At 32.7% G+C, this 275,540-nt stretch overlaps 17 protein-coding genes, 3 long non-coding RNA genes and 2 pseudogenes across 30 annotated transcripts; 13 read left to right on the forward strand and 9 right to left on the reverse strand.

The window, feature by feature from the left end:
• Positions 1-830: 830 nt before the first annotated feature.
• LOC148602788 (uncharacterized) lies at positions 831-10,693 on the reverse strand. Its single transcript, XM_088553466.1, has 2 exons — positions 10,481-10,693; positions 831-2,485 (listed from the first exon to the last, which is right to left on the reverse strand). The coding sequence occupies exon 2, from the start codon at positions 2,479-2,481 to the stop codon at positions 1,402-1,404; it is 1,080 nt and encodes a 359-aa protein (XP_088409592.1). The 5' UTR covers positions 2,482-2,485; positions 10,481-10,693; the 3' UTR covers positions 831-1,401.
• A 3,493-nt stretch (positions 10,694-14,186) lies between these two features.
• LOC148602789 (fascin-like) lies at positions 14,187-17,236 on the reverse strand. Its single transcript, XM_088553463.1, has 3 exons — positions 17,079-17,236; positions 15,728-16,497; positions 14,187-14,907 (listed from the first exon to the last, which is right to left on the reverse strand). Exons 1-3 carry the CDS (start codon positions 17,182-17,184, stop codon positions 14,299-14,301), a joined length of 1,485 nt encoding a protein of 494 aa, XP_088409589.1. The 5' UTR covers positions 17,185-17,236; the 3' UTR covers positions 14,187-14,298.
• Positions 17,237-17,948: 712 nt separating this feature from the next.
• LOC148602790 (fascin-like) lies at positions 17,949-22,329 on the reverse strand. The gene is made up of 3 exons (XM_088553465.1): positions 22,153-22,329; positions 20,238-21,007; positions 17,949-18,671 (listed from the first exon to the last, which is right to left on the reverse strand). Exons 1-3 carry the CDS (start codon positions 22,259-22,261, stop codon positions 18,060-18,062), a joined length of 1,491 nt encoding a protein of 496 aa, XP_088409591.1. The 5' UTR covers positions 22,262-22,329; the 3' UTR covers positions 17,949-18,059.
• Positions 22,330-30,716: 8,387 nt separating this feature from the next.
• On the reverse strand, positions 30,717-46,695 carry LOC148602791 (uncharacterized). Its single transcript, XM_088552752.1, has 8 exons — positions 46,524-46,695; positions 42,085-42,163; positions 40,902-40,955; positions 39,754-39,824; positions 38,879-38,937; positions 37,664-37,775; positions 36,972-37,028; positions 30,717-36,617 (listed from the first exon to the last, which is right to left on the reverse strand). The coding sequence occupies exons 1-8, from the start codon at positions 46,626-46,628 to the stop codon at positions 36,477-36,479; spliced, it is 678 nt and encodes a 225-aa protein (XP_088408878.1). The 5' UTR covers positions 46,629-46,695; the 3' UTR covers positions 30,717-36,476.
• Positions 46,696-49,424: 2,729 nt separating this feature from the next.
• LOC148602792 (uncharacterized) lies at positions 49,425-87,113 on the forward strand. Of its 9 annotated transcripts, none has more exons than XM_088554077.1 (23): positions 49,425-49,559; positions 51,717-51,837; positions 52,571-52,662; positions 53,728-53,779; positions 54,472-54,546; positions 55,759-55,932; positions 56,860-56,901; positions 58,831-58,887; positions 61,588-61,722; positions 63,134-63,175; positions 64,189-64,333; positions 65,870-65,928; positions 68,779-68,844; positions 75,673-75,702; positions 76,790-76,855; positions 77,620-77,727; positions 78,427-78,518; positions 79,347-79,412; positions 81,573-81,660; positions 82,226-82,291; positions 83,009-83,159; positions 83,793-83,865; positions 85,327-87,113. In XM_088554077.1, exons 1-23 carry the CDS (start codon positions 49,444-49,446, stop codon positions 85,409-85,411), a joined length of 2,001 nt encoding a protein of 666 aa, XP_088410203.1. In that variant the 5' UTR covers positions 49,425-49,443; the 3' UTR covers positions 85,412-87,113. The 9 variants fall into 9 exon arrangements, with proteins under 9 accessions (XP_088410203.1, XP_088410199.1, XP_088410200.1 ...); XM_088554073.1 differs by lacking the exon at positions 49,425-49,559 and adding an exon at positions 49,666-49,906; XM_088554074.1 differs by lacking the exons at positions 49,425-49,559; positions 75,673-75,702 and adding an exon at positions 49,670-49,906.
• Positions 87,114-88,199: 1,086 nt separating this feature from the next.
• Positions 88,200-110,967, reverse strand: LOC148602793 (tRNA wybutosine-synthesizing protein 4-like). Its single transcript, XM_088554072.1, has 15 exons — positions 110,886-110,967; positions 108,691-108,815; positions 107,651-107,726; positions 105,538-105,621; positions 104,794-104,908; positions 103,292-103,439; positions 100,452-100,518; positions 99,820-99,942; positions 98,289-98,469; positions 97,462-97,716; positions 95,736-96,389; positions 94,903-95,000; positions 91,794-91,975; positions 90,633-90,762; positions 88,200-90,022 (listed from the first exon to the last, which is right to left on the reverse strand). Exons 1-15 carry the CDS (start codon positions 110,937-110,939, stop codon positions 89,840-89,842), a joined length of 2,475 nt encoding a protein of 824 aa, XP_088410198.1. The 5' UTR covers positions 110,940-110,967; the 3' UTR covers positions 88,200-89,839.
• A 104-nt stretch (positions 110,968-111,071) lies between these two features.
• On the forward strand, positions 111,072-122,477 carry LOC148602794 (ubiquitin carboxyl-terminal hydrolase MINDY-3-like). Its single transcript, XM_088552696.1, has 12 exons — positions 111,072-111,271; positions 111,699-111,842; positions 113,001-113,226; positions 113,732-113,846; positions 114,865-114,938; positions 116,140-116,219; positions 116,558-116,628; positions 117,143-117,223; positions 117,822-117,894; positions 118,717-118,789; positions 120,590-120,752; positions 122,250-122,477. Exons 1-12 carry the CDS (start codon positions 111,166-111,168, stop codon positions 122,397-122,399), a joined length of 1,356 nt encoding a protein of 451 aa, XP_088408822.1. The 5' UTR covers positions 111,072-111,165; the 3' UTR covers positions 122,400-122,477.
• A 3,066-nt stretch (positions 122,478-125,543) lies between these two features.
• Positions 125,544-141,207, forward strand: LOC148602795 (uncharacterized). The gene is made up of 4 exons (XR_015916840.1): positions 125,544-125,622; positions 127,630-127,717; positions 130,371-130,385; positions 140,632-141,207. It is a non-coding gene; the product is annotated as an uncharacterized LOC148602795 (long non-coding RNA).
• Positions 136,074-169,452, reverse strand: LOC148602796 (uncharacterized). The gene is made up of 5 exons (XR_015916839.1): positions 168,749-169,452; positions 138,335-138,503; positions 137,588-137,679; positions 137,176-137,256; positions 136,074-136,365 (listed from the first exon to the last, which is right to left on the reverse strand). It is a non-coding gene; the product is annotated as an uncharacterized LOC148602796 (long non-coding RNA).
• On the forward strand, positions 151,224-154,286 carry LOC148602797 (uncharacterized). The gene is made up of 6 exons (XM_088553048.1): positions 151,224-151,333; positions 151,804-151,972; positions 152,837-152,931; positions 153,119-153,196; positions 153,752-153,766; positions 154,014-154,286. The coding sequence occupies exons 1-6, from the start codon at positions 151,285-151,287 to the stop codon at positions 154,244-154,246; spliced, it is 639 nt and encodes a 212-aa protein (XP_088409174.1). The 5' UTR covers positions 151,224-151,284; the 3' UTR covers positions 154,247-154,286.
• Positions 157,589-161,981, forward strand: LOC148602798 (uncharacterized; the record flags this gene model as incomplete). The annotated part of the gene is made up of 4 exons (XM_088553319.1): positions 157,589-157,683; positions 158,565-158,656; positions 159,953-160,440; positions 161,006-161,981. Coding segments are annotated over 3 exons (309 nt in total), but the record flags the coding sequence as incomplete, so codon positions are not given.
• A 6,451-nt stretch (positions 169,453-175,903) lies between the features above and the next one.
• LOC148602799 (uncharacterized) lies at positions 175,904-178,942 on the forward strand. The gene is made up of 6 exons (XM_088553359.1): positions 175,904-176,013; positions 176,487-176,655; positions 177,521-177,615; positions 177,804-177,881; positions 178,424-178,438; positions 178,673-178,942. Exons 1-6 carry the CDS (start codon positions 175,965-175,967, stop codon positions 178,903-178,905), a joined length of 639 nt encoding a protein of 212 aa, XP_088409485.1. The 5' UTR covers positions 175,904-175,964; the 3' UTR covers positions 178,906-178,942.
• Positions 178,943-181,296: 2,354 nt separating this feature from the next.
• On the forward strand, positions 181,297-186,501 carry LOC148602800 (uncharacterized). Its single transcript, XM_088553292.1, has 6 exons — positions 181,297-181,401; positions 182,115-182,283; positions 183,197-183,288; positions 184,535-184,612; positions 185,014-185,028; positions 186,201-186,501. Exons 1-6 carry the CDS (start codon positions 181,353-181,355, stop codon positions 186,440-186,442), a joined length of 645 nt encoding a protein of 214 aa, XP_088409418.1. The 5' UTR covers positions 181,297-181,352; the 3' UTR covers positions 186,443-186,501.
• Positions 186,502-206,930: 20,429 nt separating this feature from the next.
• LOC148602801 (uncharacterized) lies at positions 206,931-208,630 on the forward strand. Its single transcript, XM_088553320.1, has 4 exons — positions 206,931-207,029; positions 207,228-207,396; positions 208,100-208,191; positions 208,458-208,630. The coding sequence occupies exons 1-4, from the start codon at positions 206,966-206,968 to the stop codon at positions 208,628-208,630; spliced, it is 498 nt and encodes a 165-aa protein (XP_088409446.1). The 5' UTR covers positions 206,931-206,965.
• Positions 208,631-211,265: 2,635 nt separating this feature from the next.
• On the reverse strand, positions 211,266-214,782 carry LOC148602802 (uncharacterized; annotated as a pseudogene).
• Positions 214,783-216,685: 1,903 nt separating this feature from the next.
• On the reverse strand, positions 216,686-217,442 carry LOC148602803 (uncharacterized; annotated as a pseudogene).
• Positions 217,443-225,214: 7,772 nt separating this feature from the next.
• Positions 225,215-228,112, forward strand: LOC148602804 (uncharacterized). 2 transcript variants are annotated; one of them, XM_088552571.1, is made up of 6 exons: positions 225,215-225,335; positions 225,541-225,704; positions 226,455-226,546; positions 226,902-226,979; positions 227,569-227,583; positions 227,800-228,112. In XM_088552571.1, the coding sequence occupies exons 2-6, from the start codon at positions 225,595-225,597 to the stop codon at positions 228,051-228,053; spliced, it is 549 nt and encodes a 182-aa protein (XP_088408697.1). In that variant the 5' UTR covers positions 225,215-225,335; positions 225,541-225,594; the 3' UTR covers positions 228,054-228,112. The 2 variants fall into 2 exon arrangements, with proteins under 2 accessions (XP_088408697.1, XP_088408698.1); XM_088552572.1 differs by lacking the exon at positions 227,569-227,583.
• A 4,670-nt stretch (positions 228,113-232,782) lies between these two features.
• LOC148602805 (uncharacterized) lies at positions 232,783-235,732 on the forward strand. 2 transcript variants are annotated; one of them, XM_088552542.1, is made up of 6 exons: positions 232,783-232,936; positions 233,142-233,310; positions 234,062-234,153; positions 234,509-234,586; positions 235,189-235,203; positions 235,420-235,732. In XM_088552542.1, the coding sequence occupies exons 1-6, from the start codon at positions 232,888-232,890 to the stop codon at positions 235,671-235,673; spliced, it is 657 nt and encodes a 218-aa protein (XP_088408668.1). In that variant the 5' UTR covers positions 232,783-232,887; the 3' UTR covers positions 235,674-235,732. The 2 variants fall into 2 exon arrangements, with proteins under 2 accessions (XP_088408668.1, XP_088408670.1); XM_088552544.1 differs by lacking the exon at positions 235,189-235,203 and having other exon boundaries at positions 232,784-232,936.
• A 13,229-nt stretch (positions 235,733-248,961) lies between these two features.
• On the reverse strand, positions 248,962-254,423 carry LOC148602806 (uncharacterized). Its single transcript, XR_015916573.1, has 3 exons — positions 254,218-254,423; positions 253,806-253,867; positions 248,962-249,079 (listed from the first exon to the last, which is right to left on the reverse strand). It is a non-coding gene; the product is annotated as an uncharacterized LOC148602806 (long non-coding RNA).
• LOC148602807 (uncharacterized) lies at positions 249,717-251,153 on the forward strand. The gene is made up of 4 exons (XM_088553239.1): positions 249,717-249,760; positions 250,109-250,200; positions 250,565-250,642; positions 251,131-251,153. The coding sequence occupies exons 1-4, from the start codon at positions 249,717-249,719 to the stop codon at positions 251,151-251,153; spliced, it is 237 nt and encodes a 78-aa protein (XP_088409365.1).
• A 4,634-nt stretch (positions 254,424-259,057) lies between the features above and the next one.
• Positions 259,058-261,959, forward strand: LOC148602808 (uncharacterized). The gene is made up of 5 exons (XM_088553321.1): positions 259,058-259,156; positions 259,363-259,531; positions 260,333-260,424; positions 260,788-260,972; positions 261,662-261,959. Exons 1-5 carry the CDS (start codon positions 259,111-259,113, stop codon positions 261,911-261,913), a joined length of 744 nt encoding a protein of 247 aa, XP_088409447.1. The 5' UTR covers positions 259,058-259,110; the 3' UTR covers positions 261,914-261,959.
• A 7,425-nt stretch (positions 261,960-269,384) lies between these two features.
• On the forward strand, positions 269,385-271,318 carry LOC148602809 (uncharacterized). Its single transcript, XM_088553323.1, has 4 exons — positions 269,385-269,483; positions 269,690-269,858; positions 270,660-270,751; positions 271,116-271,318. Exons 1-4 carry the CDS (start codon positions 269,438-269,440, stop codon positions 271,316-271,318), a joined length of 510 nt encoding a protein of 169 aa, XP_088409449.1. The 5' UTR covers positions 269,385-269,437.
• Positions 271,319-275,540: the final 4,222 nt, after the last annotated feature.

A 275,540-nucleotide genomic window follows, 5' to 3' on the forward strand; every position in this document is an offset into this window, starting at 1 on the left:
TTTTCATGTAATTAGCATCATAATTTATGGTACATCATTCGAGCGAAAGATACCAGCACAGAATAGAATAGATTTCCTTTTGTGCTAATTTTCTGAGCATTCTCATTTGGTACTACAGTAACTCATTATTATTCAGTTTGAAAGATCAAATGGGGGCTCTTCTGCCCGGAAATGTCTGGTCGATTATTAAGAATAAAGACCAAGTACAAATCGCTGCACCCCACCCATCCTTTTCAGAATTTCTGGTTCTGTCACTGAAAATGGTAGAAAACTATTCAGACTTTCTACGGGAAGGTGTAGCATATGACTCGCGGAATGACCAACCGAATCAGCTAAGAATTAGCACGAAAGGGTCTATATACATCTATTGCGAGTCAAGAATTTGTGTGAATTCCCAATAGGTCTGTAAGTCTCGTTCTAGTTTCATTTTTCTTTCTGGAATTTCTGATGTAGAACGTATTGAAATCTGGAAACCGGTCTGTATTTTATTGTTTACTCCCGGGATCTCGAAACGCTGTATATCAATGCAAAATCTTCTATTTTACGCTTTTTCTTAACACTTTTATCATGTGGAAATAGATATTTGTCATTTGTATCGGTAGTTTTACACAAAAATGTGTTTTGCTTTTATTTACTGAACCTAACACTCTGAAAATGACAAATCTCTATGCATTTGAATGGTAGACTAGGACCCATTCTTGTGAAACCACTGAGTAACATGACGAGACATACAAATCCTATACATCATCTATGTCAACTAAATTTGTTATCAACACATTTTGAGAATCGCACGTGCAAAATACCCGGAATGGTATGAGATTCGATGTTTTTTAGAACAGGCTAAACTCGGAATAAAAATATTTATTGCATTCAAATTAGCTTTCAGACAATATAGAACAAGAAAAAAAATTATCATGTAAATATAAATATAATTATCAAAAGTTCATAGGAAAATATAAGTTAAATGATTATAATAGTGATTTGTGACTAGATAAAATGCATACTTGTACATGTATACAGGCACGGTGTGATACAAGTGAAATGAGACAGAAAAACGAAATAGCTGAAATTATGTGGTTGTCATGACATTGAACTATACATGGTTCACAATTTATTCAAAGGCACATCTCTTATAGAAGGGAAACAGATTATGAAACATCTTGCAAATATTATTTCTTGTTACAATTAAAATGCGTCTATCTAAAATATATCATTAACACTTTTACGTAAAACTTCCTATAATAAATTGCATTGCAACTTTTCATAATTGTTTGATAGTAGGGCCCTAGGCTCTTGATATAAAAACATATTCTGGCTAAGATATGGCTTACCGATTCTAGATAGGCAGCTTGATAAATTATGCCATTAAATTACAAATTACAAAATAAAATTGCGGGGATGTTACATTACATTATACATGTGCTCATTCCCGTGTCTACTTTCACTACTTCCTGTTACGATGTCCGGTATTTCGTCAAAGACGTAAGAATTGCATTCTGGGATCGTAGATGATCCGAATGAAGATGGAGACGATGAAAGGATATTCGAACGGGAAACACTGCAGTTAAAGGTATCAATAACATTATCACAACGCATGTAATACGATGACGTTACTGCCTCGTATTGTAGCGACGCATTCGCAGTTTGTGCCTGCAAAGGACTGGTGTTGCGCATACTGTCAAAACAGACGGACTGCGCCATTCCTTGGGATGGTACCACTGAACAATGCACAGGAGAGACAGGATAATGTGACAATGGTGGTGATTCATCTAGTTCGTTCTGCATTTGTTGAAATTGTTCTTGTGAATTCTGAGAACAAATTGGAAACGAATTTGAATATGGAATATTGCTGCCATTATTAGGTGAAGTCGAAAATTCAAATGAATTATTGTAATAAAATTGGTACGGTTTCCCAAACGACGACTCTGGTAACAAAGTTCTCGGATTAAGCTGGAGACAACCGGCTACCAAATTCATGGTATTTTGGGACAATCCTTTTGATAGGGATTTGGCAAATGAAATGCTATCTGGCTTTTGTCCAGTTTTAAGTATATCCGCTAAGGCACTTATGTAATTTCTTGCAAGACGGAGCGTTTCTATTTTTGACAATTTCTGAGTTTTGGAGTAACACGGCACATGTTCACGAAGAAGGTCAAGTGCGTCGTTCAAACCGTGCATCCTATTTCTTTCCCTCGTGTTTGCTTTCATCCTGCGTAGGCGCAATTTGGCGAGTCGGGCTTTTGTCATCTTCTTCTTTTTCGGTCCTCTTTTCTTCGGTGTTCTCTGTTCGGAGTTATTTTCCTTAACATCACTTTTCCGTTTCCGTTTCTTCTCCGGTCTATCGTCGTCGAAATCATTCTCACTTCCATCGTCAACATCTGAAGAATCGTCGTCATTGCCTTCTTCTAAAAGACCAGCAGACTCTAGTCGTTCCAGTTCCTCGATCTCTTTCTCCAAATCAGATATGGATTTTACCGGCATTTTGCTGAAAGGGAAAAAAAATGTTTATTGCCTGATAATTATACTTGTTGTGTATAATGTACTTACTGAAACAAACTAATCAGGTTGCAGTAACCGTGATGGTCAACCTTAATTATCTGTTATTTTTTTCAACTAGCAGCAGAAAAAAGAACATGAAAATCAAGACTAAGAGTGTGATGTCGTTTACAAGATAAAATCCGATATAAAAAAAAGAATATTGCGGAAAGCTGCCGTAATTTATCACTACTGATTAAATTACCTAGATGCAATAGAAGAAATGGTTTTCTGTATTCATGATAACATTTTATCTTTTAAGCTTAGTTCCCTTTACAAGTGCGTTTATATTATGTTTTATTCAACTAATATATGTTTTGTAGTCTCTTATAATTTTTATAGAATGGCACATGTACTTTTAATATATGATAATCTTTTATTATTGTATATACTACGTTTTATTATAATATTGACATGTCTTATGTTGTACATGTGGTGAGACTTTTATAAAATATTGAATCTTGAATCTTGCAATTTAAGTCGAGTTCATCCGACCAACGGAAAACATTTATGGTATTTGCGTTTCCGATTCCAGTTTTGTTTAAACTAGCAACTGATCATTTGAAAATTAAACGGCAATTGCTCATAAGTTGACAGATTTTGTGGTGACATTTCTTCAGAAAAAAAGACATCAAAAGTAAAATTAATAGAATGATTATCAATACCAATTTTCTAATTACTAAGCACTCGATGCTGTATTTCCTATTTAGTTCCGGAGATCATTCATCTTTCCGAAACCGTTAACTTTTTTTATTCAGCCATGAATCAATTACACCACCATAACAGGTCCTATAGAAACTTTCAAAAGAAATTTGACTTCATTAAGACACGGGGCTTTAAATCAAATCATTTAAACGTTTATTGTTAAGCACTCCAGTGCGGCCTAACACTTCGGTCTGTTTGCTATTCAAAAGAGGCCATCTGTTCTGTTAGAGCCAAATGTGCTATTTGAGCATGCGTATAGGAACTTTATTGGAAATAACGGTAAATCCGACCATATCGGTTGTTTACGTAAATAAATGAAATGGTTATTTAATTTTACGATAATCATCTGATATGGAACATATCGATCGGAACAAATATGCCAAACAATGCTCTCCTTCTTAGATAACTAATTCATAAACTAACAAAATTGTCATGATTTTTGGAAAAAGAAATTCAATTGTGGACGATGTGAGTGAATTGTTTTTCTCCTTCGTCAAATCTGACCCACTTAATTTCCATTGAAACAACATTATTTAGAATCTGTAAGCTTGGTAAAGTGGCTGTCAAATGCGAAATTGGTAGCACTAAAAGTTCATGTATAAAATGTACATGTATTGGAAAAAGAGTATAGGAAATTTGGATTTTACTTATTGACTTGCTTTAAAGTTACATATGTAATCATACATGTTAATATATAAATGTGTCTACTTTACATTTATTTTGGTGTCAAAAAAGCATGACAAAAAGATAATACACAAAACCAATTCCAAACCATACATCTTCGCCTTCTTCCGTGCGTTGTATTTTTATATGTGTACATTCGATTTTTATATTTGCGTATACGCTTGAATTTCATATCAGTTTGTTTTGTTCGTGGCATATTTACAATTATACTTTTTTATTGTTTTACTTGTAATGTGTTTGTCATTCGCTTTAGTGTCCGTATTACTCAGCAGTATTACGTCACCAACAAAAAGTCCGCCTGCGTACGACAATGTGTGAAAATTGTAAATATAAGTAAACATGAAACCACATATTAAGTCTATAAGGAGAATCTGTTTGAAAATATATTTTATTAATACCTTGCAATAACTAATAAGTTATTACCAGTTAAGTTTACACGCGTAGGAAATATCACATTTCGTATTGGTGGATGGTGGCTCTTGGCGGTAAGGTATCATCTTATCAAATAATTGAGACAAATAAAAGATTAACAACACTTCCTTCCGAAGTTGGAGACAATTTGAATCATTTTATGTAGCTAACCTTTTTTTTTAAATCCTTCGAATGGATAATTACACGTGCGCGACACGCGACCATCGCGTGCCAACGAAATACAATTTACAAACAGAAGTTTTGACGTCTGCTGAATGACATGTTTGTTACAAATATAATGATAACGGGACACTTGTTTCTGACATAGCTGTCCACTAAATGTCAACAAAATACGTGTTATTAAAAGTTTCAGTCTTTTGTTATTTTCACACTCTTCCAGGTAAGTGATGTTACACTTACCCATCAAAGCGAAAAGACGTATTATAGCACGCGACATTTACCTTAAAAAATAGTATGAATCTGTATCATCCGAATGAAATGCATCTGATTAATTCAGGTTTTGATAAATTAAAATGCTTGACTGAAAATTAAATACAATATTTTATTGTTCATTGGTCATTTTTCAATTCCTAATTCATTCTGAAATTTCCAATCCCGTCGCATAAAAAAACAGAAAAATATCATTTTAAGTATTTAATAGAAAATTTAATGAAGATATTGTCAGTTGAAAAAATAATGATAAATCAATATATATTACATTATTGCAATTTTAACTTAAAATGTTTAAAGCATGTACAAGTGTACGATAATTCCATTGATACAGAAATGACAAAACTCAATAGACGGTCCCGAGTGCGCGAACTTACGTCATACGAGATTTAAAATGCTACTGGTTTTTATAAATCACCCCATCTGTTAAGGAGTATTCAACGGCAACATTTTTAGCTTGCGGTTGCTGCAGACAGTGTTAGAGGAACGATTCAGAAATTAGATTCATAATTATTATATTTGAATAATAACTAATTTGATTTGAAAATAAAGCCATGTTTTACAACTGCTATGAATTTTAATCAGACGAAGCAGGTAGCGACAATAAATCAATGGATAAAAGCAGAGGTTTCGCCATATGTCAGCGAATATTGTGCTAAAATGCCTATAAATTTTATTAGTCTGTTTTAAGTGCAATTGATACCGGCGAATTATGGGGTTTGTACAGTTTTCGTTCTTGTCGTGAGTACTGTTGTGTATCGCTGTCGCATTAGAACGGTTAAACCAATGTAATGGATACTGCTATGTAATGGACTATAAGCGAAATATCAGATTAATTAATCGTCTATTTCATGTTTAATTTCATAACGTTGAAAATAATGCATAAATGTGCGTGAATCTGTACAACTCAATGACTCCGATAAATTTGAAAAAAAAACGTTTCTTGTAAAATAACAGACTTTTATAAAGGTAAATATTTTTATTTACGATAAATGTGAGAAAAAAAATAAATGAAATTGATTTCCTATTACGTTTTCGATTTCCCCGTATTGATTCTAGATTTTAGCATTCTAAGTTTATGTTTTTGAAGTTTTGGTAATTGAAAAAGACAACACTCAATAGAAAAAAGGAAGAAATGTTCGCAATCCAGAGAAGAATTTCATAAATATAAATAAAGTGTCTTCTTGCATAAAATTCAATCACGCAGCTTGTTGCCAAAGTATATATTTTCTTCCGTGTCTAGCCTGCCTGTAATATGTGGAGTCTCTATAAACGGCATAGTGGATCAAGACACTTTGAAAAGAAGGGGTGCCTATCGGTGTTCTTCAAAAAAGGGGGATGCAAGGGCATAATTCGCCATTTTTTGTCAATTTTACACTTGAAAATGACAATTTTTCCAATAAAATGGGGAATGCCAACCCCTGCATCCCCTCTGGGTCCGCCGATGCTTTTATTGGTCTGAACATTACAATTGAAGCATATACAAAACATTGACATCATTATCAACATTTCAAAGAGTAGGATCGGTCACTTTTTTTTCCATTTGAAAGTGATGTATCAATGACTTCAAGCGTACGCGAAGGCGCGCAAAAGAATCTTTCTAAATGACTAGGCATACCACTATATTTTCAATCTCTCCTTAAAATCAGCTTAAAAAGTGTTTTAGAGCTGTGGCGAACTTAGCGTGAAAATGTATACATATTTTTTATAGAAAAGACCATACTCATGTCTTTGGACGTGCATCGTTCAGAGGTTTCGTGTCCTCCTCAGTCCTAAATTATTTTGTTCTAACTAATTAAAACGCATCAGTAACCAACACAATGACCTTAAAATGAAAACAATTTCTTTAATGCATCAAAATATTTTCCCTTTCTCTTATGTTACAACAGAGAACATTTAATCTGCAGATGATTTTTTTTCTGCACAGAGATCCCCGGGGAAAAATCAAGCACCGTAGAAGATAAAGGACGGGATAAAACCGATATTTCTGAGCTAATAGTTCCTTTGTTATTGGCGAGACGGATCCATATCTCACAACCCTAGGGGAATAGACCGGTGCTCGTCTAATATTTTGGTCTTTTGCTAATAAATGCAATTAATATCAATCAAATTTGGGAAATACTAAAATTTTAGCACTTAGTATTACTTCAAGGTTTATCTGAACAAATCTTAATTTAGTTATTTTTCTCTAGAGAGGTTCTGAATCATAATTTGACCTTTTCTCAAAGATTCTTTGTTTTGTTGGTCACTAGTCATCGATCCGGGCGTATCTTTATGGTTAGGATACTCCGCGCTGAATTTGGTGCAAATCATAACACGAAATGGTCGACCTGTACCATTCAAGTCGCACTTATTTTTCGTGGTCTCTACGGTAAGGGCGTATCTCGGTATTTCCTGGTTATAAATAGCGCTCTACACGAAAAACCATTAAATATGAATGGAGAGAATAGTACAGTCATGCAGTCACATACAAAATACGTCGGCGGGTATTAACATGTTAATAGCAATTATCTTATAATAACAGGGATTAAGGAACCCTTCCATAACAAACGTAATGAGAAATAAAAGCATAAATAAGTCTTAAAAAATGAATGAAGAGAGTACCGTGGACATTTTCTTGTCATTAACATTAGTAAGGGATCCAGATATTCCAAAAAGACCCCAGTCTTCTCCAGCAATTTACAGTTACTTTCTATATAATCAACCAAAGTTATCCAGCATAACAACCTTTTTTGGTGTTCTCCTTTGAACCTATGCGAGAAGGACGCCCCTTAAATACTTGGTAAAAGCTTGCTACAGATATGACTAGTACCTCTTGAGTCCACCTTCGCTCCCTATAACGGTTTAGGGGGAGACCCTGACTTTGGAGGATGCTCTGTCATACTTTCGACATTAGCTTAATTTAAAGATATGAGTTATCATAGTTCGTGAAATTTCTTAACTCAAAAATTGTTCTCAGGTATTTCCCCTATTTATTCGTGTCATCGCGTGTCTTGATATTTAAACAACACCTTTAAAGCAGAAATGTTACTCCACTGGGATTAAAAATCATTCAGCTCGTTTCGAATTACCACCTTAAGATGAATAGGCTGACATATTCTCTGATTAAAACGTGAAATATTTACAAAAATTGGCCAAATTACAGTAAAAATCTTGAAATGATCAAAGCAGGTTGGTCTGAAACGACGGGACAATTGACATAAGAGAATCAATTATTAATTACAGGTGCTTGTCTAATTTCAGTATCAGGAGACATTTTCACGTCGTCACGAGACTTCGTTCTCGAGATGATCATCTTCTTTCCCGCGGCACAAAGGAGCTGAAGTGTTAAAACTGGCATCTGGCACGATTTCATCTTCGTATTCAAATACTGAGGCCGAACAATCATAAAAGTTAATCCGTATCGTTTCGGGTCTATATGATTTCGTAGTTAGATCATTATAAAGTTTCATTAAATTCAAATGGGTCAATATCGGATTTTACACAAAAATGACCAATAAATCAACCAAATGGCCACTGTGAAATGAATCTAATCATCTCCCATGATTTTTGTCGCACAATAAAATAATTTTATGTTATATTTCTTAAAAATAATGTCCTCTGGCGGAACCGTCCTGCACTTCAATAAAAAACCCCCGTTTGCGAATTATTCTGAGACTCTCTGGAATCCAGATTTTGTTGTAATTAGAATTTAACTGTTTTCGATCCACCTCTAATGAATTTATATACAAATGTTTTAAAACATTTTACAACTCTGTTTTTCTTAAGAAAATATGCAGATTGAACACTTCTATAAATTAATGAAATTTATACACTTATATGTTTTAAAAGAAAACTTCGTATCCAGATAAAAATATCAACGCTATGTGGATTTAAGCCCTTTCTATTCACATTCTATCTATATTTGTACCTGTAATAAAAATGCACACAACTTTTTTTTTTAATTTTCATTTAACAAGGGAGAATATTATGACTAAAATAAACTTATAATGAAACCGAAAAAAAATGCAATATGTTAAAAACGAAATAAAAGAGTATTACGAAATAAAGATTCAAAGAACGATTTTGAACAAAAATGTTTTGCTCGTCAATTTAGTTCAAATGAGGTGTAAAATGAATGCCGTCCAACTGGTCGAATCTTAGCTTCAATAGAGAACGATTTGTTCGTTTCTTTCCCCATCACCGTCCACCCTCAGTGGTCAGTTTCAGACAGACGACCAGCATGCGTTCGCGGCAATAAAGTCAGTTTATTGTCCGAGTATCTGTTAATAATATTTTCTAATTAGCATGTTTACACTTGTAATTACCCGTTATGGTGTGGTATAATTATATCAATAAAAGGTCATTAGAATCAATTTCTTCAAGTAGTGACCGATTACGGAACATAAATGCAGACAACAGTCCCAGTAATTATCCGTAAGACCCGAAAGGGTGGTCAAGGACGTTATAACCCCCCTCAGTCAGACTCCAGTAATTTGTCGATGTTCTAAATGCATTGATTGATTGATTGTTGGGGTTTAACGCCCGAGCAGCAATATTTCAGCTATGTTCAGGCGATGAACATGAAACGGATGATAAAATGAACATGAAATGATGATGATGAAATAAAAAAAAGGGATGGGACACAAGGACAATACGGTCGACAAATTTTGATTGCCACAAGAAAAAAGGGAGGGATGGGTAGGGTCGAGCAATTTAGCCTCCTGTGGCGGAGCGCAAAGGTTCCTACTCCTGTCGAATACCACAGCAGGGTTCTTTAACGTGCGAGGAACGTGGCATCTTTCCCAACACGGTGCACCATTATGGTTTGCGGTCAGGTTTGCCGTATTATAGCCTGACAACCCCAGCCTGTAACACGCCAGGGGTACCCCATTCGACCACCTTGGGCACACATCTGTGGGCAGAGCGCCTAGCCCCGGCTAAGTTTCTGAGCACTATTTAGTCGCCTTTTACGACAAGCTTAGCGCTGCTGCAGGCACCCGGACCTGCACGGGACTGTTCTAAATGGGAAAAAAGACTAGATCTTTGGGTGCATGATTATAAGTGATGATTTTTGAAAAGTTACTGCAACTACTGATATTTAAAAGGGTCAGGTAATTATTGTTTATTCTTCCTTGCAACTGCTTAGAGTTTGAAGTTAAATTATTTATTGACAGTTCATTTAGATTCGACTTATTTTTTTAAAAAGTTTATTAGATATTATTTTAATAATTACAGTCATTTCCTCTACTTGGTGGTTAATTATACAAAATACATTACATTGATGTGTTCATTTTTTTTTTTTTTTTGTTTCAAGGGGCAAAAAAATTAGAATTGAATTTCGAGCATAACCAGGCAAGAAAATTTTAGTGGCAGAATTTGTGAAAAATCAATGTTTTATTTTAATGAAATGTTTCCAAATTTTGAGGGGGCGCACGCCGGGTCCGCTACCAATATGAATCCGCGCCTGCTTTGAATAATATATTTGTTTGAATGAAATATGAAAAGTTCATATATAGTTCTTTCTCTCTATTAACTTAAAACAAATATATTCATTTAAAATTACGGAACTAAAAGTACTTAATGTAAATTCATATTTTAATTTTAATGTCATCTGATAAATAAAGATGCAATTTTATGTCATCATTTTCTGCCAAAAGAAAGTAATATAATGTCCCTAAAATATATAAAAATTATTCATTACGTTAATACTTACTGTGTATAACTTTGTGTTCCTCAGAATCCAACTGATCGATTAGTCACTGTAGCATTGTAATCAACGGAAAAGTCCGAATTAAGAAATTATCACTGATTTTCTCCCCTATTCTTATCACTTTGGGCCCATATGTCAACTTTTTGCAGTTTATATCTCGTAGTAAAGGACATTTATTATTATGCAAATATACATACTCATCACAAGAAGGCAATACCCAACCGCATCACGACCCACACATCTGTCAACATAACTTTAACCGTTATCACTCCGCGAACTAGCCAATCAGGGAACAGATCGAGAACTGCTAAATAACATCATTAACGGAAATTTTATTATGTTGGAAATTAAATAAGGGGAAAAAGAAAAATATTCAAAGAAATATATTCAAAGACAAAGTTTTATCTAACAATATTTCTGTAAATTGGAGAATAATACAATAAATCGATGCTGAGGCTTTTACATATATCCGCCTTTCTCTCATTTCTTTTTAATTCTGAAATTTAATTAACTTTAGGTCCTTGCTCTGGTCCTTGTTGAAAAAAGGTATACTCTTTTGAATTTTATTGTTTTGTTCTTTTTTGCTTTTATTCTATTTGTTTTCTTTGCTTGAGCACAACGATTAAGTTTTATGTTATATTTCTCTCTTATCTTTTTTCGACAAATTGTCATAACAAGCGAAAAAGAAACAGATAATATTTTGTTTTCGAATCTTGTAAATATTTTTTCAGAGAAGATATAATTATACTGTTATGCTGCACCATAAAGGGCAATTACAAGTGCCTGATACATTTTTTTTTCTTTTCCATGTATCATTTCTTTTCAAAGGTATTTTTTAATTAACTTTCTAAAATATCAAGTGGTCATCAATTTTATTTTATCGATTACTTTTGTCTGCTAAATAAGTGTCCTTTGTAAATTTACTAGGATTGGCACGTGCTGTACACTGGTATCCTAGGTAACGAAGTAGTAACTTCTTGGTTACAAATGTAATTAAAGTGTTTCAAAAGTTTTATTCTATGTACTGTGTTATGTTATCTACTTAATAATCCTATTTTACAATTTTCAACGAATGCAACTGATAGAAATAAAACATAGAACGAACGAAAATGGCTCTTTTTACAAACATGCCACAAAATTGGCGCACTTTTGCACTTTGAATCACGTGAATGAGACAAATTATTCGCATTTTTTATTGTGTTTCTGGCCTGAGTAAAGTAATTTATTATTTCTAAATACCACTGAAATGTTGCTGTGAATTGAAGAACATTTTTATAACAGTCAATACAGAAAAAAATATTAATAAAATAAAACTTGATACACGGTAAAACTTATCTGACAATCACAGATCCGCAAAATTTCTATTATTTATTTTTGTTGGCAGAAGATTGATAAAAAATTGTTTTAACTTTTATCTCAAGACTCTAATATTTCCTAAACTTAGCAAAATAAAACAGTTCAGTGTCTGTATGAAACAGCGTAAATCGGCTATTTGTATTTGTCACAAAATCATTTTGTCAATTTCATTTTTACTTTCTTTCTATGAAATTCGAAAAATTAGTTACTTGTTATACAATGCATTTTAATGGGAATACATTTTCTCTAGAAAAGTTAATAACCAATTTGTATTCAATCATTTCCCTAATGAGACAATGATATCTTTACATTTATAGAATATCTCCTTGAAAAAGTTTGGAAATAGATTTTTCAGTCAACAAGTTTTAAGAGCAGTAACATAACGTATTGTTCAAAAAGTCCGTAGTGATCTACTTAAGGGCGGATCCAGAGATTTTGAAAGGGATTACAAGCCCCTATTTGCTCATTCAAGAAAACAATCCCAACAAAAAGGTGGGTTCCAACTTCCTAACACCCCCTCCCCGGATCCGCAACTGTGACCGTGACGGTCTGTTTGTCAGGATATGGCTGCCTCCTCGCAAGGTATTCATTTTTGCAACAAATTATCATATTATGAGATCTTACAATCACGTCAGAAAGTTTATTTTTGTATGAGAGAGAGAGAGAGAGAGAGAGAGAGAGAGAGGGGGGGAGGGAGGGAGGGAGAGAGAGAGAGCGAGCGAGCAAGCGAGTTCTATACCTCGGTAGAACATGTAGCTATACGGTATCGATCGCGCTTTACTCGTATTACAAAGGTAATTGATTCTTTAACACAATTCTTTACAAATCATAACTTTCTTATCTCGTCCAAATTGATTATGTTTTCAAAAAGTATCGAACGGAAATAAGGTGTGATTTAGTTTCCCGGCAATGTAAGTTGTCGTCTGGAATTCGGTACGTGAGTGGCACGCGCGGCGGCCTGTAAATGTCATTGTGTATCGATTGCGCGTGTCAATGGAGGAGAAATTGATAAGAGGCACTGTTTACACAAGCAAAGCGTTAAACGACTGCCACTTAACAGATTTAGAGTCATATCTTTATCTAACGTAAATAGAATATCAAAATTATCCCAATATTATTAGATATGATGTGTCTTAATGGTTAAATTAGGTGGGATAATCCCGTAAACGACTAAGATAGACAAACCCAGATAGATAAAGGGATTGTCATTCTCAGTTTCATGTTGTTTTTCGGTTTGTCTTTTCTAAGTCTAGGATTGCCTTCTGACGTTGATATCATGCATCGATGTGCCATTAGCACCATGCTTTTCATTTTAGTAATTTTAGAGTTAGAAACCAACCATTCGCGATTTAAAATTTACGAGTACCAGTCCTGTTATTATTATTTTTTTTATTCAATAACATTTCACAAGGAGTACAGACTTTCTAAAGGAATGGTCAAGGGCAGCACTTCGAAAAGATAACTTCGAGCCTCCTTTGTACACGTCTGCTTCCGATTTTTGTGTTTGGTGACCTGTAAAAATAGTGAACACGATGCATGTTTGATCTATTAAAGGACGAAGGGCAAATTGGCAATACATGCAATGCCATACATGTTACCAAGTACCATATCATATTTCTAAGAAAATATGCAAATACCTTCAACATACACTTCCCTTTCCCTTCTTCCATTCTTATGATATTAATAATAAAAACTGAAATTCAATATTCGGAAGTTAATTATTAAAATCTATCAGAATATTACGGCAAATTATCACAAAGAAGCCAATATACCTGATAAAGTTTCAAACTAATTGATGCAATACCGATTTAAGTACAATTTGTAACCGTTCTGACACTTAACGTTATAACATATTTTCATTTGAATAATTTGCCTAGTAACATTTCTCTGTGATAGACGACAATGATTTGATACTGTTTGCTGTGGCTTTACTGATAAGCTGGAAGTTGTCCTGAAATCTAGAATCCCGATATAATCAATTTTGTTCGTAATCCAGGATGGCGACAGTAAATGACGGAGTCGATGACTGTCTACGGACGTCCGGAGTAGGCATATGAAGGGAAATGCACTCAATGTTACTATATATAAACAATATATGAATATGTACAGTGAAACTTGTCAAAACCGATAACCTTTTGAACTCTATAGTTTGTTTATCTACTCTGGTATTTGTTTTTAAAGATTCAAAATGTATTTTTTTCAAAACAACCCTGATTGAACTTCAAAAAGTGTTTGGTATAGACAGGTTTACATTAAAATTCTGTGTTTGGTAAACCAGGTTTCACGTATATACTGAAAAAGAAAACAATACTGTAACAATAGAAAAAAAAATACAAACAAAAAACTCAAAACATTCCAAACAATGAATTTATTGTGAAGTAAGAATTGAATAATTTCATTGGAGGTTGACATTTATTAAGTACAAATATTCAATATAAGCATTAACTAATAAAATCAGAATCCATTCAGAATTCAAAGAAACATGATGGGTTCATATCTTCTATGGTTGCTCTCATAATCCCATTTTTTTCGGTGTTTACATATTTCTTGTTAGGGGCCAGAATTACCATTTTGCAATGTCCAACAATTTGAAGAACGAAAGGCTCCGGCTGCTTGCTTTTTGCAACAATGGCGTTTTCACTCATGTTCCAATATTTCTGATTGTCTCCCTTTATATAGTATTGTCCTTTCTCGTGGTATTTTAATTCCATTATTTCCCACTCTGATTTGTTGCACATGTACTCTGGTTCCGTTTTTATCGCACGTTTCTTTCCTACGAAGCCATGTTCACTTTTGAGGACCAGAAGAGGTCGGTTTACCAGTCTAATGTAAAATGTTTCATTCGGCCCAATACTGTTGCTTTTTGCCACAAGTTGCCCGTTAGGTCGAACGCTCAAATATTTTCCATTAGCTGCTACGATATGAACAGCGTCACCTCTCCATTCTAACTTGAAGAGACAGTTACTAGTTTTCTGGTTAGAAGTTGCTTGGATTCCACTATTTTCATTCAGGTTCCAGTATTTCGTTTCTGCTGTTAGAAGGTACCATTTTTGGAACGATTTGTTAAATTCGAGCTACAAAGAAAACGTAAGGATGGAGAAAAAGAACTTATTTTGGACATCGGGTATATCTTTTATCTATCAAACCAATAGGCGGGTCCAAGGGGGTTAAGGGCCCGGGGTGACCGTATTATTTTTTCAATTCATTATATCTTTAAGTTAAAGTGTTGAAAAAAATACTCAGGAAGCAACAAACTTCAATAAATAATCAAACAAATTCATTATTGAGTATTGTGTTGTGTATAATGCACTTGATGAAAAGACAAATGAGGCTCTGGGTTAGGGACCTATGTTTATTTTTTTTTTAATCTCTGGACCCACCACGCACGGGTAACCCTATGTGATTTGCCTTTATAGAGTGGTAGCTGTTATTTGAATACATTATGGGGAGCTAATTTACATGTAGAAGTGATCTGAAAATTAAAAAAAAACCAAACAAACAAACAAAACAAACAAAACAAAACAGTTATCAGCACGCTAATTTCGCTACTTTCAAGTTTTCAAACTGACGCAATACTACGGAATATGATAAATCGAACTTTAGAGTCGACACATCTTCAGTCAGAAATCCTTAACTCCTTTTTTGTAAAAGTGGTAATCATTTTTAATTTATACATGCCCAAGACAATATTTAGGAGACAACCATATGATTCTGAGGGGGGAGAGCTGGTAGTTTTTGTAAATATATATCTTGGCCTGGAAAAATTTAGATATAGATATTCTGATCTGTACTACCTACTACAAATATATGTATTTTGGGCCGACCAAAACTGTTAGCCCCCCCCCCCCCCCACACACACACACCTCCGAATCAATCCGGTATTCGCCCACTTACCTGAAAAATTTCTTTGTCTGTTGTCTTCCTGGAGCTTGCCCAAAGTTCAAACCCTGACTGTATTGAAGCATTAGCACCGTTCGAAGTCTCCAGAACAATTTGAGGTGGGCTCTCCTCTAGACTGAAGATTTCATCGTCTGAGATGTTTTTATTCCTACTTTTTAGGATACCGGAGGCACCGACACCAGACAGAAATTTCCCTTCGTCATCACGAAATGCTATACCCTCTAGCTGAGACTGTTGATTAACCCTTAGCTCTAAGGTATACTGTGCCTCCTTTTCCCTCGAAACGGTCAAGGTTCCATTTTTAAGTACATAGTGGTTGTCTGGGGTTTTTATGAGATACTTCCCAAAGTAATACTCCATTGTTAAGATAGAACTAGGGCCCCATGGAATAATATTGAAACATTTGATTTCATTCTCATCTAAACTAAAATATCGTCTTCGTCTCTTATTTCCCAGAGCTATTTGAGGATGCATTACCATTTTCACAAACCACAATTCCTCCTCTGTAATTTTCCTGGACATACATACTACTTTATTCTTTGTTCCCCCTAGATAGGTATCAAACATTTCACTCTTGAAGGCCCATCTGCCTAGCCCAAACGGAGAGAAATTAACGCTAAATTTTCCTTCCGCGGTCCGGTTTTTGGACTCGCATCTGACACTGCCATATTTATTTGTGGTTACATAATGGCCAGTGTGACTTTTCAAGAAGACAGTCTCATCTTTGTTCAACTCCAGTGCCCACACTTGTTTCCGTGTAAGACCTGCAATGCACCAGTACAAAAAACTTGTAAGAACAAGGCAAAAGTCCTAAAATCTGAACGTAACTATTTGACAAAACATGTTAACGTTCCTTTAAGAAAAGTCAAATGATACACGTGAATCATTACAACACAGCGGAATTCTGCACATGTGTTTATTGATACTGCTTTTCAATGAAAAGAACTTCCAGTCTTCATAACTTCGTCATATTGTTACTCTTTTTGTTTAACCGCCTCAAGGTAGCGTGCACACCTCGACTGCGAGAGGTTGTGGATTCGATCCTAGACCGAGTCACATCAAAGATTTTAAAATTGATATCCACTGCTTCTCCGCCAAGTAATCGGTATTTAGGGGATAGAATGACGACTGGTTTTTGCACGGGGTCAGAATAGCGTTTCCGAGCTGGATGACTTCGAACTGCTGCTTCTGCACAATGAAGATCATAAAGATCAGACTTAGCGTGTCGGACTAGTACAAAGCAGGGTCTGCTCGAATGATCAAACGTTCTCGTCCTGAAATGCATGAAATATCTGGTATAGGACGTTAAACCACAATCAATCAATCAGTCGATCAATATTCTTACCTGTGGCACAACAATTCAAATCGGAACCAAAATCTTCTGCTGTAAGATATGTTTGAACGTTGTTCTGTAACCCAACCTTCCACGAAAATCTTTCTTTGGTACACATCTGGGCAACAAAAATGTAAGCCTAGTCTTTTAGTTCTGATTCATGTAACTATGTAACGTCACTGACGTCGTCTCGACTCTGGAGAGCGGCAAACTTACGCACTTAGCCTAAGCAAAGAGGATCTCGTCGCTGTTTCGGAGTTAAGGACAGCAGCAGTGTGTATAAATTTCGTAACAAAAAAAATGAGGGTTTTATTGTAAAAGATCTCTGATTTTACTGTGATGCATCTATACCAGTCCTCAATGTGTTTTGAGGAAGGGTCAAATGGTGACATTACAAACATGTTTTAACCTTTAGAAAACGCCAAATTTGCTGTGATATAGCGCCTGTGTAGGGACAGACAGGTCATGTTTCACAAATGATACGTAATTCTATATAAATGTATAAATTGTACATGTTATAATTAAATACTACTAGACAAGTTATCAATCATGCAAGTAATTAAAAAAAACAATGTTGTGGCTCAACATTTCTGCACCTTAGTGTTATTTTAAGCATTTTAAGCATGCAGATGACGCTTACTCGACTGATTTCTAGTTTTGATAAATTTAGTTGTCTGTTTTCTTCTTATCCATGTTTTGTGTCTGATTTTATTACCTTGTTCTTTGACTTTCTTTAAGAAACAAATTTATCAAAACTCTGCTTTTGCTTGAGTGCAGAAATATTTTGGACGCCACATTAAGTGGAATATTATGGTGGCATGTAAGTGACATCGACTTGTCAAGGTGTCAAGATAATTTATCATGATATCTTTAATTACGAAGTTGATTTGACAAGATATTTATTCAGGTATATAATATTTAAGGATAACCATGAATAAAAATACGAGAAAAGTAAACTCTAAGGTTTTTAATTGTACGAGTCAATGTAATTTATTAGAAGTCCCAGTAACAGGAAGGAGATTTTTCATCCATGCTTGCGCTTAAGATTCCAATCTTTTCTGTGTTAATGTATTTATTATTCGGAGCCAGAATGACCATCTTGCAGTGTCCTACCATTTCTATAATGAAAGGTTCAGGGCTTTTCCCTTTGGAAACAATTGAGTTGTTTCTACTCATATTCCAGTACTTCTGATTGTCTCCCTTTATATAGTACCGGCCTTTCTCGTGGTATTCTAGTCTCATGATTTCATACTCAGACTTATTACACATGTATTCTGGTTCCGTCACTATTGGTATCTTTTTACCCACGAAACCGAATTCACTTTTTAGTACCAAATGCGGTCTATTAGCTAATCGTAAATAAAACATTTCACTGGGCCCTTTACTGGAACTCTTTGCTACAAGTTGACCATTTGGACGAACGCATAGATACTTCCCGTTATAGGCCTTTATAGCAATGGCACCGTTATCATATTCAAACTGTAAGAGACATTTGTCAGTTATGTGGGTAGAAGTGGCCTGGAGTCCGCCAGCTTTGTTCAAAGTCCAGTATTTAGTTTCGGATGAAAGCAAACAGAATTTACTTGATGATTTATCAAACACCAACTGAAAAAGAGGAAAAAACATGATCAGATGTAATATTTGATGAAAAGCATGAATGCGTCTGTCTTAAACATGCGTGAAAATGTATTTCAACTTATATTTAAGTAGCAGTCTTTATAAACATCAGACAGGAGATGATTCATACATACCAAAAACCTATCAAATTCACTCTTATTTCTAACTCAGTAATATGGTTACAGACCACAAAACCGGTCTTTTTGTCATTTGGTTCTCACATTTTTGAGATAAAAATTATATAGATTGTGTTTGAAATTGGCACTCTGTGAGAGTTATCGTTCTTGATTCGGTTTGATTTGGTTGATTTTAGTGGGAGATCAATGTATAGTTTTCTCAAAAGTACAGATCAGAATACAAAAACGGCTGCTGTTACTTAATGTAGATCAAAAAGCATCATTTGTTCTGTGTGTTTTTTCTACACAATGGACCACCTCTACATTAAGCAGTGTCTGATTTTCATATGACTTGTACTTAAATATGCGCCCTATTCAAAGGCATCGTAAAGTTTCGACTAGTCTCAGATGATGATAATTTATTTTTGTTGTACAAAAGTAAGGAGTGGAGTCACACTTTTTAAAACGGGGTCCAGAGGGATTCAGGTAATTAATAAGATTTCAGGTTATCGTTTGCTCATTTTTGTCCGTAATTAACAACATTTCCAAAAAAAGTGGGTTCCGATTCATTATGTTTCCAATTCCTTATTTCACTGAAACTTAACATAATCCGTTGTTTAGCGAGCTATCATTTATTCACTTCCAAGGGGTTAGGGTCATGTTTATATTACATAATATTTTATTTATAATTTCACCTTTATGCTTATGATAATACAGGGTTAATGATAAAATTACTTTGTAAAACCCACATCTACAAAAAAATGTATTTTAAAGCAAATGGAAGCTTGCTTATCCAACAAAAATCGTATTCTTTCTTGCTCTTGGAACTCTTAATAAAAAGGATTACAAAACAAGCATTGCAATTACTTAGTAACACCAATGATCCGGAAAATAAATATAGCTGAAGGGGGATTTATGGTTGCAGTTACACTACCTCACCTAGTTTAGACTCCCAAATTATTATGCCGCAAGCTTTTACCCGTATTCGCCCGTGCTAGCACTAATAGTAGTCGTTCTTTCCTGTTACCAACAAGAAAAGAAATCGGGTAGATATAAAGGGAAATTACTTTTTTTCAAAACATTTTGAGTTAAGGGGGAAAACAATCAAGAAAAAAATTGGGCATACAGTGTTTAGGGAAAGCCCAACAAAAGAGGGTGGGTAGCGTAGCGTAGCAAGGAACAAACATATTTTTGGCCTTACATACACACACAAATAGAGAAAAAAGTATTACCTATTCCCTCATCTAATATTACAAACTGTCTACCTTAATTAACTTTTTCCAGTTTATTGTAACAAGAAAAACACATTTCTTTTTTGTTTATCTATTTATTATTTTTTTGTTACCTTACAAAGCCAACTTATACTCTAGCTGCTCAGTTCCCTTATGCTGAGGTTTTTATAAATATACGGTATATAATGCATTTAATTCTAATTTACCTGAAAAATTTCACTTTCGGACATATTTGTTGAGCTGGCCCACAATTCGTATCCCGCCTGTATGGTAGCGTTTGAACCATTTGGGCATTCTAAAACAATTTGAGGGGGGCTTTCTTCAAGAAGGAAGATTTCATCGTCCGTAATCTTTGTATTCCTGCTCTGCAGAGTGCCTGTATGCCCAACACCGGATAGAAACTTTCCGTCGTCATCGCAGAATGCTATACCCTCTAGCTTCGACTCGGGGTTTACCCTCAGTTCTAGCGTATACTGGGCCTGCTTCTCTTTAGTACTAACCAATGTACCATCGCGTTTAAGATAACGATTGTCCGGGGTTTTAATGAGGTACTTTCCCGTGTGATACTCAACAGTAAAGATAGAATTCGGGCCCCACGGAATCACGTTGTGACATTGTATTTCGTTACCCTCTAAACTGAAATATCGTTTTCGCCTTTTGTTTCCAAGGGCTATTTGAGGATGCATTGCCATCTGAACGTACCACAGTTCTTCCTCAGATATATTTCGCGCATTGCATGTGACTTTGTTCTCTGTACTTCCCAAATATTTGCCGAACATCTCACTTTTAAAGGCCCATCGCCCAGAACCGAATGGAGAGAAGTCCACATTGAATTTGCCTTCTGGTGTTCGCTCTGTCACCTCACATTTAACCATTCCATATTTATCCGCAGTTATGTAATATCCATTATGGCTTTTTAAGAAAACTGTTTCGTCTTTATTTAATTCAAGGGTCCATACTTGTTTCCGTGCAAGGCCTGTAATTATTGAAAACAAATATTTAAAAAAGATCTTCCTTTTAATTATTTTAAGAACATGACTACCAGGTCGGTGTCTATGGTAAAGCAATAGCACAAGCCAAAACAAAACATAATATATGCTATTTTCGGCAGTGCCGTCTTTATAAAAAAAATCAGACAGCGGGTGATTTAATCCAACAAAATCCACTTTGAATAGTTTTAAACCACATAACCAGTCTTAGTTTGTTACTTGGTTGTTGCACGAATAATTATATAGAATGTGACTGTAAAATTTACCCTTGCAACAGTAATCGTTTCATATTGGTTTGATTTGGTTGGTATAGCGGTTGAAGAAGAATCAGTGGCGGATCCAGATAATCGCCTAACGGAGGCCAAAAAATATTTGTTTAACACTTTATGTGCATGCATTATTTTCATAAATTTTCAAATCCATAAAGGGAGATGGCCCGAGCCCCAGTTTTGGATTCGACTATGAAAATGTGTGTTTTCCTCAAAAATACAGATGTGAATTGTAAGTGAAAATATAGTATATTTAAACCGAAAAAGTATCGTTTGTTCGGTGGGTTTTTCTACACCATGAAGCAGCTCTACAATAGGCAGTGTTGGAATTTTATATGGACTGGTACTCACACATATAGTGTTCATTTCGTTCTTAATTTAAAACCGAGACGTCTTTATTTAAAGAACGTAATACTAATCTTAACCTAACTATCTGTGTGTATACTTTTTCGAAAAGTTCCAACTAATTCATTTGGTATTACCGGGCTAATACGAGTATCCCAGTTAATACTTCTCCCGGGTCAATGCCAGTACTTCGCTAAATACTTCTTCCGGGTCAATGCGAGTATATTTAGGTAGATATTTTTCGCAACTTCATACTAGTACCTTGGTTGATAAATTTGTCGAGTTAATGAGCAAGTTTCTCGGTTGATACTTTTATACCGAGTTATTGAGAGCGCCTCAATTGGTACTTTTTATACCTCTACTAGTCAATTCAATTTGAGTAACTCGGTTGATACTTCTGAAAATAAATGCGCGTAATACTACCTCGTTTTATATTACTGAAAATCTGGGTTGATAAATAAATGATATAAACGGTCGTACATTGTACTCCGTGTGTACTATGATTTACGTGTTCTCACCTCTGGAATAACAATTCAAATCTGATCCAACACAATCTTCGGCAGTTAGAAATGTATGTACGGAATTTTGTAACCCTGCCCTCCACAGAAACCTCGGTGCGGTACACATGGGGCATTAATAGCTATCCCCGCAGCATTAATCTCACCTCCATTAATGACAACGTCACTGACGTTGCTTATAGTAACTATGCGGCAGTGTACGTTCAGACGTCACGTCCCACTGTATACCATAAATTTTGAAAGGGGCAGTGGGGTTCCATGCGCTTATTTATTCATTTTGCTCAGTTTTTATACATAATTAATAAACAAATTCGAACAGAGTTAGGGAGATCCGAATCTTTACGCCTGCATTTTAACAAGACAGATTAAATAGGAATTACTATCAAGTACATTGTGAAAACAACTACATTGCAGCACGGCTAGACTATATAATGCTTGTTCTTTAAGAGTGTCGCAAATTATTTTTATTATTACTATATAATATGCAAATGAGTGGCTATATTTTACATATAATTTACATGTTCACGATGAAAAACAATTTTTGTTTTTGACGCTGAACTATTACCCGAAATAGACATTTCATGGTTAAATGCTTTACAGATAAATGAATTAAACTGTTACTTGCAGGTCTGTGTTAAAACTACTACGCTTGGAACATCGCCACCACCAGATACTTCCTCAAATCTTACGTTTATTAGTTATTCCTTCTGTTTTGTATTATTTATGTGTGTATCTCGTGTTGCAAGAAAAAAAATAACAATTACTTCAAATTTTTAAAAATTTGTGCCAATTGGAGAAAAAAATGTGCTTAAATTGCACCAAAATTATTTTCCCCGCAGTTTAATTGCACCAAAAAAGACAAACAGTTGCGCCAGTTTACCTGTAAAGTATCTTTAGAGTAGTGATATCAAATAGTTTGCAAAATACATGAGTGAAGAATATATGCCTATAATATGTATTCCACACTTGACAATATAAATCTAGCGTTGCTGTGCTCGGCTAATGGCTGATACATTTCTTTAGTTTAGCTTTTCTTGAACCTGAAGATGTCAGTGATAGTTTTGTATAGTGCAGTTCCATGAGCAATTTTGCTATGTTTCCGCTGTCAATTAAGGCAAAAATTCCTTCGGTTCCACTATATGGACAGACCACTGCAGATAACTATATGACAACTTATGGAAATAAAGCTAAATTGAGACACTTAAACAAGCAAAGCCAACAACATTTTTCCTGTTTTCATAAAAAAAAAATGGGTGCCTGTCAAAAATTAATTGTAAAAAACAGGTTTTCTAAAATATCAGACATTTTAAAACTGCCTGAAAAGTAAGCGGGCGTCGTATTATTGTACAAAACCCCCCCCCCCAAAAAAAAAAAAAAAAAAAAAAAAAATAATAAGTGTACTTTTTTCTGCTCATTTGTTCATTTGTTCATTTGTTCATTTGATTTTAATTCTTAAAAACAACCAGTTAGTGCAAGGAAGAGAACCCAATACGGAAAGGAAATGAATCTTTCCGGATAGCTTAAAGCATGCATTTTACACCTCTACTTTCACAAGTATTGCACCTATTTACGTACGAATGCTCTGCTACCCACAATCAATATTTCCTACAAGTTTCACCTTTTTAGGTCAGTTTTGTGTACGAAACAGTGCACCTCAATCCCATCTATATAGTGCAACCTTCAACTCTTCGTCGAACAAACAACGGACCCGAAGCCTTTCATGCTCATTGTAACGAGCAAGTTTAATAATATTAAGACAATTGCAATTTTTCCTGTATTTTGGCGCAAAAGTATTTTATTAGTTTTTTTTTTTTGTTTTTTTTTTTTTGGCGCAATTCAACTACGAAATTGAACCGGCAAAACACAAACCGGCGAAAAAGGGTTTTTAGCGCAAATGAGTTGTGGCGGAAAAGGAGATTGCCTGTAAATTTTTAATTCAACGGTTTTTATGTACCACCTATTACAAGGATTAGTTAGTTCCTAGTTCAGTCAGTTATTTTTTACGAAGATTTTGTATTAACGATTTGTAATCCATCATTCTATGGAACGTTCATATACTTAAACATTTAATAAATTACCGTATTTTATAAGTTATTTAAAATAGCATTATACGGCCGTTTATCCTTATACATGTACCTACAACTCGTAGACCGTACATTGGAATTTAGGATGTTTTGTTCTTTTTTTAAATATAAAAATAAGCACTTAAGTAGGTAGACCTAGGGTAAGGTACATAACTCTTGAAATCGGTGATATGTTAGTATTATATTCAATTTCACCAAAGCCTATCAAGCTTCCATTTGAAATAGAATAAAATTATTCCAAGTTGCTTTGATGCTTACATGAGATTGATGTAAAATGTTTTATACACACGTTCCAAGGATTTGTAAGAATTATGTTCCATAACCCAAGTCTACCTCCTTAAAACAACTTATTGTAAAGTAGAGTAGTAGGGATTAGTGGCACACTAATTCTAATATTTTATCCAACTTACGACCATTTGGATGATAAAATCTCGCACGGATTTTTAATTCGTCCATAAACATGGATGTGGTTAAATATAATAGACCTTACAGATCGAAACAGGAGTTTCTATACGATCACAGAGTATGCCGGTAGCATATTGGCATGGCGCTGTCGAGCGTGTCGTCGTCGTCATCAGATACTTGGTTTTCGTTCGTCGACGATGACTTGAATATTACCTGATTTATATTGCAATGCGGTTCCAAAACATACAGAAATGTTGGTATTGATTTTTATGGTCAAAATCAATTAACATTTCAACTTGTAACTGCATTTGTATATAAATAATAGCATATGGCATTGCACGCGCCACACAATTCTATAACACAAAGGTCAGACTTTGATTGATCTCTTAGATCAATCAGCAAAAACAATGGAACTTTGCTTTTTTTTTTAAATCTACTTCTCTGAATCGACGAATATCCACAATTCCACCGAGCACCCCAAAACACAAAATCAAATATTCGTCCGAAAGTATAGTGGTAGTTATTACAAGTACATGCAAGCGTTCATATGTCCTTTCCTTCATGTGATGAAGTCTTAGGTGTTCTAGGTTTTGTGGTTAGTTATTTTAACAAATATATTTTATAAGGCTGAGTGAAAAAGTATTACGGATATAAAAATTAGATTATACGTAAGTCATATTTCTCTCCCACCCCCTAGATATATAATGATACTAATAACAAGTAATTAAAAAAATAAAGTGGTGGATCAAGAGATTAAAAAAAGGGGGTCCAGAAAATATGTGGTTCCCTGGCTATTAATTGCTCATTTTATACACAAATTTTGCACAAAATTAACCAAAAATCAACAAAAGAGGGGTTACTACCCCCCCCCCCCCGACCCTAGAGCTGTCACTGAAATATATTATATACTATATTATTTTCATGTAAGACACCTATCATCGGCCACCCATCTGTAACAGTTTATAATAGACATTTTAACAGTTGTAGAGTGTGTCAGATTAAACAGATAATTAACACCTATTTGTTGATTAGTCTATGTGTCTGAAGGGGCATCATTCGAGTGTTTATTGTGTCTGGTGCACGCTGAGCAGGGTCCTGGGTTTAGTTCATTGTATCTTATGCACTGATAAAAAGATTTTCATATATACTATAGAAGAGTTCTTCTTGGGGTCATCACTTACTTGTGATTTGAGTTTGGTTTGCAAAAAAATCATTGAGTGGCATGGGGCATCAGCTTTACATCATCATAACTTTTTTTCATTTTTTAATATAATTGAAATTTTTTTTTTTGGTTCCGTACACTGCTAATCAAGCTCTTTTTATCCATGAAATTTTTAAATAAATATTCAGTAATTAGACTATATGAGCATAAAATTTTAAAAATAATTATATATGAAAATCAGGTTCACATGTAAATATCATTTCAAATTTTTTTCAAGCAAATGAGCAATAAATTCACATACAAAATATGAATTATTTTACCTAGGTGAAGCATTTTACAGAACCAAAATTGGATATAAAATAACAATTATGAAGTTTTGAAAATTGTGATTTTAACCATGAAATTGTCAATTCTTCATATAGTTGTTCATTTCAAGGAATTATATATATATATATTTAATTCCATGTATATTTGCCAACCAATTTGACACTTAATGATATGCAAATGAGTGAATATGACATCACTAGTGAGATTGGCGAACTCTCCTTTTTAAAGAACTACGGTTAGTCGTAGACCTGTAATTAATACAGGTCTATGGTTTAGTACGAGAAAAATCCAAAAATTTCTTGACAGAATCACGAAGTGAGTGTTTTTCATGATGTAACACACACAATTTTTCAACATATTTTTTTCTAAGATGACCCGGCCCCCACCCTGTTTCCGCCAATCAATTTTGACCCTGCGTAGTAATATATTAGTATTAATTATTAATAGTATATTAGTATTTTATAACACTGTAAAGAGGTTTATTGAGAAATAAAGATATATATAATAACCTTGCCTTTGTTGCTATTTATAACATGTTTATAAAAATGATTGACCTCTTGTACACTTCGGTGTCTGAGGAGAAATAAAGTGTTCATTTGTTTTGTTTGCTTAAATAGACTATTACAGTCTTCCAATGACCATTATTACCGATCTTGGACATGTTACTGCTCAATTATGACAAAAAACATATTTTTTTCTTAATACATTTATCAGCGAGTTTTAAAAATTGTTGATTGTCTTATAAGTCAACATAAATATAGAGTTTAGAAATATTACTTGTTTCTAACTAGGACGTTTACCCTACCGGTGCGCCTGGTCCATGCTCCCAGGTTTTAGCGTCCGAGTTGCTCATTTGCTTTTGTTACTTCGTATGTATTATCTTAGTTACTTCATGTTCTTTGTTGTGTTTGTCTGTTTTCCATGTAAGGTCTTTGTCCCTGAATTACATTCTTTTGATTACCGCTAGAACCTTGGTTCCCTTCATTACTCTTTCAAAATAAAGATAACAAAATACTTTTTAGTTTATTTCTGTATTATGTTTAAAATGAAATTATATTTATTAACTGAAATCTAAATTAATCTGAAAACTACGCTTGCACCTGTTTGTTTTCTAATGATGCAAAATTGCCTATTTCTTTTGGATAAGAAAGTCATAAAAAGTATTAATGAGCGGTTAAACCTATCAATAGACTGGCAGGGAAAATAACGCAAAATATATTGATGTAAACCAGGCAAGTGTATCCAAGGTACAATCAATTGGCTAATAATATAAATTAATGTTCAAGTTCATATGCTCTAAAATGTTTTTTTTTTTTTTAATTTGATAAGAGATATCCGTATTTTCAATAATATTTTTTAAGAATGAAGGATTGTAAAAATATTAATAAATAACTGGTCTGGATTTTGTTTATTAATCGCCACGTGGCTCGATTCTTCTTTACTGCCTTAACTTCTTGTTTATGCAAATTAGGTGCTAGTGCATAACGGAAGTGTTCTTGCAACCAATCAAACTTACCCGACGCACGTGCTGTGGCGTTTGTTGGTTGAATAGGAAGACCTTGCGACCATGCGCTAATTAGTTTAATCAAACATCTTTTGCAAGTAATTCAGTAACCTAATTGTTTCAAAATCATTGCCCGTAATATTTTTCATCAAAATGTCCATCTTATATCTCTATTTTCTGACAAGTGGATTAAGATCAGGTCTTGCCGACTGACTTAATTTCTTTTTTTAAACAAAGCAAAATGTGATATCCAAAGTATTGGCGAAAATACAAAGTGATGTTTATGTCACCCGAATATGAAAACAAGTGTGTCTAAAAATCGCTCTCATAATCTCATTTTCCCATACCAATTTAAATAACGAGGGTTGCATCTGAGGTTTTATTTCTGTTTCACTCAATGTTATCAAAAGGTTGGCCTATCGTATTTTTATAAGAGAAAATCTGGAATAATTATGTACGTATTTTACCCATTTGGAAATAATGAGACGAACCATAGACGGATGCACCAAACGAGCTCGGAGAAAAGTTACGCAGTTCGTATACAGACCTGCCTAAAATATGTTGTCAGCAAATAAGAAACCAATGAAAAAAATAATAAAATAAAACACCAAAATAAATAACCCAAAATTACACAAAAAAGAGAGTGAAAACAACGAAAACTAGCGGAAAAAATAAATAACAAAAAAGATGATCAGATAAATTAATCATTGCGAACGCAGTTGATGTAAATAAGGAAGTAGTTCATAAATGTAATTTTATATAAAAAACAAAATATTCTTGCTACGCGATGTGAAAAGAATGTGTACTTCGGCGTGCATTAATAACTCTGTAAACGTTGGGTGCAGTGGCGGAACCAGGGGGAAGCAGGGGAGGATGCCTGGGTGTTGGTAAATTATGTCAATTTGGTGAAAATTGTCGCCAAAAAAATAAAAATGAACAAATTAGAGCAAGAAGCGCCCTTTCCCAAATCTGTGCTTCAATTGGTATGCCTATTGTGGACTACAACATTTTTGCATGTTTTTTTTTGGAAAACTTCACATGCATCATTTCTTTAGCAGTAATACAATCAATAAAGTCTTGCGTGACTATGGTCATTACAGAACATTTTCTTCTTAATGACAATCAAAAGTCACTGAGTCAGACTGCAACTTAAAAAACGATAAAACGATAACAACATAATTTGTTGACATATGCGAAAAGATCAAATTTGCTAGAGTTACACAAATTTTGACAGATGGCGGGTAGTCGTATAGGGATCACGTGACAAAGAGGTACTGCTAAAATTAATATGGAAGATCTAAACAATTATTTCTTAATTGAATTAGATGTGAATTAATATTCGATGATCGCCGTCAATGAACGGGACTGTTTCATCGTTTATTCAAAATTGTCATATAAAAGAAGAAAGAAGTGGCAGAACAATGGGAGAACCCGCTGTTTAGAGATCGCAATCGTTTTATAGTATCCAATGAAGTGTTACGCTCAGTAGGGAGAATCACTATACTGGGGAAAGAAATGAAAAAAAGTCCTACTTTAATATAAAACCTCGCAATCTGTCAACTTTTTTGCCGAGAAATATAAAGTACCGAGTCTAACGAATAATGGTTTTGCTAAGTGTACAATTATCATAGCAGAGTACAAATCTATTACTTAAGGCCAAACAAAAGTTTCCCAAAACAAACAAAATAAGTAGTAACTAATGCATCAGAAAAAGTGAGGAAGTAAATGAAAAATTAATAAATGCACATTTTCCTTTAGTTTTAAGTTCTGACCTTAATTTGTTGTCAGAGTATCAGTCCATGACCTTAGGCACCAACCAATTTATTGGTAGAAAGGGTAGGGGGCGCACAAGTGTCGTATAATATAAGTTCCGGTCCGATAGCGGTTCCGATGGTAACTTATATTATATACTTATATTATACGACAGCGGGAACTGAAAAAAAAACTGCTTGCTCGATTATATAATTTTTTTTGCTAAAGCAAAAAATCCCAGCCCCCTTCCCCTTTTGAGAAGAAAATGTTTGGCACCTTAATTTAAATAATTCATAAGAGTAGTCATGGGGGTACCCCCACCCCATGAAAGTTGAATTCCATCATTATATCTTATTCAGAATGTTCAATACACAGTGGTGGATTGATCCCGTTGTCGGAATCCCATCTTTTGTGGGAATTTTTGATTAATTTCCTGCAACATTGAGGCTAAAATGAGCAAACAATAGATTGGAACTTCCTCTTCTTTCTGGACCCCTTCAGAGTCTCTGGATTCACCCCTGATACATTAAGTATAGAAGATATTAGATACGGAGGATTGAATTATCTAGATAAAAATATTATAAACAGTACATGATGTGCAAATTGCAAAGTTTTCCCTAGTATTAAATCCCATAACACTGTAATAAAAATTAAAAAAATCATGAAAAAAATTAAGAGACTGAGTCCCTTTCACTGAAGACAAAATACATTGTAACAAATTAAAATACCACTAAATATTTTGTGTTAATATGGTATGAAAGTCATTAGGGAAATAAACCTCTAAGGGTAGCCCCATTTATGTCTGATAAAATTCACTGCAGCAGTATCCCTTTTTTTCAATTTCTTGACTGAGTACAGTACTCCATAATTTCAAGTATGTTCATGACAAAAAGGGCCTTTATTATTTTTTCTCTGAAATACAATGAAAAGAGTAAGTAGGTTCACCCTCCATTGTTCAAATATCATTGGAAGGGGCAGACCCAGGATTTTTATGTAAAAAGGCTAAATGTGGCATACAACTAAAGGCCAAACAAAGTGAAGCAAGAACATTTTTTTTTTGGGGGGGGGTAGATTTCGTGATAAATCAATATTTTATTTTAATTATCGAAAAAATTCCCCAATTTTATGGGATGGATTGGGGCCATACACCTGGCACACATTTTCTTTGATCCACACATTTTTGGATAGCTAGTACATTCCCTCTAATAGAAATAAGATAAACAGATCTAGAGGGATATAAGAACATTGAACAGCATATCCTATATACTGCATAAAATACAGCCTTCCATTGAAAATTACTCATAAAAAGTATATACTTTTTTTATCAATCCTTTATTTCATATAAATACCAAACAAAACAGTTAAAACAATATTAAAATGCATTTTAATAACAAACAAAATCAATCTTCCATTATAAAGCAGTCATACATGGTCAGCACTCATTTCAACAAAGTTTACATAAAATTGAGTATATACCAACGTCATTTGTACATATACACAAATATTTAAAGGCAGTATATATTTCTCTATTGATATGTCAATATTTTCTGAAAGTTTTTCAATGATTGATAAAACCAGTAAAGAAAACACGATTTTTTAATGAAAAATCACTTGTCAACTAATTTTTTATTTAACCACAAACATGAACAAAGGGAGATAACTTCATTTTATACTGCACACTTCACCATGCACAACGACCACAAAAAAGTGTATCACAGATAACAAATTTACAATACTAATGTGGCAAAATATTAGAACAAAAAATATTCCAAGCTGTCATATAATTACGATAGTTAGAATGGTCTAATGGGAATTAGTTTGAAATACATACATAGTTAGAAATGTTATTTAAAACATAAAGTAAGATCACTGAATTTAACCCTGCTTATTTTTCAGTAGCAGCTGCAGATCAAGGGAAAAGGGGGTGAGTGGGGGGTGGGTGGGGGGTGGGGTCTTTTTTTGTTGAAAAATATTACTTTCCTACCAAACGTGGGCAAAAATGAACAACCAATAGTCTGGAATCTGTCTAAAAAAATTCTGGATTCACCCATAATATATATAACTTCTATATCAGATTAGTTATGTAGGTACCAAGTTTAAACAATTTCAAAATTACGTTTCAGGGATTTGTGGTATGTATTTGGGACAAAAGTTGGGAGATCATCCATTATTAAAATGTCTTCATCATCACAAAAAAAAAAAAATAAAAATAAAAAAAAAGGAAAATTAGAATTGATGTGCAGAAGTATCAGAATACATATTATATACACCTGAAAATACTGAGGTAATACTAAAAATTAGACATATCTAAAATTGTTGTTTTACATGTTTTTTATACTAATAGCCTATAACTTAAGTAAATTTGTTGGTACATGTAGGTACTAGTTATTTGTTTGGCCTTAATTCAAGACAAAAAAGTACTTAGCCTTAAAAGAAATTCAGGCAAAAAAAAAAAAAAGAAAAAAAAACTGTTCTACTCGAAAACTAAGAAAGGATGTTCTGGCCAACTTGAAGTTTTCCAAGAGTAGGTTGAAAAAAAAAACCAAACTTACAGTTTTTTAAGGGTTGGCTTACCCCTTTTGTACATAAATGCAGTTTTCACTTAAGTATTTTTAAACAGAATAAGTATTACAATAATTCCAAAGTTCTAATTCAGTTTTACTTCTGAAGTATATATAGATTCTTCGTCAGTAATGTGTGGATTAAATCATATCTCCACTCAAGATGGTAAAATGAAGATTCCTAACATGCATGGTCACATGTTGAAAATCTAAATTTAACCACCTCCAGTAGAGACATAATTTTAAAATAGGCATTAAATGAGAATTGGTTTCTCCCATGAAATCTGTAGAAATCTTGGAAAAGGAAAATGGCAGAAAAATGTTCACAGGAACTTAATCACCGCCTGGTGTACAAAAAATTATGTGAAATCCTAATCTATGGCTTAGAACGGGAGAAAATAAGATCTAAACTCTATTCAAGTATAAAAGAGTATATTTTTCACCTTATTGCAGAGTTTATTTTTTTTAGAGTAAAATGATTTTTTTCTAATACTACAATAAAACAACTGAACAATGCAAAATATAAAGTAATACATAAAAGTATGAGAATATAATCTAGGTCATCTTTTAAGTAGCACTCCAAATAAGAATCATGCAAAATGTGATTCTGATTGCTGGAGAACCTTCATATTTTTTTTGACATTTTGTTCATAATGTTATAGTAAACAGAGATAAATATGTGGCTTTTCATATAACCCTTGTTTTTAAGAGAAAAAATTTATATAGAATGTACTGTAAAATTAAAAATTAAGGGAGATAACTCTGTAAATGACACCAAATGTTGTCAGTTGTGAAATTTGAATATAGCAAAATATCAACTTGCTTTAAATAATTTCTACATCATAACAAACTCACAGAGGCCGTTTGTTATGATATTGAAAATAAAATAACCTGAATTGACATTTTGGGATATTCAACATTATGAAATCTATAATAACCTGAAGAAATGTCTCAGATTAATATAAAATTGTCCAGTTAAGGAAGTAGACATAAGGTAAGGGACACAACTCTTAGAAATCATTGGAACATTTGTATTCATCATTTTACATCAATATCATCTAAGCATCAAAGTAACTTGGATTTACTACATTTTATTTCAAATGAAAGCTTGATAGGCTTTAATGAAATTGATTATGATACAAACATATCACTAATTTCAAGAGTTATGTCCCTTACCCCTGGTCTATCTCCTTAACTACCCAAGGCATTTCACCAGGTCAAGGTCATTAAATCAAGGGAAGATCAATCTCATCTCCTGAAGTTAACTGTTTTACTGGCTATAATAAAATAAAATTTGAGATAATAAAGGTACAATTCATTGACCCCATAACACTTTGGAAAAAAGTTGTTAATATTCAATACAAGTCCATAACTGAATATTCCTTACCACTTAAATTATATGGGAAAACACTTTATGCACTTTAATGCCTGTCATTGTCATAGGTTTAAAAAAATCTATAAAAAAAAAAAAAACATTTGTTTTATTCTTAACAATGACCAAGATGCTTTACAGACAATTTAAAAAAAAAACAACATTGCTTCACTGAAAAAATAGAGTATTAAATTACAAATAAAAGAACAATCACATACAGTCAAGGATAGATGTGAATATTGCTGTATAACAGATATATGGAATGGCAGTCAAAAGCTAAGAGTGTGACAAGCTCCACGCAGCAACTGATCTTTGCTTTCTTTTTTAATATAAACCGCTGCAGACAAGTCTTTTGAACTTCTTGGGCGTAATTTAAATCATACCTTGTTTGACAGTGGGATAATATCACATAAAATCATTCACTTTTCCCGACTTGGCAAGATTCTTGAATTTTCTGAGAGGGCTGGCTGCAGCGTCTAGAGTGAAATTCGAATGTCAGGTTCTGTTTGGAGCTTGAGAGTTTGAGAATTTATACTCCGTCATGCACTTTATTTACATTTATTTTAAGTACTGACCAGGTAGGCCTGGGATAAATTTGAAAAAACAATAAAATCATTACAAATTTGAGTGAGCCAAAAAAATGTTTACTCAGCCATGGACAGAAAAAGAAATTATGATTCAATATTTCCACCATTACTTTATGATGTAGATTTCCAAATCAAAATTTTAACTCTGGATGCTTCTGAAAAAATAATCTAACTCAACATTAAATTCCAGCCTCCCCACTCCTCAAGAAGAAAATGATCTGTGCCAAAATGAAAAAGTCAATTCAATTTAATGAATTATCACATTACAGTAAAACCTGTCCAAATTGAACTGAGAGATTTGTTTGAGTGTTTGGTTTACAAAGTTCTATGAGTATTGAAACTTATTTGGAGGGATTCCATAAGATGTCTGTTTTAAACAGGATCAACAAGTATTGAAACTGATTAGGAGGGATTCAAGGAGATGTCTGGTCTACAGAGGATCAACAAGTATTGAAACTGATTTGAAGGGACTCCAGGAGATATCTGGTTTACACAGGTTCAATGAGTATTGAAACTGATTTGGAGGAACTCCAGAAGATGTCTGGTTTACACAGGTTCAATGAGTATTGAAACTGATTTGGAGGTACTCAAGGAGATGTCTGGTTTACAGAGGATCAACAAGTATTGAAACTGATTAGGAGGGACTCCATGAGATGTCTGGTTTACACAGGTTCCACAAGCATTGAAACTGATTTGAAGGGACTTCAGAAGACATCTGTTTAACACAGGTTCTAAGAGTATTGAAACTGATATGAAGGTGTCCATACGATTTCTGTTTTACACATGTTCTAAGAGTATTGAAACTGAGATGGAGGAACTCAAGGAGATGTCTGGTTTACACAGGTAACCAGTTTTTCCAGGATTCAGTTTACATACATTTCACTGTATTATAATTACTATTTTGTTCATCAAAAAGAAGAAAGAAAATAATTACTGCGATTTGGAAAGAAAAATGTAATTATATATTTCTCTTAAGTATATAATTGAGGTAATCAGCCATTAATGCCTCTAAAATGTTTACCCTTACAGTAAAAAAGGCTGTTCTAATATACTAGTACCTTCTACTGTGAAGGTATTATTGTTCGTAGGGTACTAATTTTCGTGGTTTTTGTGGGTTTTGTACACCACAGAAATTTGTTCCCAATGAAAAGGAACTTTTCCATTAGTTTGTATGATAGAGTTGTCAAATCCACGAATTCAAGAATCTGCCAACTAATCATTTTCCCTAAACCACCAATATTGGTACCCACGAATAAAAGTACTTTCACGGTATTTAGCATGTAGAGTCAAATTCACAGTACATGTGAACACATATTTCTTTGATGACACTCATAAAAAGCACATTTGACATGTTTTAATAATACAAAAACACTATTTGAGCACAATGTGCTTCAAACTGTTTTGTCTGGAAACTAAGGTTTTCAAAAAAACCAATGCACTGCTTGTGAACCCAATACAAGTTTAGCATGACCTTTCCCCTTTAAAAATTCTTGAGCTAAAAATGACATTCAACTTACCTTGAGTTTCCAATCGAATTCTTTACTTCAAACATTTTACCCTGAATTAAAATACTGAATAGTCATTTGCTACTAAAAAATTAAAAATAAATACTATGAGCAGGTGACATAAAAATCGCCTGCATTCATTAGGACTGAATATAAAGACCTTAAGTGGGATTATCTCCCCATGCTATCCCTGCATTCAGTTGGACTATAAATATACAGCCCTTCAATCAGATTATCTCCCCGTGATAATGAACTCCCTCCATGCACATCTACATATGATACCTATAACTTTATCGTATAAAGTTTAATCTAACTCTAAGGGTGGGGTTATACTTATAACAAATATAGAAGAAAAGAAAGACAAACAGACAGACGGACTGATGAACAGAATATACTCTTCACTTTGATAAAGAGTTTAATTACAGTCTGTTATCTTGTATGAAAAAGGGTGTGTAAGTCTCGTTCTAGTTTCATTTTCTTTACTGGAATTTCCCAGGTAGAATGTATTGAAAACCGAAGACCGATCTGTATTTTATTGTTTACTTCCGGGTACTCAAAACACTGTATAACAATGCAAAATCTTCTAGTTTATGTTTTTTCTTACTACATTTATCATGTAGAATTAGTTATTTGTCATTTTTATCAGTATTTTTTACACAGAAATATTTTTGCAATTAACACTGTACTCAACACTCTCTAAATGATAAGTATCTATGCTTTTGAATGGTAGACTAGGACCCATTCTCGTGAAATCACAGGGTCACATGATGAGACTTACATACCCTATAAGTATAATCCAAAGTTGTACCAATGGCAAAGATAGTATTGTTCAAGAGATAATTTATTTCACACATGAAACCTGTGAAATATTTACACTATCCTTAATTACATGTATAACAAACCATAGACCTGATATGGATGCATGAATGTCCATGAAAATAGCACAGAATGGACTTTGACTGACTTGAACAAATCTGGTACATATATATAACAAATAGTGACTTGATACATGTACCTGTAAATCAGTCAAAAGCATAACAATATGACAAAATTCTTATAACAAGATCATCTCCAGAATGACAGTTGAGGTTGTTGAGATCCTAAAGATTGCTCTTCCTGGTCTGCTAACACATCCCCCGTCACTGCTGCATGAATAAATGGGTCACTGTTGTAGGCATAGGCTGATTCTGGTCGACTATTCAAAGCCTGAAATAGCATCAGTATTTTCCAGCACTGCACCTGGACTAATTCTTACAATTATGGTATGTTTGTGTATAGCAAACAGAATGAAATCATTTCAAGTTATTTTGATGCTTACATGAGACTGATGTCTTCAAGTTAATACAATTTTTAGCAGTATTTTGTTGGGATTTAAAGCTTACTTTATCGTAATAAGGACAACAAAAATCCTGGCAACCCTTGCTGTGATCCTACATCATTTAGAAAATCAAATTGGTTACAGACATATTGATCAACCTTTGTATTTTGCACTTTTTGTTTCATTTACTAACTGTATTTTCCCTGGGCACAAAAAAAAAAAATTGAGTGTAAAAAACTCACCAATCGAATCCCTTGTCCTGGTCTTCTTCTTGCACTGTTGGCCTGGTTGCTAGGAATCTAAATATTAAATATAATGTATTTATACAATGTTTATCAATTATCAAGTAGAAATAATTATAAATTTAAACCTTATTGATGTATATATAAGCAATTGTTTTCTTGGGTTTAATTTGCAACATGCCAGTAAAAGTTTAGTGTGTGTATGCAAATTCAACTGCCAGAAACAAAATGATTCAGTAATGAAAAGAAAGGCATACTTCTTGAAGTTAAAACAGAATAACTCCCATAAAATTTGAGGGGTCAAAATTTAATTCCCCGGTACATTGCTTAAGAACATATTGACGTTTTCAAAGAGAATACATTTCAAAAGTTAAAGTCATTTGTTTAAGAGAAGAAAACAGATTAATATTGACCTTCCAGTCATTTTTTTATCAGCAAAGACCGTGTAACCTGCATTTAAGCCTTAACTAAATATGTATATATATATCAAATGCAAAAATAGGGCATTAATGGACAATAAATGATACCATGCCATGTAATGGTAAAAAAAGGGGGATGAGAAAATGTTCAAAATGGCCTAACTTGAAAACTATATATTGGAGCATTGGTATTGTTATAAACTTTGTTTTCAAGAAACGATTTCACCAAATTCACCATGATAAGAGTCAACAACAAATAGAATAAACTGGTACCTTTTTAATCACCCCTTTGTCAACCAGTTCCCATTTATGTGTCCTCTGTAACCTCAGAGCAGCAAAGTGTGGCCATATTTTATCTGAAGCTGATGCAAAATCTTTTGGTGTTCTACAAAAATAAAGAAAAAGACAGTTTGTTTCCCTTTGAGAAGAAAGAATGCTACTTCTGAAATTAAAAGGTATATATTGTATTATGAAAATGCAAACACAAGTGTAATTATTAATAAAAATACCAAACATTTTGATCGAAAATCATTCCATTTTTAGAATATATTATTTGAATTCATTGAGAAACACATTTTATTCTTTCCCCAAAATATTGACTGAAGATTATAAATGATCCTTGCTGATTTATATGGGTGATCTTGAGTTAATTTGTCATTTACATTCCAGTATCAACAGTGAAATATTTTTCCCTAGGAAAAAGACTTTTTTTGTTTACATGGGTTTAGATAGTTTTCACTATTATTGGTTTAGACTGTATGTGACCTCTTTGGAGTTTTAAGTAGTATTCCAGCTAAGAATCATGCAAATTTTGTTTTATGTGATACACTCCTAAAAAGGCTACACATTTTTATTTTTGTCATCAAATTCCTTTACATGCATATATGATGAAATGTATAATTATTCATTCCAATCTGTCTGCTCTTCGGAGAAAATTCACAATGAAAATCCAATGGTTTCTACTGTATTTTAGTGTCATTCACAGAGTTATCTCCCTTTATTTTGAATTACACAGTACATTCTCTATATAACTGATATCTGTTTTGAACAGGGGTTATATTAAAAACACATGTTAATTTCTGTTTACTATAAAGTCTTATACAAAATATCAAAAATAAAAATATGTTGGCTTTCCAACCATGAATCACATTTTGCATGATTCTTAGCTGGAGTACTACATTAACAACTGACACATTCTGGATTATGGTCATACCTTTTAACCTTTGGACATTTTCCCTAATTGACACTATCTCATGTGGGAGGTTTTAATATTAAAGCAATTTTTTTTATTAAAAAATTCAATTATTTAGTATTTTTCACAGAATTATATTAATTTTAGCCAACAACTTCCCATCAATCTTAAATGTTTATTTGGAAGATTTTAGTAGTGGAAGTCTCCCCCTCATGTGGGAGAGTTAACAGCAATAACAGGTATGATTATGGTTAAGTGAAATGCAGCGTTCCATTTATAAGTATCACTTTACTAACCTGCCTTCTGAATCTGGAAGTTCTGGTTCAGCTCCTGACTCTAATAACATCATAACTATCTGAAAATATGACATAAATGGAACATTATTTGATACCCCGTCACACAATGGTGAAAATGGCAAAATGTTTTATGGCACTAAACACAAGTTCCATGCACTTGTTAAATCTAGGCATTCTTCAGCACTCCTGATCATATTTTGGTTATTCACTCTTTCCAATTAATTATCCTATCATTATACATGACCACAAATTATATACATTTAAAACAGAAATGAATGACATTTCTGCATTTTAAATTTTATTTTGGAGATATCATGGAAGTTTTTTTCCAGCATGATTCATCCACTGCCAGACTCTTACAGAGAATAGCACTTTACATCTCTGATGTCAAAAGGTGGGACATAAAAGTACATATATCAATTCCCTGCTTTAATAGCACATATTTTTTTTTAATTTCATATAAGTACAAGTATATGTAAGAATAAGGCATAATAACTATGAAAAAAAAAAGTGAAGCATGCATGTAAACATTACATCATCTGACATTATAATTTCAGTAAAACAAGAGTTACCTGCCCTTGAAATGCTCATATGCAGTCAAATAACACATCAAAGTGATGGGTCATTTCATAACATGTTTCACCCACTGCCTGATTCTTACACATACTAATAGACTGATACTTACTAAAAGTCTACATTGAAACATTTTAATCAAGCTCTTTCACTTAAATAAATATTTTTTTAATGTTCCATTCTTAAACCTGTGTAAGGTTCTTTAAAATCAATGCATTGCAAATCAAAATCAAAATTACAAATTTCAGCAACTATTCCTTTTAAAACACAATGGAAAACAAAGCACTTTTTCTCCAACTTACCGGACCATGTTCTTGAAAGCATGCAGCATGTAAAGGTGTCCACATGGTTCCTTTGTTTTGACAGTTGGGAGCTGAAATACAAACAATAAAGAAACACTGACACAACATGACATGTTCTACATAAATATTATTTTACCTGTAATTACCAAATGCTTTTATGTAGAATGATATTAGGGAGATAGATGGACAAAGTCAGTCCTGGTGGACAGTGGTGAACTGTTAAATTCTGATACAAGAGACCCGCTGACTGGCCAAAGGTGGCCCACTTCAGTTATTTCAAGTGTTTTATATATAACGGTAATCAACCAAACTCTTCCAGCATAAAGGGGGGAGGAGGGGGTACTTGACCCAAGGCTCCAATCATTTGTCTATGATAGATTGCCTTTAAATTGTTCATCGATCTCCCAATTACCTGCCCTAACAAGAAACTGTTGTAATTACCAAATAAAATAACTCAATTAAAAAATGATTGCCCTTCCTTTAGCAAATTCTTTATTAAAACACATTGGGAAGGCAAATGAAAGGGTCCACGGAATTGACACTTTAATTAAACACAAAATGCCTTTAAATGGTAAGCCCAAGTGATAGAAGGAACTTAACACCTGAAGTAGTAGCGGCTGCTGTATCAACAACATTAAGTATCAGTCTTTGTAAAAATCAGACAGGAAGTGATTCATCATGTCAAAAACCCACCAAATACACTTTTATTTTTAATTCAGTATAGACCATAAAACCGGTCTTAGTTAGTCATTTGGTTGTGGCAATTTAGAGACAAATATTGTGTATAAAACTGGCACTTTGAAAGAGATATAGTTCTTAATTTGATTTGATTAAAGTGGGAGATTAATGTTTCCTCAAAAATGCAGATCTGAATACAGGAAGGACTATGATCACATTAAAATAAAGCATATGTAGTCCTCAAAAGCATCATTTGTTCAGTGGGTTTTTGCACAACATGAATCACCTCTACCATAGGCAGTACCTGAATTTTATATGGACTGGTACCGGTACTTAAGAAAATATAAGACTAGGTAACAATCATACCCTTTGATGTCTGGGTGAAATTCTTGGTCTTAAAATTTTTACCAGTTTATAATGTTTACATTTTGAGATGATCTTGTCATATACTTACTAATAAATGTACTTACAAATCTGCTTTGATAGAATGTCTTGTACAACATCTTTCATTCCCCAGAAACATGCTGAAAAACAAACCGGTACAAATTGATTCTGTACCCAAAGGCACATAACTCATACATATTAATCACTGTCAAAGAATTATTTGATTTTAGGTACTTTTTTTATGGTTTGATCATAAATCCAAACTGTGTTCATTTATAGTGAATTAGTAAAACTTTGACATGCAAGTGTATTAAGTCTTTTTCACAGTTTTATCAATTATTTTAAGCGACTATGTATTGCTTATTTCTTGATGCTGTGATAGTGTAATTGTTCATGGGGTACCAATTTTCATGGTTTTCGTAGGTAGGCCAAACCACAAAATTTGGTTCCCAACCAAAAGGAAATTTCCATTTATGTGTGTACTGTAAACCTAAAAACCATGAATTCAAGAATCCTTGAACTTGCGTTTCTTTTCTAATCAATGAAATTTGGCATCCACGAACTAAAGTACTTTTACAGTATATCTTATTATAATAAGATACATAATATATATAATATATACATGTATATAAAAATGTTCTAGTGACAATAAGAAAGCAATAGAACTGATTTATTATGACTGATGGAAAACAAATTATCTACTCAATATGTGTAGTCTTCAATAAGTGATATAACTTAAATCACTCTAAGTCTGTTCGTACCCCCCTTTTCTATCAATCCATACCTTACATATCGGTGACTCTGTAGAACTTCCACAATACTGCAATAAACCTTGATCTTCTCTGTCTAGACACTTTTCACTACACCTAGTCTCTACCTATCCCCTTTTTTATCTGTCCATACCTTTATATAGTTGACTCTGTAGAGATTTGTGTACTACAGCCCTGAACCATGATATTCTTTGTCTGGGCTCCCCCCTTATCACAACACCTAGTCTGTACCAACCCCCCTATTTTTGTCTATCTATACATATATACAGTTGATTCTGTAGAACTTCCATACTACTGCCCAGAACCTTGATGTTCTCTGTCTAGACTCCCCTGTTTTCAACACACCTAGTCTGTCCCTACCCTCTTTTCTTATCTGTCTATACCTATATACAGTTGACTTGTAATTACTACAGCCCTGAATCTTGATATTCTTTGTCTAGACTCCCCTCTTTTCACCACACCTAGTCTGCACCAACCCCCCTTTTTCATTTATCCATACCTATATACAGTTGACTCTGTAGGACCTCTGTACTACTGCCCTGAACTTTGATGTTCTCAGTCAAAAAGTTCTCTACAAGCTACAAAACCAAAACAAAAACAAATCCTAATAAATTAATTAATCAACTTTATACATGTACATTCATTAAAAAAAAAAACAAGTATAAATATGGTGTTATATATGTACCACACTATTTAAATTTGTATTGGAGTATCAGTGTATGCCCCTTCAATAACAGAAAATAAAACAAAGATAAAACAAACAAAAAAAACATCTTTTGTTACTATCACAATCCACACAAATGACTTAATCCTTATCCAAACAGACAGATGAAAATAATAAATCAATATTAAGCTTATTACAAGAACAGTCATAAATTATTAACAACATTCATATTAAGTACCAGTCTTAATAAAAATTAGACAGGAGGTGATTCATGCATGTCAAAAATCCACCAAATTCACTTTAATTTCTAATTCAGTACTGGTTATAGACACACCAGTCTTTGTTTGTCATTTGGTTGTTGCATTTCATAGATAAAAATTGTATAAATTGTGTATGAAATTGGCACTTTAGGAGAGTTATTGTTCTTGACTTGGTCTGATTTGGTTTGATTTGGTTGATTTAAGTGGGAGATGAATGTATGTTTTTTTTTTTTTAAATACAGATCTGAATGCAGAAAGGAATGTAATTATATAAAAATATAGCATATGTAGACCTCAAAAACACAATTTGTTCAGTGGGTTTTTCTATACCATGAATCATCTCTACCATAGCCAATGTCTGAATTTTATATGGACTTGTACTTAAAACAACAGAATCATGGACATCATTCAGTGACTTCACAGACCCTCAAACAGTGTATCATATAAATTCAAACTTTCAATGCATTACTCATTCAAGATATCAATATTGATTTAAAACAAGAAATTTGTATGACATATTTTTCTTCTGAGATAGAAGTAATAGAACATATCAAATTCACACTATGACACAATAATAAAAATTCCATGAATGATTATATTCAAATTAAACATGATTTGATCTCAATCCATGACACAAATCTCTTGCTCAATATTTTCAATGATGAATGGTTAAACAGACATTAATGATTAAAGTCAGATAAAAAATTAAAATTCTATCTAACTTTCTCAGTTGTAGAATTCTAAGACAGCATCTAATAGTGCAAATGTAACGCTAAATCAAAATATCCTATTACATGTACTAGTTTGTTTGATTAATATCATAGCATTATGTGGTTCAATGGGGTACCTTGAGGACCTACCCCTTAATACAACAAAAGTTTTAACTGGAAACCCCTGAGGCCAGTCACCAGCAACCTTCCCACCAATCTGTCTTGAAATATCTGGTTCTGCAACAGTGCCACTGAACATCTAATTCAAGCTTTATCAATGCTTAGAAAAGCTTTAAAGTTTAGTGCCAACAAAATACTACAAACAAATGCATTACTACATAAATATGAATGGTTAAACTTTCAATTTATTCCTGTGATATAGGTCGTTTTGTTGATAAGAAGAGGACAATCTTGTAGTCAACATCAGACTAAAACTCAGTTGGTTCATGCTGTATATAAAAAATGCCCAACTAACTTGCTTAATAATGAAAGAATCTAAGTCATTTAATTTTTTGAGGCCTAAAAAATGTGTGTGTTCTGTAAAACAATTTAAAAAAACAAGATGTTACATGCTATGTCATGCAAAGAATACCCCCGCTCTTCAATTTACATCAAACCTGAAAACGGGGAAACATGGTACAAATCATGATGCAAAAACAACACACAAAATACCTAAGCATTTTCTTCAATAGAAACTAAGAAATCTGTTACAAATTTTCATTACGCACCACCTAAAATTACTAAGTAGATTGGTAAACAAGAAGTAGAATAGCGAGGAACCTGAAAAGAGGAGACACTGTACAAGTCATCATCCAAAAGCAATACACCAAATATCTAAGCATTGCCTCTAATAGAAACAGATAAATCTGCCACAGAAAAGTGTGCGTGACAGACAGACAGACAGACAAGGTGATTTTAATATGGCCACCAGTCCACACTCTAAGGAGTAGGGTTATAACGACTAGTGTTACAGTGTATATAATAGATCTCACAGAGTGGATTACTTATTCATTGGTATCTTCTTAATTTGTACTTACATGTATGTGGACATTTAAGGAGGTTAACCTATAGTAAGGGACACAACAATTATAAATCACTGAAATGTTTGTATTCAGCATTTGATACCAATCTCATGTAAACATAAAATTACTTGGATTGATTTTATTCTGTTTCAAATAAAAGCTTGATAGGCTTTGGTGAAATTGAATATAACATAAATATATCACTGATTTGAAGAATTATGTCCCTTACCCTAGGTCTACCTCCTTAAACAATAAAATCAAGACGGTTATTATTATCACTTGCTCCAGGTAAAACTGTATGTGATATTTTCTGTCCCCATATTCCAAAACTGCTGTTTTCCGTATTTTTCTTGTTCCCATACTTTTTGAGTTACAGATTACACAAAGTATGTACCCTAAGCATCGAAACAGGCAAACAGATGGACAAACAGACACACAAATTGAGTCACACAACTAGACCTGGTTTCATTGTTGGTAACACAAGTAAAAAAGCATATACATGTTTGTAACAATACGTTTGGTATTCTGAGGAAGAATGTGAAAAAAAAAACACGTTTGTATTGTACTTAGTTATAAGACATGTCAGTAAAGAATATAATGCAAGATAGGATCATCCAAGGTGCAGACAACAAAATATCATGAGGCACTAAAGGGGTCAGTTTAATAACAAAAAAATTCAGCAATATATGTAATTTATATGAAAACTACATTTGAATATCACATTCTATATCAATCATGTTGAAGTCTTTAAGAATATAAAATATTTCAATTGAATTTCCTATTGTTTGATGTGCAATAAAAATTGATTCCCCCTTTTGGTCCCCATGAAATTTTCATACTACATAAAACATGTAGACATCCAAATACCAAACCTTAAAATCTTCATGACTCAATGTGTAATGCTGACAAAATAATGAAACTTTGCTTAAGCAAGAAATACATGTAATCAATCAAAATATTATCATGCTTTGTACAATAGAATATATTGAAACAGGAAACATTGAATATATTGTGCAATGTTATATACTTATGAACTGCAAAAAAAATAGAAAAAAATTATTAGTATCTGTATTTGGTATACATTTTTTTCTGCCAGTATTAAAGAAATAGATCAATTATTAAAATGAATAAATTCTTCTGTTGCTTTTAATAGTTTGTGGTACAATAAAGTAAACTGTATCACTGGTATTCCTTTTTTTATTGTATTCAACTATCTGAATCTTCCCATAGCCCAACAAAAACAAGTACTTGAAGTAGGGTTACTGGGTTACAGTTTTTCCTAACAAATTTTTTGGGCCCCTCTCCAATTTTTGTTAGCATGCTGTATGCATGGACAATATCTTATAGTGACGTTAATGAAAAAATATTTAAATGGTATGATCAAACTAAAAATCGGTAAATAAAAAAGTTCCCATTTTTTTAAGAAGGCATTTATATGGGGCCTACATATCATACAAAATAAGAACACAGAAATATATTACTGTGGCCCCAAATTGACATTTACATGCACATTTTTGATTATGCGCCACATTTTTTTTTTAACTAAATTTGCATTTGAAGGCTTTTTGGAGGGTTTACATATTGTCACCAAGCTCATCCTTGTTGATCTCTAGACTTCAGCAGAAATATAAAACATTTGACTTGATTCACAGAATATTGATGAAATCAAAAGTGAATTTTTCAACATAAACATTTATGTAATTACAAGGCAGAATCAGTCACTTCCACATGTATTTGATTTGGTTATTTCTAATTGACGTAATTTATTCAGATACAAAAATAATTTGTATAATGTTTTTTTTCCATAGAAAATAAGATGTTACCTTCTTCTTTTAATTACTTGTAAATTTGTAATGAGTTGTTTTAGACAATTCTGGAAAAACAAGCCACAAGTAACTCATATTATGACAACTCTGGCTCTAAAGTAAATTTTGTCAATTAAACTAATTTCAAATGTAAATAAGCAGACAACTTCTATGAATTGAGGATCAGGAATGTGTGGTCTGTTGTGCTGAGGAACTAACCTCTGGATTCAACAGTGAGGAAGTTGCAGCTGGGTTAGTGGTAAGTAGATGTAATTTAGACACCTTACAAAATTGAGAGTTGTTTGGATTCATTTTAAATGACAGTTTTTTTTTTATTCTATATTATAGGTCCATTTGATTCAGCCATGCAATATCAGAAAGAGAATGGCTAAGCTCAGGCAACATACATGTACATGTGCCAAATTATGTCAATGATACTGAGGACTGGTAGTGGTAAAAGACTAAAAGTGATGATACCTTGTCGTCTCCTTGTTGGGCAAGAGTGGAAAGCTGTTCTAATGGAACTTGGGCTGTTCTGAGATGATTCTGCAAATCTTTGAGAACAGTATAATCTTCTGCCATTTCGCAGAAGGGTGTTTGATGAGGAAGTTTCCCCAGTAAAGAAAATGTTGTCTGTTGTCAATGTCAATATCAGTTGTGCACTTGGAAAATACTAAATTTTCCAATGTCGGATAGGAACAAACTTCCGTACATTTCAACTAGGGATAGTTCAGTTTAAACATATTTTATTGCTAAAATTTACAGGCAATTGGATTGGACATAAGTTAAACCAACTTACAAAGGTCCTTTCCACATAATTAATTACAGATATTTTGTGATCATTCCAACCATTTCTAGATTCAAACAAGCAAACCGATTTGAAATATATAATATAATAAAAACTAAGAATGATTCGTCACATCGCAAATGATGAACCAAAACTTTCAGATAGAAGAACGAAGGGTGAGGAATTTGCCAGAACATTTACATGAGAAGTTTAATGTTGGGCGCAAAATTATGCGTTTGCAATGAATACTGTTTAGAACATTGCCTGAAGTTTGTGACCCTAAATTGTAAGTAAGCAAAACCAAATATTGGCAATGATGAGAATGTCGAATCTTTGCCCCCAAATTTAGGTCCTTCATTAATAACTGAAATAATAGTTAATAATTAAATTTTAACTACTGGAAGTATCAAATATCAACTGAAAAATCTGTTAAAAGTTACTAAGAAATATGTAAAAAGTATTTAAGGGGCACCGCTTTAGCTTATATATCTGGTTCATTTTAGGAAAACATTTTCAGGCATATATTAGTAGCCAATATATATATAGAAAGGACTGAAAAATTCCCAGCGATGTTAGAACTGTCAAATTTGCGTTGCAAATTTTTGGACGTTCCCTCCGCGGGACTCCAACTCCTGCGACGTCTATGGCAACACCGCTTGCACGAAGTCGAGCGCCCTAGACCACTCGGCCAGCCAGGCTATATAAAAATATAGCTTTCGCTGCCCGGGTCATTCGTCCTCGTAGGATTAATCTAGGGCTGTAACTTAGTACACGATGTATGGTAGTACGGGACAGTTCATTTAGATGTTATTATGTAGGACAGAAGATCAAATTAATGATGCATGTGACAACAAATCAATATTATATAAAAAAACTTTTGTTTCCGCGGAGGGAACGACCAAAAATTTGCATCACAAATTTGACAGTTCTAGCATCGTTGGGAATTTTTCAGACCTTTCTATACGTTTACATATCTTCCCTGTATCAATTTGATCCGATGGGGCAGTGTAGTGAAAATTTTGCCAATTATATACTTTATTATAGTGTGTTAACATCTTTATCGGTATCGTTGTACAATCCTTTAGACTTATATAATTATTTTTGTTTGTGCTTCATCGTCATGACTGGACGATCCGATACCCATTAAGTTTGCTGGTTGGCAGATTCCTTTAGACTTTATATATATATATATATATATATATATGTGTGTGTGTGTGTGTGTGTGTGTGTGTGTGTGTTGGTTTTTGTCAATTTTTAGCTAGTAATTCGACCAAACACCCCGTGCAGGTCCGGGTGTTAAAAGAAAAGGCCTGCAGCAGCGCTAAGCTTGTCGTAAAAGGCGACTAAATAGTGCTCAGAAACCTAGCCGGGGGTTAGGCGCTCTGCCCACAGAGCAACTGGGATGTGTGCCCCAGGTGGTGGAATGGGGTACCCCTGGCCTGTTACATGCTGGGGTTGTCAGGCTATAATACGGAAAACCTGACCGCAAACCATAGTGGTGCACCGTGTTGGGAAAGATGCCACGTTCCTCGCACGTTAAAGAACCCTGCTGTCGTATTCGATAGGAGTAGGAACCTTTGCGCTCCGCCACAGGAGGCTAAATTGCCCGACTTTACCCATCCCTCCCTTTTTCTAGTGGCAATCAAAATTTGTTAACCCTACTGTCCTTGTGTCCCATCCCGTTTTTCATTTCATCATTTCATGTTCATTTTATCATCCGTTTCATGTTCATCGTCTGAATATAGCTGAAATATTGCTGCTCGGACGTTAAACCCCAACAATCAATCAATCAATAATTCGACCAAACTGTATGGTGTGACTATTTTTACCACAGCATAGTCGGCGATTATATTTCTGTGCGAGTTTTCCGCCCATTTCACTTTTTCCAAGTTTTCTATTATGATGGATTTTATGGAAGAAACCCCGAAATAACCGATTCCCCTTCAGTTAGTTTATGATTTTCTACATTTATCTACTTACCCATGTATTTTTTTAAAAATTTTACCATACATATATTGAATGTCGTGAAATACAAATAACGCAAATCACTCGAAGATGAATCTGTATTTATATGTATTAAAATAGTTTGACTTTTCTTATCAGTTTTTTTTCATTTCATAATTGATTTAGGTTCCTTCTTTTCTTTTTGTGTATGGGAGTGGCATTAATGTCATGTACTAGTTTGTTATATATCTTAAACAAAAGTGGGTTCCAATATATATGCGACGGAACTCTCTGAACCCGCAAATTATGTTTAATCTTATATCTGAAAACAGTTTTTTTTCGAAATACAGTCAGTTTTGTCGTTTTGATAACTTATATAAATTTTCGTTTTTATCATTTAATAATTCTGTTGACACAGGGAGTGCAATATAAAGTCCCTTGTTGGCACCATTATCACACCCCAACTAAAACAATAGTGAACAAAGGGAAAAATGAAACTGAAATTTTACTCACATTAATCAAATCTAACTACCTGCACTTTTTGAGGTGTGTATTTAAAAATTAACACAAAATTAATTCGTCAGCCAAAAGGACAGAGTAAAATGTGACGAATTGAACAAACTAACAAGAGCGGATACAGCGCCGTCTACATTGTTGATAGCAACAATGGCGCTGGTTACTTCCAGCTCGCAAATTGATCGGTTTTCAGTGGCTGCAAATGAATTACAAGACCACATTGTGGATATATACGGGACCAGGGAAAATGAAATGGATCTATTCAGGTTATAAGTTGAATGTTTTGTCAATTTAACCCTGAATTCATAGTAATTTACTCCGATATTTCACGCACCTGTCTCGATTTCCAATAAATAATATGACATTTTATTTTACCGCACAACTGCACGTGCGGTTTCGTTGTCACCTGACATACAGTTCAAAAGATCAACATGGAGAACATGGATGAAACATACATGTCAATGTTCAAAACTATGAGAACATTTCAAAATAAGACACCACTTGATATTGAGGCCCTTATTGAAGCTGCTGGGATTCCGCGTTTTAAATCTATTGGTATTCAGGTTGGGGTAGTGAAAACATTTTCAGCCTCAACCATCACAAATGACAAAGAGTGAGTTGAGTTTTTCCAATCATTTATTTAAGCAAGCACTAAACTATGTTACAGGTGCTACTGAAACTCTCCAAAAGAAATGAAAGTTTCAGAAACAGTCTGAGTGGGACTGTCCATAGTGCAGACTGCTTTGATCTGCCTTTTCACATATTTGCTTTATTTATAACTGTTTATTGATGACACAAACTGTTATGACAGTCTTCTACGTCATGATTTCTCATTTCATACAATGATACATAATATGTGTACTTACATGTATACAATGTATATGTACAATGTACAGCACCCTTAAAATATTTCATATCATATTTGATGTAAAAACTTAACTAAAAGGTAGGGAGGTAACATTCTATTGGTGCATTGGTACATCACAACTTTTTCAGTTACAATCTGGAAACAGATAGAAGAACCATTTTTGCTGTTCCATTTCAATTTCTCTATTACATTGAAAATAATTTAGAACTACTTTGGTTATCTAAATAAATAGCGGGTACAGGTTGATGGATTCTAATTAATTGTCTGACATAGAGAGAGTAACATTTCCTGTGGTAAATACTAATAACATCACTTCCTGTCAGATGTTGCAAGCAAGCACTTGATACGACAAGCTTTACAATATATTTAGGAAAATAATACATGTGTGGCCTTGAGCTGACATTTTTCATTCCGGGGGTTTTGTTGTCTTTTGGACATATTTATGATATCATTCTCATTTTTTTGACTATTTGAAAGCAAGACGTTAAGCATTTTCAGAGAAAGACATCAAAACACAAGGACAATTTTTACTGGTGTATGCCTTTATCATTTGTTAAAACTGACCATCACACAAGGCTTATGATAGATGTCCAACTGGAATACATGTAGGTATCGAACAGGCCAGCAGAAATGGGTCAGGGAAGTAAATTCAAGGTGAAAGTAGCCTTTTAATTGATTTGAAATTAAAAAACGCAATTCAAAAACAAAGAAAAAGAAAATTATTATTTACAGTAGGACTATCTAGATAGGGTGCGCTGAATTATCTAAAAAAAATGGACAACTGTTTAACTGTCATATCTGGCCCCATTCAGCTATTGTCCTTTTTTTAATGATTTTACAAATGTAAGAAAAATGTGTGATGCTTACAGTGATTTTGTTACCCTTATATTGCAGCTGAATATTGGCTGTTTCCCGTTGAGACTTTTCCCAAAATGTTGAAAAACATTTTTCACAAAAGGGAAGAAAATTCCCAATTGCCAGGCATAATTTTTTGAAAACCAGGTAAAGAATTTAGGGAAATGTTCCTTGACACATGATTTCTTGGCCTGGTACTTTATTCACTTCTTGGGAATGTTTTTTTTCGTCAAGGTATAACCTAATGAATATTGGGAGTAATAATTTGTCTGTTTGGTATCAGTTTTTCAGGTCCGGATCAGCATATGATGTGTTTCTGTCCCGGTACCATTTATCCCAATACGACAAAAATTTCCCAAAATAAAGGGTTGGGGTTGCTTTTAAAACAAGGAACAAAATCACTGGCTTAGTTTTAGGCTGTGGCTAACTCATTGCTGACTACAATTACAACAAAATCTTCTAGTCAAAACTTTATCACTATTGTGTTGGCTCATGCTATAAGTTACTGTAGTGAAGCTTACTAGAACTACAATGTAATGGAGATACATGTATCTGAAAATAAACCAGCTTAACAAATATCAGTCCCACCTGGTCCTGAATTTTGATACTACATGTACATGTATATGTACTTCATATATACATATAGCACATATTTCTGCTATTTGAATTATTTTGAGATGGTGTTTTTTTTTTATTGTAGACCATCTTTGGCTGATCAGCACAAAGTTGGATTTTTTACATTGGACAGATGTTCTCAGACAGATGTCACTGAGGTTGTTGAACTCAAGGACATGACAGAAGTCTTACAACTTCTGTTAAAGGTATTCATATACAATACAATGATTTTTAAAAGCCTTAGAAAAAAGATATCTCTGTCCACACCACAGAAAATATAATGGTTTTAAAACTAATCAAGACTTACCGGTACATGTACTCTACCTAATTATCATTTTGACATTTTGATGGATTAATCATTCTAGAGACTTCTGTTTCACTCGTGTGAGTTCTAATATTACATATGTATAATAAGTTATGCAGTCAGTAGATCCGTGGTTCCCCTTTTGTTGGTAAATTTGGTTAATTTTGTTAAAATTTGAGCGAAAAATGAGCAAATAAAAGCCTGGAAACCCCTCTCAGAATCTTTGGATTGATCCCTATGGCTATGCAGTTATGTTTTATATATCTTAAACCAATGCTTCATATTTTTCATTGGTCAAGTAATGCACAAGAATTTAGAAATTTGAAAAGTGGAAAAACTTTGAAATACTTAAATTATCTTAACACTGGGATTGGGAATTGGTAGTTCACACAGTAGACATTAAAAGACAAAATGATCACATTATTGCAATCCCAATCTACAAAGTAAAATGTATTGACTACATAAATACCAGTTGAATCACAATTCTTGGATAAATAATTTTTTCTTATGTCATGAAAATTGCCTGTTTAAGATTGACTGGAAGTTTGGGCATTAATTTGTGTCCGTTTTGAGGTTTTTCAAATATTCTCTGGGGGTAAGTGTTTGTTACAGCATTAACTATTTCAATGTTGTAGGATGTCCATAAAATGAAGAGAGATATAAACCTTACGAAGAGTGTAATGCAGGCAGATTATGAAGCTAAAGTTCAAGAAAAGGCAACAGAGCTGTAAGTATGATTGTGCCTTAGAGTGGGGCTATATTGCAATCAACCTGTCGTTCAGTCATAATACACTTTTCTCTAACATTTCTCAGTGCAATCAATCTGTTGGTCCGTCATAATACACTTTTCTGTAACATTTCTCAGTACAATCAACCTGTAGGTCCATCCTTTACACTTTTCTCTAACATTTCTCAGTGCAATCAACCTGTCGGTCCGTCATAATACACTTTTCTCAAACATTTCTCAGCTTCTATTGGGGAGATATTTGGTACAATGCTATAGTATGATGACTTGTACTATGCCTCCCTTTATCAAGTTCTTTGCATATCTACATTTTGTCAGAAATGATTGAGTTGGGATGTTCTTAGCAAGATGAAGCGTGCAATGTCGTGTTTTCTTCAATTATAATGAAAAGTATGTGAAGAGAGGGAGGGAAATTATATAGGACATTGAATTGTTGACATATAATGGAGATAATGAGTCATGGATAAAGAGCAACACATCGATGTGTTCAGACTATTGCTGACTTTAGAAATTGAAAGAAATATCTGCAAACTGTAGGCACCAACCATTTTTAATATTACCAAGAGGGTACATGGGATTTCCATGCTCGATAAAATATTTTTTTTCAGATCTTCGAAAACTTAAATTAATAAAGCAGAATATTTTTGTTCTGAAACACTTTAATTATTTCTCAGGTTATTTGATCTGCACCGTGTGTTTTAGGTTATTTCCTCACAGACAGAAAAAATATGACAGTTGTAATTCCGAAAGAGATAAATGAAATGACATAATTGTTTAAGGGTGTTAGCCTAGGTTAAGGGACATAACTCATGAAATCAGTGATATGTTTGTATCATATTCAATTTCACCAAAGCCTCTCAAGTTTTCATTTGAAACAGAATGAAATCAGTCCAAGTTACTTTGATGCTTACATGAGATTGATGTAAAATTGATGAATACAATGAATACAAACGTTCCAATGATTTTTAAGAGTTGTGCCCAAAACCTTAGGTCTACCTCCTTAACATTTTACAATCATCTAACAGTTGATTTGATGAAATTTTACAGATACTGTAGAATCAATGAGAAAGTGGCTGAGCTAGAGAGAATACATCAGGATGTAAGTGCAAAGGGGAGAGAACTCTTCCTTCTGAAAATGAGTAAAATGCATGTGTAAAATGATCAATAAGTTATATATTATATTACTTAATCTTTTTTTATCTGATTTCTTGTTTTTTGTTGTTGTAAATATGAAAGGATATTTAAGTACATATATATGCTTAACATTGTGAAACAGTCTTCTAGGATTCCATGTTCTTGTCACCTGGAGTTGATACATATTCATGTGGAAAATGTTATTTTCAATCAGAAGTAGAAACTTTGAATTTCACAAAGTATTTGTTAATTTTGGAAAGGAAACTTTACTTGTACACCAGTAATTTTTCATTTGGAGTTTTCCCTTGGTCAGTATGGGAATCCCAAATTTTAAAAAATCTTAGAAAACTGTAAATGGTTTTACTTCCATAAAACTGATTTCTTATGTAAGTGGAAGTTCCAGACTTCAACCTGGATAATATCTAATTAAACTTAGTCATTTGCATAATGTTTTTCCAACACAGTCATGCATGCTTATATATATTATACATATATGTACACACACCATACTTTAGAACAGAACATATTGTGTATACATTTGTAAAATGAGATACCAAGAAAAGAATACATTTATTTGGAACAATTTAAAGAAAAGTGATATTGTGTTGAAATTAAAAGACACCAGTTAATTATTTAATAATTGTTGATTTTCTATAGAGAGTCTCGACAGTAAGGAAAGCATTCAAACAACAACTGGCTGATGCTGTTTCAAGATTAGCAGTATTGTACAATGTAAGTTATTTCCCTTAGAAGTGTGTTTTTTTTTTTTTTTTTATAAATATTGAGTTATTTCCCCTTCAACAAGATTGAAAGACATGGAGAACAGTATTATTTCAACTAAGACAGTTAAGTGTAGTTCTAGCTAAGAACAATACAGAGGCTGATAATTAGTGATATATACAGAATAATGGTAGTTTTGAAGTCAAGGGACAGTAAATATTGCATGGAGCCGATAGGACAAGATATGATAGTCTGCCTAGACATTCAGAAGTGACATTATTCTGTTTATTGTAAATTGTATCAGTTGTTTTCATTGGAAATTTTTGTACTGACTGACACCCATAAAAAAAGAAAAACCTTGATTTTGAATTTCTTGTCAGTCATCACTAGTATTGTATTGGCTGGCTGCAATACATAAGATAATACTTACCTCAACCTTCAAAACTGGCGATGTGTATATCTTTTGTACGAAACAATTTTAATGACAACATTTCAGGAGAAATACTATAAAATGTTCTGAAGAGTAAAATTGATGAAAGTTGGGTTCAGTAATTATTCAGCATTAATTAGCTGTATATAGTCCTGTAGAAGATGTTGGGGGAAATTTGTTCCTACGTTCCTATTATGAATAAACATCTCTTCATGAGACAATACTTCAGTGATAGTAGTTAGATGTATAACTGTCTATATTCCCTATGTCAAAGAATTGGAAAACCATTAGAATGAATGTTTTACTTTATTTATCTCGTATTCTTTTGTCATGTGACATATTGCGGTAAAATCTGTCTAAAATGAACTTCTCTTGATCTTTAGAATGAGTTATGTTTAGGTGTTAGGTTTACCTAGGTAAAAATATATTAAATTGATATAAAAGGAAGTGTCTGGTGTAGACAGGTTTTGGGATCATTAAGAATTTGGTTTAGACAGGTTTTTGGATCATTAAGGCCTTTGGTTTAGACAGGTTTTGGGATCGTGAAGGTGTTTGGTTTAGACAGGTTTTTGGATCATCAATGGTTTGGTTTAGACAGGTTTTTGGATTATCAAGGGTTTGGTTTAGACAGGCTTTTGGATTATCAAGGGTTTGGTTTAGAAGGCTTTTAGATTATCAAGGGTTTGGTTTAGACAGGTTTTTGGATCATTTAGGGTTTGGTTTTGACAGGTTTTGGGATCATTTAGGGTTTGGTTTTGACAGGTTTCATTGTAATTTCTTGTTTTTCTTTGTAGAGAAACCTGGAGAGTAAAATAAACCGTGAGAAACAGAAGCAGGCAGGGGACCAGACTAAACAAGACGAGAAATATCAGGAGCTGCAGCAGACCATTCAGCAGAACCAGAATGTTATAGCCATGTTAAAGATGCAGCTCGCTCAATATCAACAGAGTAAAATGGATCTTGAGAGTGTATGTATTGGTAAAACTAGTGTCAGCTTTATCTTATATCCTGACTTAGAGTAATTTGCAAATATTCCATAAATTTTATAAGCAAAATTTGAGAAGGAAACCACTTCATACATTATTGACTAGATCTTGTATTTGCACAACAAAGAGTACATACAACATGCTGAATACATAGTTCAGTTTCATTTATTACTTCTTCAGATTTCACATGAAGAGAACAAATTAGGATTGGATATAAATGTCAAATTGTATATGATTGTACACAAATAGCTATCTAATAGCATTTTGATTAGGTTTCAAGAAATTATTTTTTAATTGTTGATTTTTGCCCATGCTTTGCATTAGTTGGCTAAGGTAAATGCATATTTAGGACACACATTGCTTGAGAGTTAGGCGAATCACAATTAGTACATGCAATTAGAAATGTAGATGTTTTTCATTGTGACCATGCTTTTTAGAATAAGGAATTTTGTTATCTGATAGAGATACATTAGACTATTTACAGAAAAATAACAAAAATTAGGACTATATAGAAATGCTTGCAGTAATTTAGTGTGGTCTTTGTAAGAATCAGGCAAAATGGGAAAAAATTGTATACATACATCATACATCTTAATAACTCTGATCATACAAAATAATTTTAACCATAGAAGTTTTCTCTGTAGAGTTATTAATCGTTTGAATATTAATTGCAGGGCATTTCAATGAAATTATAACTCCCTTTACCAATATTTAATTACCATTTTATGGAAAACCTTGTCTTTATTCTGTGTTTTTATATGGCACAAATAGTTAAGCTACACTATCCAAGTGGTGGAGTATTTCTACCATGTTTAACCAAAGTTCTGCCTGATTCTTACAGAGACTGACACTATAGAGGAACTAGTTGAATCAGTCTGAAATATAATAATAGTTTCCCTACTTTATTAGCAAGCAGCAATTCAAGCAGAAATAAATATGGCATTAGGAGAGGTATACACAAATTCATCTCATAAATATTCATTATTGTATCTGTACTGACTGTAGCTCCAATATTGCTTTTTAAAAAATATGTAGGATTATTTAACAGCATAATAGATGTACTAAAATTTTTACTTTTGTTACAATAAGTACTGAGAATCAACAGATATTTAATTTGATTTATTTTCATTCTCTTTGGGTCATCTTAAAAAAAAGTTATCATTAGGAAAACATATGTTTCTAACAGATATTCTTTTCAACACACAAAAAATAGTCAATTAACACATTTTTATAGATAAAAGATTTTAATGCTTGCTTTGTACCTTGTATTTTATTTTGAATACAGGCCTGTCAAGTCTCATGCATTTTGTGTGAGACTTACACATTTAGAAGCTGATTTGGCCACATTGTTCTTTGATCTATTGTTTTTTTCTTTTGATCTTTTAAACTTTTGCCAAATTTCTTCCATTTGCATTTTTTAAAACTTGACAGCCCTGTGGATACATTATGAATACTGCTGAAACCCAATATTTGCCCATCACTTGCATTCCCACATTAAAGTTTGCTGATGTTCTAATCCCATTAGGCCATCCTTTAAAAATATTTGTTTGCTATTGCCAGTGTCTTCACAAAAATCTGTGTATTGCATAGGTAGATGTTGAAATCCTTGTTTTAATGAACAGAATGCATAAAATGCCAAAATTAGAAAAGAATATTAACCATAAAATGTCAGTTTGATAAAAAGATTAAAAAGATCCTCGACATTTTTCTGGTATGGTGGCAACAGCAAACAAATGGAATTTTAATTAAGGCCTTAATTGTCAATCACAAGTATAGCCACATTCAAGTTTGTTGTGACTCATTGGTAGATATACTGTATGATATTTTCTAGTTACAGCGAGTTGTCTAGTTAACTTCAGGGGATAGAATTTGTCTTCCTTTGATTAAATGACAATCACTTGATGAACTTCCATAGGTAGTTTACAAGACAATTTACAAAGAAATTAAAATTTATATCAAACGTAAAGTAAGAATACCATATGGAGGTTTTTTGGGCAGTTGTAAAATTTTGCGATTTTGAAGGAAAAAGGTATACAAAAAATTTTGGCATTTCTAATTTTGATGAAGGATAAATGGTGCACTAAGTATTTAAGCCCATGGTAAATATTTTGCAGAATTTATTTTGGCATTTTTAAACAGACCACTAGAATATGCCAAAATAAGGTTCTCACAAAAATTGACTGCTAAATGGTACCTATGCAGTGTTAGAAAGTATAAATCTCCTTCTTAAATTTCCAGTTCAATACTTAAGACCAACTCTGTTCTGTGGAGATAACTATACTACTTGCTATAATTGTCAGCTGGTTTTATTTTTTTCATTTAAAATAAATTTATCTATAGGAACAAATGTGTAAGAGACTAAAAGACGTCATCACAGCGAATCAAAACATCCCTATCAATGAATGAATTCTTGTTTTTGAAAAAAAATGTGTGGTTTAGTTAATTTTTTTCATTAAGTATGTTTTCAATCAAGTTTAAGAAGCAGAAAATGATTTTTATCTAAAAGTCAATTATTTTAGTGTTTTGTTGTCAAAATTATTTTCTCTTTTTAAGGAATATAGTTAAAGGATGTATATACTCATTTATGTGGTTCAATAATAGTTCATTTCTATTGTAAATATTCGAAAGATAAGAAAAAATTTAAACAAGATAGTTTTTTTTTTGTAGATCTTAAATTTTCAGTGTTATATACATGTGCGGATGACTTCAGTTAGCTATATTTTAGATTTAAATTGTGCAGTTACAATGGATTGAATACCTACTTCTGAATCAGCTTGTTTTTCTGAATAGAAATGAATTACCACTAATGCTTTACTTCTTTTTCTTACATAGCATTTAGTTTATCATTTGCTTTTATGTATAAATTTATATTTTATTTAGTCGCCTTCGCCTTCAGAGAGACCATCTAATACTACTCCAGCTTCGATACAATCTCCGGTAAATCAGAATAGAGTTTTGGTTGAACTGACGTGTGTCTTATCTAATACACCCATATTTACTGTCTATTGACATGTCAATACACCAGGCCTAAAAATAAATTCTGTGTTTCCAAATATCAATGCCATTGATTTTTTTCTCTGCTGACCCTAGTATATTTATGGCATGGCCTCACTTCCAAAAAAAAAGTCATGCAGAGCAAACTATTTACCATTAAATTGGGAGAATTGATCCAAGGAATATACAAATGAAAAAAAATATAATGAAAATCTGCCTATATACCTTCATATTTAATAGAATATTACAAGAAACACAGAATTATTTTTTCAGGCCTAATATAACCTATCTTTCAGGTACACCTGCATGCAATTACTACCAAAACACCTGTATACAAAGTAACATATATCATCTTAGGACAAACGGTTGGATTCCAAAATATCTCAATATTTGTTCTACTATAATGCCTAGAAGAAATGCATTATTTAATTAATGTTAAAAAATGATTATAAATTATTTTTTATGCTTAACCATGCCTTTTCTGTAACATGTTTCAAAATCATGTTTCTGTCTCATTTAATGGAAACTTTAGAATATAAAAATGATAAAGTAGCATGTTTACAGCTAGTAATAGAGTTATCTTCAGGGAATAGTGTTAATCTTCCCTTTATTAAATGACAATCACCTGATGAACTCTTAAGGTAATTTGCTGGACATTTGACACAGAAATTAAAATTTTCTATCAAACAGATTAAAGTACCTTTTAATATGAAATGATAGAAAGTATCTCTTTGTCAATTATCCAGTTCACTACTTAAGGCAGTTTATCAGATGATTGTCATTCAATCAAGTAGATACAAACTCAGTTCCATGAAGTTAACTATATATTATATTGTAAGATTAATGTGTCAGATATAAAGTCTGAAAGTGAAGACAAAATCGTTTTACATGTGAAATAAAGATTTACTTCCACTGGCAATTTTTTTTAAATCACTGCTACCTATACAAACCCTAGTCAGTTATTCTGTTCAGGGAACCAGTAGTCGTGTAATTATTGACATGGTGAACTTACGATTGTAGGTTATACTAAGTTGTGTTTTCCTGTTTATATACATATATAGATATATGTCTTTTACTAACAAAACATTCTTTTTTTCTTGGAAAAATGCTTGCCTTACATTTTGTGATTTCAATTTATTAGCACATCACAGATTTAATTTTGTGTAAATTTATCCAGTTGAATATCTCTACTGGTAACTCTTAAGTTAAAGTTTTTGGGATTTTGGAAAGCCTTAGGAGGTCAAATAAGTAAAAATGATTTTTGAATTATATTTTTTCAACTTGTTCTAGCTATTTCTTGTGTTATTTCTACAAATGATATTATGAAAAATGGAATATAACTTTATCAGAACTAAAATGTTTCTTTGTATTTGAAAAAAAGTAAAGTTTCAGGAACATTTTCCCCTGAAAAAAAAAAAAGACCAATTTAGACGTGTGACAAATAACAATATATATTGAGTGTACCAGTATGATATTACAGCGAATAATATGGTTATCTTCAGGGAATAGAGTTGGTCTTCCCTTGTTTAAATGACAATCACCTGATGGATCTCTTAAGGTAATTAATTGAACAATGGACAACTTTTTGAAATTTCATAGGTATTAGAATCTAAGTTTGATATAAAGTAGAAATCGCTTTGTCAAATGTCCAGATAATTACCTAAGGAAGTTTATGTTTGGTAATGGTAATTTAATCAAGGAAAGATAAACTCTATTCCCTGAAGTGAACTATGTTACTTGCTGTAAAAAAGGGTATGAAATGATCTGTATTAAACATATCTTTTGCGCTTTTTTCGGGTATATAATAAAGAATTATAAAGGTTGCAATTTGACAAAATCATTTGGGATGAATTATAAAAGGTTGCAATTTAACGAAATCATTTGGAAAGGTGAAAGTTGATAATATCTACCTGTAATGAGTAGTAACGGAACTTTAAAATAATGAGAAGCTTTTCTTTTCATCAATGTATTTTCTGGTCAGAATATGTATGCATCTCCTGAATTTACAGTCATGTAGTAAATTCGTTGTGACAACACACTGTATATTTTTTGGCAGGTGACTTAAGCTTGATATATAAATGTACATTTTATCAACAAAAAGGTTCTTTCTATTTTCATGCTAACCAGTAAGATTTTTATAGGTGGGAAATATTTCTTAAATAATATTTGATATTAAATGTAAAACACTTTCACATTTGGTTCATTGGTTATGAATGGCAAGCTAACTCACAGTCTACTACAGTGATAGATACATAGATGCCACCATTTTTTGTAACAGTTTTTCTATCAGTTTTATGGTGTAATGTTGTTGTTACCAGTCACGTTTATTACAATTAATTTTGATGAAAAGTGACAGATTAATTTTCAAGTTACATGTCTTAATAAAAATATCAAAAATTTAAGTGCAGCAGAAAGTTTTATTATTTTCTTTACTCCATCATACACTTATTAAAAGTTTTTGATTAACAGTTCTGCAGTTTATTTAAATTTACATAATTCATGATTTGTGTTTCACATTTTTCACATTTCAAAAGACAATTTTTTTATTCACATTTTGAATGAATTTGTTTCACATTTTTAATGAATTTTCTCATATTTCTACACTTAACTTGTTTCATTCATGACTAATCTTCTTTCTTTTAGAGTTCACCACAAAAACCTAAATCACCGGCACTTCCGCCACCACCACCACCAACCTTGCCTCCTCCTGCCCCTCCAAAGGAGGAGGCCCCCACCAAGAAATCTAAAAAATCTAAACCTCCCCCACCAGAACCAGTGGTAAGAAGAATGATGTGAACTAACACTGTGTTGTTTGAATGGTGCTATGATATAGGGATTTGTATGGATTGTGTAGGACTTGTAACTTTTGTAAATTGTCACTGTAAAATTTGTGATAAGCTGCACAGATGGTTTGGGACAATATTGTCATATGGAAATGGATGGCCAGGGGTTTCATTATTTTTTTGCAATTCAGGTCCTTTTCTTTTGTAGGGGTACTTTTAGTCATTTTCTTTTTAAATCGATATGGTATGACATTTTAAATTTCTAGAGGTACCTTTCAGTAGCTTAGAAGGGTAAAAGTACCTGCTACCGCCTCTTAATGGAAGGCCTGGGATGGTTATTTACAACTATCAAAACATTTGATGAAAATTTATTTGTGACTAGAATTTTGGTTGTAGACACATGGATGATTTATGCTAGGATTGTAGCCCGTCACTTGTCACCCCAAGATCCTCTAACACACATATTATCCATTTGAACATTAACGGCACATTTTGTGTTCCATATTGTTGTGTTTTTAACAATGGTTGTGGAATAGTAACATCTGTACAAGATATTTAAATTTTCATAAGTGGATTTATGTTTTGGAACAGATAATTCTGCATCATGATATTGTGTCTTAAAAGAGCAGAATTTTAGAATGGAGATAGTTCAGAGGTGGATCCAATGGCAGGGTTCTGGAGGTTGGAACCAACCTTTTTATTGAAAAAGTTTGTAAAATTCATGTTCAGATTGGGCAAAAAAGGACAAATAATAGTTCTGGCTCTTATTTTTTCTGGACCCTTCTTTTTTCATAATATCTGGATCCAGTTTTGTTCTGTAGAAATGTTGAGGTTTGATATTGAAAGTTATTATTTGCATGTACTCGTAACACAGTGTGGACATATATTATCTAAACTAATATGAAATATGTACAATTTTTTATGTATAAATACAATAACTCTTTTTATCAATTCTTTATGACTCATCTACATAATAGATATGAAATATTTGTGCAATTTTTTATACTAACATAGGAAATGTCATATTTCCATGAAATTTTATATTTCATTCAGTTTCAGCATTTCCATATTAGCATTAATCAGTTTTGAGTTATCTCCCCTGCAGATCAGATATGAAAAAAAACCAATTTATTGCTAAGATTCTTTAGAAATAAAAAAAAAAACCTATATGAAGGCATACAATGTAGGTGTAGTTACTGAAATAATGAAATGTAAAACATTTGATTAAATGTGTAATAGTTAAAGGTTTTTGTGAACATATAAGAATGTACATGTAGTATATTGTATGAAATATTCTAAAGAGGCTTTCAGAGGTAGAATGTATATATTATTCTTGGTTAAATAGAATCAATGAAGTTTGTGTTGCTCTTTGAATAATATTTCACAGCTTAATGTTGTGATTTCAGAGAGAAAGGAGTTTTCCTAAGGCTATAACCCCCGAGACGAAGGTATCTCGCTGGTAAAGGGAATCGCTCTCCAAATACTAAACATCTAAAGGTTTCATTTAATGGATAATGGATACAAAGAAAGATTAAAAATAAGATAAAAAAAATTTTTGTTTTACAAAACATTGCTTTTATATTAAAGCAATGTTTTGTAAAACAAAAATATATGGCTTCTCCTTTTTTGACTATTGGCTTTGCTTATTTCAAGTATTAAACAGATTTTTTTTTTTTATTCTAAGTATGTTATTGAATTCTTATCTCTAAGTGGGGAAATTTTTACCCATATTTTAGTAGAGAACAAAAGACTCTTGATAATTTCAGATATAAATGAGACCTTTTCTTTTGTTGTTCAAATATATGATGACTTTTTCTAACACGCTCCGTTTTCTTTACAGGGATACAATGTCAGTCATTTATTCCTACTTTGTTTTCATATTTCAGCTCATCTTAAACTCCATCTTTAAACAGTTGTACACATGTCCCTGTTATGTCTATATACACTCTATCAGACTGGTTTTTCATACTTGTATTTCATATTGCTATTTCATGTACTTATTTAACCAAAAAATTCATTTGAACTTGTTGTCAATGTGTGATTGCTGCTCTTCAGTTGACCATTTTGAGTTATATATATGCAGAATGTTAAATGTGTGTTTTCATTTTTAAATCAAGAAATTAGCGTTTCATATTTTTAGATTAAAAATTAGAGAGTTGATTGTTTCCATTGGCTAGATAGGTAAAGTTTCAGGTCTAATAACGTCTTTTCACTGTAAAAGATACATGATTTTTTTTTAAATTTCATAAATTAATATCAGATTCTCCTATGAAGCTTCGTTTGAGATTTCTGAAATTTTACTGGTAAATCAATGTTTTTGTTGAAAGTTCATAGAAATACACATTAGGTAAGCTGAGCGTTATATGGAGTAGGGTGAGTACGGTAATCTTATCAATAGCCAGGTATTACTTGGTTACCTTGAACTAATAGAAGGTTGTGACTGTATTACTGTACATTGCAGATCGAATCTGTGTCTATGAGGACACCATCCCCACAGTTTAACCAAGAGTTAGAGGACTTGAGAGTAGAGGTCGAGGACTTGAATGTCAAGGTCAACAACTTACAGGACATGGTTGATTCTAAGGATGACGAAAATAAGAAATTAGGTTAGTTTTTTTTTATACCCAACTCAATTAGTGGGTAGTAAATATGTCAGAATCACCTGGTCTATCCATCATTCCAAATTTCAACGTAATTAATTTCACTCCCAATTGATGGATTCATTTCAAATTTGGTATGTGGCTTTATATCGATGGGGCATACATTGTAAGTTTAACGGGAGAGCATGATTTGACTCGCAAAATTATACTCTGCCACCGAGGATCGAACGCTAGACCGCTTGGTGACGAGCCAGCAACAAACTAATCCTGCTAAAGAATTAATCCTTTAGCAAAGTCAATTAACTGGCCATTTAAATCTGCCAATGCAGGTAGGCCATCCTGCCACATAAGAAATTTTTGTTGGTGGCTGGTATCAGCTTTCTGTTTGAGTGGGGTATACCTAGCAAGAAAACATGTGCAACTTCATGTTTCTATCTATGGTATAGTCTTCACTTACAGACAAAACTCATCATCAGTATTGCAACAAACCAGCAAGATGTGTTCTGGTGCTACTTTCTTGTACCTGTGAAACAATCAATTATGACTGAAAACATTGAAATCAACGATAATGTAATGTAGTCTGAGATTCAAGGAATATAGAGAAATATAGTGCTACTTTTCTTCTGTCTTACACCCCATGCAGGTCCGGGTGTCAAAAGAATAGGCCTGCAGCAGTGCTAAGCTTGTCGTAAAAGGCGACTACGGGGGCTAGGGCACTCTGCCCATAGAGCAACTGGGATGTGTGCCCCAGTTGGTGGAATGGGGTACCCCTGGCGTGTTACATGCTGCGGTTGTCAGGCTATAATACGGAAAGCCTGACCGCAAACCATAGTGGTGCATCGTGTTGGGAAAGATGCCACGTTCCTCGCACGTTAAAGAACCCTACTGTGGTATTCTCCCGGAGTAGGAACCATAGTGCTCTGCCACAGGAGGCTAAATTGCCCGACCCTACCCACCTCTCCCTATTTCCAGTGGCAATCAAAATTTGTCGACCCCATTGTCCTTGTGTCCCATTCCTTTTTCATTTCATCATCATTTCATGTTCATCGTCTGAATATAGCTGAAATATTGCTGCTTGGACGTTAAACCCCAACAAACAAACAAACTTCTGTCTTACATAATTTTTTGAAAGATTTATGAATACAGTAAAACCTGTCTAAACCAAACCCAAACTTCTCCAAAAACCTGTCTGAAGCAGGCACTTTTTAAAGTCCATTCATATCAATTTAAATGGACTGAACCTTGATAAAACGATTTAACACCTGTCTATACTGAACCAATTTTAAAATATGAAGGGGTTCAGTTTAGACAGGTTTCACTTTACTGTCACATTCTTGATTAATTGTACATGTATTTGCACACACTTCTGCTTGTGATGAGGAATATCTGAGATTTGATACCAATCTCTTGTTTGTTCTATGCAGAACTTTAATAACCACCCAGCACTATCATTTTAAGAGAAGACTTCATAATTTGGTAAAACTTTTGTCCTATTCCTTTTGTGAAGTTTATAATAAAATTGTGGTAAATTATCATTTGTAGAGAACCAGATACAGACACTTAATGACGAGCTTGATCAGGAAAAGAACAAAGCTGATAAGGTATATTAAATGGGGAGGTCAATATTTATAAGGAGGGGCAGTATACAGTGATCAATTTGTTTTAGGTTGTGATGAAATAGCTTTCAGTTAATAGCTGTCTGAATTTCCATGATTATTTATTTATTGATGTGATGGATTGTGTATTTTGTATTTGTATTTTATTTATTAAATTTGGATACATATTTAGGGCACTTGTCAGATAATTTTTTTTTCATTTTTTTGTTAGGGCTGTTAGTTTATAATCTACATTTAAAAAAACAAGTTAAGAACTTAACCAACTCTATGGTAAATAGAAGTATTGAAATGTCTCATGTCTTAACAAAATTTAACTTCAAAATGCAGATTTTTAATACCGTGGCACAACTATAGTTAATTCGGTACAAATTATTTTGCTTTTTGTTGTCAAACCAAGAATTCAAATTCTCAATAAAATGTTTAACTTCCATTTGAAAAAGGTAATAAAACCAAATAAAATTGAGACAAGTTACAAAATTGAATCCGATGGTCACATGACAAAAATAACAGTGAAATAGTTTAAAACATCAACCCATATGAAATTGTAACACTGCCATTGGTAGAGGTGATTCATGGTGCAGAAAAGAACAGCCTAACCATCAATGCCTTTTCAATATACATACACCATGTTTTAATGTAACTGCAAACATGTACAATGTAGTCCTTTTTGCATACAAATCTGTATTTTTGAAAAAAAAAGACATACATACAACTCCCACTTAAATCAATGAAATCAAGAAAAATAACTCTTGCGAAGTTCCATTTTCCTGTACAGTGATTTTTATCTCATAATAACAAACTAAGACTGTTTATGTGGTCTGTAGTTGCTTTTGAAAAAGAAATTTTATAAAAAATGAATTTTTAAATTTTTTGACATGCATGAATCCCCTCCTGTCTGATATTTATTAATATTCTTACTTAAATAAGGAAATAATAGTTATACCTAATATACTTTACAAGCTAAGCAAAGAGAGAAAGAAGGTAATCACATCTATGGCCTATTTTAGGGTTATTATTTTGAAGCTTTATGCTGTTAGTAGAATTGCATTGTAGACTCTATAATTTACAATGTATGGTCTGAGTATCAGTTTTTAGTTGTTTTTTTTTTCTAAAAGCCCATTTTAGGGTTATTATTTTTAGCTTTATGCTGTTAGTTGACATTGTAGTGTATGGTCCGAATATTAGTTTTATAATTGTTTTTCTCTTGTGCAAAATGTAATATCTCTCTAATGTTATGTTGTTATGGCTGTAGAAATCTGACAATACTATATATGTAGACAAAGTAGTCTGGTAATAGTTTAAAAATGATGGGACTTAAGGAGGTAGACCTAGGGTAAGGGACATAACTCTTGAAGTCAGTGATATGTTTGTATCAAATTCAATTTCACCAAAGCCTTTTAAGCTTTCCATTGAAATAGAATAAAATCAGTCCAAGTTACTTAGATGCTTACATGATATTGATGTAAAATGGTGAATGCAAACTTTCCAATGATTTGTAAGAGTTGTGTCCCTTATCCTAGGTCTACCTCCATAAGTAATTACGAAACTAGACAGATCCTTTGATTTTAAGGGCTGTTCCATTAAAAGATATAAAGTACTTGGAGATTAGGCACTTTATCATATTGATAGCAATGTTTTGTCGAATGTTCCCAGTGTAATAAATTTTGATAATTCTTACTGTGAAATAAATTTGTAAATTTCTCTCTCAGACATTCTCCTGCCAAAATGTCACAACTTTGATATCAATCCGCCAATCACAAAATTTCAAATTCATGTTGAAAATATCAATAAAATATGAAGAAAATCTATATAATAAATAGGATAATCAACAAGTTATCATGAATAACCAAAATATGATCACTCATGCCAAGAACGCATGTAGATTTAACTCGTGCGCAGTACAAGTTCTGCTTGCTTGTTAAATTTAGGCATTCTTCAGCACTCACTTTAATATTTTGGTTATTCACTCCTTCCAATTCATTATCCTATTACTATCACCAAGGGAGCCACCCATAGAAGTTCTTTTGCTGATTTGTGTTAAACTTTATATCTTTCAAGAGACCTGAACACCCACCCACTTACAAGGAATAAAAGTGCCTTTCTTCCATCCCTCATATGTTTTACTGGAACAGCCCTTACGTTGCAGACTAAATTTTATCCCTCCATTATTGGGTTAGTACCAATGTAATGTTCATAAAATTATGATGTAAAAGAAAGCAAGAATTTTCCTGTATCAAAAGAGGATGACTTTACAACATATTCCAAAGTGCCCTAACAAAACAACCATTAATAGTTCAAAGAGTTATTTCCTTATAATTTAAACTTTTTAATTTATTCCATTCTTATCATTTCAGTAAATCACAAAACATTATCCATCTTTTCAGAAAACATGAGATTGTTATCACTAATGGGTTAACAATTTTTGGAAACAAAATTTGCATGCCCTATATAGGCCAAAATAAAAAACATCCTAGATTCTCATCCCCTCCTGACCCGATTTTTTCACCCTCACCGAAACATTTGATTTAGATTTTTGTTTGGTCAATTTCTATTAAATTGACAGCATTTTTTACTGAAATTGATAAAAAATAGAGTATAAAATACATCCTCCTGTCCCTAATTTTAGAAAAATTGTTGGATGAGAGTCTAGGATTTGTTTCAATGATGGTTATATGGACACACTTTTTTTGTAAATCACAATATGTGAACATTATATTATGTTCCATCAGTGCTTTATAAAAACTATATGATGTACACTTAGTGTAAATTGGTTAAAAAAAGGTTTAACTTTCCTTATTTTCTAGTAAAGTGATTTTGTCATTGTATCTCTTACAGATGGCTAAAGAACTTGACAATACAAAGAAGGCTGCTGAAGCTGACAAGGCCTCATCAGAGAAACTGGTAGGTGGACACACCATAGCTGTTTATCTTTATGAGAATAATGGGCTAATGATGTCATTTAGAAAATGGTTGGAAATATTATTTAAAAATACAAACAAACAAACAAGGCCATTTTATGTGCCTGTCTGAAAAACTAATTTGTTTTTTTCTCATCTATTCTATGATAGATTAAGAAAAGAAACAACTTCTCAGGTTTATTTTGTTTCCATGGTAACAGTTTAAACTTTTAATCAATTAAAATCATCAATAAAATGTAAGCAAGAAATATATGATATGGTTTCTAAAGAGAATTTGCCAGTACATTGTAATGATGCCTTCCCGATTAAAGATGAGTTCTGTGATTAAGTCATTAACTTGAGGAGGTAGACTTAGGGTAAGGGACATAACTCATGAAATCAATAATATGTATCATAACCATTTTCACTAATGCCTATCAAGCTCTCATTTGAAACAGTATGAAATCAGTCCAATTTACTTTGTTGCTTACATAAGGTTGATGTAAATTGCTGAATACATACATTTGAATGATTTCTAAGAGTTATGTCTCTTACCCTAGGTCTTCCTCCTTTAATTGAGTTGTGTATTCTAGATTTAGTCTCACTGATAAGTTTGTACAATATGCTGCACAATTGTGATTTTTTTAACCTATATGCAAGTAAGAATTGAAATTCCGTATTTTTAAAGTTCTTTTTTGCTCTTGTTTAAATGAATATTGATCATATATCAGTTCAGAAATCTTATCAATGGCATTTTTGTTTCCTAAACCTTTAGCAAAGACAATTGGTAATTATTTATGAATGTGATGTGTTTCTAACATAGGTTGTCTCCCTTATTTAACAATGTCTAACATTGTCATACTATATTTTGATTTATCAGAATCTAGTTAAAAATTGTTTCTAGTTGTCTTGATGTAGAAGAATTTTAATTATTGATAAACTGACCATATTAAGTGTTTCTTTTATTTAGATTCTTAGAATGATTGATCTATGATGTTTTAAGTTAAATCTTAACCAAATTCAAACTTGTATTTTCAAAAGAACCTTTTGTGTTAACTGCTGGGTAGTCAATGAGCTTGTGTGACATATACTTCCCCGAGGAAGGCTTGGGGTAGAACAAATAAATTTACTTGGCGGAAGTGCATATTAAGCATGCTCATCGACTACCTTAGAGATAGCCCAAAAAGGTCTATTGTTTAAGTAGTGTACGAAGCTATAGCCTAGCTGATTTGAAATAGTAAACACAAATCATTGTGGTGATAATTTTAATAATAATAAGTATGACTTCTCATGTACTATGAAAAAGTTGGTATGTTTTCAGAACTTCTTAATGAGCTTTATTGAAGAAGTTTAATTATGAATTTAATTATTCATAGAGTTCAGTTAATTATGTCTTTAATTATTCCTAGAGTTCAATTAATTATGTCTTTAATTATTCCTAGAGTTCAAATATGGTAATATTTATGTATGATTGATTTGTAGTGAAGTTGTTTTTTCACTTGTTTGTTGTTCAATAGGGAAAATGTAAAAAAAAAATGTGTTAATGTAAATTTTCCATGGGGAAGTTTCATGCTCTACAAATTTTGAAAACCATTAATTTACGATTAATTAAAAACTACAAAATTTTGAAACCCTTAAAACTTTCCTCTCAGCCCATTTTTGGTATCAGTAATTCCCTAGGTCATTAATGGAGGAGGAAACATTTTTTATTGAACAATTTTGAATTATGAGCCATTATAAACATTTTAGGAAGACCAAATTTTACAGGTATGAATTATGAAGACCCTTAAATGTTACTTAATGTACCCTCTCCTGTAAACCAATATCCACCTTTTGGTATAAGAATGTTACTCAGAAATGCATAGTAATATGTAGATCGTAAAATTCTAGGATTTTTCGTGGCATTGATTATTTTATATCCATAACATTTCATCAACCCTAACATTCAACTAACATGCATGTACATTTTTCTAATATTACTGATCAGTTTTTCTCCGAGTTGTAATGGAATATGCAATAAGAAAATTGTTGCTTAACGTAATGCCAATGTCCAATCTGTAGTCTACAGTTGCTGAAATGATGTCATAATGCTTATGTATTACTTGTTCTCTATGATTCGGTCATTTTTATCTACTTCTTGGACAGCTAGATATTTACAATATCACACCATGGATGATGTACTATGAAAGCTCTTTAATTCATGGATACCAATTTTCATGGGTTACGGAAGAAACACAAGTTCGTGGATTCTTAAATTCATGGTTTTGATGTTTTTTGTATACACATCAATGGGAATTGACTTTTCTTTGGGAACCATATTTCATGGTTTGACTAACCCAGGAAAACCACAAAAATTGGTACCCTACAAACAGTAGTACTTTCACAGTATTTAACTAATGATATGAAAAGTTTGCTGATGTGATTGGTTGTTGTGTGATTGTGTATCATTTTCTATGAAACCTGATTGGTCAAAAGCAATGTTGTGATGTTTCTATCGTTGTCCTTCTTGGTGATGTCGGAGACAGACTACCACTAAAATTGCTGCCATGACAGATGCCGAATGTCAAGCAACCAAAATATTTCAAAGGAATCATAGAGAAATGGGTTTTATAACAGCTGAAAGTTGAATATTGCAAAATAATTAACTCAAATTATTTATCTTCAACATCAAAACGAACTCGCCAAGGCTTGTTTTTTATGATGTTTAAATTAGATAACTCGAGATGATATTTTTGGATCTTCAACTTTCAATCATTATGAAACTTATAATATTTTTTTTACATATTGTTTCATACTAATATTTCATGGTGTAACTAGTGGATAATTTTAGTGCAAATGTATTAATATTCATTATTTTCATCTTATCTTAAACCAAATAGCCTTAAAAAGCAAAATTCTCATGAACAGTATTGCACATATACATGTAATAATATGAACTAAAAGACTGTTATAATGTTGAGTTACAGCCATTTGTTCTCAAAGCGCTATTGTCTGTAAAATAGGTTGAGTTACTGGCCCTTGTTTCCAAAGCTTTTTCATATTTATTGTGTGTAAGGTAGGTTGACTGACTTCCCTTTGTTTCCAAAAGAAAGGTTAAGTGTTTACCCCTTATTTCCAAAGCTAAATAATTGTGTAAGATAGGTTGAGTTACTGCCCTTTGTTAACAAAAGAAAGGTTAAGTTATTACCCCTTATTTCCAAAGCTATATTGTGTAAGATAGGTTGAGTTACTGCCCTTTGCTTCCAAAGCTACGTTTCTGTTAAAAGGTTTATTTGTTGCACTTCGTTTCAAAAGCATTTTCATGTATAAGGTAGGTTGAGTTACTGCCCTTTGACCATTTCTGTAGAACTGATAATGCATACCAGTTTGTATGGATTCCCCTTAGACTTTTGTTAGTGTTTGTGGGCTTTACAGTTTTGGTTATAACAATATAGGTGTTTTTGTGGCATTAGTGGTAGTAAGGACATTAAGAGCTTGAAATTCCTGCTCCTTGACTATAATTTAAAGGTCTGCTGGTCCTTTTCTTAAAAAATGAGACATTACTTTAACTTAAAGGTCTACTGGTCCTTGTTTTTTTAAAATGATTTGATGTTGAGAATCTAAGCTATTCCTGTATTTCTTAAACCTGGTTTATTGATCATACCATTTCCAAAGGTTTATTGTCTAAAATATATAGTAATTGCCCATTGACTGCTTTCAAAGCTATATTGTGTGGTATAATAGGCTGAGTTACTGTACTTTAGCTGTTTTCTTAAGTATTTTTGTATGTCAGGTATAGCTATTGCCTTTTGACTTTCCAAAAGTTTTGGCTGTAAGAAAGGTTGAGTAACTGTCCTTTGAATGTTTCCAAAGCTATTTTGCCAGTAAGAGAGGTTGAGTAACTGCCCTTTCATTTTTGCCTGTAAGAGAGATTTACGTAGTAACTTATCTTTTGACTTTTTCCTGTAAGAGAGGTTGAGTTACAACCCTTTGACTGTTTCCAAAGCTTTTTTGCCTGTATGAAAGTTTTAGTGACTGCCTTTAGACTGTTTCCAAAGCTTTTTTGCCTGTATGAAAGTTTTAGTGACTGCCCTTTGACTGTTTCCAAAGCTTTTTTCCCTGTAAGAAAGTTGAGTAACTGCCCTTTGACTGTTTCCAAAGCTTTTTTGCCTGTAAGAGAGGTCGAGTAACTGTCCTTTGACTGTTTCAAAAGCTTTTTTGTCTGAAAGAAAGGTTGTTGAGTAACTTGACTGATTGTATAGCTTTTATAGTATTTTAAGAAATATCTGCTTAACATTTTACGTCTTTGTTAAAACATAACTTGTTTGATGTTTGAATGGATAGAGAGACTTGTAGTGATGCTGAAAGTGGTAAACATAAATCCAAAGTTCAGTCAGAAACAAAGGTCTATATTATTTGTAAATGTAACAATGGATTAAATCTTTAAGTTGGCAAATGTTGCTCATTTCAATATGAAGTTGATGATTTGTTTGTTTTTTTTTATAGTCGAGACTTTAATATGAAATATTTTGCTAAGGAATATACTGGATGCTTTTTTTTATATTTAACTTTCTATTTATGTTTGCTAAATCATTTGTTGAATAGACCAAGTCTTTATCATAGACTATTAGATTGATATTAATCTGTTTCAACTTATTGTTATTTCAGACAGATGGAGTAAGTCTTCCACCCTCCCCCTTTTTATATATAATGCATGCCTAATCAGAAACTGAGTGTATAGATTTATATATGCAGAGCTTCTAATTCTTAAATAATCAGAATACTTCAGTAACATATTGTTTTTTTTTAAGACTGGCATTGTAGAAGCTTCAATGCCTCTGTTCTACAGTACCTGAACCGATCCGTGCAACAAAAAATGCGATCGGTCATCGATCACCGATCAGTTTGCGGTCAGTCATCGATCCGTCCAACCGGTCCATTAAACTGGTGATTGCATCACGTGACCACAGAGCAGTCAATGTATTTTACTGTTATTTTTTTCTCTGTTAATTTTACACATATTTACATATATGTAATAATGTAATAGATTTAAACATCAATTTATACTTTTATTTTACATTTCTTTTATTTTTAACAGATATTACGCCATTTTTTATAATAAAACTGTGATTAGATCGGTCACCGGTCATCAGTCATCCATCTGTCAGCGATCAATCAGTCAGTGGTCATCGATCCCTCAAATCGTTGCACGGATTGGTTCAAGGGCTGTATTGTCAAACATAGGGACGGAGCATCTGCCCCCCCCATAGGCAAGGTCTTTTTTATGTAGGGGGTCTGAAATAACAGTGGCTCAAAATTATTCTGTCAAAAATTACTTAATTACTGTGATTGAACATTAAATGCAAGCGCAAAGCAGCGTTTTACGAGGTTGTGCATATTATAATTGGTCAAGATGTCCCCTTATCAACATTGCAGTGCGTCATCAGCAAAATTGTGGTTGTTTAAACTACACGAGTTGCACACCAGACACTATCAGAAGTCTTCACGTATTTCCATTGGTCGTGACATCAACAATAACAATATTGCGGTGCGCATCGTCATCAAAGTTTTTAGCTCCGTCCCTCATAGGCAAAGCTTAAAATCATATCAGTTGATGTTCATACAAGAAAACTTTCTTCAATTCTCTTCTTTTTATCTCATGTGTAATTATTAATTGCATGAATTGAAGTGAACTACTAGAGTTAAATAGAACTAACTGTCTCTCAGTAAAATATGTCGTAATCCAGTAACTGCATGTTGTATGGTTCTAGGATTGTGATGGCATGAAAATCATGTTGTATATAGCAGTTGTTTCATTTACAGCTAGTGACATAGTAATCTTCATGGAATAGAGTTTTCTTACCTTGATTAAATGATCATTTCCTGATGAACTTCCTTAGGTAGTTACCTGGACAATTGATAAGGAGATTTAAACTGTCTGTCATTTAATAGGTATTTTTGTCCAAGATTGATAGAAATTTTAAATTCCTGTCTAAATTCTCCAATTAATTACATAACGAGGTAGACCTAGGGTAAGGGACACAACTCTTACAAATTATTGGAATGTTTGTATTCACCATTTTACATCAATCTCATGTAAGCATGAAAGTACATTTGACTGATTTCATTCTGTTCCAAAGAAAAGCTTGAAAGGCTTTGGTGAAATTGAATATGATACAAACATATCACTGATTTCAAGAGTTATATCCCTTACCCTAGGTCTACCTTTTCAAGGCAAATCATCAGGTAAAAGTCATTCAATTAAGGGAAAACCAACTCTATACCCTGAAGTTAACTATGTTACTTGCTATTATAATTTGACCCAAACATTAGAAACTTTCATGATGTAAAAGCATTGAATGTTCCTTAGAAGAATTCTGAACAAACGGATGAGCAAAAATCAAGCTGAAGCCAAATCACACACTAAAACATTTATGACTTATGGCATATCATACATAAGTTTTATGAATGCCACAAGAATTCAAAAAACAATTGATCCACTGAAAACAGACACGATAAGAAACAAGTACTCGGATTATAGTTTTTTGGTTCTTCTGTTTGTGAATATTTTATTGCTCCAAAAAGAACTAATGTTTTATTACATTTAATATTTTATCGCAATTATTGCTATTTCCCTATTTGAAAATCTTCACTTTTTGAAAATAACATTTTTTTATTACATAAATACTAAGTTGCACATTTATTTTTATTTTCTTCTTCTTTTTCTTCCCAGTCTTTTTCAGCTGAAAAGATCTTGCTTCAACATGAAGTATGAGTTGTAGATTTAGAAAATAGGGGGGTGCACATGTTTATTATTAGTTAGATTATGAATGCTTTTTATAATTTCTCACAGAAATTTAAGGACATAAGACAGTTTACTAAAGTAAGACATACAGTTTGTGTGAAAGATGGCGGTGGAATCACCATGAAATAGGGAGGATCGATTGTCTCCCTTTTATATTGATTTTTTTGTACTTAAGCATATTATAGAACCCTTTGCTTTTGGTAATGTGTAAGTTAGGTGGCACATTTGAACAATTTATAATCATGGTGCAGATTTGATATGAAATTTTTACTTTGCACTCACATACTCAGAATACAAGGAATCCTGACAATGTACGATACAGTGAAACTTATCTAAACCAAACCCACTGAAAACTCTCAAAACCTGTCTAAACCAAACTGTGAAAACTCTCAAAACCTGTCTCAACCGAACTGTGAAAACTCCCAAAATCTGTCTAAACCCAACCGTGAAAACTCCCAAAATTTGTCTAAACCAGACCTTGAAAACTCATTATCTGTCTAAATTCAACAAACCCTGAAAACTCTGATTAAACCAGAAACTTTTGAAAGTCCTTTTACATTAATATGAATTTATTTTGAAAATTGGTAAACTGGACACCTGTCTAAACTATCCAATTTTAAAGTCCAGAAGGGGTTCAGTTTAGGTATGTTTCACTGTAGTAATGTATAGTTTGATGTGGATTGACAGCTAACAGATTGTCTCCCTTATAATATAGAAAGTATATCAATAAAGCATGATCCTTTGTAGTTTCAGAAATTTTCCTTCAGACGTTGATGTATAATCGAGCCCTCTGTAAAGACCTTGCTTCAAAATTTAATTTAGAATCATGCATCAATTCTTCATTGTAATGATAATGTTTATTTACATTTTGTAAATTTTGTATACAAAAATAAATAAGCACTGGTGTATAACGTCAAAGAAAATCTTAGTAATTGATTGTGTAGAACTAGATTTAAAAGTTTATTCTTTTAGAGATTTGTTTTTTTTTAATTATTTAAATTATCATAAATTCTCTTACAGGATAGAAAGAATCTCAATTTTTCTAGTTTTTGGTTTCTTGTTTTTTTTGTATTGCATGTTTTTTTTTAGAATTAGATGTTACAATTTTAATTCATATGCATCATTGGTAGTTATTTATTGTTTCCTGTTTGTATATTATTAACAGATGGACAAACAGAGACAAGAAATGGAGAGAATGTTCCAACAAAAGTTACAGAAAGCCCAGGAAGAGGTAATGTAATGGATAGGGCTATGTGTTTGATGTCTGTATTCTATCTTATCTTTATAGGAACCTATGAGATTATAGTATCATGATCTCTGCAGTATTCTTCACAAAAAATCTTAAGTGTAAAATATGTCATACATAATGACAATTTTTTGTGAAAAGGACTGCTGGTCCTCCATCTTATAAAGAAGACTTCAAATTTTCATGATGTGGTGTGGACCTTTGGCATTTGATGTCAGCATTAGAGTGAATGGTCCATTCCTCTATAAATTTTAATAAAGCATGAACAGAAGGCTGCACATACTACTGGATAAGAGAAAGTTAAATATAAGTTTCCTTGCCATGATCAACCGACCATAGCATGTAAAAAATTAGCTCAAGGGTTCTTCAGTATGCTGAGGTTAAGCTTGTATTTAAACAAATGTTTTTGGACCATAGAAAATGTCATCCTCAGCTTTATTTTGACTACTTTTGATTAACATAGACACAGATTTGCTCTTACAATGCATAGATCTAGGTTCAGTTTTTGGTACTATATAAAGGGGGGTGGCTATTTGACCTGGAAGTGGTAAGTAAGACAAATGCTGGTTGAAACATACGATCACAGTCCAAATTAAGAGATTAATTCAGTATGAATGTAGTGCCCATACCTTCCTCATCTGTTTGGGTTCTACTTCTGTAGTCATGTCAAGCTGCACTTGATTGAACACGTAATTGTCGAAGATAATTTCTTTGCGTTGTAGAGGTAACCTTTGTTATTGTAATTACAGGCTGAAGCCAATGCTCAGAGAGAGTCTTTGGCTGCCCAATCAGCAGAAAAAGAAAGACTCAAGTTACTACAAGACCAGAAGAAACTCCTAGAGGATCAACTTGCCAAGGTTCATTTAATTTTGTAAACAATATTTATTCAGTCTCATTTGATAATAATATATAGGATAATTAATCAGAAAGAGTGAATAACCAAATTGTGATCATAAATGCCAAAGAATGCCTTGATTTAGCGAGTGTGTGGAACTTGCCCTGTGCACGAGTTAAGTTTTTATGCGTTCTTGGCAGGAATGATCATTTGTTGATGATGGTATTCACTTAATTACCAATGGATTATCCTATTTATTGTACAGAATTCCTCTATTATGTGTTGCTATTTTTAACATTAAATTTTAAATTTTGTGTACTAAGGATTGATATTCATGTAGTGATGTGTAGTGACGTTTTAGCAGGAGAAAGTTTGAGAGTGAAATTACAGAATTTTTTTCACAGTGTGAATTATTGAAAATTTTTACACAGGAACATTTGGTAAATCAGTGCTGTCTATATAATAATACTATACTAGAACATTGACTTTTTTCACAATTTGAAAGAAATCAATTTATCCATATAAAATGGTGAATATGCTGATAGGAAAAAAACCCATTTTTCTTGAACATTTCGAAAGAAACCTTTTTTCCCTTTGAAATAGGGAAAATGTTGATAAACACCTGTTGATTTTTCAATTTGATTCATAAATTAAAATGCATTCCTTTGAAAATCATCTGCTACTTAGTATATGGCATAATAGTATCTTTTTCTGTACTCAGGAGAAGAAGAAGAACCAGGAGAGGGCCAGTATGGATACAGATATTGATAAATATGTCAAAAATGAAAAAAGACTGAAGGAAGAAATAGAAAGGTGTAGACTTACTGAATATTACCATAGTTTATGATTATTTAGAACAAGCTGCATTGCTTGCTTGCAAATTAGGTCATAGAAAACATGTTACATTTTCTTAGTACTTGGTTATGTAAATTGGGATGAAAAATTTACCTTTTTTGTGGTAGCTTTATTATAAAAGAGGATTATTAAGTTGACAGAGTGAATAACAAAAATAGATAATATTCCAACTTTGGGAAAAAAATTATCAATTACAACTTTTCCCTGTTTTTGGTAAAGATTATTTGCGGTGAAATGGCAGGTCGCACAGAGAAAAGTAAGGGAGATTTTCACATGGGAAATTTTTTTTTATGGATTTAAAAAGTAAAAAATAGATTCCTAAAGCCTGACAATGCTCTTATTTCTTATTAAGGAAAATAGCGTTTTTTATGATCTTTTTTGAAGTTCAACAATGTTTAGACAAAAGTTTTGCTGTATAAATACTTTTGTTTTTGGTACCAGTTTTTATTCAGTAGAGCTGTTTGATTATGAAACAATTTCAGGTTTCCCATTTTTGAATAACATTTATAGGATAATGAGTTTCACGAATTTGTTAACTCTTCTCGCATTCTTGGCGGTAGTGATCATACAGTGATTTACTATAATGGGGAAAATTTTTAGATTTTTCCATTTTCTTTTAAATGAATATCAGATGACAAAGTTAACTGATAATACAGAAAAATATACTTCAGCAACTTGTTTAGTACATTAGCCATTTTACAAAAAAAATGCAGGAAAGTGACCTATTTTATTTGCTTTGACATATTTAAACAGTTATTATAAGAATTATAATTATCTTTTGAACAGGTTAAAAAGAGAAATAGAAAGAGTCCACAGAACGTGGGAAAAGAAGTTTGCCATCCTACAACAGAGGTAAGTAAACTGTTGGTGTGGGAGAGATTTCTCTTATTATTTGTCTTATTTAGATATTTTCATCCAAGATCATTATAGAATTGTTCAGATTCATCGGCTCTTGTGGATATTTTCATCCAAGATCATTAGATATAGCATTGTTCAGATTTATCGGCTCTTGTGGATATTTTCATCCAAGATCATTATAGAATTGTTCAGATTCCTCGGGTCTTGTGGATATTTTCATCCAAGATCATTATAGAATTGTTCAGATTCATCGGCTCTTGTGGATATTTTCCCAATATATTTGATTCACTATTAGTCACTTAAACATTGTTCGTTATTCTTTGTGTGTGTATTACTCAATAGACTAAACAAACATTTCACTTTATGCGGATTCTTTAAGGTACACAGAAACCCTTGTGAATCCCTGCAAACAAAGGTTGTGGGGGTATATGGGAATCACTCTGTCTGTCTGTCTGTCTGTTTGTCTATTCACATTTCTCATGAGGCCAACATTTTTTTATAATCTGTTTTATGGGACCGCCAACCCTATTTTAGCCAAAAATGAAATAAAAATAAAAGTACCTGAATGTCATTTTATTATTGTAAATCCCGCCGACTCCTGGAATATTTGCGAGAAAATCCCATGCTAAAAATAAAAGAAAATAGATCAAAAGTTTTCATTGGATGAGTAAAAAAGAAGTGACCAATCAGCAATCATTTTATTTCAGTAAGCTGTCCGATTTATCATTAGTTGAAGAAAAACACTGAAGGTGAATCTTTCTCTATCTGTCAATGAAATAATTGATGAGATTGCTGATGAGAAAGCTGTGGTTGTTTTAACAAAGGTGTCTTGCCATGGTCCCACGAACATTTTTATTTTGCAAACAGCTTCACAAGGATTAATATATTTAACTCCATGATTATGAAATAAATGCTTATTAACCACACAACATTCTCATACACTGACCAACACACCAGCGGGCAATATTAGCTTAAATGTTATGTCTAAACCTCAACATATCTTGTAACACAGTAAAAACGTTCTGCACATAAATTATTCACATTTTTCAAAGCAAGAGTTGTCCAACATGCCACCTGCACAATTGATACTGATGTAACTAACTACTTCAATACCAATAGTAAATTCAAAATAATCATCTTATCAAGAAAATGCTCCTATCTAACTATCAAGAGATAAGATTATCCTATATATGGATAAATTAAAGGAATCACATTTATATACTGTACTGGGTAAACATCTTGCCTGTAGTTACTATTTTATCTGGCTTGGACAGTGGATGATTACTGGTCATTATAATAAATGTACACGTCATTATTGTAAACAACACGGACCTTGTTAAATTTAACTCAAATTAAATAAACCAAAGATTGATAGACAACACTGCACATCTCAGCTGCAGCTTTTTATTACGATCATTTCACCTACCAATAAAACCATTATCAAAACACATTATATCAATAAGATGCCAACATCCAGTCATACCTAGGACATGATACAAATGTGATTCTTCAACTAATAACTATAACTGATCAGTCACAGTGAGATCAAATATGGCATAGGTTCTGATGTATTTACCTGAGCAAAAATATATTGTCGGAAGAGTCGAAATGTTTACAAATGACTTGAAATACACATTCAAAACACTTCTGAAATGTAGCCAAAATCTTGGAAAGGGAGACAAATGTATCTACACATGTAAAATATTTTATACATCTTCTTTTCAAAAGTTAAAATTTATGTGTATTCTCTGTTTCATTGTGAAAACTGTACTTGAAAGAACCTCCCATTTATTTTTCAGTCTTTCTACTGTTGCTTTCAGAGTTATGAGGCATATACTACGAAAGTATTATTTTTCTTGGGGTACCAATTTTCTTTGTTTCGTTGGTAGACCAAACCATAAAGTTTGGATCTCAAAGAAAAGAGATTCAAATTGATGTGTACCCTGCAAAACTCAAACCATGAATTCAAGAATCCACAAACTTGAGTTTTCCTGTAATCCACGAAAATTGGTATCCACAAATTCAAGTACCTTCACAGTAGCATGCAAAAATAAAAACTTGGTACAGACATATTATGTGCTTTAGTTTTGTTGTTTATTTCTTATTCTTATATATATGTATACATATATATGTCAGTTGTGTTGTTTTTTTCAGTTTGCATGCCCTGAAGGACGAGAGTTATATCAGACAGACATTACAGAGGCAAGCGGCAGCTTTACATCATGCTGCTGTTAGTTACGCTGTGAGTATGACATCTAATTTGAACTATAAACCCTTTCATTTTAATTTTAATAGCGAGCTCAGTTGATACTTCTGTTAGGTAGCTTTTGTACTTGCAAAAGTCTCATCTAAGCATGCTCAGAAAATTTGCATGAAAGGGGTTATTGTGAATATACTATAAAGGCTTAGAACCATTCTATACTGTCTTAAAGAATTCTTTCAGAGCTGTAGTATTCTACCCTTGTTGTCCTATGTGCATGTCTCCTTTCAGTTTGGGTTTGTCTGTCTGTAAAAATATGTTTTGAATTATTTTTTCTAAAAAAGTACTGAGCAGGGCTACTTGGTATTTTGACAGATGATTTATATAGGCATGTAATATTGTGCAATTGATTTCAGATCTATGCATATATAATACGTTTCATGACTATGTTATTTTATATTTTGTAGTTATTATTGAAACAAAAAAACTTTATAATTGTGAGTCTTAGACTAAATTGAAGCCTTTCCTTAATGATCTTCAAACAACAGCTATTAGAAATGAAATGATAGATGAGTACATTGATATTGAATTGTTATTCATTTGACAGGTTGATACACCTATGGGAATCTTACCAACCAGTAAAATCAATAGTCCAATGAAGAAACCTGTTATTGTAAGTAATTTGATTTTGGGGATATTGATATTTTGAAGAGGGTGTACGTGTAAAATTCAGGCAGATCCTATGATATGGACGGCACAATAAGCATTTGTTCCCTCATTTTTTCATTCCAATGTTTTGTTTATATCATTCAAAATGTATGAATGGCAAATGTTAAATTTTGCACAGAATAAAGAGTTATCTCCCTTTGTCAATGAACTGTCTTCAACTGTAATTTAATTACTCTTTAATCATTGAAGTTGATAAAAAAATAACATTCAACTTTGAGGAAGGACGCATTATTGATATGAAATAGATGAAAGTTTTTTTATAAAACAAAATTTGTTGTGTGCCACCCACTTCCTGATTTTTGCAGGACACCATTTTAATATATTCATGTCAACCTAACAAATTTGTTTCCATTTTTGTTCTAACTCTAGTGCTTTCTTTATATTCCTATATCACCTCCATGAAAACATTTATATTTGATTGACAATTGCAAAATTACTTTGAAAAATGTATTGTGAGTATTACTGATACACTCAATTGATATCAAACCAATTTATATCAAAGTCTGGCTTTGTTATAAAACTTTGGTTATATATAACATCAATCCAAACTTTTTGGTTAATTTTTTAGAACATGGGAACTTGATAATTTGATACACAATAAGATTTATGATAATTTTTATGGCCAAATACCCCCTTTATTACATATTGTTCTTTGTTTCAGCCTGACATTGGTAAAGGAAGACAACAGCCACCACCACAACCTACCCCAGGACAACCCCTCAATGTCCCTGGGGTGTTAGGAGAAAAGGATTATATATCTTATACAGTATCTGCTCCTAGTGGGCGGGGCACTGCCATGCTGTCTGTAGATGGTTAGTTCATCATTTTATATTCCTAATATAAACCCACCATATTACTTTCTCTGCTTCCAATGAGCAGGGCATTGGATTGGTATTTTTGCAGATATATTTATTATAATTTGTAGAACAACTGTTGATCATCCATTAAATTTGGCTTTTCCTAGTTTAATCTGTAACGCTTTGGCAAACCAGCATTAATTGCTCTGATTTTATGGTACCAGTATGTGAAATAAATGGAAGACTGATTGATAGTTAATGTCATTTTGAAGTAAGTGGAAGGCTAATATGTATTCAGTAGTCAGTATTTATAATAATTTGTAAACATTCAGAACACCTCTATACGCCTTGGTCAGGTGGTGACGGTGAGGTATTTATAAAATCCTGAAGCTGTTAATTGCCAAGAATTCACATAATATATTTTTTTTGCCGATATTTGCTCAATTTTAATAGGTTTATATTGACTAACTGTTTTAAATTGCACAATTAATCATTTTCTTAATTTCATTGTGTTTTCTCTATTCAGTAAAAAAGTAAAACACAAATTAAGTTTGGCTGACATTTTCATTCTGGAGGGGTTGTTGCCTCTTTTACATATTCACCTTACTTATTCTTGATATATTAGTCTTATTTTTAACACATTTGTAGAGAACCAAGTGATGTCTGAAGGAGAAGATGACTTGCCGACAGATGTACAGCCCCTACCTGACCCCCCTTCTAGGTTAGTGAATAGATTCTTCCGTTTTAAAAACATGTGTATAACTTCACATGGTGTTTTATATATGGATTATCTACCTATACTGTAAATGTACTAAATTTCGCTATTTTGGTGGTGGACTGAAAAGTGTGAAAAAAAAGTATTGATGAAATTGATTTCAAACACTATGTAACACTAATTGTTCTAAACCACAAAAATGTTCTATTTATAGACTCTGTGAAAATTAGCATGTTTACAATATACTATACACAAGTTTTGTTTGTATTTTGTAGACCATATTATGATCTTAAGAGTTTAAGGAGGTAGACCTATGGTAAGGGATATAACTCTTGAAATCAGTGATATATTTGTATCATATTCAGTTTCACCAAAGCCTTTCAAGCTTTTGTTTGAAGCAGAATAAAATCAATCCAAGTTAATTAGATGCTTACATAATATTGATGTAAAATGCTGAATACAGACTTTCCAATGATTATTAGGAGTTGTGTCCCTTACCCTAGGTCTACTTCCTTAAGATTTATAGACTTAGAGAAAAGCATTACAGCAATGACAATACAGAAAATTTGGTCTTCACTTGATTAAATGACAATCACCTATCAGATTATTAATTGGACAAATGACAAGAAAACTTATATTTTCTATGAAACTTAGTTTAAAATACCTATAAAATGATGGAAAGTTTAAATTTCCTTGTTAATTTTTTAGCTAATTAACTAATTTACGTAGTCTCCATTTCATCATTATTTTGGCAAGGGCAAGCGATTTATGTCACCTTATTTTACCCCAAGCAATAGTGCCAGGTAAAATAACAACAAAAATATCAGTGAGAAAATGGAGTCTCCGTAAATTATTTATATTCTAATTAGACACAGCCTATGTGTTGTACTAATAGTGAAATTCGAGGAGAAAGATTCTACAGAGACATCAGTTAAAGTGGGTAAAACTTATTTATGATGTTGGAAAATAAGACCGTCACACGTTTATGAGGCTGATCATATGTTTATCACTGTTTAACCAGGGCTGTGGTTTAAAGACCTTTGAAGCATGTCATATTAGAATTATCTGTTCGCCCAATATCCACAAGATTTATACTGCTTGTGTGAGTTAAGTTGTATAATCATATTCTTGGAATATATTATCCACTTCAGTGGTTTTGTGCTTGCTTTGAGTGCATGATATTGTGGGTTCAGTCCCCAACTTAGTCATACCAAAACTTGGAAAAGGAATTTAAAAACAATTCTCTTCTAGGCGTGTAGAAAACAGCATGACCACTGGCTGGATTTGGGTTAAAAGAGTATGTTTCAAAGAGGTGACATAGCTACTTGCAGGCCTTTGCTTTTGTGAGCTAACACATTAGAAATCCAGTTTAGTGTAAGATTTGTACAAATCAAGATTTTGAAGAAATGCATGAACATGAAACTACATCCATCATTCAATTAACCAATCATATCTTTTCTATTTCAGACCTTCTCAGGAATTACAATCAGAGATGACGGCTAAAGAGATACAGTTTGCCAAGCTTCAACAGGAACGGATGAAGAGTCAGTGACAGATATGTCCTTAATTTTATCTTTTAGACTTGAAGAGTGCATTATAAAGAGCATCCAATACTCTACACATAAATATACATGTGTATTTCTCATCTATCAAGGAATTAAGATAGCCTTTTAAAGAGGTGTATGTAGGGGTTAGAACACATTTTTCAGAGGACTAATGTGTGCATTAAGGTACAATGTAAAACCTCATGTCAGACTTATTAATCATAATATTGCCTCATGACCTCTATTGCAGTTAATTTAGTTGTTTTATAAGAACTAAAGCTACAACTACTGTACATAACTTCATTCAGGATATTTTATTTCAGTCAATCCTTCTAAGTATGTGAAAAATATTAACTTGACACTTCAGTGTAAGTTATATTGTGTTGTGATCTCCAGTGTAGTTATTTTAGAACAACTATTGTGTTTAGGTCAAATCATTTTTGGTATGTCAAAAAAATTCAACTGAATAGAGGGTTTCAATATCCTATAGTTATGACTTCTTAGTGCTTTGGTTCTCCACATTGTATGTACCTAAGCTATCCCAGTTATCTGAATAGGGTATTTCAGTGAATTCATCATCATTTTTTGTCTTGTTAATTATAAGTTTTGTCAAAAAACATCTAAGTCTTTTTTTTTTTAATATTTTTTATAATCTTTTTATCACACATTTTTAATTTTTTTTTGTACAGAAGTTTTATACTGCTTGATTTCTGTGTCTGTTATAGAAATGTGAAAATTTATAAGTTATATTTATTGTTTTACCTTTACAAAAAAGTTTGTGTTGTTTGTAGACCAGTCCAAATATTAGTGAGAGGTTTGGTATGTTTTTGGTGTGTGAAATCGGTTTAATGTTGAGTCATGTTAATGGAAGGTACATGTATACGAGACTTAAATAAATGGATATGGAAGTGTATGTATGTATGTATGTATGATATTTGTACTATAATTATTGACATGCTGTTTTTTGTTGGTGCTCATATTTAACCTAAAGGTGGTAGACCTAAGGTAAGGGGCATAACCCTTTCATATCATTGGAATGTTTGTATTCAGCATTTTACATCAATCTAATATAAGCATTAAAGTATCTTGGACTGATTTTCATTCTATTTCAAATAAAAGCTTGAGAGGCTTTGATGAAATTGAATATGATACAAACATATCATTGGTTTCAAGAGTTATGTCCCTTATCCTAGGTCTACCTCCTTAAATATTTTTTTTTACTTCAGGCAACAGAGTTGGGGGTCTTCCCTTAAGGTTGATTAATGACCACAACCTAATGGAATGCCATAGGTAGTTGACTGGACAAGTAACACATATATCTAAATTTTCTTAGATTAAAATAAAAATGATAGAAAGTTTAATTCTCCTTGATAATTGTCCAGTTAACCACCAAAGACAATTGTCATTTAATGAAGGGAAAACCAACTTGATTTCCTGAAGTTAACTATTTTACTTGCTATAACTATAAATTATATCAACATTTATATTCTTAACCTTTAAAAAAGAAGATTTTTTGTAAAAGTACTAAGAATGTGAATTTACTTTATTTTCCTGACCAGTGTTTTTCTTTGAATTCTATTTGTTGTGACATTGTACATGAAAAATCTAACTTGTCAGTATTTCTATGTTATGATATATTTTTCAAGATTTTAACTTTACTCTGCTGATTAAACTCTGTGATATGTTCTTAAATACATTTAAAATAATGGTTTTGTTTGTTTGTGTTATGAATTTGTTGTATATTCATGATATTTGTAATTATACCCCACACGAGTTACTAAGATTTATTGACTAACATTCGAATATTAGCCTAAATATAATAAAAACTGCAAATACAATACAAAATACAAAAGTGTGCCAATATGGGATCTAGCCCTCCAATATGGGATTTAGCTGTTCAATACGGCTTTTACCCGTCCAATACCTCATATTGGACGGGTTGAAATCCATATTGGCCTAGCGTATTGGACTAGTTAGTCAATAAAGGTACAAGTTTTTTCCATATTTTCTGTGTTATTGAACCTTGGCTAGAAATATTGGACTTTGGCTACGCCTCAGTCCAATATGGCTAGACTCAGACCAATAACTAAGCCAATATGAATAACCTTACACAATAATACTATAATATTGTTATTGACCCATCTGTCTCTCTTTCTGTCCTTCCATCAATTTGTCAAAACATCTTATCGCCTGGATAGGGCCTCCATTTTTGGCCTAAATGGCTATAGAATGTTGAATTTCAGTTGGGCGGGCAGTGAAAACATTTTTCTCAGCAACAATAGATCATACTGCTAGATATTGGGTTCACAACTTCAATATGGGTCCAATATTATGGGATGGGATTTCATGTCTGTTGAGCCTCTACTTGATTACTGATTTGGTTAGTAGAAGCCTCGATGGGATTGTTTTTAATGGAAATAATTCTAAGGGGAAATAATTCTTTTTAGGGAAGGGGCTTGGTTAAAAAATCAGGGATTTAGGCTAGTAGCTTGGAAAGCACATCCATTTTTTAATGGAATTCCTTCAAGTTTGTTGAATTTTTAGCAGCAATAAAAGCTTGGATAGGATTGATTTTCACTGAAATTGGTCAGGCAAGACCGTGTTTCAATGAGGGACTGAACAACTTACAAAAAAGTGCAAATGAGGGTGTGTGGGGTATTGTAAGCATGCTCGCTTAGATCTTCACTTACAATGTTTAGGATAGAAAACTGACCTTATCAAGAGAATTATTGATGTTGGCAAAACATTGTTGTAGGATCTGCTATATTTAGAGAACCAATGAAAACAAAAACAAGATTCCATTTTGATTTTCTTCATTTTAAATAAAACAGACATGAACCAAGATAAAATACCCAAATCAGAATGCCATATGTTTCTTACATTGTATAATCTCACTTATGTTTCAGTCTCTGTAAGAATCAGGCAGTGGGTTAAAAAAAAAAGTAACAACCATTTTGAAAGTTTAATTTGACTATTTGCACCATCAGAATCAAGGAAAAAAGACAAGATTTTCCATATCGCATTGGAAAATTTAGTTATAATTTCATTGAAATGCACTGAAAATTAACATTTCAAGGACAGATAACTCTATCAAAAACCTGATTTTTCTAACATTCTATTGACTTTTTGAGCAAATCAAGCGATGCAGAGATCAAATAATGGTAATATCAAATAGAGAAAGCATCCTTGTGTGAAATTATATACTTTCAGAAAAGTGGGTTTTTGACATGCATGTTTCAGATCTTTCCCATTTTGCCAGATTCTTACAAAAACTTAAGTATTGTTGGCACACATTTATTACCATATATTAAATTGAAGTTTCTATCTTAAAACTTGCATTGTATTTAAAATAGTGGTGTCCAAAACATAAAACAGCCACATAAAAAAAAATTATAATAGGATAATTACTTGGAAAGAGTGAAAAACCAAAATATTATCATGAGTGCCGAAGAATGCCTAGATTTAACGAGTATGTGCGACTTGTTCCGCACACAAATTAAATCCTCAAGCATTCTTGGCATGAGTGATCATATTTTGGTTATTCACAATAACCAATTGATTATCCTATTTATTTTATAGATTTTCTTCATAAAATTAGCGATATTTCCAACCTGAATTTTAAATTCTGTGATTGAGGGACTGATATCGAAGTTGTGCCTTTTTGGCAGGAGAAAGTCCGAGTGAAATTACTGAATTTATTTCACAGTGTGAATCATGAAATTTTACTACACTGGGAACATTTGATAAAATACTGCTACCTATATAATAAGATGAGGACACTCTCATAATTGGTAAATAGATCTTCTGAAAACACTGTACATGTATATACTGCAATCAATGTCAAAAAGGGAAATAAAACAACAAAACATTATTTACCTACAAATTAACTAATTCATCTTTATACTGTTAATTGGGGGAAAAAATAAAAAAGAAAATAAAGAAAATAAGATACATTTACAACAATAGATAATAATAAAATTAACCCTATAAATTATAAGTTAAAGCCTGAATATCACATCGTGTTCAAATTGGCATTAAAATAGAAACAGTTTTGGGCCAGGCCTGGATTTCATAAAAAAATAAATCTCAAGGTGAGAATTTCCTCAAGTTCTGTATTTTTTTTCCTAAAATCCTCAACTTCAAGTCATTGAAATGACCTGATTGGTTGAAATTTGAGTTGAGGAAGGATTTGTGGAACATCTCAATTTGAGATGTTTTAAGAAACTGGACCCTAGTTTCATAAATATTAGTTCAATTGTGATCAAATCCTTCCTCAACTCAAATTTAGACCACATACATCACTTGTAAAAAAAAACTTCAGGAAGCATTCAAGGATTAGACAAAAATCTCAATTTAAGATTCTTTATGAAACAAGGATGAGGCCTGTAATATTACAGGGTAAGCATTTTTATTTCAATGTTCTATTTTATAAAACACTAGGATTGAATTGCATTGAAATGCTGAAGACATTTGTTTACATCAATTATAAATGGAGATCTATTCAGATGTGTTCCAAACGAGAAACAATTTCCACCACCACCAAGAATCACAAATTGTCCATTACCAAGGTAACACATCTGATGTTGCTGGAGCATCACCAGGAATTTCATATCAGCAGACTGTAATATAAGAAGGGGGATAATCAAATATTTGAATAATTTGTAAGGAAGGTCTCTTAATATTTATTATAACTAAAGTGTGTCACTTATAGTTTTGCTCAAAATCAAACTTGAAGAATACTAAATAATGAAAAAATTTAGCAAGTGGTCATGAGAACACTAGTAATATAAGGGAAACATTACTGACATTTTTAGAAATTGTTTCCAATTAATGCAAACTGGGAGAACTCTAATCAACTGTCATTAGGCCAAAAATTAATGGTCTTGTTTCTTGCTACCAGCCAAAAAAAAAAAAAAAAAACAGGGTATGCAATTAGGGATTTTTTATCTTATTTTTTAAAAACAGATTGCATTGAGATAATGGAGAAACAATCTTGACTATAACAGTGCTTGAGCAAAAATAGCCATAAAATGAGTAGGGTAGCAATACAGGCACATTATTTTTTTTTGCCTTAGTTTATGAAATTCATAATATGGGTAGCGACAAAAGTCGGTGTTCAGGTTTTAAACATATTTCTACTGCAGAATTAATACTAATACCAGAAATAAACCTGAACTCCAAAGTTAAATAAAATAAAAACTTTAGTGTTATCTTCAGTTTAATACATACAGGAAGTTGATATTCTGCACATGCTCCTGACAGCAAACAAATGACAGCGACCCCTAGTGTCTGATGGTTCATATTTACTCCACCTATCAGAACAAGCTGATTGTCTATAATTTGTGCTGTGTGTGCATATCTGCAAGTAAAAAAAATATTAATGAGCATAAGCTTTAACACTCTATATTCTGAAAACATGTCTTAACCAGACACCTCTTAAAGCCCTATTACATATGTTTAAATATAATTTGAACATTATTATACAGAGCACCTGTCCAAAGTGAACCAAATTAAAATTCGAAACAAGTTAAAGGGAAAGACCACCTTTGCATTAAGTTAGGCTCTTATGAAAAATCATACCCATGCAAACAAAAAAAATTAAACTTAAATGCAAAATGGGCTTTTGTAAAATGCACAAGGCTATACAAAATTTGAAATCTTTGAAATATATGTGGATAGCTATCTTATAGAACTCTTCTATCTGAAGGAAGATCATAAGTAGACTTTATTGATTTATAGATTCCGATTAGCCTGTGACGTCACTAAGTTGTTTTGGAACTGATACAAGTACTGCATATAAATATGTGAAAAAAGAATATTCTGTAAATATTTCTACGATTCTGTTTTTTGAATCACCAAAACACACTTATGATTGCACAAATGATCAAAAGAAATATTCATAAAGTTTTTTTACTGGCAACACGAAGTAGGCATTAGCATTAGATTATCCTCAGACATACTAGTCTTCTAGCTGAAAATCCAGTTGTTTGTGAATTGTTGTCCGACATTTGCTGACACGTTGTGCCTCAATCTCTTCTGAATATTTTGGGTTCAAATTATAGGTGAAAAGTCCCAAATTTGCACTTTCTTTGGACATCGCAATCAATTACCTCTTTACTTTCACTTTACAAACCGACTTTGTGACATCACAACCGATAACGGTGGCACCAATAGGGGTCAGAAATTCTAATTCTCTAATTATAAATTGCGATTAATTAATTAAGAAAAGGAAATTATTACTTTTCAATCTAAATTTTCATGAACATTTAACAGATTAGTTTCGATATTTATGACTTGCAGAATAACATAGTCTTCTCCTATAAGTTTTGGCAGATTTCACTGTAGTTACATCAGATCTACTGATCTCATGAAGTTTTCACTGTAAAATACCTGGGCTGAAAATCTCCTTTCAGCAGGAGTTCCTTCCATACTAATGTATCAATATCCAACATATACACTGAGTTCAAAGGTCGTAGGTCAGAATCTAGTCCACCAGCTAATATAATGTAATTGTTCCATGCAGAAACTGAATGTGATTGTCTATACCCTGGATTTGAACCACTACTATATACCTACAAAGATATAAATAAATATCTATAATAGGATCACAGAAGTACCACTGGACACTATAAAACCCACTGCTATATACATGTACCTACAAAAGTGTAAGTATATATGATAGGATCACAGAAGTACCACTGGACACTATATAACCCACTGCTATATACATGTACCTACAAAAGTGTATGTATATATAATAAGATCACAGAAGTACCACTGGACACTACATAACCCACTGCTATATACATGTACCTACAAAAGTGTATGTATATATAATAGGATCACAGAAGTACCACTGGACACTACATAACCCACTGCTATATACATGTACCTACAAAAGTGTAAGTATATATAATAGGATCACAGAAGTACCACTGGACACTACATAACCCACTGCTATATACATGTACCTACAAAAGTGTATGTATATATAATAGGATCACAGAATTACCACTTGACACTACATAACCCACTGCTATATACATGTACCTACAAAAGTGTAAGTATATATAATAGGATCACAGAATACCACAGGACACTATATAACTCACTGCTATATACATGTACCTACAAAAGTGTATGTATATATAATAAGATCACAGAAGTACCACTGGACACTACATAACCCACTGCTATATACATGTACCTACAAAAGTGTATGTATATATAATAGGATCACAGAAGTACCACTGGACACTACATAACCCACTGCTATATACATGTACCTACAAAAGTGTAAGTATATATAATAGGATCACAGAAGTACCACTGGACACTACATAACCCACTGCTATATACATGTACCTACAAAAGTGTATGTATATATAATAGGATCACAGAATTACCACTTGACACTACATAACCCACTGCTATATACATGTACCTACAAAAGTGTAAGTATATATAATAGGATCACAGAAGTACCACAGGACACTATATAACTCACTGCTATATACATGTACCTACAAAAGTGTATGTATATATAATAAGATCACAGAAGTACCACTGGACACTACATAACCCACTGCTATATACATGTACCTACAAAAGTGTATGTATATATAATAGGATCACAGAAGTACCACTGGACACTACATAACCCACTGCTATATACATGTACCTACAAAAGTGTAAGTATATATAATAGGATCACAGAAGTACCACTGGACACTACATAACCCACTGCTATATACATGTACCTACAAAAGTGTATGTATATATAATAGGATCACAGAATTACCACTTGACACTACATAACCCACTGCTATATACATGTACCTACAAAAGTGTAAGTATATATAATAGGATCACAGAAGTACCACAGGACACTATATAACTCACTGCTATATACATGTACCTACAAAAGTGTATGTATATATAATAAGATCACAGAAGTACCACTGGACACTACATAACCCACTGCTATATACATGTACCTACAAAAGTGTATGTATATATAATAGGATCACAGAAGTACCACTGGACACTACATAACCCACTGCTATATACATGTACCTACAAAAGTGTAAGTATATATAATAGGATCACAGAAGTACCACTGGACACTACATAACCCACTGCTATATACATGTACCTACAAAAGTGTATGTATATATAATAGGATCACAGAAGTACCACTGGACACTACATAACCCACTGCTATATACATGTACCTACAAAAGTGTAAGTATATATAATAGGATCACAGAAGTACCACAGGACACTATATAACTCACTGCTATATACATGTACCTACAAAAGTGTATGTATATATAATAAGATCACAGAAGTACCACTGGACACTACATAACCCACTGCTATATACATGTACCTACAAAAGTGTATGTATATATAATAGGATCACAGAAGTACCACTGGACACTACATAACCCACTGCTATATACATGTACCTACAAAAGTGTATGTATATATAATAGGATCACAGAATTACCACTTGACACTACATAACCCACTGCTATATACATGTACCTACAAAAGTGTAAGTATATATAATAGGATCACAGAAGTACCACAGGACACTATATAACTCACTGCTATATACATGTACCTACAAAAGTGTATGTATATATAATAAGATCACAGAAGTACCACTGGACACTACATAACCCACTGCTATATACATGTACCTACAAAAGTGTATGTATATATAATAGGATCACAGAAGTACCACTGGACACTACATAACCCACTGCTATATACATGTACCTACAAAAGTGTATGTATATATAATAGGATCACAGAATTACCACTTGACACTACATAACCCACTGCTATATACATGTACCTACAAAAGTGTAAGTATATATAATAGGATCACAGAAGTACCACAGGACACTATATAACTCACTGCTATATACATGTACCTACATAAGCAAAAGTATACAGCCATGCTGATATCCAATAAGGACTTCAGGTACTAATATTCCAAGCTCAATCTGTTTAACTAGAACCATGGTAAATTAATAGTAATGGTCATCATCAAGATATGGCGTATCCATCTGAACATATGTTTCCCATGTCATAGCTTCCATCATCTACTGTGTAAACGATATCAATTGTCGCGGTGGCTCATTTTGATGGATTATGTTGATTGAGCATATTCGTGCGCATCAATTTTTGTGGATTCAAAATTGATGTTATTTAGCATTGAAAATCAATTTCGAGTGTACTATTTTTCGTGCTTTTTTGTCCACCGCGAAAATAGAGAAAAATAGAACCCCCCAAAAAATTAGTACTTTTACAGTACCTTAGACGTGACATGTTATGAGCAACTTGGCAGGTGTTTCTAGAGAAGTTGTTGTTTATCATAGGCGGATCCAAAGTGCCCTGCTTTATCAAGTAGCAAAATTTATGAAAATAGTGTTTGTGTGTAACCTATGTTTATAATGCAATATAAAACGAGCACAATATCACCAACCTTAGTCCATTTACCAGTAGCTGGTTCAAGGAAATAGCTGCAATCTAAAGCCAACTGTTTCTCATTTCTACCTCCATATACAAATATCACCTCTGTTCCTATAAAATCGAAAGATCGACATTTAACAAGCAACTGTCTTAATTGGAATGCTCCCAAAAGCTTATAAAATCTATTTCATTTTTCTCTCATTTTGTTGAATGCATGATTTTAAAACTCATCAATTATTACATGATTTCATTGCTGTCGTTTTCACATAAATACAAATACATGTACTTTTATTGAGATTTAGAGGAAAATCCTATTTAATTATAGCTTAAATTCTCATCTAAATAATTATGGTAAAATTATTGCATTATTGAACAAGAGGTTGACAAATTGACAGCAAATCAAATTTTCCTGAACAGACTAATATGGCCAACACTCTGAAACAACAAAAGTCATATTTATCAAAATCTAACTTACAAATCCATACTTAAAAAGAATCTGCCAAATACTTTTCAAGTTATTGCATGGACAATGTTGAACAGCAGTCCCCCCACCATACATCCCAAACTAATAATGGATTTTTTCCTTCAGAAAATTACGTTGAAAATCACCTTCTTGTTAAACAGTAATAAGTACTGTACATGTATTAATTTTTTGCTATTTTCGCAGCGGACTGATAGGCAAAAAAACATACTCGCCAAATTGTTTTTTAACACTATATAACACTTATCATTTTTTAAACATTGAAAATTGATACCTGCAATTATGGTCGATTGACAAAATCTACGAAAATTAGCAACTGCGAAATTTAATATGTTCACAGTATTCAAAATAGTAAGGACTGGTACCTGACTTATTGCACACAGTTGAAGTATGTCGCCACCTTGGAACAGGAATTTCACCAGTCTGTTGAATCAAATCACAATCAATTGACTGAATAAATGGGCCTAGATGATTAGCAGCTCCAGAGTTACCACAATTCGAATCCTCTTCATTAATTCTATAATCCTGTTCTTCACTATTTCTATCTAACATTCTATTTGAATCATTAACACCACTGACTGAATTTTCACCATCAATTTTTGTCTCATTTTTGTCCTTTTCTACATTAAGTTGACAGTTTGAAGTTCTTGAATCTGACAAAGTGACATTTTCTAAATTGATATTCTCTATTTCAGTAACAGATTGTCTGGAGTTCGTAACCTCATTTTTTGGACCATGAGAATTCAATATAACATTGTTTGACAAACAAGATGTACTATTCAAAGTCACTTGCAATCCATCTTGGGAATTAACTTTTCCACAATTTGAACAATTAGTTGAATTTTGTGCAACAGTACTGTTGGAATTATCTCCCTGTATGTCAAAATTTTGCGAATTATCTCCCCTTGTGATTTTAAGTCTCAAGAGTTGGTTACATGGATAGATTGGAGACATCCTACCCCCAACCATGATAATGGAGCCATCCTTCAGTGGACATAATGTGTGTCGAAGTCTTCCAACTGTAACATAACATGGTCAAATCTTGATCAAATTAATCTTTAATATATTTTTTAAAAAGCTTGCAAAAAAGAACATCATGTAAAAGTACATGTATGTATAGGAAGATTAAATGAAAGCTTATACTCTACCATAAAAAAATAAGAAAACTGTAGCTGTGTTTTTATCATGTAAAACTATGATTGCAATAGACAGTTGTTATGCATTTGTCATGACTAGGGTTTTGAGAAATTTTTAACATTATATAACCTCCTTTTTTCTTTTGAAGTATATTTCTTATGGAAACTGATAAATTCTGCTTTTCATTTTCATATAACTTTCAATTTAACTAAGGCTAAAAAAAAATATATGCAGACCCTGCCGCATCCCTAAAAACCCTCATGCATTGCAGAAATTTTCATATCCAGTCCGTAATCAACTTTTAATTAGTTAACAGAATCGTCTGCACACTTGACAGAAAGGCAAAAAGTATGACAGGAATGATGCTCTTATTTAACATTGATCATTAAAAACAAAGGTTTGTCTCTTTTCTCGTGGGGGAGAGATGTCTCTTATTTCATGACGCATCTCATATTCCAGTAAAGTTATATTGCCATGGAGAATTTTATTAAATTTCTCAACATCCTGTACGTTTACAAAGTTGTTCAATTAGATGAAATGTCTTGTAAAAAAAGAAAACTTGCTTTTGATAAAAAAAAAAAAAACCTCCCTCACGCATCAATTTTTTTTAAAAAGTGGCCTGAGGACCTAGGCATTTTTTTGGTATGGCCTAATTCACATGTAAATACTGTAAATTCAGAAATTATTGTGTCCATTATTGATAATTGTGATTGTGTCATTTATGTCTATAATTCTATTTTTATTCTTGTGATTGTGAGTAAATTTTCATGTCAGTTATGTTAAAAATTTCATAATTAGAGTTTTGCCTATTTTAATTTTAATTCAGTCACATTTTTCACAATAATTTCAGAATTAACAGTAATGATTTATGAACCTAATCTGAAATAAAAATTTTTTTTTGTTTCCTTAAGAGCTGATTTTTGGCCTTAGGATAAGACAAAATTTTAGACTTACTTTCTGTTGTTTTAAGATCAACCTCTAAATGTAAAACTTTAGAATTGAATGATTTTATGTCTGTCACTGTTACAGAAGACAACCGTTGATGTTTTCCGCCTTCTTCACCAAATCCTCCAATGGTTATGATAACGTCACCAATTATCATACTAGCATGTCCAATCCTCATCAGGGGCATTACATTAGGAATGGGTTTTATACTTATTAAACTTGACGTCTGTTTGTTAGTGGCTGATGCTACTGACTGGTCAATACCTAAAAATAAAAGACAGACCATTTAAAATTAATTTATTACTTCTCAGACCATTTGGCATGAAAATGAATGAGAGAGGGAGGCATTTAAAATTTTTACCATTTAATTTTCAATCAAGCAATGAAGACGTTTTTACATTGTTCATTGCATTTTTGAACTGCAATGCATAAATATCTATGTAGTTAACTCCTCACAATTTACCTGTTTTAAGAATTTCAGGCCTTTATTCCATAGAAAGAAGTGGAATGAAAATCATTTTGTAAATAAAAATGAAACATGAGCTGGTGACTCATTCATTACCTACATGTCTTATCATCATTAACAATCATGGCTAAATTCAATGATATTTATAAAGCGTACATGCAGTTTTGTTTATTTTCTTTGACAAAATTGCAACTTTTTCATAACCATATGCCATCTTTATTAGCTCATTAGTGCACATGTTAAAATTCACAAATGTACATGCACATCATGAGAAAAATGCAAATGTTCATCACACTATTGATGTACCTTATTTCTTAAAAATATTGTTTTCAATGTTCATTAAAAAAAAAAAAATTCTATTTAGGCCTACCTTTCAGTAATGGTTGACAGAAGCCGTTATAAGCACATAGTATCATATAATGATAACATTTGAGATGCCATTCTTCATACTCATCAAAAGGTTCTAGGTGTTCGACTCTAGCTCTCTCCTCACTGCACACTAAATTGTTGTAGAACTGATTCATATCCAGAGCCTCACACTCCTCCCAGCCCTACAAAACAAATTGGACAGGTTTGTTTTCATTATTGTGCATTAATGTGTAATTTAGTTAATGTAGTAGATGCAGGTAGCTTTGAATATTTATTGTTAACAGATCAAAATAAAAAAAAATAGTAATATTTGGGATTCCAAGAAGCAGGGAATATATGTAAAAATGTGATTTACTCTCATTCTTATCCTCTTTATTATATAGGATTAAACAGGTATTTTCCATCGTTCATACATGCATGAACGACTGAAAATATTTGTTTAATCCTTATAATTCTATCCGGCAATCATAATTCCCCTCTGAGAGCCTGAGTCAGATACATGTATATTGATACACTGTGTTTATGTTTATGCTTCAATACACACATTCCCTTGCACACGTAGTAGTTCCAGTAGTAGGTGTAAAGCATTCATTTAATAATTCCTTGCAGAAAATTAAAATATATTTTTCATCTTTTTAATTCCTTTTTAAAAGGCATCATTCCAATACTACATGGTGGCCATATCGGTTTCAATCTGACCAGTGTTCATGCATGTATGAACGATCTGAAGAAGTTCTCGACCAATCAAAAATGGCTGTAAGCATGAAGAATCTTATGATTAGAATTATGTCAATTTAAAACCTCAAACATTTGACTATCATATCTCTACAACCAGGAAATAAGGACATTGAAATTTCTAGACAGCTATGATTGTAGAAACACTGTTAACTGCTCCCAGAGCCCAGTCACAGATTATTATTCTATAAATAGTTGAATCCAATTATACAGAGTAAGAATATATCAGCAGTCTAAATGGCTGCATCATTACTGTGGTTTCAAATTTGCTGGTTTTTGTCCTGAAGTTATTATTTGTCATTATATGGAATTTCCCTTTTACTATTCCTTTTGCCCTCTGCCTAGATTTTGTCAGTTTGATAATTTTGTTTTAACATTATTAAAACAGAAGGTACTACGGTAAGTCATCCAAAGAGGCAGTTTTAAGTTAAGTTTATGTATTCCATTCAATTTGTCCAGCATTTTGACAACCACCCATAAATAAATTAAAAAAGTTCCTTCCCCTGTGCTTCATACATTTCTTTTAAGGAGCAGCTCTAAAATGCTCTCTACAAGGGATCTACTCCTAAGGCAAAGAAAAATTGCCATTTTTCCTCTAATATGCTTTAAAAACTAAGGTCAGTAGGTACCGATAGGCAATTTTTTTTTTCAGAAGTACTTGGCTGGTTTGTTTTGGAGACATATTCAGACTTTGTCAAGTGCTTGTCAAAACATGGCCCAAAAAACTTTAGGGAAGGCACAAACATTAGGGTTGGAAGAGTTAGCTGAAACACGATTAATTCTTTTCAAGGCCTTACCATTGATTTGAATCTGTCTAACTGGGAAGCCATTGAAGGATAAGCATTTATACACTTCAGGGCAGACCCTATAGTCTTAAAGTGGTTCTGCATAAATAACCCAAAGGCATCATCTGGGTTTATCTAAAAGAGATAAGTATACCTTTACAATATCATCAATAAAAAAGAACTTATATCTGTCAATATAAATTGTGTTTAAATTTCATATCTATAATGATTGTTTTTACTATTTGTTCAGGTTATGCATAAAAACAATAGTGTTCCCTACAGATAGTTTCCACTGCCTATCATCCTAAAAAAAACATCAAAGCTTGCATGATGTGACTTCAAATTTGCCTCCATTATGCCAGAGTGCCATTTTTACCTGAAATACCTTGCTCTTTTTAAAAGCTGTAGGGAACACACTAAAAGTCAACCACATAATCATAACACGTCTATTTCAAACCATATTTGACAATGTATTAAAGAACTGAAGGACATAAGAACTAATCCAACCTTTTTAATCAGTTTTGGACATATCTGATGGTCACATATCTAAAATTGAAAAAAAAATACATAAAAATAAAAAATTAAGTTGTTCTATCAAAATGGGTTTGAACCCCCCCTTTCCCCCAAAAACTTAGTAAACATACCTGTTCATATAACACAAATGTTGAGTTAGTAAATGTCTCTGCAGCCCATTGTATCACTTTAGAAGAACTGAAATATCAAAGACATACAGATACAGTAACTACATGTATCTATCTTCTTAACCAGTGTTCTAGAATTCCACTTTCCCATCACCTGAGGCAAGTGGAAAATATCTTAAAACAGTGGTAATTATACTATTAAATATAGTGGTTTAACCTGTTTCCAGTGCAAACGTTTACCTATGCAATCACAAACTTAGATTTTTTTGTAACAAAAAACAGGGGCCTGCATGTGTGGCTTAACATTTCATATATGGTATTCTTTAAGTTTGCCATTGTGATTTACAGTACTCCCTAAAAATCTGTTTATGCATTCAAAATTATTTTAATATTGATTTTAAACCTAGAATAAAATAAACACAACTGACTGATGGTGAGCAACATGTATGTAAGAGATATTCTTTACTAAAATCATATGATAATTAAATGCATGTATGACAAAGAGTTTCACCTTTCCTTTGGTAAAATAAAAACAATAATGGCGACTGGTGACCTTTGTCATTAACCCATTCCTTCAGTACTCTAGATCAGCATTTACAACAATTATAATTTTTTCAGCATTTATTAGAAGAATATCCGAACTATGTATATATATATCTATATAATCATCTAAATAAAAGTCATCAATCACTCCTATGGGGTGATGGATCGTTAAAAACGATGCAAAACATAACAATAAATTAAATAAACATCTAAATATGTTTAACATCACCAGAAGATGGTAAAATTTACATTGAATATTTCAGATAACTGATATCCTTCTTCAGCATAAAACTCATAAAACTTTATGAGCATAAAACTCACAAAATTCAAGATAAAAACATATTCAGAAGCTGAATCACGTATGTTGTGGGTGATTGTACCTTTATCAAAGGCACACATAAGCAAATGATATTAAAAATGAAATTAAAAATAAAAATTAACTGTGGAAAACAATTTAAAAAAGTCAAAATATAGCAGTACGGTGTATTGATGTATAGCATGTAGTGCTGTACCAGCCTTAGATCAAGACCTAAAAATGAATTATTTTTTCTCTCTCGTTTACTCCAACTGGAGAAGTTGTTTGTAATTTCTTCACCCAAAAGCTTTCCCGAGACACTCTTTTACATTTTGACCAGTTTTTATTATGTTCTATGATCGTAACAACAATGTTGTGGAGATCTTCCTGGGTGTGTCCGGCGGATCTAAGATGGCGACTAAGAGGGAGGTCTGGTTTGCATTTGTAGTCTGCATACTGCGTACTGCATACCACATCAGCACTGGAGAAGGTACATGGTACTTTTGGTTTTGCACAATCTAATTAAAACTAGATCTTGTAATTTGTCCACTACGTTCGCGCATTCGTAGTGGACAAATTACAAGATCTAGTTTTAATCAGATTGGGTTTTGCAAGTCACGTCGCCAAAAGTGGTAAATTCCTTTCCAGTGCAGTTGCTTTTGAACGTTTTTGTGTGCAGTATCTGGGTACAGGTCTTACATCTTTTACCTCCACATGGTTGAAACTGGCCCGTTGTATTATAGTTGGGCTGCGATGAAATCTCTGGTCTTACTAGGGCATCTCTTAGGCTTCTAGGTCTACGGAATGCCAGGAACAGGGCCCCAGGAAAGAGCTTGGAGAGCTTAAAATGTTTTTGAATGTCTTGAGTGTCAACCATGTGGAAATAAAAAATGTATGACCTGTGCCCAGATACTGCACACAAAAACGTTCAAAAGCTACTGCACTAGAAAGGAATTTACCATTTTTTGCGATGTGACTTGCAAAACCGAAAATAACATATACCTTCCCCAGTGCCAATGTGGTATGCAGTATGTTGGCGAAACAGAACAACCTTTCAACAGGCGTATGAATGGTCATCGCAGTGATTACAAATGCAAACCAGACCTCCCTCTTAGTCGCCATCTTAGATCTGCCAGACACAGCCAGGAAGATCTCCACATTCTTGTTGTAAGGATCATAGAACATAATAAAAACTGGTCAAAATGTAAAAGAGTGTCTCGGGAAAGCTTTTGGATGAAGAAATTACAAACAACTTCTCCAGATGGAATAAACGAGAAAAAATAATCCATTTTTAGGTCTTGGTCTAAGGCTGGTACAGCACTATATGCTATACATCAATACGCCGTACTACTATATTTTGACTTTTTTAAAAATTATTTTCCACAGTTAATTTTTATTTTTAATTTTGATAAAGACCCCCTTTGTTAATTTCATTCAGGCTCCTTATCATTTGCTTATGTGTGCTTTTGATAAAGGTACAATCACCCACAGCATACATGATTCAGCTTCTCAATCTGTCTCGATCTTGAACTTTGTGAGTTTTATGCTGAAGAAGGTTATCAGTTATCCGATATATTCAATATATATATATATATATATATAAACTTGGCCATCAATAGTTTGAATTTTGACCACAGTGTGGGGTTTAAACCACTATACTTGTAGAAATTTGACTGATATCTTGAAACTTGAAAATAAGTTTATGTGAAAACAAGATATTTTTTAGCAATGGCTCATTAGTGATACCCCCACTTTTAACCGCAATATAAGTAAATAAACATAGTCCTTGGTTAACAGGAAGTTGTCAAATTCTTCCAAAAATCAATCTTACAATAAGGCATACATTGTACCAACAAAAAGAATGTGTCTGAATTTCTAGTTGCTGTGATGAGTAGTTGCTGAGAAAAGTGCAATGAAAAAAATTGCTGCAGATGGACACACTGACAAGTGTAAAACAGTATACCCCTCTTCTCCTGAGTGCGGGTATAATATGGTTTATACTCACCATCGTTTGGTCATGTATGTTAAAACACATTCAGACAATAGTAATGTTGGGGCATCAAAGTCTACACCTAAAGCTTTTAACAGTGCTTCCAGCACATTGTGTTGTGTCAGATCAACTCCAAGTAACTTGTAGCCAGGGGTATCTATCTCTGTTGAGGATATAAGAGGAACTAAGTTCAAAGAATGCCCTTTCATATCTTAAGTAGCACTCCAGCTAAGAATCATGCAAAATGTGATATATGGTTGGAAATCATACATATTTTTATTTTTTGATATTGTGATTGAATTACCACAGTTAACAGAAATTAACATTGCATTTTTCATACGTCCCATGTTCTTGAAAAAGTATATAGAATGCACAGTAATTTCAAAATTAAGGGAGGTAACTCTGTAAATGACACTTAAATACAATAGAATCTATTGGATTTTTAAGGTTGATTATCTCCTTAGAGCAGGCAGATTGAAATGAATAGTTATACAATTCATAATATGCACCCATAAAACAACTTAATTACAAAAATAAAAATATGTAGTCTTTATTGGGGTGTTTGACATATTACCGAATTTGAATGATTCTTACAAAGACAGCTACTTAATATTGACTTCCTATCACACTTTCATATCTACAGTAAGAAAAATTGCTTTGAGCAGCAACTCTTAATCAAACATCATTTACAGTCTGAAATCTACACAAGTTAAGATAAAAAATACTATTATACATGTACATGAATGACTAAAATATTTTTAATTCGCATCAACTTACATTATTTCCTAACCCACAGAAGCAACAACCCCCAGGAATGCATGTCATCCCCACTTTGACAACTCATTCAGACTTTGCTGCATGCTTGAGGGACAAGCAGTCACCAAAAGTTTTTAGTATGATTTGACCAAAAAATGAATCAATAACTTCATGCAATCCAGGGAAGCATCCTACCCTAAAACCATTGAGGCTTCTTTGCTTCCGATCTTTTAAATCATAGATAAGAGTTGATTATAATTGAGTTTAATGTCAACAGAAACTTTGTGAATCCATTCTTAATTCTCAATATCATATATCAATGAGACTTTTAAAAGTATGTATACAAGAATGATCCTTTGCAAAATGGAGAACTGAAAAGGAAATGTTGAATGTATGAAAAGGTAAAGACTTAGTAGTTTTAGTGTAACATATATTTCAGTTTACATATGATTATCACATGATTATCAAGTATTCAGAAACATATGATTATCATATGTGGCACATTTTTATAATGCATTACTCAATAGTAAGTGAAGACAGCTTCTATCTAAATTTTCAAAACATTATCGACATTCTGGCCTCCATTTCACAAAGTCAACTGTAAGTAATGACGTAACAACAGAAAATTGTGATGCCATAACTTGCAACTTTTTAAAATTAGCTGCTGATATGATTTTAAATAAATGTTCCAGTAAGAATTTTACTATAGAGGTCTTGTGAGATTTAAAAATGCAGAAAAAATTACTTTAACATGAGCTTACCTACTAGAGGATCAGCATTCTTGTTCTGTCCACTATACCCAGGTATAAGGTCCTGTAATTTCTGCTTAGTTAGTATTACCGCATGTTTCCTCCTAACAACATCACTGAAATCTATCTAAAGTACCAAAAAAATAACCCATTATCTTATGTTCCAGGTAAAGTATGATTTTTTTACTCTTTTAACACAAAAATTTTGTCATAACGAAATTGATAATTAATGAAGTTATGATATTACTTTGTACTTAATAAACTATATTAATTTTTTTTTCAGTTTACATCTCTTATCACATTACCTTTGACCAGATTTATTTGTGTACCACATGACTGAGACAGTAATTCCTTAAATGAAGAGAAATATTTTCATAGTGCAGCAATACTGGTCAAAATAACTTTTACTAAAGTGAGCAAAATAGATTACCTGATTCGGAGAGAACGCTTACCCTACCAGTACACCTGGTCCATATTCCCAGTTTTTAGTGGAGTTGCTCATTTGCTTTTGTTACTTTGTATGTATGATCTTGGTTACTTTATGTTCTTTGTTGTGTATGTTGGTTTTCCATGTCTGGTCTTTGTCCCTGGATTACATTCTTTTGATTACCGCTATGGTCTTGGTTCCCTTGATTACTCTTCCATTAATAGTAAAAATTCTTTTTGGTGCTTGAAATCTCTGTTTATTTTTAACTGTACATTTAAATATATATTGATCCTATATTCCTACAAGAACATTTGATTAACCTGACTAACCTCATAAAACACAATGTCTTCTAGAAATCCCTTGGCTTTCAGTCTAAAATAAGCTGAATCAAAGCCTGCTCCAAGTGACAGAATCTAAAAAATATTCAATTACATATACATGCACAATATCAGGGTTTAAAAAAAAACCCAAAAAATATAGCATGTATGCGTATTTGGCAGAGGACATAGCTTTTATCAATACCCTGATATTGTTTTTATCCTGCAATGAAAAATATTTTTGTTTTATTATTAAAATGTTGGTAGAAATGTATCCCAATATATTGACCTCTGCCAAATTGATTTCATTTTGTTAGGTTAAATGCATTAAATTCGCTGCTTTTTTATCATTTGTATAATTCTTTAATCAATATTTGCTGTCAATTTCATTGTTTATTCTTTGCTTCTGAATTTTCATTTTATTCAAAAATCACATTTATCAAAAATTTGTTGTCACAGTACAGTATAAGGCCTTAATTAATTGAGCATTGTACATGTAAATTCTCATATCGGTAGAACATGAAAGGGACATGATCTGTAAGAGCTTAATATCAAAATCAAAGCATAGCTTTTCTAAGATATGAAAGTCATTCATTATCTTCTTGAAATAGATGGTCAGTCGCATCTAAAATCTTTGATAAGCATTTGTTTACGTCATAGGTTAAGTATAAAATATTCCCAACTTCTATGGAGAACTCATACTAATCAGGAAATGTACAAAACTTAAGTAGCTGTCTTTGTAAGAATCATGCAAAATCTGGAAAATGTGATATATTCCAAAAAAGGCTACATATTTTTATTTTTGTAATTAAGTTGTTTTATGGGTCTATATTATGAAATATGTAATTATTCATTCAAATCCACCTGCTCTTAGGAGTTAATCAACATTGGAAATCTAATAGATTCTATTGTATTTTAGTGTCATTTACAGAGTTATCTCCCTTACTTTCAAATTCTACAGCAGTGTGGGAAACCATTTTTCCCCAACTTGCCATTCTGGCTAGTGCCAGTAGTGGAATATTGATCTTGCTAGCCAAATAGAAATTCAACTAGCCAATTTTGTTTGTTTTTTTTTGTCTGCACTAACATCTGTTTTCTCTTGGATTTGACCATCATTTCCTATCTTTTTCTTCCTATAACTATCTTTTCATTTGTTTTTAAATTTATCAAACATTTTTCCATTTTCGAATATTTCCTCCCATTGAAGTTTTTTATGTACTTTACAGTAACAAAATGAGTACTCCATTTCTGAACTCGTATTTTAAAAACAAAATTATATTTCAACAGATTGATCATCATGATACAAGAAAATGTTTATCATTTGCTTCTTGTTCATTTTTATTTTGACACTAAACAACTAATTTGCAAGGTAACATATCTTAAATTACCAAGATAATGTTGTTTGAATACTAATATGAGATTGGGACCGTCGCGTAGGTTTTAGTACATCCCGTTTACCGAAAATTAAAATGGCAGATCGTAAACAATGCTTTTCAAGTCAATAAAATTGTGCATATCATGCCAAAATTCACTTGACATATTCAAGCTTAACTTCTTAAAATGTAGGAAACATATTTTTAATGTATGATGTTGAGGGATGTTTTACTAAATAACCTGTTGGCTGGTTAACTTTCCTTGGAACTTGCCAATCAAATGACAGCCACCAAATTGATGAGTGTAAGCTAATGAGAACTCGCCAAAATACACATCTACTCGTATTTGCGAGCTGGCGAGTGGTGGTTTCCCACAATGTGCAGTGCATTCTATACAATTTTTATCTCCTATGAGCATGGGTTATATGAAAAACCAAATGTTAATTTTTGTTTACTAAACCATTTTAAACAAAATATCAAAAATAAAAATATGTAGGCTTTTTACCCATGAATCACATCTTGCATGATTCTTAGCTGGATTACTACTTAAGGGATATTGCTAGAGCTACTTGTAAGAGTGAAATGAAAGTATGGTAAAACACATGGTGCCCACATTTAAAGGCAATGTTTACTCCAAATCAACATACAGTACATCATGTAACATGCATAATATTTTTTTTCATATTCAATGTCATAATTTTTGTCTACACAACTACACCAGAATGTATGATGAATCAATCCAAGTGACTTACCTGTTTCTTAGTAGTGTGGGAGGATAAAAACTTCTTAAGAATGAAATCAACAGCAGTAGCTCTGATATAATAACCCCTGTAAAGTACATGTAAAACAATATCAAAAATTACTGATTGAATTGGTTTAAGGACAATCAATCTAATCAATTTTAAATCAATTCTTTAATACACATTTTATTATTAAATTAATTAAACATTTTCTTGAAATTTGATTTACCTCCCATGTTTCATCATTCCTCTACCCCAGACTTTACTTTTTATGAACAACTCGGCAAGTGTTTCTAGAAAAGCAGAGGACATTTACCCTACTGAGGGATTTGGTCCATGCTCCCAATTTTTGGTGGAGTCTGAGTTCCGTGTTTACTTTTTTTTCCTTTGTACATATTATTATGGTAATTTCATGTTCTTTGTTGTGTGTGTCTATTTTCCATGTCTGGTCTTTGTCCCTGTATTACATTCTTTTCATTTCCACTAGAATCTTGGTTCTCTTGATCACTACTTCTATGGTATATACAGTGTACTGTACATTAACATGTAGTACTGTACTGTACATCAAGTTCCAAATGAGCACTCTTCTTCTGGGACACAGCAAGAATATTTCATGACAGGAGAGTAAGTCAAAAAGACCTTATCCACTTCACTGGGCCACCTAATTTTTTAATGTCAGGGGTAAAGATTAGGAAATACAAGCTGGTAACCCAGACTATATTTTTGTTTAATTTTTTCTAGATATTCAACTGAATTTTACCCAAATGTTTGGAAGCCCAGCTCAAAATCTAGTAGCATGGGCTACTTGGTGACTGCTAATTTTTATCTCTGAATGTATTTCTGTATAACAAACCATGAGGGCAGGTAAATTTCACTATAGGCCAATTCAATTTCTGCAATACTTGCCCACTTGACCAGTTGGGCAAATTTCTGATTTCTAATCCTGTACAACTCATTCAACTTATTTATTTTACTGTTTGAATCACTCTATTATGGGCCTTACTGCAAAAAAATGTCACTTGTTAATCATTACTACCTGTATGTGCACTTACCTATTTATTAGAGGAGATCTTTTAGCTGTCTTAGATACAAACTCATGTAGGAAGTCATCATCAAAATATCCAACGGATGCCATGGAACATTTGCTGACAATAGAACTGTCATTGGTGCCTTGGACCTGTAAAAAAAACCTGTACATGTACACGTTTGCATCAACTTGTATGCAAATATAACAAGGGAAGTATACCATCTCTCCCATGTAAAAATCAGACAGTGTAAACTTGACCTTTGACCAAAGATTCTAGATTTCATCATGTTCATTAGGATCAAGAAAGTGCTAAGTTTCATTAAAATCCATGAAAGCATGAGGATTCAAGAGAACATTGTATAACATTGGCTTAACCATACAATACATCCTAATACTTCCAACACTTTAAATACATGTATGTACCGGTATTGGTACATGTAATTTGGTGTCGTCTTGAATTAATCCAAATTTCCTTTTGACTTCCATTTCTTAATTATATGTTTTGAGAACTATTTAAAACTTTTAATAAGCATCTGGTCAAATAACTTTGCATGTCTTAATTAGATAACAGTGTTTGGATATTATATGATCCGTTGAAAATAACAGTAAAATAAAATCTAAAAATTCATAACATGTATGGATAACTGAGTAGTGTTTTGGTACTCGATATTTGGTATCTTAGACGATTAACCGGTAAACTGTTTCTGTCCCTAATATTTTTTTTTATCTACACTCTTCTTTCCTAACTTCCTTTTAAAATGTCCAACCGCTCAGTAGTAGAAATTTAGAATAAATTTTTAACTACATGAGGACAAAGATGCAAGAAATTATTATTTATGAGAGCAAAGTTGACAAAGATTAATTTGCAATTTAACAAATTTTTATACAGTAAATCAGCTAGATAATTAAGTACAATATAAGGGCTCAATCTTTGAAAAGAGGGTATTTTAAGATGCTGAAGTAAAACCAATAGGACACATACAGTCTATAGACTCTATAGCCATCAATTGTTTCCTTTTCCATTAATGCATGTCATAACTGTTGACCTTACAATAAAACCAGTCAGACCAGTGTAGATGCCTTTGCTTTGTTAACAAAAAAAAAGAGTTCGCTTCTGTTCTACAAATGTATGACAATCTCAATTACAGTGTATCTCAAATATAATTTATTCAAAGATCTCTTCAATACATTGTTATGTATTGGTAATTAAAAACTTAATAAAACTTTCTGATTGAAGTTACCAATATCAAGATTTTTTTATCATCAATCACTTAATAAGTAACCCTCCATTAGTGGATTTTTTTACAGTTCTTACCAGGTTGGCATGCTGATAATCACATTTTCTTCCAATAAGATACAATGTAGATGAATTTACAAACTGTCTACTTCAATGTAATGAAATGTTAGTGGTGAAATTAAAAGCATCATTTAATTTTTAAAAAAAATTCCATACTCAGGTCAGGCCAAACATTGTTGGTATAATAATAAATTTACCATGTTTACAGTGTATTTGTTTATAGAAGAGTTCGCGGTGATGTCATCATTTACATGCACCTGTGATATGTTTTTGGTTGGCAAAAAAATCCATGCCGATGTGTGGAGTATCAACTTTGAATTATAAATGTTATAACTTTTTTCACTTTTTAAGATAACTAAAAAACTCTTTTGATTCCTAAAATTGTAAATTAAGGAATTTCTGATGTCATAAGTGAGCAAAGGTCGCTCTTAAATGTATAGAAATTTGTCTAAACGATCATCATACTGATACTTGAAAAACTTTTGTCAACATGGTAAAGGCAAAACACTCCATCAGAACTTATTGAAGTTTTAGAAATAGTAAAAACAAATGTTGCCTAGACAAGAGATCTTAAAGACATTTATGAGTAATTGTGGGAATCATGTCTTTATGCCAAGATATATTTAATGGTTATTATGTAGTTTAATACCATTTCTGTAAAGGACAGAGAAAAATTATTGAAAACTATTAAAATTGGGGAATTTTATCCTGGTTTTTACTTCGGTGGAGTCACAGTGGAGAATTTAAAATTTTGGTTGACAGTAGTGTACAGATACATCATTACATGTACATGTAGCAGTGTACAGATGCAGACTGTATTGCGTAATAACACAATAATAAGGCAGTTTTATTCCCTAATTTCATTTCTACTATTTAACCATAAGATAACCCGAACTTCTTTTAAACTACAGATTATATATTACCGCGGTTTCCCTCCGACTTTTCCCACTTTTGTACTTCTTTTTCTGGTGCTCCATCGTGGAGAGGTTGGTCCACTCGGATTCCTTAAAAATTATCTTTCAAAATGTACTAAAATCCCGAGACGTGTTAGACCAAATTCATTGTAGTGTTTGAATTTCGAAAGTTCGCATTAAAGGCATTCAAGCTGCTTATGCACTCAGATGTCAACAATATGGATGAAAAAGTTGCGGCATAAATTTTGTCGTCTTGAATTTTGGTCCATCTTGGCGATTACATTGAACCATGGCGACAACATCAGGAAAATTTGACCACGAAACACTTACTGCTTTAAAGACACTCCTATGGGGAACTGATTTGAAGGATGAGGTATTCAAAAGATGGACGCAAGGTAACTGAAAGCTTAATGTTTCTAAAAATAGAATTTTTCAACTTTCATTTTCCGTACATATATTTAGATATAACATCGAATATTCGAAGTGAAATAGTGAATATAGACAATTAGGACAGATATAATCGTAGCTTAAAATGCTTTAAATGTTGAGGGTTGAAGTAATTGCTGGTCAAAATTTTGGACTTAGTGGTTATGCAGTGACTTCAATGCTTTGTTGAAAGAAACCATTTTCGAAAACACAACCTTCATCAATGGCAAGTTAAAAAATGCTGATGGTTCCAAAAAGAAAGCAAATACATGTACATCATAATCACATATCCATGCATGGTTAGGAATGTTACTGATAAAATTCTAAGGAACTCAACAGAAATGTTTGAACTTCAAAGCTAAGTTAGTGGTCTGATATTTGCAATATTGTTTTTAGGGTTTGTATTCAGTGAAGAAGAACCAACAGCATTAATGCAGTTTGATGGAGGACCATGTGCAGTAATAGCTCCTGTCCAAGCTTATATTGTCCAACAGGCACTGTTTTCAGAGAATCCTGTACAGGACTTCACTCAACTATCAGGTATGAAGTTACTTAGTACATGTACATGTATAAATAAGGTTAAGCAATTGAAATGATTTTACAAGGTCAAATTCATTTTCCTGGAACATACAGACGTTAAGTTCAAATTTTCAGTTCATAGTTCATAACTTTTCCTAGTCACCGCATTAAAAAAAATAACTTAATGAGTGAATGTCACAGCTTTCATAATTACAGAATTTAAATCTCATGTAAAAAATATTGATAAATTATTAAGATAATCTATACAATAGATAGGATAATCAATGGTTATCATGAATAACCAAAATATGACCACTCATGCCAATAACGTTTTAGGATTGACCTCTTTCAAATAACAAGTTCTGCAGACTCGTTAATCTAGGTTTTCTTTAGCACTCATGATAGTATTTTGGTTATTCACTCTTTCCAATTAATTATCCTATTACTGTTTTGCCTATCGAAGTTTACCTTGTACTCAAAGTACATGTATACAAGTCTTAGTCCTGTAACTAATATTTAAGTATCAGTGTTTCTAAAATCAGACAGAAGGTGATTTATGCATGTCAAAAACCCACCGAATTCAGTTTTATTTCTTGTTCAGAAACATTAACTGATCACATGACCAGCCTTAGTTTTTCATTTTGATGTTTCACCTTTAGATATAAATTATATAGATTGTATATGAAATTGGCACTTTGCAAGAGTTATCTTACTTGATTTGGTTCCATTAGGTTGATTAAAGTGGGAGATGAATGCTCGATTTTCTCAAAGGTGCAGATCTGAGTACGGAAATGATAATTATTATGTAAAAATATAGCATATACATGTATGTAGACTGAAAAACCACTGCTTGTTCGATTGGTTTTTCTACACCATGAATCACTTTACTATTGGCTGGGTCTGAATTTAATATGGATTGGTACTTAATGATTGTACATTTGTACATGTACATATTTTACCTGGTCTTCAAAATGTAAATATAATTTACATTACTTTTTGATGGTTTTTTTTCTATAAATCTACTGATATGTTACTACTCCAGCAATGCCAGAGTTTGGCTTGCATGCAATTTTCTGACTTAATGCTATTCTTAGTATGGAGTATGGACCAGAATTCCAACCTTTCATTGTATGTGTATATATGTACATGTATCAGTTTCATATAGAACTTTTTTTTCAGCGGAAAAAGCAGATGAATTATTAGGATCAGCATTAGTAGAAATATTATTAGAAGTTTCCACTAGGATGGGTATATTCTCAGTTGTGTCATTAGATAACGATGCTGAGGAAAATACAGAACAGGAAGGACATTGTGGTACATCAAAAGAAAATGGTGAGACACCGTCTGAAGCCAGGTCAGCTAAGCGACAGAAACTTGATGAAGAGTTGTTTCACACTAGAGTTAGGTTAGTCTAAATCATTGAAAGAATTGTGATAGTTATACATATCACATGATATGAGAGGCCAGAAGTTTGCAGTGGAATAAAAAGTATATATTATCATTTTTGTGTGTACTGAGTACTGTTATACAATTCTTCATGTCTTATTAAATAGAGGAAGGATTTGACCTTTGGTCTTAAATTTCAGATTAGTTTTGAATCATATTCTTGTCAAGGTCATCAGTGCTTACAGTGCATTTGTTTTACTAAACAAACTTACAATTTGGTATCATATTTTCTAATGTAATTGCATTGCCAGATTAGGTGGCACTGGATTTGAACAACTCAACATTTTTAGAAACTGGTTTTGTACACTAGAATTTGTTTCTTCATTTCCTCAATTAAAACATTAGTAAGATGTGATTAACTTGTATATACTTACATGTATATAAAGACATTTTTTCAGGGGTTTAAATTGCTTTAAAGTTGAATATAGTATTTTCTAAGTTGATCATTGTATTTGTAATTTTAGGTGTACAAAGTGTCAGACAGAGGATGATCTTAGAACATTTATGAAATCGAAGATTTCTATGTTTAAAGATACTTTTGGAGTTGTGTTATATTTATATTCTATTGTATTAACTAAGGTTTGTATAATATTTCTTGTTACATTTTTATATCATAATTTTTCTATAGTCAACTTTAAGTCATCTTATACATGTACATGTACACTACCATCAACCTAAATATTAATTTCTCCACACTTCATAACAGAGTCATTGTTTTCCTTCACTGTGACTCCATTAAGTCCTCACCAAATTAAAAACTTAGATATAGTTGCTTCATTTCAATTCTTTTCATTTATTTTTTTCTGTATATAACTGAAATGCTATTAAACTTTAAAAGTCATTGAGTATAATTTGTCATATAAGCACAGGAAATAAACTACAAGAATATTTTGCAATGGTGACTCCACTGTGTTGGGTGGAGATACTTTGACTCCACTCAAATCATCTCCACCGTGAAGAGTGGAGAAATAAAAAAAAAAATGTGTTGACAGTAGTGTACCTGTTTTTACCAGGTATGTCATATATATTTAGTTCGCTTTCTTAACAGCACTATTCAGATTTAAATTCAGTTAAAAAGTACTTTTCATGCAGGGCTTGAAATAAGCACTGTCCAACTGCCCCATGGCAAGCAGATTTTATGATGGTCAAGTCAAAGTGAAACTGAGTTTGCCCACCCGGCTGCCTAGTTTCTAAATATTTTTCGGTTTAACATATTATTGACCTTAGGGCTAGGTCAATTTCGGAGAAAATTGCCCACTGGTCCAGTGGGAAAAATTTTCTTAATTACTAGTACTCTTGTCATGAATTAAATGTAAAATTATTTGAGATTTTTTTTAAAACGATATCAACCTTAGCTAAGTACCTAAGTAACTAATGACCGTCTGCACTTTTGGAGGATACTGCTGTGAATTTATGAATTTAGACAAACAGGAAATGTGTAAGTTCAGCAACATTTTAGCAACATTGCTCTTTGCCCCCAATGTAACATAAAAAAATCAAATTTACAATGGAATACCATGAAATGTGCAAATGGTCTAATCATTTTCTAGGTTAAAAGTCATTATGCTCTTATTTACTGAATAAGTTGATGTTTTAGGGCATAGAACAAATAAAGAATGAGATAGAGGACCCAGGTGAACAGTTAATAGACAGTATACATGGTCATGGCAGGTAATATTTTGTTTACTTCATGAACCCCCTGGGGTATTTGAGAGAGTAATCAAGGGAACCAAGATTATAGCATAAATTCGAAAAATGTAATCGAGGGACAAAGACCAGACATGGAAAACAGACAAACACGACAAAGAACATAAAGTAACTAAAGCAATACATACAAAGTAACAAAAGAAAATGAGCAACTCAGGACTCCACTAAAAACTGGGAGCATGGGCCAGGTGCACCGGTAAGGTAAGTTAAGGGATAAAAAGAAGGCTGGTGGAGTTGTTTTGCCTACCTGCAGGCTATTGCTACTGTGTGCTAGCACAATAAAGATCCAGCATAGCGAGTCGTCCTAGTACAAAGCAGGGTCTGTTTGATTGGTAATTCATTCTTGTCCTGAAATGCTGTATTTAAGTTTCCAGTGCCACCAAAGAGAACTATGTTGTTCTGTAAAATTTGTAAGTTTTGGCAAACTAAATAAGAAGAGATTTTTGCTAGAGTCCACATAAAATTCAGACATTTTGATTCGTGGTCAAGAAAAACCCACCAAATAAACGATGCATTTTCAGTCCACATAATTATGCTTTACATTCACATAAGTCTTTCCTCCATTCAGATGTGCATTTTTTCAAAAATCATACATTTATCTTCCACTAAAATCAACCAAATGAAGCCAAATCAAGAACAATAACTCTTGCAAAGTGCCAATTTCATGTACAATCTATATATTTTTTTATCTCAAAAATGCAACAACCAAATGAAAAACTATGACTGGTTTTGTGATCAGTTACTCTTTCTGAACAAGAAATTAACTAAATTTGGTGGCTTTTTGACATGCATGAATCACCTTCTGTCTGATTTTTAGAAAGACTGCTACTTACGTAGTGGAAATGGCAGTTCTGATGGATTGAAACATAAAACACATGCTATATCATAAAAACTTCATAAACTTGGTGGTATTGATTGAACCTGTTTGTATCAGTGTACATTACATAAATCATCCACAGCCCTCAGGGATGACTTTGAAGTTTGCCTCAAGCAAATATGTCTACTCTCACTGGGCTCTGATGTATAACTAAGTTAATATGAAAAGTGTGACGGAATAAAACCATAGTATGAATGCTTAAATGTTGAAATAACTGGTAAAGAATGATTATTATACAATGTATATGTGCCACTTGTTAAGTACATTTTTAATGGTTTATCTTTGTAGCCAGAGTTTAATCAATCTCTTACTTAGTGGTAAAGCAGTCACCAATGTATGGGATAATGACAAAGACATCTCAGGACTTAGTAAGTATTCATTAGCAATTTTATTGATGTTACTGCCAGATATTTTCTATCTGAGTATAACTTCTGCAATACTGAAAAATATCATCTAATTCCAATAACAATGTTGCGTAAAATTGGCTGTGACATGACTGATAAACATAATAACCTCGGTTTGAATGTCTTAACGGAACATCACATACAAAAAATTGTCATTCACTCTTTATTAAATAGGTATAAATTTCAGTTGGTCCAATCTGTTCCATATGGCTATCCATATGGCTACCTATAAGACCGGACTGATATGTTTGAAACGTTTTTAGTATAATCTAAGTTAACATCTTTACAATATTTTATTTCAGAATTAAGAGGTATTCCACGACAGTCTACAATAGGATTCTTAACATTAATGGAATATTTACGATATTGTGAGGTATGGTTTTATGATGATATATAATAATAATTATCTTTGGATTAATCTAAAGATGTTATTTTACTGTATAAAACATAATTGTTAACCCTCCTAAATTAGTGGGAGACTCCCACAAAATCAATGAAAAAGACAAATTTAAAATCTCCCACATGAACATGAGGATTTTGGTTAAAATTACTTTATTTTATGTGAAAAAATACTAAATACTAAACAGTTGAATTTTTACATAAAAAATTCCGAAGGTTAATAATTATGATTAAAAAAAAAATCTTTTTTTTAGGCTATGATGAATTGTACATTTTTAGGACAAAATTGATAATTCATTCAATCAGATCAAGAAATTTTATGGAAAGTTGTGAAAGTTTCCAGAAATTAAACAGTATTATGAAGTCTGTTAGTTGATTTTGTCAGCATTTGACAGAAATAATGTGTACACCCCTGCTTTGGGTATATTTTTATAGTGTGGTTTGTTCAGATTTTTTTTTGTTTAACTATATGCTTTTTTTTATTCTAGGTTGGTTGGTATCTAAAGAACCCACGTTTTCCTATTTGGTTGTTAGGTAGTGAAACACACCTTACAGTTTTGTTTGCCAAGGTAAATATGATATGATTGGATAATCTGGTAATTGGAATAGATAACCTGCTTAAATTGTTTCTGTAACAAATGGGAGATAATCTGGATCTGTGAATAGCTAATCCAGTACTACAGAGAACAAATTTAAGCATAGACCATAGTTCTTGTTAAAATGAAACATTTTATAGACCACACATTTTCCAGAAATGGTACCGTGACTTATTTTTTGGTGGTTGCATACTGCTAATAAAAAGCAATTTATATTTATATAGAAAAGTAAGTCCAAAGCACTACAGACATTGACATACAAAATTTTATTTCTTGCTGGCTGATATAAAATATGAGTCTCTTAATAGTTGTATGAAATGAATGGTTTTCTTTTTTAAGATTAACGACAGTTTTTGCAAGAAAATCTACATATTGAGTGAATGAAAATAGTTTTTGTGTTTATATATTCAAATTAACAGCTAATTACTTTTGTCTCTAGTTATTGAAAATATACAGGGAACACCAAAATAAAGCATGGGTTCTTGGTGAAAGTGTAACAAGCAATTTTTGCAGATTTCTGTTGTCAAATGGAAAGTTTGAGGGATTGTTTTTTCCCCGTTTTTTTTATCAGGATGACAGATTGATAATTAAAGAATCTGCTAAATGTAGTGCCAGACATATATTCCAAAGATTTGATCCAGAAGGTATGTGTTGTCTTACTGTTTTCAGATATTTTATAAGAATATTGTACATTGGATTCAACTTAATCACAAAAATCATTTTCCATCTTTTCCGTGGAGAAAATTCTTTTTATTCTCATAACATAAGAACAAAAATGAGAAAATTCCTCTTAATTTGCATAAATATTTTTCTAAATGGTTATGGTAATATAAAAATTTATTCCATATGTTTACAATGAAACTTGTTTAAAAAATCCTGAATAAAATGAAAATCTGTCCATACTAGACACCTTTGAATTCTTTTGTGTCTGTTTAAATGTATTTTAAAACTTAGTAAACCATAACCTGTCTAAACCAAACCAATTCTGAAGTCTAAATAGGGTTTGATGTGGACAGGTTTCTCCATTAGATAATAACTGTAATAATTGCATAATACCATGTTCCACAGTGTCAAAACTCTTCTTCTGTATCTGTATTGTTATGTAAAATCATGATAGATATTAATGACACAGTGGCTGGAGGGCATGTCCTTGATAATGTAGCTGATGTTGGGAGAATTTAGGGTGTTGTTTAATTTATTTTTTATGATTTTATTCATGGGAGAAACAGATTCTCCCTCATTTTTCGCAGGGATTAAAGGATTTCTCCACTCTCGATAGTTAAATTTTAGAATTATATCTATCTCGAGTGGAGAAATTCTGTAATTCTCTCAAGACTGAAGGAGAATCTAAATATATCAACAGTATCAAAACTTTTCTCCTGTAGGTAATGGATTTATATCAACACCATTAAATGTAATAATCACATTATACCATGTTCCACAGTATCAAAACTCTTCTCCTGTAGGTAATGGATTTATATCAACACCATTATTAGGAGATTTAATGAGTGCTTTAGATCTGGTGTCAGAAAAAGAATAGTAAGTATTAACACAAAGAATATCAACACCATTATTAGGAGATTTAATGAGTGCTTTAGATCTGGGGTCAGAAAAAAAATAGTAAGTATTAACACAAAGAAATCTAGTTCTCTTTCATATTTACTGAATGCAAGCCATTTTAACAACTTTTTTCAAAAGGACATACCAGCCAACACAGGATAATCTGTTTGGCAGTGTTATTGGGGAAATGAAGAACATTTTTCTTTGAAACTTAAACTATTTACACTTTGGTAAGTAATTAAATGGTTTGAAATGAATTATTTTAAAGAACTTACTGCAGCTACAATTAGTCAAATATTTTAATTTGAAGTCTGCTGCTGTCCATTGCTCCCATTGGACAGTAAACCAGTCTGTTGGGTTGGAGAGTTACAAACCTTTGCTGAAAAAAAAGACTTAAAGTCAGGAATATGTAAAAGGTCTATTCCTCATTCATTATATGAATGTGCCTGTAGGAAACAGACATTGTCAGTTTTCCCGAGATTTGGGTGAAATTCCTGCTGTCAAACCTAACCTGCTGGATTCTCGTCAATGGACTCATTATATATTAATCCACTAAGTTATAGACTCTGCTATACAGGATGTGAAAAAATTCGCAGATCCTGAGCGTTACTCATTATATAACCTCAAAATTGTTTTTAGTGTACTGTACTAATTTGCATAAAGGGGTGGAGTTAAGCACTGAGTGTGGCAGAGGTGTAAAAACGTACCTTCTACTTAGGAGATTGGTTTTTAATGTTCTAGAATTTCTGAATGGTACATGTATTTATGCTGTCAAATGTTACATATCTGTCACATTGAGCTCTGATGAATAACTCAGAATGAGACATTAAAATTAACTTCGTAAATTCTTATTGCAGACCTGGGTTTCATATTAAAACGTCAAATTGAGATTTTCCTCAAATCCTTGAGTTTGTCCTGAAATCTTCAATTTCAAGTAATTTGATTGGTAGACATTTGAGTTGGGGAGGGATTTGAGGAAAATATCATTTTGAGAGTTTTTATGAAACCGGACCCTGATATGAATTCAATATTTGTGTACATATGATTTTAATTTTAAATAAGAAGTAACACATAGTAAAAATTTATCACTGTAAATTTTTTTATTCTCAATATTTCAGAAAGAATTATTTCCTTTCATCATACTATTTTAGCAGTAATCAGTGTTTTTTGTTTTTGGTGTAATCAATGTATTACAGTAGTAAAAACTTTCTATAAAAATTATGTATCATTTACCCACTTCTTACATCAAAAATATACATGTACTGTAAAACATAGTAATTACTTTTAGTACATTCCCATCTATTACTATTAGAATCAATTAAATTACTGTGATTTCCAGTAGCAGAGATGGCAGTTTGTGGGTCATTGTGTTTCCATATTGAAGTAAAGATGTGAGGGGTATGTCTGTGAGATGACCACCCAAACAGTCATACACAAATGAAACAACCAACAGTCTAGCCTTCAATATGGACTTCCCCTAAGACAATTGTTTAAGGAGGTAGACCTAGGGTAAGGGACATTACTCTCACAAATCATTGAAATGTTTGTATTCAGCATTTTACATCAATTTCATGTAAGCATCAAAGTAACATGGACTGATTTTGTTCTGTTACAAATGAAAACTTGATAGATTTTGGTGAAATGGAATATGATGCAAACATATCACTGATTTCAAGAGTTGTGTTCCTTACTATAGATCTACCTCCTTAAGTGTTTTTTTTTTATTAATTTACCAGGAAGACTTACGTCTGATTTTTATGTTTATTCTATCTATTTTAGTGTAGATATAATGTCCAGTAAGTTAGATTCAGAGAGCTTAGGAATAATTACAATGAATTGTTTCATGGAAGAGTTCTACCCAGGGGAGATAACTGAGGATAGTCCTAAAACATTTGATCTCTATCATTATAATGGTATCCCTAGATCTTGTTTAGATTCTAAGGTAAGAAATGTTGTAATTAGTATCCCACAAACATTATACTCCCTCTCAATGAATGAGTGGTACGTTGGAATCACCTGTCAGTTCATCTATTTCTCCATCTGTCTGTCCGTCTTAATTTTGCTACAATTATCTTTGTTTCTGATGGATGGAATTATTTTAAATTTAGTGTATGACTTTATATGTATGCAGATATACTTTATGTTTTACATGCTTTTGGTTGATACCTGAATTCCTGTATAAGTTGGGGTTTATCCTGCACCACAACCAGTGCAAGAGTAATCAAGGGAACTAAGGTTATAGCGGTAATCAAAAGAATGTAATCCAGGGACAAAGTCCAGACATGGAAAACAGACATACACAACAAAGAACATAAAGTAACTAAAATCATACATACAAAGTAACAAAAGTAAATGAGCAACTCGGACTCCACTAAAAACTGGGAGCATGGACCAGGTGCACCAGTAGGGTAAGCGTCCTCTGCTTTTCTAGAAACACCCGCCGAGTTGCTCATAAAAAGTCAAGTCCGGGGTATATAAACAAGGAAAAGAAAACTATGACCCGTTGAATACATCAGTTTTCATGGTGCTGATGGATACACCATAACGATCCACGAGTTCATGATGACGACCATAAAACTTCATGTTTTTAAAAGAAACTAATATATAGACAAAGGGATTCATTTTACTATTATATAAAAGTACACGTAGTAAAGGTTCCTAGAAAATGTAGGTCTATAAATTGGCAGGATCTCATGTGAAAAATAATGCAATTTTCTTTTTTCCAAGAGAATTATAAGTTTCATAGTGAGAAAAAGTTGAATATCGCAAAATATCAACTCAAGTTATTTAATTTCAATATCATAACAAACAAGCCCTTGCAAGTAAATAACAGGAGTTGATATTTTTCAATATTTAAATTAATTGAGTTATAAAACATTTTTCTCTGTACTCATCTAGAATATTTTGCTGCTTGACATTCCATTGACATTGACATGGAAATTTTAGCAATAGTTCGTCTATGATGTCACCAGTTGTTACAAGAAAAAATAAGCAATTACACCAATCAGATTTTATTGAAAGTGCATCTGAATCACACAATAACCAATCACAATGGCGAAATTTATCTTATTACTAGTTCATATCATACTGTCCTATATCTAGCCATCGTAGAAGAAGATAAAACTATTAAATTATAGAGAAGTTGGCAATATATAGATCAATAGTCCCAAGAAGAGATTAAGCACTACTGAACTATTGGTTTGATGTTTAATGTGATAAATAAGGGGTGACAGGTTGATACAGGTACAATGCTGAGATTTTTACATTCTAATTTTTTCTGTCTGAGTTGACTTTCATTCATGGAGATAATTATTGGTTGTGTCCTTCGTATAGTGATTCCATGCCACCCACGAAAATAAGTACCAAACAAAAAAAAATGAAACCCCAGTATCTTTACTGCAGTACTAACACTTCTCTACACTGACTTCTTGTTTTACAGGTTAGATACAGAAAGGGAACAGCAACATTACCAGATGAACTAGAAGTTCAAATTATAACTGACACTTCACCAATCAAACTCTGTTTACAAACAAAATGGCCGACAATTGAGTTGTCATGGTCAGATAATCACATCCCATCACTAAACTAGAATACTCAAATCAGGACCTCTCTTGGCTGTGATATTATTTCATTTTGACATTTGGTTACATTAAATTTTATGTATAAACATGATTTTATTTATTTATGACTTTAAAAGTTGCAGTTTTACTAAAAATCGGACAGAAGGTGATTTATGCATGTCAAAACCCACTGAATTCAGAAACAGTTACTGATCACAGGTAACCATTCTTAGTCTTTCATTTGGTTGTTGCGCTTTTGAGATAAGAATTATATAGATTGTACATGAAATTGGCACTTTACAAGAGTTATTGTTCTTGATTTGGTTCCATTTGGTTGATTTTAGTGGGAGATGAATGTATGATTTTCTGAAAAGTGCTGATCTGAATGCAGAATTGATTTGCTGGTGACAGCTTTCTTGTACCATTGAGTTTAATTTTTCTTGCTCGTTACCAAACAATTCAAATGTAATATTATTGTTAAAGTAATTGTAAGTATGCTATTCATTGAACTCGAATTGGGTAGTTCTTCCCTGTGTTCAAAAATTAGTCTTTGAAGAAAGAATTTTCGCATTTTTACGATGGCAAATATGATTTACTGTAGTCAGCTGAGATGACAAATAAAACGCAAAAATAGTTTCTGGTCCATGCTCTCAGTTTTTAGTGGAGTCCCAGTTGCTCATTTACTTCGATTCTGTTAGAATGTATGTATTAGTTTGGTTATTTTATGTTCTTTGTTGTGCATATGTCTGTTTTCTATGTCTGGTCTTTGTAGGTGGATTACATGCTTTTGATTTCCGCCAGAATCTTGGTTTTCTTGATCACTCCCTCCTTTCAAATACTTCGAACAGAGAGATAGTGACATAGATATCAAGATTGATAATTGTTGAAAAAAAAACGCCCTATTTTCAAAATTATGTTGTTTTAAAACCAAATTGAGTGATGATTTTTTGTTCCCACTTGGTCAGTCTCAGATTTTTGTATTTTATTATATCATCATTGTGCACTAACAATCATTTTTTATCCTTTATTAGATAATTTAACCATATGCACCTTATTGCATAGACTTGGCGTTATCCTTGGACAACACTTTCCCTTCTCTGTCACATCAGTCGCTCTGCAATCATCTGTGAACAAAATACTTGACAAGTACCATTGTGTGTAATGTGCATTTGTTTTTACATTTCTATCTTAGGGTTCTCTGTAGGTACAGTACCTGGGTAGGATAAACTTTCCATTCAATGGGGAATGAATCATTGGGAAATGGTGCATAAGACATAAGGGAATAGAGGAAATGGGAATTTACACCATAGACGAGTTGTATTAATGTTTCTGAGTTTATATATAGAAGGATAAAAGCCATAATTTAACCAAACAACAATAAATTAAGGGATTTTATTTTTGTTGGCTTAGTGATTAATACAATTAAGTTGATGTAATTCCTACTTTCGTCAGTTGGTGACCGTAATTTACCGCAAATTTACAATACATATGTACATTATGCATTCGAGTACTTTTTGTAAACAATTTATTCTTGAATCTTGAACTTCCTTAGTAAATTGTTCAAATGTTTTGGACTAGATGTTACTCCTTCAAACTCGTGTACAGTAATTTGTATACAGAAATTTGCTATATCTATACGAGACGAGAAAATCAGATGGACGGCAGACGAAAACAGGTTGTACATCAAAAAGGATCTAGTACCTATCCCACGAAAAAAAAAAAAACGAAAAAAAAAAAACGACATTAACTCAGTTGTCTTATAGTGTGAGCACACCCAGCTTCTTGCAAGGCACTGTCTGTCAAAAAAAAGGCCAGTAAAAAGATGAAAGAGAAAGAATGACAGATGGAGTTTGTAATATTGATATTAGAAACTCCTTATCATTAATCAAGTCATGGTAATAACACAGAATAATAAACATTGACTATTAATTAGCAATTGATCAACAAGGAAAGTTATCATTCCTGTAAAGACCAATTTCAAGCTAACATGTATCATCCGTGAGATTTCCGTATTTTAACCGGTGCGCCTGGTCCATGCTCCCAGTTTTTAGTGGAGTCCGAGTTGCTCATTTGCTTTTGTTACTTTGTATGACTTTAGTTATTTTATGTCCTTTGTTGTGTATGTCTGTCTTCCATTTGTGGTCTTTGTCCCTGGATTACATTCTTTTGATTACCACTATAAACTTGGTTCCCTTGATTACCCTTTAACTAGACATGGATAATCAATTGGAATTGAGGATATTTTTTAATGTATTTTAGACCAGGCATATTCTTTCCTACACCTTAGCCGACGAGTGTTGACATGGCTTTTAAATGGTCAAAAGTTTCCTGAAATCCTCAATTAAGCTAACTAGACTCACTAGAACCTATAAACCTGCAGTCATACGTGGCCATAATTTTATTCGTGCAAAGACAAGAATTATTCGTTTAGTTCGCTTCATATATGTTAAAATGCTTTGTAAGTTCACTAAGTTATAGTATAAAAGTTTAATTAAACACCATATCTGCCGCAGTAACACAATTTCTAATTGAATTGAAATAGTTCCAAAGGAAGTAAGTCTTCAATAAAGGGACACATCTTCATTTTCACTTCATTTCATCAGAAATTAAATCATAAGGGTTGTTTTTATAAAAATTTGCCCAAGTTATGCTCACAAACCCAGGGCGGAAAAATTAAAAAATCATCCAAAGTGTTTTTGAAGAGGCTTTAAGTAAGTTTAGGTGTTAATCTTCAAAATTCTAAAGCTGGAAGATAACACTCGTGCAAGCATTTCTGAAATCGGGAAATTTGCTAGGTGTTTATTTTCGCAATTTAACGTTTTGACCAGAATTGAAAGAGTAATCAAGGGAATCAAGGTTATAGCGGTAATCACAAGAATGCAATCCAGGGACAAAGGCCAGACATGGAAAACAGACATACACAACAAAGAACATAAAGTAACTAAAATCATACTTACAAAGAATAACAAAAGCAAATGAGCAACTCGGACTCCACTAAAAACTGGAGTAATTTATTATGATTTTAAGCTGATAATTCCAATAATACCGAAGGCGTCTATATCTCCCGCCTTGACACTGGCACGAAAGCGGTAGAGTGTGTTTAAGCCTCATGTTTTGTAATGTCACTCCGAAATTTTCACGGATCTGTCCGTCATAGAGTCATTTCGTAGCCTGACTTAGGACATTGTTTTGACGGGCTATGCAACGTCGGATATTTTCTCTCGTATTAACTGGTGTTTGACCTTCCACAGGGTGAGTTACATTTTTGTTTGTGCTTATATTGTTTAGTAGTGTTTCTTTAGTGCTTGTCAATCGTTGAGTTTTCATCAAAACATAATCAATTGGCAAATTCAAGGACAAATCAATTAACTGCGTTTACGAGTTGATTAACCTATCCCGATGTTCCTGTTAGGGTATTTGACATATTTGTATATGTTTTACACCATTCCTCACCTGTTATGCTCTCTACGGGTGACGCACATTTTTTTTGTTACTACTGTACTGACCATTTGCAACGTGTCATAGACTATAGTAATTGTTGAGAAATACAATCACGTTCTAATGTAACGTTCTTTACTCTGAGTTTGTTGGTATTTTCGAATGTTCATGTTTTATACATTTTTATGATATAAATGACTGTGTTTGATGTGTACTTGATGTATGGAACGCGTTATTAACATGAACACTCATGCCTTGCATCTAATTTGTTTCATCTAAATGTTGTACTTGGTATGCTTATTGTTTCTGTCTTCGCAGTTTTGTACCCTTTCCGAAGGTCTATAATAAATGAGTTAAAAACTGGCTGTGACTCATTAAATATTTATTTATTTATTTACTTTCTTTCATTTATGTTATCTATATGATCAATATATATGAGTCTTTTACAAAATACATTTTACCTATAGGACTTTATTCTTCACATAATTCCAAACTTTAATTCTGTTTGTCATTCTTGCTGGTGCCTTTTTGTAACTGGCTATATAATTGGCAGGGCGGACATTTTTAGCCTTTATTATGCAGCTAACAATCACATTAATAGTACTTACCAATACAAATTCATTTTTCGGGATGGTCGCGAACAAGTTCGGGAACGCATTCAAAGAAATAGAAAGTATTTTTTGTTCAGGTTATTCTTCTTCATTATAATATTTGTTAGGATTATTGTACGCCGTATAATATGCGGCACATAAAATGAAAAACTGAAATGGTTCATATTTCATTTAATGTCTTTTTTCAAAGGGGTTAGTTCAAAAACATTTTTGTCTTATTTCAATTTCTTATTATTAGATGGTAATCAAGTCAAACAAGAACTGACTGTATAATCCTTAAATAAGTTAAAAATGCGAATATACTCATCATACAGATATTGCACAGCTCGGTATGCTGTACATGCATTTCAAAGGAGTAGCCTCTCATCAGCAAATGCATAGGAAGATCTGTATTCAAACATAAATTGCATACAAGTGCTCAAAAGCAATAATATCAAAATTGGAAAAAAAATCAAGCAACAGAAGTACCATATGCAAGAACTGACATGATTCATGATGAAGAAAATCCCATCCAAACAAACAATGCTTTTTCAATCTATATATGCTATATTCTTACGTAACAGTTGTCCTTTTCATATTCAGATCTGTACTTTTGAGAAAATCATCCATTTATCTCCCACTAAAATCAACCAAATCGAACAAAGTCAAGAACGCTAACCCTTGCAAAGGGCTTATTTCATGTACAATCTATATAAATTGTATCTCAAAAGTGCAACACCCAAATCAAAAGCTACGACTGGTTATGTGTTCTGTAAATGATTCTGAATAAGAAATAAAGAATAACTGAATTCGATGGGTTTTTTGACATGCTTGTTTCACATCCTGTCCGATTAAAAAAAAGACTGCTACTTAAGTTTTTTTTAGATTTTCGATACAGCAAATTTCGGTAATAATCTACTGAGTATATATGGAAGAATAGCAAACACTTCCCGTGTAAAGACAATGAGATCCCCGGTCGTGTGAGGAAATCACATAATGAGCATCAAATATGAACATCTTGCCTGATTATCTAACTCTCCTATTATGTGCTGCATGTGGCGTCTTGTTTTCAGTATTTTTGGTGTTGAATACTTCTTGTATCCAATTTAGTTTTTGGATCTTACTTTGTATTTAGTTCTATAATATTGCTTGTGAGAGGCAACTCCTTGGACCACATGTGCATCATGAAATATGAGTTTCTTTCATAACGTAGTCTCTTTCACTTTTAAAGCACAAAAAATATGGACGGACTCAATACGGATGTGTAAAATTCCATGATATTGAACAAGATGCCTTCACGCTCATTGGAAGGAATCTGTGTAAGTAACCCTTATGTATAATAAATGTTTAAGTACTTCTCCGTCTAAGAATCGGGCAAAATGTATGTAAGGTGTGGTCTATGAAGAAAAAAAAAACGCAGAGATTTTATTGCATTAACCAATTAATTATACCTGATAACCACCAGAAATAACCCTCAAAGTGTCTGTAAAATTTGCCTTTTTAAGATATTGATAGGTCGAATTTAGTTAAAATGCACTACGGAAAAATGGCGGAAAATTTTCCTGCACTCTTTTCCTATATAAGCAGTCAAAAAATACCTGCGTCATAGATGCTTCAGAATAAACTTAAATACCTTTTTGGTTGTTTTCTAGATGTACTGAATATATTTTAGGCAAAAATGGCTTAATGGGGAAAATGATGTGCCACACATTGCCTGATTCTTAAACAGGATGGTACTCTATTATTTACTTGGACAAGTTACACTATTTACTAACGTCGTCTTACGTATAGTAAGAGAGGAAACGAAAAATTCCCCTAAGAATATAATCCTATTTGCACCATTCATTTTGTAATAGCTCTTCGTCTTTTACTATAATGTACTTTTAAGATCATCAGAACCGTTTCTAGTGAATTACGGCGAGTAATATAGCATTTTGTAAAACTTAAAATTAAAAGTTGAAATTTGGTTGATATATTCACGATATTAATAAAATGTTAGCAAGAATTTATGTATAGACAGATGGTAAACAAGTGTAATTTAGATAAAGAAAGCCGGAATCCGGAATGGTTTAGCCCCCTGCTATACTGTGAAAATACTGTTATTCATGGGGTACCAATTTTCTTGGTTTTTGTGGGTAGGTCAAACCACGAAATTTGGTTCCCAATGAATAGTAGATTCCCATTCATGTGTATATTGAAAACTTCAAAACCACGAATTCAAAAATCAACAACTTGTGTTTCTTCCCTGATCCACGAAAATTGGTATCCACGAATTAAAGTACTTTCACATTATTAGGTTCTCTCCTCAGCTCCGGCTTTTGCAGAAAGGATTTATTATTCCTACCCATTTTTCACCGCCTTTGTAAAATTCAAAATAAAGTAGTACGTTAACCACCAGTCATGATTATGCATATCAACAACATAACCGCAATTTATTACGACATAAATTAATTTTGACATATTGTTGTCACTGTCTGTTCCTCCTTGATATTTGCAGTAAAATTGTATATATGAAAGCCACATTAAGATACCTCCAGCTGATTTTTGCGAGTTTTAATTATGCCGTGGAAAATTTAACAGTTTGGGTTGGTAGGTTCTTTAAATATGTTTTTGTGCACTGCTCAAAGATTATAGTATAAATATGGGGTAGGCATTGCTTAAATCAGCGAGAACCATAAGCTTCACCATACATGTACCGTCTGTGCGAGATTCGTAAAAAAAATAAAGGAAATTACAAAGAGGGGGCGACCCGGTTGAAAATGTTTATTTAAGCAGCAAGCAAAATCAGTATTTCTATTTGAAAGTCTGTCTGGGGGATGTTTCAATAAATGAATACCTTGAACAATTTCCCCCATCCCCAAAATTCCTACCCCATACCATTTTCCTCTCGCTTTCAAAATGGTCAATAACTTTATAGCACCTCGCAATACTTTACATTTTTTATCCCTTAAGGGCATCTGTAGCAACATCCATTTCAGTTGTGGCATGTCAGATCAATCTGCACATGTACAGATACCGGAAATATTAAAGTTCTCCACGGATGTTGGGAATATTTTACACATATCATGTGACGTAAACAAAATTCAGACGACAGCTGCAAATATTCCAAACAAGAAAATGATTGTCCTTCCTAACTTAGAAAAGCTATGCTTCGATTTTGATAATATAATCGGAGTTATATTTTTTTCCAAGGCGGGTTAGGTTCTTTACAACAGCAACAGTGTAACAGCGGAGATACACGTACGTACATCTACGTGTTTCCCGAAGTTTTTAAAACATAACATTCACGTCTTTTAATAAATAAAACAAATTAGAAAAAGACTTGGAAACTATCAGATAAGATGAATTTATTTTTACTGAAACGTAATTTTAACCTATGTTTTTCTATTTGTTTGATTGAAGGAATGATGAATTTTCTCCGTAAGGACAGTCACTTTTTGTTACTTCCGGGACATGACTTTTTTTCGTTAGTATATTGGGGAACCTTAAGGGAAATTTAGAAAGTACACGTAATAACCGTATAGCTCGCATCGCTTCGCGGCGCTCGCTATTACTATTGCATCTTGTATTTCCATCTGTCTATCAAACTAAACAAAATAACACTATTTAGTGAATACAGATCTGCTGCTGAACACTATTTTGTGTATATGGATCTGTTGCTGAGATTGCTCACTGTAAACAAAAGTAGGATACATTAAATTGTTGTTTACAAAATTTCAAGACATTTTCTGGGGACTCAATGAAAGTGACGTCGACTGTAGATGTAACAAAACGTGAACGATATCCTTTAATACTTTCAAAAGCTGACTCAAGTTAATTTCTATTGGGAAATGTCTTCTTCTTGAAGGTCCAGAAGTAAGATACTATTTTGTCTTATACTAGAGTTATAGTTTTACCTATATGGTTTTAACATATTTATTTAAAAAAGTTCTTGATAATCAAATGCTTAGTTTTATTTTTATTCATTTTCAGCAGAAGAGCTAACATGTAAGTAAATAACATTTGAACAGATTTGTATTTGAGGTAGGTCATAACTATTATTTCTACTCGATAAATTTTCTTAGTTTTTCTCAAAGACGACTCTGCTTGAACATATTTTAGATTTTTAATGTAAAACATAGGTCACCGAATTTGATTATGAGATAGTGGAGCCTTAAAAAAACCCAATGATTTACTACATTTTATATGGATTCTCTTGGGAATTTTCAATTTTCTAAAAGATTCTACTGACATTCTTTCATATTTCAAAGAGTTCTTGCAATATTGAAAAAAAACCACTACAAGTATTTCAAAAGAACATTTTCCCGACAATTATCTCCCCGTAGAAAAGAACCTCCCCATGAAAGAGAATTTTTAAAAGTAATGATTTCAATTTTACTATTCTAATGTTTATGTAAAAAATCATTTTAAATAATTCTAATAAACTACTTTTACATCATTTCAAACACCATTAGTTAATAGAAAATGTGTATGTCTGTATAATTTTGCAAAATTGTCTGTGTAATATGTATGACCTACTTTAAGACCAACAATAAATTTTACATTAAGATCAAGTATTGCACTTGCTTTGGATTCATTATTAAAGAGTAATCAAGGGAACCAAGTTTCTAGCGAAAATCGAAAGAATGTAATCCGGGGACAAAGACCAGACATGGAAAACAGACATACACAACAAAGAACATAAAGTAACTAAATAATACATACAAAGTAACTAAAGTGATTGAGCAAATGGGTCTAAAAACTGGGAGAATGGACTAAGTGCACTGGTAGGATAATCGTCCTCTGGTTTGCAATTATTCGTGAACATATTAAAACCAGTTTACATTATCTTTAAACCATTTGATTATTCGATAGTTATACATGTAAATCATAATGGATGGCTTGCAACTACTTGCAGAAGCATATTGTTTCTTCTGAATATTTGCAAACACCCTTATTAATACTACATTAATTATTAACCAACACCTTGAAATAATTAGATGGAGACTGTCCATGTGACTTTTTTAAAAAATAAAAATAAAGCAATTAAGGTCAATGCCAGGAAGGCATAATCTTATTTAATTTCAATAATATGGAATTTATTTTTTATCTGGGCCAAAACATGGACATTTTCCTTGGGCAACCAAGAGGGCATCTTCTTATCCATTGTTTCCCTAAAATTTCTGAATGGAATTTGATGAATCTTCCACAAATTCTTTGTCATATGATGCCATTTGTAACAGCTCACATTTTATTTTTTTTTCATCTTGCATCAATTGCTAATCAAAATGCTACTGACTGGATTAATCAAACAAAGACAGCTTTTATGGATAATCATTTTTATCATGTATGAAATGCAACCCCAAGAGGTTTTACTGTCTGCAATACAAAGAATTAAACATCAGCGTTTAAGGTATTTTGGGTTGTAAAACAGCAAATTTTTAATAAATATGATGAATAGAATCTGATATAGTTCGAGGTCAGACAAGTCTGACTACTTGGTTGGTGATAAATTTAATTGGCAACTGGTTTTCTTTTACTGAAGTGCAGATGCTGCAAAAGGTGACAAACTACTATTTCATGTCCGGTCCCCATTCCTTTCTATGTTTAATGCCGCTATTTATGAGGCTCATAGCAACTTTTACATTAATGCAGATGGTGCTGGATGAGTTTTCTTATGATAAGCACCCTTTACCTTAACTCTTATAAAATGTCAACATACCTTATATGCCGTCTAATAAAGAACGACAAGGCACCAACGATTTTTATCCTGAGGCAAAAAAAAATAATAATAATATGTGTGTTTCCGGTCATCCGACCGACCTTAAAATAATGGGGCCGACCTGAAACATTTTTTCACAAAAAAAAACCGATTTTTTTTAATTTTTGGTACGTTTTGTCTCCTTGCGATCATAATTACGTCGTGGTTATTTTGGATCTTAAAACGTTATTCCAAAAGCGCTTTATAAAAGCAGACTTGATTCTTGATTCCTGATTTACTCCGAACGATTTTTGCCTTGTGAAGTCAAAACAATCTCGAATATAAAAACCACGATGGCCTGCTTAACAGCGCCAAGCTCGGTCATCGCTATTAAAATGGCTAAATGCCATCACATGGACGCAAAAAAAAAACATTATCGTGCTTTCCTGACAAGACAACATTAACAGACGTTTATACCAGCTACCACCCAAACTCCTCCACCACAAGTTCCTCAAATTTACATACGAAATATCTGATACTGCTACAACTTTCCTAGATGTACGTCTAATCAAGGGAAGAAGATTTCTTCATGAAAATGTATTAGACAAGAAAACATATTTTAAACCAACTAACTCATTTATGTATCTCCATCGAAGAGTTGTCGTAAAAATCACGTCTTCCGTGCATTCATTCACTGGGAAATAATTCGATACCGAGGATCAACAAACTGTGACAGGGATTTACATGAGGCTCTTTCAAAGTTAAGATTGAACTAAGAAGAAAGAGGTTACAGGAAATCGGAAATTGAAAAACGTTTTTCTGACGCTCTAATAGGGAAGAGGAACTCTCTTATAAGACAAAAAAGAGATCAAAGGTGAAGGAAATTCGTTTGGTGATGACAACTAAATACAATCCTTGTATAAAGAAGTTGCACAAAACTGTATTAAAATATTGGCACCTTATTGGCGATGATATAGTTTGCAAAAACGTATTCAAAGAAAAGCCAATGATAGCTTGTAAAAGGCACAAGAATTTAGCAGAGCTGCTAACATCAACAAAGATAAAAAAAAATGAGTTGTTTTCATAACATATAGGACAATCCTTGATGATGGCGGGCCTATATGTGCATTGAATTAATTGATGTGAATGACCTAAATAGTAGCAGTCATAAATTACCGCCGAAACACTAGATTAGTGTGGTATTGATGCAAACAATAAATTATGATAAGGATACCTAATAGATTTTTAGGTATTTAATACTAATTATTTTGAGGAAGTTCAATGAACAATAAAAAATGTAATCAAAACCACTCAAATAGCAGGAGAATTATGGGAAGGCAAGGCGTGGATGATGGGTTTCATTTTTGTTTGAGTTCAGTAAATTTAAGACGAGAAACTGATTTTTTATTGATATTATATAAAACGCACAATTCTGACACAAATCTTCTAGTTTCAGCTACAGACCAAACTTAAATTACATCTCAGAAAGTATCTTAAGAGAATTGTCTAAGACAAGATGTTTGTCTTTTATTGAAGACTTTACTTAAACTTATAAAATTGTATCAGGATGTCTTTGGACACTGCTAATCATTTGCTATCCAAACACGAGGATCGGGGAACTTAAATCATTAAAAAAAAACATACAAGAAAAAAAATTGTAAAAATAAACATTTTTCCGATCTATCTACCTGCAATCAAAATTTTTAGGTGATAGGAAACACACACATTATTTTTTTTTGTCCTGAAAGGAAGGAGGCTGGGATTTGATGTCGGATAAGTATTGTATCTATGTATCAGCAGCAACTGAAAGCTTTACGGAAATTAATATTTTCAATTAAAAACTGGCTTTTTGAGTAATGGAGAAAATATTGAATCATTATTTTTATTTTGAATGTATGAGTAAAACAAAATGTCTTCTCAGAATTGATCGGTGCATATAGTGAAAGTAGACAGGGGAAGAAACCCCTACATTCTGTTTGAAGTTTAGTCATATCGGGAAGCCAAGAGTCTACAGAGACGACAGCTGATTCATTCAGCATCCAGGTGACTCAAAGTTTGTATACCTCTACTTAACTATGAGAATGATAAGACGCAATATCGGGATTACTTCGGGTCATTCCGAACTACTTTCCTGTATGTTAAGGCATTTTTCTTGTCGAAATAGTGGCAATACACCTGAACAAATTAAGTATGATATACGACCGGTAACCAGTGCATAATGTTGTAGCAAATATAATAATGCTCACCGATCAAGGTCAGTGATCAATACTATCTGCTGTTTTCAGCGAAGTATAAATAGATCTGATCCGAAATAAAGAACATCGTTTAGCTAGATCCTCTCATCTCCGTTTTCGCTATATAGATGACGTATTATCGTGAAATAATCCTAGTTTTGGGGATTTGATGCATCGCATCTACCCCAAAGAACTTGAGGTAAAGGATACTACAGACACTGTGAAGTCAGAGTCATATCTTGACATACACTCAGAGAATGATGGTAAAGAAAAACTATCAACAAAACTTTACACAAACGTGATGACTTTTCATTCAGAATTGTCAACTTTCCTTTCATCTGTGGCAACACCCTTTTAGCACCTGCGTATAGAGTTTTCATATCACGACTCATACGTTATGCCACAGCTTTCCGTCACTAAGCAGATTTCTTACAATTAGGCTTATGGAACAGGGTTATGTTGCTGGAAGATTGAAGACATCACTGCAAAAGAACTCGTGGATCGTTATGATGTATCCATTTGCACCATGAAAACTAATTTGTTCAACGTGTCATAGTTTTCCTTTCCTCTTTCGTTTACCCCGGACTTGACTTTTTATGAGCAAATCGGCGGATGGTTCTAGAAAAGCAGAGGATGCTAACCCTACCGATGCACCTGGTCTATGCTCCCAGTTCTTAGTCGAGTCCCAGTTGCTCATTTATTTTTGTTACTTTGTATGTATTATTTTAGTTACTTTATGTTCTTTGTTGTGTTTATCTGTGTTCCATGTCTGGTCTTTGTCTCTTGATTACATTCTTATGATTACCACTAGATCTTGGTTTCCTTGATTACTCTTTAAATGAGAAAAAAACGAGCCATTAAAATGTTGGCAGCATAAATGTCTCGGAGATAAGGACACGACAAAAAAAAAAAAAAAAAATAAAAAATAAAAAAAACACAAATTGTCAGACACGGACTTCTTTATTGCTGCCTGTAATATGCATTGATTAGCTACGATTTCCGTATCGTTTCTTACGTCTGTTGAAGTTCCTCCAAGGAGTCACACGTTGGGGTCGAGTGTGTTGTTTTGAACGAGTCTGACATCCAACATCCGACTCTACATGCGCACTTTCACTTTTACCACAATGGTAATCATCACCAGCAACACCCATCTCATTTCCGGTACAGGAAGATTAGAAGACGATCTACTTGGACAGTTTTTCGGAATGTTGCATCCCATTTCTAAAATTATATATTTGTTCATTGCTAAAGTAATGAAAATACTTAATTGATCAACATGTATAAAGGCGAGTGTAAATTAGATATTGTAGTTGAATTTCGCTGGTCGTGATTACCCATTTTTATCAGATTTTCGGACTTTTCTGGTTTTATAATTTTTTTTTTGCCCAGTGTTCCCACTTTCCTTTTATAATTTCATTAGGCACACCTTTAAATGTTTTTGAGTAATTTTTATGAAATCCTTGTTAATATTGCAGCGTTTTTAATGAATGAAACCTTCTTATAGAAAACCTATGGAAAATGTAGAGAAATTCTGTTCCCGCTAAAATCAACTGATTATACTTAGTGACAAAAAATAAGTGAAAAATTTTAAAAATAAACCCCCCTCCCCCCACACACACTAGTCAAAAGTTTAACCCTGTTACATGTTTAAATATTTGTCATATCAATTTTATCATTTTTTTTTCATGTTAAACATTTTTAAAGCATTTGATCAAACCATGTTTTAATCATTAACCTTTGCGTTTTCATTTTTCTTTATTGACGAATGCATTTTATTTCAACATGTAAAAGTATTTTTTTAAGTTTCTGTTTTCTTCGTGAAACATGTTTCTACCTTAAAACAATGAATATACTAGAATCAAAACTTATTATATTAATAGAATACAATGTACACACTAGTTACATGAACAATACAACCTTTCAACTGCTGGGTAATGGATAAGGATGCTTATTATACATTTCTGCGGGGGAAATTCTTTTGTTATACACAACGCCCTACTTCGGAGACGTATATGTCACGCATCACACATGCTCATTGACTACCACTCAGTTACTACAAAAAAGGTCTATAGTTTTCATAATAGTGTTTTGTAAAATTGTGTCTTACCCGATATTTCCTTCACTGAAAAAAAAATCGATAAATTGAAAATAGATAAAAACTTTTATACATAATTGATATATAAATGAACCATACATTTTTTTAAAACAAAGATTCCATATTGGTAACAAACAAGAGAATATACGATGACTGCTTATAGAAACACATTCTTAAGATTGAGCCATTCGAACTAGTTCGATCCAATAACATTTAATTTGCACCAGGAACCTCTACAGAACAACTGATAAACAGTTCTAGGCAAAAAGTGAAATGAGGGATAGTCCTTGTAACAATGGCAGTATCAAAGCACAAACTGGAAACACTTGTGTATAAGTTTCAGTGTAATGACAATTTTGCTAAACCTGTATTTGTGCTGTTTTTTGTAGTGGATTAGGATTGTGCAGGACATTTATCATAGTTCATTGAATGCCCATGGATTGCCTTTAGTTGCTTTTTAAAACAGTATGGTTGTTATCTTGACACATGTACATTATCCAATTTAGTATCTGATCTAATTGTTTGTTTTATCAAATAATGTAAATATAACATAGAATTTTGCAACTTGTGTTTCCGAAAGCAAGACAACTTTACCATAAATTCATTACTCGTCATGCAAATGTTTGTAAGGAGCAATACTTGACTATCTTTACAGACTCTAGAAATGTATTGATATAACATTATATTAATTTTTACGTGCATTTTGCTTTAAATTTAACAAAACTTTGACTCATTCTGACCAAGAGATGATTAACTACATGTACTTACAAACCCAGAGATCTGGTTTCGAATTAACATTATTAGGATCACAAAATTTTCAAAAGTCTGTTGGTGGTTCGTTTAACGGGACTGCAAAAAATTGGAAAAAAATATTGCTAACAGAAAGTAACACCGTAGGATATACAAACTATTATTTGATAAAAAAAAGGTATTCAATTTCTTTGTTTTAACAGAATCATCGTCAGGTATAATCATTTACTCATGGTCTAGGTCTTTATATTCAAATATTTTATACCAAGTGTTAGCAAGATATATAATACAAAATATATGGAAAAATCCAAACAAAACAAACAAACAAACCGGATGATATATCAGTTTTATTTTACAATGTGCTCAATGTTAATTATTAAATTAAAAATTATAAAAAATCCATTGACAAGCATTAAAGAGGAATACTTACTCAGAGGAGATTTATGAACCACAAATCCTTCTTTCCCGATCTTATTGTATTTAAAGCACCGGTACAGATGTTTTCCACTTTTATTAAGTCGTCTGTAAAAGAATTTAATTAAAGTCTTGTTGTTTTATTTTTATTAAAAAAAAACTTTTTAAGACTTAAATACACCAGTGATCCCATCATCATTTACCCATTGACTTGTGATGGGGTTCTATTAAAGTTTTTTCATAGATAGTAATGACACATACCAACTGCAAGAAAAAAATCAACAGACACGAGTACCAGAATGTTTTCAAAACTAATTTTAATCATAAATACAAAGTCTTCAGGTTACTCGTGGTATGACTCAGTTGTTCTTATAGATACTTGATAGATATTACATATACCTAGATGACATATAAACTTTCAGTTAGCCAGCTCACACACATCTAAATAGAAGTATAAAGATACATGCAAGAATGGTTTTCATACTTGTCCTTAAAATTTATCAGAAAGATAAGAGTACCAAATTAAAAACAAAACAAAAACTAAATTCACCTAACAGACAAACAGAAAAAATTCTATTCCCATATGACCAATCTATTAAATTTTTTTTCAGTTTTATGTTCAATGTCGACACTTCAATGATTTGTTTCGACATCTAGGTATACAAATCCACTATGAACAATCGGAAACAAATTGTTTGTAACTTTAAAAGTTTTCATAGATAGTTAATACACGCCAAATCAGATCAATTCATGCAATTTATACCTATACAATATGTAAGGTCCGTTAATCTGTAGACACTCTCCATCCTCTTCTCCCTTTTCACTACTTACAAGTATTTGATAGGCGCTTGGAAAGGAAACTTCAGCGTCAGCCCTATCGTTGAAGAATGTACGACCTTGCATGAAACACGGCCAGCTATAGAAACCATTGACTGAAATGAATTGTATTGGTTTATAGATTAAAGCTTCTACAAACAATAGGTATATTAATTTTTTTTAATTAGTTATTTATACAATATCTAGACGGATGACAAAAACATTTGTAGTAGCAAATTACCATTCATTGACAAAACACAATTAACATGGACGTACATTGTTTTATAAAAGGATTGTCTTTCTTTGACCATTAAGGTAGCTATTTAGGTTAAGTTGGTTGCTTATGTAAAAGCTAGGATATAATATACAATAATCAGTTATTATCTATTAAGACAAATACAATTTTGACATTTTCATTATGGTTCAATAAGTTTGGTTGCTGTTAGAATCACTTGCCTATATTCTCTACAACTAATCTGATGATTAACTTATAGATTTATCCTTTTCGTTTTCTGCTTGAATGATTTACTTTGAAACTTTTCGAAACAACCCCTTTTCGATTTTGAAATTCGTTCGGTTAAGACAGGTTTTGGGCTACCAAGGTTCCAAATATATTTAAACCGACCAAAGACACTTTGTATCTGGTGTTTGCAATTTTCTGTTGTTGATTTTTCATGAATATGTTTAGACATATTTCACCGTACAATGTTTATTTAGAGGGGAGGGGACAAGTGAAGATTGCTCAGCGCATGGTACACAACACTCAATTTTTATCGTATTTTCCATAGAAATTTACACGGTTACTGTATAGAGTAATAAAGGGAAACACGGTTATAGCGGTAATCAAAAGAATGTAATCCAGGGACAAAACCAGACATGGAAAACAGACATGCACAACAAAGAACATAAAGTAACTAAAATCATACATACAAAGTAACAAGAGTAAATGAGCAACTCGGACTCCACTAGAATCATCTGCACGCACCCATATGGCGACTTTGATATTTTTAAGAGCATAGAGCAGACTTTATTATCGTTTTTTAAACCTTTATTTACTTAATTCAAATTCATTTCAAATTCATTTCAGGCATTGGTTTGTTTTTTTTAAGTAAACATTGAAGATAATGTGTTTTCAGGTATAATTTCAATACTTCTTAACCAATCAACGTTCTGATAACAAAGTCGACATGATCGTAAAATCAAATTATTTTATATTTTGTTCAATGAGATGGAGTTTCTCATGCTTATCTCGTCGAAGGGCTTTGTCGCGAGACAAGATGAGCATAGGAAACTCCTGCAAGTTGAAAAAAAAAAAATTACATAATCTGTTTATCGCTGTTTTGCTGAAGTGTAAGTTATTTGATTCTTTTATTTTCAGTTTTCCTAACCTAACTATGTAGTTTTTTAAGCCCTGCATACCCGTGTGCAGGTCCGGGTGTTATAAGAATAGGCCTGCAGCAGCGCTAAGCTTGTCGTAAAAGGCGACTAAATAGTGCTCAGAACCCTAGCCGGGGGCTAGGGTGCTCTGCCCCCAGAACAACTGGGATGTGTGCCCCAGAATGGGGTACTCCTGGCGTATTACATGCTGGGGTTGTCAGGCTATAATACGGAAAACCTGATCGCAAACCATAGTGGTGAACCGTGTTTGGAGAGTAATCAAGGGAACCAAGGTTATAGCGTAATCAAAAGAATGTAATCCAAGGACAAAGACCAGACATGGAAAACAGACATACATAACAAAGAACATAAAGTAACTAAAATCATACATACAAAGTAACAAAAGTAAATGAGCAACTCGGACTCCACTTAAAACTGGGAGCATGGACCAGGTGCACAGGTAGGGTTAGCGTCCTCTGTTTTTCTAGAAACACCCGCCGAGTTGCTCATAAATAGTCAAGTCGGGGTAGACAAACGAGGAAAGGAAAACTATGACCTGTTGAATAAATCAGTTTTCATGGTGCAGATGGATACACCATAACGATCCACGAGTTCATAATGACGACCATAAAACTTCTGTAGTGATGACTTCTTTCTTGTAGCAACATAATCCTGTTCCAGATGCCTATTTGTTAGAGTTCTAGCGCGATACAAAAAAGTCTGCGTAGTTTTGGCAAGCTCTGGCATAACGTATGATGTGTGATATGAACACTCCATACGAATATTCAAGGGAACGGCAAAAGTTTGAAAGTAATGTTAAATTAAGTAAATAACCGGAATTGTTTACGTATGACTTTTCTTTTGCAGAGTTAACGACTTTCAAGTTTGACCAAACGACCGGCCTACTGACAGCAATGCCTACTAAATGTGTGCTACTGCTCATTTGATTGCATGCATAATTTGACCTCCAAATTAATATGAATCAAAATTAAAAAAAGGATGTGCAAGAAGGAAATTGCTATGAAGACTCATTGAAAGCTTCATTAAATTCAATGCAGTGACGTAGGTGTAGTAGCATATAAGAAATGGACACCCGATCATTCGTAAATGGCAAAGTCCATATTTTGCTAATGTGAAACCTCCAAGTTGATTGGGATCAGAAACAAAAAAGGAGTTACGCAATAGGATTCTTTAAAACATTCATTAGATTCCATTCAGTGGTATAGAACGAGTAAGTCGAGATGCATGGCTTTAAAATCATTCGGCTAAGCACATGAAAAAAAATCTTATTACAAGAAAAACGCAAACAATCAGTTAAAATATTACACAACATTATCAAATATTTCGTTTTCTCATAGAACAGGTAAACGTTCGTCCTCATAAAAGCAAAACCCAATTTCATCGACTTTTCTGGTAATTGTTGCTTTGTAGCTTGTGTTCTCGGTTGGCTCATGTAATTATTGCTTGGTTTTTATATTAACTGAGTTCATTACTCCTAGAAACAGCACACAGTGCATTAATTCGATTTATTTTCTTTCTTAAACTAAATATATTTTACACCTATTTAAAGTGAATACTAGTCTAAATCGAACACATTAAAAAGTCCAAAAGAGGTTGTATGTAGACATGTTTTACTGTAAGAGATTTCACATTCAAACCTGTGAATTAATTTGTGTACTTGATGATAATTGGCAATATCGGTTTACCTCTAGGTCCTAGTGTATACAATAAGAACAACAAAGCTGGAAATGCCATCCTTAAGGATTTGGAATGGAAATGCAATATTCTGTTTTATAGGTTAATTGTTTCACAGTCTTTTTTTTTGATTGATTGAAGCAGATGAAAACCGCAGCCAAAAATAAACCATGTAATCTCGCGATTTATGTATGCTGAACTTACAGGTTGTTTACAGTACGTGCAGTGCTAGGTAGGTGTGATGACAAAACGAAACAAAACAACAACAAGCAAAGCAGACAAACAAAAAACAAAACAACAAACAATAAAAACAAAGCACGAAAAAACTTAAATTGTAAAATTAGTCCTAAGTTATGAGGTCACAATACTTTTATCTATTATGATATCATAACTTACGACTAATTTGACACCGTCGAGTTGTTTTTATGACAAGGATTGTGGATTCTTACACAGACCAATTTTGAAGTCACCGAAACATCAGAAATAAAAGGATCGTACAACTACAACCACAAAAACACGAATTATAAACAGGTCAATAAAACCACAAAAAACGTAGATGACAACTTTTAAACATATTGTTTGATTATTCATGTTTCATAATTTTACCCGACGCTTCCTGTCTTCATCTTGTTTCTTTTGAATGGTGGTATATATAATGTACAACAAAGACTATATGTGGGCAGATTAAGGGCAACGTTTTGATCATATTTATCGATTTATTTTCGAAACAAGTGCTATTTGTTTCGTTTCTTTTTTCATAGTTTTCAAATGACAAATCTTCTTTTTTTGGTGCTAAGAGCACTTCAGGGCATAAATTACATTCCTTAGAATCTAGCAAACCTTGATATTTGATGAATAAATGCAGCTTAAATTGTAATAACTTCGTGAAAATTTAAATATTTGTACATATTATATACGATGCAAAGGTGATTCCGTTACTTCACCTAAATTCTAAAAATATAAGAATACATTATACAACCTCGTTATGATGTGACAACATGATGGAGTGGTTTTGTATTTAATTTGCTAAATTTCTCCACAGCATACAAATCTTCAATACAGAGTTAAAGATAAACCTTTGTATATTTGAAATTTGATTTGTAATTAAATCTTAAAAAGTTATCTAAACACACACATCAATTGGCAGAACAAATACCCACGGGCCGACCATTTATGCCGCATTTATGCGATCGCTCGGGGTAAGATATCGGGATATTTCGATTCTAAAAGGACAATTACGGCACCTTTTTTAAAAATATTTCCGTATGCTATTACGTGTAGCTTATACCCGTAATATTTGTCTAAATTTTGGCTGTTGAAATGATCACCAGTGAAATTTAGTGCTTTGTATTTTTCATAATGAAGGAAATGGTGAATTAACTAGAACAATGTTAGATATGGCAGTAATCATTTGTATTATAAGGTCACAGTGTTCACACATGAACAGGTACTACGTTTCATACTACTGACACTGCCGTTGACCAAACTTTACGACAAACTTGATGACTTTTCAACTTGTCAAATTGTCAACTTTCCTTTCATCTGTGACAACATCCCGTCAACACCTGCGGCCCCATGCAGGTCCGGGTGTCAAAAGAATAGGCCTGCAGCAGCGCTAAACTTGTCGTAAAAGGCGACTAAATAATGCTCAGAAATCTAGCCGGAGGCTAGGCGCTCTGCCCACAGAGCAACTGGGATGTGTGCCACAGGTGGTGGAATGGGGTACCCCTGGCGTGTTACATGCTGGGGTCGTCAAGCTATAATACGGGAAACCATAGTGGTGCATCATGTTTGGAAAGATGCCACGTTCCTCGCACGATAAGGAACCCTGCTGTGGTATTCGATAGGAGTAGGAAACTTTGCGCTCCGCCACAGGAGGCCAAATTGCCCGATCCTACCAATCCCTCTTTTCTCTTGTGGCAATCAAAATTTGTCGACCCTATTATCCTTGTGTCCCTTCCCTTTTTTTCATTTCGTCATCATTTCATGTTCATGGTGTCATCCATTTCATGTCCATTGCCTGAATATAGCTAAAATATTGCTGCTCGGGCGTTAAACCCCAACAATCTGTCAATCAAGACCTGCGTATGGAGTGTTCATATCACAACTCATACGTTATGCCAGAGCTTGCCGAGACTACGCAGACTTTTTGTATCGCGCTAGAATTCTAACAAATAGGCTTTTGGAGCAGGGTTATGTTGCTACACGATTGAAGTCATCACTACAAAAGTTTTATGTTCGTCATCATGAACTCGTGGATCGTTACGGTGTATCCATCTGGGCCATGCAAACTGATTTGTTCAACGTGTCATAATTTTCCTTTTCTCTTTCGTCTACCCAGGACTTTACTTTTTAATAGCAACTCAGTGGGTGTTTCTAAAATAAGCAGGGGACGCTTACCATACCTATGCACCTGGTCCATGCTTCCAGTTTTTAGTGGAGTCCGAGTTCCTCATTTGCTTTTGTTACTTTGTGTGTATGATTTTAGTTACTTTATGTTCTTTGTTGTGTATGTCTGTTTTCCATGTCTGGTCTTTGTCCCTGGATTACATTCTTTTGATTACCGCTATAACCTTGGTTCCCTTGATTACTCATTGACGATTGTTATTGTTTGTGTTTGTTTTCATACATGATGGCGCACGTGGCGAGTGCTACCGTATACATGTGTAAGTGATTTTTACGGAATATAATATGACTTTTCTAAAATATAACGTTTAAATTTTTATTAAATATGAATTTGATATTATTTCACCTTCTGAAATGATTGAAAACAGCTGTTACACATCGGAATGTTACATGTGTTTGTTTACATGATTTAAGATACACACATACAAACCACGCCCAATAAATCGCGTGCTTCTCATATAGCAATCGAAAATCAACCACAGTTTTGGTCTCAATGCCTTATAGGACGTCTTATTAGAAGTCATTTTGAACCATGTTAAATCGACAACTTGTTTAACTCGATCCAAGTTAAAAGTGGGTTATGTTCAGACGGGTTTCATTGCATTTTAATGGGTTTGACTATCTCTCTGAATGTGCATTAGGTAACTACTGAATAAAGTGAATAGAAGATAAATTTGTAAAGAGACTCAAATTACAAAAAAAAGGAAATAAAAATACAAACGGGGTTTTATTTCAGAAATAAAACTCCAGAGTCAAACAGGATTCAACTGGCCCTTCAGAACAAACTTAATCTTGTTGAACTTGTTTCAAACCATTTTGTTTTAATTTTAGCTCTTTCATCGCTGTGATATATCATACAAGTATTCAAATTCACACTCATACTTGTTCGTCGTTGACATATTTAACTTATCAAAATGCATCTTAGTTATTCAACAAAACCGATGTATATTTTAGAGAGTGCCAGGTAACTTTCATATATTATTTTATAGAACAAAGAAGATAAGTGTCAGCCTCAGTAAGAATCAGGCAGTGGGTGAAGTATGGTATCATTTTGATAGTGTAATTTGACTATTTGCTCCATTAGAATCAAGGAAAACAAACAAGATTTTTCATGTCATGCCGGACCTTTGAATTAAAATTTCATTGAAATGCATTGATAATAAACATTTCAAGGGCAGATAACTCTGTCAAAAACCTCATATTTCTAACATTCTATTGAAAAAATTCCAAGCAAAGCCAGTGATGCAGAGATTAAATAATGGTCTTTTCAAACTGAGAGTGAAATTATATTATCACATTGGTGGGATGTTTCTGATTTTTCAAATTTTGCCTGTTTCTTTCAAACACTTACACTTAGTAATTTACCTTAAAAAAACTGAAATTGATATAATCCTGTTTTCGAATATATCGTGCCATGCCGGGGGAAACAAATACCGATGTGTTTGATCAAACCTCTGCATGTTTTTATACAATACACTACATAACAGTAGTTTGTCCTGAATTCAGGGCAAATATCAACATATATTATCATTTCCTGTGATTATTTTTAAATCAGTATGTGCTCGCCCTTTTCAGATATTTAAGATACAAAATATAACATATGCATATTTATAACAATACAAGATTTTTGTAACGTGTTGAATACTCAACTCAGAAGCAAGATACACAAAATTCAGGGAATTCTACATGCATTTTTTAAATTAAGACTTAAATAAGTCGGAATTTCGTGTTGACAATAGTTGAACTTACAAATCACTAGTATAGTCAAATGTTATATTTGGTTACATTTTCTGTTTTGTTTGAATCAGCTTGTAATTTTAAATTTACAGGAAGGTACAATTATATAAAAAAGAATATATTTTACTAATTTAACAAGACTGGAAATGGTGAATATGTCAAACAACACCCCCTCGGGATGAAAAGTGTCAGCTGAGGGCCACCCATGAGTCTTCAATGAATGACAAGCAAACCCTTACACGACAGGGTAAACTCAAGCTGGCCACAAAACATCATTATACACAGGTACAAGCGAAAGTTTTAAACATCCCTAAAAATCAGTTCAAAAATGTCTGAGTCCTTTGTTACAACGGAAATGAAGAAACTGATTATAAGTAACACAAATATGTAAACTACGGACCACTAGCCATTCACTGACATGCCAACTCCAGACCAGTTTAAACCCACAAAAAGTTAGGTCCTCATCGTTGGTTATGTCTATATACACTTAAACATCAGCGTAATTCCATACTTGATTCCTTATCTGTATCACATGATTATTAAGTAATGAGGCTATAACTATAGAAAACAATATCATCATTAGGATTTTTATAATTCCAATGAACACTTCGCTTTGGTGTACTAAGCTCATGCATTATTGTTTGTTTGTTCATACAATACCTGTATGGGCTTAACTTTCAATTTAGTGGCATATGGGGTAATAGGGTATTGGGTATATGGTTTGTAAGTTAAGTTCTAGTTTCATTTTTCTTTCCTGAATTTCCGGTGTAGAATGTTTTGAAATCCGAGATCACTTAACGTTGCATTACAATGAAAAATCGTCTATTGCATTTTTTGTACCATTTTAATCATGTAGAAGTAGATAGTTTTTTTTATAGGTATTTCTTGAACGAAAAAGAAGTTTGCTTTTTATACTGAACTCACCCTATTTGCATCGCAAATTTGCAACCTCACATAGATTCTAGAGTTGGGGTGTAGTTTAGACTTGATTATATATATATGATCGTAGTATTGATTACGACCTACTGACCGGACACACTTCCAACGACAATGATAGTCTCGACCGCTATAGTGGTCATGCTTACTATATAAAAAAAAACTAAATAAACGGTTCCTGGTTATTTTCTAACGCTCTGGTGGGACTTCATCATATATGTTTTTGTTATAAGTACGCTGTTTGGCCATAAGGAATGGCATATAGGTTACAGACCACCAATTCAACCAATGAGCATTTGGAACGTACGCAAAAATAGTCCTACGCAGAAATTACCCCTGTTCCTCATAGTGCTATGAAAAAAGTTTTTGACATGTGATCAAGAAAAAGGGGGAGGCATGTCAGAAATAAATTTTTAAAAATAGACCAATTTCTCAGAAAATGATTACTTTTAAAACTATTTCTTCATTAATATTGTTAAAAAACAAGTTGTGATTGATATTTTTTATTTGAAAAGTCAGAAAAAGTTCTTTGCAAATATTTAATGCATTTCAGTATGGTAGAATATTTTCACTTTTTTGCTCGCACAACTTGGTTACCGTATATTTAAAAATCAAATATTTAAAAAAGTGCTTGTCACATTTCACTGAAACTTTGCAAATGCATTCAGTATATGTGTAGGAAGATACCTGTATAGTTATTTATTTTTTCTAAGACAAAAAGTGACTCTTTAGGTTACAGACCACCAATTCAACCAATGAGCATTTGGAACGTACGCAAAAATAGTCCTACACAGAAATTACCCCTGTTCCTCATAGTGCTGTGAAAAAAGTTCTCATCTTATTTTAAAAATTTAAACAGTTTCTGAAAGGAAAAACATTGCTGTACATTTTATAGGTGCATTTTGCTTCTTGTGATGTGAAGCCTAATCTCCATAATGATTTTTAAATATACCCCTATCTTGTGAAAACACTGGGATTTCCCATGCTATTTATAGACCCTTCACTTCCGGTGACCAGTACTGCACTGCAAGTCTGCTAACCCCACATGCCATTCTGAGGATTGTGAGCTGACATATGTAGGATCATGCTGATATATAGTCATCTGCAGGTTAAAGTTGAGGTAAAGTCTAGAGAAGCCATTGAATATTGTGAAATTAGCATAGAAGCCTATGAGAAGTGGAATTAGTGGTTTTTAGCCTATATTAAGTTGAATAACTTGTGTTATAAAAAGACTTTATAAAACAAGTATGTCACGTCATAATATTTGGAACAAATGCCCTACCGTTTAGCTACCCTAGAATATATTTCCACCTTTTATACTATAAAGAAAATATTCTAATGTGGTAAAGACCACAACCCTAACATAATAACACTGTGACTATAATCACAAGCCTCCCCTCCAACATTACAATATCATACCAACCCTGTTCTTTGGACACTATCCCTTTCGTTGTCTCTGATCTATAGATATTTACTCTTCCACTGACGCTGATCTTTAGACCTTACCCTTTCAGTGACTCTGATTTATAGACATATAACATTCCAAAGACTCTGATCTATGGACATTTACCCGGATCTGAGAACATTTCCTTTTCCACCCGGATTTATGAACGATACTTCTCCACTGACCTTGATCTATGTAACTATCCTTTACGTTGACGCTAATCTACAGCCACGACCCCATCCACCACTGACCGTTATCTTTAAACAATTACCATTTTACTGATCTTGACATATGGACATTTATCCTTCCGCTGACTCTGTCTTTATGCAAATACCCTTCTTCTGACCCTGAACTATGGACTCTACCCTATCATCCATGATTTATAAACAAGTACCTTTCAACTGATCTTTAGACAGCTAATCGTCTTCTGACCCTGATCTATAGTGACTTACTTTTCCAATGACCCAGATCTATAGACAGTTACTCTTTCACTGACCCTGATATATGAACACTACCCCAATCACCAAACCTAAACCTGACCTATGGGCACTATCCCTTACGTTGATCCTGATCTACAGACACGACCCATTCCATTGACTCTTGTCTAAAGTGACACTCTTACCATTACACTGACCTTGACATACAGTCATTTATCCTTCGACTGACCCTGATCTAAGGACATTTACCTTTACACTGACCCTGACCTTTAAACACTAACACCACACTTCACTAACCCTGATTTATGGACAGTTTCCCTTCCACTGACCCTAATCTATAGACACTTACTTTTCCACTAACCCTTAAATATGGACACTACTCCTTCCACTAACCCTGATCTATAGATATATAATCTTCCAATGACCCTCATCTATAGAGATCTAACCTTCCAATGACCATGGTCTAATTTCATTACCCCACCACTGACCCGGATCTTTGAACACTTCCTCTTCACTGACCTTGATCTATGGATGCTTTCCCAAACGTTGACCACGATCTATGGACATTACCCCTTCCACTGACTCTGATCTATACTTACCATTCCACTGACCCTGGTTTATAGAAACTTACCACTCCACTAAGCCTTTCTTATAGACAGCTACCCTTCCACTTACCCTGATCTATAGACAGCTACCCTTTCACCGCTCCCGATCTATAGACAGTTACCCTTCCTTTGACTCTAGTCTAAGTCACTAACCATTTCACTTATTCGTATCAATGGATATTACCCCTTCCGCTGATATTGATCTATAGACACTACCCTTCTAAAACCCTGCCTGTTTGAGGAACATTACCCGTTCCAGTGACCCTGATATTTAGACACTTAATTTTCATGACAACATATCCTTACAGTGACCAAGATTCATGCACGTAATGTAATCTTTTGCACCTGATTTATTGACAGCATCCAATATCCGGTACATTGTCCATAGACAATATTTCGTGACACCGACAAAATCCCTTCAACTGAATATGATAAATAGTTACTAATAACCCTTACACTGTACCTGATACAGGGGCACAAACCGTTCCTCCGTACCAAATTCATGCATACATGTTACAAATTACTAATTACAAAATCATCAATAACATGCTGTATCATTACAACCATGGCTGCCGAAATTAAGTAAATTTTAAAAGATTTGTGATGTCTTTAGTCATAACTGATGTTGAATTCTGAATATGTTTTTCTTTTAATAATAGACAAAACAATAAACATATTTTATCTGATATACAAATGAGAAATGAAATATTTGCTTATGTATGCGACATGCGATTGTGTGTCATTTGCGCCACTTTGTTTTTGTTAAATATTGATCTAGATTGTTCATTTTTAACTTTTGTAGAATGTTATTCATGCTAGTGCAAGTAATGCATGAACTTACTACTTGTTATAAAAAATAGTACAGTTATACAACTTAATTACAACGAGTCATGGAGTGAACGTAAGATAATATATTCGTCTCCCATTATATAAAAGAAAAGACAATCACCTGAACAGCTTCTTTAATTAGTCAACTGGCCAGATGACAAGACATTTAAACTTCCTTTCAATCATAAATTCAATGATTGTTCTATCAACTACCTTCGTCTTTCTATCAAATTATAATAGTGAAACTGATCCAACATTCTTTATATTCTTTATACTAGTATATTGCTAGCTGTTATTATTTAAACTTTTACGAATGTGTTATGTTTTTGTTAGCTGTAGAAAAATAACAATTATTTTATGATTTATTGAATTAATACTTATAATGAAACATTACAAACTTTTAATTACTTTGTTTAAGAGTAATCAAGGGAACCAAGGTTATTGCGGTAATCAAAAGAATGTAATCCAGGGACAAAGTCCAGACATGGAAAACAGACATATACAACAAAGAACATAAAGTAACTAAAATCATACATACAAAGTAACAAAAGTAAATAAGCAACTCGGACTCCACTAAAAACTGGGAGCATGAATAATGAATTACAGTCCTTTAAAGATTCTCTTTCAATTCTTTATATCGAGACATTCTATCCTATCAGTGATTTAACCTTGAAATTGCAGAGGTTGTTCAAGTGCAACATAATAAGATTATTTCACTCTTTTAATTGCTACAATGCGATTTAATCATTTTGGCACCTTGCGCAGAGTCTGGCTTAAAAATATTTTTTAGGAAAATATAACACAATGTATTAACAGTTGCGATATTTGAATTAAATATCGAACTAAAAATTCAATTGGTGATGGAGATATTGGAAGAGTAACAAATAAGAGATGTATACTAATCTCTGCGTAATAGATGAGAGGAAAGGAAAAAACTGACGGAATTAAGGATATCATTTGCACGGAACATTTCCACTTAACAACTGCATATATGAATATCTTCTCAAGTAGACTTTGAAAAAAATCTTGACAGCAAACGAAGCATGTAGGTTTAGTATAGGCACATGCGAAATTTGAACATCATTTCTTAGAAATATAAAAAGAAACAGATACTACATATATAGACAATTAAATAACACAAAGGAAAAAAGATTCATATCTATTTTCAACCACATTTCTTTAGATACATATGCAACATCGTACTATTCATTTACACAAGCAATGTCTTTCCTTGGTTTATTATGAAACATAAAATCATGAAAATGTGAAGTTACTGTTGACTAACTTGCAACATGTCGACCGTTGTTTTGGTCGGAAAATAGCATATGCAGAAAACAAATATGCAAGTACATTGAAAAAATATACGAAAGGTGACACATGCAATATGTATAAAGACATGCTCAGGACATGTTCTCTATCATTGATCTAAAATATGAAGTTCTTTGTTGCTGTTCTTCTGATATTTTTGATAGATAAACAAGGTAAAACTTCCGTATAGTGATTTTAAAGACAAAATAAAAATCCATTATGTGCTAATTTTCGAGCATGTAATTATAAGTTTCAGTCTTGAGCTCTTGTACATAATTTAGTTCCATGATTGAATATTACATTTTTCTTGGTTCTAGTAGTATGACAATTCCATACTACTTACTTTTGAATGGTATACTCCATTAACGAAAATTGTGTATTTTTTTGTCAAAATGTCTAGTTTTGTGCCTGTTTTCTATAAAGACAAATACACAACCTAAATCCAAAATACAAGAAAATCATTAGTATTCCCCAGGCTATTCTTGAATTGTTTATTTGTTGTACACAGTTTTGTGGATAATTTCCGTTGAACTGTTTAGAACGTTTATTTAACTTGAAAAAGCATAAAGTGATTTATACCGTATGATTGTTTTCAAGTATTCAAACAATGCCATTTTTTTCTATAAAGACACTTTTGTTTCAGCAAGTGCATTTTGCAGTTGGCCATGTAACTGGCAGGGCAAAACGTTCTTTAACGATGCTGGTAATGCAAAGATCTCGTTCCCTAATGCTTATACACTTGAAGTAAAATTTGGTGGAACTACTACTAAAATCGAATGCGTACAAAGAAATGGACAATATCTTATTAACAGGTAGTACATTGTTACAGAAAGCATTCAATGGTGGTTTGGAACGCTGTTTGCCAAAATGCCTATCCCAAGTCTTGGCCATATGAGTGATTTCCGACTTTCCGGTTTTTTGCCATAATATTGCGGACTTCGCTTTTTGATTTTTCCTTTTGACTATTGCCTAGATTTAACAGATCGTAATTTTGTTATTATTCATCATTTAGGTTAGCTCACTATTTCATGTCATCATACAAGTAAATCTATTATGTTTACTATAACGGGTGTCTTGATTATGAAATTGTATATGTGATATTTTACTATTTATGGAATGTGAAGATCCACATCTTTATGAAGTGTCATTCTTTGTAACAATCGGAAAATAGGTGAAACATGAAATTGAAAAATCCACCATTTAGAACGTTTGATTTGACTATTTGCACCATCAGAATCATAGGCTTGATTTTTTTTTTTATATTATTTTGATAAATTGAGTTATGATCTCATTAAAATGCACTGACATAATGACCATTTCAATGCCATAAAGTTCTGCCAAAAGCCTCATTTTTCTAATATTTCATTTGAAAAATTTCTGAGCAAATCGATTTTTTTTCAAATAGAGAAAGCATCTTTGAGCTAAATTACATTGTCAGGTCGGTGGGGTTACATGCATATTTCTGATTTTTCCCATTTTGCCTGATTCTTACAAATACTTACACTTAATACTTGTACATGCATGTAAAGTGCAATGTGCGTATAATTGTCTTGCAGTATCTGTATTGAATATTTATTTGACAGAAATTGGGGTTATATAATTAAGATGGTAATCGATATTATTGACATATTTGTGCCTCCTTTTGTATGATATTTCTTGTCTGAATTAATGAACAGGCGACCAGGAGCAACCGCGAATACATACAAGTATAGATGTTTTACCTGGAATAATGTCGGTGAATATGGCTTTGTGATACATTCATCAGATCTAGGTATGTTTTAATTCGAATTTTTATTGCTACTATATTAATGTTCTGATAACATTTAAAATAAAATTAAGACTCTTGGACCAGTACAGTTGCAATTGGAAAATGTGATTGATGAAAGCGTTCACCGTAGAAAAAGATAAAAGCGAATCGACCCAGTTATGTGCTTTAAAAGATGAATGATTTTTTGTAGTTGAGGCAGCGAATCCTCCAGACTTTTGTGATCTGTGCTCTGCAACGAAAATCAAACATGGGCCTGAGGTATGGGTTGGTATGTATCTTTCAGTTATAATAGATGATTATTGTAATACTTTATTTGGATAAATTTGTGTCCTGAAGTATCATAATTCAAGTTTTTTATGTGAAGATATTTCAGAAATCCACATTTTGATGAAAGCATTATTTCATACTTTCAAAACAACTATAATTGCCCAAGAAATATATTTTATAATCATTCAAAACATAATCGTATCAATAAACAGCTCTATAAGTTTCTCTTGCACATTAAATATTGTTTATAACATGGAGATCTCTTTATTTTTCCTGATGAAGAATGTGTCGGTTATTTGTAAAACATAACCAGTGACCGACATTGATACATACTTAGATCAATGGGTTATGGTTGAAAATCTGATCGAATATCAGTAGAATATTTAGAATAATAACTTTGCTCCTGTTGGGATCTACGCAATTCTTTCTTTGGAAAAAGATATATGAAAGGTACGATCCTACTGAGTTATTTGTGTTTAATATGAAAAAAAAAATGTTAATCGTTATCCTTTTTTTCTTTCATTATGCTTTTTGATTTTAATATTTATTTTTTCAGGTGAGAAATTTACAGGTAAGTGTTTCTATCTATCGATTTATTTTAACACTAATAAATGACGGATTTCCTTTTGTATAACTCGGTTTATTAAAAAATATATATATAAAATTGAAGTTGTAACATCAGTTATCTAATTGCTTGGAGAATGTGTTCGATATTTGTTTTTACATTTTGTTTTGTAATTTGAATTAAAAAACAAAAATTGTAGCAAAGTATTCATAGTTTATAGTTTTCCAATCATATTTGTTTTCCACATATTTAGCTTTGGCTTGTAACGTCCCTAAAAACTGTCCAAGCAAATCATCTTCAAATCACCCTTGTACCGGATGTGAAGCTGCGCAATCAGATGATGGCATTTGCTGTAATCAATGTAAAGATAAAAAAAAGGATGAAAATGTGCAGGTTGTGATCGAGGGACACAGCTACCAGAAGCCGCATCCATACTACTACCCTAAACAAAGATCGGGATGGAAAAGATATCGTCATTATGATTAATGTCTTTTCAATACTGCTTAATAAAATTTAAAGACAACAATTGTTTTTGTTTTCCTTTTAGGAGGGAATTCATGCAAAAAAGAGGCAGTGAGTGGCACATGATAATTTTTGTTTTCAAAAACAAAAGAAAACACCCCAAAACATTTTTTATTAACTGCATAGAAAGCACAGAAATGCATTGAAAAAAGGGAGATAATTCTTAAAAATTATTTTCCGGGCCATCAATTGTCGATGGAAAAGAAACTTTAAACTGACATACATACATATATTTTATACATTAAATTGGAACAGAAAATTCAGAGGGATAAAACTTATCCTGTGTCACCCACTTCATAGATACTGCCTGAATTTTTACATGGACGGCTTCGTAAACGATGATTGATCCAATAAATAATCTTACATCATAACTAAATGTGCTTAAACTATAGACAATATGCAAAGTTCGATTCTGAAACAAAATGAAGCACACACACACACGCACGCACAAATACGCACAATTAATTTAAGCAATAAATAAATGAAAGATATTTCGCCAAATTTCTTATATAACATAGAGCCATATGAAGAAACAAATCAATCGAGCATGTAACAACACATCAACGTTTGGCGTCGTAGAGTACAATATTCATATATATATATATCAGCCTTGAAATGAAAAAAAAAACACAATTCACGTTTAGATGAATGCATGGGCAAATAAAAAGGGGAGCTGAAGGTTTTCAAGTACCAGTCCACATAAAATTCAGACATTGCCAATGGTACAGTAATTCATGGTTTAGAAAAGGCAACCAAACAAACGATGCTGTTTTTTTTCAGTCTACCTGTTTCGTAAGCTATACTTTCACATAACGATAATCATTTCTGCACTCAGATCTGCACTTCTCTTTCAGAAAATCATACATTCATCTCCTCATATCAACCAAATGAAACCAAATCGAGAAACGATAAGTCTTGCCAAGTGCCAATTTCATGTACAATCTATGTAAATTTTATCTCAAAAACGACGCAACAGCCAGTTGAAAACCTAAGACTGGTTATGTGATCAGTAACTGTTTCTGTACAAGAAATAAAGCCGAATTCGGTGGGTTTTTGACAAGTATAAATCACCTTCTGTCATATCATTATATTATTAATCTAGGCGATCCTAATTTGCATACGAATTAAAAATTAATCATTTAAAGGAAAAGAGAGAAAAATAATCAATAACCCCCAAAATACGCAAAACAGAGAAATTTTGTGTAGCTGCGGGTACAATTTTCACAATATTCTTGAAATTTTACCCGTTGGTATCTTAAATTAATTTGCTTTGCACTCTCATTGATCTTAGGTTCTTAATATTTTTTTTTTTGCTACAAAGAATTATTCTTGTTCGCACTGAGATCAATTTTTCATATCTACTCACTTCATAACACTCAAATTAACAGAACTGTTTAGTAAAATTGCGGCTCAATTTTAATGAGAATCATTATAGTTCTTGTGAGGCGCGTTTTTTTTTTCTTCACTTAACATGGCATTTATTACATACAAATGTTACAAACCTCTCATCTTTGTAAAACGCTATATTAACAAGTAGCGATGATTCATTTTCCTGTACAATGGGAAGCATAGAAGTCTTGTGTACTTCTCTGTCTAAGAATCAGGCAAAATGTGTAACAGATGTGATACAGGTAAATAAGACAAATATAGATATGTTATTAAGTATTTGTTCATCATAACCTCCAGAAATAACTATCCGTTGTTTTGTAAGAGTAATCAAGGGAACCAATAATCTAGCAGAAATCAAAAGAATGTAACCAAGGGACAAAGACCAGACATGGAAAACAGACAGTCACAACAAAGAACATAAAGTAGCTAAAACAATACATACAAAGTAACAAAAGTAAATAAGCAAATCGGACTCTACTAAAAACTGGGAGCATAGACCAGGTGCACCGGTAGGGTAGGATCCTCTACTTTTCAGGAAACACCTGCCGTTTTAAGATACTGATAGCTCAAATTTTAGTTAGAATGCATAATGAAAAATGGCGGGACAATTTTCCCGCATTAGTAATCTATATAAGCAATGAACATTTATTTTACAGATACCACATAATAAGTTTAATAGATTTACAGTTGTTTTCTAGATGCATTAAATTCATTTGAGGCAAAATGACCAAACTAAGAAAAAAATGATGTACCATTCATTGCCATATTCTTGCACAAAATGGTACTTAATACCCTTCTCGGTAAATATTATTATACTACTTACACTAACGATAACCATAACAGGAATTAACTTAGATCAGGTAAAAATGTAAGGGAAACCGAAACCCATTATTTTATGAAAGGCAACGACATTACTTTTGTGCTCTTTTGATGTTTTATCAATAAAAGTGCTTGATAGATCAAAAACTCAATTCAGGGTGACAACAAAGAACAATGATATTTTGCAACCTTTATACAAATCTCAAAATGGTATATGATAGCATTTAAATGACGTAGAATTGCTATAAAAGACTTATTTAGTTCAGGTGATATTTCAATTACGATATTCAGTATGAAGTTCTTTATTATTTTGTGTACGGCGTTCCTGCTAGGAAGTGAAGGTAAAGATGTATTATGGCTTATCTATCTGATACTAATAAATGTTTTGTAAATGTATCATTTTGATATCAGTAAATAAACACAACTAAACTTTAGTACTTCGTACACGCATACAATTAATTCTTACGTATCTCATCATTACAGATAAACTCCGTTTGATTTTTATATAATTTATTTATCCCAGTGCTGACGCCACGGAATTGTTTTCTGTCGATATCTTATAGTTTCATACAAATGTTTTGCTATCGCTTTTTTAACTCATTCTCAAAATCAAATCCAGAACGGTAAGTCTTGCCAAGTGCAAATTTCATGTACAATCTATGTAATTTTCTTAAATCATCGTCGTAACGACTGTAGCCAGCCATGTCTCTAGCAATGCAAGACATTTTGTAACGACGACAGTAAAATCAAAGCAAGATTTCATTGTGCTTTTTTCATTGACTTGTTGTAAGTTGAACAGCTTTGATTGAAATCGTGTTTTAGCTGAACGGACAGCATTTGATAAGCCTAATAAGATAGTTTTGAATTGTTTCAACGCAAAGTAAATTTAAATATTTTTTTTGTGGTAGTTGTATCATATGATACAATAAATATGCATGCAATTTTATAATATCAGACCACAAAAACCGTTCATCTTTTTTATGAAGCATTCACTGCAAAGCATTTTACTTTCCTTTACTAAGACTTTTATGTACGACTTTCAGTCAGTGCATTCTGCAGCTGGCCATGTACATTGCAAGGAAAGACGTTTTTTAACGATGCCAGAGCCAATGCTATGAACTTGTAGTAAATGTAGGAGGAGTTACGTCTGATATTTTGTGTTTAGAGAGGAACGGGCAGTATGTAGTCAACAGGTATGCAGTGCTCATGCTTGACCTTTATCTCTTCTCTGGATATGTGATGGGGCATCTTGTGATAAGTTTTCTGATCATGTTATCTTATATTTGTTATATATTAAGTACTAAAGCAAATGTGTGTAGTTTGTAATATTATGCAATTGTACTGCATGGGTACATGCATCCCATATCAGGTAATTCGTTCGTGGTTAGCCCTTAAGCTTAGTGTACGATCTATCCTTTATCATACAATTAACACTTTGTTTTAATTATTTCCTGACTCTATTGTAATCTTAACTATTGTAACTAAAATTTAAATTATCTCTATAAACTTCTAATCAATATCTGCACTATTTTTTAAGAAGGTCAATACACAATCTTATGATTTTACAATTTATTTAGATTATCATATCCGGTAAGGTTTAAGAAAAAAGACATTTAACGTAGGGACAATGACATCATAATTCTGTTAAGTATATAATCTACTTAAAAATATTGGGCTTCAAAACAATATATATCATACTCAGGATAGCATGCGATATGGATTTTGACATATATTATTCACTTTTTGGTGGAAAAGCATATTTAACACGACGGAATGATATACAGTATTTCACTATGCTTTTTTCGATTAACCGGTACGAACCCACTTTCTCTAATTCTACTTCTGGTTCGTCTGGTTCGTCGTCTGAGACAAACCACTTGGTACGAACCAGTAATGGAACACAAATCTGTGTTTCTAGTGGAACGAACCGTATAATAGAAAGCACCCTAAGCTTTCAGTTCTGATGAGTTTGGATTTTTATTCAAAATTATGAGTTTTTTTTTAAATTATTGGTCAGGCAGATATTTCACTGCATGATAGTGTAAAGTCCGCCTTACAATTTATTTATTTACAGGCGAGTAGGAGAAAACGGAATATTCTTATATAGGTGTATTACATGGCATAATGTAGGGGAAGGTGGATTTGTCATATTTCAGTCTGATCTCGGTAAGGTTTTAGAAATATGAAAACTGAGAAAAAGTGTAATTTTATATTTATTTGGAAAATTTGCTCTTTTGTGGGTATATTTTTGTAATAAAGCTACAATTCCTCTCAAGACCAATCAACACTTTTTATCCGAGGCAGTCGGTATAGTTTGGCATTTTACTCTTTGGCCTTACAGGAGTTCTTCCATGCAAACGCAAGTCACCTGATCGCAATCCTGTTGTTCAATTGGCTAATTACTGATAACTTAGTGGCGTTGTAAAAGAAACTGCATCGAAATTTAAAATTGTGTGCCATATGTTATTTCCTGAATGAAATTTAGAAAACTTAAAAAAAAAAAAAAACAAAACAAAACAAAAAACAAAATTTTACCGCGTCGGCTATCTTTTTTAAAGATAGTACTTACTGTAATTTACAGCTGTTGATGGACTTCAGAGGAATAAAAATACTTCGAGGTACCTACTTTTGTCTTAGACAAAACCGCAAAAACTCGTGTCGTGAAATATGTAAAAATAACCTCTTGATTTTGTAAAAGATTCATACGAACATGAATTTAGTGCATGTAATCAAAAGACCCAACTCAGTACGTCTTTGTAAAAAACAAATTTCATGTAAAGATTTCTTGAATTTGAAGAAAAAAGGGGTGAAGAATACTAAAATACCTAACAAACAAAAAGGAAGTTAATATCAAAAGCGATCATACACATTTCAACAGTACTCAATGTACTAAGATAACGAGCTCTGACAACAAAGTATTTTTTCCAACAAAAGTAACACATCTTACTTATCTTGTCGTATTAAAAAAAATAAGAAAGTGAGACATTAAATCAGTAGTATATTGTTGTATGTAATGACATCACAAGGTTAATCTTATTTTGACGTCATAACGTTCACGTTTTTGTTCCTGGAGAAATTATATTATCATTCATGATAAGATACTTCATGAATTTAATTTTCTCAGCACAAATCATACAAAATAGTAGTAGGTAAAAGAAGTACAATTACTTCATAAATAACTTTCTCAATTTTACATTTGGATTCCCATTTGCTTTACAATTTTTAAGAAATCATATTGTGTCCGAACACGCTGTTAAGAGCACCTACTAAATCATTTTATTGTCGTCAAAAATAAACGATCGATCGCCATTATGATCTTGAAGTCAATATGCATTGCGTAAAAATGCTTTACAGCTTTTATTTGTAATAATTAATCGAAAATATATTTATCAACTATACCATGACAATTGATTATCTTGTGTCAAATTCATATTTACAAAAAACATACGATTGCATTCTTAGTCGAAAGTGATAAGCCACCGGAATTCTGTGACACATGCTCCCCTGAGAGGGTTTCTTCTGAACCAGAAGTTTGGGTCGGTAAGTGGTGTAATAATAAATGTATGATAAGGAAACATATATAATTGTAATATAGAAACCGTCTGCAATTTAATGCAAAGTGTTTATATATAAACTGCAGAACAAAGGTTTATATTGGAATAATATTTATAACAAAGATTTCCTTTATACATGAAAACACATTTCTAACATGTAAACATAAAGGAAAGACGTAATGGCGATGATATTTGCTTTTTAACAGTAAAACTATCTGTGGTATGAAAATGTTATTTTCGAATGTTTAACTTAGTTTCATTATTTATATATAAATTTGATGGGCTATAGTCCGGAATTCGAACCTTGTCGCTGCTCGTATTTGTACAGGTATGGCAACATTGACTGCATTACGGTCATCGATCACCGATCAGTTTCCGGTCATTCATCGATCACCGGTCAGTTTCCGGTCAGTCATCGATCCGTCAAACCGATCCATTATACCGGTGATCGCATCACGTGACCACAGAGCGGTCACTGTATTTTACGTTTTTTGTTGTTCTCTTTGTCACTTTTACACATATTTACATAATGTAATAGATCTAAAAATCAATTTATACTTTTATTTTACATTTCTTTTATTTCAAACAGATGTTACGTCATTTTACATAACAAAACTGCCGTCATCGATCCGTCAGCGATCAATCAGTCAACGGCCATCGATCCGTCAAATCGTTGCGCGGATCGGTTCACGGACTGTATCTTCATTTGATAAAAATTCCTTCTTTATGTATCAGTCTGTGTTACCCTTCCAGCATGACATACTACTTATTTTATAGCCACATCCGTATGCCAAACCCTGTATCAAATGCCGTATCCCTTATGGCATTCCCTGTATTACATGGATTATCCTGTAAGTTTTATCACGTATCTGATACCTTATTTCGAATGGCATATCCTAAACCCATTTGACATACTTCGTTTCATTTGTCTTAATCCACATATTATCCTCTTATTTTATAGATAAACCATACATGGCATACCATGTATCTTATTGCTAAACCCTGTTTGGCATATCCAGTGTCGGCAGCTAAACCAGTGTAACATTTCACTACCCCCGAAAGGCATAGCGAAATTCGTATTCTAAAGGATTTGGAAGACCTCCTTTTGCTCCACCTAATCAGGTCTAGGAAGGGGGTATTCCCTTTATTTAAAAACAATATGTTTGGTTTTAAAAAACTATTTTACCCTTTTCGCAAACACCATTTGTTCTTAGGTATACAACAAAAAAGTTCATTTGTAGTTATTCGCAAGCATTTCTATCGATCCTGCCGGCATCCAACAAAAACTCCTTACAATTCCGAGACATTTTCAGACACCCATATCAATTCGTGCAAGAGTATGTAAATTTTCAACAGAATTCTATGACTCGTTATTTATCAAACGAATTTTATTTTTTTATCTTTCTTGTTTGCTTTTTGATGACTAGTGCAATCGTCACATCACACTTAAAAACATTCTTACTAATTGATACATAAAATATATACATTGATAAATAAGAAAGGTTATTGAATATTTGAGTCTATTACAATTTCAACAAAACTTATATTGTTTCTATTTCACTTTTTAAGTAATGTCCTGTAATGTTCCTAAAAACTGTCAAAGTAGCTCATCTTCTGTTCAACCCTGTACTGGACGTGAAGCTGACACGTCAGATGATGGAATATGTTGCGATCAGTCCAATAATGATAATGATAAGACAGAGAACAACGTACAGGTTCTGATCGAGGGACACGGCTACCAGAAATCCTGCTCCCGTCGAAGAAATCGATATAGACAAAATTATAGATATAGGGGGAGCAGTTACCTATAATGATATAGAAAACCAATATCAACCTAGTTATACTGTTGACTAAAGTGTGAAATTAGTTATTTGCTTTGTTTTATTGAAGAATACACAAAGTTGGCATTTCGGAAAATTTTAACCTAAATTCATGATCAGACATAACAGAAAAAAATAACAATCTTAACAGTGAGAAAAATCACTTCATTGTAAACAATAAGGTTACTTAGATATTAAAGTGCATCAAGTCTAGTTTACTACAAGATATGAGTATCTTACACTGAGATATATAGCACGATACCTTTGATCACAAAAAAGTGTATATGTCAAACATCTATAATTTACAACTCGGCGGGTGTTTCTTGAAAAAAACAGAGGACGCTTACCCTACCGGTGCACCTGGTCCATGCTCCCAATTTTTAGTGGAGTCCGAGTTGCTCATTTGCTTTTGTTACTTTGTATGTATGATTTTGGTTGCTTTGTGTTCTTTGTTGCGTGTGTCTGTTTTCCGTCTCTGGTCTTTGTCCCTGGATTGCATTCTTTTGATTGCCGCTATGGCCTTGGTTCCCTTGAGTACTCTTACATTACACCAAGATTTTCCACCCAAACTCAGTATTGACCTTGTGTCAAAACATCTATAATTTACATAACACAGGAATTTCTTCCCAAACTCAGTGCTCACTTTGTATTATTGTTACTAGTTGTTTGTAAATAACTATTATGTGACAGTCAAATAAAAAAGCCTGTCAGTACGACCTTGTACCATAACATTTTATATCGTTACATTTTTACTAAAAGATTTCCTCAGCAATGTCTTTTGTTAATACTTTTCAATCGTATTTTGAAAATTGGAGACATTTCATGAAAGTATAATTTATAAACATTATCTTTCAGTAATGCTCGAACATATTCAGACACTTTGACCAAATTAAAATGGAAATTTGGAAAACATAAATTGTATTTATTTACTTTTTGTATTAAGCCTTGAAAGCAAAAGGACACCATAACAGTTTTTTTCATTACTTTAAAAATATTATGACCCCCCCCCAAAAAAAAAAAAAAATAAATAAATAAATAAATAAAAATGAAAACTCCTTGAAGACATATCTAACTATTGTTTCTGCGTATATTGTTTTGGACGTTATCATTTCGCAATGCGTCTATGCTGTTATTGAGATTCTGAGGGTTTTTTTTGTTCACGAACTTTGTTGACGTTACGGTGGGACGGTCTATCAAAACAGAAAGTGATAAACTAGTAAAGGAAAACAAGGAATACCAGCATCCCATAGCAACCAGTTTTGATATTTTCAGAACGGTAATTTTACTATTGATCAATAGCAAAAAACTGTGCTTTTCGCTTGTTTCTTGAAAACGTTAAAGTGGCTTGTTATCAGCGTAAAGCAAAAGATTTACATTCACGACTTTATTTCCATTTTTTACAAATTACTGCAGTATACGCAAGATATCGGACAAGGTTTCGGACAAGAATACATTTGTTCAATTTTAGAATAAAACTATGAGATGTGGTTTGATTGCCTACGAGACAGCGATCCACCATAAGCCAAACGCCAACCAATAACAATTAAATAATTACAAGACACCATACGGTCTTCAATGATGGGCAACACCCATAACATAAAGCAAGCTGTAAAAGCCCCTAAAATAAATGAAGTGAAACTATTCATAAAGACGAAAATCGACGTAATCTACAGAAAAAAATGCAGAACGAATAACAATGAATATAAAAAGAACCAACGTAATAGTTCTGAGCTAATGCTAGTTTTTTTTTTAAAACAGATCTCCCGGAAAGCAAAAAGTACAAAAAAGAACAATCTGAAATACATTTTGTGAATTTGGGTGCGTTGTACACGTGTTTCCAGGAGTAATTTCGCGTCAGCCATCAGATGAGTGCTATCTTGCGACACTACCTGTAAGTAGTAGACCAACTCAATGATAAATGAGCCAGTTCCATCTGTAGTGTCTAATCTCGTTTCCAAGGAAAACATATGTACTGTAATTACATTATACATAGTCTTTTTTGTGTTATTACAATAGATATATTTCAAGATTTCCCTGCATGAATGTAAGGAAAAAAGAAGAATGTCTAATTTTATTATTAGTTTTTTACAATCAAAGGCATCTTTGTTGATTTTTACGCACTTAAATCGTTATTAAGATCTGTGCAGACGTTCTCCCTTGACGTACATGCATACCAAATGTTTCATAACACTATTTTTATATGAGACCATGTACATTTATTTAGAGTAGTTGTTTTTCTTTTTTAGAAACTTAAAACATTCATGGTATTGTCGTTAAGTTGAATAGACGAAGTGGTTGAAGTAAACTGATTCGCCCAAAGTCTATATTATACATGTGTATAGATTTTTAAGAAATGTCTGTAACTAAGTTTCAAATGATTTCTAAATTAGCTAAAAATATAAAATCCGTTATCCTCATTTTTTTCTCATTGGCTTAATGTATCTAAAAAAGTGTAATCGTATACCACATGTACTAGCTTAGTGTAGAAAGTCCCCTTAAATATGAGGACGTTATTTTTTTCGGCTTATTTGATAGTGACACAATTTCTCCAACATGCAGGATTATTTTAAGGCGAGTTTGGAAATCTAGCCTTTAGATGATTTTGGCCCATATCTGACATACAAAAATTCTAGTAATCAATAACTTTATCGAACATACCAAAGGCGAGCACTTTTTTCCCGCCATTTCAATAATTTTCTTATATTTTTTGACAAATATCTTTTCTGTATATGTTTTTTATATTCTTAATTTGAGGTAAATGCGACTCTTTAACATCTGTAAAAAATCATCTGATTTATTATTGGTCAATATTTTGGCGGTCACAGATTTTGTATACCTTGAGACGCTAACAAAAATAGCGGAAACTAATAATAGTCAATTTTTGACTATTATTAGAGCTAATTATGAGCTAATTATGTTACATATGCCATGCCGCTCTTTGTGCTGCCCGCGTTTTCTTAAAAAAATGTATAAATTATACAGACTTTACTATCTATTTGTAGACTAAAACAAGGTGATAAAAATGGCGTCATGTCTCTTTAAATAGGTCGATGACCCTTTCCTGTACTTAATAAATTGAAAGAAGATTTTTTTCCCAGTATTTCGGCGAAAATACAAATACAATTTTATTGGTAGGTCAGAATAATAGGATATGTCGTAATAATCGTCTCAGCTCGATGTTATGAAGTCGAAAACCTGTACATCTATATTTACCATAATGTTTGACTCATTCCAGCCTTCTGAAGTTTCAAGAAATGAAAAAAAAAAATCAAGGGTGATTACAGCATATTCAAAGTGGAAAAAAGCTGATAATATACAAAAATCAATGAAAAAAAATAATCATTGTCGTGTGATTCTAAATCTAAAAGAAAGGTTTTTTTGCGGAAAAAAGTAACAAAACTGTCATTTTTATTGATCTTGCTTATACGCGTCGTTTGAAGTGTTTTTAATCCTTAATATTCAATAACATGTCTGTCATAATAGTTTGCATGTCTAGAAATCAAACGTACAGTAGATCATTGATTCTGATATGTGGCAAAATGAAGTGGTAACACATTATATGTCGGAGGTATTTGAAATCTACACTATTATAGAATAATAAACCATTTCATAGAACAGTATACAGTTGTTGAATTGTCATGAGAGTAACAGTAAATTTATCATCTTGAGGTACATACTACTATCTGAGGATTTTTGTGAGTCCATTGTGCAGGACTATGATAATTTATTTCAGTCCTTCGAACGCAATAGTGTACGTTTCAGACTCTTATCGTTCACATCAATGATATTGATTAAATGAGACTATTTTCCGCCTATAAATCTCCGGTCATATGAGAATTAGACGAAATTGTCCGTCTGCTGTATGGATAAATAATGTTATGAAACTGTTCATACATAACTGTGACTCTGTCCAATTGTAAAAAGCGCTGGAAATAGCAGTCTTTAACATTTAACAAGTCTTTCTTTTCTGCAAATAGGTATTATATATTTAAAAGTTCATAACAGGTGAAAATTGATTATCGCAAAATATCAGCTGAAGTTATTTAATTTCAAGATCATAATAAAGGAACCAGACCGTCACTTTCGACAAATCAGAGTTTATCGACAATGGGTCACATTCAAACAATAACTAATCCCAACTGAGAATTTTCCAAATTACTACTTCATATCACATTGTCCCATAATGTGATATTGCAAAACTTCTAGCCGTCTAGGAAGTACATAAAACGACCAATTTATAAAGAATTGTCTAGATCCATTTGAGATAAAGTTCAATGGCAATATATTACTTTTTTTTATATTTCAAACATCTAATAATATTTATGTGTGCCATATCCCACAATGTTCCATAAATGACTGGCTATGAATTTGTTGCTCAAATGTGGACAATGATAACAATATTCCGATCAAAATGTCATTTATTAAATAAAATGACGCAAACTATTATTTACAGACAAAGGGATCTAACTCACCATTGAAAAAAATCAGTTAAAAATTTAGTAAGCTCCCTCAAAAACACTCATCCTATAAATAAGGTGGCATACAAAAAATGCCAAAGCAAAAATATTTGTTTAAAAAATTTTTGAAGCAAACGCCAACTTAGGAAACATTTGTAAGACCCTTAGTCGTCATTAAATAAGGAGGAATTTAAATCCCCAATTTATAAAAGACCTGTATAGAGCATATGTAAATATGATACAAATGTAGAGTGGGTGGTGAACCGCCAACAAGAATACTTAACTGTATATGCATTATACAAAAAAAAAACACAGACAAATTAAATGGATTGTCAACTTAGCTGGCAAATCCTGATCACGACTAGTGCTTCCTAACGATAGAAAATATATACATGAACTTAAGTAACAAAAGTGGGATTACAATAACTGAAGTCATTGTAAAAAAAAAGATCAATTCAATAATTGCATATCCATGTAAATTTAAGTGTAGCATGTGATAACTGAGACAAAATGTACATACATGTTATTTCAAAAACTATGACTAAACATAAGGAAAAACAGTGAGCAGGCATATCCTGGCCTCACTTGTTGGTATAATTGTGGTCAAGAGAAATTGAGCAGGCAAATCCTGGCCTCAAAGAGACATTGAATCTTTCTGATGATTCTATAACATTTAACTACAATGTACTACTTAGTAAGAAATATAACCACTTTAACTAAATGTACATCAGAAATATAGGAGCAGGCAAATCCTGGCCTCCTTTCATGCTAAATATGTATCACTTAGCCCAAAGAAAGAGTGTCAATGCGTATGTACCGCTGCAGTGCATTTGAATTCCAACGAACAATTTTTTGTATGTATTGCTCTGAATATACTTTACTGGCTGCTTGGGTAGCGGCCCCTTTTCGAAAACTGTGGCCTTTGTAATGTGATGGGTCTAAACCTGAAAATGTAACAAGTTTGTGCAGATGTTCAGTAACAAACTGGTTTGACAAAGCATGACCGTTTACATGCTGGAAAAGTGGACCACATGTGTGTTTGAAGACTGTGGTATATGTATATAGAGTGAAAACTGGTCACACTCATAATGGGTTGAAGGCATATTCAATTCAATAAATTCATCGGCCCAATTTTTTTCTTTCACCTTTTGTGCTATATTGGCCCCTAATGGGTTACCATCAGACACTTTGATTTGGAATGCATATTGCATATTGACAGAGTTTAATGGCGGCTCACCTGAAAAAATTTCATTGACAATATTTTGTACTGATGGTTCACTACTATTACATGTATGTCGACCTAGAGTGTCTAAGCCAGTTAAGGACTGTACATGTACCTCCACAGCATTGTTTATTAAAGTTGATGGTTCTGCATTAACCAGTATGACACATGTATTAAGATTTTGGGCAGATTGTTCTTCATTTTGTTGTCAAATTGTTTCTGCTAATAAGGTATAAGCGATGTTCACAGCCTTTAATCTTTTCTTAGGTGGCTCCTCAGCTAAGGAAGCTGACTTTGTTTGCTTCTTATTACTCCATGGCATTCTTTAAATACTGAATCACATTTTTTTTAATCAATGTATCTTGGATGGGCACCTAAAACAGAACATTACAAGCTGATATTATATCTACATGTATGTACGTTCTTATGCACCTTTGAATTTATACATGAAAATAATGTGTGTGCATGTACATGTACATTGTACATGATGTCTGCACGAATATTCAAGCTGTGTTGCATCGTAAATGAATATTTTAAAATGTACCAATAAAATTGAACAGTGAGTGTATTAAACTCATCATAAGAAATCATGAATATGCAATGGAACAGGTGCATGTATGGCAATACAATATGAAATGAAAGATCATGTTTTCGTTCTCTGCTCTTCTGTCTACAGTAAAATGTACCTTTCTAGAGAGTAAATAATATATTATGGAAATGCTTACACTTTAAGCAGTTGCACACGGAGATGTTATACATTTGTACATACACGTGCTATGCTTACACAGTAAACAATCTCACACTGTGAGATGACCAAAAACACCAGTTACGATAGCTCACACTGTAAGCAGGCTCACACTGTGAGAAACTTAATAATAAATAATAATGTATATGTACTATGCTTACACTGTAAGCAGTGTCATATTGTGAGATAATTAATAATAGACATACATGTACATGTACATGTATATGTACTATACTTACACTGTAAGCAGTCTCACACTGTGAGATAATTAATTAACAAGTTGCTATCTACACTGTAAGCAATTTCACACTGTGAGACAAAGTATTTTAACATTTCTAAGTCTAAACTGTAAGTAGACTCACACTGTGATGAATTAACATGATGCTTAGCTTATAACAATCATACCCTCATTGTGAGCACTATCGTAATTAAAATCATACAAATTTACATATATACCTACTAGTAGGATATCGATGAGCTGCTGCATATAAAACAGCAGACCGCACACTTTTAAAATAACTCCTTATCCCCAAATGGTTCAAATGATCTTCATCATGGCACAAAAATTCTAAGTTTTTCCAAAACCCACGGTGGTGCCAAAGTTTTAAGTTTTCATTCTTCTCTTTATCAATTTTCCTTGATAATAAATCGTGGATGTCCTTTATTTTCTGATGATAACCAGGAAAAGTCCCCTCTTCACAGTGAGTTAGAAGTTGCCAAGTTACAACCGAGCGAATCTGAAGATCATGAACACAGTATAGGACCAAGGAAAAATGTCAATAACAATTGTTGAGCTGATCTAGATTGAATGGAGGCGTCGTTTCCTCCACTTTGTAAAAATATGATGTCCAGGGTGAAATCACAAGACACAAGACGTGAGGCCGCTTGGTTTTGAAAATGATAAAGTAAATAAAACGACGTTTAGTTCAGAGTCCATGACACAACATATCCGGTTACTATTATAGCGCCACCTTCCGCCAAAAAATGTCGTGAAAAATCAGCTACTACCATAAACAGATTACGTAACGCAATGCATCAGAAATAACACAATATAATCCGAACTTTGTCGTGCATATAAAAATCGTTAAGTGTATAAAAAAATGCTTAGTCCTAAAATAATACTAAAATATGAATAAAATGGTCCAAACTATGGTAAACTATGTAATTGTATACATTCGATGCACCTTATGTAATATAAGGAACAGGATTGGTATATTCAGCTAATTCTTTGATTATTCATCCACAAAACGTTACAATTATGTTCCAAATATCATCAATAATACATATCAACAGAAAGCGAAGTCGTCGTAATCAAGTAAAGCATTTTTCCAAGCGAAATTAAATAAGACTGACTTGTTGATGTGGAAAATTTTTGCTAATGATGCTAATTATGTACGTGATACATGTAGAGCTACCTGTCTGATTCGCTAATGAACTTATTTGATAACAAAACTAATTATAGAACAATAGATTACTCTCAATTTAACAGCGTTGCTGGAAACTTTGACACTTAAAATAAAAGGTTAATGAATGGCTACATAAATAAATTTAGACCCCTAAATTCGGTTATGTTTAATTAATTTGAAGGTTCATCATTGCCTTTCGCCAAATAAGGCCTCAATTTCAGCACAACATTACAAACATTTCAATCATATACATAACATATCAATTAAAGTACTTAAAAATCGCCTTGGGGTGACAACGATTTTCTCAGGGTAACAAAGTGCTTTATCCCCCAATGTTTTTTTATTATTTATATAATGTCACCTCAAATGAGATGGATAATACTTCCCAGGGTCTTTACCTAAACAAACATTTAATTTATAAAATCTTTACATCTAAACTCTCATCTTCTATCATACAAAAATAAATCAGTTACAACCTTTTTATTAAGTTGTAAGTGATAGGCCACCATAATTTTGTGATTTATGTTCACCCGAGAATATGCAACCATCGCCTGAAGTTTGGATTGGTAAGTCCTAATTGATTTTCTTTTTTGCACATTACAATATCCAACAGGTAAAAAATCATATTGAATGTGCCTTCAAAATATAGACTAAAAATAGACTAAAATGCCTTAGAAGCATACTGATTGTTTTTCGGTATTGACATTAATATGTTTTGAATATGAATATGCCTCTCCGACTTTATTGTTCTTATATTGCTCTTACTTTCTGATATGAACGCAACGACCTATATATCAAAACTGCATTTGGACTGATTTCATACATATATGGAGTTTATATCTAAATACCTTATACTTTTGTCTAGTTTTCGTTTTATTATTCATGGTTACAATATTTATATTTCATATTTTAAGACCAGACATTTACAGGTAAGTGTTATTTTGTTTTCATTCTAAAATCTTAAATTAATTGATTATAAATTAATTAAGAGATAATTATATGACTAATATGATGATGGTGAAACCTTTTAACGCTTCCGAGTAAATTAATTAATAAAAAACAACTTTGATAATTTTTGTCGACTCTGATTTGATATATTATTCCTATAACCCTCAAAAATGGTAAATTTTGTAATGATATATGTCCTAAAGCATTATACTAATTGTCATGGTCTGATATGTCTACTGGCCGAAATGTCCGACATTCATAAGGAATTATTGGTTGTCATGGTCCCAAATGTCTTTAGGTCGAATTGTTCGGCACTAGTAAACATCACGGTCTTATAATTTGCGAAACGTCGAAGACTTCTTTTGTTCAATTTAGCTTCGATTTGTATCAAGTAATTATGTTTTTATTACGATTTGATTCATTTTGTCGAATTGTTTCTTTTTGATTCTTTCTTTTATAGATTATTTTCGTTTCGTGTTGTTTTGTTCCGTTTACGTTTCGCAATTTTTGTGACTGCAGACTGTTATGGCCATCCCTATTTTGGAAAAGGTATGATTCGATTTGTATTTAATTATCGAAACTAGCGAATATTTTCCGAGACTGTTCTGGCTCTTAATCGCATATATACAAGTATACGCAAATGAAGCTGCCATTATGCTGTTTTTAAGCTCCTGAAAATGAAGGTATAAACTGGATATTGATGCTTTTTCTTGCCATAAGTTTACAGAACCAAGTTGATACTACAACCATAAAAGCTCCCTTTGGGAGCGTCTTATTTTTTTTTATAAATGTTTTATTATGATAAGTTTGGAAACATTTCAGTAAAATGGCTAGATATATTAAGACGATAGGAACATAACCCTGTTTCAGAAGAATAATTTTAAAAATCAAACAATTGTATTACATTAATTTATGTTTTATTTCTACTATACTACAGAAATGTCCTGCACTGTTGCCAAAAACTGTCCAAGAAATTTTCGTCTGATCGCCCTTGTACCGGATGTGAAACTGACCAATCAGATGATGGGATATGTTGTACACAAACTTGTAAAGACAAAGCTAAAGACAAGATTCGTGTTCTGGTCGAGGGACACAACTACCAGGAAAATAAGTGCAATTACCAAGTCTAAGAACTTTGAGAAAATAATCACCAAACAGGATGAAACGTTCGTACTCAAAATAATAAAAATCTGCCATAAAATAAACTTTTGTTTTCTTTTCCTTAATAAGTGAAGAACTTCTTAAAGCTTTTTTCCAGTCTTCAATCACACGTAATAAAGTTGACTGACATCCAAAACCTGATCGAAAAGCGGCCATATTAGGTTTGAAGATAGTGTCAAAATACTTGACAAGCTGAGATTCAATAGAATTTTCAAAAATTTTGGAAATGGTTGGAAGGACACTGACAAGCCTGTAATTTCCCTTCTCAATAACACTATTCTTTTTTATGGGTTGGCGCTACTTGAGCTTGTCTGGAAATACTGAGGAGGATAGGGACATATTAACAAGGTCGGTAAGGGGGCGAACAATAATAGGTTTAGCATATCTCAGACGTTTAGGAGATATGCCATCAATGCCAGTAGCCTTTTTCACATTGATCTTGAGAAAATGAAAAATTTTTGTCCTGGCATTCCGTCATATTTCCTTTAATGGCGGTAATACTAGGATGAGTGTCATCTATATTTACATCCGTGTTGCCGATTTGTTTGCAACATTTACAAAGAAATCATTAAATAGTTCACTGACTTCACCTTGATTTATAATTAATTTGTTATTATCAGATATTATTGTCTCTGTTTGACATATTCCCCCTTTGTTGGTAAGAAAGGGTTTAACTGTTGGCCAGCAGTCAGATGATTTTGGACCACCGGCACAGCGCTCAATAAAATAGGTATGTTGTCTGTATGATTCCCAGTTTCTATCAGATCTTACTTTTTGAAATCTATTATACAACATTTTTTTCTTATATATAGATCTTTTTAGATCTTTATTCATATAAGGAACTTGCTGTGATAAAAATGTTCTCTCTTTATTAGGTGCATGCTTGTTGGCAACCTTCAGAAAGTGTTCATTAAAAGTTTCATAGTAACATTCGAAAGACTCTGATCTATGGACATTTAACCGGATCTAAGAACATTCCCTTTTCCACTGACCCGGATTTATGAACGATACTTCTCCACTGACCTTGATCTATGTAACTATCCTTTACGTTGACGCTAATCTACAGCCACGACCCCTTCCACCACTGACCCTTATCTTTAAACAATTACCATTTTACTGATCTTGACATATGGATATTTATCCTTCCACTGACTCTGTCTTTATGCAAATACCCTTCTTCTGACCCTGAACTATGGACTCTACCCTATCATCCATGATTTATAAACAAGTACCTTTCAACTGATCTTTAGACAGCTAAACTTCTTCTGACCCTGATCTATATTGACTTACTTTTCCAATGACCCAGATCTATAGACAGTTACTCTTTCACTGACCCTGATATATGAACACTACCCCAATCACCAAACCTGACCTATGGGCACTATCCCTTACGTTGATCCTGATCTACAGACACGACCCATTCCATTGACTCTTGTCTAAAGTGACACTCTTACCATTCCACTGACCTTGACATACAGTCATTTATCTTTCAACTGACCCTGATCTATAGACATTTACTTTTCCACTGACCCTGATCTGAGGACACTTGCCTTTACACTGACCCTGACCTTTAAACACTAACACCACACTTCACTAACCCTGATTGATGGACATTTTCCCTTCCACTGACCCTAATCTATAGACACTTACTTTTCCACTAACCCATAAATATGGACACTACCCCTTCCACTAACCCTGATCTATAGATATATAATCTTCCAATGACCCTCATCTATAGAGATCTAACCTTCCAATGACCATGATCTAATTTCATTACCCCACCACTGACCCGGATCTTTGAACACTTCCTCTTCACTGACCTTGATCTATGGATGCTTTCCCAAACGTTGACCACGATCTATGGACATTACCCCTTCCACTGACTCTGATCTATAGATACTTACCATTCCACTGACCCTGGTCTATAGAAACTTACCACTCCACTAAGCCTTTCTTATAGACAGCTACCCTTCCACTTACCCTGATCTATAGACAGCTACCCTTTCACCGCTCCCGATCTATAGACAGTTACCCTTCCTTTGACTCTAGTCTAAGACACTAACCATTTCACTTATTCGTATCAATAGATATTACCCCTTCCGCTGACATTGATCTATAGACACTACCCTTCTAAAACCCTGCCTGGTTGAGGAACATTACCCGTTCCAGTGACCCTGATATTTAGACACTTAATTTTCATGACAACATGTCCTTACAGTGACCACGATTCATGCACGTAATGTAATCTTTTGCACCTGATTTATTGACAGCATCCAATATCCGGTACATTGTCCATAGACAATATTTCGTGACACCGACAAAATCCCTTCAACTGAATATGATAAATAGTTACTAATAACTCTTACACTGTACCTGATACAGGGGCACAAACCGTTCCTCTGTACCAAATTCATACATACATGTTACAAATTACTTATTACAAAATCATCAATAACATGCTGTATCATTACAACCATGGCTGCCGAAATTAAGTAAATTTTAAAAGATTTGTGATGTCTTTAGTCATAACTGATGTTGAATTCTGAATATGTTTTTCTTTTAATAATAGACAAAACAATAAACATATTTTATCTGATATACAAATGAGAAATGAAATATTTCTTTATGTATGCGACATGCGATTGTGTGTCATTTGCGCCACTTTGTTTTTGTTAAATATTGATCTAGATTGTTCATTTTTAAGTTTTGTAGAATGTTATTCATGCTAGTGCAAGTAGTGCATGAACTTACAACTTGTTTGAAAAATAGTACAGTTATACAATTTAATTACAACGAGTCATGGAGTGAACGTAAGATAATATATTCGTCACCCATTATATAAAAGAAAAGACCTGAAGAGCTTCTTTAATTAGTCAACTGGCCAGATGACAAGACATTTAAACTTTCTTTCAATCATAAATTCAATGATTTTTCTATCAACTACCTTCGTCTTTCTATCAAATTATAATAGTAAAACTGATCCAACATTCTTTATACTAGTATATTATTAGCTGTTATTATTTAAACTTTTACGAATGTGTCATGTTTTTGTTAGCTGTAGAAAAATAACAATCACCAGAAAAAAGAAATCAATTGAATTAATACTTATAATGAAACATTACAAACTTTTAATTACTTTGTTTAAGAGTAATCAAGGGAACCAAGGTTATTGCGGTAATCAAAAGAATGTAATCCAGGGACAAAGTCCAGACATGGAAAACAGACATATACAACAAAGAACATAAAGTAACTAAAATCATACATACAAAGTAACAAAAGTAAATGAGCAACTCGGACTCCACTAAAAACTGGGAGCATGAATAATGAATTACAGTCCTTTAAAGATTCTCTTTCAATTCTTTATATCGAGACATTCTATCCTATCAGTGATTTAACCTTGAAATTGCAGAGGTTGTTCAAGTGCAACATAATAAGATTATTTCACTCTATTCATTGCTACAATGGGATTTAATCATTTTGGCACCTCGCGCAGAGTCCAGCTTAAAAATATTTTTTAGGAAAATATAACACAATGTGTTAACAGTTGCGATATTTGAATTAAAAATCGAACGAAAAATTCAATTGGTGATGGAGATATTGGAAGAGTAACAAATAAGAGATGTATACTAATCTCTGCGTAATAGATGAGAGGAAAGGAAAAAAACTGACGGAAGGAAGGATATCATTTGCACGGAACATTTCCACTTAACAACAGCATATATGAATATCTTTTCAAGTAGACTTTGAAAAAAATCTTGACAGCAAACGAAGCATGTAGGTTTAGTATAGGCACATGCGAAATTTGAACATCATTTCTTAGAAATATAAAAAGAAACAGATACTACATATATAGACAATTAAATAACACAAAGGAAAAAAGATTCATATCTATTTTTAACCACATTTCTTTAGATACATATGCAACATCTTACTATTCATTTACACAAGCAATGTCTTTCCTTGGTTTATTATGAAACATAAAATCATGAAAGTGTGAAGTTACTGTTGACTAACTTGCAACATGTCGACCGTTGTTTTGATCGGAAAATAGCATATGCAGAAAACAAATATGCAAGTACATTGAAAAAATATACGAAAGGTGACACATGCAATATGTATAAAGACATGCTCAGGACATGTTCTCTATCATTGATCTAAAATATGAAGTTCTTCGTTGCTGTTCTTCTGATATTTTTGATAGATAAACAAGGTAAAACTTTCGTATAGTGATTTTAAAGACAATATAAAAATCCATCATGTGCTAATTTTCAAGCATGTAATTATAAGTTTCAATCTTGAGCTCTTGTACATAATTTAGTTCCATGATTGAATATTACATTTTTCTAGGTTCTAGTAGTATGACAATTCCATACTACTTACTTTTGAATGGTATACTCCATTAACGAAAATTGTGTATTTTTTTTGTTCAAAATGTCTAGTTTTGTGCCTGTTTTCTATAAAGACAAATACACAACCTAAGTCCAAAATACAAGAAAATCATTAGTATTCCCCAGGCTATTCTTGAATTGTTTATTTGTTGTACACAGTTTTGTGGATAATTTCCGTTGAACTGTTTAGAACGTTTATTTAACTTGAAAAAAGCATAAAGTGATTTATACCGTATGATTGTTTTCAAGTATTCAAACAATGCCATTTTTTTCTATAAAGACACTTTTGTTTCAGCAAGTGCATTTTGCAGTTGGCCATGTAACTGGCAGGGCAAAACGTTCTTTAACGATGCTGGTAATGCAAAGGTCTCGTTCCCTAATGCTTATACACTTGAAGTAAAAGTTGGTGGAACTACTACTAAAATCGAATGCGTACAAAGAAATGGACAATATCTTATTAACAGGTAGTACATTGTTACAGAAAGCATTCAATGGTGGTTTGGAACGCTGTTTGCCAAAATGCCTATCCCAAGTCTTGGCCATATGAGTGATTTCCGACTTTCCGGTTTTTTGCCATAATATTGCGGGCTTTGCTTTTTGATTTTTCCTTTTGACTATTGCCTAGATTTAACAGATCGTAATTTTGTTATTATTCATCATTTGGGTTAGCTCGCTATTTCATGTCATCATACAAGTAAATCTATTATGTTTACTATAACGGGTGTCTTGATTATGAAATTGTATATGTGATATTTTACTATTTATGGAATGTGAAGATCCACATCTTTATGAAGTGTCATTCTTTGTAACAATCGGAAAATAGGTGAAACATGAAATTGAAAAATCCACCATTTAGAACGTTTGATTTAACTATTTGCACCATCAGAATCATAGGCTTGAATTTTTTTTTATATTATTTTGGTAAATTGAGTTATGATCTCATTAAAATGCACTTACATAATGACCATTTCAATGCCATAAAGTTCTGCCAAAAGCCTCATTTTTCTAATATTTCATTTGAAAAATTTCTGAGCAAATCGTTTTTTTTTTCAAATAGAGAAAGCATCTTTGAGCTAAATTACATTGTCAGGTCGGTGGGGTTACATGCATATTTCTGATTTTTTCCCATTTTGCCTGATTCTTACAAATACTTACACTTAATACTTGTACATGCATGTAAAGTGCAATGTGTGTATAATTGTCTTGCAGTATCTGTATTGAATATTTATTTGACAGAAAATGGGGTTATATAATTAAGATGGTAATCGATATTATTGACATATTTGTGCCTCCTTTTGTATGATATTTCTTGTCTGAATTAATTAACAGGCGACCAGGAGCAACCGCGAATACATACAAGTATAGATGTTTTACCTGGAATAATGTCGGTGAATATGGTTTTGTGATACATGAATCAGATCTAGGTATGTTTTAATTCGAATTTTTATTGCTACTATATTAATGTTCTGATAACATTTAAAATAAAATTAAGACTCTTCGACCAGTACAGTTGCAATTGGAAAATGTGACTGATAAAAGCGTTCACCGTAGAAAAAGATAAAAGCGAATCGACCCAGTTATGTGCTTTAAAAGATAAATGTTTTTTTTGTAGTTGAGGCAGCGAATCCTCCAGACTTTTGTGATCTGTGCTCTGCAACGAAAGTCAAAAATGGGCCTGAGGTATGGGTTGGTATGTATCTTTCAGTTATAATGGATGATTATTGTAATACTTTATTTGGATAAATTTGTGTCCTGAAGTATCATAATTCAAGTTTTTTATGTGAAGATATTTAAGAAAATCCACATTATTTCATACTTCCAAAACAACTATAATTGCCCACGAAATATATTTTATAATCATTCAAAACATAATCGTATCAATAAACAGCTCTATAAGTTTCTCTTGCACATTAAATATTGTTTATAACATGGAGATCTCCTTATTTTTCCTGATAAAGAATATGTCGGTTATTTGTAAAACATAACCAGTGACCGACATTGATACATACTTAGATCAATGGGTTATGGTTGAAAATCTGATCGAATATCAGTGGAATATTTAGGATAATAACTTTGCCCCTGTTGGGATCTACGCAATTCTTTCTTTGGAAAAAGATATATGAAAGGTACGATCCTACTGAGTTATTTGTGTTTAATATGAAAAAAAAAATGTTAATCGTTATCCTTTTTTTCTTTCATTACGCTTTTTGATTTTAATATTTATTTTTTCAGGTGAGAAATTTACAAGTAAGTGTTTCTATCTATCGATTTATTTTAACACTAATAAATGACGGATTTCCTTTTGTATAACTCGGTTTATTAAAAAATATATATATAAAATTGAAGTTGTAACATCAGTTATCTAATTGCTTGGAGAATGTGTTCGATATTTGTTTTGTAATTTGAATTAAAAAACAAAAATTGTAGCAAAGTATTCATAGTTTATAGTTTTCCAATCATATTTGTTTTCCACATATTTAGCTTTGGCTTGTAACGTCCCTAAAAACTGTCCAAGCAAATCATCTTCAAATCACCCTTGTACCGGATGTGAAGCTGAGCAATCAGATGATGGCATTTGCTGTAATCAATGTAAAGATAAAAAAAAGGATGAAAATGTGCAGGTTGTGATCGAGGGACACAGCTACCAGAAGCCGCATCCATACTACTACCCTAAACAAAGATCGGGATGGAAAAGATATCGTCATTATGATTAATGTCTTTTCCATACTGCTTAATAAAGTTTAAAGACAATTGTTTTTGTTCTCCTTTTAGGATGGAATTCATGCAAAAAAGAGGCAGTGAGTGGCACATGATAAATTTTGTTTTCAAAAACAAAAGAAAACACCCCAAAACAATTTTTATTAACTGCATAGAAAGCACAGAAATGCATTGAAAAAAGGGAGATAATTCTTAAAAATTATTTTCCGGGCCATCAATTGACGATGGAAAAGAAACTTTAAACTCTTTGACATACTTACATATATTTTATACATTAAATTGGAACAGAAAATTCAGAGGGATAAAACTTATCCTGTGTCACCCATTTCATAGATACTGCCTGAATTTTTACATGGACGGCTTCGTAAACGATGATTTATCCAATAAATAATCTTACATCATAACTAAATGTGCTTAAAATATAGACAATATCCAAAGTTCGATTCTGAAACAAAATGAAGCACACACACACACGCACGCACAAATACGCACAATTAATTTAAAGAATAAATAAATGAAAGATATTTCGCCAAATTTCTTAATGAAATGAAACAGAAAAACACAATTCACGTTTAGATGAATGCATGGGCAAATAAAAAAGGGACCTGAAGATTTTCAAGTACCAGTCCACATAAAATTCAGACATTGCCAATGGTACAGTAATTCATGGTTTAGAAAAGGCAACCAAACAAACGATGCTGTTTTTTTCAGTCTACCTGTTTCGTAAGCTATACTTTCACATAACGATAATCATTTCTGCACTCAGATCTGCACTTCTGTTTCAGAAAATCATACATTCATCTCCTCATATCAACCAAATGAACCAAATCGAGAAACGATAAGTCTTGCCAAGTGCCAATTACATGTACAATCTATGTAAATTTTATCTCAAAAGCGACGCAACAGCCAGTTGAAAACCTAAGACTGGTTATGTGATCAGTAACTGTTTCTGTACAAGAAATAAAACCGAATTCGGTGGGTTTTTGACAAGTATAAATCACCTTCTGTCATATCATTATATTATTAATCTAGGCGATCCTAATTTGCATACGAATTAAAAATTAATCATTTAAAAGAAAAGAGAGAAAAATAATCAATAACCCCCAAAATACGCAAAACAGAGAAATTTTGTGTAGCTGCGGGTACAATTTTCACAATATTCTTGAAATTTTACCTCTTGGTATCTTAAATTAATTTGCTTTGCACTCTCATTGATCTTAGGTTCTTAATATTTTTTTTGCTACAAATGATTATTCTTGTTCGCACTGAGATCAATTTTTCATATCTACTCACCTCATAACACTCCAATTAACAGAACTGTTTAGTAAAATTGCGGCTCAATTTTAATGAGAATCATTATAGTTCTTGTGAGGCGCGTTTTTTTTTACTTCACTTAACATGGCATTTATTACATACAAATGTTACAAACCTCTCATCTTTGCAAACGCTATATTAACAAGTAGCGATGATTCATTTTCCTGTACAATGGGAGGCATAGAAGTCTTTTGTACTTCTCTGTCTAAGAACCAGGCAAAACGTGTAACAGATGTGATACAGGTAAATAAGACAAATATAGATATGTTATTATACTTTTTAAGTATTAGTTCATAATAACCTCCAGAAATAACTATCCGTTGTTTTGTAAGAGTAATCAAGGGAACCAATAATCTAGCGTAAATCAAAAGAATGTAATCAAGGGACAAAGACCAGACATGGAAAATAGACAGTCACAACAAAGAACATAAAGTAGCTAAAACAATACATACAAAGTAACAAAAGTAAGTAAGCAAATCGGACTCCACTAAAAACTGTGAGCATAGACCAGGTGCACCGGTAGGGTAGGACCCTCTACTTTTCTGGAAACACCTGCCGTTTTAAGATACTGATAGCTCAAATTTTAGTTAGAATGCATAATGAAAAATGGCGGGACAATTTTCCCGCATTAGTAACCTATATAAGCAATGAACATTTATTTTACAGATACCACATAATAAGTTTAATAGATTTACAGTTGTTTTCTAGATGCATTAAATTCATTTGAGGCAAAATGACCAAACTAAGAAAAAAATGATGTACCATTCATTGCCTTATTCTTGCACAAAATGGTACTTAATACCCTTCTCGATAAATATTATTATACTACTTACACTAACGATAACCATAACAGGAATTTACTTAGATCAGGTAAAAATGTAAGGGAAACCGAAACCCATTATTTCATTAAAGGCAACGACATTACTTTTGTGCTCTTTTGATGTTTTATCAATAACACTGCTTGATAGATCAAAACCTGTTTTCCTCAATTCAGGGTGACAACAAAGAACAATGATATTTTGCAACCTTTATACAAATCTCAAAATGGTATATAATAGCATTTAAATGACGTGGAATTGCTATAAAAGACTTATTTGGTTCAAGTGATATATCAATTACGATATTCAGTATGAAGTTCTTTATTATTTTGTGTACGGCGTTCCTGCTAGGAAGTGAAGGTAAAGATGTATTGTGGCTTATCTATCTGATACTAATAAGTGTTTTGTAAATGTATCATTTTGATATCAGTAAATACACACAACTAAACTTTAGTACTTCGTACACGCATACAATTAATTCTTACGTATCTCATCATTACAGATAAACTCCGTTTGATTTTTATATAATTTATTTATCCCACTGCTGACGCCACGGAATTGTTTTCTGTCGATATCTTATAGTTTCATATAAATGTTTTGCTATCGTGTTTTTTAACTCATTCTCAAAAACAAATCCACAACGGTAAGTCTTGCCAAGTGCAAATTTCATGTACAATCTATGTAATTTTCTTGACATGCTTAAATCATCGTCGTAACGACTGTAGGCAGCCATGTCTCTAGTAATGCAAGACATTTTGTAACGACGACAGTAAAATCAAAGCAAGATTTCATTGTGCTTTTTTCATTGACTTGTTGTAAGTTGAACAGCTTTGATTGAAATCGTGTTTTAGATGAACGGACAGCATTTGATAAGCCTAATAAGATAGTTTTGAATTGTTTCAACGCATAGTAAATTTAAATATTTTTTTTTTGGTGGTAGTTGTGTCATATGATACAATAAATATGCATGCAATTTATAATATCAGACCACAAAGACCGTTCATCTTTTTATGAAGCATTCACTGCAAAGCATTTTACTTTCTTTTACTAAGACTTTTATGTACGACTTTCAGTCAGTGCATTCTGCAGCTGGCCATGTACATTGCAAGGAAAGACGTTTTTTAACGATGCAAGCAATGCCAGAGCAACATTTCCTAACGCTTATGAACTTGTAGTAAATGTAGGAGGAGTTACGTCTGATATTTTGTGTTTAGAGAGGAACGGGCAGTATGTAGTCAACAGGTATGCAGTGCTCATGCTTGACCTTTATCTTTTCTCTGGATATGTGATGGGGCATCTTGTGATAAGTTTCCTGATAATGTTATCTTATATTTGTTATATATTAAGTACTAAAGCAAATGTGTGTAGTTTGTAATATCATGTAATTGTACTGCATGGCTACATGCATCCCATATCAAGTAACTCGTTCGTGGCTAGCCCTTAAGCTTAGTGTACGATCTATCCTTTATCATACAATTAACACTTTGTTTTAATTACTTCCTGACTCTATTGTAATCTAAACTATTGTAACTAAAATTTAAATTATCTCTATAAACTTCTAATCAATATCTGCACTATTTTTAAGAAGTTCAATACACAATCTTATGATTTTACAATTTATTTAGATTATCATATGCGGTAAGGTTTAAGAAAAAAGACATTTAACGTAGGGACAATGACATCATAATACTGTTAAGTATATAATCTACTTAAAAATATTGGGCTACAAAACAATATATATCATACCTCAGGATAGAGATTTCCTTGGGCCGATATCGATGTCCAGGATTGACATAGCATGCGATATGGATTTTGACATATTATTCACTTTTTGGTGGAAAAGCATATTTAACACGACGGAATGATATACAGTATTTCACTATGCTTTTCCATTAACCGGTACGAACCCACTTTCTCTAATTCAACTTCTGGTTCGTCTGGTTCGTCGTCTGAGACAAACTACTTGGTACGTACCAGTAATGGAACACAAATCTGTGTTTCTAGTGGAACGAACCGTATAATAGAAAGCACCCTAAGCTTTCAATTCTTTTGGATTTTTATTCAAAATTATGAGGTTTTTTTTTAAATTATTGGTCAGGCAGATATTTCACTGCATGATAGTGTAAAGTCCGCATTACAATTTATTTATTTACAGGCGAGTAGGAGAAAACGGAATATTCTTATATAGGTGTATTACATGGCATAATGTAGGGGAAGGTGGATTTGTTATTTTTCAGTCTGATCTCGGTAAGGTTTTAGAAATATGAAAACTGTGAAAAGTGTGGTTTTATATTTATTTGGAAAATTTGCTCTTTTGTGGGTATATTTTTGTAATAAAGCTACAATTCCTCTCAAGACCAATCAACACTTTTTATCCGAGGCAGTCGGTATAGTTTGGCATTTTACTCTTTGGCCTTACAGGAGTTCTTCCATGGAAAAGCAAGTCACATGGTCGCAATTCTGTTGTCCAATTGGCAAATTACTGATAACTTAGTGGCGTTGTAAAAGAAACTGCATCGAAATTTAAAATTGCGTGCTATATGTTATTTCCTGAATGAAATTTAGAAAACTTAAAAAAAAAAAAAAATTTACCGCGTCGGCTATATTTTAAAAGATAGTTGATGGACTTGAGAGGAATAAAAATACTCCGAGGTACCTACTTTTGTCTTAGGCAAAACCGCGAAAACTCGTGTCATGAAATATGTAAAACCAAGCTGTTGATTTTGTAAAAGATTCTTACGAACAGGAATTTAGTGCATGTAATCAAAAGACCCAACTCAGTACGTCTTTGTAAAAAACATGTAAGGATTTCTTGAATTTGAAGAAAAAAGGGGTGAAGAATACTAAAATACCTAACAAACAAAAAGGAAGTTAATATCAAAAGCGATCATACACATTTCAACAGTACTCAATGTACTAAGATAACGAGCTCTGACAACAAAGTATTTTTTCCAACAAAAGTAACACATCTTACTTATCTTGTCGTATTAAAAAAATAAGAAAATGAGACATTAAATCAGTAGTATATTGATGTATGTAATGACATCACAAGGTTAATCTTATTTTGACGTCATAACGTTCACGTTTTTGTTCCTGAAGAAATGATATTATCATTTCATTATAAGATACTTCATGAATTTAATTTTCTCGGCACAAATCATACAAAATAGTAGTAGGTAAAAGAAGTACAATTACTTCATAAATCACTTTCTCAATTTTACATTTGGATTCCCATTTGCTTTACAATTTTCAAGAAATCATATTATGTCCGAACACGCTGTTAAGAGCACCTACTAAATCATTTTATTCTCGTCAAAAATAAACAATCGATCGCCATAATGATCCTAAAGTCAATATGCATCGCGTAATGTAAAAATGCTTTACAGCTTTTATTTGTAATAATTAATCGAAGATATATTTATCAACTATACCATGACAATTGATTATCTTGTGTCAAATTCATATTTACAAAAACTTACGATTGCATTCTTAGTCGAAAGTGATAAGCCACCGGAATTCTGTGACATATGCTCCCCTGAGAGGGTTTCTTCTGAACCAGAAGTTTGGGTCGGTAAGTGGTGTAATGATAAATGTATGATAAGGAAACACATATAATTGTAATATAGAAACCGTCTGCATTTTAATGCAAAGTGTTTCTATATAAACTGCAGAACAAAGGTTTATATTAGAATAATATTTATAACAAAGATTTCCTTTATACATGAAACCACATTTCTAACATGTAAAAATAAAGGAAAGACGTAATGGCGATGCCATTTGCTTTTTAACAGTAAAACTATCTGTGGGATGAAAATGTTATTTTCGAATGTTTTACTTAATTTTATTATTTATACCTAAATTTGATGGGCAATAGTACGGAATTCGAACCTTGTCTCTGCTCGTATTTGTACAGGTATGGCAACATTGCCCGCATTACGAGTTATAGCATTAGTTCTACGCTTTTTTTGTCAGATTTGGAAACAACAAGTAGGTTTTGATATACAGTACCTGAACCGATCCATACAACAAAAATATCGGTCATCGATCACCGATCAGTTTCCGGTCAGTCATCGATCCGTCAAACCGATCAATTATACCGCTGATCGCATTACGTGACCACAGAGCGGTCACTGTATTTTACGTTTTTTGTTGTTTTCTTTGCCACTTTTACACATATTTATGTAATGTAATAGATCTAAAAATCAATTTATACTTTTATTTTACCGTCAGCGATCAATCAGTCAACGGTCATCGATCCGTCAAATCGTTGCGCGGATCGGTTTGCGGACTGTATCTTCTTTTGACAAAACTTCCTTTTTCATGTATCAATCTGTGTTACCCTTCCAGCATGACATACTACTTATCTTATAGCCACATCCGTATTCCAAACCCTGTATCAAATGCCTTATCCCTTATGGCATTCCCTGTATTACATGGATTATCCTGTATGCTTTATCACGTATCTTATAGCTTATTTCGAATGGCATATCCGAAACCCATTTGACATACTTCGTTTCTTATGTCTTAACCCACCACATATTATTATTCTATAGATAAACCATGCATGGCATACCCTGTATCTTATTGGTAAACCCTGTTTGGCATACCTAGTGTCGGCAGCTAAACTAGTGTAACATTTTACCACCCCCGAAAGGCATAGCGAAATCCGTATTCTAAAGGATTTGGAAGACCTCCTTTTGCTCCACCTAGTCAGGTCCAGGAAGGGGGTATTCCCTTTATTTAAAACAATATGATTGGTTTTAGAAAACTATTTTACCCTTTTCGCAAACACCATTTGTTCTTAGGTATACAACAAAAAGTTCATTTGCAGTTATTCGCAAGCATTTCTATTGATCCTACCGGCATCCAACAAAAACTCCTTACAATTCCGAGACATTTTCAGACACCCATATCAATTCGTGGAAGAGTATGTAAATTTTCAGCAGAATTCTATGACTCGTAATTTATCAAACGAATTATATTTTTTTTTCTTTCTTGTTTGCTTTTTGATGACTAGTGCAATCGTCACATCACACTTAAAAACATTCTTACTAATTGATACATAAAATATATACATTGATAAATAAGAAAGGTTATTGAATATTTGAGTCTATTACAACTTAAACAAAACTTATATTGTTTCTATTTCACTTTTTAAGTAATGTCCTGTAATGTTCCTAAAAACTGTCAAAGTAGCTCATCTTCTGTTCAACCCTGTACTGGATGTGAAGCTGACACGTCAGATGATGGAATATGTTGCAATCAGTCCAATAATGATAATGATAAGACAGAGAACAACGTACAGGTTCTGATCGAGGGACACGGCTACCAGAAATCCTGCTCCCGTCGAAGAAATCGATATAGACAAAATTATAGATATAGGGGGAGCAGTTACCCTTAATGATATAGAAAACCAATATCAACCTAGTTATACTGTTGACTAAAGTGTGAAATTAGTTATTTGCTTTGTTTTATTGAAGAATACACAAAGTTGGCATTTCGGAAAATTTTAACCTAAATTCATGATCAGACATAACAGAAAAAAATAACAATCTTAACAGTGAGAAAAATCACTTCATTGTAAAACAAACAATAAGGTTACTTAGATATTAAAGTGCATCAAGTCTAGTTTACTACAAGATATGAGTATCTTACACTGAGATATATAGCACGATACCTTTGATCACAAAAAAGTGTATATGTCAAACATCTATAATTTACAACTTGGCGGGTGTTTCTTGAAAAAAAAAACAAAAAAACAGAGGACGCCTACCCTACCGGTGCACCTTGTCTATGCTCCCAGTTTTTAGTGGAGTCCGAGTTGCTCATTTGCTGTTGTTACTTTGTATATATGATATTGGTTGCTTTGTGTTCTTTGTTTTGTGTGTCTGGTTTCCGTCTCTGGTCTTTGTCTCTGGATTGCATTCTTTTGATTGCCCTATGGCCTTGGTTCCCTTGATTATTCTTACATTACACCAAGATTTTCCACCCAAACTCAGTGCTCACTTTGTATTATTGTTACTAGTTGTTTGTAAATAAATATTATGTGACAGTCAAATAAGGAAACCTGTCAGTACGACCTTGTACCATAACATTTTATATCGTTACATTTTTACTAAAAAATTTCCGCATCAATGTCCTTTTGTTAATACTTTTCAATCGTATTTTGAAAAGGGGAGACATTTCATAAAAGTATAATTTATAAACATTATCTTTCAGTAATGCTCGAACATATTCAGACACTTTAACCAAATTAAAATGGAAATCTTGAAAACATAAATTGTATTTATTTACTTTTTGTATTAAGCCTTGAAAGCAAAAGGACACCATAACAGTGTTTTTTTTTCATTACTTTAAAAGTATTATGAACCCCCCAAAAATAAAAAAAAAATAAATAAAAATGAAAACTTCTTGAAGACATATCTAACTATTGTTCTTGTGTATATTGTTCTGGACGTTATCATTTCGCAATGCGTCTATGCTGTTAACGAGATTCTGAGTTTTGTTTTTGTTCACGAACTTTGTCGACGTTACGGTGGGATGGTCTATCAAAACAGAAAGTGATAAACTAGTAAAGGAAAACAAGGAATACCAGTATCCCATAGCAACCAGTTTTGATATTTTCAGAACGGTAATTTTACTATTGATCAATAGGAAAAACTGTGCTTTACGCTTGTTTTTTGAAAACGTTAAAGTGGCTTGTTATCAGCGTAAAGCAAACGATTTACATTCACGACTTTATTTCCAATCTGTACAAATTACTGCAGTATACGCGAGATATCGGACACGGTTTCTGGCAAGAATAAATTTGTTCAATTCTAAAATAAAACTATGAGATGTGGTATGACTACCTACGAGACAGCGATCCACCAAATGCCAAAAGCCAACCAATAACAATTAAATAATTACAAGACACCACACGGTCTTCAATGATGGGCAACACCCATAACATAAAGCAAGCTGTAAAAGCCCCTAAAATAAATGAAGTAAAACTATTCATTAAAGACGAAAATCGACGTAATCTACAGAAAAAAAATGCACAACGAATAACAATATTACCAACGTAATAGTTTTGAGCTAATGTTAGTTTTTTTAAAAACAGATCTCCCGGAAAGCAAAAAGTACAAAAAAAAAAGAACAATCTTAAATAGATTTTGTGAATTTGGGTGCGTTGTACACGTGTTTCCAGGAGTAATTTCGCGTCAGCCATCAGACGAGTGCTATCTTGCGACACTAACTGTAAGTAGTAGACCAACTCAATGATAAATGAGCCACTTCCATCTGTAGTGTCTAATCTCGTTTCCAATGAAAACATATGTACTGTAATTACATTATACATAGTCTTTTTTTGTGTTATTACAATAGATACATTTCAAGATTTCCCTGCATGAATGTAAGGAAAAAAGAAGAATGTCTAATTTTATTATTTTTGTTTTTACAATCAAAGGCACCTTTGTTGATTATTACGCACTTAAATCGTTATTAAGATCTGTGCAGACATACTCTCTTGACGTACATGCATATCCAATGTTTCATAACACTATTTTTATCTGAGACCATGTACATTTATACAAAGTAGTTGTTTTTCTTTTTAGAAACTCAAAACATTCATGGTATTGTCGTTAAGTTGAATAGACGAAGTGGTTGAAGTAAACTGATTCGCCCAAAGTCTATATTATACATGTGTATAGATTTTTAAGAAATGTCTGTATCTAAGTTTCAAATGATTTCTAAATCAGCTAAAAATATGAAATCCGTTATCCTCATTTTTTTTCTCACTGGCTTAATGTTTCTAAAAAAAAGTGTAATCGTATACCACATGTACTAGTCTAGTGTAGAAAGTCCCCTTAAACATAAGGACGTTATTTTTCTCGGCTTATTTGATAGTGACACAATTTCCCCAACATGCAGGATTATTTTAAGGCGAGTTTAAAAAACTAGCCTTTAGATGATTTTGGCCCATATCTGACATAAAAAAATTCTAGTAATCAATAACTTTATCGAACATACCAAAGGCGAGCACTTTTTTCCAGCCATTTCAATATTTTTCTTATATTTTCTGTATATGTTTTTATATTCTTAATTTGAGGTAAATGCGACTCTTTAACATCTTTAAAAACTCATCTGATTTATTATTGGTCAATATTTTGGCGGTCAAAGATTTTGTATACCTTGAGACGCTAACAAAAATAGCGGAAACTAATAAAAGTCAATGTTTGCCAAATGCATACATTTCATTAAATTCAATTTGAGCTAATTATGTTACATATGCCATGCCGCACTTTGTGCTGCCCGCGTTTTCTTAAAAAATGTCTAGAAAATATACAGACTTTATTATCTATTTGTAGACTAAAACAAGGTGATAAAGATGGCGTCATAACTCTTTAAATAGGTCGATGACCATTTCCTGTGTTTTATAAATTGGAAGAAGATTTTTTTCCCAGTATTTCGGCGAAAATACAAATACAATTTTATTGGTAGGTCTGAATAATAGGATATGTCTTAATAATCGTCTCAGGTCGATGTTATGAAGTCGAAAACCTGTACATCTATATTTAACATAATGTTTGACTCATTCCAGCCTTCTGAAATTTCAAGAAATGAAAAAAATCAAGGGTGATTACAGCATATTCAAAGTGGAAAAAAGCTGATAATATACAAAAATCAATGAAAAAAAATAATCATTGTTGTGTGATTTTAAGTGACAGCTTTTGCTTGATATATCGAAATTTAAAAGAAAGGTTTTTTTTGCGTAAAAAAGTAACAAAACTGTCATTTTTATTGATCTTGCTTATACGCGTCGTTTGAAGTGTTTTTAATCATTAATATTCAATAATATGTCTGTCATAACAGTTTGCCTGTCTAGAAATCAAACGTACAGTAGGTCATTGATTCTGATATGTGGCAAAATGTAGTGGTAACACATTATATGTCTGAGGTATTTGAAATCTACACTATTATAGAATAATAAACCATTTCATAGAACAGTATACCGTTGTTGAATTGTCATGAGAGCAACAGTAAATTTATCATCTTGAGGTACATACTACTATCTGATGATTTTTGTGAGTCCATTGTGCAGGACTATGATAATTTATTTCAGTCCTTCGAACGCAATAGTGTACGTTTCAGAATCTTATCATTCACATCAATGATATTGATTAAATGAGACTATTTTGCGCCTTTAAATCTCCTGTCATACGAGAATTAGACGAAATTGTCCGTCTGTTGTATGGATAAATAATGTTATAAAACTGTTCATAGATAACTGTGACTTTCTCCAAAAGTAAAAAGCGCTGGAAATAGCAGTCGTTAATATTTAACAAGTCTTTCCTTTCTGCAAATAGGTATTATATATTTAAAAGTTCATAACAAGTGAAAATTGATTATTGCAAAATATCTGCTGAAGTTATTTAATTTCAAGGTCATAATAAACGAACCAGACCGTCACTTTCGACAAATCAGAGTTTATCGACAATGCGTCACATTCAAACAATAACTAATCCCAACTGAGAATTTTTCAAATTACTACTTCATATCACATTGTCCCATAATGTGATATTGCAAAACATCTAGCCATCTAGGAAGTACATAAAACGACCAATTCATAAAGAATTGTCTAGATCCATTTGAGATAAAGTTCAGTGGCAATATATTACTTTTTTTTATATTTCAAATATCCTCCAATGTTCCATAAATGACTGGCTATGAATTTGTTGCTCAAATGTGGACAATGATAACAATATTCCGATCAAAATGTCATTTATTAAATAAAATGAAGCAAACTACTATTTACAGACAAAGGGATCTAACTCAACATTGGAAAATCAGTTAAAAATTTAGTAAGCTCCCTCAAACACAGTCATCCCATAAATAAGGTGGCATACAAAAAATGCCAAAGCAAAAATATTTGTTTAAAAAATTTTTGAAACAAACGCCAACTTAGGAAACATTTGTAAGACCCTTAGTCGTCATTAAATAAGGAGGAATTTAAATCCCCAATTTATAAAAGACCTGTATAGAGCATGTGTAAATATGATACAAATGTAGAGTGGGTGGTGAGCCGCCAACACGAATATTTAGCTGTATATGCATTATACAAAAAAAAATATAAAAAAAAACAGACAAATTAAATGGATTGTCAACTTAGCTGGCAAATCCTGATCACGACTAGTGCTTCCTAACGATAGAAAATATATACATGAACTTAAGTAACAAAAGTGGGATTACAATAACTGAAGTCATTGTAAAAAAAAAGATCATTTCAATAATTGCATATCCATGTAAATTTAAGTGTAGCATGTGACAACTAAGACAAAATGTACATTGTACATGTACATACATGTTATTTCAAAAACTATGACTTAACATAAGGAAAAACAGTGAGCAAGCATATCCTGGCCTCACTTGTTGGTATAATTGTGGTCAAGAGAAATTGAGCAGGCAAATCCTGGCCTCAAAGTGACATTGAATCTTTCTGATGATTCTATAACATTTAACTACAATGTACTACTTAGTAAGAAATATAACCACTTTAACTAAATGTACATCAGAAACATAGGAGCAGGCAAATCCTGGCCTCCTTTCATGCTAAATATGTATCACTTAGCCCAAAGAAAGCGTGTCAATGCGTATGTACCGCTGCAGTGCATTTGAATTCCAACGAACATTTTTTTGTATGTATTGCTCTGAATATACTTTACTGGCTGCATGGGTAGCGGCCCCTATTCGAAAACTGTGGCCTTTGTAATCTGATGGGTCTAAACCTAAAAATGTAACAAGTTTGTGCAGATGTTCAGTAACAAACTGGTTTGACAAAGCATGACCGTTTACATGCTGGAAGGTGAACCACATGCGTGTTTGAAGATTGTAGTATATGTATATAGAGTGAAAACCGGTCACACTCATAATGAGGTGAAAGCATATTCAATTCAATAAATTCATTGGCCCAATTTTTTTCCTTCACCTTTTGGGATATAGTGGACCCTAATGGGTTACCATCAGACACTTTGATTTGGGGTGCATATTGCATATTGACAGAGTTTAATGGCGGCTCACCTGAAAAAATTTCATTGACAATATTTTGTACTGATGGTTCACTGCTATTACATGTATGTCGACCTAGATTGTCTAAGCCAGTTAAGGACTGTACATGTACCTCCACAGCATTGTTTATTAAAGTTCATGGTTCTGCATTAACCAGTATGACACATGTATTAAGATTTTGGGCAGATTGTTCTTCATTTTGTTGGCAAATTGTTTCTGCTAATAAGGTATAATCGATGTTTTTTTATCTTTTCTTAGGTGGCTCCTCAGCTAAGGAAGCTGACTTTGTTTGCTTTTTATTACTCCATGGCATTCTTTAAATACTGAATCACATTTTTTTTAATCAATGTATCTTGGATGGGCACCTAAAACAGAACATTACAAGCTGATATTATATCTACATGTATGTACGTTCTTATGCACCTTTGAATTTATACATGCAAATAATGTGTGTGCATGTACATATACATTGTACATGATTTCTGCACGAATATTCAAGCTGTGTTGCATCGTAAATGAATATTTTAAAATGTACCAATACAACTGAACTCACACAGTGAGTGTATTAAACTCATCATAAGAAATCATGAATATGCAATGGGACAGGTATGGCAATAAAATATGAAATGAAAGATCATGTTTTCGTTCTCTGCTTCTCTTCTGTCTACAGTACAATGTACCTTTCTAGAGAGTAAATAATATATTATGGAAATGCTTACACTGTAAGCAGTTGCACACGGAGATGTTATACATTTGTACATACACGTGCTATGCTTATACAGTAAACAATCTCACACTGTGAGATGACCAAAAACACCAGTTACGATAGTTCACACTGTAAGCAGGCTCACACTGTGAGAAACTTAATAATAAATATTTATGTATATGTACTATGCTTACACTGTAAGCAGTCTTTCATTGTGAGATAATTAATAATAGACATACATGTACATGTATATGTACTATACTTACACTGTAAGCAGTCTCACACTGTGAGATAATTAATTTACAAGTTGCTAATGCCTATATTGTAAGCAGTCTCACACTCTTTGAGATAATTAATTAACAAGTTGCTATCTACACTGTAAGCAATTTCACACTGTGAGACAAAGTATTTTAACATTACTAAGCCTAAACTGTAAGCAGACTCACACTGTGAGGAATTAACATGATGCTTAGCTTATAACAATCATACCCTCATTGTGAGCACTATCGTAATTAAAATCATACAAATTTACATATATACCTACTAGTAGGATATCGATGAGTTGCTGCATATAAAACAGCAGACCGCGCACTTTTAAAATAACTCCTTATCCCCAAATGGTTCAAATGAACTCCATCATGGCACACAAATTCTAAGTTTTTCCAAAACCCACGGTGGTGCCAAAGTTTTAAGTTTTCATTCTTCTCTTTATCAATTTTCCTTGATAATAAATCGTGAATGTCCTTTATTTTCTGATATTTACCAGGAAAACTCCCCTCTTCACAGTGAGGTATAAGTTGCCAAGTTACAACCGAGCGAATCTGAAGATCATGAACACAGTATAGGGCCAAGGAAAAAATGTCAATAACAATTGTTGAGCTGATCTAGATTGAGTGGAGGCGTCGTTTCCTCCACTTTGTAAAAATATGATGCCCAGTGTGGAATCACAAGACACAAGACGTGAGGCCGCTTGGTTTTGAAAATGATAAAGTAAATAAAACGACGTTTAGTTCAGAGTCCATGACACAACATATCCGGTTACTATTATAACGCCACCTTCCGTCAAAAAATGTCGTGAAAATTCAGCTACTACCATAAACAGATTACGTAACGCAATGCATCAGAAATAACACAATATAATCCGAACTTTGTCGTGCATATAAAAATCGTTAAGTGTATAAAAAAAAACTGCTTAGTCCTAAAATAATATTAAAATATGAATAAAATGGTCCAAACTATGGTAAACTATGAAATTGTACACATTCGATGCACCTTACGTAATATAAGGAACAGGATTGGTATATTTAGCGAATTCTTTGATTATTCATCCACAAAACGTTACAATTATGTTCCAAATATCATTAATAATACATATCAACAGACAGCGAAGTCGTCGTAATCAATTGAAGCATTTTTCCAAGCAAAATTAAATAAGACTTCTTGATGTGGAAAATTTTTGCGAATGAGGCTAATTATGCACGTGATACATGTAGAGCTATCTGTCTGATTCGCTAATGAACTTATTTGGTAACAAAACTAATTATAGAACAATAGACTGCTCTAAATTTAACAGCGTTGCTGGAAACTTTGACACTTAAAATTAAAGGTTAAAGAATGGTACATAAATAAATTTAGACCCCTAAATTCGGTTATGTTTAATTAATTTGAAGGTTCATCATTGCCTTTCGCCAAATAAGGCCTCAATTTCAGCACAAAATTACAAACATTCCAATCATATACATAACATATCAATTAAAGTACTAAAAAAATCGCCTTGGGGTGACAACGATTTTCTCAGGGTAACAAAGTGCTTTATCCCCCAATGTTTGTTTTTATTATTTATATAATGTCACCTCAAATGAGATGGATAATACTTTCCAGGGTCTTTAACTAAACAAACATTTAATTTATGAAATCTTTACATCTTAACTCTCATCTTCTATCTTACAAAAATAGATCAGTTACTAACCAATATTGATCAAAAATACAATATGACATTCTTTCAAACTTGCTAGTATACACAAGCGTAACAGCAGAAGAAAAAAAAACATATAAATATAATAAGGAAGAACATCCTACAATGTATCTTTCATTTTTTATTCCCCTTCCTCTTTAGCCAAATATTTTACAAACTAAACTTATATGTTAGAGAATAACACACTATTCCAATACCAAAAATATCTGGAAAAAACAATATATTTAATCTATAATAAAAGAAATTTGTCAATATATGTTAAACAATCAATTGATAACGAAACACTATGATATTTTTATTCACATAGAAAAAAATTAAAGGGAGATAATTTAATGACATACGAAAAGTCTTATTACTTCCAGGTCAAATGGCTACCCATCTTTGTAGGACCAAAAAACACCTTGAATCTTGATTTATGCATTGTAAGTGCATTATCATTCTAGGAATGTTGATCAAAAGTAGTCAAAATACACCTGAAAATGTGTGCATTAAAATCATATTTTAAATTTACTACAGAAGTGTATGAATATGGGAAAAAATTCAGTGGGATAAAAATTAACATGTGCCAATCATATCATAGGATCTGCCTAATTTTTACATTTTTACAGCCTGTTAAGAAAACTTCATTGTTTGGTTACAAATACTATTTCTTGTTAGCACCCAGGTGTTTAATACGGGTATAAGACAAGAAATTTAATACGGGTATAAGACAAGAAATTACAATTCTCTATTTTGTTGTAAACATGTTTTACTTATAAGTACTGATGATTCATTAATCAGTGCAAATGAGTGTATAGAGGTCTTAAATTCTTTTCCGGTAGATGTTAATAGTACTTTACTCTGCTAGTACTCATAAAAGAGGAATGAAATTAAACTTATAATACGATAATGCAAGAGAAAGCCAAACCCCATCTTTAATGATTGCAAATAACGACGTCTGATTGTATTTTTTCTCTATTTGTAAATATATTTGCTTGATAGATCAAAACCTGTTTCCCTAAAAACCACAATAACATTAAAGAACAACAAAGTATCGTTGTACAATTCTTAATTAATATAAAATAGCGTTAAAATGACGTGGAAATAATATAAAAGTATTTGTACTAAGTGAAATGTTATTTGAACAACAATCTGCATAATAATATTTTTTGTTGTTTTGTGCATAGTTGTTCTGCTAGGAAATGATGGTCAATACCTTATTTGAGTTATATATATTATAATTCAAGTCAAATATGAAATAACTACTTTCTTGTGTATTAGAGAAAAACAACTTGCTTCTTGATTTTATACAATTTTATGAATCCATTCCTGAGTTTTGTTTTATTAATCAAAAACATGAAAACCGTTTTTACAAACAAGTTTAACAAAACACTTAAAATACAGTTCTTACTACAATTAGTGCGTTCTGTAGTTGGCCATGTGTACGGCAAGGAAAGACGTTCTATAACGATGCCTCTGAAGCCAAAGCAACATTCCCAAATGCCTATCAACTGAAAATTAGTTTAGGAGGTACATTAACTGAAACCGTGTGTTTAGAAAGAAACGGACAGTATTTAGTAAAAAGGTAGAGAATGCTTTAGTTCATATATGCTCTTTGACGTATAGTAAAGTTCTAACTTTAATTTACATGCATAAGTGTACACACATAATAAGTCTAAATTCTTAACCTATTAGATTATATATAATATGCTGCAATTAAATTGAGTCTGGTTTAACTAGTGATGTGTCAATTTGTGTTTAGTTTTTTTTTTATAAAATGGTCTTTTTAACACGTACATGTAAGCCTTTATATCAGTAAAAATTACTCAATTAATCACGGACTTAAATATCTTTGAAGGAGTCCGAGTTCAAATGGAAAATTCGAATACTGATGTATAACATGGCATAGTGCTGGAGATGGTGCATTTGTCGTATTTAACTCCGAATTGAGTACGTAGTTTGGATTGGTAAGTCCTAATTGATTTTCTTTTTTGCACATTATAATATCCAACAGGTAAATAATCATATTGAATGTGCCTTCAAAATATAGACTAAAAATAGACTAAAATGCCTTAGAAGCATACTGATTGTTTTTCGTTATTGACATTAATATGTTTTGAATATGAATATGCCTCTCCGACTTTATTGTTCTTATATTGCTCTTACTTTCTGATATGAACGCAACGACCTATATATCAAAACTGCATTTGGGCTGATTTCATACATATATGGAGTTTATATCTAAATACCTTATACTTTTGTCTAGTTTTCGTTTTATTATTCATGGTTACAATATTTATATTTCATATTTTAAGACCAGACATTTACAGGTAAGTGTTATTTTGTTTTCATTCTAAAATCTTAAATTAATTGATTATAAATTAATTAAGAGATAATTATATGACTAATATGATGATGGTGAAACCTTTTAACGCTTCCGAGTAAATTAATTAATAAAAAACAACTTTGATAATTTTTGTCGACTCTGATTTGATATATTATTCCTATAACCCTCAAAAATGGTAAATTTTGTAATGATATATGTCCTAAAGCATTATACTTATTGTCATGGTCTGATATGTCTACTGGCCGAAATGTCCGACATTCATAAGGAATTATTGGTTGTCATGGTTCCAAATGTCTTTAGGTCGAATTGTTCGGCAGTAGTAAACATCACGGTCTTATAATTTGCGAAACGTCGAAAAAGATTTCTTTTGTTCAATTTAGCTTCAATTTGTATTAAGTAATTATGTTTTTATTACGATTTGATTCATTTTGTCGAATTGTTTCTTTTTGATTCTTTCTTTTATAGATAATTTTCGTTTCGTGTTGTTTTGTTCCGTTTACGTTTCGCAATTTTTGTGACTGCAGACTATTATGGCCAACCCTGTTTTGGAAAAGGTATGATTCGATTTGTATTTAATTATCGAAACTAGCGAATATTTTCCGAGACTGTTCTGGCTCTTAATCGCATATATACAAGTATACGCAAATGAAGCTGCCATTATGCTGTTTTTAAGCTCCTGAAAATGAAGGTATGAACTGGATATTGATGCTTTTTCTTGCCATAAGTTTACAGAACCAAGTTGATAATACAACCATTAAAGCTCCCTTTGGGAGCGTATTATTTTTTTTTATAAATGTTTTATTATGATAAGTTTGGACACGTTTCAGTAAAATGGCTAGATGTATTAAGACGATAGGAACATAACCCTGTTTCAGAAGAGTAATTTTAAAAATCAAACAATTGTAATACATTAATTTATGTTTTATTTCTACTATACTACAGAAATGTCCTGCACTGTTGCCAAAAACTGTCCAAGAAATTTTCGTCTGATCGCCCTTGTACCGGATGTGAAACTGACCAATCAGATGATGGGATTTGTTGTACACAAACTTGTAAAGACAAAGCTAAAGACAAGATTCGTGTTCTGGTCGAGGGACACAACTACCAGGAAAATAAGTGCAATTACCAAGTCTAAGAACTTTGAGAAAATAATCACCAAAAAGGATGAAACGTTCGTACTCAAAACAATAAAAATCTGCTATAAAATAAACTTTTGTTTTCTTTTCCTTAATAAGTGAAGAACTTCTTAAGGTAAAGCGATTAGTTTTTCTGAGAATATGACGGCATGGTTACATATGTATTTATTCTGTCTTTTAATTTGGTCATGGATTCTATATAATGTTTTCCGTTTATGTCCCAACTTTGTCTTGTGTTATTTTATCAACTGTGTTCTCATGTTTTCTGACATTGCCTTACAATTGCAGTTTCTTCCAAACAATTAGTATTTTATCAATATTCATGTGTCCTGTATAGTTTATTTTTTATGACCCGAGTGTTTACATGATTTGCTTTCCTAACTGTGACAGTGGTAGAATATATTTTAAAGTTTGTAGACAAAACTTGCACTATTTGATTCACTTTGAGCTAAAGAAGCATTCTAGGTAAGAATCTTGCAAAGTGAGATTCATGTTTGAAAACAAGTAAAATAAAGTAAAGTAAATTTTATTTAAAGTCGGCATATATGTACAAATAATAAAATAACACGAGCACTGACGTGCTCTTTAACCGACTACAAATAAATAAAAAAAACATGCATGCACAAACTAAAGGAGTGGAAACAAATGTTTTCTAATCTTACAATGCCAGTGAGCAGGTGGCTATGCCACGCTGATCAGTGATCACTGTAACATCAGAAAATAAAGCATAATATATTAGAAAACAAAACATAATAAAACAAAGAGGGCAACTAAAATATAAAATAAGCATGGGCAACTAAAACTGTGGAGTTTAAAATAAAGGGACAGACAGCAGAGCAAAATGAAACACGTTTAAGTTTCTCAGGCAGGAGGCAGATCACCATGAAACTTGCATGAACTACAAAAACATTTTTTGCACCAGCTATTAATATAGTTTATGAACTGGTCAAAAGATGTGATCTCTCTGGCCGAATTTGGTAGTTCGTTCCATCAATTGGCTGCCTCGTACCTGAAAGAATTTTTACGGTATGCTGTAGTTCTGGGCTGGGGTACCAATGCTTTTTTTACATACCTGAAATTATAAGAATTATTTCTTATTTCGACTAAATCCTGTATAAAACAAGGGCTCATTTTATTAATTATTTTGAAGGTCTCCAAGGCAATTGTGCGCATCCTTCTTGTTTTCAGAGATGGTAGTTTTGATTTATCCAGAAGCGAATCATATGTACTGTAAAATTCGTCATAAATAAAACGGAGCGCACGTTCTTGAATTTTCTCAAATTTTGCTGAATTTGTTTCGCTACAGAAGTGCCAGGTCAAAGGGCTGTAGCTAAAATTTGACAAAATGAAAGAACAATAAATGGTTAGTTTCCCAAGCCTAGTTAAATTTTCACCAACACATATATTTGAAATATGAGTATTAAAATTTAATTTAAAATCCAAAGTAACACCCAGTAATTTAACTTCTTCTTCACATGAATTGGAAATACCATTTACACCAAAAATACATTTTTTATCATGAGTTTTCTTCCCAAGAGATATGGCCTGACATTTCTCTGGGTTTGCCCGCATCTTGTTATAGATAAACCAGTCAATTAACTCTTTGCTATCATCTTGTAGACATTTAATTACAACATCAATAGATTTATCCGATTTTGACAAAATGTTATCATCTGCATAGTTGTACAGAGAACAATGCTTAACAAAATAAAATATATCGTTGATAAAAATATTGAACAAAATAGATCCTAAAATAGAGCCTTGTGTTACCCCTTTGTAAATATTTTTCATTGAGCTGAGAGTTTGGTTAATTTTTACACATTGCGTTCTCTCAGATCAATAGCTGTTAAGTAAATTTAAAGCTTGTGTAGACAGGCCGTAAGTCTTTAACTTGAGAAGTAGTAGATCATGAGGAAGCCTTAGACAGGTCCATCAAAATAGCAGCAAGATGCTCATTTTTATCTAAAGCTTTTTTCCAGTCTTCAATCACACGTAATAAAGTTGACTGACATCCAAAACCTGATCGAAAAGCGGCCATATAAGGATTGAAGATAGTGTCAAAATACTTGACCAGCTGAGATTCAATAGAATTTTCCAAAAATTTGGAAATGGTTGGAAGGACACTGACAGGCCTGTAATTGCCCTTCTCAAGAACACTATTCTTTTTATGGATTGGCGCTACTTGAGCTTGTCTGGAAATACTGAGGAGGATAGGGACATATTAATAAGGTCGGTAAGGGGGCGAACAATAATAGGTTTAGCATATCTCAGAAGTTTAGGAGATATGCCGTCAATGCCAGTAGCCTTTTTCACATTGATCTTGTTAAGACGTTTCCTAACAAAGTCCTCATCCACTTGAGAAAATGAAAAATTTTTGTCCTGGCATTCCGTCATATTTCCTTTAATGGCGGTAATACTCGGATGGGTGTCATCTATGTTTACATCCGTGTTGCCGATGTTTTTTTGCAACATTTACAAAGAAATCATTAAATAGTTCACTGACTTCATCTTGATTTATAATTAATTTGTTATTATCAGATATTATTGTCTCTTTTTGACATATTCCCCCTTTGTTGGTAAGAAAGGGTTTAACTGTTGGCACCGGCACAGCGCTCAATAAAATAGGTATGTTGTCTGTCTGATTCCCAGTTTCTATCAGATCTTACTTTTTGAAATCTATTATACAACATTTTACTCTTATATATAGCTCTTTTTAGATCTTTATTCATATAAGGAACTTGCTGTGATCAAAATGTTCTCTCTTTATAAGGTGCATGCTTGTTGGCCACCTTCAGAAATTGTTCATTAAAATTTTCATAAGCATCATTTACATTACTAAAATTTGAAAAGTTAAAATCATAATTTTGTAAATCTAGTAAAAATTCATTTTCATCGAAATTTTTAAAACTTGTACATAATTTAGTTTTAAAAGACTTTTTTGATAAATCACATTTAAGTTGAACACCAATAAAATTATGCACATCACTTATGCCAGTACCAAAGTTAAAAGTTTTCTAATAAACACACTCTTGATTCATTTAAATCAAATCTATCAAAGATGGTCTGGCATTTTTTGTAAAACAAGTTAATTTTTAATGATGTTTTCAGATTGAAAATATCAGAGATATCAAAAATAATTGCACCTTTATCACTATCACATTGATCAAAATTAAAATCACCAATTAAAATATAATTTTCATAATTTGCTATAATTTTGTCTAAAACAGAACTTAAATCCGTGCGGAATTGCTCATCTGTCATGCTGGGCGGTTTGTAGACCCCACAAAATAACCATTTTGTATCTTTTCATCTTATTTCTATACCAATGGATTCAATGTTTTTAAAATCATTTTTTGTTCTCTATCACCGGCAATGTCTGATCTCATGTATGCCATTATTCCCCCGCAGAACTGATTTCTATCGGATCTCCCTATTGAGTATCCATCGATCTTAAATTGGGCATCTGGGAAAGATTCGTCTATTTTTGTCTCAGATATGAAACGAATATCGAGTAGATTTCTCCCTAGTGAATCAATAATATGATCGTGTTTGTTCCGGATGCTATAGATGTGTATGTAACCACATATGAGGTTGCTTGGATTACTTTTTCGGATTGTACAGAGTTCTTCAAAATGTCCATGTGGTCGTCTGATTTGTAAATGTTTTCACCTGAAGTTGATAAAGGGATGTAATCGAAATCAGCTGATTGACAAATTTTTTCCTCAAAGAAAGAATCGCTAAATTGAGGCAATAAACACGGTTTACAAAACCAACTGTGAGTTATCAGTTTTTCCTTTATATTGTCATATTCCTTATTTGAAATGTTTAGGCATTTTGTTTGGTACCAGTACCAACATTCTTCACATTGCAGCCTTTTTTGATTTTTCTTTGCTGGTTTGGCGCAAACGTTGCAAGGATTTTTGTAGTTTGGTCCCGGGTTACTGGCTACATCTCCGCTGAGGCAAAGGAGTAAGATGGAAAGGCCGTTTCGAAAGTTTTTATTTGCTTTTATTTTGTTTGTGATGTCAAGGTCGGCCATATTTGGTTTACCGGCAGGGTCTAGATTATTCAGCGTATAATCGTTTCTTGGTGGTAAAAATATGTTTGTGTATGCATAAAATCCCAAGTCTTCTGGTTTTATAGCTTTGGTGTGAATTATAGAGTTCTGAGGTGGCTGGAGTCCATACGAGTCCACCCTGCCCTGCCGCCATCTTGTTTTATCATAACAAAGCCTACATATTTTGATTTTTGAAATTTGTTTACAATCTGATAGCAAAAATTTGACCTTTGATCTTTTGAGATAAAATTATATAGATTGCACTATCGAATTCAAATCCAAGGGAGATAAATCTGTACATGCAACTGAAATACAATAAAATGGATTTTGAATGATAACTATTTCCGTAGAGCAGACAGATTGGAATCAATGATCGAACATTTCATCATAAAAGCAAATAAATGACAAAAATAAAAGTATGTAGCCTTTTTTAGGTGTATCACATATTTCAAAACTTGCATGATTCTTACAAAGACTGATACTTAAAAAGCAAGCAAACCACTGACAACACTTCCCGTTTTGTAGGATATAGTTTACTTAGGGTCTTACCGATGACTATGTCGCATGTTGCACAGTCATTCAGTTAATTATTTACTCGCAAACATTGCCCAAAAAGTGTTTGAATTTTACAAAAGTTATCAATTCATGGAACAATAGATTTTCCCGTCATCACCGAAAATGGAAACATTTTTTCATTTGGATTCTTATTGTATCTGGTCATAGGCATCAACGATTTCGAGGTTTTTGTGTGTTGTACATTGACACTTACTTAATTTTATCTTAATTATCAATATAGATGCGGCAAACTTCCATTTTTCTTTGGATGCACATTCGGTGCGGACTTTATCATTTATGGTTAAGAATAAATAAGATTTTTGAGTTAATAAAAAGATATAAAAATTTATACAGTCAAAAGTGTTCGTTATCAATTTGGTCGAAGATAAGAACTGATTTAACAGTCAATAGAGCTATAGATTTTTAAAGCCTGTTGGTATCTGCAACGGTCTATTTTTCCGCCACAACAAAAAGTTCTATAAGCATACCCATGCAAACACTTAAGTACCCTTTATGCCTATTTCTAAAAAATAAGTTTCAATTCATGTTATTAACGTCAATAAACAATGCCAATGTACAACTTTTAGTCCGAACTAAATATGTTTATTAAATTGGTTTGAATAAACAGCAATCCAAATAAAAAAAGTTAGCCTTTAACTGTTGATATTTACTAAACTACCCGAATAAACCAGTCGTTAACTTTCGATATTCGAGTTATCTACGAATGTTAGACGTACTTATGCTTTGACGTTTAACTAAGAAAGAAAACCCCAAGAGTGACCAATCTTGGAAAGAACGATATAAAGAGGGATGCTGAGAATGCTACGGAACAAAATATTTAAGAAAAAAGAGGTAGTGATTTCGATAAATGAAGGGTTTTAAGTTCATTATTTGCTCAATCTTACCCGAATTCTACAAAAAACATATGAATATGACCTGGACCCCGAAATCATCGTGGTGCATCAATCACATCACTGTTTAAACAGTAAAAAAATGGATGAACAGTAGCACTCATAAAAAATGAAGCAATTTGTTGCAGCAGACCGTTATGCCGAAAGGGTACGTTATATTATATATGGCAATAAAAGACATTCTTATCCCATATCCTTCTGAAAGATAAAAAAAAAGAATGTCGAACCAAACGAACTAAAACCTGACACATATGTAAAAAAAAATATGTTAACCTTACACAGGCAAAATTATTTCACATGATTTTCACCTGAATTCAGCAAATAAACTAAGTGATAGAGTTCATGTGAAATTCGGGTGAATGGAGCCTTCACGTGAAATTCACACGAAATGTTCACATGAAATTCGTGTTTTTTCAGATAAAATATGTATAAAGACAATGGGATTTTAAGAGGAGGTTTTGGGCTTAAAAAAGTGTATCAAACAGTATCCAACTCAATATGTGTATTAATCAAGATAAAAGGCTTCCTTCGTCGTTAATGATCACTACATTGGTAAAGCTAATTATTCATTCACACAATTCATCCTCGAATAAAGCAGAGAAAATACCATATGTTTAAAACATGTTTAGATATGTTCTTACTAGAAGCGTTTTAAATTTTGTTAGTCAATATCTATGTTACTGCTATTTTCTTACTGCTCATTTACTTTCAGTATTTTTAGCAGAGTTTTGTTATATGATCTTCGGTGTTAGTCTTACTACATTTTTTTTACAGAATTGCCTTAATCTATCATTCCGGTACTTTTATTTTCCCTCCAGCTATTTAACCAGTGCCGGATTTAAAATGAGGGTTCAAGGGGTCGAAATACCCCCTGTGTTGAAACGTTTGCTTATTGTGTGTATAATTTCCCCAAATTACATACGTTATAAATAAGTATGTCCTTGTCTGTGGTAAGTTATGCATAGTTTCACTAAGCAAACATAAATTTTCCATTTGCCTAGTGTTTATTGAGCGAAGTGCAATAAACAAAATATGCACATGGAATATTTATGTTATTTTTCAATAGACAAAATTTTTGTCATAGCCAATTCTTATCAATTAATTTTAAAACATATTTCTATCTTTATTGTGGAAAAAGTAGCTTTGAATTTAACTGAATAGGGGCGTGTCAATATTTTTTTAATCCACTGAGATATAACAAAATTATTTTAACCAAACAGATTACAGTACTTATCTCCAATAAATTTATTAGGATATTTTATCGTTTATGGTAATTTCTTTCAAGCGGAAAGAAAACTAACGTATCTCTCTATGAAAATATGTAATCGTCGATTTTTAGCTGTTATAGACATTTTTTTTCTTTTACAATTAACATATGTTCAGTACTTCTTGGATATGGACTCATATTCAGTAATCTTAAATTTTGTTATCATTGTAATAATTCAGTCTATATAAGTTGTAAAAAAAAAACAAAACAAAACAAAAACACACATAAATCAGAGATAAATGAAAATATGAATAACTGTTTAAGTCTTTATAACATTGCTGTGATGGCGTCATCCCTTTTTACCTTATCATTTTTACGAAGACTTTGTTTTGCTTAGACATTTTAAGATATTTTTTACTGATCCTATTGGACGTGTTTTTATTGATACATTTGTTTAAAAATACTTAGTGTGCTTTTGGATTGTGAACTAGCTTACTGCAAAGCAAATACTTTCGAGGTAGATACAGCTTGTTGTCTTTTGTTTTAATTCTTACGGTGTTTATATTACGTACCGATCTCAAAATTATAATCAAAATTCGACATATTTTTATAAATCGCTTTATTGTTGTAATTTTCCCAACCATGTATCAGGTTAAGGGAGAGTTGAGCACTCAAAAACAAGTTTAACTCTGCTACATACGTTACGTACCTGTAACAGGCCAGGAACCTGTAGTCTAATGATTGTTGATTGATTGTTTGTTTGTTTGTTTTTGTTTTATTTTGTCTTTTGTTTGTTTGTTTATTTGTAATTGTTATTCGTTTTGTGTTTTTTTTTCATGAGCAATTTTATTTCATTTTTAAGACCGTATGGTTGCATGTAGAAGTTTAATTTACATGGTATTTGGTGGATAACTATCTCCTTGGAAATTATTCAGCATCTCGTATTTTTATGTTTGGAACCGTCTGTCTTGTATGTATAATTTTAGTTACTTTATGTTCTTTGTTGTGTATGTCTGTTTTCCATGTCTGGTCTTTGTCCCTGGATAACATTCTTTTCATTACCGCTATAACCTTGGTTCCTTTGATTACTTTTTTAATTCAGTATGCACTTCCGAATTGTAAGCTGTAATGCACACTAGATTTTTCTCGGACAGTATGTTAACTTACGGTTTTCATTTATGTTATTTTCGCAGTTTATTTAAATGATTCGTTACAAAGCGATATTTTTATAATCTTTCAATTCACGTCAGCACTTATAAAAGTATTTTCTTTTTTTAACCGAAAAAAGTGCTATGAAAATGTAAAGAAATCATTGTGGAAATCAAACCAAACTTTAAAAATCTGTAACATATGTATGTAAATGAGATCTATTCTAACAATATAGATTTATTGGGCATCTTATTGTGAAATCTTGGACATCGTTGCGTTTTTTAAACTTTTCGATGGAAACATCTGTTATTGCTTTTTTTTTTTTTAGTTTCTGCAGTACAGGGGACAATCATATAATTCTGAAGGGGAATGGGGGGTTGACATTAATTGTCGGGATACAATATTTTTCAATTTCAACCATTAGAGAAATAGACTTATTTTTTTCAAACGCCAGACGGCAATATTATTTATTTCCATCATATTGTAAATAGAATATGGAGGCCAGGTTTTTTTCTTGGTAGTGGAGACAGGACTATTTATTTACAAACACTACCGCCCTAAAATTGAAATTGGCATATACGTATATAAAACTGTGATACTATTAATCATTGAACCAATCATTTAAATATTACAAAATTATATCGAGCAATGATCCTATTTTCTTTAAAAAATAATATAGCATGCTGTAAAACGTAAATGAGCAAAATAAAAAAAAATAAAAAGTTTGGGTCGCTCAAATGTTTCGCTGACAAGCCAGTAAAAATGCATTGATATGCTTGTGCATATGAAAGGACTTGGGTGCTATAAAAATTGAAAAATGTTTATATATAAAGAGGCAGTATGGTGTGTTGTCTGAATGAAAAGAATAGATATGATGTTCTTAGTTGTATTGTCTCTATTTTGTCTCCAAGGAAATAAAGGTAAGATAGTTTATAATATACAAATTAAGTAATCATGTACATTTAAGGAGGGTTTTCTAAATATTTACTAATCTTGCGATTTTGAAATAACTTGATTCATTCTCTTCCTATAGAAAACAATATAACTGATTATTCATAGCTCATAGTTATGAAATTAACTTTAAAAGATCATATAAGGCATCCATTCACGAATTTCAGTAAATGCGTTCTGTAGCTGGCCATGTAACTGGCAAGGCACTATATTGTATAACGACGCCACGAAAGCTAAAGCTACATTTACAAGTGCTCATGAAGTGGTGTTAAAAATGGGAGGAACGTCTACTGATATCGTTTGTTTGGAGAGAAATGGGCAGTATCTTATACACAGGTACAATATTTTTAGTGTTCAAAAATGTTCTTAGGTATGTGAATTTTGTAAACACTTCTTAATATGCATTTCAAAATTTTACAACAATCGATTTTGATTAAATATATATATATACAACGTCTCAGAATGTGACGACTCTATTCGCTACACTGCTCCATCGGATCAAATTGATAAAGGGAAGATATGTACACGTATAGAAAGGTCTGAAAAATTCCCAACGATGTTAGAACTGTCAAATTTGCGATGCAAATTTTTGGTCGTTCCCTCCGCGTGACTCAAACTCGTACCGCTGTGACATCTATGGCAACACCGCCTGCACAAAGTCCAGCGCCCTAGACCACTCGGCCAGCTAGGCTATATAAAATATAGCTTTCGCAGGCCGGGTCATTCCTCCTCGTAGGATTAATCTAGGGCTGTAACTTAGTACACGATGTATGGTAGTACGGGACATTTCATTTAGATGTTATTATGTAGGATAGAGGATCATATATATATATATATATATATATATATATATATATAGTATGTCACATTTCTTTTTTCTATTCTATTGAATACCTTCAAATATGGTCGTAATGTTTAATGAGTAGTTTTTGGACCAAATATGTGTATGCTTTGTTGATATTTTAAATATCCATATGTAAGCATACAAATTAGTCAATTAGTCAGAACGAAAGAAAACATGTCTTAAATATCTTTAAAGGCAACCTGGTACCAATGGAAAATTCAAATATAGATGTGTTACCTGGAACAATGTTGGAGAGGGTGGACTTGTCCTCTTTGGATCAGAGCTAAGTACGTACGAACATTATATTTAAGGTGTTTAAAACAAAGTGTATCTACAGTACAGCGAGTGACAAGTTATATCATAATATTTACAATACATTTTTCACGGCTTTGATTTTCTTTCAAGTGTTTAGGTAATGTTAAGTCCAAAAATATATTAAAACATTTTAGATACTTTGATCTGGTTTGTAAATAAACTATATTCAACACATTGCATTGATTACTTAAAGTGTTCAATTGTATATATTAAACAATTAACATTCCACTTATTTCAGTTGAAAGCGCTACGGCACCAGAATTTTGTGATCTATGTTCACCAGAGAAGGTTAAGTCGCCACCGGAAGTTTGGGTTGGTAAGTATTTGATCATCTATAAGTTAACATCGATCGCACCAGCAGTTTCAAGAGAAAATCAATATTACGACACTTTTCATTATAATCTTAGATAACATGATAATGATCCACACCGAGAAAATTATTTCTTCATTTTATAATAATCTTCTATAATTATCATCTACACACTTTTTGAACATAGATCGTAGTAAGACTATATGTTACTGAAAAGGGATTTTAAACCATTGCATGTCTTGGTGTAAGCATATATATCAAGAACAAATCCCAATCTTGTTTTATTTTGGTTCTGCAGACAATTGAGATGTATCATAATTCTGTCATGTTGTTTCTTCTATGGTTGCATTTCATTTCTGTTTGTAGACAACAAATTTACAAGTAAGTACGTTTAAATTTTTTTCTTGGGTTTGCTTAATTTAATAGTACAAAAACATGCATTTGACTAAACTGCTATATAAAGAAAATTCTAGCATGAATAGTATGCGATTGGTAAATGTTGCAAATTTTCAAATATTTTTGATCATGATTGATTAAAAAGTCAAGGAATGGTATAAAGTACATAATCCTTTTTCTTTCTATTTATCAAACAGTGATGTCTTGCAACGTTCCTAAAAACTGCCCAAGCAAATCCTCGTCTGCTCGCCCTTGTACCGGATGTGAAACAAACAAATCAGATGACGGCATATGCTGTAAAGAAAGTTGTAAAGAGAAAAAAAAGGTGCAAGTAATGATCGAGGGACACAGCTACCAGAAACCTCGGTATAGGTTCGGACCTGGGAGATACTACTATCAGCAAAGATGGAACCATGTTGCTCGATACAGAACCTTCCATGGATATAAATAAATGTTTTCAGTCATACTTTAATCTTTAACTTTTTTACATAAATTTCTAAGTAAATTTAATCGACAGAGTCAAAACATGATGGGACTTATTTGTTATGTTACTATTGAGCGAGGTCGCTCCCCCCCCAGAAACAGTAGTCACAGCAGCATTTTAAATCTGTTTCTACGGCTCCATGTATTTTTCCAATTTTTTTTTAAACAATTTGATTCATGATTGGCGGCCATATTTAATATTTAATACGACCGAAGCCCTTGCAGTATCCTATGTAATTTTCACCTTAATAACCAAATATTGTAATGCCCCCCTCGGGTGCTAGATTCAAATCACCGGAGGAGGCTGCGTTACATCAAGATTGGGATAATATGGTTTCGCAATAGGGCATTAGGTCTAGCGAGTTACAAACTTCGCCAAATGCGCTAAAGGATAAAAGTGAGGGAACTATAGCAAGACAAGAGTTGAACGAAAAATGAATATTTTATTAATCACAAATAATGTTGAGAAAATGAGCGGAACAGCTCGGCTCTTTGGGTACTTGGACAGGTCTAACATTACTTTAAACTTCGACCGAACATCTTACGTCACTTTGTCAATTTTAGATATTGAACATCACAATCCCTGTATATATATTAAACTATACACGGAAACTTACAGCTTTATCGGACTACTTATTATGACGATTTCCCTGACATGAGTCTACATGGACAATGACATACATCGCTATTTAAATAATTATATTTATACTGCGCTAGTTACGGATCATGAACACTATTACTATTCAGTATTTCAACATTATTTTGTACCTAGGATTTGCACCAAGGATTTGCTCCTGGGATTTGCATCCAAAACTTTCACCTTGAATTTGCATCGAGAATTTGCTCCCGTAATTTGCACCGATAAATTGCTCCCGGAATTTGCACCGATAAATTGCTCCTTGAATTCACACCCGGAATTTGTCACCGGAGTTTTGCACCGAAACAAATAGAAATAAAATAGTAAAATCTAGCCACACAGCAAACATATATCAACCATCTAGCACTCTAGATTTCATAACACAACAACATTAATCAATTGTTCAACTACTAACTTTTGCGCTTTCTGAAAGCACCTCAGACATTTTAAAAGTCGCCGCCTCGATAACTTCAGAACTTTTTGGGTGACGTAATCTAGACTCTCTGTTTCCGGTACTGTCCAGCACTTTTATAACAACCGCTCAGCCAATCAAGAGGCGCCTTATATTTCAACAATAGTTATTAACCAATCAGTGCATTTTATCTAAAAATATCACGGCTGGTAGTGCCGGCTAATGAAAAAGTAAACAACACCGAACTTGGACAAAATAAAATGTTTCCACGCTTTTTATTGAAGACAATGGACTGGAATTACTTTTTAACTCGATTACACACAACGGGAGTAGCATAAAGTTTCCATACAGTTTAAAATGAGTAGGTTGACTGGTTTTCCGTTTACTAAACTTCTTTGAAAACTCAGAACCGACGATATTTCGTCGAGTCTAAAACTATCGAGTAACAATACATTTCACTTAAACAACAAAGATTAGCGTTAGCCGTAGTTGTGAACAACAAACAACATTTAAATGTTAATAAACACATAATACCTTTCCGTCAAATATGTCTACAAACTATGTAAAATCAACACAAAAGGGGGGGGGTAGTCCGCATTACACTGCCCCCTTCTTACAGGATTTTGTCCCAAATTGGAAGGAATAGAAAGAATTCAATTAAGGGACATTCACAACTTTAACACCACTAGTACTTTTTTTCATCACAACAACGTCAGTGCTTCAGTACTTTGTTTTTTCTTTTAGTACCAATATTTGAAAATAAATATGAAACATTTAATAACAACAACTGATTTATACACGCTCTCTCTCACATTGCACTCAATTTGCAGGCACACAAATCATTCAGCCTTTCTTCCACTATTGCTTTCAAACCAAATAGCTCATAAAATTTTGCCTCTTGTGCCAATTCATTGAGATAATGGTGTTTTCTTGGTAGGTATCTTTTTTCTACATTGCAATTGTTTCTTAAATAGTTCAGAATGATTTTGAAATGGGCTGGATCACGGTTGAAACTGCGTTGTTTGATGGGCGAAATGCACTGTTTGGATTTAGCATCAGGGCAAAGATTGAAGATGGGTCCGAGCGAAGAGTGGGTTTGCTGGTCTCAAATTTCACTCCACCTATATTTAACGCCACCATATTCTCCTGACATTCTTGCAGGTACTGCAAGTGAGTGTCCATCTCTTCGGTCATGGGTGAAGTCAGGGTATTCCTTTCAGGTAGACTTGCTGGTCCAATAACTACTGTGTTTGCTTCTTCTGGGTAGGAGCCAGATGAAGAGGAGGAGGAAGATGAGGGGGAGGCTGTAGAGGATTTCAACGATTTATTTTTCTTAATTTGATTCGAAGAACTGAGTTCTACAATTTCTTCATTAGAAGCATGCAGTTCAATTTCTGTGCTCTCTTCTTTCTTCGTTTCCAGTGTGACGCTTAAATCTTGGCCTATCTCTGATGAGAGGTCCTTAAGAACTGCTTTGATTTTCATGAAATTTTCATCTATTTCCTTGAGTTTCCTTTTTTTGGTTTAGGATTCATTATCCTCTATTACATCTTTTGCTCTTCTACGGTTTTTTATTAGATTCCTGGTATCCTCTTTTTCTTTTTCGGACATAATTCTATCGCTTATACCAGTAATACAGGTTTTGGTACTTCTCTCAGAAGGAGCATAATTTCTTCGTGGTTTGATTGGTATCTCTTGCTGCTATTCATTAGGTGTTTTATTTTTGTTATCACTTCCTTTTTTCTGTATCTCTCCATTTGTATATCAGCCCCCATCCCTCTTATTCCTGTTCAAAACAGATCATGTCAGTTTCTGTAACCTCACAACCATGCAATGACTGCTTCCGGGGAAACAATTTCTTACATAAGGGACATTTCCACCCGAAAGGGCTGTGCCGCTCCATAATATGCCGCTCGGCACTTCAACGTTTATCAAATGCTAGATCATCACAAATGATACACAACCATTTATGCTACAAAATAAATAAGACATACTTAATGATATAGTTTCTAAAATTTCACTCCAAATACGTTAAGTCAACTCCAATAGACATAGTAAAATTGCAATGCAATCCACTAGAGACCACACCCTAACATAATATTAACAATTTTAAAGTACCACAATACATGTTCATGTTTGTTTGGTCTCAAAAATGAGTTATTTCAGAACAATAGCGACATACAAATATAGTAATATAATTATATTAACAATCTTGACAGGGAGATCATTTGGATCTACTGTCACCCTCATATAACTTTAATTTGTCATGGTGTACAAATTTGGCTCGACTCCTCGAGCTTAATTGTATGCGATATAGCACATCATTAAATTTACTGATAACTGTAAAAGGCCCATGCCAAGGCCTTCGCAGTTTGGGGTTTTGACCAACTTTCCGTTTGTATTGGTAGTACCAGACAGGATCACCAATATTAAAATTATTATGTTTAATTCTGTGGTCATACATCTTTTTCATTGTGCAAACGCATGAACCTCTTTTATTTGCTGTTCAAGCTGTTCAGGAAAACTGATAATATTACTTGTGGGGGTCATATTTGTCAATTGAAGTTTGCCGTATAAAAGATCAACTGGCAAATGGACATCTTGACAGAACATCATTTTACATGGGGTAACCCCAGTGCTCTCATGAACCGACGACCGAGAGGTCATCATGACGAGAGGAACCACTTGGTCCCAATCCCTCTGGTGGTGGTTTGATACAAATGATGCTAGCATACTTAAAATTGTCCGCATATAGCGCTCTACCATTCCATCAGATTGGGGTCTCATTACCGAGGTACGAGTTTTGTCTATACCAAGGAGCTTTCAGGTTTCCTGAAACAATTGTGACTCGAAATTAGCCCCTTGGTCCGTATGCACTTGTATAGGGACACCGAATAAAGAAACAAGATTGTTAACAAAGACTCGAGATACCGTAACAGCCTCTTGGTTTTCAATGGGAACTGCATGTACAAATTTGGTGAAATAGTCACCAATGACTAACAAATATTTGTTTCCACTTTCCGAAGTAGGTAGAGAACAAAGACTATCTATAGCTACACGCTCCAAACGTGTCCCAAATTGATATTGACACATTGGTGCTCTTGGTTTACTATCAGTAGATTTGCGACTCGCGCAAACGTCACATTTGCGACACCATTGCTCCACAAACTTTCTTATCCCAAACCAAAAATATCGCTCTCGTACTTTACTAAGGGTCTTTTTAACACCTAGATGACCACCACCCATTGCACTATCATGCAAATGTTGCAAAATAGAAACTTTCAAACTCTCCGGCATGACTAACAACCAGGAAATTTCATCCCCCTGTTCATTTTCAAACTTTTTGTACAGAACCCCTTTTTTATTTCAAAAGAATCCAAACGACTCCAGTATTGTACTTCTGGACAGTATTTTGAGACATCAGACCAAAACGGTTTAACTGAATTCTCTACCCATTTACGGACAAGTCTTAAAATTTTGTCATTCTCTTGTTCTTGCATTATTTCTACTCTATTGCTCAACCACTTATTTTCAGGATTTTTACTGTCATTCTTACTCTCCATCAATTCTTTCTTCACCACTCGAGTTTCGTGCTCACACTCGATTCTACTTGTTAAATCACCGACGTTAACGTCTTGCGACGTTTCACGAACTGTCAACGATCTATCCTTATTCGAGTTCACGATTTTCAGTGAGCTAACCGGGTCATGTTGGTTTACAGAGTCGTACTGTGTTTTCATTGAGTTGTCAAATGAGAACATACGCACGCCCTTATTAATAGTAAGTGCATCAGTGTGCATATCTCCTAACTCATTTTGTGACTTCCTAATTTCATTATTTTCACTGTTTGTATCGGTCGGTGTGTTAAGCTCACTAGAAGGTACTAGATCTGAATTATCAACGTAGGCTTTAATTTCAGATCCTCCTGAGCAATGTTCTTTTGTCTCCCTTCGTAGACAATGTGAGCAACTGTTAGGACATGGCCGGCGGCTAAGACCATCGGCATTCCCATGAATTCGACCTGCCCTAGGTATAATTGTAAAATCATAACTACCAAGCACTTCCAACCAACGGGCCAGCTGCCCTTCCGGTTCCGTAAAATTCATCAACCACCGTAGGGACCCGTGGTCGGTACGGAAAGTGAATTTTCGACCAAATAAGTAATAGTGAAAATTTTTGATAGCCTTAACAATAGCCAATAGCTCTTTTCGAGTGACACAATAGTTTGTTTCACACTTGGAAAATGTCTTCCTGAAATACGATACTGGTTTCTCAACTTTATTTTGCAATTGAGAAAGGACTTCCCCATCCAAAGAAACTTGCATCACAATCTAGTATGAATTCCCCTTCATTTTCAGGGTAACCTAGCACTGGTACGGCTATTAATAATTCTTTCATAGTATTGAAGTGTTGACATGCATCAGTCCAAGCAAACTTTGTGCCTTTCTCTGTCAATTTGTGTAGGGGTTTTGCAATCGAAGAAAAGTCTTTAACGAAACGTCGATAATAAGAACAAAAACCTACAAAACTACGGGTTTCTTTGACGTTTCTCAGGACCGGCCAATCTCGGACCGTGTCGATTTTTGAGTTATCGGTACTAATTCTGTCTTTCGTTACTTTGTGGCCTAAAAAGGTTACTTCAGTTTGTGTTAAAACACACTTATCAGGGTGAAGCTTTAAATTTGACTGCCGTAAACGATCACAAACTACACTTAAGTTTTTCAGATATTGGTCAAAATCTTTTGAAAACACGATGATATCGTCCAAATACATCATACATATCTTCCAGGTTAAACATGAAAAGATCTTTTCAACTAGCCTATCGAAAGTGGCGGGTGCTCCACTTAAACCGAAACATAGTACTCGGAACTGCCATAGACCGCTTCCGGGGATCTCGATCGTTCTTTTCAAGGCCACATTGCCAGTACCCAGAACACATATCGAGGGTTGAAGACCATTTATTTCCGTTTAACGCTTCCAATGTGTCGTCTATTCGGGGTAAAGGTTGACAATCATTTTGGGATACTGCGTTTAGTTTTCTGAAGTCGCAGCAAAATCTTATTTTATTTTCTACTTTCTTTGTCACCATGACAACCGGTGAGCACCAAGCAGAGTTAGAAGGCTCAATAATACCCCGAGAGGCCATATCGTCGATTTCCTTCATCGCCGCCTCGCGTTTTGCCAAGGGTAACCTGTACGGTCTTTGTTTTATGGGTTTTGTGTCCCCTGTATTTATTTCGTGTTTAACGAGCTCCGTATAACCAATATCGGACGATGACTTAGAAAATACGTCTTGATAATAACATAAAAAATCGTTCAATTCTTCGGTCTGTTCTTTATCTAGTTTTTAAGAGGCTTTCTTTAAAACATTTACTAAATGTTTTGGTAACTTTTTCTCAATCGTTTTAACACAACGTACGCGATTTCGTGAACTTTCATTAGGCACCATTTGCTCAACCTCTACAGGTTCAAAAATACCTGCTACTGTGTTCTTATATACTATCACTGGTTTGTCACTAAGGTTTGCGACACGTCAAGGAAAATCATTTGCCGTGTGTTTCACTACGGCACGTGCAACCAGTAAACTAGATTTATCAACAAAGTCTTGTTTCATTTCTACAATTCCAACAGATCCGTATTTCAATGGACCAAAAGCACTGCCTTTTATTATTTCGCTTGATGGCGGAATTTCAACATTTTCCGTTATTGACACGCAACAACACGATTCGTCGCCTTGTGTGGTAAAGATGGGAATAAACTCATTCCCGACTCTCAAACACCCTTTTGTAAAAAGTAAATCGACATTAAATTTTTGAAGAAAATCTGTGCCTAAAATGGCAGCATCATTAATTTTAGCGAGTAAAAACTGTGTTTACATAACCGACCACCTAATCTTATTTCTAAGGGTACAATACCAAAAAATTCTGAAACTTCTCCAGTCGCAGTTAAAAGATTCATTCGGAAAGGCGTAACTTGGGGTCTTCTGTCGACCGGAATAGATTCAAAGATATCGAATCTCAAAATAAAAACACAATCTCCGGAATCTACAAGTGTAGGAACAGATAATGAATTAACATTTAACAGAACAAAACATCCATTTTCCTTGCCCCCTGATACGTTAGAAATGATAGTGTTGGGCCTGAATACTGATGTCGAGAGTTGACCCGTGCCCTCGACATTGGTCCGTTTTCCGCCTGGTTTACATTTTGTCTGTCGTCATTCAAATGCCTACGAAAATTTCCAGTTTTGTTTTCGCTTGAAATCTCTATTTTTGGCACCCCGATTCTGCTGAGAAGGCCTAATGTTTGCATTCCGCTTCCCATGTTGGCTTCTTTTAATGTTACTCATTTCATTTTCAAGAGTTTTAAGTCCTTCTTTCAACTCATTGAGGTCGTGATTTAACCCACTATCAATTTGACTTATACCACCCTGAGTCATTGTGTCTGCAATTCTAACGGATCGGCCCTATTGGCGATCAGCTAGTCTGAGTGCTTCGAGGCGTACCGCGATATTTTCAGCCTCATTTATGGTTTTAGGCCCTACTTCTCTTAAACGGAGCCTAATTTCTGTTTCTGGGATAGCGTCTATAAAATAGTCTAACGCTAAAGTATCCCGTACTAAAGCGGATGTCCCAGGGTAGGCTCGACGTGTAAATTTTTTTACAGACTGAGCCAATTCTGGCAAAGTTTCATTTCTAAATTTTACTCTAGATTTCAATACAGCTCTGAATACCTCGGCTCTATTTACAGAACCAAATCTGTTTTAAGGACGGATACTAAACTTCCATAATTGTGTCTCTCGCTCTCTGTCATTTCATTTAAAATAGCCCTTCCTCCTCCTGACAAACTATTTGCTAATAATAGCGCTTTTGATCTAGAATTCCACCCATTCAATTCTGCCAATAAATTGAATTGAGTTAAATACTCATCCAGATCATCACTACCATTATAATGTGTGGTTCTATTTAACAATTAATTTCTACCATGCCATATGAGTTATCATTTGTAACTCAGTGACTGTTATTGTGATTTGTATCATTAGAAACTAATGGCCCTACCCCACAACAGCTCGGCTCTATGGGTACTTTGACAGGTCTAACATTATTTTAAACTTCGACCGAACATCTTACGACACTTTGTCAACTTTAGATATTGAACATCACAATCCCTGTATATATATTAAACTATACACGAAAACATACAGCTTTATCGAACTACTTATTATGACGATTTCCCTGACATGAGTCTACATAGACAATGACATACATCGCTATTTAAATACTTATATTTATACTGCGCTAGTTACGGATCATGAACACTATTACTATTCAGTATTTCAACATTATTTTGTACCTAGGATTTGCACCAAGGATTTGCTCCCGGAATTTGCACCGATAAATTGCTCCTTGAATTTACATCCGGAATTTGTCACCGGAGTTTTGCACCGAAACAAATAGAAATAAAATAGTACAATCTAGCCCCACAGCAAACATATATCAACCATCTAGGACTCTAGATTTCATAACACAACAACATTAATCAATTGTTCAACTACTAACTTTTGCGCTTTCTGAAAGCACCTCAGACATTTTAAAAGTCGCCGCCTCGATAACTTCAGAACTTTTTGGGTGACGTAATCTAGACTCTCTGTTTCCGGTACTGTCCAGTACTTTTATAACAACCGCTCAGCCAATCAAGAGGCGCCTTATATTTCAACAATAGTTATTAACCAATCAGTGCATTTTATCTAAAAAATATCACGGCTGGTAGTGCCGGCTAATGAAAAAGTAAACAACACCGAACTTGGACAAAATAAAATGTTTCCATGCTTTTAATTGAAGACAATGGACTGGAATTACTTTTTAACTCGATTACACACAACGGGAGTAACATAAAGTTTCCATACAGTTTAAAATCAATAGGTGGACTGGTTTTCCGTTTGCTAAACTTCTTTGACAACTCAGAACCGACGATATTTCGTTGAATCTAAAACTATCGAGTAACAAGTCACTTCACTTAAACAACCAGGATTAGCGTTAGCCGTAATTGTGATCCAACAAACAACAAAATACCTTTCTGTCAAATATGTCTACAAACTATGTAAAAGGGGCGTGGGGGTAGTCCGCATTACAATATATCGTTTCCGTTCTTTTTGGCCTAATCTTGTTCAGCGTATTGAACACCGTACCAAAATTCAAGTTACTAGCCATTTAGGTTTCTGAGATAACGCATTGTCTTATATTTAAAAATGGCTGCCTTGTTTATTTAAAACCCTTTGTGCAACTTAACATATGATGGCATATTTTGTGCCAAGTTTCTTTTTAAACCGTTGAGCCGTTTTGAGGAGTTTTGCGGATAAGACAGGCATTAGACGAAAGATGAATAGTAACGAAAATGATATGTGGATTGAAATGTTGTTTTTTTTACAAATTTGCAATAAATCTTTGACTACAGAAGGGAAAAGGTCCGCTAATATATTGGGCTAAATATAGTACTTTGTCGTACTCAACTATCAATGATGTTTAAAATGTATGTAGCACCGACCCTAACATCAAAACATAATATTTATAATAATGATGATAAAATGTGTAATATTATTCTTGTAAAAGAGTAATCAAGGGAACCAAGGTTATAGCAATACTCAAAAGAATGTAATCCAGGGACAAAAACCAGACATGGAAAACAGACATACACAACAAAGAACATAAAATAACTAAAATCATACATACAAAGTAACAAAAGCAAATGAGCAACTCGGACTCCACTAAAAACTGGGAGCATGGACCAGGTCCACCGATAGCGTAAGCGTCCTCTACTTTTCTTGAAACACCCACCGAGTTTCTTATATAAAAGTCAAGTCCGTGGTCGACAAAAGAGGAAAGGACAACTATGACACGTTGAACAAAAAACACCCAAAAACTGAATAATTCTATTAAATTATATACCTAGTATTCCCTGACATTTTATAACAACCAAATAAGAAAAAATTACTTTATCATTATATCATAGTAAAACTAATTCGTTCACCTTGTCATAGGTTGCCTTTCTTTCCCTTTTCTCTTCCCTGGACATGACATTTTATAGCCATCTTGCAGGTATTTTTTTAAAAGCAGAGGACGCCTATCCTACCAGTGCACCTGGCCCATGCTCCCACATTTTGGTTCCCTTGATTTTCCGTTTATGTTAATATTAAGTTGATCGTTGCAAACCGACCTTTCCGTCTGAGATATGTGTTCCCGTGGTCTTGTTCCGGAACTTGTATGATAATTGATGTAATTTATCAGACTAATTAGATTTTTTTATCACAACTTTACCGGTTAATACTACGGTTTTTTTTAATTATGTTTCATAAATAACCTTTTTCGTGAAACACTGGTTGTGTCAGATATACTTGAATCTGATATTTGCCAGGAAATTAGGCCAGAACGATGAATTAAGCACTACTAACGTTAAAATATGTAGCTTCAAAAGTAAATCTCCCTTATATGCAAATCATTATTGATAATGTGTCATACATAACCATCCTTACGTATAAAATTTAAGTTTCAGGAAAGACGATGACAACGACGGAAACACTTGAAAATATAAGTTGAAAAAATGATAGCAATCAAACTGTTTGAAGCCGAAATGAACCCTAACGATCATGTACAACTGATGTTAAATATCCTGCTATTTGTACACTCTATGTAGGACATAATGTTATCTTCGATGTTAATGGGGATTCCTACATGTGGCTATCGTCTCTGCCTGAACATTTTAACTTTATTTTGTACACGTATCACTTTTTTTCAAGATATTCTCTTCTTTAGATCTTTATGATTTTTGTATATTAATTCATTGGTTAAAACGTCGTGCTTTGATTTTCATTTTCTGACAAGAATTTTTTTCCGCTTTGGCTTGGCGTTTGGAAGCCCAATATTTGCGTATTCCAGTACCTCCAGACCTATCATCGAACTTCCCGATTACTCTAGAAAGTTCTGCCAGCTGTATCTGATTTGTAGAAATGTTGATGTAAGTGCTCGATGAAAACTATATAATTCTCATGAAAAATTGTTTAAACATATTTGTTTAAAACATACGCGTATGAATTTTTAGTTAATTCTAATGAAGTAAAAGAAAATATCAACACAAACTTTGCATAATGTTACGACACCTTTTAATGCTTATGATTGACCTTTCATTACACCCTTTATGAGTTGAATGTAACAAAATGAAGACCTTAAGTATGACTAAGGAGGGTATAACAATCTTCATGGGAACAGTGGAACATTAGTCTCAAGACCAAAAAAGTATAGGGGAAGTTATATCTAGGTAAAATAATAAAAGTGTACTTTTTTCAAAATGGGTGGGCACTTTACGATACATAAAACAAAAGTTTTAATCTGTAGTTAATAAATTATCATTACGTAGTGATTTTCATATTTGCTGAGTAATAGGTCCCACGAAAAATCTCGAGAAGTTATATCTTGTCTTTATACGCCCCATCTTAGAGTATGCCAGTGAGGTTTGTGGAAATTGCGTTATCACTTACTCAAACAAATTGGACAAACTGTAATTAGAAGACGTGAGGATAGTAACATGTCTTCCAGTATTTACGAAATGTAGCTGTTCATACATGAAACAGGCTGGAAAAACTGACTGGAGAAGTTAGGAAAAAAATTACAACAGTCTATCATCTACGTAATGAACCTTTTATTATATTTTATCCTGCAATGAGGTTATTTGTTAAACGAATAAAAGTATACGGTTTTTTTTTTTTTGCTGTATCCGTACATTAGCAGGTTATCGACTTTCTGGCTCCCCACCCCCCCCCCACTCACCTGATAGATGAACTACTTTTTTCTGGTATGCGTAAATTAATCATGGCCACCACCATAGATACGATGTAAACAAATTGCGATTGCGTATCCGGTTAATCTTTTTTTTTTGCTGTTTTGTTTCGTTTTCACCTGAATGAAATAAAAGATTTTCTGTAAACCAAATAATTATTTTGTTTGTATTTTTTTTCACCGTCATATATATGGCAAATCCCAAATCTCGTTCAGATTTGATTCATTATCAGTTTGCAGACGACTTCCCCTGTCATTTCAGTCATGTCGGACTCGTGTCCGTCAAAATTTAACATAAACTGGTCCCAACTTAAAGAAATTGAAGCATTACAACATGATAAAACTCTTGAAGAGACAAATGACCAGGAAACTGTTATGGTCTTGGATTTATTACTGCCTAAACACAAAGTTCACCCCTGAACTCTACTGCCATATACCAAACAGAAACAAGTCAGCTTTTTCCTTCCTTGTGAAATTCAAAACTTGAATGTTCTGAAAATCGACTTTACAACATTCAAAATATTTGTAATTATTGTTCAATTTATCATTTGTCTCTTGGAATTAAATCAATTTTGATACATTGCTTATTTTCTTCAAACAGTTTTGACGGATTATATGGTGCGGATTGAATTTCAATGTTTACTTAGTCATGCGCCATGCGTATTATTTTTTTTCTCCGGGTTTAACGATCGGGGCTCCTCAGGGGATATGCATTTTAAAATTTTATTTTAAAAATGTACACACGCACAAAACTATTAATGTAACAGGATAAAAACAATATAGGTACATTATATGATGATATATGATATATGATGATGTGTGATGAGGCGACGGAACGGGTAGGAAATGCGAGGCTCCGCCGAGCTATTTCCCCCGTTCCAAGCCGAATACACATATCTTCAATAATTTTCGATAATGTCCCTATATTGTATATATATTTTATTGTATTAACCTTCAGTACATCAGATTCAACTAGTCTATCATTCATACCGTCAAATATAATAGGATGGAACAGCGTAACCGAACACTTGCGAAATGTAAGGTCTGTATAAACAACTCCGAAGCGAAGACCCTTTGAATAAATTGACATTACTCGATATTTTGTCAGTGACTTTTGTAAATTAAACGATTGTATGACCAGCTACGATGTTCAGAATCTTTCTATGGTCTACACTTAGTTCAGATTGTAGCTGATCATGTGTGTAGTTGCAGCGTTTACCTTTGAAAATATCTTACCATTTTTTAACAAAAGTAAAATATTATACAGAAAATTGCATCACAATTTTCGCGAGTGTTGCGAGTGATCTCCATTAAGAATTGATGTTTTGATGCTTTCCAGAGGTATCATTGATCTAAGAGTAATCAAGGGAACTAATTATCTAGTCGAAATCAAAAGAATGTACGAAGAAAATGCACTTTTTTGATAATGTCTTCATATTTTTAAAGATAAAAACTATTTGTGATCTATGAAAATAAAATCAGTGTCGCACAGGAATAGTACACCCTCCGTCCTATTTTTGATTCTCTTCAGTGTTTTACACATATTCATGAAATTTATTATATTTTTCTGTTTTCAATTTAGTGTTGTTTATTTTTTTCAAGTGTCATGTCAAAATAATTCCATGCTGTTTTTTATTTAATATTGCATGCTCTTAATGTTTTGATTTACGTTTCGTATATCATAGGTTTAAGAAGATTTCTTACATTGGTAAAACATGTGTCCCTTCCTCTTTGTGAAGTAAACAAATTGAAGCTTTTTAACTAAACGTCCTTAGATGTAACATGCTATGTTAAAACCATAAGCGAATCTAGGATGTGGAATGAAGGCAAAGATTATCAAATGTTCAAACTGGAATCCTCTAAGAATTGGACTTTCATAATCTTTGCATCTGCCTTAGAAAACTGTTGATTGGAGGTATAAATAAGTTGAACAAATTATGTTCGTAATACCACTATAGGAAATCATGCAAATCAGAAATGTTAGAAGAAAAATAAAAAAATTAGAATTATCCAAAATCATGCAGCTGTTGAAATTACCAGAAAATATTGAAAGCTACATCCGTCACGTATCTGTAGGAAATAATTTCTATTCATCATATTTTCTTTCAAGTAAAAGGAAAATGACGTAGCTTTTAACAAAATAGTTTTATCTGTTATTTACTTTATTTTTCCTTTACAATTTGCACCTGTTTAGTACTTTTTGAGCATTGATTCATTTTAAGTACACTTCATTGTAATATTCAAGATCAACATTTACAGGGCGCTTCACTTTGGTACTCACGATCAGTACATTCAGTACGCTTCATTTTAGTTCATCCCCGTGCATGTTCAGGTGTTAAAAGAATAGGCCTGCAGCAGCGCTAAGCTTGTCGTAAAAGGCGACTAAATAGTGCCCAGAACCTTAGCCGGGGGCTAGGGCGCTCTGCCCACAGAGCAACTGGGATGTGTGCCCCAGGTGGTTGAATGGGGTACTCCTGGCGTGTTACATACTGGGGTTGTCAGGCTATAATACGGAAAACCTGACCGCAAACCTTAGTGGTGCACCGTGTTGGGAAATATGCCACGTTCCTCGCAAGTCAAAGAACCCTACTGTGGTATTCTACCGGAGTAGGAACCATAGGGCTCCGCCACAGGAGACTAAATTACCCGACCCTACCAACCTCTCCCTATTTCTAGTGGCAATCAAAATTTGTCGACCTCATTGTCCTTGTGTCCCATCCCTTTTTCATTTCATCATCATTTCATGTTCATTTTATCATCAATTTCATGTTCATCGTCTGAATATAGCTGAAATATTGATGCTCGTACGTTAAACCCCAACAAACCAAACCAATTATTTTAGTTCATGTAATCAAAATCAACATATTCAGTACGTTTAGCCTTGGCACTAAAAATCAATATTCATACTTGTAATGGTCAATTTATCGAGAAGAGAAAATACAAAACACACAGATAGATAAATGATAAAATGAATAAAAGTTGAGGTCTGTAGAACAATCCTTCTTGTAATTGATCCTGATCTTCCGGATTCTAAGGAGTATTTACCGTATAGTTCAAAGTTAATAGTAGGTTAACTTTTAACTGAGATGTTGTATGATTGCTAATGAGACAGTCATCCATACAAATTAGTTGAATTGGGATTTAAATCTTGAGATCGATCCTGAATACAACAATTTCATCACATTGGATAAAAGACACCAAGATCTATCGACCTTGAAATAGTACTTATTTCATATGTAAAATCATAACATGTCTAGAGATTAAGACTTTGCACCAATAAAAAATATTTCATATACATTTCAGTTTGTTTAATCGAATAAAAAGTGTTATGAAACTCTTAATGCATACATGTAGCAGAGACAGTTTAGGTAAAGAAGTCTTTATACGATTCAGACTAAACTTATACAATTGATTTTTTGTTTCTTTGTTACTGTAATGCATTTACCGTATGATCTTTGGATTCTCCGGATGAGGTGCTAGCAGTTTTGGTTCGGTCAAATTATTATTTTCAAAACTGTGCGAATCAAAAAAAAAATATTTGCAAGTGCTGTACGGCTAGATATTTTATTTTATTGTCAAACTATTTTACAGTAGAATACGGAGTCCTGAAAACAGTCTCGTTGTATATTATAGTTAGTGGAGGCCAGAATATTTATTTTGAAATTGTTCCAGACCAAGATATTTATTGCCCCTGTCCCTTCTCAGAATCATATGACCACTTCCATATGAAAAATGTGAAATTGTAATTCATTAAAGAAAGAAAATATACAAATAAGTAACTTTTATTCAAACATTATGTAAATGTGCTGAGCAATCGTACACGGTAATAGTCAGGAAAAATATACCTTTAGTCGACCAAATATTTATCTGACAAACTGAGAAAAAATTGAAAAGAAATGATATGCTTGTGAACATTTAAGGGTTTGAGTGCAATAACAATTCAATAATGTTTGTATAAAAGAGGAAAGTCTGATGGATGGTCTGCATCATAAATCAGCAAAATGATGTTCTTATTTATTTTGTCTCTGCTTTGTCTCCCAGAAATTGAAGGTAAGGTAGTTTGTAACTTATCAGAAATTTAATTCCGTACTTTTATAAAGGTTTTTGTAAATGTCAACGGCAAATTCTTGTTATTTTGATAAAACTTGTATTGAATCTTTTGCTTACGTAAGAAAAAAATAATCATGAATGCTAATAAAAATATTATTATTTTCAAATTTTATAAGATATTAAGAAATTCTTTCACAAATTTCAGTAACTGCGTTCTGTAGCTGGCTATGTAACTGGCAACACATTTTATAACGACGTCATGAAAGCAAAAGCTGTATCCACAAATGCCTATGAATTTGCAATAAACTCACCAGCTACTTCTACTGTCCTCACGTGTTTGGAGAGAAACGGACAGTATTTGATACATAGGTATGGAGCAATTTCGGTTGAAAATTTAAACATGATATGTGTTTAAATTTGAAAATTGTATTTTTTTTATAATCCAAATTCAGTCCTTTAAACCGATCGATTTCTTATGGGTATCTTTAAGTAGTATACTTACATGTATTTTGCAATTTTGTTTTAATGAGAAACTAAGTATTTTGTCTTACTGTTCATTGATTAATTCGTAAGGAGATAGACCTGGGGTAAGAGATATAACTCTTGAAATCAGTTATATGTTTGCATCATATTCGATTTCATTAAAGCCTATCAATATTTCATTTGAAATAAAATGAAATAGTTACTTTCATCCTTAAACATATATAAGATTGATGTAAAATTCTTTATACAAACGTTCAAATGATTTGTAAGAGTAATGTCCCTTTCCCAAATAAACTTAAATGGTAGATTATCATCATACTTTAACAAAGATAAAGAGCGGGTGGGAGGGTTTTCTTTTTTGTTTGCAAATTTTAGATATTTTCTAAATCCATAGTCACATCACTTTCAGAGAAAAGCCATCTTTTTAGTCACCAAGAAATGAAAAATGTGTGTGTTATTGTATCTCCATTTTAGCAACTGACGCGAAACAAAATCCTGTTGTTAAAGTTCATGCCCCTGTCTTTTTTGTCTTTATTAGTGGCCGGATGGGGGGGCACCATAAGTATTTTTACTAATTGATTTCATTTGGCCTTATATACATTGTATTTGTATTTCTGGTTTCTATATATTAAAAAGGCAGCCTGGCACCAATGGAAATTTCAAATATAGATGTATAACCTGGAACAATGTCGGAGAGGATGCACTTGTCCTTTTTCAATCGGCGCTTGGTACGTTCGTAAATTATATAATGATGTTTGTCTGTTTTTCCATGCCTGTTCCCTGGATTACATTCTTTCGATTAACGCTATAATTTTGGTTTCTTTGATTACTCTTAAATAAATTGTACTTATATCTTTAGTAATGTAGTTCATGTAATTCATTAGTGATAACATATAGTAACAATACAATTTTTATGAAAAAGATATTCTTCAAAATATTTTAGTAATTGATATAAGAAAGAAGATTTAAAAATCATTTATATCATTTGATCTAAGATTGTAACATGCAAAAAATAGCATTCAATATTATCAATTATATTTCAATTGTATATACCTAAAATTAACATATCCCGTTTGATTTTAGTTGAAAGCGCTACGCCTCCAGAATTTTGTGACCTATGTTCACCAGAGAAAGTAAACTCTGGACCGGAAGTTTGGGTTGGTAAGTATTATTTTATTATCTATAGGTTTATATCAATAACAACTGCAGTTTCAAGATATATCTCATTCAACTTTCTTTATAAAGTTAAAAGCGATGTTAATGGTACATACCGAAAGATATAATGATTCATTCTTCAAAAATATTTTTCTACACTTGTAATTTAGTAGATGTCATGTTGAACATAGAGTCAAAGTTGGACCCTGTGTAACTGAAAACGCGTTTTAAAGCATTGCATGGTTTGGTGTGTGCGTAAGTATGAAATGTCGACAAAACCACATATCATATAGATTCTAAAATAAAGCAGTGGACGCTTATCCTACCGGTGCACCTGCTCCCTGCTCCCAGTTTTTGGTGGAGTCCGAATTGCTCATTTGTTTTTGTTAGTTTGTATTTATTATTAATTTAGTTACTTAATGTTCTTTGCGGTGTATGTCTGTTTTCCTTGTTTGATCTTTGTCCCTGGATTACTAACTTTTGATTTCCGCTAGAATTTAGGTTCCCTTGATTACTCTTTCTTATAAGAAACTGTCAATAAAGATTTTCTCGTTATCCTTTTATTTCTTTAATGGCTACATTTCATTTATTGTAGATAACAAATTTACAAGTAAGTACTTGTTTTCTGAATAATGCTACGCATTTGTTTTATATTTCAAAAACTTCATTTGATACAATTATACGTATAATTTGGAAAATAAAATTGTGTATTTTGAATAATATGTATAAGTTACTAGTACATATTGAAAGTTTTCTAATATTTCTTTCATTTTATTGTTCAAATGTCAAATAATGGTGTAAGCAAATCTTCTCCATTTTATAACAGTGATGCCTTGCAACGTTCCTAAAAACTGCCCAAGCAAATCCACGTCTGCTCGCCCTTGCACGGGATGTGAAACAAACCAATCGGATGACGGCATATGCTGTAAAGAAAGTTGTAAAGAGAAAAAAAAAGTGCAAGTAATGATCGAGGGACACAGCTACCAGAAACCCCGGTATAGGTACGGATCCAACAGATACTACTATCAGCCAAGATGGAACCATGATGCTCAATACAGACCCTTCCATGGGAAAAGATAAATGTTTTTACCCATTGTAAACAGTCACACTTTTAAATAAAGTATATTGGAAATCTTTAACTTTTTTACATACATTTCTAAGTAAATTCAATCGACAGAGTCTAAACATGATGGCAAATGTTCGTTTTGTTACTATTGGACGAAATCGATAAAGTTAGGCGTCAACGGTTTAAAATGCATATAGCACCGACCCTAACCTCAAAAAATATTTATAATAATAACAATAAAATTTGTAATATTATTATTTTAAAAGAGTAATCAAGGGAACCAAGGTTATAGCAGTACTCAAAAGAATGTAATCCAGGGACAAAGACCAGACATGGAAAACAGACATACACAACAACAAACATAAAGTAAATAAAATCATACATACAATGTATCAAAAGCAAATGAGCAACTCGGACTCCACTAAAAACTGGGAGCATGGACCAGGTGCACCGTTATGGTAAGCGTCCTCTGTTTTTTTATAACCACCCGCCGAGTTGCTCATAAAAAATTCAAGTCCGTGGTAGACGAAAGAGGAAAGGAAAACTATGACACGTTGAATAAAAAACATCCAATACAGAACTGAATAATTCTACTAAAATATATACCTACTGTTCCCTGACATTTTATAACAACCAAATAACAACAATTTATATTAAAATTTAGAACAATCATGGGCGATGATCACAGCCGGTTCTCTAAGATTATATATAGCCACGTTTGGACGATACTTACGTCTGGCTTTCAGAAATTTTTTAAAATTTATATTCAAATCATAATTAGTAAACAAATTTTCAGAAAGAAAGGTATATATTCAAAAGTATTGCATCTAAGAAAATTCATTCATTATTAAGGGGACTTAAAATCGGAAAATTAGGTCATTGGTAGAAGTCAATATGACGGATTTGTGTATTGTTTTTTGATATTTTAACAAGTAAAAGTCTTGAATCAATCTAACCAAATCCGGACCTACTCCTAATTCTTAAATTCAAGTTTGATGTTTTATCATTATATCATAGTAAAACAAATTCGCTCATCTTGCCATAGGTTGCCTTTCTTTCCCTTTCCTCTTTCCTGGACATGACATTTTTTAAGCCATCTTGCAGTTATTTTTTGAAAACAGAGGACGCCTATCCTACCAGTGCACCTGGCCCATGCTCCCACATTTTGGTTAATTACGTTAATATGTAATTGATCGAAGAAAACCGACTTTTCCGACTGAGATATGTGTTCTTTTTGTCTTGTTCCGGACCTTGTATAATAATTGATGTCATTTATTAGACTAATAAGATTTTTCATCACAATTTTACCAGTTAATACTACGGTTTTTTAATTGTGTTTCATAAATAACCTTTTTCGTGAGACACTGGTTGTGTCAGATATACTTGAATCTGATATTTGTCAGGAAATTTTAAACTTATAACTAAGCGAAAAAGATATATTAAGCAATACAATCGTTAAAATATGTAGCTTCAAAAGTAAATCTCCCTTATATGCAAATCATTATTGATAATGTGTCATACATAACCATCCTTACGTATAAAATTTAAGTTTCAGGAAAGACGATGACAACGACGGAAACACTTGAAAATATAAGTTGAAAAAATGATAGCAATCAAACTGTTTGAAGCCGAAATGAACCCTAACGATCATGTACAACTGATGTTAAATATCCTGCTATTTGTACACTCTATGTAGGACATAATGTTATCTTCGATTTTAATGGGAATTCGTAGATGTGCCTGTCGTCTCTGCCTGAACATTTTAACTTTATTTTGTATATGTATTACCTTTTTTTCAATATATTCTCTTCTCTAAATCTTTGATTTTTCTATATGAATTCATTGGTTAAAACATCGTGCTTTAAAGTTCATTTTCTGACAAGAAAGCTTGTTAGCATTAAGACAGTTATTACTGGTTCTTCCGCCTAACAACCATATTTGTAACTTACAAGCTAGTAAATAAAGAATTGTTTGTGGAAAGGGAAAGATGTAAGTGCAATAAAAGTATATATATATTTGAAAATATATAGACGAATGTCGTGCATAATTATAAAATAATCGATTATACTATATTTGACTCATTATGGGTAAAGTTAACAAGCGAAAATTTCATCCTATAATGCCAATACGATTTTTTTTTTCGTTTCGGCCTGGCGTTTGGAAGCCCAATATTTGCGTATTCCAGTACCTCCAGACCTATCATCGAACTTCCCGATTACTCTAGAAAGTTCTGCCAGCTGTTTTTGATTTGTAGGAATGTTGATGTAAATACTCGATGAAAACTATATAATTCCCATGAAAAATTGTTTGAACATATTTGTTTAAAACATACGCGTATGAATTTTTAGTTAATTCCAATGAAGTAAAAGAAAATATCAACACAAACTTTGCATAATGTTACAACACCTTTTATTGCTTATGATTGACTTTTCATTACACCTTTATGAGCTGAATGTAACAAAATGAACACCTTAAGGATGACTAAGGAGGGTATAACAATCTTCATGGGAACAGTGGAACATTAGTCTCAAGACAAAAAAAAAGTATAGGGGAAGTTATGTCTAGGTAAAATAATAAAAGTGTACTTTTTTCAAAATGGCTGGGCACTTTACGATACATAAAACAAAAGTATTGAAAAAAAGGTAATATTTGCTGAGTAATAGGTCCCACGAAAAATCTCGAGAAGTTATATCTTGTCTTTGTACGCCCCATCTTAGAGTATGCCAGTGAGGTTTGTGGAAATTGGATATGACTTACTCAAACAAATTGGACAAACTGTAATTAGAAGACGTGAGGATAGTCACAGGTCTTCCAGTATTTACGAAATGTAGCTGTTCATACATGAAACAGGCTTGACAAAACTGACTGGCGAAGTTAGGAAAACATTACAACAGTCTATCATCTACGTAATGGATCTGGTATTCAATTAACCTACAGTAGATTAGCACTAACTAGTCTATCATTCATACCATCATATATAATAGAATGAAACAGCGTAACCGAACACTTGCAAAATGTAAGTTCTGTATAAACAACTCCGAAGCCAAGACTCTTTGAATAAAATAAACTTTACTCGATATTTTGTCAATGGCTTTTGTAAATTAAGCTATTGTTTGACCAGCTACGATGTTCAGAGTCTTTATGTGGTCTGCACTTAGTTCAGATTGTAGCTGATCATGTGTGTAGTTGCAGCGTTTACCTTTGAAAATATCTTACCATATTTTTAGTAAAATATTACACAGAAAATTGCATCACAATTTTCGCGAGTGTTGCGAGTGATCTCCATTAAGAATTGATGTTTCTATGGATTCCAGAGGTATCATTGATCTAAGAGTAATCAAGGGAACTAATTGTCTAGTCGAAATCAAAAGAATGAACGAAAAAAATGCACTTATTTTTGATAATGACTTCATATTTTTAAAGATGAAAAATATTTCTGATCTTATATTATGAAAATAAAATCAATATTGCAGAGGAATAGCACACCCCTCCGTCCTTTTTTTGTTTCTCTTCAGATTTTTTTACACTTTCAGCAATTTATTACTTTTGAGCATTGGTTTATTTTAAGTACACTTCATTGTAATATTCAAGATCAACATTTTCAGTGCGTTTCACTTTGGTACTCAAGATCAACATATTCAGTACGCTTAGCCTTGGTACTCAAGATCAACATATTCAGTACGCTTAGCCTTGGTACTCAAGATCAACATATTCAGTACGCTTAGCCTTGGTACTCACGATAAATATTCATACTTATAATGATCAATTTGTCGAAAAAAAACAATACATATCACACAGATAGATAAATGATAAAATGAATAAAAGTTGAGGTCTGTAGAACTATCCTTCTTGTAATTGATCCTGATCTTCCGGATTCTAAGGAGTATTTACTGTATAGTTCAAAGTAAATAGTAGGTTAACTTTTGACTGAGATGTTGTATGATTGCTAATGAGACAGTCATCCATACAAATTAGTTGAATTGGGATTTAAATCTTGAGATCGATCCTGAATACAACAATTTCATCACATTGGATAAAAGACACCAAGATCTATCGACCTTGAAATAGTACTTATTTCATATGTAAAATCATAACATGTCTAGAGATTAAGACTTTGCACCAATAAAAAATATTTCATATACATTTCAGTTTGTTTAATCGAATAAAAAGTGTTATGAAACTCTTAATGCATACATGTAGCAGAGACAGTTTAGGTAAAGAAGTCTTTATACGATTCAGACTAAACTTATACAATTGATTTTTTGTTTCTTTGTTACTGTAATGCATTTACCGTATGATCTTTGGATTCTCCGGATGAGGTGCTAGCAGTTTTGGTTCGGTCAAATTATTATTTTCAAAACTGTGCGAATCAAAAAAAAAAATATTTGCAAGTGCTGTACGGCTAGATATTTTATTTTATTGTCAAACTATTTTACAGTAGAATACGGAGTCCTGAAAACAGTCTCGTTGTATATTATAGTTAGTGGAGGCCAGAATATTTATTTTGAAATTGTTCCAGACCAAGATATTTATTGCCCCTGTCCCTTCTCAGATCCATATGACCACTTCCATATGAAAAATGTGAAATTGTAATTCATTAAAGAAAGAAAATATACAAATAAGTAACTTTTATTCAAACATTATGTAAATGTGCTGAGCAATCGTACACGGTAATAGTCAGGAAAAATATACCTTTAGTCGACCAAATACTTATCTGACAAACTGAGAAAAAATTGAAAAGAAATGATATGCTTGTGAACATTTAAGGGTTTGAGTGCAATAACAATTCAATAATGTTTGTATAAAAGAGGAAAGTCTGATGGATGGTCTGCATCATAAATCAGCAAAATGATGTTCTTATTTATTTTGTCTCTGCTTTGTCTCCCAGAAATTGAAGGTAAGGTAGTTTGTAACTTATCAGAAATTTAATTCCGTACTTTTATAAAGGTTTTTGTAAATGTCAACGGCAAATTCTTGTTATTTTGATAAAACTTGTATTGAATCTTTTGCTTACGTAAGAAAAAAATAATCATGAATGCTAATAAAAATATTATTATTTTCAAATTTTATAAGATATTAAGAAATTCTTTCACAAATTTCAGTAACTGCGTTCTGTAGCTGGCCATGTAACTGGCAACACAAAACATTTTATAACGACGTCATGAAAGCAAAAGCTGTATCCACAAATGCCTATGAATTTGCAATAAACTCACCAGCTACTTCTACTGTCCTCACGTGTTTGGAGAGAAACGGACAGTATTTGATACATAGGTATGGAGCAATTTCGGTTGAAAATTTAAACATGATATGTGTTTAAATTTGAAAATTTTATTTTTTTTATAATCCAAATTCAGTCCTTTAAACCGATCGATTTCTTATGGGTATCTTTAAGTAGTATACTTACATGTATTTTGCAATTTTGTTTTAATGAGAAACTAAGTATTTTGTCTTACTGTTCATTGATTAATTCGTAAGGAGATAGACCTGGGGTAAGAGATATAACTCTTGAAATCAGTTATATGTTTGCATCATATTCGATTTCATTAAAGCCTATCAATATTTCATTTGAAATAAAATGAAATAGTTACTTTCATCCTTAAACATATATAAGATTGATGTAAAATTCTTTATACAAACGTTCAAATGATTTGTAAGAGTAATGTCCCTTTCCCAAATAAACTTAAATGGTAGATTATCATCATACTTTAACAAAGATAAAGAGCGGGTGGGAGGGTTTTCTTTTTTGTTTACAAATTTTAGATATTTTCTAAATCCATAGTCACATCACTTTCAGAGAAAAGCCATCTTTTTAGTCACCAAGAAATGAAAAATGTGTGTGTTATTGTATCTCCATTTTAGCAACTGACGCGAAACAAAATCCTGTTGTTAAAGTTCATGCCCCTGTCTTTTTTGTCTTTATTAGTGGCCGGATGGGGGGGGCACCATAAGTATTTTTACTAATTGATTTCATTTGGCCTTATATACATTGTATTTGTATTTCTGGTTTCTATATATTAAAAAGGCAGCCTGGCACCAATGGAAATTTCAAATATAGATGTATAACCTGGAACAATGTCGGAGAGGATGCACTTGTCCTTTTTCAATCGGCGCTTGGTACGTTCGTAAATTATATAATGATGTTTGTCTGTTTTTCCATGCCTGTTCCCTGGATTACATTCTTTCGATTAACGCTATAATTTTGGTTTCTTTGATTACTCTTAAATAAATTGTACTTATATCTTTAGTAATGTAGTTCATGTAATTCATTAGTGATAACATATAGTAACAATACAATTTTTATGAAAAAGATATTCTTCAAAATATTTTAGTAATTGATATAAGAAAGAAGATTTAAAAATCATTTATATCATTTGATCTAAGATTGTAACATGCAAAAAATAGCATTCAATATTATCAATTATATTTCAATTGTATATACCTAAAATTAACATATCCCGTTTGATTTTAGTTGAAAGCGCTACGCCTCCAGAATTTTGTGACCTATGTTCACCAGAGAAAGTAAACTCTGGACCGGAAGTTTGGGTTGGTAAGTATTATTTTATTATCTATAGGTTTATATCAATAACAACTGCAGTTTCAAGATATATCTCATTCAACTTTCTTTATAAAGTTAAAAGCGATGTTAATGGTACATACCGAAAGATATAATGATTCATTCTTCAAAAATATTTTTCTACACTTGTAATTTAGTAGATGTCATGTTGAACATAGAGTCAAAGTTGGACCCTGTGTAACTGAAAACGCGTTTTAAAGCATTGCATGGTTTGGTGTGTGTATAAGTATGAAATGTCGACAAAACCACATATAATATAGATTCTAAAATAAAGCAGTGGACGCTTATCCTACCGGTGCACCTGCTCCCTGCTCCCAGTTTTTGGTGGAGTCCGGATTGCTCATTTGTTTTTGTTACTTTGTATGTATTATTTTAGTTACTTAATGTTCTTTGTTGTGTATATCTGTTTTCCTTGTTTGATCTTTGTCCCTGGATTACTCTCTTTTGATTTCTGCTAGAATCTTGGTTTCCTTGATTACTCTTTCTTATAAGAAACTGTCAATAAAGATGTATTAGAATTTTTCTCGTTATCCTTTTATTTCTTTAATTGCTACATTTCATTTGTGTTATTGTAGATAACAAATTTACAAGTAAGTACTTGTTTTCTGAATTATGCTACACATTTGTTTTATATTTCAAAAACTTCATTTGATACAATTATACGTATAATTTGGAAAATAAAATTGTGTATTTTGAATAATATGTATAAGTTACTAGTACATATTGAAAGTTCTCTAATATTTCTTTCATTTTATTGTTCAAATGTCAAATAATGGTGTAAGCAAATCTTCTCCATTTTATAACAGTGATGCCTTGCAACGTTCCTAAAAACTGCCCAAGCAAATCCACGTCTGCTCGCCCTTGCACGGGATGTGAAACAAACCAATCGGATGACGGCATATGCTGTAAAGAAAGTTGTAAAGAGAAAAAAAAAGTGCAAGTAATGATCGAGGGACACAGCTACCAGAAACCCCGGTATAGGTACGGATCCAACAGATACTACTATCAGCCAAGATGGAACCATGATGCTCAATACAGACCCTTCCATGGGAAAAGATAAATGTTTTTACCCATTGTAAACAGTCACACTTTTAAATAAAGTATATTGGAAATCTTTAACTTTTTTACATACATTTCTAAGTAAATTCAATCGACAGAGTCTAAACATGATGGCAAATGTTCGTTATGTTACTATTGGACGAAATCGATAAAGTTAGGCGTCAACGGTTTAAAATGCATATAGCACCGACCCTAACCTCAAAAAATATTTATAATAATAACAATAAAATTTGTAATATTATTATTTTAAAAGAGTAATCAAAGGAACCAAGGTTATAGCAGTACTCAAAAGAATGTAATCCAGGGACAAAGACCAGACATGGAAAACAGACATACACAACAACAAACATAAAGTAAATAAAATCATGCATACAATGTATCAAAAGCAAATGAGCAACTCGGACTCCACTAAAAACTGGGAGCATGGACCAGGTCCACCGTTATGGTAAGCGTCCTCTGTTTTTCTATAACCACCCGCCGAGTTGCTCATAAAAAATTCAAGTCCGTGGTAGACGAAAGAGGAAAGGAAAACTATGACACGTTGAATAAAAAACATCCAATACAGAACTGAATAATTCTACTAAAATATATACCTACTGTTCCCTGACATTTTATAACAACCAAATAACAACAATTTATATTAAAATTTAGAACAATCATGGGCGATGATCACAGCCGGTTCTCTAAGATTATATATAGCCACGTTTGGACGATACTTACGTCTGGCTTTCAGAAATTTTTTAAAATTTATATTCAAATCATAATTAGTAAACAAATTTTCAGAAAGAAAGGTATATATTCAAAAGTATTGCATCTAAGAAAATTCATTCATTATTAAGGGGACTTAAAATCGGAAAATTAGGTCATTGGTAGAAGTCAATATGACGGATTTGTGTATTGTTTCTTGATATTTTAACAAGTAAAAGTCTTGAATCAATCTAACCAAATCCGGACCTACTCCTAATTCTTAAATTCAAGTTTGATGTTTTATCATTATATCATAGTAAAACAAATTCGCTCATCTTGCCATAGGTTGCCTTTCTTTCCCTTTCCTCTTTCCTGGACATGACATTTTCTAAGCCATCTTGCAGTTATTTTTTGAAAACAGAGGACGCCTATCCTACCAGTGCACCTGGCCCATGCTCCCACATTTTGGTTAATTACGTTAATATGTAATTGATCGAAGAAAACCGACTTTTCCGACTGAGATATGTGTTCTTTTTGTCTTGTTCCGGACCTTGTATAATAATTGATGTCATTTATTAGACTAATAAGTTTTTTATCACAATTTTACCAGTTAATACTACGGTTTTTTAATTGTGTTTCATAAATAACCTTTTTCGTGAGACACTGGTTGTGTCAGATATACTTGAATCTGATATTTGTCAGGAAATTTTAAACTTATAACTAAGCGAAAAAGATATATTAAGCAATACAATCGTTAAAATATGTAGCTTCAAAAGTAAATCTCCCTTATATGCAAATCATTATTGATAATGTGTCATACATAACCATCCTTACGTATAAAATTTAAGTTTCAGGAAAGACGATGACAACGACGGAAACACTTGAAAATATAAGTTGAAAAAATGATAGCAATCAAACTGTTTGAAGCCGAAATGAACCCTAACGATCATGTACAACTGATGTTAAATATCCTGCTATTTGTACACTCTATGTAGGACATAATGTTATCTTCGATGTTAATGGGGATTCCTACATGTGGCTATCGTCTCTGCCTGAACATTTTAACTTTATTTTGTACACGTATCACTTTTTTTCAAGATATTCTCTTCTTTAGATCTTTATGATTTTTGTATATTAATTCATTGGTTAAAACGTCGTGCTTTGATTTTCATTTTCTGACAAGAATTTTTTTCCGCTTTGGCTTGGCGTTTGGAAGCCCAATATTTGCGTATTCCAGTACCTCCAGACCTATCATCGAACTTCCCGATTACTCTAGAAAGTTCTGCCAGCTGTATCTGATTTGTAGAAATGTTGATGTAAGTGCTCGATGAAAACTATATAATTCTCATGAAAAATTGTTTAAACATATTTGTTTAAAACATACGCGTATGAATTTTTAGTTAATTCTAATGAAGTAAAAGAAAATATCAACACAAACTTTGCATAATGTTACGACACCTTTTAATGCTTATGATTGACCTTTCATTACACCCTTTATGAGTTGAATGTAACAAAATGAAGACCTTAAGTATGACTAAGGAGGGTATAACAATCTTCATGGGAACAGTGGAACATTAGTCTCAAGACCAAAAAAGTATAGGGGAAGTTATGTCTAGGTAAAATAATAAAAGTGTACTTTTTTCAAAATGGGTGGGCACTTTACGATACATAAAACAAAAGTTTTAATCTGTAGTTAATAAATTATCATTACGTAGTGATTTTCATATTTGCTGAGTAATAGGTCCCACGAAAAATCTCGAGAAGTTATATCTTGTCTTTATACGCCCCATCTTAGAGTATGCCAGTGAGGTTTGTGGAAATTGCGTTATCACTTACTCAAACAAATTGGACAAACTGTAATTAGAAGACGTGAGGATAGTAACATGTCTTCCAGTATTTACGAAATGTAGCTGTTCATACATGAAACAGGCTGGAAAAACTGACTGGAGAAGTTAGGAAAAAAATTACAACAGTCTATCATCTACGTAATGAACCTTTTATTATATTTTATCCTGCAATGAGGTTATTTGTTAAACGAATAAAAGTATACGGTTTTTTTTTTTGCTGTATCCGTACATTAGCAGGTTATCGACTTTCTGGCTCCCCACCCCCCCCACTCACCTGATAGATGAACTACTTTTTTCTGGTATGCGTAAATTAATCATGGCCACCACCATAGATACGATATAAACAAATTGCGATTGCGTATCCGGTTAATCTTTTTTTTTTTGCTGTTTTGTTTCGTTTTCACCTGAATGAAATAAAAGATTTTCTGTAAACCAAATAATTATTTTGTTTGTATTTTTTTTCACCGTCATATATATGGCAAATCCCAAATCTCGTTCAGATTTGATTCATTATCAGTTTGCAGACGACTTCCCCTGTCATTTCAGTCATGTCGGACTCGTGTCCGTCAAAATTTAACATAAACTGGTCCCAACTTAAAGAAATTGAAGCATTACAACATGATAAAACTCTTGAAGAGACAAATGACCAGGAAACTGTTATGGTCTTGGATTTATTACTGCCTAAACACAAAGTTCACCCCTGAACTCTACTGCCATATACCAAACAGAAACAAGTCAGCTTTTTCCTTCCTTGTGAAATTCAAAACTTGAATGTTCTGAAAATCGACTTTACAACATTCAAAATATTTGTAATTATTGTTCAATTTATCATTTGTCTCTTGGAATTAAATCAATTTTGATACATTGCTTATTTTCTTCAAACAGTTTTGACGGATTATATGGTGCGGATTGAATTTCAATGTTTACTTAGTCATGCGCCATGCGTATTATTTTTTTTCTCCGGGTTTAACGATCGGGGCTCCTCAGGGGATATACATTTTAAAATTTTATTTTAAAAATGTACACACGCACAAAACTATTAATATAACAGGATAAAAACAATATAGGTACATTATATGATGATATATGATATATGATGATGTGTGATGAGGCGACGGAACGGGTAGGAAATGCGAGGCTCCGCCGAGCTATTTCCCCCGTTCCAAGCCGAATACACATATCTTCAATAATTTTCGATAATGTCCCTATATTGTATATATATTTTATTGTATTAACCTTCAGTACATCAGATTCAACTAGTCTATCATTCATACCGTCAAATATAATAGGATGGAACAGCGTAACCGAACACTTGCGAAATGTAAGGTCTGTATAAACAACTCCGAAGCGAAGACCCTTTGAATAAATTGACATTACTCGATATTTTGTCAGTGACTTTTGTAAATTAAACGATTGTATGACCAGCTACGATGTTCAGAATCTTTCTATGGTCTACACTTAGTTCAGATTGTAGCTGATCATGTGTGTAGTTGCAGCGTTTACCTTTGAAAATATCTTACCATTTTTTAACAAAAGTAAAATATTATACAGAAAATTGCATCACAATTTTCGCGAGTGTTGCGAGTGATCTCCATTAAGAATTGATGTTTTGATGCTTTCCAGAGGTATCATTGATCTAAGAGTAATCAAGGGAACTAATTATCTAGTCGAAATCAAAAGAATGTACGAAGAAAATGCACTTTTTTGATAATGTCTTCATATTTTTAAAGATAAAAACTATTTGTGATCTATGAAAATAAAATCAGTGTCGCACAGGAATAGTACACCCTCCGTCCTATTTTTGATTCTCTTCAGTGTTTTACACATATTCATGAAATTTATTATATTTTTCTGTTTTCAATTTAGTGTTGTTTATTTTTTTCAAGTGTCATGTCAAAATAATTCCATGCTGTTTTTTATTTAATATTGCATGCTCTTAATGTTTTGATTTACGTTTCGTATATCATAGGTTTAAGAAGATTTCTTACATTGGTAAAACATGTGTCCCTTCCTCTTTGTGAAGTAAACAAATTGAAGCTTTTTAACTAAACGTCCTTAGATGTAACATGCTATGTTAAAACCATAAGCGAATCTAGGATGTGGAATGAAGGCAAAGATTATCAAATGTTCAAACTGGAATCCTCTAAGAATTGGACTTTCATAATCTTTGCATCTGCCTTAGAAAACTGTTGATTGGAGGTATAAATAAGTTGAACAAATTATGTTCGTAATACCACTATAGGAAATCATGCAAATCAGAAATGTTAGAAGAAAAATAAAAAAATTAGAATTATCCAAAATCATGCAGCTGTTGAAATTACCAGAAAATATTGAAAGCTACATCCGTCACGTATCTGTAGGAAATAATTTCTATTCATCATATTTTCTTTCAAGTAAAAGGAAAATGACGTAGCTTTTAACAAAATAGTTTTATCTGTTATTTACTTTATTTTTCCTTTACAATTTGCACCTGTTTAGTACTTTTTGAGCATTGATTCATTTTAAGTACACTTCATTGTAATATTCAAGATCAACATTTACAGGGCGCTTCACTTTGGTACTCACGATCAGTACATTCAGTACGCTTCATTTTAGTTCATCCCCGTGCATGTTCAGGTGTTAAAAGAATAGGCCTGCAGCAGCGCTAAGCTTGTCGTAAAAGGCGACTAAATAGTGCCCAGAACCTTAGCCGGGGGCTAGGGCGCTCTGCCCACAGAGCAACTGGGATGTGTGCCCCAGGTGGTTGAATGGGGTACTCCTGGCGTGTTACATACTGGGGTTGTCAGGCTATAATACGGAAAACCTGACCGCAAACCTTAGTGGTGCACCGTGTTGGGAAATATGCCACGTTCCTCGCAAGTCAAAGAACCCTACTGTGGTATTCTACCGGAGTAGGAACCATAGGGCTCCGCCACAGGAGACTAAATTACCCGACCCTACCAACCTCTCCCTATTTCTAGTGGCAATCAAAATTTGTCGACCTCATTGTCCTTGTGTCCCATCCCTTTTTCATTTCATCATCATTTCATGTTCATTTTATCATCAATTTCATGTTCATCGTCTGAATATACCTGAAATATTGATGCTCGTACGTTAAACCCCAACAAACCAAACCAATCATTTTAGTACATGTAATCAAAATCAACATATTCAGTACGTTTAGCCTTGGCACTAAAAATCAATATTCATACTTGTAATGGTCAATTTATCGAGAAGAGAAAATACAAAACACACAGATAGATAAATGATAAAATGAATAAAAGTTGAGGTCTGTAGAACAATCCTTCTTGTAACTGATCCTGATCTTTCGAATTCTAAGGAGTATTTACCGTATAGTTCAAAGTTAATAGTAAGTTCACTTTTAACTGAAATGTGGTATAATTGCCAATGAGACAGTCATCCATACAAATTAGTTTAATTCGAATTTAACTCTTCAGATCGATCCTGAATAAAAACATTTCATCACATTGGATGAAAGATAACAAGCTGTACCGACCTTGAAATAGTACTTATTTCATATGTAAAATCATACAAAATGTCTCTAGATTAAGACTTTGCACCAATAAAAATATTTCATATACATTCCATTTTGTTTAATCGAATAAAAATTGTTATGAAACTGTCAAAGCATGCATGTAACAGGGGTAATTTAGGTAAAGAAATCGTTATAAGATTCAGACTAAACTTATAAAATTGATTTTTTTGTTTTTTTGTTACTGTAATCCATTTAGCGTATGACCTTTTGATTCTCAGGATGAGGTGCCAGCAGTTTTGGTTGGGAAAAATTATTTATTTTCAAAACTGTGCGAATCAAAAACAAACTTTTTGCAAATGCTATATGGCTAGATATTTTATTTCATTTTCATAATATTTTACAGTAGAACAATCTCTTTATATTTTCTAGTGAGTGGCGGCCAGAATACTTATTTTCAAATTGTACCAGGCCAAGATAATTGTTTACAAAGATTGCCCTTATCCATTCTCAGAATCATATATCCTCTTTCAATCGCCGCTTGGTACGTTCGACAATTACATAATGATGTCTATTTTCCATGCCTGTTCCCTGGATTACATTCTTTCGATTAACCTAGAATTTTGGTTCCCCTGATTACTATTTAACAAACTGCACTTATTTCTTGAGTAATGTTGTTCATGTAATTCATTCGTGATAAGCTATAGTATAATAGTAACAATACAATTTTTACGACAAAGATATTCTTCAAAATATTTTAGTAATTCATGTAAAAAAGAAGATTTAAAAATCATTTATATCATTTGATCTAAGATTGTAACATGAAAAGAAAATTGTATTTAATATTATCAATTATATTTCAAATGTAGATACCTAAAATTAACATATCCCCTTTGATTTTAGTTGAAAGCCCTACGCCTCCAGAATTTTGTGACCTATGTTCACCCGAGAAAGTAAAATATGGACCGGAAGTTTGGGTTTGTAAGTATTATTTTATTATCTGTAGATTCACATCAATAACACTTGCAGTTTCAAGATATATATCATCCAACTTTCTTTATCAAGTTAAAAGGGATGTTAATGGTACATACCAAAAGACATATTAATTAAGATCACTTACCTTACCTTACCCGTGCAACTGTTTCATGCTCCCGGTTTATAAGGGTCCGAGTTGCTCATTTGCTTTTGTTACTTTGTATGTATTATTTTAGTTATTTAATGTTCTCTGTAGTGTACGTCTGTTTTCCTTGTTTGATCTTTGTCCCTGGATTACTGTCTTTTGATTTCCCTTGATTACTCTTTCTAATAAGAAACTGTCAATAAAGATGTATTAGAAATTTTCTCGTTATCCTTTTATTTCGTTAATGGCTACATTTCATTTTTGCTGTTGTTTATAACAAATTTACAGGTAAGTACTTTTTTCTCAATAATGCTACACATTTATTTGATATTTCAAAAACTTCATTGATACAATTATACATACAATTTGGAAAATAAAATTCTATATTTTGAATGATATGTATAAGTTACTAGTACATATTGAAATTTTTCTAATATTTCTTTCATTTTTGTTATTGTTTAAATGTCAAATAATGGTGTATACAAATCTTCTGAATTTCATAACAGTGATGCCTTGGAACGTTCCTAAACACTGCCCAAGCAAATCCTCGTCTGCTCGCCCTTGTACCGGATGTGAAACAAACCAATCAGATGACGGCATATGTTGTAATAACGGTTGTAAAGAGAAAGACAAGATACAAGTTATGATCGAGGGACGCAGCTACCAGAAACCCCGGTATAGGTACAGACCTGGGAGACACTACTATCAGTAAAGATTGAACGACGTTGCTCGATACAGAACCTTCCATGGGAAAAATTAAATGTTTTCACTCATTGTAAACAGACATACTTTTAAATAAAGTATATTGAAAATCTTTAACTTTTTTACATCAATTTCTTAGTAAATTTAATCGACATAGTCTAAACATGATGGTATTTGTTCGTTATGTTACTATTGTACAACTTTGTCGATAATCGTATCAAGCCCCATTTTCCAATCATACAATATCAAATGAAACTACATATAATTGTTACGCACAGCACAACAGTCGGTGTCCCCCAGAAACAGTTGTCACAGCAGCATTTTAAATCAGTTTCTACGGCTCCATGTATTTTTCCAATTTGTTAAACATTTTGATTTATGATTGGCGGCCATATTTAATATTATATACGACCGAAGCCCTTGCGGTATTCTATGTAATTTTCACCTTAATAACTCAATTCAATCCAATTCAGAGCCTTTTGAAATTTTTGCCATATGAACTTGAGACATATCGTTTCCGGTTTTTTTTTTTTTTGCTTATTCTTGTTTAGCGTATTGAACATCGTACCAAAATTTAAGGTACTAGCCATCTAGGATTCTGAGATAACGCATAGCCCTATATTTAAAAATGACTGCCTAGTTTATTTAAAACCCTTTGTGCAACCTAACATATGATGGCATATTTTGTGCCAAGTTTCTGTTTAATCCGATCAGCCGCATTGAGGAGTTTTGCGGATAAGGCAGGTATTAGACTAAAGATGAATAATGAATGTAATCCAGGGACAAAGATCAGACATGGAAAACCGACATGCACATGAACATAGAGTAACTAAAAGGAACTCGGATTCCACTAAAAACTGGGAGCATGGACCAGGTCCACCGGTAGGGTAAGCGTCCTCTGCTTTTCTTGAAACACCCCTCGAGTTGCTCAATAGTCAAGTCCGTGGTAGACGAAAGAGGAAAGGAAAACTATGACACGTTGAACAAAAACATCCAATAAAAACTGAATAATTCTATTAAAATATATACCTAGTGTTGCCTGACATTTTATATCAACCAAATAACAACAATTTATATTAAAATTTAGAACAATCGATTCGAATAAGTTCGCGTATTTTTAACAATACAAATGTACATATCAGAGAGAAACTTACTTTATTTGAAATAACTACTGTTTCAAACTTATTCTCATCTGCAATAAATCATGGGCCAGTTCCTTAAGATTATATATAGCCGCGTTTGGACGATACTTACGTCTGGCTTTCAGAGGAGTTTTAAAATGTATATTCAAATCATAATTAGTGAACAAATTTTCGAAAATATATGATATATATTCAAAGGTATTGCGTCTTAGAAAATTCTTTTGTTATTAAGGGGAGTTAAAATCGGAAAATTAGGTCATTGGTAGAAGTCAATATGACGGATTTGTGTATTGTTTCTTGATATTTTAACAAGTAAAAGTCTTGAATCAATCTAACCAAACGCACACCTACTCCAAATTCTTAAATTCAAGTTTGAAGCTTTATCATCATTTCATAGTAAAACAAATTCGCTCATCTTGTCATAGGTTGTCTTTCTTTCCCTTTTCTCTTCCCTGGACATGACATTGTTTTTTTTTGAAAACGAGGACGCCTATCCTACCAGTGCACCTGGTCCATGCTCCCACATTTTGGTTCCCTTGATTTTCCCCTTATGTTAATATTTAGTTAAGAAAACCGACCTTTTCGATGTAATTTATTAGACTAATTAGATTTTTTTTATCAGAACTTTACCGGTTAATACTACGTTTTTTTAATTATGTTTCATAAATAACCTTTTTCGGGAGACACTGGCTATGTCGGATATACTTGAATCTGATATTTGTCAGGAAATTTTAAAATTATAATTTAGCCAGAACGATGGATTAAGCATTACAAAGGTTAAAATATGTAGCTTCAAAGGTAAATCTCCCTTATATGGAAATCATTATTGATAATGTGTCATACATAACCATCCTTACGTATAAAATTTAAGTTTCAGGAAAGACGATGACAACGACGGAAACACTTGAAAATATAAGTTGAAAAAATGATAGCAATCAAACTGTTTGAAGCCAAAATGAACCAAAAAAAAAAGGATCATCTACCATTGATGTGAAATATGCTGCCGTTTGTACACTCTATGTAGGACGTAATGTTATCTTGGATTTTAATGGGAATTCGTAGATGGGCCTATCACCCATGCCTGAACATTTTAACTTTATTTTGTACACGTATCACCTTTTTCAATATATTCTCTTCTCTAAATCTTTGATTTTTCTATATGAATTCATTGGTTAAAACGTCGTGCTTTAATGTTCATTTTCTGACAAGAAAGCATATTAGCATAACAACCATATTTGTAACTTACAAGCAAGTAAATAAAGATCTGTTTGTGCATAGATAAGATGTAAGTGCAATAAAATTATATATATATATTTCAAAATATATAGACGAATGTGGTGCATAATTATAATATAATTGATTATACTATATTTAATTCATTATGGGTAAATTTAACAAGCGAAAATTTCATCCTATAATGCCAATACGATTTTTTTTCGTTTCGGCTTGGCATTTGGAAGCCCAATATTTGCGTATTCCAGTACCTCCAGACCTATCATCGAACTTCCCGATTACTCTAGAAAGTTCTGCCAGCTGTTTTTGATTTGTAGAAATGTGAATGTAAACACTCGATGAAAACCGCATGATTCCAATGAAAAATTGTTCAAACATATTTATTTAAAACATACGCGTATGAAGTTTTAGTTAATTCCAATGAAGTAAAAGAAAACATCAACACAAACTTTGCATGATGTTACGACACATTTTAATGCTTATGATTGACCTTTCATTTCACCCTTTATGAGCTCAATGTAACAAAATGAAGACCTTAAGGATGACTAAGGAGGGTATAACAATCTTCATGGGAACAGTGGAATATTTATCTCGAAACAATCAAAATTATGGGGGGAAGTTATGTCTAGGTAAAAATAATAAAGTGTATTTTTTTTCAAAGTGACTGGGCACGTTACGATACATAAAATAAAACTTTAAATCTGTAGTTAATAAATTATCATTACGTAGTGATTTTCATATTTGCTGAGTAATAGGTCCCACGAAAAATCTCGAGAAGTTATATCTTGTCTTTATACGCCCCATCTTAGAGTATGCCAGTGAGGTTTGTGGAAATTGCGTATCACTTACTCAAACAAATTGGACAAACTGTAATTAGAAGACGTAAGGATAGTAACAGGTCTTCCAGTATTTACGAAATGTAGCTGTTCATACGTGAATCAGTCTGGGAAAAATTGTCTGACTGGTGAAATTAGAAAATAAATACAGCAGTCTATCATCTACGTCATGAACCTAGTATTATATTGACCTTCAGTACATAAGATTTAACTAGTGTATCATTCATACCATCAAATATAGTAGAATGGAACAGCGTAACCGAATACTTGCGAAATGTAAGTTCTGTATAAACAACTCCGAAGCGAAGACCCTTTGAATAAAATAGACATTAATCGATATTTTGTCAATGACTTTTGTAAATTTTTGTAAATGTTTGACAAGTTACGATGTGTAGAGTCTTTCTATGGTCTACACTTAGTTCAAATTGTGGCTGATCATGTGTGTAGTTGCAGCGTTACCTCTGAAAATATCTTACCATTTTTTAACAAAAGTAAAATATTATACAAAAATTGCATCACAATTTTCGCGAGTGTTGCGCCTATTTCCATTAAGAATTGATATTTCTATGCTTTCCAGTGGTATCACTGATCTAACAGTACGAAGAAAATGCACTTAGTTTTGGTAATGTCTTCATGTTTTTAAAGATAAAAAAGATTTCTGATCTATAAAAATAAAATCAATGTCGCACAGGAATAGCACCCCCCCCGTCCTATTTTTGTTTCTCTTCAGTGTTTTACACATATTCATGAAATTTATTATATTTTTCTGTTTTCAATGTAGTGTTGTTTATCTTTTTCCAATGTTATGTTATAATAATTCCATACTGTCTTTTATTTAATATTGCATGCTCTTAATGTTTTGATTTACGTTTCGTATATCATAGGTTTCAGAAGACTTCTTACAATGGTAAAACATGTGTCGCTTCTGCTTTGTGAAGTAAACAAATTGAAAAAAATTGTAAACTAAATGTCCCTAGATGTGACATGCCTTGCTTAAACCATCATCGAATCTAGAAAATTATTGATTGGAGTTATAAATAAGTTGAATAAATTATGTTCGTAATACCACTATATGAAATCATGCAAATCCGAATGTTAAAAAAAATAAAAATTAGACTTATCTAAAACCATGCAGCCGTTGAAATTACCATAAATCTTGCAGAAAATATTGAAAGTCACATCCGTTACGAATAATAAGCATGTCTGTATATTTGAAAAAATTTTGCATTGATCGTTAAAAGTTCAAATTTTAAGACTGTGATTTTAACCAAAAGTTGTTGAGTACATGTCACGTACCTGTAGGAAATAATTTCTATTCATCATATTTTCTTTTAAGCAAAACTAAAATGACGTAGCTTTTAACAAAATAGTTTCATCTGTTATTTACATTATTTTTCCTTTACAATTTGCACCTGTTTAGTACTTTTTGAGCATTGATTCATTTTAAGTAGAGTTCATTGTAATATTCAAGATCAACATTTACAATGCGCTTCACCTTGGTACTCACGATCAGTATATTCAGTACGTTTCATTTTAGTTCATGTAATCAAGATCAACATATTCAGTACGTTTAGTCACTTTTAACTGAAATGTGGTGTAATTGCCAATGAGACAGTTATCCATACAAATTAGTTGAATTCAGATTTAACTCTTGAGATCCATCCAGATAACAAACATTTTATCACATTGGATGAAAGATAACAAGCTGTATCGACCTTGAAATAGTACTTACTTCATATGTAAACTCACACTACATGTCACTAGATTAAAACTTTGCACCAATAAAAATATTTCATATACATTTACTTTGTTTAATCGAATACACAGTGTTATGAAACTGTTAATGCATGCATGTGACAGGGACAATTTTGGTAAAAAAATCGTTACAAGATTAAGATTAAACTTATAGAATTGATTTTTTTTTTACTGTAATGCATAAAGCGTATGATCTTTGGATACTCAGGATGAGGTGCTAGCAGTTTTGGTTGGGGCAAATCATTCATTTTCAACACTTCTTGAATGAAAAAAATAATTGCAAGTGTTATACGGCTAGATATATTTTTTTCATAATATTGTATAGTAGAACAGTCTCGTTATATTTTCTAGTGAGTGAAGGCCAGAATACTTATTTTCAAATTGTTCCAGGCCAAGATATTTATTTACAAATATTGCCCCTATCTCTTCTCAGAATCATATGACCACCTCCATATGAAAACATCTAAAATTGTAATTCATTAAACAAAGAAAATATACAAATAAATAACTTAAATATTTTTTATTCAAACATTATGTAATTATGCTGAGCAAGCGTACACGGTAATAGTCAGGAAAAATAAACCTTTAGTCGAGCAAAGGCTTGTCTGACAAACTGGAAAAAAAATGAAAAGAAATGATATGCTTGTGAACATTTAAGGGTTTGAGTGCAATAACAATTGAATAATGTTTGTATATAAGAGGAAGGGCTAATGTATGATCTGTATCAGAAATCAGCAAAATTATGTTCTTATTTATTTTGTCTCTGCTTTGTCTCCCAGAAATTGAAGGTAAGGTAGTTTGTAACTTAGCAGACATTTCTTAGCGTACTTTTATAAAGATTTTGGAAATGTAAACGGCAAATTCTTCTTATTTTGATATAACTAGTATTTAATCATTTTCCTGTTTAAGAAAAAATAATCACGAATGCTTGTATAATAAAAAATATTATTTTCGAATTTTATAAGATACTTAGATGTATTCTGCAATTTTGTTTTAATGAGAAACAGAGTATTTGGTCTTACTGTTTAATTGATTAATTCTTAAGGAAGTAGACTTGGGGTAAGGAACAAAACTATCGAAATCAGTTATATGTTTGCATCATGTTCGATTTAATTAAAGCCTATAAATCTTTCATTTGAAATAGAATGAACTAAAATGCAAGTTATTTTGATGCTTATACATGTATGAGATTGATGTAAAATTCTTCATACAAACGTCAAATGATTTGTAAGAGTTATGTCCCTTACCCTATGTCTACCTTGTTAAGCCATTTAAGGCCAAGGAAACTTAAATGGTAGATTCTCATCATACTTTAACAAAGATATAGGGCTGATGGTGTGGGGAAGTTATTTGTTTGCAAATGTTAGCTATTTGAAGTATAGATATGTTCTAAAACTATAGTCACATCGCTTTCAGAGAAGAGACATGTTTTTAGTCACCAAGAAATGAAAAATCTTTGTGTTATAGTATCTCAATTCTAGCAACTGACGAGAAACAAAATCTTGATTTTGAAATTCCTGCCCCGTCTTATTTGTTCTCGTCTTTTTAAGTGGCCGGGGGGATGTTGGGATCATGAGAATTTTTACTAATTGGTTTCATTTTGCCTTAAATATTTGTATTTCTGGTTTTATATATTAAAAAGGCAGTCTGGTACCAATGGAAAGTTCAAATATAGATGTATAACCTGGAACAATGTCGGAGAGGATGCACTTGTGCTCTTTCAATCCCCGTTTGGTACGTTCGAAAATTACATAATGATGTTTGTCTATTTTCCATGTCTATTCCCTAGATTACATTCTTTCGATTAACGCTAGAATTTTTGGTTCCCCTAATTACTATTTAACAAACTGCACTTATTTCTTAAGTAATGTAGTTCATGTAATTCATTAGTGATAATATATAGTATAATAGTAACAATACAATTTTAATGACAAAGATATTCTTTAACATATTTTAGTAATTGATGTAAGAAAGAAAATTTAACAATCATTTATATCATTTGATCTAAGATTGTACATGGGAAGAAAAGAGTATTCAATATTATCAATTATATTTCAATTGTAGATACCTAAAATTAACATATCCCCATTGATTGTAGTTGAAAGCGCTACGCCTCCAGAATTTTGTGACCTATGTTCACCCGAGAAAGTAAACTCTGAACCGGAAGTTTGGGTTGGTAAGTATTATTTTATTATATGTAGATTCAGATCAATAACAATTGCAGTTTCAAGATATATCTCATTCAACTTTCTTTATAAAGATAAAAGGGATGTTAATGGTACATACAAAAAGACATATTGATAATTTAAAAAAAAAAAATTTTTTGCTACACTTGTAATTTGGTCGTTATTAACATAGATTAAAGACTATGTATAACTAACTGAAAATGCGCTTTAAAGCATTGCATGGTTTGGTGTGTGTGTAAATGTGACGTATGGAGAAAACCTCATATTATACAGGTTCTAGAAAAGCAGAGGACACTTACCCTACCGGTGAACCTGGTCCGAATTGCTCATTTGCTTTTGTTACTTTGTATGTATTATTTTAGTTACTTAATGTTCTTTGTTGTGTATATCTGTTTTCCTTGTTTGATCTTTGTCCCTGGATTACTCTCTTTTGATTTCTGCTAGAATCTTGGTTTCCTTGATTACTCTTTCTTATAAGAAACTGTAGGAAAGATGTATTAGAATTTTTAACGTTATCATTGTATTTCGTTAATGGCTACATTTCATTATTGTTGTTGTAGATAACAAATTTACAAGTAAGTACTTTTTTCCATTTGTACTGTGTAATGATACACATTTATTTGATATTTCAAAAATTTCATTTGATACAATTATTCGTAGAATTTGGAAAATGAAATTCTGTATTTTGAATATGTATACGTTACTGGTAGACATTGCAGGTTTTCTAGTATTTCTTTCATTGTTATTGTTTAAATGTCAAGTAATTGTGTAAACAAATTTTTTAACAGTGATGCCTTGCAACGTTCCTAAAAACTGCCCAAGCAAATCCTCGTCTGCTCGCCCTTGTACCGGATGTGAAACAAACCAATCAGCTGACGGCATATGTTGTAAAAAGGGTTGTAAAGAGAAAGATAGTGTGCAAATCATGATCGAGGGACACAGCTACCAGAAACCTCGGTATAGGTACGGACCTGGGAGACACTATCATCAACACTGGTGGAACCATCGTGCACAATACAAATCGACTGGAAAATAATTTTTCCCTCAACTGTCGTACATTTGAATAAAGTATTGATAATTTTCACATTTTTACATCAATTCCATATGCTGATTTACATGTTACATTGTTTTTACAAATTTGTTATAACGCCTGTGACTACAGTATGGAATGGAAGAGCGTCCGCTCAATATATTTGGCTAAATGTAGCAATTACTTAATTAAACTGGACGTAGCACCGACACCAACAACAAAAAGTTGTACTCAAAAACATTTGTAATATAACTTGTACTCCTTTACAAAACATCCCATACAAAACTGAATACATAAATTTTAAATATATACCTATAACATGTCAGTATTTCCTAGTATTTTATATAAACCAATTAACAAAAATTTACAATATACTTCAGAACATTCGATTCGAAGTTCGAAATTCAATCCAGTAACCAGTGTATAGGGTTTTAAGGTCTCGTTTTAGTTTCATTTTTCTTTCCGAAATTTCCGATGTAGAACGTAATGAAATCCGAAGACCAATCTGTATTTTATTATTTACTTTCGGGATCTCAAAAGACTCAAAAGAATAGAACGCTTATCCTACCGAAAATAAGTTATTTGCTTGATGTCAATATGACGGATTGTGTATTTGTCCGAAATCTACTTAAAATTATTTGATTCAAATTTGAACCTTCATTGTTATGTTATTGTAAGACTGATTTGTTAACCGTGTCATAGGTTGCTTTTTTCCTCTTTCATCAACCTGGACATTTAATTTTAAGAGCTACTTTTCAGGTACTTTTTGAAAAGAAAAGGAAGCTTATTATGCCGTTGCACCTTATTTATGCTCCAAGAAAGATTTTACTGTAGTCCGAGTTGCTCTTATTTATTTGTACGTCTTATTTGGGTAAGTTAAGGTTCTTTTTGTGTGTGTTTTAACTATTTATTCGTTGATTACATTTCGAATCCTGGTTCCCTTGATTTTCCCTCAATAATAATCTTATTGATTGCAGAAGACATTGTTTAGCCATATCCATTTATCTCAGTTTCCGCTATATAGATGACGTATTATCGTTAAACAATCATTGCTTGATTTGATACATGGCAACTATCCCAAAGAACTTGAGATAAAGAATAATGCAGACACTGTTAAGTCAGGCTCATATCTTGACCTACATTTAGAGATGGATAGTAAAGGACAACTTTTGACTAAACTAAACGCCAAACACGAAGACTTTTCATTCCGCATTGTCTTCAGAACTTTCCTGTAATCTGTGCAACATCCCACTCAGCACCTGTGTACAGAGTTTTGAAATCACAACTCAAAACGTTAAGCAAGAGCTAGAAGTAAGTACGCAGACCTCATATCATATAGGTTCTAGAAAAGCAGAGGACGCTTACTCTACCCCGGTGGACCTGGTCAATGCTCCCAGTTTTCAGTGGAGTTCGAGTTGCTCATTGTATTAAATTGCTTTTTGCGTATTATTTTGGTCATTTCACGCTCTTTGTTGTGTTTGTGTTTGTGTCTGTTGTCTGTTTTTTTTTTATGTCAGGTCTTTTCCCCGGATTACATTGTTTTTGAAATATTTTCTTTGGTTCCCTTGATTACTATTTTGATTATATTCCACAAATAACTTTTTCTTGAGAAACTGGATGTATAAGAAATGCTTCCGAATTTGAAATATGTGTAGTACGGTTGGGACACTAGGCAAAACACCAAATGAACTGCTTACTATAACAACATTTATTAGTTTGTACACTTTCCGTCAATTTTGAACGTACAGGAAAGAAAAAAACACCCTGTAATATTATAATGACAATAAGCTACATATATGGAAAGGTACAACATTATAAATAATAACACCTAAAAGTATTCACACCTTAAAGCGCATAACAGAGTTCGCTTAAAAAAGGGCACTACATTAAAAAGGAAATAACTATTTGTGTCTTGTAAGTAATGATGTATCTGCACTGCAAAAATGAATATAGTATGTTTTGCTGAGACTCTGATTCGCACAAATACAGATAAACTACTAAATCAATTATGCACTGTTCCAGAATTTACATTATCCGAATTGCTTATATACTACGCAGCTTAAGCATATAGAAAATATAAAATACAATAATTCTGTTAAAATAACTTAGCAATTACAGTATACCTTGTAAGTTTGTACAAAGCCTTTTTATACGTCCTATATATACAGGTGTCACACAGTCGTACCTACAGTACAATATGAAAACCATAAATACCTTTATCAGAAATAGTATTGCGGGAAACAAAACTTACATAATATTTATAAATGATTATAGTTTAGATATTTAGCACTTTACCGATGAAGTGTACGTTCTCACATATTTTAGTGAATCAGGATTTAGACATTTTACCCTTTAAATTGTATTTGTTTTTCTTCAAAATAAATTGTGTTAAAAATCTATTTATTAACTAGCGCTCGTCAGTTACTCACTCCGATTGCACATCTGCTCAAAGCCATTCATTCCTATACTTACGTTACATTCGTGAAATTTAGAGCTAGACAATTAGAACAATTAGCCAAGAAATGAAACACTAACCTGAGAATAAATATTGAGTCAGAATACAAAATTCAACAATTCTCCTGTAACAATGGCATATCGAATATTCAATTCCCTCTCACAAGATTGTCGCCGAATAGTCACAATATGAACTCAAACCAGTAAAACTCAATACCTAAAACACCTGACCAATATCACACATGAGCGAACCTGAAATACCTGAACTACCTGAATCTACTCCCAGTACAAATATATCTTGAATAAACAAATATAGGATAGTACGATACTAATATAATCTGTACTGAAGTATAAAATAATTAACGAAATGAAAATGCACAAATAAACCTTTAAATTTACATACATACCAAAAATACCATTTTACCACATATGTCAGGAGATTTTAAAATTATAACTGAGTCAAGGCGATTAATTAATTATTGCACAAGTCAAAATATGTGGCTTCAAAGGTGAATTACCCTTTTATGCAAATCATTATTGATTATTTGTCACACATAACCAGACTTGCTTATAAAGTTAAATTTAAAGAAAGACGATGGCAAAGACTGAAACATGTGACAAATATAAGGAAAAAACAAAATTTAATAGCAATCAAAATTTCCGAAGCAGAATTAAACCTTAAGGAACATCTACCATTTATGTGAGATAAGTTCCCATTTTTACACTCTATGTAGAACATAAATTTATCCTCGATTTTAATGGGGATTCGTACCCCTCGTCTCTGCTTGAACATTTTAACTTTGTGTCATAACACCTATTGTTTCTCAAGATATTCTCTCGTCTAAATGATTTTTCGTGTTTTGATGTACTTTTTCAGACAAGAAATCATATTAGCACTGATCCAATTTTTATTGGTTCATCCGCCTAAAAACCATATATGTGGCTTACATGCAGGTAAAAAGAAATTAGGAAAAATAGAAAGTGCAATAACACTCTTTTTATGTATAAAGTTATAGAGATGAATATAGTGCATTATTATTCAATTGGAATAATAAAAACTACTAAATATATCATTTCATTCTATAAGGCAAATACGAAAATCTTCAAGTTCAATACATCTTTTTTCAGTATTGGCCTGGGTTTTGTAAGCAAATTATTAGCCTTATCTTCAAACTTCCCGTGTACTTTGGAAAGTTTTGCAATCAGTTATTGATTTGTAGAAATGTAAGCACTCGATGAAAACTGTACAATTTTGTAAGGTTACATAAGTGTATGTAATTTGGTTGAGGCCAATGATGTAAAAGAAAAGAAAACATAAAAAATTCTGTCTGCATCCTTTTATCGTGTCACGATAAATTTAATGCTAATAACTGATCTTTCACTCTTTATGAGCTGCATGTATAACAGATCTGTAAACCTTAGAGGTGACCTTGGAGGTTATAAAGGTCATTATGATTACGGTGGAATCTTACTCTCAAGTCAAACAAACGTATAGGGTAAATCATGTCTAGTTAAGTCTACTTTTCCCCAAAATGATTGGGCATTTTACGCTTCATAAATAATAGTTAAAATGTGTCGTAGAATAATAAAGGTATCATTGCGTATTGATTTTTATATTGACTGAATTTAGTTATAGGACCTCGCCCGTCATATTAGCATTCAGTATGGCCTCACGAAAAATCTCGATAAGTTTTAACTTGTCTTTATACGCCCCATCTTAGAATATGCAAGTGATGTGTGGATAAATGCGGTTTCATTCATTCTTATCAATTAGAAAAAAAAATATAATTAGCAGCCGCGAGGATAGTAACAGGTCTTCCATTATTTATGAAATGCAGATATTCATACGAGAAAAAGCTAAGAAAATTTGTCTAACAGGCGAAATAAGAGAAAATTACAAATGTATTACAATATACAAAATGGCATTACTCCACACTATCTCCTAAACGTACACATCACTTGTTCAGAGTGGAACAGTCTATCAGCAATGGATCTGTTAATATATTAATCTTCTGTAGATTGTCATTAACTAGTATATCATTCATACCAACTACAATGTATTATCAAAAATTATGTACTGTCAAAACAATTGTACGGCTTATATTATACTTAATGATATCTTCTTACCTTTTAAAGATCAAAAAAGATTTCTGATCTTATATAATGAAAGTAAAATCGGTCGTGCACAGAAAAAGTTTATAATTATTTGTTTTCAATGTCGTGTTGTTTTTCTTTTTTATTGTCCTGTTAATAAATATATTTCTAAAATGTATTTTTTTAATATTCATGATTACTAAATGCATGTACTTAATGTTTCAATGTATGTTTTGTATATTACTGGTTTTCGAAAACTTCATAACTCGGTAAAACTTGCGTCCTATCCCTTTTGTGAAATTAACAAATAGTTGTTTTGTAAACTATACCACAGATGCCCTATATTTAACATTCAATTACTCTTTTTTCTGTGTTTAAACCATAAGCAGGTCTATGATGAGGGTTTAAGGGGTTCGAAGTTCTCCGTTATTGAAATATTTGTACACTTCAATGTACAAACATTTGACGAATCGATGACCGTTGACTGATTGATCGCTGACGGATCGATGACCGATGACCGTTGACCGATCTGATCGCAGTTTTGTTATGTAAAATGACGTAAGATCTGCTTGAAATAAACGAAATGTAAAATAAAAGTATAAGTTGATGTTTAAATCTATTACATCATGTAAATATTTGTAAAATTGACAAAGAAGACAATAAAAACCGTAAAATACAGTAACCGCTTTGTGGTCACGCTATGCGATCACCGGTTTAATTGATCGGTTTGACGGATCGATGACTGACCGGAAACTGATCGGTGACAGATGACCGATCGCAATTTTTGTTGCACGGATCGGTTCAGGTACTGTAGTTATTGAAACCACTATATGAAATCATGCAAATCAGCATGTTAAACTATTTAAAATCAGGAATGTTAAAAATTTAAAAACATAAGAATTATCTAAAACCAGCTGTTAATATTATCATAAATATTTATGAAATTATTCAAATTTACATCCGTTTCGAATAATAAACATGTCCATATATTTGGAAATTTATGCATAGTTTTATGTAAAAGTTCATTTTTTAAGGTTGTGCTTTTTACCAATAGCTATTGAAAACGTGTAACAGTCTTATTTTTATTCAGAAAAGAACTATTTAAAAAACAATTGTTTTTATCAGTCATTTACATTATTTTTCTCCTTTACGATTTGCATCTGTTTAGTCCTTCTTGGGCATTGACTCATATCAAGTACCCTTCACTTTGTTATTCACCATCAGTATATTTAGGACGTTCAATTCGGTACTCAATATCAACATATTAAGTACGCTTCGCTTAATTATTCACGATCAGTATGTTCAGGACGTTCAGTTCGGTACTCAATATCAACATATTAAGTACGTTTGGCTTAATTATTCACGATCAGTATGTTCAGGACGTTCAATTCGGTACTCAAGATCAAGATATTTAGTACACTTCGCTTTGGTACACAAGAGCAATATTCATACTTGTTGTGATCAATTAAACAAAAGAAAACAATACTTAACAAAATTAAACACGTAGTTGGATAAATCATGAAATAAATAAATGTTGAGGTTATTAGAATCACGTTTCGTTTAATAAACTATGATCTGCCGAATTTTAAGGTTTATTTACCATATAATTCTAATTAAATAGTAGGTAAACTTTGGATTTTCTATACATATTTAAAAATATAAATATATAATTTTGATTATGTTAGATAGTCATCCACTATTTTGAAATTCACACCAATTTTTTTTTTAAATTTTTGTCCCTTTAAGGAGAGGAAAGGGATGAAAGTCACTTAGATTATTTGATCTAAGCTTGACCATGGAAATAAAGATTTTCTTTTACTGGCGGTTTTCAATTGTAAATACTTACAATTAACAATTACATTACAGTTGAAAGGGCTACGCGTGCAGAATTTCGTGATTTATGTTCACCCGCAAAAGTAAACTCTGGACCTGATATTTGGGTTGGTTAGTATTATTTGAGCATATATATAAATTCACATCAATCGAAGTAACAGTTGTTTGAAGAGAAAATCAATATTACTACAGCTAAAAGTTGAGGTCTGTAGAACAATCCATCTTGTAATTGACCCTGATCTTTCGAATTCTAAATAGTATTAGTTCAAAGTTAACAGTAAGTTCACTTTTAAGTGAGATGTGGTATACTTGCCAATGAGACAGTCATCCATACAAATTAGTTTGTTTAATTGAATACACAGTGTTGTGAAACTGTCAATGCATGCATGTGACAGGGACAATTTAGGTAAAGAAATCGTTACAAGATTCAGATTAAACTTATAATAAAATTGATTTTTTGTTTCTTTTTTACTGTAATGCATAAAGCGTATGATCTTTGGATACTCAGGATGAGGTGCTAGCAGTTTTGGTTGGGGCAAATCATTCATTTTCAACACTTCTTGAATCAAAAAAAAAATAATTGCAAGTGTTATACGGCTAGATATATTTTTTTTTCATAATATTGTATAGTAGAACAATCTCGTTATATTTTCTAGTGAGTGGAGGCCAGAATACTTATTTTCAAATTGTTCCAGGCCATGATATTTATTTACAAAGATTGCCCCTATCTCTTCTACGAATCATATGACCACCTCCATATGAAAACAACTAAAATTGTAATTCATTAAACAAAGAAAATATACAAATAAATAACTTAAATATTTTTTATTCAAACATTATTTAATTATGCTGAGCAATCGTACACGGTAATAGTCAGGAAAAATATACCTTTAGTCGAGCAAATGCTTGTCTGACAAACTGGAAAAAAATTGAAAAGAAATGATATGCTTGTGAACATTTAAGGGTTTGAGTGCAATAAAAATTGAATAATGTTTGTATATAAGAGGAAGGGCTGATGTATGATCTGTATCAGAAATCAGCAAAATTATGTTCTTATTTATTTTGTCTCTGCTTTGTCTCCCAGAAATTGAAGGTAAGGTAGTTTGTAACTTAGCAGACATTTCTTAGCCTACTTTTATAAAGATTTTGGAAATGTAAACGGCAAATTCTTCTTATTTTGATATAACTAGTATTTAATCATTTTCCTGTTTAAGAAAAATAAATCATGAATGCTTGTATAATAAAAAATATTATTTTCGAATTTTATAAGATATCAAGAAATTCTTTCACAAATTTCAGTAACTGCGTTATGTAGCTGGCCATGTAACTGGCAACACAGAACATTTTATAATGACGTCATGAAAGCAAAGGCTGTATCCACAAATGCCTATGAATTTGCAATAAACTCACCAGCTTCTTCTTTTGTCATCACGTGTTTGGAGAGAAACGGACAGTATATGATTCAAAGGTATGGAGCAATTTCGGTTGAAAATTTAATCATGATATGTGTGTAAATTTGAAAATTGTATTTTTTTATAATCTAAATTCCGAAAGTTTAAACCGGTCGATTTCTTATGGGTAACTTTTAGTAGTATACTTAGATGTATTCTGCAATTTTGTTTTAATGAGAAACAGAGTATTTGGTCTTACTGTTTAATTGATTAATTCTTAAGGAAGTAGACTTGGGGTAAGGAACAAAACTATCGAAATCAGTTATATGTTTGCATCATGTTCGATTTAATTAAAGCCTATAAATCTTTCATTTGAAATAGAATGAACTAAAATGCAAGTTATTTTGATGCTTATACATGTATGAGATTGATGTAAAATTCTTTATACAAACGTCAAATGATTTGTAAGAGTTATGTCCCTTACCCTATGTCTACCTTGTTAAGCCATTTAAGGCCAAGGAAACTTAAATGGTAGATTCTCATCATACTTTAACAAAGATATAGGGCTGATGGTGTGGGGAAGTTATTTGTTTGCAAATGTTAGCTATTTGAAGTATAGATATGTTCTAAAACTATAGTCACATCGCTTTCAGAGAAGAGACATGTTTTTAGTCACCAAGAAATGAAAAATCTGTGTGTTATAGTATCTCAATTCTAGCAACTGACGAGAAAAAAAATCTTGATTTTGAAATTCCTGCCCCGTCTTGTTTGTTCTCGTCTTTTTAAGTGGCCGGGGGGATGTTGGGACCATGAGAATTTTTACTAATTGGTTTCATTTGGCCTTAAATATTTGTATTTCTGGTTTATATATTAAAAAGGCAGCCTGGTACCAATGGAAAGTTCAAATATAGATGTATAACCTGGAACAATGTCGGAGAGGATGCACTTGTGCTCTTTCAATCGCCGTTTGGTACGTTCGAAAATTACATAATGATGTTTGTCTATTTTCCATGTCTATTCCCTGGATTACATTCTTTCGATTAACGCTAGAATTTTGGTTCCCCTAATTACTATTTAACAAACTGCACTTATTTCTTAAGTAATGTAGTTCATGTAATTCATTAGTGATAATATATAGTATAATAGTAACAATACAATTTTTATGACAAAGATATTCTTTAACATATTTTAGTAATTGATGTAAGAAAGAAAATTTAACAATCATTTATATCATTTGATCTAAGATTGTACATGGAAAGAAAAGAGTATTCAATATTATCAATTATATTTCAATTGTAGATACCTAAAATTAACATATCCCCATTGATTGTAGTTGAAAGCGCTACGCCTCCAGAATTTTGTGACCTATGTTCACCCGAGAAAGTAAACTCTGAACCGGAAGTTTGGGTTGGTAAGTATTATTTTATTATATGTAGATTCAGATCAATAACAATTGCAGTTTCAAGATATATCTCATTCAACTTTCTTTATAAAGTTAAAAGGGATGTTAATGGTACATACAAAAAGACATATTGATAATTTAAAAAAAAAAAAAAATTTGTTACACTTGTAATTTGGTCGTTATTAACATAGATTAAAGACTATGTATAACTAACTGAAAATGCGCTTTAAAGCATTGCATGGTTTGGTGTGTGTGTGTAAATGTGACGTATGGAGAAAACCTCATATTATACAGGTTCTAGAAAAGCAGAGGACACCTACCCTACCGGTGAACCTGGTCCGAATTGCTCATTTGCTTTTGTTACTTTGTATGTATTATTTTAGTTACTTAATGTTCTTTGTTGTGTATATCTGTTTTCCTTGTTTGATCTTTGTCCCTGGATTACTCTCTTTTGATTTCTGCTAGAATCTTGGTTTCCTTGATTACTCTTTCTTATAATAAACTGTAGGAAAGATGTATTAGAATTTTTAACGTTATCATTGTATTTCGTTAATGGCTACATTTCATTATTGTTGTTGTAGATAACAAATTTACAAGTAAGTACTTTTTTCCATTTGTACTGTGTAATGATACACATTTATTTGATATTTAAAAAATATCTTTTGATACAATTATACGTAGAATTTGGAAAAGAAAATTCTGTATTTTGAATATGTATACGTTACTGGTAGACATTGCAAGTTTTCTAGTATTTCTTTCATTGTTATTGTTTAAATGTCAAGTAATTGTGTAAACAAATGTTTTAACAGTGATGCCTTGCAACGTTCCTAAAAACTGCCCAAGCAAATCCTCGTCTGCTCGCCCTTGTACCGGATGTGAAACAAACCAATCAGATGACGGCATATGTTGTAAAAAGGGTTGTAAAGAGAAAGATAGTGTGCAAATCATGATCGAGGGACACAGCTACCAGAAACCTCGGTATAGGTACGGACCTGGGAGACACTATCATCAACACTGGTGGAACCATCGTGCACAATACAAATCGACTGGAAAATAATTTTTCCCTCAACTGTCGTACATTTGAATAAAGTATTGATAATTTTCACATTTTTACATCAATTCCATATGCTGATTTACATGTTACATTGTTTTTACAAATTTGTTATAAAGCCTGTGACTACAGTATGGAATGGAAGAGCGTCCGCTCAATATATTTGGCTAAATGTAGCAATTACTTAATTAAACTGGACGTAGCACCGACACCAACAACAAAAGGTTGTACTCAAAAACATTTGTAATATAACTTGTACTCCTTTACAAAACATCCCATACAAAACTGAATATATAAATTTTAAATATATACCTATAACATGTCAGTATTTCCTAGTATTTTATATAAACCAATTAACAAAAATTTACACTATACTTCAGAACATTCGATTCGAAGTTCGAAATTCAATCCAGTAACCAGTGTATAGGGTTTTAAGGTCTCGTTTTCGTTTCATTTTTCTTTCCGAAATTTCCGATGTAGAACGTAATGAAATCCGAAGACCAATCTGTATTTTATTATTTACTTTCGGGATCTCAAAAAAGAATAGAACGCTTATCCTACCGAAAATAAGTTATTTGCTTGATGTCAATATGACGGATTGTGTATTTGTCCGAAATCTACTTAAAATTATTTGATTCAAATTTGAACCTTCATTGTTATGTTATTGTAGGACTGATTTGTTAACCGTGTCATATGTTGCTTTTTTCCTCTTTCATCAACCTGGACATTTAATTTTAAGAGCTACTTTTCAGGTACTTTTTGAAAAGAAAAGGAAGCTTATTATGCCGTTGCACCTTATTTATGCTCCAAGAAAGATTTTACTGTAGTCCGAGTTGCTCTTATTTATTTGTACGTCTTATTTGGGTAAGTTAAGGTTCTTTTTGTGTGTGTTTTAACTATTTATTCGTTGATTACATTTCGAATCCTGGTTCCCTTGATTTCCCCTCAATAATAATCTTATTGATTGCAGAAAACATTGTTTAGCCATATCCATTTATCTCAGTTTCCGCTATATAGATGACGTATTATCGTTAAACAATCATTGCTTGATTTGATACATGGCAGCTATCCCAAAGAACTTGAGATAAAGAATAATGCAGACACTGTTAAGTCAGGCTCATATCTTGACCTACATTTAGAGATGGATAGTAAAGGAAAACTTTTGACTAAACTAAACGCCAAACACGAAGACTTTTCATTCCGCATTGTCTTCAGAACTTTCCTGTAATCTGTGCAACATCCCACTCAGCACCTGTGTACAGAGTTTTGAAATCACAACTCAAAACGTTAAGCAAGAGCTAGAAGTAAGTACGCAGACCTCATATCATATAGGTTCTAGAAAAGCAGAGGACGCTTACTCTACCCCGGTGGACCTGGTCAATGTTCCCAGTTTTCAGTGGAGTTCGAGTTGCTCATTGTATTAAATTGCTTTTTGCGTATTATTTTGGTCATTTCACGCTCTTTGTTGTGTTTGTGTTTGTGTCTGTTGTCTGTTTTTTTTTATGTCAGGTCTTTTCCCCGGATTACATTGTTTTTGAAATATTTTCTTTGGTTCCCTTGATTACTATTTTGATTATATTCCACAAATAACTTTTTCTTGAGAAACTGGATGTGTAAGAAATGCTTCCGAATTTGAAATATGTGTAGTACGGTTGGGACACTAGGCAAAACACCAAATGAACTGCTTACTATAACAACATTTATTAGTTTGTACACTTTCCGTCAATTTTGAACGTACAGGAAAGAAATAAACACCCTGTAATATTATAATGACAATAAGCTACATATATGGAAAGGTACAACATTATAAATAATAACACCTAAAAGTATTCACACCTTAAAGCGCATAACAGAGTTCGCTTAAAAAAGGGCACTACATTTAAAAAGGAAATAACTATTTGTGTCTTGTAAGTAATGATGTATCTGCACTGCAAAAATGAATATAGTATGTTTTGCTGAGACTCTGATTCGCACAAATACAGATAAACTACTAAATCAATTATGCACTGTTCCAGAATTTACATTATCCGAATTGCTTATATACTACGCAGCTTAAGCATATAGAAAATATAAAATACAATAATTCTGTTAAAATAACTTAGCAATTACAGTATACCTTGTAAGTTTGTACAAAGCCTTTTTATACGTCCTATATATACAGGTGTCACACAGTCGTACCTACAGTACAATATGAAAACCATAAATACCTTTATCAGAAATAGTATTGCGGGAAACAAAACTTACATAATATTTATAAATGATTATAGTTTAGATATTTAGCACTTTACCAATGAAGTGTACGTTCTCACATATTTTAGTGAATCAGGATTTAGACATTTTACCCTTTAAATTGTATTTGTTTTTCTTCAAAATAAATTGTGTTAAAAATCTATTTATTAACTAGCGCTCGTCAGTTACTCACTCCGATTGCACATCTGCTCAAAGCCATTCATTCCTATACTTACGTTATAATCGTGAAATTTAGAGCTAGACAATTAGAACAATTAGCCAAGAAATGAAACACTAACCTGAGAATAAATATTGAGTCAGAATACAAAATTCAACAATTCTCCTGTAACAATGGCATATCGAATATTCAATTCCCTCTCACAAGATTGTCGCCGAATAGTCACAATATGAACTCAAACCAGTAAAACTCAATACCTAAAACACCTGACCAATATCACACATGAGCGAACCTGAAATACCTGAACTACCTGAATCTACTCCCAGTACAAATATATCTTGAATAAACAAATATAGGATAGTACGATACTAATATAATCTGTACTGAAGTATAAAATAATTAACGAAATGAAAATGCACAAATAAACCTTTAAATTTACATACATACCAAAAATACCATTTTACCACATATGTCAGGAGATTTTAAAATTATAACTGAGTCAAGGCGATTAATTAATTATTGCACAAGTCAAAATATGTGGCTTCAAAGGTGAATTACCCTTTTATGCAAATCATTATTGATTATTTGTCACACATAACCAGACTTGCTTATAAAGTTAAATTTAAAGAAAGACGATGGCAAAGACTGAAACATGTGACAAATATAAGGAAAAAACAAAATTTAATAGCAATCAAAATTTCCGAAGCAGAATTAAACCTTAAGGAACATCTACCATTTATGTGAGATAAGTTCCCATTTTTACACTCTATGTAGAACATAAATTTATCCTCGATTTTAATGGGGATTCGTACCCCTCGTCTCTGCTTGAACATTTTAACTTTGTGTCATAACACCTATTGTTTCTCAAGATATTCTCTCGTCTAAATGATTTTTCGTGTTTTGATGTACTTTTTCAGACAAGAAATCATATTAGCACTGATCCAATTTTTATTGGTTCATCCGCCTAAAAACCATATATGTGGCTTACATGCAGGTAAAAAGGAATTAGGAAAAATAGAAAGTGCAATAACACTCTTTTTATGTATAAAGTTATAGAGATGAATATAGTGCATTATTATTCAATTGGAATAATAAAAACTACTAAATATATCATTTCATTCTATAAGGCAAATACGAAAATCTTCAAGTTCAATACATCTTTTTTCAGTATTGGCCTGGGTTTTGTAAGCAAATTATTAGCCTTATCTTCAAACTCCCCTTGTACTTTGGAAAGTTTTGCAATCAGTTATTGATTTGTAGAAATGTAAGCACTCGATGAAAACTGTACAATTTTGTAAGGTTACATAAGTGTATGTAATTTGGTTGAAGCCAATGATATAAAAGAAAAGAAAACATAAAAAATTCTGTCTGCATCCTTTTATCGTGTCACGATAAATTTAATGCTAATAACTGATCTTTCACTCTTTATGAGCTGCATGTATAACAGATCTGTAAACCTTAGAGGTGACCTTGGAGGTTATAAAGGTCATTATGATTACGGTGGAATCTTACTCTCAAGTCAAACAAACGTATAGGGTAAATCATGTCTAGTTAAGTCTACTTTTCCCCAAAATGACTGGGCATTTTACGTTTCATAAATAATAGTTAAAATGTGTCGTAGAATAATAAAGGTATCATTGCGTATTGATTTTTATATTGATTGAATTTAGTTATAGGACCTCGCCCGTCATATTAGCATTCAGTATGGCCTCACGAAAAATCTCGATAAGTTTTAACTTGTCTTTATACGCCCCATCTTAGAATATGCAAGTGATGTGTGGATAAATGCGGTTTCATTCATTCTTATCAATTAGAAAAAAAATATAATTAGCAGCCGCGAGGATAGTAACAGGTCTTCCATTATTTATGAAATGCAGATATTCATACGACAAAAAGCTAAGAAAATTTGTCTGACAGGCGAAATAAGAGAAAATTACAAATGTATTACAATATACAAAATGGCATTACTCCACACTATCTCCTAAACGTACACATCACTTGTTCAGAGTGGAACAGTCTATCAGCAATGGATCTGTTAATATACTAATCTTCTGTAGATTGGCATTAACTAGTATATCATTCATACCAACTACAACGTATTATCAAAAATTATGTACTGTCAAAACAATTGTACGGCTTATATTATACTTAATGATATCTTCTTACCTTTTAAAGATCAAAAAAGATTTCTGATCTTATATAATGAAAGTAAAATCGGTCGTGCACAGAAAAAGTTTATAATTATTTGTTTTCAATGTTGTGTTGTTTTTCTTTTTTATTGTCCTGTTAATAAATATATTTCTAAAATGTATTTTTTTAATATTCATGATTACTAAATGCATGTACTTAATGTTTCAATGTATGTTTTGTATATTACTGGTTTTCGAAAACTTCATAACTCGGTAAAACTTGCGTCCTATCACTTTTGTGAAATTAACAAATAGTTGTTTTGTAAACTATACCACAGATGCCCTATATTTAACATTCAATTACTCTTTTTTCTGTGTTTAAACCATAAGCAGGTCTATGATGAGGGTTTAAGGGGTTCGAAGTTCTCCGTTATTGAAATATTTGTACATTTTGTGCAGCATTTTGGCGCAAAAAGCAAATATACAAACTGGAATGCATTTAGAATTGTTATTTCATATTCTCTGGATCTGCCCCCCAAAACTATTAATTGCAGAAGTAAACACTTGAATGTACAAACATTTGACGAATCGATGACCGTTGACTGATTGATCGCTGAGGATCGATGACCGATGACCGGTGACCGATCTGATCGCAGTTTTGTTATGTAAAATGACGTAAGATCTGCTTGAAATAAACGAAATGTAAAATAAAAGTATAAGTTGATGTTTAAATCTATCACATCATGTAAATATTTGTAAAATTGACAAAGAAGACAATAAAAACCGTAAAATACAGTAACCGCTTTGTGGTCACGCTATGCGATCACCGGTTTAATTGATCGGTTTGACGGATCGATGACTGACCGGAAACTGATCGGTGACAGATGACCGATCGCAATTTTTGTTGCACGGATCGGTTCAGGTACTGTAGTTATTGAAACCACTATATGAAATCATGCAAATCAGCATGTTAAATTATTTAAAATCAGGAATGTTAAAAATTTAAAAACATAAGAATTATCTAAAACCAGCTGTTAATATTATCATAAATCTTTATGAAATTATTCAAATTTACATCCGTTTCGAATAATAAACATGTCCATATATTTGGAAATTTATGCATAGTTTTATGTAAAAGTTCACAGGTTGTGCTTTTTACCAATAGCTATTGAAAACGTGTAACAGTCTTATTTTTATTCAGAAAAGAACTATTTAAAAAACAATTGTTTTTATCAGTCATTTACATTATTTTTCTCCTTTACCATTTGCATCTGTTTAGTCCTTCTTGGGCATTGACTCATATCAAGTACCCTTCACTTTGTTATTCACCATCAGTATATTTAGGACGTTCAATTCGGTACTCAATATCAACATATTAAGTACGCTTCGCTTAATTATTCACGATCAGTATGTTCAGAACGTTCAGTTCGGTACTCAATATCAACATATTAAGTACGTTTGGCTTAATTATTCACGATCAGTATGTTCAGGACGTTCAATTCGGTACTCAAGATCAAGATATTTAGTACACTTCGCTTTGGTACACAAGAGCAATATTCATACTTGTTGTGATCAATTAAACAAAAGAAAACAATACTTAACAAAATTAAACACGTAGTTGGATAAATCATGAAATAAATAAATGTTGAGGTTATTAGAATCACGTTTCGTTTAATAAACTATGATCTGCCGAATTTTAAGGTTTATTTACCATATAATTCTAATTAAATAGTAGGTAAACTTTGGATTTTCTATACATATTTAAAAATATAAATATATAATTTTGATTATGTTAGATAGTCATCCACTATTTTGAAATTCACACCAATTTTTTTTTTAAATTTTTGTCCCTTTAAGGAGAGGAAAGGGATGAAAGTCACTTAGATTATTTGATCTAAGCTTGACCATGGAAATAAAGATTTTCCTTTACTGGCGGTTTTCAATTGTAAATATTTACAATTAACAATTACATTACAGTTGAAAGGGCTACGCGTGCAGAATTTCGTGATTTATGTTCACCCGCAAAAGTAAACTCTGGACCTGATATTTGGGTTGGTTAGTATTATTTGAGCATATATATAAATTCACATCAATCGAAGTAACAGTTGTTTGAAGAGAAAATCAATATTACTACAGCTAAAAGTTGAGGTCTGTAGAACAATCCATCTTGTAATTGACCCTGATCTTTCGAATTCTAAATAGTATTAGTTCAAAGTTAACAGTAAGTTCACTTTTAAGTGAGATGTGGTATACTTGCCAATGAGACAGTCATCCATACAAATTAGTTTGTTTAATTGAATACACAGTGTTGTGAAACTGTCAATGCATGCATGTGACAGGGACAATTTAGGTAAAGAAATCGTTACAAGATTCAGATTAAACTTATAATAAAATTGATTTTTTGTTTCTTTTTTACTGTAATGCATAAAGCGTATGATCTTTGGATACTCAGGATGAGGTGCTAGCAATTTTGGTTGGGGCAAATCATTCATTTTCAACACTTCTTGAATCAAAAAAAAAAAAAATAATTGCAAGTGTTATACGGCTAGATATATTTTTTTTCATAATATTGTATAGTAGAACAGTCTCGTTATATTTTCTAGTGAGTGGAGGCCAGAATACTTATTTTCAAATTGTTCCAGGCCATGATATTTATTTACAAAGATTGCCCCTATCTCTTCTACGAATCATATGACCACCTCCATATGAAAACATCTAAAATTGTAATTCATTAAACAAAGAAAATATACAAATAAATAACTTGAATATTTTTTATTCAAACATTATGTAATTATGCTGAGCAATCGTACACGGTAATAGTCAGGAAAAATATACCTTTAGTCGAGCAAATGCTTGTCTGACAAACTGGAAAAAAATTGAAAAGAAATGATATGCTTGTGAACATTTAAGTGTTTGAGTGCAATAAAAATTGAATAATGTTTGTATATAAGAGGAAGGGCTGATGTATGATCTGTATCAGAAATCAGCAAAATTATGTTCTTATTTATTTTGTCTCTGCTTTGTCTCCCAGAAATTGAAGGTAAGGTAGTTTGTAACTTAGCAGACATTTCTCAGCGTACTTTTATAAAGATTTTGGAAATGTAAACGGCAAATTCTTCTTATTTTGATATAACTAGTATTTAATCATTTTCCTGTTTAAGAAAAATAAATCATGAATGCTTGTATAATAAAAAATATTATTTTCGAATTTTATAAGATATCAAGAAATTCTTTCACAAATTTCAGTAACTGCGTTATGTAGCTGGCCATGTAACTGGCAACACAGAACATTTTATAACGACGTCATGAAAGCAAAGGCTGTATCCACAAATGCCTATGAATTTGCAATAAACTCACCAACTTCTTCTTTTGTCATCACGTGTTTGGAGAGAAACGGACAGTATATGATTCAAAGGTATGGAGCAATTTCGGTTGAAAATTTAATCATGATATGTGTGTAAATTTGAAAATTGTATTTTTTTATAATCTAAATTCCGAAAGTTTAAACCGGTCGATTTCTTATGGGTAACTTTTAGTAGTATACTTAGATGTATTCTGCAATTTTGTTTTAATGAGAAACTGAGTATTTGGTCTTACTGTTTAATTGATTAATTCTTAAGGAAGTAGACTTGGGGTAAGGAACAAAACTATCGAAATCAGTTATATGTTTGCATCATGTTCGATTTAATTAAAGCCTATAAATCTTTCATTTGAAATAGAATGAACTAAAATGCAAGTTATTTTGATGCTTATACATGTATGAGATTGATGTAAAATTCTTTATACAAACGTCAAATGATTTGTAAGAGTTATGTCCCTTACCCTATGTCTACCTTGTTAAGCCATTTAAGGCCAAGGAAACTTAAATGGTAGATTCTCATCATACTTTAACAAAGATATAGGGCTGATGGTGTGGGGAAGTTATTTGTTTGCAAATGTTAGCTATTTGAAGTATAGATATGTTCTAAAACTATAGTCACATCGCTTTCAGAGAAGAGACATGTTTTAGTCACCAAGAAATGAAAAATCTTTGTGTTATAGTATCTCAATTCTAGCAACTGACGAGAAAAAAAATCTTGATTTTGAAATTCCTGCCCCGTCTTGTTTGTTCTTGTCTTTTTAAGTGGCCGGGGGGATGTTGGGATCATGAGAATTTTTACTAATTGGTTTCATTTTGCCTTAAATATTTGTATTTCTGGTTTTATATATTAAAAAGGCAGCCTGGTACCAATGGAAAGTTCAAATATAGATGTATAACCTGGAACAATGTCGGAGAGGATGCACTTGTGCTCTTTCAATCCCCGTTTGGTACGTTCGAAAATTACATAATGATGTTTGTCTATTTTCCATGTCTATTCCCTAGATTACATTCTTTCGATTAACGCTAGAATTTTTGGTTCCCCTAATTACTATTTAACAAACTGCACTTATTTCTTAAGTAATGTAGTTCATGTAATTCATTAGTGATAATATATAGTATAATAGTAACAATACAATTTTAATGACAAAGATATTCTTTAACATATTTTAGTAATTGATGTAAGAAAGAAAATTTAACAATCATTTATATCATTTGATCTAAGATTGTACATGGGAAGAAAAGAGTATTCAATATTATCAATTATATTTCAATTGTAGATACCTAAAATTAACATATCCCCATTGATTGTAGTTGAAAGCGCTACGCCTCCAGAATTTTGTGACCTATGTTCACCCGAGAAAGTAAACTCTGAACCGGAAGTTTGGGTTGGTAAGTATTATTTTATTATATGTAGATTCAGATCAATAACAATTGCAGTTTCAAGATATATCTCATTCAACTTTCTTTATAAAGTTAAAAGGGATGTTAATGGTACATACAAAAAGACATATTGATAATTTAAAAAAAAAAAAAATTTTGCTACACTTGTAATTTGGTCGTTATTAACATAGATTAAAGACTATGTATAACTAACTGAAAATGCGCTTTAAAGCATTGCATGGTTTGGTATGTGTGTGTAAATGTGACGTATGGAGAAAACCTCATATTATACAGGTTCTAGAAAAGCAGAGGACACTTACCCTACCGGTGAACCTGGTCCGAATTGCTCATTTGCTTTTGTTACTTTGTATGTATTATTTTAGTTACTTAATGTTCTTTGTTGTGTATATCTGTTATCCTTGTTTGATCTTTGTCCCTGAATTACTCTCTTTTGATTTCTGCTAGAATCTTGGTTTCCTTGATTACTCTTTCTTATAAGAAACTGTAGGAAATATGTATTAGAATTTTTAACGTTATCAGTGTATTTCGTTAATGGCTACATTTCATTATTGTTGTTGTAGATAACAAATTTACAAGTAAGTACTTTTTTCCATTTGTACTGTGTAATGATACACATTTATTTGATATTTCAAAAATTTCATTTGATACAATTATACGTAGAATTTGGAAAAGAAAATTCTGTATTTTGAATATGTATACGTTACTGGTAGACATTGCAAGTTTTCTAATATTTCTTTCATTGTTATTGTTTAAATGTCAAGTAATTGTGTAAACAAATTTTTTAACAGTGATGCCTTGCAACGTTCCTAAAAACTGCCCAAGCAAATCCTCGTCTGCTCGCCCTTGTACCGGATGTGAAACAAACCAATCAGATGACGGCATATGTTGTAAAAAGGGTTGTAAAGAGAAAGATAGTGTGCAAATCATGATCGAGGGACACAGCTACCAGAAACCTCGGTATAGGTACGGACCTGGGAGACACTATCATCAACACTGGTGGAACCATCGTGCACAATACAAATCGACTGGAAAATAATTTTTCCCTCAACTGTCGTACATTTGAATAAAGTATTGATAATTTTCACATTTTTACATCAATTCCATATGCTGATTTACATGTTACATTGTTTTTACAAATTTGTTATAACGCCTGTGACTACAGTATGGAATGGAAGAGCGTCCGCTCAATATATTTGGCTAAATGTAGCAATTACTTAATTAAACTGGACGTAGCACCGACACCAACAACAAAAGGTTGTACTCAAAAACATTTGTAATATAACTTGTACTCCTTTACAAAACATCCCATACAAAACTGAATATATAAATTTTAAATATATACCTATAACATGTCAGTATTTTCTAGTATTTTATATAAACCAATTAACAAAAATTTACAATATACTTCAGAACATTCGATTCGAAGTTCGAAATTCAATCCAGTAACTAGTGTATAGGGTTTTAAGGTCTCGTTTTAGTTTCATTTTTCTTTCCGAAATTTCCGATGTAGAACGTAATGAAATCCGAAGACCAATCTGTATTTTATTATTTACTTTCGGGATCTCAAAAAAAGAATAGAACGCTTATCCTACCGAAAATAAGTTATTTGCTTGATGTCAATATGACGGACTGTGTATTTGTCCGAAATCTACTTAAAATTATTTGATTCAAATTTGAACCTTCATTGTTATGTTATTGTAAGACTGATTTGTTAACCGTGTCATATGTTGCTTTTTTCCTCTTTCATCAACCTGGACATTTAATTTTAAGAGCTACTTTTCAGGTACTTTTTGAAAAGAAAAGGAAGCTTATTATGCCGTTGCACCTTATTTATGCTCCAAGAAAGATTTTACTGTAGTCCGAGTTGCTCTTATTTATTTGTACGTCTTATTTGGGTAAGGTAAGGTTCTTTTTGTGTGTGTTTTAACTATTTATTCGTTGATTACATTTCGAATCCTGGTTCCCTTGATTTTCCCTCAATAATAATCTTATTGATTGCAGAAGATATTGTTTAGCCATATCCATTTATCTCAGTTTCCGCTATATAGATGACGTATTATCGTTAAACAATCATTGCTTGATTTGATACATGGCAACTATCCCAAAGAACTTGAGATAAAGAATAATGCAGACACTGTTAAGTCAGGCTCATATCTTGACCTACATTTAGAGATGGATAGTAAAGGACAACTTTTGACTAAACTAAACGCCAAACACTAAGACTTTTCATTCCGCATTGTCTTCAGAACTTTCCTGTAATCTGTGCAACATCCCACTCAGCACCTGTGTACAGAGTTTTGAAATCACAACTCAAAACGTTAAGCAAGAGCTAGAAGTAAGTACGCAGACCTCATATCATATAGGTTCTAGAAAAGCAGAGGACGCTTACTCTACCCCGGTGGACCTGGTCAATGCTCCCAGTTTTCAGTGGAGTTCGAGTTGCTCATTGTATTAAATTGCTTTTTGCGTATTATTTTGGTCATTTCACGCTCTTTGTTGTGTTTGTGTTTGTGTCTGTTGTCTGTTTTTTTTATGTCAGGTCTTTTCCCCGGATTACATTGTTTTTGAAATATTTTCTTTGGTTCCCTTGATTACTATTTTGATTATATTCCACAAATAACTTTTTCTTGAGAAACTGGATGTATAAGAAATGCTTCCGAATTTGAAATATGTGTAGTACGGTTGGGACACTAGGCAAAACACCAAATGAACTGCTTACTATAACAACATTTATTAGTTTGTACACTTTCCGTCAATTTTGAACGTACAGGAAAGAAAAAAACACCCTGTAATATTATAATGACAATAAGCTACATATATGGAAAGGTACAACATTATAAATAATAACACCTAAAAGTATTCACACCTTAAAGCGCATAACAGAGTTCGCTTAAAAAAGGGCACTACATTAAAAAGGAAATAACTATTTGTGTCTTGTAAGTAATGATGTATCTGCACTGCAAAAATGAATATAGTATGTTTTGCTGAGACTCTGATTCGCACAAATACAGATAAACTACTAAATCAATTATGCACTGTTCCAGAATTTACATTATCCGAATTGCTTATATACTACGCAGCTTAAGCATATAGAAAATATAAAATACAATAATTCTGTTAAAATAACTTAGCAATTACAGTATACCTTGTAAGTTTGTACAAAGCCTTTTTATACGTCCTATATATACAGGTGTCACACAGTCGTACCTACAGTACAATGTGAAAACCATAAATACCTTTATCAGAAATAGTATTGCAGGAAACAAAACTTACATAATATTTATAAATGATTATAGTTTAGATATTTAGCACTTTACCAATGAAGTGTACGTTCTCACATATTTTAGGGAATCAGGATTTAGACATTTTACCCTTTAAATTGTATTTGTTTTTCTTCAAAATAAATTGTGTTAAAAATCTATTTATTAACTAGCGCTCGTCAGTTACTCACTCCGATTGCACATCTGCTCAAAGCCATTCATTCCTATACTTACGTTACATTCGTGAAATTTAGAGCTAGACAATTAGAACAATTAGCCAAGAAATGAAACACTAACCTGAGAATAAATATTGAGTCAGAATACAAAATTCAACAATTCTCCTGTAACAATGTCATATCGAATATTCAATTCCCTCTCACAAGATTGTCGCCGAATAGTCACAATATGAACTCAAACCAGTAAAACTCAATACCTAAAACACCTGACCAATATCACACATGAGCGAACCTGAAATACCTGAACTACCTGAATCTACTCCCAGTACAAATATATCTTGAATAAACAAATATAGGATAGTACGATACTAATATAATCTGTACTGAAGTATAAAATAATTAACGAAATGAAAATGCACAAATAAACCTTTAAATTTACATACATACCAAAAATACCATTTTACCACATATGTCAGGAGATTTTAAAATTATAACTGAGTCAAGGCGATTAATTAATTATTGCACAAGTCAAAATATGTGGCTTCAAAGGTGATTTACCCTTTTATGCAAATCATTATTGATTATTTGTCACACATAACCAGACTTGCCTATAAAGTTAAATTTAAAGAAAGACGATGGCAAAGACTGAAACATGTGACAAATATAAGGAAAAAACAAAATTTAATAGCAATCAAAATTTCCGAAGCATTATTAAACCTTAAGGAACATCTACCATTTATGTGAGATAAGTTCCCATTTTTACACTCTATGTAGAACATAAATTTATCCTCGATTTTAATGGGGATTCGTACCCCTCGTCTCTGCTTGAACATTTTAACTTTGTATCATAACACCTATTGTTTCTCAAGATATTCTCTCGTCTAAATGATTTTTCGTGT

The sequence above is a fragment of the Perna viridis genome, chromosome 11 (assembly GCF_037379345.1).
Source record: "Perna viridis isolate PV_CMFRI_1.1 ecotype Kerala chromosome 11, ASM3737934v1, whole genome shotgun sequence".
In the NCBI taxonomy this organism is placed as follows: Eukaryota; Metazoa; Mollusca; class Bivalvia; order Mytilida; family Mytilidae; genus Perna; species Perna viridis.

Bases quoted from the DNA above. Each gene is read 5' to 3' on its own strand.
- LOC148602808 (XM_088553321.1), top strand. From the start codon at position 259,111: ATGTTCTTATTTATTTTGTCTCTGCTTTGTCTCCCAGAAATTGAAG. The intron at 259,157-259,362 runs GTAAGGTAGTTT...CACAAATTTCAG, and splicing joins TTGTCTCCCAGAAATTGAAG to TAACTGCGTTATGTAGCTGG. The intron at 260,973-261,661 runs TACAAAAAGACA...ACAAATGTTTTA, and splicing joins AAAGGGATGTTAATGGTACA to ACAGTGATGCCTTGCAACGT.
- LOC148602800 (XM_088553292.1), top strand. From the start codon at position 181,353: ATGAAGTTCTTTATTATTTTGTGTACGGCGTTCCTGCTAGGAAGTGAA. The intron at 182,284-183,196 runs GTATGCAGTGCT...ATTTATTTACAG, and splicing joins GGGCAGTATGTAGTCAACAG to GCGAGTAGGAGAAAACGGAA. The intron at 183,289-184,534 runs GTAAGGTTTTAG...TTGCATTCTTAG, and splicing joins TATTTTTCAGTCTGATCTCG to TCGAAAGTGATAAGCCACCG.
- LOC148602788 (XM_088553466.1), bottom strand. From the start codon at position 2,481: ATGCCGGTAAAATCCATATCTGATTTGGAGAAAGAGATCGAGGAACTG.
- LOC148602804 (XM_088552571.1), top strand. From the start codon at position 225,595: ATGAAAGCAAAAGCTGTATCCACAAATGCCTATGAATTTGCAATAAAC. The intron at 225,705-226,454 runs GTATGGAGCAAT...TATATTAAAAAG, and splicing joins GGACAGTATTTGATACATAG to GCAGCCTGGCACCAATGGAA. The intron at 226,547-226,901 runs GTACGTTCGTAA...GTTTGATTTTAG, and splicing joins CCTTTTTCAATCGGCGCTTG to TTGAAAGCGCTACGCCTCCA.
- LOC148602809 (XM_088553323.1), top strand. From the start codon at position 269,438: ATGTTCTTATTTATTTTGTCTCTGCTTTGTCTCCCAGAAATTGAAG. The intron at 269,859-270,659 runs GTATGGAGCAAT...TATATTAAAAAG, and splicing joins GGACAGTATATGATTCAAAG to GCAGCCTGGTACCAATGGAA. The intron at 270,752-271,115 runs GTACGTTCGAAA...CATTGATTGTAG, and splicing joins GCTCTTTCAATCCCCGTTTG to TTGAAAGCGCTACGCCTCCA.
- LOC148602805 (XM_088552542.1), top strand. From the start codon at position 232,888: ATGATGTTCTTATTTATTTTGTCTCTGCTTTGTCTCCCAGAAATTGAA. The intron at 232,937-233,141 runs GTAAGGTAGTTT...CACAAATTTCAG, and splicing joins TTGTCTCCCAGAAATTGAAG to TAACTGCGTTCTGTAGCTGG. The intron at 234,154-234,508 runs GTACGTTCGTAA...GTTTGATTTTAG, and splicing joins CCTTTTTCAATCGGCGCTTG to TTGAAAGCGCTACGCCTCCA.
- LOC148602807 (XM_088553239.1), top strand. From the start codon at position 249,717: ATGTCTACCTTGTTAAGCCATTTAAGGCCAAGGAAACTTAAATG. The intron at 249,761-250,108 runs GTAGATTCTCAT...TATATTAAAAAG, and splicing joins AGGCCAAGGAAACTTAAATG to GCAGTCTGGTACCAATGGAA. The intron at 250,643-251,130 runs GTAAGTATTATT...CTTTCTTATAAG, and splicing joins TGAACCGGAAGTTTGGGTTG to AAACTGTAGGAAAGATGTAT.
- LOC148602792 (XM_088554073.1), top strand. From the start codon at position 49,725: ATGGAGAACATGGATGAAACATACATGTCAATGTTCAAAACTATGAGA. The intron at 63,176-64,188 runs GTATCTCGCTGG...TGTACATTGCAG, and splicing joins CTATAACCCCCGAGACGAAG to ATCGAATCTGTGTCTATGAG. The intron at 78,519-79,346 runs GTGTAGACTTAC...TCTTTTGAACAG, and splicing joins CTGAAGGAAGAAATAGAAAG to GTTAAAAAGAGAAATAGAAA.
- LOC148602790 (XM_088553465.1), bottom strand. From the start codon at position 22,261: ATGTGTACCGCACCGAGGTTTCTGTGGAGGGCAGGGTTACAAAATTCC. The intron at 21,008-22,152 runs GTGAGAACACGT...CAATAATTACAG, and splicing joins TTTGAATTGTTATTCCAGAG to GCCTTGCACGGAAACAAGTA. The intron at 18,672-20,237 runs GTAAATTAGAAT...CCTCTTTTTCAG, and splicing joins CCGAAAGTGAAATTTTTCAG to TTGGTGTTTGATAAATCATC.
- LOC148602797 (XM_088553048.1), top strand. From the start codon at position 151,285: ATGAAGTTCTTTGTTGCTGTTCTTCTGATATTTTTGATAGATAAACAA. The intron at 151,334-151,803 runs GTAAAACTTCCG...CTTTTGTTTCAG, and splicing joins ATTTTTGATAGATAAACAAG to CAAGTGCATTTTGCAGTTGG. The intron at 152,932-153,118 runs GTATGTTTTAAT...GATTTTTTGTAG, and splicing joins GATACATTCATCAGATCTAG to TTGAGGCAGCGAATCCTCCA.
- LOC148602799 (XM_088553359.1), top strand. From the start codon at position 175,965: ATGAAGTTCTTCGTTGCTGTTCTTCTGATATTTTTGATAGATAAACAA. The intron at 176,014-176,486 runs GTAAAACTTTCG...CTTTTGTTTCAG, and splicing joins ATTTTTGATAGATAAACAAG to CAAGTGCATTTTGCAGTTGG. The intron at 176,656-177,520 runs GTAGTACATTGT...ATTAATTAACAG, and splicing joins GGACAATATCTTATTAACAG to GCGACCAGGAGCAACCGCGA.
- LOC148602791 (XM_088552752.1), bottom strand. From the start codon at position 46,628: ATGGCAGAAGATTATACTGTTCTCAAAGATTTGCAGAATCATCTCAGA. The intron at 40,956-42,084 runs GTATGGATAAAT...TTTGTTTTTCAG, and splicing joins ACAGAGTCAACTGTATATAG to CATGTTTCTGGGGAATGAAA. The intron at 37,776-38,878 runs GTTAGTAAAGTG...TTATTTTTGTAG, and splicing joins CTTCCAGATTCAGAAGGCAG to AACACCAAAAGATTTTGCAT.
- LOC148602793 (XM_088554072.1), bottom strand. From the start codon at position 110,939: ATGGAGCACCAGAAAAAGAAGTACAAAAGTGGGAAAAGTCGGAGGGAA. The intron at 98,470-99,819 runs GTAAGGCCTTGA...TTTGTTTTGTAG, and splicing joins TAGACAGATTCAAATCAATG to GGCTGGGAGGAGTGTGAGGC. The intron at 96,390-97,461 runs GTAAGTCTAAAA...GTTATGTTACAG, and splicing joins TGATCTTAAAACAACAGAAA to TTGGAAGACTTCGACACACA.
- LOC148602794 (XM_088552696.1), top strand. From the start codon at position 111,166: ATGGCGACAACATCAGGAAAATTTGACCACGAAACACTTACTGCTTTA. The intron at 114,939-116,139 runs GTAATATTTTGT...TTATCTTTGTAG, and splicing joins AGTATACATGGTCATGGCAG to CCAGAGTTTAATCAATCTCT. The intron at 120,753-122,249 runs GTAAGAAATGTT...CTTGTTTTACAG, and splicing joins GATCTTGTTTAGATTCTAAG to GTTAGATACAGAAAGGGAAC.
- LOC148602789 (XM_088553463.1), bottom strand. From the start codon at position 17,184: ATGTGTACCAAAGAAAGATTTTCGTGGAAGGTTGGGTTACAGAACAAC. The intron at 16,498-17,078 runs GTAAGAATATTG...GGTGCATTGCAG, and splicing joins TTTGAATTGTTGTGCCACAG to GTCTTACACGGAAACAAGTG. The intron at 14,908-15,727 runs GTAAGTGGGCGA...TTTTCTTTGTAG, and splicing joins CAGACAAAGAAATTTTTCAG to CTCGAATTTAACAAATCGTT.
- LOC148602801 (XM_088553320.1), top strand. From the start codon at position 206,966: ATGAAAAGAATAGATATGATGTTCTTAGTTGTATTGTCTCTATTTTGT. The intron at 207,030-207,227 runs GTAAGATAGTTT...CACGAATTTCAG, and splicing joins TTGTCTCCAAGGAAATAAAG to TAAATGCGTTCTGTAGCTGG. The intron at 207,397-208,099 runs GTACAATATTTT...ATATCTTTAAAG, and splicing joins GGGCAGTATCTTATACACAG to GCAACCTGGTACCAATGGAA.